At 40.9% G+C, this 288358-nt stretch overlaps 6 protein-coding genes, 1 long non-coding RNA gene, 1 other non-coding gene and 2 pseudogenes across 13 annotated transcripts in view; 1 reads left to right on the top strand and 9 right to left on the bottom strand.

The window, feature by feature from the left end:
- LOC148356462 (uncharacterized) overlaps nt 1–7806 on the top strand; it is a 27021-nt gene extending 19215 nt beyond the window's left edge. The window contains exon 7 of the long non-coding RNA XR_015852115.1: nt 7500–7806. This is a non-coding gene — a long non-coding RNA (uncharacterized LOC148356462). The remainder of the gene's footprint in view (nt 1–7499) is intronic.
- The window catches only part of LOC148356460 (dachshund homolog 2-like), a 92151-nt gene extending 12451 nt beyond the window's left edge, over nt 1–79700 (bottom strand). The window contains exons 1-7 of one of the 2 annotated variants that reach the window (XM_088348432.1): nt 78961–79700; nt 31710–31822; nt 20331–20441; nt 14455–14643; nt 8001–8164; nt 6173–6278; nt 4664–4738 (exon numbers count right to left, since the gene is read on the bottom strand). In XM_088348432.1, the coding sequence (XP_088204558.1) occupies nt 4664–4738; nt 6173–6278; nt 8001–8164; nt 14455–14643; nt 20331–20441; nt 31710–31822; nt 78961–79550 (1348 nt within the window). In that variant the 5' untranslated portion in view covers nt 79551–79700. The remainder of the gene's footprint in view (nt 1–4663; nt 4739–6172; nt 6279–8000; nt 8165–14454; nt 14644–20330; nt 20442–31709; nt 31823–78960) is intronic. The other variant, XM_088348433.1, reaches the window with a different exon arrangement.
- LOC148356461 (U2 spliceosomal RNA) lies at nt 54243–54412 on the bottom strand (annotated as a pseudogene).
- Nucleotides 79701–108839: 29139 nt separating the features above from the next.
- dennd4c (DENN/MADD domain containing 4C) lies at nt 108840–143730 on the bottom strand. 2 transcript variants are annotated; one of them, XM_088347194.1, is made up of 34 exons: nt 143481–143730; nt 134865–135177; nt 130981–131233; nt 130032–130101; nt 129778–129947; nt 129327–129568; nt 129185–129251; nt 129042–129100; nt 128716–128860; nt 127421–127596; nt 127241–127341; nt 125933–126157; nt 124721–124866; nt 124508–124546; nt 123502–123632; nt 122180–122312; nt 121892–122098; nt 121674–121802; nt 120386–120533; nt 120190–120303; nt 119976–120095; nt 119257–119385; nt 118153–119195; nt 117882–118071; nt 116404–116501; nt 116153–116328; nt 115933–116088; nt 114686–114878; nt 114499–114609; nt 113126–113263; nt 112929–113046; nt 111611–111767; nt 111484–111548; nt 108840–110024 (listed from the first exon to the last, which is right to left on the bottom strand). In XM_088347194.1, exons 2-34 carry the CDS (start codon nt 135161–135163, stop codon nt 109888–109890), a joined length of 5685 nt encoding a protein of 1894 aa, XP_088203320.1. In that variant the 5' UTR covers nt 135164–135177; nt 143481–143730; the 3' UTR covers nt 108840–109887. The 2 variants fall into 2 exon arrangements, with proteins under 2 accessions (XP_088203320.1, XP_088203321.1); XM_088347195.1 differs by lacking the exon at nt 124508–124546.
- Nucleotides 143731–147212: 3482 nt separating this feature from the next.
- Nucleotides 147213–157168, bottom strand: haus6 (HAUS augmin-like complex, subunit 6). Of its 2 annotated transcripts, none has more exons than XM_088348380.1 (16): nt 156865–157168; nt 154399–154494; nt 154250–154328; nt 154041–154173; nt 153839–153980; nt 151752–151811; nt 151629–151680; nt 151391–151564; nt 151139–151323; nt 150288–150417; nt 150104–150206; nt 149983–150040; nt 149612–149750; nt 149227–149313; nt 149029–149164; nt 147213–147939 (listed from the first exon to the last, which is right to left on the bottom strand). In XM_088348380.1, exons 1-16 carry the CDS (start codon nt 156987–156989, stop codon nt 147458–147460), a joined length of 2181 nt encoding a protein of 726 aa, XP_088204506.1. In that variant the 5' UTR covers nt 156990–157168; the 3' UTR covers nt 147213–147457. The 2 variants fall into 2 exon arrangements, with proteins under 2 accessions (XP_088204506.1, XP_088204507.1); XM_088348381.1 differs by having other exon boundaries at nt 149618–149750.
- On the bottom strand, nt 149824–149954 carry LOC148356458 (small Cajal body-specific RNA 8). Its single transcript, XR_015852158.1, has one exon.
- Nucleotides 157169–162413: 5245 nt separating the features above from the next.
- plaa (phospholipase A2-activating protein) lies at nt 162414–174432 on the bottom strand. Its single transcript, XM_088348045.1, has 13 exons — nt 174206–174432; nt 171824–172017; nt 171116–171337; nt 170829–170996; nt 170517–170652; nt 170273–170442; nt 169059–169210; nt 166461–166680; nt 166275–166340; nt 164242–164313; nt 164073–164180; nt 163826–163990; nt 162414–163101 (listed from the first exon to the last, which is right to left on the bottom strand). The coding sequence occupies exons 1-13, from the start codon at nt 174364–174366 to the stop codon at nt 162533–162535; spliced, it is 2403 nt and encodes an 800-aa protein (XP_088204171.1). The 5' UTR covers nt 174367–174432; the 3' UTR covers nt 162414–162532.
- A 491-nt stretch (nt 174433–174923) lies between these two features.
- On the bottom strand, nt 174924–175092 carry LOC148356455 (U2 spliceosomal RNA; annotated as a pseudogene).
- A 4419-nt stretch (nt 175093–179511) lies between these two features.
- On the bottom strand, nt 179512–193687 carry rcor2 (REST corepressor 2). Of its 2 annotated transcripts, XM_088347928.1 has the most exons (15): nt 193462–193687; nt 189906–190033; nt 188441–188497; nt 187233–187313; nt 187098–187150; nt 186862–187023; nt 186660–186784; nt 186507–186573; nt 185884–185970; nt 184551–184790; nt 184405–184482; nt 184280–184337; nt 182525–182592; nt 182296–182445; nt 179512–181389 (listed from the first exon to the last, which is right to left on the bottom strand). In XM_088347928.1, exons 2-15 carry the CDS (start codon nt 190027–190029, stop codon nt 181054–181056), a joined length of 1686 nt encoding a protein of 561 aa, XP_088204054.1. In that variant the 5' UTR covers nt 190030–190033; nt 193462–193687; the 3' UTR covers nt 179512–181053. The 2 variants fall into 2 exon arrangements, with proteins under 2 accessions (XP_088204054.1, XP_088204055.1); XM_088347929.1 differs by lacking the exon at nt 185884–185970 and having other exon boundaries at nt 193462–193684.
- Nucleotides 193688–202924: 9237 nt separating this feature from the next.
- LOC148356453 (protein phosphatase 3 catalytic subunit alpha) lies at nt 202925–281913 on the bottom strand. Of its 2 annotated transcripts, XM_088348588.1 has the most exons (14): nt 281517–281913; nt 247266–247466; nt 234362–234486; nt 233622–233733; nt 233368–233513; nt 225443–225582; nt 223672–223749; nt 222867–222961; nt 218165–218290; nt 218004–218075; nt 216547–216631; nt 216331–216428; nt 209008–209037; nt 202925–203310 (listed from the first exon to the last, which is right to left on the bottom strand). In XM_088348588.1, the coding sequence occupies exons 1-14, from the start codon at nt 281575–281577 to the stop codon at nt 203114–203116; spliced, it is 1566 nt and encodes a 521-aa protein (XP_088204714.1). In that variant the 5' UTR covers nt 281578–281913; the 3' UTR covers nt 202925–203113. The 2 variants fall into 2 exon arrangements, with proteins under 2 accessions (XP_088204714.1, XP_088204715.1); XM_088348589.1 differs by lacking the exon at nt 209008–209037.
- Between the last annotated feature and the right edge of the window lie 6445 nt (nt 281914–288358).

The following is a 288358-nucleotide window of genomic DNA, read 5'->3' as shown; positions in this document are numbered from 1 at the left end:
AAATCGATGTAGAGCGAGAAAGAAAGGGAGAAAGGCAGAAAAAAAAGAAAAAGAGAGAAAAAAGGGACAGATGAGAGAAAGAAAAGGATAGAGAAGATCGGGAGGAAGTCAAAGAGAGATGAGATGCAGAGAAAGGAAGTTAAAGGGATAAGAGGGACAAAGAAAGAAAGGAGAGAGAGAACAATAGAGAAAGAAAGCGCGAAGGGGGGAGAAGGAAAAAAATCAGAGGGAGACAGAAAAAGAAGAGAAAACGACAGACAAAAGAGAGAGAGAAAAAGAGACAAAATGCTAAAATCCCAACGCGCTGAGGAGCTTCAAAGCCGTGAGTAGTTTTAGCCACGAGAGACTGTGGTCCGCTAAAAAAACGGAAGTCGCCTCATCTCAACACGTACTGTACTCAACATTTGCAATGTCAATTCAAAGAAACTCCTGTCTCTACTATCCACCCGTCATTGTTCTTTGTCTCTCTGCCTCTCTCGCTCTAAAAGTGCTGCACTAGATTGTCAAGGGTGTACTGATGCTGTGTTTTATGGCCTTCAAATTTTCTTGTCAACTTTTAAATGATGGAAAATTGACGGTCAATGTAAAATATGAAAGGAATATAAAAGATGTAAATGTTTACACAGTCTTGTTTCAAAAGACAGGTTTTAATTTGTGATCATGCATCTCCTCTCCTCTCCTTCTCCCGAGTCCTCACGATTAGTATATTAAATTCCAGGCTTGCTTGGGGCTCGGTTCTTCAAAAAGGTGAAGTTTAAGGGGGATTATTATTCCATATTTGACAGTTGAACAAATAAAGTGAAGTTTTCCCTCCAAGACACACAAAGTTGAAGACTGGCCGCTTAGCAAAGTGTAAAAATCAATGAGGCGGCATCACGGGGCTCAATTACAATTGACGTGCGTTTCTGATTAGTATTCACAAAGTCACGTGGGCTACTAATTGGCAAGGGATTTAAAGACCCCCGAAATGGAAATGCTTGTGTGTTGATTGCGATTGCTTCGCAGTGTGCGCTCAGCCTTTAATGCCTAACAAACTGACAACTGAGTTAACTCTGCTGTGAAATTAACGGTGACGAGGATGCACTCCGCGCGCACGTGTTAATCTCTTATCCGCCGCTTCATCCGTACCTTTCTTCCCCCGCCACGTGCGCTTATCTTCTCTTGGAGGGAAGATCGGGCCTCCAAAAAACTAACCCAGGCCCGCGGATAATAAAGCCCGACCCAGCCCGATCCATTAGCTTGATTGCAGGAGTTATTGTGATTTTCTAGTAAAAAAAAATGTTTTAGTGGTCGACTGAGTCTATTTAACCTTACTTTCAAGCATCAACATGGTAAAAACAGTAATAACATGATAATTTGTTATTTACTGTTAGAGGTAAAATCTTGGGACCGCACCCAAACCCAACTCGGTTCGAGCTTAAAATGTCAATCATAAAGTCGGGCTTTTCTCTCTCTCTCTCTCTGTCTCTCTCTCTCTCTGTCTCTCTCTGTCTATCTCACGGTCTCTCTCTCTCCTCCTCGTGGTCTCTCTCTCCCCCCTTCTTTCTCTTGGTATCTCTCTCTTTCTCCCTCTTTTCTCTTGGTCTCTCCCTCTCCCTCTTTCTCATAGTCTCTCTCTCTCTCTCTCTCTCATAGTCCCTCTCACTTTCTCTTGGTCTCTCTCTCTCTCATGGTCCCTCTCACTTTCTCTCCATCTCTCTATCTCACTCTCTCTCTCTCTCTTATGTTCTCTCTCGGTCTCTCTCTCTCTCTCCTTTCTCATAGTCTCTCTCTTTTTCTCTTGGTCTCTCTCTCTCTCATGGTCCCTCTCACTTTCTCACGGTCTCTCTCTCTCTCTCTCCTTCTTGTGGTCTCTCTCTCTTTCTTTCTCATAGTCTCTCTCTCTTTCTCTTGGTCTCTTCTCTCATGGTCCCTCTCACTTTCTCACGGTCTCTCTCTCTTTCTTATGTTCTCTCTCTCTCTCCCTTTTTCTCATAGTCTCTCTTTCTCTTGGTCTCTCTCTCTCTCATGGTCCCTCTCACTTTCTCAAGGTCTCTCTCTCTCCCTCTCTCTCTCACGCTCTCTCTTTTTCTCACAGTCCATTTCTCTCACCCTCTCTCTTCCTCTCTCTCCTTTTCTTTTTTTTCTTCCATTCCCTTTGTAGAAGATCTACACAGCATACACTTACTTTTACTCAAGTAATAATTTAGATAAAGAAAATGCTTACCAAACTATCAGTTTTACTCCAAATCACTTAATCATAATCTTCCTCCACGGTGTTGCATTAAAAGACGCGCGGCTTCCTCCTTTCACCTCCCTCACGTCAGACGTCATTTCTGTTTCTTGCCAACAGCTTACAAGTTTACAAACGTTCTGCTTTTCGTCCAAATCTTTTACTATTTGAAGCATGTAATCTGCAGAATATGATTTTCTTTTTGGTGCCGTTTAGTTCAGTTTCACTTTCGTTCTCTGCACGTCGCTCCAAACCCTTCATTTAGGCCCTGCACTGGAAGTGCACACTTGATTTGAGTGGACCCCAAGCTGCGCAATTCAGCCGAAATGCACAGTTCAGTGCTGACATACACAAGAGCGGAGTAAAGCTTTGTGTTTACTTTGGCGGCAAATTAAAGCTTCGAGTTTATTTCGGGCTCGGTTATCAAATCAAGTTAATCCGTCGGGTTTCGGGCGGGTTTGAGTTTAAATACCGGCGACTCGGGCTGGGTCGGGATGATTTTTTTTTTTAAGTAAATGCAAACGGTCTGCATTTATATAGCGCTTTTCAAGTCAATGAAGACCTCCCAAAGCGCCTTACAATGTGCTTCACACTTTTCCCTTTTACACACTAACTAACCGATAGCAGCGTCAGCCATGCAAGGCAACTACCCCGATCTTACTTTTTGTTCCTCTGGCTCTGATTAGCAGAAATGTTTCTATTGTTCAAAAATAGAGTAGTAGACAAATAAAAGTACTCATTTAAATAATCAATGTTTAAGTACACGTTTTCTTAATATTTTGGTCATTTTGGAATGTGTAGGTATCTATAAAAATAAATACCATTACTTGGTATGTGAAAAAAAATGTTTTTTTACTCGAACAATTCGGTATCTGATCATCGATCCCAAACAGATAGTCTTTGAGTCCTGAAGTATGTGTTTTGGGATGTGTATATACCGTAAATTTCAGGCTATAAGCCTCGAATTATGTCCTGAGTTTTCAACCCTGCGGCTTATGCAACGATGCGGCTAATTTATGCATTTTTTCAACGGCCGCCAGGGGCGACCGAGCAGTAAATGTAAGAGTGAGACAGGTGGAATATAGGTGTCAGGGAAGACACAAGTTTAACATAACTTGGTGCTTAGGTCCTGAATTAAACTAGCATGAACAAACCCTCATCATGGAAATGGTGTCAATCGAAAGGGGAGGGCTAGTTTTACGACTGTTTATTTGTACAGACGCTCCCCTACTTACGAACATTCGAGTTACGAACAACAGTACATATGAACATTTTTTTTCGGGATGTCGAAAAACATCCGGACATTGCTGTAAGTTAGATTTTGTCTTGTGTGCACATTTTCCGAGTACAGGACAGTACTGTAGTTCTTCTTTCCGCCACTACCGGGGTGTGGTGGCGCTGTCAGAGGTCACACAGCATTCACCCCGAAGAAGAAATCCGATTTATCTTCCTAGTTCGTATGTAAAGATTCTATACTGTAGCTCCAATGCGCAAGAACATTTTTATTGTTCAATATCTCGTGCATCCATTCTATATGGTTGGTGTAAAGTGTAAAGAAGAGACGAGCCATTTCTTTTGAAATGAAAGTGGAATAGGAAAGCTTGATGCGGTTGAGAAAATGGTTGGATCGCTTTTATTCGGCCAATCTAACACAGAGGAGGACCTCCTGGAGCTTATCTTCCAAAAGTAAGTTAAACTTAACTTTATTTATCTTTATAGAGCATATTATTTTATGAAAATGTATTTTTGGTACAAAACAATACAGGTTACTTATACAAGCCTAAAACATACTTATATAAACCTTAAACATACATTCCATACAAAATATAGCACTGAAGCAACTTACGAACAAATTCAACTTACGAACGATCGTCCGGAACTTATCTCGTTTGTAAGTGGGGAGGCGTCTACTGTATTTTGGACTTCGTAAATAGAGGCAGTATTCGTAACTCGAGGAAATATTTTCCCGTTCAGGTACTTTGTGACCTGAAACCTTTGTATGTAGAAACATCACTGTACTATTCCCTCAAATTTTGCACGTTTTACAATTTGGGAATACCTTCAGGATCTTCAGTCTGGAATCGGGGAACACATTTCCCAGGATGGTAAATAATGGGAGAGGCCCTGCATGCTTTTAGTGGCCCGACCCTTAACCCCTTTTAGCCCTGCCCTATTCACTTAGCCCGCCTTTCCCTCATGCACAACCATGCTCATTGGTCTGATTGATGGCTCCGAGACAGGTGATCAATAAGAGTGGAGGAACATCCTGAGATATCAGTTTGGGAGTGTGTGTGTGTTTGTGTGTGTGCATGTGTGTAAATACAGGAGAGAGGGAAGATGATTTGTAAGATGTCAAACAGGAAATGCTTGAAGCTTTGGATGAAAGTACATAGTACGCAGAAAATCTTGACATGCATGAATGTGTCTGTGTGTGTTTGTGTGTGGTCCAACCTTTGTCCTTTGAGATTTTCTTGATGGGGGTTGCAACGTTAGCCAGGGCAACATCTGCATCGGCCGACAGCAAGCCTAAAGAGGGGAGACAATAGTCAGTGTCGGTGATTAAGTTGTTATTTACAAGGGGCAGCTTCCAGTCCGGTCTGTGAAAGGCGAGAAACTGCCAGTAATTGATGGCACCCACCAAAGTTTTGAATCCATTTTAAACTCAAACGATGATCCTGAACTACAGATATCCCTTGGTTTTCGCGGTTAATGGGGACCTGTACCACCCGCAAAAAGTGAAAATCAGCAAAGTAGCAGTAGTAGTAGTAGTTTTCAGTCTTAAAAAGAAATTAAGAGAGCGGCCAGCTAGCTGTGCGCTAGCATCGGGTGTCCTTGGCTTGAGCCAGGTTTCCGCGTTGAATAAAATAAAACCGTCGCGCATGTAGCGGTATAGCCTCATCTGTCATCTTGGAAATTAAAAATATGCCATACTGAATTGTTGTATTTTTTTAGTGATAAAGTCATTTCCTATTTAACATTACCATTTTTGGAATTTCTTTTACAAAATCACTGAATTTTCACATTCTGAATATGATTTACACAATTAGTATGTATCGTGTTTTATATTTTTTCATGGTTATGTTTATATATTGCTGTCTAATAATTATTTAATAAGATGGGTTAATTTATTCGTAAATCTAACGGTGGCTCACCAGACAGAAACCTCACTTCATGTCACTGACTTAAATGTAATTTCAAACTTGTGTTATTCAAAATTGAACCTTTTATTTACCTCATGTGAGGTCCTTTCTAAAAGTTTCTTCATTTTCCTCATGTTGAGGTTTTTGAGTTTTTCCTTGCCATCATGTAGGTTTTAGACTAGGGGATGGTGTCATAATAGTTTGTGGTCTGTACAGCCCTTTGAGACTCTTTGTGACTAAGTGTGTCACAAATAAACATGACTTAACTAATCCTGAGGTTTTTGAGTTTTTCCTTGCTCTCTTGTAGGTTTTAGATCAGGGGATTGTGTAATAATAGTTTGTACTTTGCAATAGTCTGTGCAGCCCTTTGAGACTCTTAGTGATTAAGGGCGTCATAATAAACATGACTTGACTTAACTAATCATGAGGTTTTGGAGTTTTTCCTTGCCCTCTTGTAGGTCTTAGATCAGGAAGTTGTCTGTGGTTTGCTATAGTCTGTGGTCTGTGCAGCCCTTTGAGACTCTTTCTGACTAAGTGTGTCACAAATAAACATGACTTAACTTTATTATTATTTTATTTTCAACACAAGGATACTACTGGAAGTGTGAATTTCCCTAAGGGGGTGAATTAAGTATCTATCTTTCTATCTAACTAATCCTGAGATTTTTGAGTTTTTCCTTGCCCTCGTGTAGGTTTTAGATCAGGGGATGGTGTAATAATAGTTTGTGCTTTGCAATATTCTGTGGTCTGTGCAGCCCTTTGAGACTCCTTGTGATTAAGGGCGTCACAAATAAACTTGATTAAAATAAAGATTTCATACCGAGTCTTTCAGGCGAGCTGGAAGCGGAGCTACTGGGCTGCGATTGCAGAGGCGTGTTGGTTTCATCGACGGAGGGCGACAAAGAGGGACTGTCGCACACCCGCTCCTACCCGAGTATACATCGAAAGACACAAACACAAAAGACAAATGGTTTATGGAAAAGTTATTTGAGTATGTTAAGAAAAGGACAAAATTAATCACATTTAAACGCAAAATAACTCTTTTCAAATTAATTTCCTCGTTAAAGTGGTTCAAATGAATGGAAATAAGCAAGGAGACCAAAAAAATCCAACTTTCTCCATTAGGGCTAGGTTCAAGAAAATCAATATTGCATAAAAACGCTTTACTTTAGATAATCAGATTGAACCGATTGTTTTCTTTCAGCCTGAATTGAACTAATATGGGAGTCATTTAATCAAAACGAGACTTGATCAGTTACTCCTTCCACATACACTTTGAATTGAATGAAAATTTATGAGATTTTTAATACCATTTCTTCAGAGTGACACCATTATTTACCACGTGAGAAGTAGATACCGATACCACACACTAATACCACTTCCGAATCCTAACACGCTTGATTTCCTTTATGTACTTTATGTATGACTGTATGAAATTCCAAATGATTTATAGTTCCGAATTGCAAAATGGCCACTAGAACGTGACCAATATCATGTTGGCAACTGTCGCAAGTACAGATTTTTAAAGGCTGGTATCAGCACCCCTATGGATACGGGCATTGTTACTTGCCCATCCAGAATTTTCCTCATGAATTTGACAACAAAATTCCTCTTGATGATTGCAATTCCTGTTACTAAGAGATAGTACATCTTACAAACCCAATGCAGCACCTATTTACTCACACCAAGACAGACTATGTAGAATACCGCGCCAATATTACAATATAAGGAACGAAACGATGTGCATTAGAGTTGAAATGGGCAAGACGAGAGCGGTTTAATACAAAAAAACTAATTATTTAAAAAAAAAAAAAAATCCGGTACTAAAATTGCCTTATTTTGATTATCGACTAAAGTTGGACTGAACAATGGCGAACACAATTTGAAATGAAAAAACGTGTAAAGTACGGGTAACACATAAAAGTTCAGAGGTATGAAATAAAATGGACACAGAATGTCATGATTACCGATGGGAATCACTGTGCCCGCTCATTGGGCGCCAACTGCTGTGGGTTCTGATTGGCTCCCTGTCCCTATTTAAACCCAGTCCTGTTACTCCCCGGTTGTCAGTCCGTCTGCGAACCTCTGTGTGGACAAGGCAAGCCTTTTTCGACCCTGACTCCCGCCTGTACTGTTTTTGTCTCCAGCTACAACCTGTTTTGTCCCTGACCACGTCTGCTCTCCTGTCCCGGCTTCTGACCCATTTTTCATCCCGACTACGTCTACTCTCCCGTCCTGGCTTACAACTCGTTTCCGACCACGCTTTGCTCTCCAGCCCCGGCTACCGACCAGTTTTTCCGTCCCTGACACCACCATCGCTCGCTACAAAAGATCTACTTCCGTGTTCGGATCACAGTCCGAGTCCGAGAGCGACTTGCTTCCCGCGTCCAGCGAGCATCGGATTGCGGGCACTGCCTTACCTCTTACTTTCAATAAAATTGTGAGAAAACGTCACACGATTGGGTCTATCCTGTGTGCTGGTTGTGACACAGAAATATATTGTATTTATCTCTAATGTATAAAATTAGAGTAAATTTAATGGAAATCCGATCGAATTGAACCTTCAGGAGTGAATTTTGAAAGAGTATCAATACCCAGCCCCACTTCTAATCCTGGTGGAGACACCACAAGTATCGAGCCTCTCCCACCTTGATGACAGGCGCCCGGTTGCCATGAATTTGCTGAGCGGCGGCGGCCATGTTGGCGATGGTGCTGAGGTGGTTCATCTGCGACATCGCCATGGCAACGGAAGCGGGCGGCAAGCCCATGGGCAGCAAAGGGTGGGGCATCATCATGAAGGGCAGCTCCAGTCCTGGAGCAGACAAAATAAAATGTATACGATTATTTTCTGGACTATGAGGCAGGGGTCAGGAACCTGTGGCCCGCGAGCCATATTTGGCTTGGAGATAAAATGCTGCTGTTGCAAATTTCCTCTGTAGCATTCCAGGTCTGATGAGTTACGTTACTGATAATCGGAGACGTTTAGTCCAGTATATAAAGGGCAAAATCTTGACAACAGTTTACAGTTGCGGTTCTCAGCAACATACGTTGCCAAGAAATCCTTTATATGGAAGCTCGTTAAATAATTCATGTTCACTGCTGAGGCACTTTATGAGAAAGACCGCTAGAACAAGTTGTAAACACCAAAAGACGCCATCCAAACACACAGAGCACTGCTCTCCTCTCTTGCGCACCTGCCCACTGCCCTGAAGGGAATCACATCCATTAACTTTTAGTTTGCAGTTTTTGTGACATTTTTACAAAAGAACTCTGCTTGCACCTTGTTTTGAGACCATTGTTAAAGAAAAAAATGGATGTTCAAAATGAGCCTCAACTGTCGTAGGGAGACTTTTTCAAAGTGGTATATTTGTTGATGTGGGAGACAGGCATTATTACTGTATTTCATAAATTTGATCAAATCATCTAATGTCACACTGTGAAATCAAAAGCGCGGAACAATAAGCTTTTGCCTGGAGAGTGGGATTGGTGGTTTTGTTGAATTTTGTTTTGAAATTAAAAAAAATAAAAATAAAAATGTTTTGCTTTTATGGCTCTTTGGGTCAAAAAGATTCCCGGCCCCTGCTATAAGGCATACCAGAATATAAAGGGCCCCTTCAAAAATAGTCTTTTGCGGAATATTTTTTTCAAAAATAAGGCCCACCTGGTTACAAGGCACATGAAACAAAAACTACTGTTATGGCTAAGGTTGCATAAATAAACATAGGTAAATACTGGAAATTCATTAAAAAAAAAAACACACAGCATAATGGCCCAGCATTACTGGGCTAAGGGTCGCCAGGCATTCTACTCGGGTGAGGTTGTTGGGCCGTGGTTAGTTGACAAAGCGACAAGGAGCCGCATGCAGCTCCAAAGCTGCTTGTACACAAAAGCAGATGTTTATTGATGTTGTTATTTACTGGGGGTTCATTGATTCGAAACCTAGTTGCAGACACTAGCAGAGGCCTTAAGAATACCTGGGTAAAATGTCATGAAAATCGGTAAAACCGTTACGGATTCTATAAGTCACCTACAAACACACGCACCAATCGGGATTTATGAAGTACTTAAGATCGATAAAATACCATTATGAAATCTTGCTTCCCCACTAAACTAGACCCATAAATAATTGGTTGCCAGAAATATGAGTTCATTGTTTTTAATATTGGACGCCAGCAAAGGGGACTACATAGGATGCCAGTTTGGTTTGGTACTTTGACTACTATGCCATGTTTACATCATTGTCAATATCAGGCAATAATGTTACTGTTCTTTGAGGGTGGATCTGCTTTTTTAACCAATGACATTTGATAAAAAGAAATGGCTCAAAGAAAAGCTTTCAGAAGAGATTTGGAATTTGTCATTGCGGGCATTTTTGTACAGTCATCTCCTATTCTCCCTGCAAGTTCAAAATGCATTGATGTCTTCTCTCTTTGTTTTGAGAGCCTACGGAATTGTTAACATAGGAGTAGCATTTTATTGTAATTATGCATTTCCAATTTTTTTTATCGGATTTTCAGGCCTATACAGCGCACTGGATTATAATTTCTGGAATACTTTGAGTTTTTAGGTGCGCCTTAGAGCTCGGAAAATACCTGTATATATGATACGAAGAAGAAGAACATAAGTAAATGGTTAGCCTAACGAAGAAAAATCCAGGAAATCTCAAATCTCAAATGGGAGAGGCTTTGACCCGCCGTTCAACTCGTCTCTCCTGATTCAAATGGTCCACCCGGGGGTCAAAGATGGAAGGTGAAACCAAGGTGAACCGTTTTGTCCCCTGTCAACTTTCAACCTACTCCTAAAAAAACCTCTGACCCTTCGAGACACTGCCTTCGTAGTCCGGGCTTGTGTGCGAAAAAAAACCCAGCCGGCACGGTACGTGTGGCCGGCCAGAAACAATAACGTTGATTGCTGTCGTCCTGACGACTGAAGAGATACGATAATCAATGTGAGTGTTTGTCGCCTTCCCGCCCGCCGTGGGCAGCAAACACACATGACTTGCAATAAGAAGCGTTTCTTACCGGCGTGTGTGCGTGATGTTGATGAATTGAGTCATTTAGTTGAGTGTCTGCTGATTAATCCGGGCTGAGTGTTAATACAGGAGATGGCAACAGATTAAATGGCGTACATTAACAAATAGTGTCGGGCTTATCACATGCGCCAACACACAGCACACATCAAACTCGAGCTTTAACGCGCGCACGGAACATCAAAATGATCACAAATCAAACATATGAGACAGCAACGAGCTTATCAGAAAAAACATATGCAGTACGTACACATAAGAGTATCCACGGTGCCTATCGAGTAAGTATTGGTCCCGCGAGAACGTTGTCATATTGCCACGTTCCAGGCTTCAAACTTAGAGTTTAAAAACTGAATATATTTTCTAAAAATCAATAACAAGTGAGACACAATCGTGAAGTGAAATTAATATTATATTTACGACGAACAAACTGAAATACGGTTGTCGAAAAAACATTGACCCCCTGTTCTCTCAGCTCCCGAAGTTCCCCGATGACTTCTGAATGATCCAATGTTGAACTAATTGACTAAAAATTACAAAACAGAGTGAGCTGTGTAGAGCCATTGCTCCTCCGCATTGAGAGGAGCTAGTTGAGGTGGCTCGGGCATCTGATAAGGATGCCTCCTGGATGACTCCCTCGGCAGGTGTTTCGGGCATGTCCCACCGGCGACCCAGGACACGCTGGAGAGACTATGTCTCTCGGGTGGCCTGGAAACGCCTCGGGATCCCGTCGGATGAGCTGGAAGAGGTGGCTGGGGATAGGAACGTCTGGAATTCCCTTTTAAGGCTGCTGCCCCCGCGACCCGACTCCGGATAAGCGGAAGACAATGGATGGATGGATGGAGTCAGCTCTGTGTTGTCAAATCTCATTTAATATCAAAATGGAGAAAGCATTAAACCATGGCAGACCTGCCAAAACTGTCCGTTTCTCTTAAGTTTTGGCCAAACAAGGAGAAAACTAATAAGAGAAGCAACCAAGAGGCCGTGATCACATTGGATGACCTGCAGACATTCACAGCTAAGGAGGGACAATCTGTGCATAAGACAACTATTAGTCATACTCTGCATAAATCTGCCCTTCATGGAAGAGTGGCCAGAAGAAAGCCCTTTCTGAGAGAATACCATAAAAAGGCCCGTTTGTTGTTTGCAAGAAGCAACATGGGAGACACAAATAGTATGTGGAACAAGGTGTTTTGGTCAGATGAGACTAAATAGGAAACATTCTGGGCTGAATGCAAAGCGTTACGTCTGGCATAAGAGTAACACTGCACATCACCCTGAAAACACCATCCCCACTGTCAAAAGAGAAGAAAATACATATTGAATGAACAGGGTTGGGTAGGGTTACTTTAACTTGATTACTTTCAATTACTTTTGGATTACTCCAATACCAAATATGCTAATAAAAGACAAAAGAAACTAAATATGAATAAAATTACTAAATTTTGTGCAGGCTTGGGGAGTAACTGAATACATAGAATGGCTGTTTGGATTTATTTTCATTTTGTTTCTGTCGCATTTTATGTTAGTTTTGCCGGAGATCAAAGCCAGGAGAGAAAGCTTACCACGTGTTGTGAGTCATCATTTTATTCATATTTAGTTTCTTTTGTCTTTTATTGGCATATTTGGTATTGGAATAATCCAAAGTAATTGAAAGTAATCAAGTTAAAGTAACCCTACCCAACCCTGTGAATGAATAAAGAAAATATTTTGACTTTTGTATCCATACGCTTGAAGCCCAAAATATAGCATAATATCAAAAAGGGTTTTGGGGGGCTGATACTTATGGAAGCCACTGCATTTAACACACATTTGTGCGCTAAATACTTTGCATACGCATAAAAATGACAAAGAAACTGATGTATAAAAAAAAGGAACAGGAAAATGTCTAGTACGGAAAAAAAGGAAAAATTAAGCGTAGGACTAGTATGACATTCAGCTTCTAATACATGCTTTACTTTACAAAAGGGTATTGTAGTTTATTAAGCATCTCCAAACAATTCACTGTTTTAAGATCCGGTATCAGTATCATCACACTCATCTCTAAAGAGCGTGATAACGCTTCACCCCGGAAAACAACGGTGACCAGATGATGAAGGTGCTGTATCTGAGTCAGATCAGGAGGTTTGTCCTGTTACTGGTCTCCACAGAAACCAATACTATGATTTTAATGTGGAGGAGCAAACTTCTACCCAATATAAAAAAGCCTGGAGAGAGATGGGTGCCGCCAGGTTGTACTTGCCCAAGACACACCACAGGAAGTCATGTCCCGTGAGCCGTAAATGGTAAAAAACTTAATTCATTAAGAATAAAAACAATATTGATTTGAACATAAAGCACAATGATATTAACTACCATACACATGTGCATTTTCAAAATACTCATTGGCCAACAAATTTGTATTGATTGTACATAACTCAAAGCTCTGCTAACTTTTTCTTGCTTTTAATATTGGACACATGCAAAGGAGATTGCATGCAAGTTCATTATTTTGACTATAATACCTCACTCTTGTTCGTTGTTGTGACTATTATGCACTGTTTACACCAATGTCACTATAGACCACAGGTGTCAAACAGGCGGCCCGTGGGCCAAATCAGGCCCGCTAAGGGATTGAATCCGGCCCGCGAGACAACACTCAGAGAAGCGCAAGAGAAAAACAAGCTGTAGGTTGATATAAGTCAACTAGATGTTGCCAAAGCCAGGTCCCTCTCACAAAGACACAGTACTTGTGTTTATTTCTCTCTCTCTCTCTCTCTCTCTCTCTCTCTCTCTCTCTCTCTCTCTCTCTCTCTCTTTTCCACCCCTTTTCTCCCATTCTGTCTCTGTTTCTCTCACTCTCCGTGTCACTCTTTTTCTCTTCCTTTGTTGCTCGTTGTCTCTTTCTCTCTCTGTGTTTTTTAACCTCTTTTGCTCTAACTTCCTTTTTTTCTTTTCTCTTTCTCTCTTCCTACCCTTCGTGCTTTCCTTTCTCTTTTCTCTCCTTCTGTCTTTCTATTCCTTTGGATTTCTTTCTTCCTCTCCCTTTCTTTTCCCGCTCTCAGGACTTTTTACCTTTTGTTTCTCACGCTCTCACCCTCTCTCTCTTTTTCTTTCTTTTTCCCGCCCTCTCTCCTTTTCCCTCCCTCTTTCTCTTATTTCTTTACCTTTCTTTTTCTTTCTCTTTCATCTACTAGTCCGGCCCCCGACAGAATGTTTGCTCTAGCGTGTGGCCCCCGAGTTAAAATGAGTTTGACGCCCCTGCTATAGACCAATCGTGTTGCTGTTCTTTGATACCCACACCCTTTAGGGCTGATCTGCTTTGGTAAAAAAAAAAAAAAGGCTTCGGGGAGGGTTTTTAGTCAAGTCAAGTTATATTCATTTGTATAGCCCTTTATCACCAAAAGTCTCAAAGGGCTAGTAAAATTTCACATCAGCTATATGAGATATTTTTGTGAGAACAGGAATATTTTAAGCAAAATACGGAAAAAGTTATGTAAACTGAGTTACAAATTAGAATCCAAATACCAAATCTGATTATATTGATGATAATAATATTGTAATCTAAAGTTCATACTAAGGTAAAAAAAAACTAAAAGAGAGCTAGATAGCTAGCTAAAAGAGTAAAAGCCACCCAAATAACCAGACTGAAAATTAGATGGCTAGCTAAAAAGGAGGCCAAAATTTAGCTTGATAACTAGCAAAGAAATATAAAATGTTAGCTCGATAGCATACAAAAAAAGTAAAAAGCTAGGTAGATAGCTTGCTAAATAGCTAAAAATGTAGGAAGAAAGCTAACTGCACATCTTTTGCTAATTGGCTTTAAAAATTCATAAATTAGAATTTAAGTTGTTGTATTTCCTTACTTTCCACCAGTCATACGTTCTAAAGAGCCGTTGGCAGCCGAAAGACCTTTTAGTGAGCCAAGCCAAAAGAGACAGTTCTCCAAAAAGCACCATCACTACTACACATGCGCTCACTGCTCATTTGCTTTTGTCTATGAATTGCCCATTCAGAGCAAAACATCACAAGAAATGCTTAGGTGTCGCCACGGCAACCTCGCACAAGCAAACCGCGCAGCTAAAATGATAACTCACTGTTGGCTAGCAGTTGCTGCTGCTGTTGCTGAAGTTGCTGATTGACAGCTCCCAATGCCGGGCCCCGCCCTCCTACTCCTCCCGCCGGGATGGCTCCACCCCCTCCGCCGCCTCCTCCGGGTCCTCCACTTTGAGCTCCTGCCGGGGGGCTGCTTAGTCGCTCCTTGTCCCAGGAGCACTCGCTTCCTCCTAAGCACACATGACCAGGGCGTGAAGAATAGGCGGCAACTGTTGCAAGACTTTTGAAATACAGTGGTATATCGCTATACAAGCGCCTCTACATACGAGAATTTCGATACTTTCCTTCTTTTGTTTTTTTCAACAGTTTTTAAAAATTATGCTCGCTGTACAAAGGAAAATCCAGTTCAGAAGCAGTCCCAGAGGCTGCCACTAGAGACAGCTCACTACCATGGGCTCTGTCCAGTTTGCACCACCCACCATTAGGCACCCAATTCTGAACCCTTGGTTATTCCCTAAGAGTACCGTATTTTCCGCACTATAAGGCGCACCATGTTATAAGGCGCACCTTCAATGAATGATATATTTTAAAACTTTTTCCATACATAAGGCGCTACAGTAGAGGCTGTAGTTACGTTATGCAACCATTAGATGGTGCCGCGCTAAAGGAAATGTCAACAAAACAGTCAGATAGGTCAGTCAAACTTTATTAATAGATAACAAACAAGCTTTCCACAACTCCATTCACTCCCAAAATGAATAAACAGCTATTTTATTATTTTCTCTGGGGTAATGCATTTTCGTGACACACCTTTAACATCTTTGAACAACAGCAAGGCATAACATTTTACTTTTCCTCCATTTAGTCAACACGCAAAAAAACGTCTGATACTGTTATGGTAAAATAAACGTTAGTGCAATCGCAATATAGTGACACTCGTAATGTGCTAAACCAATAACAAGTGCAAAACAATAACAATAAAGCAATAACATAATGACTGTAAAATGTAAAACGTAAACACACAAAAGAAAAACATAAAGCTCACTCTATCAGCTCCTCATCTACGAATCCCTCGAATTCTTCTTCTGCAGTGTTCGAATTGACCATCTCAGTGAATGGGCCATCCAAGGTCGTCATTAATCGAGTCAGTGTCGCTGTTGTTGTCTGGCAGTTCGGGGACAATTCAACAACCCACTCTTCAAGTGTGTCCTCTAACTGTGGCCAATCCACTTTATTGCCACGGAAACTTTGTTTAGTCTTCTTTACTTGGCGCAGCTCATCCTCATGCTTCCTCCACTTCCGCACCATCGATTCATTAATGTTAAACTCTCTTGCTGCTGCTCTATTTCCGTGTTCTACTGCGTGACTGATCGCCTTGAGTTTAAACTCTGCGTTGTAAGCGTGTCTCTTAATAGGAGCCATTTCAGGGTCTTTATACAAACGCACAAATAAAAGAGAATCGTTGTTTAATATTTCCCAGTATGCACAGCGCACTTCTTCTACGCGAAAAATGAAGTCGGTGGCTGCTTACCGTAAGTTGCGAGACCTGTCGCGGCTCAATATTGATCCATATATAAGGCGCACCGGATTATAAGGCGCATAGTCAGCTTTTAAAAAAAAATAAAAAATTAAAAAAAATGATTTTAGGTGCGCCTTATAGTGCGGAAAATACGGTACCTGTATTTCGCAGCAAGTTCGTCCTGATCACATTCTTTGAACCCAAATTTTTCAGGAAGCAGGCCAAATGTGTGATGGCCGACTATTCTGCCTTAAACGTTAGCAGTGCTTAGCGATTAACCTCGCGACCTCGTAGCTCGCCTTTGTAGCATAGTCATTTGAATCGCAGGGACTCGTGAAAAAGCGTTGTTGTGCTAAGGCTGTCACAATTAAAAACTGGAGAGGATTAATCGGCACACAAATAAACAAAATTCACGAATATATTGTCAATTTCTTCCCCCTATGCATGATATGCTATGATAATATGATCTTAAAATTACATATCCTTTACACCTTAAAAAGAGCAATATAATGGTCAAGAAATCAAGTCGAGTACTACTCAAGAAATCATAATTAACCTAACATTCTGTCCCTTTTAATAAAACTACAGCAATAATGGAGGATGTCAGTCTTAGGTTAAAACCTTTTGAGGAACAATGCACAGGTGACCTAAACAGGTTGTAAGGTATTTGACTAAACTTATAATTAAAAAACTGCAAAATAAAAATAAAAAAATAAGAAAAATAGGTTGGCAGGAGAGTAAAAATACTCTAAATTCAACAAAAAAACACTTAAAAGTAAATACAGCAGCAAAACAGATAAACTTTTCTGTGTTCCGCTTCAGGTTTTAAGATTTCTACGCATTCAAAGTAGCGGACAACTGTCTCTTTTCTATGCTTCCAGTTTTTTAGCTTTGAAAACAAAGACTGGTACAAGGTAAAAGGCGGTAATCGCGAATGTGAAAAATGTTCACGAATAAAAAAAAAATATTCGCGATTCAAAGGATAGGTCATGTTCGCGCCAGTCCTAGCTGTGCAGTTAAAACAGCTACCAGTTGCTTCACCTTTTCACAGCGTTCGTTTCCAGTTAGATTTTTGAATCGACATGTTTCGTCTGGCAGTACCTCTTGATATTATATTCTTCAAAAACAGCCATAATCTCTGGGTAAATAAGGTAGACACTGTTCTTTCGGGTTTTGGTAAAAAAAAAAAAAAACCTCATATTTAAGCATGTCCTGGAAGCGGCGGGCCCTCAGAGTTAACTTTCGTTTTGTTTTATTTACAGAAGCCCAAGAGGAAATGAAGTAGACTACAACTCTCATAGAAAGCCAAAGGCAAGGTGACAAAGGGCTATTGCCATCTTCTGGTGAAATTGTATTTTTTTGTAGTTTTCTTTTAAAACAAATGTATTTTATACTGTGGTCAACATTACTGGCAGGCCACATGATATTAAACCTTTGACAGAGTCCGCGGGCCAGTAAAAATTTGATCACGACCCTTAACTGGCCTCTGGCCTGTTTTAACTCATTCAATAGGATACGTTTTCAGAAGCATCTTCTCCGAGTGCCAAAACGTAAAAATACGTCTTTTTTGTTTTATTTTTAAAAACTAATTTAAAGGGTTTGGTGCAGCTCATAGGTAAGTATAGCGCCTCAGTATGCTAATGATTGTTAGATGGCAAGATTGCCTTGGTTCAGATCTTTGTGATTGAGTGTGTAGGCGGCCCCACATTGTGAGTAGGCGTAGTGAAGCAACATTTTGAGAGTGCTGAATATATGGATAAGCAAACAGTTCACGCTCTAACAGAACTTTTTTTCTTCCTTAAAAAAGAGGACTAAGTCCCTTTGTCATCATTTGAGTCAGGGAGGGATGACGTTTCATGCACGCCCGCAAGGACGCGACCACCATGGTGACGGAAATCACGTGATCACGTCACGGGAAACAAGTGCATGCATAAGGTCAGTGTTCTTGTTTTAAAATGTTATTTTGCAAGCAAAGTGCTCTCGTGTTGTTTATGGAAAGCATTATTTAGATATTGAAGGTATCAAAAATGCAAAGAATGCACCAAAGTTAAAGTTGATGCTCAAATGGATCCTTTCCCAAAAAAGCATTTTTTTTTTAGAAATGTTCTTGAAAACAAGTATTTTCAAGAAATTTGCAATGTTAAACAGTTGTTTACTAAACTATGGGAAAGAAAATGAAAGATGAGGGTTCAAGCTTTCCTTTGATATGTGCTATGCTTTATAGCTACAGAACAACATTTTCTGTAGGCCTTCAAAAATGAGTCAAAATGGCCCAATCTTGCATATCCCTTTAAGAGACATGTCTGACATTGAAAGTTTTGAAGGATTTCATATGGGGAAAATTCCCCAAGGTTCCCGGAACGAATCAAGCTCGTATGTAGAGGCACCACTGTATTTGCCTTTCTGTGGGACGGTGCCTCACTTGGCCACCGCCTCTCTCTCTCCCTCCTTCCGTCATCCATCTTCATCTCCCTCCATTAGTTTGAATTAGCAGCCGTCTCTCCCCATTATTGCCCGCCGGATTCCCTGCGCCTTGCACGGATGCCGGCATTGGCGTTTGTGTGCGATTTTGTGAGACAGCTGGGCCTTGTCTCCTCTGAGCTTACACCAGGAAGACAAGAAGTATAAACAGATGGGCAGATGTTCCCCCTCTTCCTCTCCCCGGATATCTACACCTTGTGGATGAGGCCACGAGCTGGTGTCTTTAGATGCGAAAAAACGCATCTCCTAGCAGTTTTTTTTTCAAGTAAAAGGAATTTTGTAAAAAGAAAAACAACAACAGTCCATCCTGCCGTATGGCGGCGGGTCAGTGCCGGGAATGGCTCGCCTTTCTTTCTCCCTTCTGCTTTTGTTTTGCCTTCTTTCAATTATTCACACCACAATATAATGGACTCTTTGTTGAACGCACGTCAAGCGTGAGGGCTCGCATGCACGCACGCTTGACATGTTTGTTGAACACAATGTTGCGCATTAACCCCCCACCCCCTCCCCCAAAAAGCATTTGCTAATATCGGACCTTCAGAAAAAATGGAGTAACAAGGAGTAATACTAATGGATTAGCGGTGGTTGACAATCTCTTCTGTTCCACGGTCTAGGCTACATCTTGGCAAATCGGCCCAATGATAACATCAGTACGAGAGGTAGGATCTTGAGCCGGGTTGGGACAAAAAATGTCAATCATTAAGTAATTTTCTTTCTTTTTGCCTTTGTGGGAGATCTGCACAACATGAACTTTCTTTTACTCAAGTAATTATTTTGATAAAGAAAATACTTACCAAACTCCAAATCACTAAATCCAAAGAAATTTTCCTTTTGATTGTTGGGGTAGAAGACCCGCGGCTTCCTACTGCCGCCTCCCTCACATCAGACCTCATTTCTGTTTCTCGCCAATTGCTTACAAGCTTTACAAACTTTATTACTGCTTTTATGCGAAATCTTTTACTATTTGTATCTTGTAATCTGCAGGATATTATTTCCTTGACATTTCGTTCCGTTTCATTTTCATGTTGGGTGCACAGCACTGAAAAGCGCACTTCTGCGCCAAAGTGCAGTGCTCATTTGATTTGAGGGACTCTGTAGTCCCCGTTGTTTGTAATCTTCCTTGTGCTTTGTCGTGCTTGTGTTGCACTACACAATACAGCGACATCTAGTGGACACAGGGCGGCAGTAGCTCAGAAGGTAAAACGCTTGTCTTGGGATCAAGAGGTCACAGGTTCAATTCCCGGCTCCTCCGTGTGATATGTCGAAGTGTCCTTGGGCAGGCTGCTATCGGTGTGTGAGTGTGTGAATGGGTAAGTGTGAAGCACATTGTAAAGCGCTTTGCGAGGTCTTGCGTGACTTGAATAGCGCTATATAAATGCAGACAATTTACATAGTATACTGTGTCCTTTTAAATCCCACAAAACTGTCGCCGCCTTATTGTAGAGAATACAAAACACATGCCTGGAATTCCAACACTTTTTGTGTTACTTGCAGGGTTGGGTAAGGTTACTTTAACTGGATTACTTTCAATTACTTTTGGATTACTCCAATACCAAATATGCTAATAAAAGACAAAAACTAAATATGAATAAAATGATAACTCGCAACACGTGGTAAGCTTTCTCTCCTGGCTTTGATCTCTTTGATCGCCGGCAAAACTAACATAAAAAGCGACAGAAACAAAATGAAAATAAATCCAAACAGCTTGCCAACATCATTTTTGCCGTTCCATGTATTCCGTTACTCCCCAAGCCTGCACAAAATTTAGTCATTTTATTCATATTTAGTTTCTTTTGTCTTTTATTAGCATATTTGGTATTGGAGTAATCCAAAAGTAATTGAAAGTAGTCCAGTTAAAGTAACCCTACCCAACCCTGGTACTTGTTAGTGTGTTGAAATATGCGTGTGCAATTTTACCAGCATTGGAGTGCATGTCATCGTTGTCCGACTCGTTTCCGTTCTGCAGACTCATCATCATCTTCATCTTGTGGAGCTTTTGGAGCTCAGCCATGGCGGCCGCTGTCAGGCCTGACGTGCACAAACACACAAACACACAGTCAATACACGAGTAGTGGGCCGTGAGGTTCTGCAAGGCCTTCTCTGCTGGCCTGAGAAATATCGGCATCATGTGATGCTAATTATATTCTGTGCATGAATACTTGAATACATAAATCCTTTCATTGCTTCACCCCTAATTGCACTGCTTCCAGATGTGTGCTTTTATATTCAAGCATTTAACTAATCACATCTCAGCCATTAGTTGTTGCTATGCTCAGAAATCTTCAGCCTTCTGGATAAGATTTGCAGGCCCTGGCTCGTAAATCAGTCTTGGAGATAAGGGTTTGTTTAGCCAAACAGATTTTGAGTTGGCGTCTAAAGGCTATCTAGAGCAGTGATTTTCAACCACTGTGCCGCGACACACTAGTGTGCCGTGAGAGATGGTCAGGTGTGGCGTGAGAAATTATCCAATGTCACTTTTTATAATAAGATGTTTTATAAAACATTTATGAATCATTTTCTGCAAATATGATGTCATTGTCAAGTGTTTATGCTGTAAAAACTGGGGGTATTATGAATTATATTGTAATTAAACATACTGTTCAATGTCATTTTATAACATTTTTGGTTAGCTGTGTGCCGGAAATTTTTCCAATGTAAAAAACATGCCATGGCTCAAAAAAGGTTGAAAAACACTGATCTAAAGGGCCTTAAGGAACATCACAGGACCGGCAGGAATGGCTAGGAGGCAATAATCCACCAAAGTAATCGCATCAACAGCCGTTAAACAAGAAAAAAATACTGTTGTGTTGATATAAAAGTGAAAGAAAACTCTGAAGCGAGAAAGCCTTTTGCAAGCGAGAAAAAGGTTTTGTTCGCCACTTTCAGCCAAAACCCATGCCGGACCCGATCCGGATTTCAGCCGGCCGGGCCTAATATGTAAATCATTATGTTCAGGTCCGACCGAGCTTCTGTCACACTGACTTTTTGGATTTTTGCACCCGTCATTGCCCTTGTGTTTATTCAGTCTTTTTGAACTTATATTTCGTTACATGACAGGCGCAGGGGGCCCTTAGTTGTAAACTGCCCGCCCGACACCTTCCCACATCCCATCCTCTCCCCTTCTTGCTCAGTCCGAGCTCCCGGAGTGGACCACATGTACCAGCATGTTGCCGCCTTTGGACCCAGAGAACCGGGCGTGCAGCAGGGGCCAGCAGACAAAATCATGTCAGATAAATTTCACTTCTAAGAGCCAGCTCATAGAGTTTGTTCGCGGACAGCACATCACTAATTTAGTATGGAGCTAAAGGTTGATTGGTTGGTTGGTTGGTTGGATCCCTTAACCACTAAGGTTGTAGGCGCACCATTTTCTGTGATGTATTAGGCAAGTACACCCAGGTGGCGCTATTCCCTCTCCAAGCCAACAAATATTTCCTTTCGCGTATTAAGTGTAATTGTAAAATCCACGTAATCCCGTCACCAGCAGGTGGCGTCACCACACTTGCGTGTCGACTGCAATTGTGGGACAGGTCGCCTCAAAGTGGTTTAGTTGGAGTTTTCCAGACGGCCCCAGGGCATATTGGCTGGTCGGCAGCAAGACAAAGCGCACACGCTTGCGTGCACGAACACACTCTTTTGTACGGACTAAGATCTCCGGCTCAGTCCGCTGACCTGGAACTGACTTCTATACACAACAACCAGCAGAGTGAGAGAGATGACCCTGTGTGTCTGAAGGATTGCACACACAAATCTGTGTTCGTGCATGTGCACGAGTGTGTGTTGATTTTACCCCAGCCACGCTTGAAGGCCTCGAGGGAATCCTCACACACAGAACCCGGCACAGTAGGGTACAGTGTAATGTAGTGTCAGTTTTCCGCAGGCTATAAAGAACAGACGGGAGGGTCGGAGCGACGGCCTCCTGGTCCAAAATGGAGGGAAGGAATCAGGCGCGACGCTGGCGGTCCGACTTGACGGTCCCCGACCGACATCCCGTCTTGCTGCTGACAGTTAGCTGCTCGACTCACTCGCGAGCATAGGACAATCGATGGAAAGGGAGCGCATCGCTAGCGTTTTCCATCACGACTATCATGCCAGCCAGATCGATGGCTTTCCGCTGTGTCCACGGTTACCGAGCATCGACCCCCGTCGCTAATGGCGACCGAGGAACCTTGGGAATTAGCGCGTGATTGATTGACGGACAGCCTCAAAGACACTTGCATCATCGCGAATCTCGCGTGCGTGTCTGTGCTCACAATGCACTCTTGCAATCTTCAGACAGAGGCTATTTACGTTCTATTTACGGAATCCAGATTGATCTTGACCCAAAACGATAAGATTTTTGGAGTAATAATTGGCATCGTCAGCCTTTTTGAAACGTATTAATAGAGTGTATGACGTAAGTAGTTGGATCAGTAATCCTTATAGGGGAATTTTTTTTTACAGTGGCACTTCTTAATACGAGCATCTGTTCACAGGAGAATTTTGATATATGAGTTTTTTGGGGAATAATGACCTTGCTCGCTATGCCAAGAAAATTCCAGTTGCCGAGCAGTCCCAGAGGTTACCACTTTAGACCACTCACTGTTCATTACTGCTCACAATCTGCATTAGATCGGTCCAATTTGCACTCCCACCATCAGGCACCTGATTCCTTGCCCTTGGTAATACCTGTATTATACCTTTATTTATCACCTCTCTTTGATCGCGTTTTATAGCATCTCCATTCTGTGAGTTTTAGTAAACTTAGCCATAAGTTCTGGAAAGGGAAATGGTAAGGTGTCTAAGAAAAAAAGGAGAATGGTGACAAATGAAATTAGGCAATAATTGTTAGAAAAACACCAGCGCGGTGTTCGTGTGAGTGACCAAGCCAATAGTATTATTGGGAAGCAGCGAGTGCAGATCACAAAGCCGCGGAAGAATTTAGACAGTGCTTCGCTGAGGGTTAAAGTCCTGTTGAAGCAGAGAAGCTGGCGTCTATAAAGGAGATCCGAGAGGTGCTGCATTTGTTGAAAATAAAAATTCGGAAAAGTGGCAATCTTCGCAATTTTTCTCAAAGTTTACCAAATTTGTCTCCTCAAAGATGAGAACGGAAAAAAGTTAGCTTAATCTTCGCTTTCCTACGGTCAGAGCAAACTTGAATCGGATTCATCGAAAACGGTGGAGTAAGGGGTTGATGGTCATCACGACATGGCGGAACGTCTCGCGGCCCCCACACAAAACCCCACTCGCGCGAAATACGTTCCCCATTTGGCTGCTCAATATTTGATGCTAAGCAAGCAGGCAAACGCACTCTGAGAGACGGAGTGACACTTTGAATAAAACAAACAGCAAAAGGGAGAAATTGCTCTTTGTGTTCTGAATTTAGAAAGGCACTATTCTTTCTTTTTTTTCTGCTTCCGTGAGCGCCGAGTCAGACAGATTTAATGGCCGCGCCCGGGCACTTATGTCGGCCATCTTTAGCTTTTTCTGCAAGGTCCGGAGCTGGTTTGTTTCTTTATTTTTTAATATTGTTGTTGTTGTTACTTTACTATAAGTCCGTATCCATCACTCAACACATGGATACAACTGCAAAGATTAGTCGACATTGACAAAAATCGATTTTAGAAATAGTCACCAATGAATTGCATTGTCGACGACTGTCACCAGGCAGGATTTTCAAAAAGAGTGAGGCATCTCTAGATGAATAGTCTCTGCTGATAGTCACTTATGCTTAATAGCATCTCTGTCTCGAGCGGTAACACAGAAATGGCGGCATCAACATCAAGTATGCATACCAAAACTTCTAAAGTTGGGAAGGATTTAAGCCCGGATATGACAAATAAAAAGACTGCTTGGAAATCAGATCTCGCATATCATGGCAGTACCTCGGTGACGCACAAACATTTAAGGAGAACATTCAAGCTAATATAGTCTTGATGATATGCATTCTAGATATTTTACGTGAATATTTTGCAAAAAAAAAGTTTGAGCCTGATGCCAGATTGTGCCAAACAAAGGTCTTTGAAATGAAATGCATGCAGTTCGAAGAACAAACATCAGTTCTTAAAACGTTCAAAACGACAAACGTCAGTTGTTAAAGTCAGTGCCTGCACTTAAGAAACGGACAGAGGTTTTTTTTATGGATTTATGTCTCTACTGACCAAGCACTGTGCCTAAATGGTTATCGATAGGGCATTTATATTTAATAATCCGCAGTATGTTCAATAAAGGTGTCACGGTTGCCATGGCGCCCAATCGGCCCGCTCATATGGCGCCAGCTGCGGCTCGTTGACAGATTGGCTTTCCTTCTATTTAAGTTCAGTGTTCTCACTCTCCGTTTATCAGTCCGTCAACGAACCTCTGCCCCGCAAGACGTGGGTTCTGACTCGGTCCTGTTGCCTGTTGGTATTTCCAGTCCGGTATTGTTCCCGTTTATTTTGTCCTGTTTAATATCGGTTTCCAGGTTTGTTCCCGTCTATTTTTGTCATGTTTATTATTCTCCCGAGTTTTCGTTCCCGTCTAGTTTGTCCTGTTCAATTTCGATATCCTGTTTCTATATCAATCCTGTCTGTCCCGTCCTGTCCGGTATCTACCTCATCTGTCCGATATCTGCTCGGACAATCTCGTCGGTCTCTGGCTTCCTGTCTTTCCACGCCAGACCGCTGCCTAACGTGCATGACCCCCCATTTCCCGTAAAATAAAAGCTTGTGTGAGAACGTCACGCATTTGGGTCCCGATCCTGTTCCGGTTCATGACAAAAAGATGTATTTTTCATTGTACCAATTTGTCCTGTGACTATTCTCATTTGCCACATAAATTAATCAAATTCATGCAAAATTTAAGCTAAATTATTACATTATTTGACCAATGGTTCTACTCTACTCTAGTCTTGTTATTTACATATTCTTTCTTTTTAAACTACTCTATATAATTACTTTGTATTATACACTACAGTATTTTTCTTATTCTATTCTCTTACATCGATTGTATTATCATTATTGAGAGTTCGCGTGTCAAATGATTTCTTATATATATCATGTTTTTGGTTTATACTGGCTGAATACAAATAAATACAAAATACAAAAACAGTTGGTGATAAGTCAGCTATTAAAATTGTCATTATTCGCAGCAAAGTTTGGGTAGAATTTTTCCTACTGGCTTTCAGCACCATTCTCAATTAGGATGTAAAAACGCCCTAAAACCACTTGAGCTTTTCTTAAACCCACTTCTTATGCACACAAGAGCTTAAAGCAACCCCCCACCCCCATGCAGGTGCACGAGGGTCCATCAAATGAGTGTATATTCTTTTCACAAGATTATCGAAACCACTTCATCTGTAATCAATGCAACACGTGGCAGTCTGCACGCAGGTGCACGTTTTTATCAGTGCTATAACTTGTTGCGGTGTGAGGAGACAAGGGAGGCCATTGAGCCGTTGAGTGGGCGTGGGTCTTGAATTAAGAATTTAAATGAGCGGCACAAAGAGCGCTCAGAAAGGTTAGCACGCTATCAGACCATCGTCAGTTCCGGCTAGTAAATTGCTTAAGCAAAACTGTACAGAAGTAAATGTTGACATGTCCGTCACGTTTTGGAAATGGCACCAATTGGACTGGCTAGGTCGATATTTTTATCCATGAGTATATTCAAATAGGATGCTGCTGCTGCTGCTAGCAGCAACATTCATTAGCAATAGCTAAATCATTGTTTGGTGTCCGAGCAGGTAGCAGCACGTGCAGTGCTGTTTGGGTCTGGTATGCCTCCTTCCTGAAACTTGAAACTTAGCTTAATTTTTCAACTCTCCCTTCCATGTGTTTGACTCTGACACCCCTGTGTTTCAGTTTTAAGATTAAATAACAAATTTACTGGGCCAGGTCCACTTTGTTAAGACAAACGGACACAACAAAAGCTTTGGCAATAGCACTTTTGTATGACCACTCGGGGAAAATTGTACATGATTATTTCCTTTTCTCTTGTGTGATGATGAAATGTGGTTCATATGACATATAATTGACAGTTTACGGCTCCTTTAACTGCCTGGGTCGTCGGGGCACCACAGAGGACGCAACTCTGGACAGCTTTCTCAACTGCTGACAGTTCTTGGCCTGTTTTTGGGTCGTGGCAAATTTGACACCAGTCCATTCATTTGTGTTGTCGGCCCAGTTCTTTGTTGGTATTTCTCTCCTCCTGCCCCCTTGGGCTGTCCCCTGGAGAATGATCTTGGTCAGACCTTATGGTCTTGTGACGTGACCATGCCACTGCAGTTTTCGTTCGTGGAAAGTGGACAACAGGTCTTTGTAGGTACCAATGTGCTTTCTAGTGGTGTTGCGCACGTTTTCTTTGTTACATGGGTTATGTAGCTGGTGCCTTGAAGTTTCCTGCAGCATCACATCTCCTTGGTCTGGATTTTCCTTTACAGCTTTGCAGTGAGAGTCCATGTCTCATAAGCGTAGAGGAAAATGAAATTAACCCGCGCTTGCATGAGTCTGATCTTTGATTTTACTGCTATGTTCTTGTACTTCTAGATAGGTTCTAGCAAGTGTGGTTGTGGTTTTCAGCTCTTCTAGTCATGAGTTTTGGTTATGACCACTTTTCTGATATGACAGCCAGTTAAATTTAGTCAATGGTTCAAGGTCTTGGTGGTCCATTGAGATGTTTGTGGTGATAGTTTGGGGGTTGTTGGTCATTACTTTTTTTTCCTGTGCTGATTTCCATCCCATACTGGATTGGTGCTTTGTCCAAGAAATTGACTAGATCTCTGAGGTCCTATTCTTCTCACCCAAAGCTGGCTCCACCTTAATGTTGGTCAATAGCACTTTTTAATGGGTTTTGGTCATGATCTTCTCCAGGAAGATGCCGACTTTGTTTTAAAAGCAAACTCATGTAGTACCATTGAACAGTACTGGCATTAGAATAATACAAAAATATGGTTTCGTTATTTGATTCATGTAAGAAGTTTTCCCGTCAGCCCTTTTTTTCCTTCTGTTTAGTAATTTTTTTATCAAAGTTGTTTATTTTGAATTCATCGTAACCTTGTATCAAATGATCAGTCAGAAAAATGTCAATCAATGATTCAATAAATCCATCACAAAGTCCTGTTCCATGTCAGCTATTTTTAGACAATAGGGGTTCCAAGTGTAGAAAGTTGACTTCCTGGCTTCAAGGCTAATTTGTAATCCCAAATCTCTCTTGCGCATTGTGCCCTCCTATTTGCGTTTTCAGTGTGATTAACGTCCGTCTGTGATTGGTCGACACCGCCCGCGCCCCCGCTGCCGCCGAGGTCGTAAACAACGGATCGTCTCCCTCGGCAACCGGACGTCTCCATGGACGCGAGGGCTGCTGGGCAGGGGGGAAAGCAGACGGTGACTTGTCACGACTACCGACTGCGTGTGAGTGTGTGGTTTGTGTGTGTGTGTGTGTGTGTGTGTGCATACGCACGTTAACGTACTAATGACGGATCATAAGTGAGCAAATGTTTTCTCTGGGATTCGTTAATGTTCACCAAACACTCTCACTTCTGTACACACACACGTACCTGGTGTGAGTGTGTTGATTAGTATGCCGCAGCGAGCCATGTCCATATGTCGCTAAATTCAGGCATGTTTTATTAATCCTGGGGAAAGGAGGAAGAGGAAGCGGCAAAAATGAGGAAGAGGAGGTCAAACTCGGAAGAAGTTCGAAGGTGGAAGGAGAGAGGAGGAAAAAAGAGGAGAGTGGGGCCGAGCTGTAGGAGAGGGAGGAAAAGATGGCCAGATGGACGAGTGCGACCCAGGAGACGAGTCATTCATCACACCAGCATGCCGCCTGCACTCGTTCACCTCCTCCTCTCTCTCTGTCAGGTCTTTCTCTTCCATTTTACTGTTTCCTCTTCCCCAATTTTACTATCACATGCATGTAGAACATACAGTCCGCAGGCCAGACCTGGCCTGTTGGATAATTTAATCCATACATTTTTGGTATGTTAAAAAGAAGAATTTTTGGGCATTACTTTTGAAATTATATATATATTTTGAAATTATTGCAAACCAAATACTTCCTCCAGCAGTTAGAGGACATTAACTGTCAGTACAAATGAAAATTCGTCCTATGCTGTCTCAGTCAGATGTGGAGATTATAATTCACGCGTTTGTTATTTCTCGTTTCGATTACTGTAATGCACTACTCTCCGGTCTCCCGAAGTCCAAAATCAAGAGCCATCAGCTGGTACAATCGGCTGCAGCGAGGCTTTTACCTAAGACAAGAAATTTTGACCCCGATTTTAGCTAACCTGCATGGGCTCCCTGTTAGCTTAAGATGTGATTTTAAGGTTCTCTTGATATTATACAAAATCATGCGTGGACTTGCTCCCTCATATTTTTCAGATTTAATTTCCCCCTATGTTCCGGTCCGGAGCCTTCGTTCTGAAAGCGCTGGTCTACTCGTGATTCCAAGACCCAAGAAGATTTACGCAGGTTGGAGAGCGTTCTCCATCCTGTGGAATGCACTTCCCCCTGAGATCCGATCTGAAACCTCAGTGGAAATGTTTAAATGTAAGCTTAAAACACACTTCTACTCTATAGCATATGAATAACCTATATTATTTGTTGAGAATATCTGTGTATTATTTGTTATTGCAACATCCATTGCAGCCTGGTCATCCTGGAAGGGGGATTACCACATGTGCGGTCCATTCTCAAGGTTTCTTCATTTTCCTCATGTTAAGGTTTTTGAGTTTTTCCTTTCCCCCATGTAGGATTTAGACCAGGGGACGGTGTAATAATAGTCTGTAATAATAGTCTGTGGTTTGCAATAATCTGTGCATCCCTTTGAGACTCTTTGTGATTAAGGGCTATACCAATAAAAATGATTTGACTACCTCGAAATTAGAGGTGATGATTGGACCTAAAATCCAGCCCGACCTGACCAAGGCCGAGGGTACTAAGCTAGAGTGGGACCAATTAACTTGATCTGCAGGACCGAGCCCGAAGCAAACCTTCGGAGAGGTGATTCATGATATCAAATTGACAGAATTTATCAAGAGTTGACGGGAACATTTTAAGGCCGTCTGTCGTTTTGGAAAAAAACCTATCCGTGACTTTTCAGACCTGTATTGCAAATTCTATGTTATTTTCGATTTTACAAGGAAAGTACATTCCTGTGCTTGTGTTGTTTTTGGGAAGAATTTAAACATAGTGACATGCAAACTTACATTGAAATGATGTTCTTCGAGACAGAGAGAATACGACTGTAACAAAATATCAATTATAGATGAATAAATAAAAACAGAATTGCATTTGAATAAATGGTCTTAATTGTCATTATACAAAAGGACAACGAAATTGGAGGGATATTTCTTTCAGTGTAAGAAAACGATTTAGAGAGAGGCTGGCTAGCTACACGCTAGCATCGGGTAACCGTGTCTTCTGCAAAGTCTTTATGATTATTAAAAAAACTAGTCGCAAATTTAAAGGTTTTCCACGTGGGATAGCTCCAAGTAGTCTGTTTCATAGGTAATGGATCTGGCGTTGGTGACTAGCCACGTTCGCCAGTGGTGGCTTAAGTCAAGTCAAGTCAAGTCATTTTTATTTGTATAGCCCTAAATCACGAAGAGTCTCAAAGGGCTTCACAGATTATTACACTATATTACACAGACTATTTTTCAGCTGACAAGAAGAGTAGGTTATTCATATGCTATGGAGTAGAAGTGAGTTTTAAGCTTAGATTTAAACATTTCCACTGAGGTTGCAGATCGGATCTCAGGGGGAAGAGCATTCCACAGCACCGGTGCCCGGATGGAGAACGCTCTCGAACCAGTAGAACACTTCTTTGCTCTTGGGATCACCAGAAGACCGGCACTCTCAGATCGTAGGCTTCGGACCGGGACATAGGGGGAAATCAGATCTGAAAGATAAGAGGGAGCAAGTCCATGTATGATTTTGTATAATACTAAGAGAACCTTGAAATCACATCTAAGGCTAACTGGGAGCCAATGCAGGTTAGCCAAAATCGGTGTTATGTGATCGTACTTTTTTGTCCTAGTTAAAAGCCTCGCTGCGGCATTTTGTACCAGCTAAAGAGACTAGATTCTAGACTTCGGGAGACCAGAGAGTAGTGCATTACAGTAATCGAGACGGGAGGTAACAAACACATGAATTATAATTTCCGCATCCGACTGAGACAGTATTGAACGGATTTTAGCAATGTTACGAAGATGGAAGAAAGCGGTTTTAGTAATTTTCTTTACATGATAGATCATTTGTCAGCTGTTGTCAGCTTTCCCTTCCTCAGTCCCGGACGCGATAAAAATCCAGACAGCACAAACTGGTGATTAGATTTTTTGACGCTTTTCTGACTTTTTTCAGAGTCCGATTTAATTAATTTATTTATTTTCAATGTTACGAGCCACTAAAGCTATGAGCTGCGGCGTTTGTTTTGGTGGCCATTTGTCCAAGGGCTGTTGGACTGACTGGCAGCTTACACCAGCCTATCAGAGTCGTGCACACTTGTCTTGCAAACGTTATTGCTAGGTGCCATTCAAACCTGCTTCCGATTGGCTAGCGCTGATAAACCAGGAAATGTGACAATTCTTAATAGCCAAACATCACTCAATGAACATGCATGAATCATAGAGAAAACCACAGTGTACTGTGCTTACACAATCGCACTACGTCACATCGCGATATCGATTAGATTTCGGGTAATCGTGCAGCCGTAATTTTGAGACTGGGCCATTAAACACAGCAACAGTACGTCCTTAAGAGAAGGAGGCAGGGAGACAAAGAAGAACAATGAAAGGTGGATAAAAAAAACAAAGAAAGAAAGTCAGCAAAAGAGAACCCCAGCCTGACCTGAACGTAAGGATTAATATTGAAACCCTGGCCCGAAATTTGGGCCGGGTCGGGGCATGCCTTAAGATCTTATCCCTACAGGAAATAGACGTTTGCAATGCGATGTGTCCATTCTGGAAATATAGCGTGGACTTTAAAGCCTCGCGCCGAGCTTTAGGTTTTGAGGCTAGGGAGGATGGGCAGCAGACACATGGGTGCTATCGGGGTCAGGGCAGAGATGGGTGTTCATGAGGCAACTTGCAAAGCGACTGTGTGGAAGGACAAAGCCGGAAACATCAAGCCCCCTGCCAAATGCTAAAACGTGCTACTGAAAAACAAAGCTAAAAATGTTGAGGTGAAATTATTTTACTGCCTGAGAACATGATGTTTGGTTTCAACCCGATAGCCAAACTGAAGTTGACGTACCCTGCTCTTACCCCACGTATCTGGTCATATGTTTCCCTCCCCACAACCCGTGCAAGAAAGAGGCGAGAGAATGCAAGGAGGATATTCTGACCGGTGTGAGACAGCAGGTTGGGGGGCAGAAGACCAGGGAGGCCCGGGTGCAGCAGCCGAGGGCTTTCCTGGACACCCGAGGAGCAGCGCTTGGGAGGCCTGCCTGGACGAGAGCTGCAGGCAAGAGACACACAGAGGAGAAATGAAACACCCATCACTCAAAAATATCAATAAGGTAAACTGTTTTTGAAGCATTGCCCATATTTTCCGGAATATAAGGCACATCTAAAAACACAAATTTAAACATTCTCCATATAATTCGGTGTGCCTTATACAGTGTTCATTGTACCTCTGAAAAGTGATGGGTCCCGGGGACTCGCATGCTCAAAAATCTATAGGTCCCCAAAATTTAGTGTGCTCCATGCCCTTACAAACTGTCGTATTTTCCCTTACAAAATACAAAAAAATCTTTTTTTTCAAACATGTTTATTTATGTAGTTTAACATGTTATATTGTACATGTGTTTCCTTACATCATATATACTGTTAATGAACATTTTGTTGTGAGACACTGAGTTGCTCGACATGAATGAGGTTTATTATATATAAGTTCAAATATGAAGTCGCTTGGACATTCACTGTAGAAGGAAAAAACACATGCAAACATAATTAAGTGGAATAATACATTTTCTTATTCAAATTATTATTCATTTTCTGCATTAAATTATTGTTGGTAAAATACTGATTAAAAGGGATCACCACAAACCTGTCTTTTTTCATTTTCTCCTTTTATACTTCCCTTTTTTCTTAACTTTTTTATACAACATAATCATTCATAATATAATGTATCAAAGCAAATGAGCCGTTTGACTCTTTAATGAGTTGAGCCGAAAAAGCCGGTTCTCTAAAAAGAGACGGACTACACAACTCGAACTCGAGATCGGCGTGCAGACGAAAACTCGAACCGCGAGACCAAAAAAACAATGGCGGATCTGCCTGACGAAAAATCGATAAATCTTTGTTAAAAAATGATAATGACAATTTCGTGTCAAAAAAGTTGCGTCCCGGGGACGCACGTTGATTTGACACGATGCGTCCCCAGCAAAAATAATGCGAACACTGCTTATATACTGATAAAATTGGAAATGCTGACCGGTAAATTACCATATTTGTGCAAATATTCATCAGTCATAAAACTAGCACTGAACACAATTGCATAACAATGGTGGCAACGGGGATCGGGGATTGCTACTGGTAACCATTGACACCAGTACTATCTGTTTCATGTGGGAAGCAAACCTCTACCCCAAAAATATGTTATGCAGAGTCATCTGCGCCGCCAGGGTAAAGTTGTCCAAAACATCCCCCGACGAGCCTGTGGATTAAGGGATCTGTAAACCGTCAATCATGTACTTAAACTGATATTTATATCTCAAAGGATATCAATTTTGGGGGAAAACACCGTGGATTATCAAGTGCTAATATTTCCATTCAAAAAATTCCGATTTTGAATATTTATTCTCATTGTCAAAGAGCAACAAAACATTCATTCGTAGTTAAAAGAAAATACAAAATTCACAGAATAAAAACCCAATACCCGTAAATAACCCGATATAAACAACAAAACTGCAGACATGGTACCATAAAATCTCAAGAGCAGCCTAATCAGGGTTCCTACAGCTTACAGTTACAGTGGCTTGAGAAACTATTTGGCCCCCTTGAACTTTGTAACCTTTTGCCACATTTCAGACTTCATCATCAAGATATAAAACTGTCATTTCTTGTGAAGCATCAACAATAAGTGGGACACAATCATGAAGTGGAACACACTTTATTGGATATTTTAAACTTTTTCAACAAATAACAAACGAAAAAGTGGGTGTGCAAAATGATTCAGCCCCTTTACTTTCAGTGCAGCAAACTCTGTCCAGAATGAAATGAAATGAAACGATCTGCATTTATATAGCGCTTTTTCAAGTCAATGACTTCCCAAAGCGCTTTACAGTGTGCTTTACATTTCCCAATAGCGGCCGTGCAGCCATGTAAGGCGCTAACCTGCTTATTGGGGGTATTAGGGGTTCAGTGTCTTACCCAAGGGCACTTCGACATGTAACACGGAGGAGCCGGGATTCGAACTGCGACCTCTTGATCCCAAGACGAGCGCTCTACCTCCTAAACTACTGCCGCCCCCCAACGAGATCAAAGCCAGCAGAGAAGCTAATGTTGTGACTCATTTCATTTGCAGAAACTGTAATAAAAACCTCATCATCCAGTCCAGCGTGAATGTGGATCTTTGGTGGGACAGGTACACCGCGGTTTCATTGGTGCCGTGACCCGTGACTTCTATCAAGCTCTCCGAACCGAGGACTGCCCTACCTGCCACATCGTTTCATGAAGCCATATAAGATGACTGGGAGGCCTGATGGACTGGCGGACCCTAAGATCATAATGGCTAGGTTGAGCACAAATAACATGAGCTTGAGGGCCTGCGACAGTCAAGTCTAAACAGTCAGTATCAGGGGAGACAATGTCCCGGGAGTCAGTGTTCAATGGGGTCTCGTCTCGGAGGACAGATTCTGGAGGGCCCATACCCATACTCCAGAAGTTCAGTGAGGATCTCTAAATGATTCACTGTTGATCTAAATGACTAACGATGATAAATGGAATCCACCTGTGTGTAATCAAGTCTGTGTGCAAGCAATAATATTGAAATGGAAGGAGTAGCAGACCAAAGTTTTGAAAATCAATACATTAAAATAATGTTTACAGTACCAACTGTATTACGATACCAACTGTATGTAACATCCTACATGCCGACATTTCTTGTGTAAATATCATGTAAATTATAACTATAGCCTTATCCTCCTTGTTTTATAACCTTATCTTCTCTGTTCCTTTATCTTCTTGGCTTTTTACCTCACTGTGAAGGTGTGAAACTGGAGTGTCATGCCCAATTTCGTTGTCACAATATGTTAACCCATTTTGTAACAATAACAATAAAGGTATATTCTATTCTATTGAAATGATCTGAAATGAAATGATCTGCATTTATATAGCGCTTTTCAAGTCAATGACTTCCCAAAGCGCTTTACATTGTGCTTCACATTTCCCAATAGCGGCCGTGATCTGTGCAGCCATGTAAGGCGCTAACCTGCTTATTGGGGGTAATTGGGGGTTCAATGTCTTACCCAAGGACACTTCGACATGTAACACGGACAAGCCGGGATTCGAACTGGGATCCCTTAATCCTAAAACGATCGCTCTACCTCCTGAGCTACTGCCGCCCCCTATTCTATTCTATTTTATGGATACTCAGTCAAAACTAGCAGATTCCAAAGAACTCTTCTTCCTCCATTCATGAAGCATTTTTATCATGATGCATGAAAAATGACTTTTACTAAATCTTTTCAGTTCAAACAAATACAAAAAAAAAATCGTATTAATATATTTACATTTTCAAGAATTTTGATACTTGGAGTTACGACATTTTAATGCCAATGAAGGCCTTGTTTGTAGAATATTGAAATAATGGCCTTTTACGACTTTTTAGGGGAACCCAGATAATGAAATAGGTCAAAATACTTAATTGGGGGCGTAGGTGGGGGTGACAGAAACGGATCCGAATTCCATTTTGAGCAGTACGGAACATGCCACCTCTCAACCTTGGAGTCCCGCGATTGCAACGGCGACGCATGGACGAGTGCTCGACTGACGAGTCAACATAAACTCTCGCAACCAGGCCAGCTCGCGGCGGGGACGCTCTCTGGGACAGATGGCCCCGCAAAGTCATTTACACCTAGTGAGTGGAAGGAGAAGAAAAAAATATAGCAAACCCGCCAGAGGACCGAGCTGCCTCTTTCGCAAAGAACTCAGTGCGAGACGAACACCATGCTTGCCGAGAGCTTTGAGGCCGGTCCCTCCGGAGGCGTCCAGCGTAGAGGGTGAGAAAAGATGTGGCAGGCCGGGGCCCCGAGCTTCACGGCTCAAAAAATGACCTTTTACTTAAGGTTTGAACTCTGATTCACCTCTTTCCCCGTCACTTTCCTCCGATATTTTCTGTCATGCTCCCCCAAGGAAGAGGAAAACCTCTCACGTTTCAAACCGTATGATACAGAAATATTAAATGGCATAACATCGATAAAAAATCAAAGTTTCAAACTGATCTTGTTGTGGATGAACTGTGGGCGAGTGGCCTTCGAGCTGACAGTAGCCTATCGTGTGAAGACATCTGGTGGAAGTCAAGGGATAATGTTGTTGCAGGAAGTCACAAGCTGTTGACTGAGCAAGTTGGGCCGGGCAAACATAACGAGTTGTTTTCAGCACAGTATAAAGCCCAACGTTTCTCGAACGAACTTTGAACATTGCATGAACGTTGCTTGAACATTTCTGAATAAAGAGCGTTCCCTCTTTGCCATATCTCTTCTCTGCGTATATTTTGGGGCGACGCCCAACGACGTCCTCTCCAAAAATCTCCAACATTAACTCAAGTGCACAATATTAAAAACAAACTTTAAAAGGTGGGGTGCATCTGTAAGTAGAATACTTAAACTGTCACGTATGAGTTAAATCCCTAGTGTGTAATATTTGACGACTAGATGGCACTAGTTGTCTAATGCGGACAAAAACCAGTGACGAGGCAAGTTAAAACACAGCAGACAAACATGGCGACGACTTAGTTAGGAATTATACACACTGTATGTAAAAGAAAGACAAATATTTTGACCTATGATTTTTCTTTGGGTTAAAAAAATAAAAAAAATGACACTGGTATGATATTTTTGCATGCGCCTATCTACTTTGATTTAAATTTTACCGAAGGCGTTCCAGCAGCATAACACATGGAGGTAAAAGATGGGGTGGGGGGAGTGATTTCTTGCTCATTTTCTGTTACTCTCACATGAAAACGGTGAAAGTAAGAAAAGGATCGTTTCAAACGTAGTCCAAATCCCCCAAAAAGATTACGTTTATCCGAGCGTATTTGAGAAATCCATTTACTTGCATGTGCCATATAAACAGCTTGACAAAGCCTCCAACGATGACACAATTCTGAAAAGCACATTTAACCATCCATCCATCCATTGTCTTCACCGCTTATCCTCAGTAGGGTCACGGGGCTGCCATCCCAGCCATCTTCGGGCAGTGGGCTGGGGGACACCCTGAACTGGTTTGCCAGCCAGTGGCAGGGCACACAGAGACAGACAACTCACTTGCTCATTCACATCTAGGGACAATTTCGGACCGGCTAATTGGAATCTGGGAGGAAACCGGAGTGCCCGGAGGAAGGCACGGGGAGAACATGCAAACTCCGCACAGGAAGGCTGGTAGCTGGATTTGATGCCATGACCTCAAAACTGTGCCCCGGGAAAGCTAACCACTCATCTGCCGTGCCGCCACCTTTATCCAACGAATCGAAAATATATAAAATAATCAGTGCAGATTTTTTTTTTTAATTAAAGATGATGTCTGGATTTAAGTTTGATCCAGGCATTGGTGGGAACATAGCATATTTTGTAAGTCATCACAGGTGATTGGCGGGGACATAGTGAATTTGTTTAAGTGATCACGTTATAACCAACCAATGATTGCTGGGGACATATCCTTCCCACGCCTTTGATGCACAGCTTTTCAAATCGGGGTTTTAAAGCAGGACATCGCAACTCTCAGCTCCTGCTCAATTATATGATGCCCAGGGTTGGGTAGGGTTACTTTAACTTGATTACTTTCAATTACTTTTGGATCACTCCAATACCATATATGCTAATAAAAGACAGAATAAACTAAATATGAATAAAATTATGACTCACAACACGTGGTAAGCTTTCTCTCCTGGCTTTGATCTCCGGCAAAACTAACATCAAATGCGACAGAAACAAAATGAAAATAAATCCAAACAGCTTGCCAACATCATTTTTGCAATACCATGTATTCCGTTACTCCCCAAGCCTGCACAAAATTGAGTCATTTTATTCATATTTAGCATATTTGGTATTGGAGTAATCCAAAAGTAATCGAAAGTAATCCAGTTAAAGTAACCCTACCCAACCCGATGCCCAAAACGCTCACTGGTTTTACGGAAGTAGGAGTCATAGTGGGATACTTTTTGGCAAAAGGTCGCATCAAGGACATAAGTTAGGGTTGACATTGGTGCGGACCAAATCATAAAAAAAACATCTCAAAAACATGACACGCAAAATTGGTAAAAGTCACAGCCAATACATTAGTCCTCTGTGCAAGCGCTTCAGCACTGCTAGTTGAGATGTTGATCAATTGATTTTTCAATTCATTTGGCTCCACGCTCTCCGCTGCCAACATTTTTGACAAAGTAAGAACCCTGGACCTTTCATAGTTTTACGGTGAAGCCAAGCGCTTTATAAGATTCGTCATATGTCTTTGTTTTGGCTTCCGGGAGGAGACTTTTGTTAGTCTCTTTATCTCCGTCTCTCCCCGCCTATCTTTTCCTTCCTGGTAAATAATTTTTTCATGGTGTACCTTAAGGATCTTCTACACTTACTGTTTACCGTTTTTACTCTGCGCTACATGCATCGTGCAAACGCTTCTTCACACCCAGCGCACTAGCTGCCAATGAGATGCATCACTGCCCCCTAATGCAGTGGAGGTGCAATTGCATTTTACTCTAGTACAGTTAAAAAAAATTCCCAAAAGTCAAACGTGCCGCCCGGACAAAGCCTGGGGGTAGGGCGCTGTACTATTTGAGAAACACTGCCTTACTCCATGACCATATGCGCGGACGTGTGTATGTGTGCGCAAAAGACACATGATATCGTCTTCTCATTACAGGTCTTTGTTCTGGGAGCGTGTTTGTGTCCCGTCGGGTTGCCATATGCCGAGTATTAATCCTCGTCAATGGTCCACTCGCTCTTCCACACAAACAGCAGGTCACTACCAAGACACACTAACACATGCATGACCTACATTTGTTAACCTCGATTGATCAATTTTAAAGGTGCATTTACGAGTTATCACCTGTTCCAGTAAAGATATACCCTTCTTTTGGGCCAGAACAACATTCAATTTCAACACAATGTCTTGCAGACAAATAGAAGGGTTGACTTATATGTAAAAAAACGCTCCAAAAAGTTGACTCAGAACCGTTTTGTTGACTCTCCCAGGCAGATTGAAATGGAATATCAACTCCATCTTTTACCGGCAATCAGGTAGGTTACCCCAGATGGGAAAACTGCCCAAAAGAGATGGCATTTAGTTTTTTCTTCCCAAAAAGACTTTCTAACCTACCAGGTAAATGAATTGTAAATGGTCTGCATTTCTATAGCGCTTTTCAAGTCAATGAAGACCTCCCAAAGCGCTTTACAATGTGCTTCACACTTACCCATTCACATACACACTCACACACCAATTGTGATCCAAGCCTAGACAAGTTTGGCCTGGATCACAATCTTTCACAAGAAATCAGGTGGGTCACTCTAGAGGTGAAAAGCCCCAGAAATAGTCCTATCCACCACTCCTTCTTTTTTATTTTCTGTTCTTTTTTTTCATTTTTAACTTTTTCTTTCCTTTTTTCTTTTCCTCATTCTGTTTTTCTTTGCTTTTTCTTAGTTTTCTTCTTTTTAAAATAACAAGGTGCGTGAGTCTCGGTTGTTTGTTTCTCTACTTGTGCGTTTTAGTTTGCACGACAGAATATTAGACCAGTGAGTGTCCCTTTCATGCTCTAATGAGGGCGGGGTCTCAAACTTTCATCATGAGGGCCACAAAAGAGAGGCGCCCGCCCTAAATATACATTCGTCCTCCTTGACACAGGGGCCCGAGAACTGACGAGTCTTGGAAAGTCGCTTTCTTGTGCTTCGGTGTCTGCGGGGTGCGCGCTTGCGGTCTGACGAGACACCTCCCCTGTCCTCCCGAATGGACGTTTCTATGGCGACGGTTCTCTGATCAATACTTCGTCATCGGCTCTGATGGCCAGTCAGGGTCGGTCTCACACACACACACGTATATATAAATATATAGGTGCGCACACACGGGCGTGGCGGTGAATAAGCACGGATCGGCTAACCTCTTTGACAGATTGATTTAGCGGGAGACGAGCAGAGGTCATCGGCGTGCACGCGCGCGCAGGCAGCGGCGCAGTTTATCAAAGGCGCCTGCGGTCAATATGTTGGGCCGAGTGAGAGGTCGCCCCTCTTTAGCAAGCATCTTTCATCTTCCTCGCTTCCCCGCGCCCGATGGTCCGGATCGTCTGTCCGTTTCCTGTCTGCAGCTTTTCCTCATTTTGCCTCCTCAATTCAAGCGTAAATAAGAGCAGTTCTGCACTAATAATATATATATATATATATATATATATATATATATATATATATATCATATATATATATATCAGTGTTCATTTTACCTGTGAAAAGTGATGGGTCCCAGGGACTCGCATGCTCAAAAATCTATGGGTCCCAACAGAGATCTATGGGTCCCCAAAATTTAGTGTTATCGCGGTTGAAATTTTAAATCGGCGACAACTATATCATATAAATCTATGTATTCATTCAATTTTAATCATCAAAGTTTATTGGTCATACAAATCAGTTAACACTTCAAGATTTTTCAGTTCACAACAATATTGTACATTATACAAAATATTATTGCTGAAATAATTATATGAATCTATATTTTCATTCAGTTTTAATCATCACAGTTAATTGGTAATACAAAGCAGTTATCACTTCAAATTTTTCAGTTCATATGTTCTTTGTGGTTCGCTGTCCCGCCGTAGTTGTAATGCCTTCTCAAGGTCCAATCCATTATCATCCTCCTCATAGCGTCACCAGGAATATAATTTAGTCCATTTTGGCAGAAAAGTCCTTTTCTTGCTAGTATTCTTTTGTTTATTTTCTTTCGTCGAATCGTTTGCTTTAAAACACGTGTTTTCCTTGCCTTCACGGTCTTCCGAAGAATTTCTCCGCCGTTTTTTCATGCCGGAATATTTGCCGTTTTTACCGTTTTCTGTGTTTTGTTTCGACTTATTACCGACACTGAAGAAATTACCAATTTATGTTGATTTGCACCAAATACCAACAGTTTTTTTCGAAGGCATACTTCTCTTTCACTTGACAACCGCCACAACAATGACGTCATCTCGAAGCGACGAGATCTCGTTTGCCGAGATCGGTGCGAGACCAAAACAACAATGGCGGATGGCGGATCTGCCTGACGAAAAGTTTGGAGTGCGGTAAATCTTTGTTAAAAAAGAAAAAAAGTAATCGGGTAATAATGTCAATTTGGCGTCAAAAACGTTGCGTCCAGGGGACACACGTTGATTTGACCCAATGCATACCCAGCAAAAATGATGCGTCCAGGACGCAGGGACGCGGGCAAACGAGAACACTGATATATATATATATATATACAGTATATATGAATAAAGGGCGGCTGGGTGCATAGCTTGAGGGTTCAAGTCCAGCTACCGCAGCCTCTCTGTGCAGAGTTTGCATACTCTTCCCGTGCTTGCGTGGGTTTCCTCCGGGCACTCCGGATTTCCTCCCACATTCCAAAAAACATGCATATATCAGGTTGACTGGCAGGTCCAAATTGTCCCTAGGTGTGACTGCGACTGTCTGGCAACCAGTTCAGGGTGTTTTCTGCCAACTGCCCGAAGATAGCTGGGATGGGTTCCAGAACCCCCGTGACCCTACTGAGGATAAGCGGCACAGATATAGGATGGATGGATGGTTAAATGTGCTTTTCAGAATTTGAAAATGTTCTCCTTGATGACACCGTCTTATGGCTTGTGTCATACTTGGAGCCTTTGTCAAGCTGTTTGTAGGGCAGGTGCAAGTATATGGATTTCTCAAAAGCGCTCGAATAAACTATTATTTTTTTTTACTCTTTTTGGGGGATTTGGACTGCGTTTGAAATGATCCTTTTCTTACTTTCACCGTTTTCATGTGAGAGTAACGACCCTGCAACTCTACTGATGATAAGCAGTATAGATGATGGATGGATGGAATATAAATGAAACAAGGTTACGGTGATTCTTTGGCGCATTTTTGGGATTCGGTCAGAAGGGCTGACTCCTCGGTGATTTGACTAACAATCCCCTGAAATGACTTTGCTTTTAAATTGATTTTTTTACTCAATCCAATTTGATCAATACACAGCAAATAAAATGGTTCCTACAGCTTAAGGCAAGTTCGATTTAAGACTTTTTAAGACTTTATTTGTGCCTTTTGGAATAAAATGCAACCCTTACCCTAACCTAAGTCGACCAAAAAACATAATTGAAACAAACAAAGCAAATACACGTTACCGTGGCGAAAATCGTTTGTGAGACAGCCACTCCTCATTAAATTTTTACTTTCCTAAGGTCCAAAGTCAATGTCTTTGTCAGGAGTTGCTATGTGTATGGACCTAAGTCTGCTCTGAAAGACCCGACTGAAACCACATCTCCGTTTGGATTGTACTGTTATTGTGGTCGCGCGATGTTGCCACAAAAGGAAATGTGTGAATTATTAAATGTTACTAAATCTTTTTGGTTTGAACAATTATAAATCTTATTAATGTGTTTTTAGTTTTGAAGACTTTCTAAAATTGGATTTGAGACCATTTAATGCCAATTAAGGTCTTATTTTTAGAATAATAAAATCAATGCCTTTAAAGAGTTTAAGGATCCACGGCAACCAAGTAAAACTAGGACAAATTCTGCAGGTCACGATACAGTTTATACCTGACGGCAATTATAAACACAGGGTTTGTGTACATTTTTTATAGCGGCAGTAGCTCAGGTAGAGCGCTCGTCTTGGGATCAAGGGATCCCAGTTCGAATCCCGGCTCGTCCGTGTTACTTGTCGAAGTGTCCTTGCGTAAGACACTGAACCCCTGATACCCCCAATAAGCAGGTTAGCGCCTTACATGGCTGCAAGGCCGCTATTGGGAAATGTGGAGCACATTGTAAAGCGCTTTGGGAAGTCATTGACTTGAAAAGCGCTATATAAATGCATTTCATTTCATTATAGCCAAATTCAATCACATTTAAAGGACTTTCACATACAATTTTCCAAATATCCGATTTTTATAGCACATTGATAAAAAGAAGCATGAAATCAATTTCCATCCTCCCCTTCCTGCTCCCTAATGTGATGCATGTTCCAGAAAAGCTTTTAAAAAGTAATATAAAGCAGATGTCGATACAAAATTATAAAGGCTATTTGTACTAAATGAAATACCAAAATTAGCCCAAAATACTTTAAAACGACATCTTCTCATAAATTTGTTTTCAAAAATGACATTGAAATGATGATGGTTGCTTTGTGATTAATCAGATCGGTGAATTTCAGGGTAGATTAACTGATACTAAATCATGTTTTCAACCCGATGGCAAATCTGAATTTCAGTTTACGAGAGAGCCGGTCAACAACCAGAACTAACCAGAGGTCACAACACACCCATATTACTCGTGGGGCTCAAGCTCTGTCCTTTAAAAAGATAAACAAAGTTGAAATCACGCGTATGGGAAATAAACTAAATCATGATAATCCCAGTCTCTATTTTATAACACGTAATCAATTCTTGGACTCGGCTTTCCATCACGTAACATTTAACAACAAACAACAACTCACACACCATAATCACGGACCCGAATTGAGATGAATGTCGACTTTGTTTCCTCTTGCCTCTTTGATTGAACCCCAAACAACTTCATTCTCCATGCGTGCCAAAGGCGAGAGAGGAAGACAGACGGCCCGGGCGGCCGATAACAAATATTGATCGCTAAGAGAAGTAGAGCAAAAATAATTTGAGGAATATAGCACCTTTACAGAAGGTGGGAGACACCGGAAGTTCAATTGACGGATGGTACGCCTTACTACCTGCACTTCACAGAAGAGCAGTTTTGGGAATAACTCCAGGTTTTTTTTCAGGAGCAGGGTAATTTAACGAATTACTGACGGTCAAAAGCGGTTCGTTACTTTGAATAAGTTGCGTCGTGTCTTTTGAAATTATGTCACAGTTTAAAATAGCGACGACCATATAGTAAGACAGCGATTACGAATATCGTATTTACTAATTCGACGAAAGAATAGACAAATGGCGGCTGGTCCTCTAATCGACTCGTGTCGTTTGCAAACGAAACGGCTTTGTGAGCCCTCTCTTGGAAGTGGGAGTCGGCTACCCACGTATCGATAGCCGGTTCCCTTTGAGATGCTATTTTCCTCTCGTCAAAATGCATTTTTTTCAGGGATTCTGTGCTATTCACTTTGAATTTGTTGGGTATTAAAAAAAAGTTGAAATTGTTTAGTATATTATCATTTTTTTGTAGATTTATAAATATCTGAATTTGTTTTCTATGTTTGTCAGTGTTAACGATTAAGTGTCAATTTTGCTTTATTTTCCCTCCTTTTATAATTATACATGATAAATGGTAATATATGGATTAAACAACAAAATTAAACCTGAGGAGACATTTGGGAGCCGTAAGAGCAGGGCTCTTTTTAGTGAGCCAAGCTGAAAAAGCCGGTTCTCTAAAAAGAGTCAGAATTCCCATCTCCACAATGGACCATTGGAGTAAGATTTGATTTATTAAACTGACTTTATACTGATGGTTATTTTATTATATTGTGTACTGTTTCTTTTTGTTACACTACAAGTACAGGATAAATATGTTGCTCGTGAGGTGCCATTAATATTACTAGGTTAAATGCAAGTGCATTTACATAACACTTTTCAAGTCAATGAAGGCCTCCCTGTTATGATTACTGAAGTGACTCAGCTCTGCCCGCTCATTTGGCACCCACGGGTTCTGATTGGCTCGCTCTCAGTACTTGAACCCAGTCCTGTCTGTCCCCTGTTGTCAGTCCGTCTGAAAACCTCAGTGTATACTAGGCAAGCCTTTTTCGACCCTGACTCTCACCTGTCCCGTTTTTTTGCTCTTGTCTGTCTCCGGCTACGACCTGTTTTGATCCTGACGACGTCAGCTCTCCCGTCCCGGCTTACGACCCTTGTTGTCACCGACTACGTCTACTCTCCCGTTCTGGCTTACAACTAGTTTTCGACCCTGACCACGCCTAGCTCTCCCAGTCCCGGCTACCGACACGCTTTTCCGTCCCTGACACTGCCAATGGTTGCCGCGGAAGATCCACTTCTGTGTTCAGATCAAAATCCGAGTACGAGAGCAACTTGCTTCCCACGTCCCGCGAACACCGGATCGTGGGCGCAGCCCATCTTCTTTCCTTCAATAAAACTTGTGGTAAACACTACGCAATTGGGTCCTGTTTCCGTTCTGGTCCTGACACTCCCAAAGCGCTTTACATTCACACACACTCACATACTATGCAAGGCAACTAGCTGCTTATCAGGGGCATTGGGGATTCAGAGTCTTGCCCAAGGACAATTTGACATATACCACGGAGGAGCCAGGAATCAAACCTACGACCTCTTGATCCCAAGACGAGCTCTTTACCTCTTGAGCTACTAACGCCCTAAATCAAGGTACTATGAAACAACTACTCTACTGTTCTTCTCTACTCAACCGACTCGAATACTGCTCGGAAAATCTGAAATTCTTTGACGTACAACTTCTTTTTAAATAAATAGTTACTTTCTCTGGTAACTAGTTACTTTTACGACAGTGGCTTGCGAAACTATTTGGGCCCCTTGAACTTTGTGACCTTTTGCCACATTTCAGACTTCAAACATAAAGACATAAAACTGTAAGGCCCGACTGAAACCACATCACCGTTTTGTAATGTAACTAAATCAGTGAATTGTCTGGCAGTTCTCTTATACCTAGCCACTCCTTTGCACATCTGTTCTCTGCACTATCGTACTCCAGTGTTATTGTTATTGTATAGTGACTTGTTTACCTGACTGCCCATTTTGCACATCTGGTTAGCTGCTCCTCTTGCACTCTTTGCACTACTGTAAAATACTATACATAGCTATAATTATTTAGTATATTTTTAGTACTTTAATACTCCAACTCAATACAACATTTTATTTATATCTGAACATTCAAGGAAACTGTGCGGGTCAGATGTATCGACATTTCGTTCTGTATACACGTGTATCTGAATCTGAATTGTTAAAAAGACAATTAATAAATGTTACAAAATCGTTCAGTTCAAACAAATATAAATCCTATTAATCAAAGTCAACTTCATTGTCAATTCTGCAGCAAAACAGAGAATTGAACACTGCACAGGAGCTACCCTTTTCTTATCAAGGGGCAGGTGCTCTTCTGGACAGGAGGCAAAAAACACTCGTGCATTTTTAACTAACATCCATTAAATATTAAACAGCTAACACACACTCACTCGCTCACACACTATTGCTGACGAGACAAGTTATACAGGTCGATGGGCTAACGTGTGTCTGCACGTCTGTACGAAAGCGTTGGCTTCAAGCGTCATTACCTTTCTTTCTCGGCATGTTGGCAAACACGCGCTCTCAAATGTTTGCATTAAGGAGGCAAAATCATGTCCGTCCCCCACCCCCGATCTCGACTCCTCTTTTTGAAGTGACCCGCCCCGAAACAAGAAGTTTTCCCGTTGCGTAAGGCCATTTTGTTCGAGACACCAGAACAAAATGTGACTCATTTGACGGGATAATTAACAGGATGGGATTACGGTGGCCCCTTTACATGTGGGTTTCTTTGCCAAATTCAAGCACTTTTCAAGGACTTTAAAAGGCGATTATTCATTTTTTCCAGTACCGTTAAAAGGGGAAATCAGGTGTGAGTCACGTTCTTTTGCAGAGCCACAAATATATCTGCAATTTACATATGGCGCCCAATTGGCCCCGCCCGTGTGGCGCCAGCTGCCGCTCATTGACAGATTGGCTTTCCTTCTATTAAAGCTCAGTGCTCTAACTCACCGTTTGTCAGTCCGTCAACAAACCTCTGGCCCGCAAGACGTGGGTTTTGACACGGTCCTGTTTCCTTTTGGTATTTCCTGTTCGGTATTGTTTTGTCCTGTTTGATATCGGTTTCGGATTCAGTTTCGTTCCCGTCTAGTTTGTCCCGTTTAATTTCGATATCCTGTTTTGATATCAATCCTGTCTATCCCATCCTGTCCAGTATCGACCCCATCCGTCCGATATCTGCTCGGGCAATTGGTGTCGATCTCGTTAGCCTCTGGGTTCCTGTCATCCGACACCAGACTGCTGCCTAACGTGCATGACTCCCCATTTCCCGTAAAATAAAAAGCTTGTGTGAGAAACGTCACACATTTGGGTCCTGATCCTGTTCCGGTTCTTGACAATGCAATCTTTTATCTTTTTTGGATCTTGAGGAAATCGCAAATATATTTGTTGATCAATACGTGTTAATATTTTTGAGCGATTCAGGTAAACATATAGCTTACATTTTCAGTTGCAGGAAGTTCTTCCCTTTAAAAATCACAACTGGGAAAGGCTACCTTAATGTTCTGCATGGCCCTTAATAAATGTCCATAAGTGATACTAATACACGTTTTATAGTGCCCTGTTTAAATGTCACATTCATCTGTCCCCATGGGCGCAACCTGTAGGGGGCGATGATGGTTCATGGGATAATGCCATACAAGCTAATGGTAGATGCTATTAATCACAAGGGAGGTAGAAATGCAATGGCAAAGTGAAGCCACCAAAGAGCAGATTCAGTGTCATTTTTAAGCTGATTTGTTGAGAAACATGACAACACTTTTAATAATTTACAAGCACTTTACACCATATTCAAGCACTTTTTCATCTTTGAAAACACACCAATCAAATTTAAGCATTTTCAAGGATTTCAAGCACCCGTACAAACCCTAATAATATAAAAAAAAGATCCTAGATGTATTTTGAGCAAAACCTTGCCTGACAATCAAGAGATAATCTAGGTTACAAGAAATTCCAGATGCTATCACTAGGGGGCGAAGTACTTGAGACTCCTCAGCAGCGTATTTCCCGCGGATATGCGTTCGCAATGCTTAAGTGTCATAAACAATCTTTCGCGCTCCTTCCCTCCTCCACCACTACGTACACACCTCCGTTAGCAACCGCTGACTTTCTCCATGGTAACTTCTAAAATCAACTGTCATTTTATTTCATTAATATTTTTTGTATTAATGTATCTTTGCGTTTAATTGCTAATTGCATGTGTTTTTAGTGATCAGAAAGATGTCTTTTATAGCCATTTAGAGTTAACTTGGACAATTCTGAGAGGCCGGGAACGAATCAAACGGTTTTCAGTTTTTTGTTATGGGGGAAACTTGTTCAAGATACAACAGGTATTCTAGATACGAGCTCAAATTAGTCATAAATGAGGAGGCGTTATGACAAAAATTGTTATCTCGATGAAATATTTCTTATCTGTCGATACTGATAATTATCACGGTAATTATAATGATTTTTTTTCCACATTTTAAGTCAAATTTTTGCCCCTGAATGAAAGTTGACAAAATACAATGCTGCTTTAGGTACAATGCCAGGACAAAGAGGGACGGTGACAAAGTATTACACAGCATTTCACAAATATGAGGAACATTAAACAAGTGATAACTTTGTCAGAGGAGGAGCTGGTTGCAGGTATACGCAGGTTGCGCCATGCTAGCTAGCCATTTGTTGCTCACTGGCCCGGTCCGCTAGCACTCGTTTGGGACTGGATTGTTTGTCCTTCAGCGTATTCCAGCTGGCTATTGGGTTTTAAATGGTAAAAGAAGTTAGGTGTGCTGCCCATCTTGGTTGGCACAGGTTGTAAGGAAAGTTTGCAGTGCAGTCGCCACTCAGTTTTTTTTCACACTCAAAATACTGGTAGCCAAAATACCGCCAAACAGGGTATTCTGGAGTTATTCTTAGTCTCTTTATCGCTCATTTTGACCATCTTGTAGTCCTTTCCAGGGTTCCTACAGCTTAAGGCAAGTTAAATTCAAGACATTGTAGGACTTTTTAATGCCTTTTGAAATCAAATTCATGACGGAGTAGACAAAACACACATTCGAAACAAAAAAAACATAAAAACACAAATATTTCTTACATACATTGTGCCTCGTACATGACCTGGCACAGCTTTTAGCCACTTCTCATTAAATGTACACTATTCCATGGTCCGAAGTAAACGTCTCTTTACTTTCCCGAGGTACAAAGTCAATGTCTTTGTCCGAAGTTGCTATGTGTATTGTGGGTAGGAAGGCCCGACTGAAACCACATCACTGTTTTGTTAGTTGGCTATACGATGTAACTAGTAAAGTAAATCGGTAAATTGTTAAAAAGACAATAAATAAATGTTGCGAAATAGTTTAATAGGATTTATATAAATTTGAACTAAAGTCAAAGTCAGCTTTATCGTCAATTCGTGTGGCTTGTTGGCCGATAGGCATGATTCTCGCTTCGGGTGCGAGAGGTCCTGGGTTCAATTCCCGGACAAGCCCTTTTATCAGCAACTACTGTTATCTACTATCCATGAATCAATGGTGTGTCATTAGCTCAGGAGGTAGAGCGCTCGTCTTGGGATCAAGAGGTTGCAGGTTCAATTCCTCCATGTTATATGTCAAAGTGTCCTTGGGCAAGACACTGAATCCCTAATGCCCCCAATAGCAGGTTGTTGCCTTGCATGGCTGATGCTTCTATCGGTTAGTTAGTGTGTAAAAGGGAAAGGTGTGAAGCACATTGTAAAGCGCTTGACTTGAAAAGTGCTACATAAACGCAGACCATTTACAATTCTGCAGCAAAACGGAGAATTTATTTTTCTCTCAAATAAAAAAAAAACACTATGCTAGTACACACTACACGAAGACAGACATGTAGACAGTACGACAGATAAATAGAAGGTGCACACATTAGATTCACATGTTTAAGACTTTCAAAAGCTGGATTTAAGACATTTTGATACCGATCAAGGATCCGCGGGAACCCTGCTTTCGCTTCCACTGTGTGAGCCGCTATTCCTGCGAAACGATTGGCTGGTCCTCGTCACGTCTTCGTTTCCCTAATGTTGATCCGGAATTTGCCTTTTCATTGCGTCAGCGCCCCCGTTCTCTCCCGTGGTCGGGTGGTAGTTACGTTTTTATTATACAGTGGAACCTCGGTTTTCGAACGCCTATCAGTTCGAACAAATCGGACTCCGACCAAAAATTTCGAGAAATTCTTGCTTCGCTGTTCGGTCAAAAAAATCGGAGTTCGAACGCCGGTAATGCGTGAGTGCGTATGCTAGGGTGCGATGCTGAGCGGCGTACGGGTGTAGATCGCTCTTTTCGTGACCAACTGTTATCGCGTGCGGACGTGCTTCGTTTTGCTTTGGCTTTTAATAACGAGCGTACGATTAGCCTGGGTTAGCTTTGTTTACGTTGAACATTCGAGGTAAACATTCAGGGTGTTGGAACGGAGCCCCCTTTCCAATGAACCGCTCACCACTTGTTGTGGAGACCCGGTTGCTTAATGACTTGAAAACGACCTGATTTATTTATTTTTACACGTTCATGTTAGCAAAATGTTTCGCACGGAAGTTTACAATAACGCAAACATACGATTAGCTTTGGTTAGCTTTGTTTACGTTGAACATTCGAGGTAAACATTCGGGGTGTTGGAACGGAGCCCAACTTTCAGGGAGTTGGAACGGAGCCCCCAATCCAATGAAACGCTCACCATTTGTTGTGGAGACCCGGGTGCTAAATGACTTGTAAACGACCTGATTTTTTTATTTCTACACGTTCATGTTAGCGTAATTTTTCGTACGGAAGATTACATTCGAGTCAAACTTTTCAACTCGAACATTCGAGGTGAACATTCAGGGTGTTGGAACGGATTAAAACAATTTACATTATTTTTAATGGGAAAAATGATTTCGGTGATCGAACAAATCGGTTTTCGAACAGGGTTCTGGAACGGATTATGGTCGAGAACCGAGGTTCCACTGTATACTGTGGTAAAAATTATATGACGATAACTATTGTTAGGGTTTTATCGCCCAGGCCTACAACAGAGTCTATCAAGGTTGTATCACATGTTTTAAGAGCCTTTCCACAGCTTCACCTGTACACCCGATATCCGCCCCCCCTCCCATCCAACCCCACCGTTAAGTCAGTGTAATGTAAATGATGTGCCATCGATCGCTCCTGACAGTGCAAGGACGCTCACCTCTCTCTTCTTCCTCCTCTTCTTCTTCCTCATCTCCCTGTCATCTCTTCCCTGAATCCCCCCACCCCACCTACATCTTTTATCTCTCTCTCTCTCCCCATCTTTCCTCCCATGAGTCGATGCCTCGCTCGCCCGTCCGCCTGTCATCTTTCATCCCTCAGTGTTCCTCCTCTTGCCATCACTTAAGTCCTCCTTCATTTCTCTCCGCAGCCATCTTTTATCTCTCGGTGGGCTCGCCCTACCGCGCCGGTTGGGGATGAAGGCCCGGGATTGGCTTTGTATGAAAGGTTAACTTCAAGTTAATGACCGGACGCCGACGACAATTGGAAAAGGAAACAAAACGACCTGTTTTGGCGAAGTATAATGAATTGTATATTGAAAAAATGAAGAGTTGGATAGCTAAAATAATCTAATACTCAAGCAACCGTTTCTGTACCATTTCTGTATTTTCCGGCATTAAGCAAGTTTGTACTTTTTCAAAAATAATAACAAAGACAACATCTCTAACAGTTTTAATAATAACGTTAATAAAAAAAATAATGAGCATAAATCCACTGTGTAGTCATGTGGAACATGTTCAATAAATATGCTTGTCACATCACACAAAAACGACATTCATCTATTTTCCGAACCACTTATCCTAACGAGGGTCGCCGGATTGCAGGGCTCATCCAAAACATGTTTTTTAAATGTGGGTGTCACGGTTGCCATGGCGCCCAATTGGCCCTGCCCGTGTGGCACCAGCTGCAGCTTGTTGACGGGTTGGCTCCCTGTCAGTATTTAAACTCCGTCCTGTCAGTCCCCTTTTGTCGGTCTGTCAGAGAATCTTTTTTTACACGGTAAGCCCTTTTTCGCTTTTCCCGTTTTTTGCTCCTGTTTGTCTCCCACTACAATCTGTTTTGATCTCGACCACGTCTACTCTCCTCTCCTGGCTTTCGACTTCTTATCAATATATTTGTGGCTCTGCAAAGAACGTGACTCACACCTGACTTCCCCATTTAACAGTTCTAAAAAAAAAATGGAAAACGCCTTTTAAAGTCCTTGAAAAGTGCTTGAATTTGGCAAAGAAACCCTGCATCTGGAGTAGCCCACATCTAAAGGGGCCACCGTAATCCCATCCTGTTAATTATCCCGTCAAATGAGTCACATTTTGTTCTGTTGTCATTTTGTTCACGTTTTGCTCTCCTATCTCGCCTGCTGACATGGTTTTTTCCGCTCCCGACACCGCCATCGCTCACCACTTCCGCGTTCAGAGTGACCTGCTCCCCGCGACCAGCGATCACCGGATCGTGTATGCAATCCTTTTCCTTCTTCCCGATAAAACTGTGAGAAACGTTACACGAGTGGGTCCTGTTTCCATTCTGGTCCTGACAGTGGGAGGAACCGGAATTCCACACAAGGAGGCTAGTAGCTGGAATTGAACTTGGGAGGCACTGCTAAATTTTGAGGCAGCGACACGCAATTTATCACACCGATCCGCGTACCAAGTAATTGAAAATATAAGTGAACCAAAGGACCCTGCTAAAAGCTTGTTGGTGTTATGTGGTCTTCGAGTCATGCTCTTGACTTAGGGATCCATGCATCCTCCAACTTCATTGCTGAATGTTTTTCCATGGAAGGATTTTTTTTTTAAACAATCATCCCACTGTGACGAGGTTGACAGTTCTCCACGCTCAATGGCTACAAACGTAAAATTTAATTCATTTTTCACGTTATCTTCAGCGTGCAGGAATCCTTCCCACCAATGTGACAGTTCCACTCCCTGCTAGGCAACTACGCCTACCTAAGAAAACCAGACTAATTATATTTCAAACGTAACGCCTCAAAGTCCTGGTTCGAGTTCAGTCTGAAACATAGCAGTGTCAGTAAAACATAGATAAATAATGGAACTTGTTTGGCCAAGTACCAAACTAGCCACGGCCTGGTACCAGTCTGCAGCCCTGTGGTTGCTGACCAGGTATTTCATTTTTACATCTTACTCCTCTACCACGTGTCATTTCAAGAATTCTCTTTTCTAAGTTCCTCCCATTTTTCTCCCCTCGATGACATTCCTGTCCAACTCGGAGGGTGTCATCCTCCTTTTCTGCTGAGTCGGTGCTTCGCACACACCACAGCTGTTGAGAGACGGTGAGGAAAGGAGTTGCAGGGGGGCGGGGGGCTCTTTATTGGATTGTCTGTGTCCTCTATTTGGAAAAGCAAGAAGGAACCAGGGAGGAAGGAGGGAACAAAGGACGAGAAGAATCAGAGGATGGTGCAACAAGAGAGATGAAAAGTCCAATTATTGTGTCGTCAACTTCGGGATGACGACCCCAATTGGAGTGTGTTATAACATGTCCGCACACACACACCGACAAGGTAAAGCCTGGATCCTACAATAAGTCCAGTTTTATGACTCGTGTATAACACCAACAGCTGAATCAATATTAGTTTACACTGGGTCACAGTGGACACACATACACATACACACACAGATGTCTTTCTCACAGCGCTCTCATGAACACACATCGCATCACCCGGGAAATATGATTACAGTTGATTTACAAACTCGCGCTGTTTTTGGGGGGTGGGGAACCGCATTTAAGGCATCACACACACACCCGTGCAAAATCCCAACTCATGCACCAACGTCATAAACTTGATATGTTACAGAAACAAACATATGCACACACTATGATAAAAGTCCTCGAGCTACACTCACATGGATCTAACAAAGTACAAAGTGAAGTCATAAAGCGAGACGCAGTTGTAAAGTTTTACAGTAATAAACTAACCCGGCTGGCGAACAAACACACATATGGACGGCTTTCCAGCTGCCTATGGCGAAAACAAACTACGAAAGCTAGAAAAGCAGAGAACACAAATCGCAAAAATAGAATTCAATGAAGAGATTGTCGGCTTCCGTCTTCTATGACCACCCGTAAGTTGGTCAGAGGTCCTAGAAGGGGAAAGTCGGAGTCAAAAGTTCCGCTCCGGAGGATAAACACAATACACATGGAGTGATATGCCAGGCATCATCCGCGCCAAACAATGTGTCACTCTGCGTCAAAGGATGCACACTGAGAGCTGGAAGAGTAAGAAGACGACAATCGAGGTGGACTGTCCCTTCCGAGACTCCAGCATCAAGGACCCAGCTTAGCTCCCAAAGCCCGAAACTGCTGAGACGGCGTTCGGTTGCTCTGATAGAGTCGGCATTGCTCGTGTGTTAATTACAGCCGACTGACAGTGTCCAGTATTTGGATTTCAGATTACCCTGTATTGTAGTTTTGAGTGGCGGGTCGCTGTAATAAAGTTTTTAACATCACAGAACGAGCTACTTCCTACTTCTGTGTCCATAAACAAATGATCGTTTTCGCGTGACGTTACACGTATCCCCGAATGTAAACAGTAGGGGGGGGGGATTTTGTAAGGTTTATTGTTCTATATTCTTTATTAATCATCCATTATCGGTCAAATCATAATACGCTACAAAGCCAAGGGGCCGAGACACTTGCTCTCAGCCAAGAGGCTGAGTCAAGGTCCTAGCCACAGAGCCCTGCAGCGATCAGTGCGAATGCACCATTCCCGGAGGTACTGCAATACCGGGCTGGTGCGTGGAGTGGACAGAGCAAGCTCTTATTCCATCTCCGGACTGCAAAAACCAAGTCATAAACTATAGCATTGCTGCAGTTACTCAATTAATTCAGAACCACAGGTGACATGACCATAAAGGATGGGTCTACAGGTTTGATGTTGCCACGGGTCTACACTCATCTTGTTAGATTTTCACATGGAAGAGGACTGTGTAAGGCAGGGGTCAGGAACCTTTTTGACTCAAAGAGCCATAAAAGCAAAAAAATATTAATTTTATTTTGGGAAAGAGCCACACCATATATTATGAGACAAATTTACTAAATTGCTAAACCCGCGCCCCAGACAAAAGCTTAGTCTTCAGCACATTTATTTTTGATGATTTGATAAAAATTATGAAAAGAGAATAATGCCAGAGCCCCTGTCCCAAATTCAACAAACATACCACTTTAAACTTGTCTCTTTCTTGCAATGACTCAAGATCGGTTAAACTCCTTTTGACCCTTTTTTTATCATACATATTGGTTTCAAAACCAGATGCAAGCATTTATTTTGTAAAAACGTCACAACATTCTGAGAATAGGGAGCCTTATGTGCTTACCTTTGGCGAGAGATGGGAAGGACTGCTTGTACTTTTTGCATAGCTCCACCCATCCCTCCCACTCACCCAATCAAATGACTAAGTTCTCTTCCGGTGTTTTGGCGTATTTACAGTTCTGTGGATTCATCATAAGGTATCTGAACACTGAACACAGATTACATAGTGAACTTTTATATAAAGGATTCTTTAGCGTTGTACAGCTAAAACGAGTTTTTTTCCCCCCATTTTTTTGTGTGACACCTTGACTGTAAATTGTAGTGAAAAATGTGCCATATATATACTGCGAAGTAATCGTCTACTAGCAAGTTCCGGTTTGGCTTTGCGTGTAACATAATAGGATAGACGACTCAAGTTTTGGACAAAATGGAGACATTTTGCATGCAATCAAATCTGTCTCTGAGCCACAGATACTCGTAGAAAGAGCCATATATGGCTCGCGAGCCATAGGTTCCTGACCCCTGGTGTAAGGTGTCGTTTTTGTAACTATCATTATTTTTTAAGTACAGTTACCTGGTGAGTGAAGGTCAAAACAGAGAACCTCATTTGTATTGCTCTCTTCAGAGATAGTGGGCAAATGCCATAAACCCGAGGTGAACATATTGCGCCATATTCAAGCTGAAAATGCTCAAAAAAAAAACGCCCAAGTGTCCATGAAAGAGTGGCTGAAAATAGTGCAACCTTATCCAGTGATGGAGAGCAGATAGGCTCCGATTTTAACACAATGTGACCCTTGGGTTAGCCCAAGCACCCTAAAACACCTTGCCGTCCCAGGGATCGCCTTATTTGAACCCTAATCCCTACACCACACGAGTCTTGTTTGTATATCAGTGAACATATATTGTCAAAACGTTGGCCGGAACGTTTAACGACAGCCAAACTAGACCTTTGATCGTCATAATTTGACAGACATTTTCAATTATAATTAGGTCAACTTACATACATCCAGCATGGCCGCCACTATTCGGGTTACCTGGATGTTGTTCACGTGATTAGGAACTATCTATTGGGAACATAGGACTAGCATAAGTAGAGCTCAACAGTTACACTTGTTCAGAGGAATCACAGTGAGTGCATTGAATATTCTACATACACAGAACAATTAGTGCCAGGAAAATTGCTCTGAAATTAATAGAAAATAATGTTAGGGTAAGTTAGCAAAATTCCACAGTAGGACTATTGATAGTTAGATTATGGCACAAGCTTCTTAGCTATTAGCATGTAGCTGCACGAGGGCGACAGGGATGCGGAAGAATGTGGCAGGTCGCTTTGTAGGTCACTCCACACAAAGCGCAAGGGAGCGCCAAAAACAGCACAAATAACATCGCCGGTTCCGATCCTCTGTGGCGGAAAACGATGCTCTTAATGTGCGTTTGCAAATCCAAATACAAACTTTCTCATGATGGACGCACGCACGCCGATAACCCGGCGCGCAAAAACAAACGGCTTTAATCACCATGACACACATTCCATCTCTCTTTACAGACTCGCATGGAAAAAAGATCTACAGACATGGCTGAGATTTGTCCAATCCCAGAGGAATGCAAACAACAACAGTGCATGGGCGAAAGAGAATGAGAGAAAAGACCAGAATTGCTAAGAAAGGGAGGAAATTGTTAAGAAAGATGGCCGGAGAAAGAGTGAATTTTCTAGCAGAGAAGAGAAGAAGACTAGTGGGATGAGAGGCAAGTGGTGAATGGTTGCAAGGTGAAGCAGTGGGTGGGATTGATTAATGGGTGATGGCCAAGACCACGACATTCAGTCCAGTCTACTCAATCTCCAAGAATGCTCTAAATGCTGACTCTTTCTTGACAAATTTTCTGGCCTGATAGTCACTTGCGTCCCGAGCAGGTGGGAAACCGTGCTACAGAGTTGTGACAAAGCAAAATGTTCCCTATCGTGTCCTGTTGGCTCAAACAAAGACTCTCACATCACATTAAGTTTGACCCTGTGGAAGTGCAACTAAAGTAAACAGGCCCGTCTCTCGGGAGCCTTCAGGAAATAGATAGCGCTTTATATGGGAAACCAGAACTGCCTTTACATTTGCTTCAGCAGTAATGATGACGCACGAGGAACTGCGCATTTAGCACAAATTTTTGGCAGTGGCGTTCCACAGGGCTCTTGCTTAAGTCCCCCTTTTTTAATCAACACTCACATGTGTTTTATTTCGATTCAGTTTTTTGCTAATTTAGAAACACAGGAATGAAGAGAAAAAAATCATTATCGAAAAAAAAAAAATACGCTCCCATTAGGTGTTTTTTGAGATGTGTTGAATTTTTACAAAAGTGTGATAGTGATCTCAGTCATGTCAAAGGTCCCAAAGAGGAGTAGTATTTTGTTAAATACTTTATTGAACATTAATAGGCAAGTAACACCTAAAATATGAGGGAATATGTAAAAAAATGAATAAATATGTCAACATATAAACTAGCAGTAATTTTCTTCTTTAATAGATTATCCCCACAGTGATGACTTAATGTACCTAGGAACTACAGTTGTTATTTGTATAAAAATGTCACATTTGTGGCAGTAGACGCAAGCAAAGTTAGTGTGAAAGCAATCCAGTCCAATCTCAGGTCTTTCGCAGACTCCAACAGATTTTCTGCCAGAATCACCCTATATTTGGCTTCATCCATCTTCCAGAGCATGAGGCTACCACCACCATGTTTAACAGTGAGGATGGCGTATTCAGGGAGATGTGCAGTGTTACTCTTACGCCAAACATAATGCTTTGCATTTAGCCCAAAAAGTTCAATTTTAATCTCATCTGACCAGAGCACCTTGTTGCACATACTATTTGTGTCTTCCATGTGGCTTCTTGCAAACACCAAAAGGACCTTTTTATGGTATTCTCTCAGAAAGGGCTTTCTTCTGGGCACTCTCCCAAAAGGGCAGATTTATGCAGAGTACAGTTAATAGTAGTCTTAAGCACAGACTATTCACCTCAGTTGTGTATGCCCGCATGTCATGCAATGTGATCCACTCTTGGTTGCTTCTCAGATTAGTTTTCTCTTAGTTTGGGCCGAACGTGCTCCCTCTATTTTGATATAGTTGCTCACTCACATTTGTGGCAGTAGACAAAGTTTGTGTCAAAGCACTGCGGAAGAATTTCACAGCAAAGGAAGTTAAATCGTCGATCAGTGCAAGCACTCTGTTGTTGTCCATAGTAGTCAACTATTTATTCGCCATTTTGTTGCAAGTGTCTGCAGTCTAGGACATTTTCCTCTTGTGAGATTACTAGGAAGTGTTGTGAGCAAAACACTCTTTAATGGAAAAAAAACAACTAGCTTAAATTTGTCTTTGTTCTTCTTTTCCTTCACGAAAAACTGAGAATGACTGAGAAAGACTGAATCGCAGCTACTGCGTTTAATTTGAAGATATACGTAAAATTTGAATGTCCTGAAGGGTATAGATGGATGGTGAAGACCTTATGCCAGAATTCTCATAATCATGAGAAACTTATATCACTTTAACATAGGGATGTCACAAAAAGCATACACTGGTGTTCCACAGGGCTCTTGCTCAAGCCACCTAACGAAGAGTATGTACTAAGTACTTTTGTATTTACATATGTTGATGCAAGTAAATGAACTTCTCCGGGTGGACAATGGCTCTGCTGGAGGACCAAATCACACACAAAAAAAAAAGAAAAATGGAAGATTGAAAATGACACGGCAGGAAAAGTGAGTGTGGGAGCGCCACCAGGTCACAGCCAAGCGGGGGGAGGTTTTTCTTTCTTTCTTTGAAACCAGAAAAAGAAACAGACACCAATGTCATTGTTTTCATTGTCTAATTCCGAGCGCAGGGAGGAGGCGGAGGATTGATGGAGGGATGGGGGAGGAGGCGGCAACATGAGACCTGCGAGGGATTCGCATTCTTGCCTTCACTTCGGACACTCCGTGTGAGTGATTCCATGACACGAATCTGAGTTGTCGGAACAGAACCGGTCCCCGACTTTGTCTAAATTTACTTTACTGGAGGGCACAGAAAAACAAGGTTCACAGACACAAATATGGCTTGCGTCAACAAAGGTTATTTCAGATTATTTTTATGCGGAAGGCCCCGTTTATCCCGCGTTACTTATTTTGTACCGGGCTGTGAAACTTAGGTTTCAAACTCTCACACCAGTGATTCGACTCTCAGCTATACAGTGTCTTTGCAATAGTATACCCCCCCACCCAAAAAAAACCTTTAGACATATTGCCATATTTCATGGTTCAAACTCATAGATTAAAAACTCTAAATACATTCTAAGAATCAACAACATGCAAGATACAATAATGAAAAGATACAAAATATACATTGTGCTAACAAATGAAATATTGAATAGTCAGTGTTGCAAAATGATTGCCCCCCTTTTGCTGCGATCACAAGTCATGGGTATGTCTCCAGAGGTTGTGAACATATTAAGACATAAATACTTGCCCATTCTTCTATACAAAACAGCTCAAGTTACTTAAGGTTTGATGGTGATCATTTGTGCACAGCATTTTACAGATGTTTCCACAAAGGCTCGATAGGATTGAAGTCTGGTCTTCTAACACCTATATAATGTTAGTTTTAAACCATCCCATCGGAGATTTTTCTTTATGTTTATGGTTGTTTTTTATGTTGAAGAGTGAACCTGTGGTCTAATCCAAACAGATTTTCTGCCAGAATTAACTTGTATTTGGCTTCATCCATCTTTCCAGTCCCTGCTGAAAAAAACAACAACTCCAGAGCATGAGGCTACCACCACCATGTTTGACAGTGAGGATGGTGTTTTCAGGGGGATGTGCAGTCTTACGCCAAACATAACGCTTTCTATTTAGCTGCAAAAAAAATTTGGTCTCATCTGACCAGAGCACCTTGTTGCACATACTATCCGTGTCTCCTATGTGGCTACTTGCAAACACCAATTTTTATGGTATTCTCTCAGAAATAGTTTTCTTATGCACAGATTGTTCACATCAACTGTTCATGCTTGCAGGTCATCCAATGTACTCATAAGTCTCTTGGTTGCGTCTCCGATTAGTTTTCTACCTGTTCGGGCCGAAGGTTTAGCTGGATGGCCAGGTCTTGGTAGGCTTGCAGTGGTTTTATGCTCCCTATATTTTGATATAATTGTTCCCAGAGTGCTTTGGGAAATGTGTTAATGTTTCAATCTCTTCTTGTATCCCATTCCTGCTTGGAATTTTCCACAACTATATCCTGGATCTTCTCGATGTGTTCTTTGGTCTTCATAATCTTCTGTTCTTCAGTATTTGCTTTCACAGACCTCTGAGCAGGTGCATTTCAACTAAAACGAATCACTATCGCTTATTTTGTGTCGACATTGAATCAAGTAACTTCTTGAGTCAGTTGCTGAGCTAAAAATACATAAAATTTCAGTTTTTCCGTTGATAGCATAATATAAAATGTTGAAATAATTTGTTTCCACTTCCCGATTGTGTCTCACATGTTTTTCCTTCCTCGGAAATATTTTCAGTTTTTAAGCTTCGAGTTTGAATCCCGAAGTGTAGCAATATCACAAAAAGTTCTTGGGGGCGGGTCAATACTCCCGCTAGGGACTGTCTTATAAGCGAGGAGTTCAAAAACTCTTTTTCTCACGTTGACCCCAGCTACGACGTCTGCCATAATAGCTCGAGCCCGCGCAGGTTTAGGATGAAAAAAATGGTCGTTTTGGAGACGCACGCTCCGGTTTGCTTACACAGACGCTCTTGCTGTCTTGTAAAGTGCAATAAAGCCAAACACACACGCGCACGCACACCGTAAATCTCACAATAATACGTCCTCTGAGTGTAGGTGCGCGCGCGTGTGTGTACGCTCCTGCGCGTCTTTTATAGGAGTTGTAAATTTGGCTGGCGGCATTGTTTTTATCAGCATATTTGCAAGCTGTTTAGCCAACGGTGCAGATGTCACCATTACGACCACGCACGTACACACGTGCTAAACAATATACACATTCGACTCAATGCGTGTGCGGGTTTAATCCTCTAAGCTCACCTGGTTGAGTATTTCAAATTGCTTTGCAAACGCAAGTAAGCTAGCGCGTCTTTTCCCCGTCTTTTTAAGCAGACGTGTATTCGACGTGTGCGCAAGTGGTCTGGCGAAGGTCAGCTTTGGTGTGTGCTGGCATTTACCGTAAATTCCGGGCTATAGAGCGCACCTGATTATAAGCCGCACCCACCTCATTTCAAGAGGGCGGCAGTGGCTCAGGAGGTAGAGCGCTCGTCTTGGGATCAAGAGATCGCAGTTCGAATCCTCCGTGTTACATGTCGAAGTGTCCTTGGGTAAGACACTGAACCCCTAATACCCCCAATAAGCAGGTTAGCGCCTTACATTGCTGCACGGCCGCTATTGAGAAATGTGAAGCACACTTTAAAGCGCTTTGGGAAGTCTTGACTTGAAAAGCGCTATATAAATGCAGATCATTTCATTTCATTTCATTTCAAGAGAACAGATTTTGTACTTACACAAGCCGCACCTGCAAATAAGCCGCATGCGCCCACATTACAACATGTAACACTATCACAAAATTAGCCCAAATCCAGCTTTGAGTCCCGCGATTGTAACTGGATAAAAAGTACACAGTCCTATGACCACAGCCGGCAAAATGAACAGAAAATGATACCGGTATTTAAGGTTTGATGCAGACCTGCAGAGTCCAGGTACCCGTTGAAACTAATCCAAGGAAAAAAAGCCTATATTTCCAAAAGTAAGGGTGGGAAAAATATATATCCACTATTGTCCGCCGCGACAACAGGTCTCACTCACCTTTACCCCACTTCCCGTCAGCCCACGTTTGCTCCGCCCCTCTTTTTTAACTCGCAAAACATATCAGAATAAGTGTCTCAAATAAATGCATTACAAAAATATACAGGTGCAAATACATATTATACATCGGTTACACATATTTACAAAGAAAGACGGTACACCGAGAGAGCTTTCAAAGCTTTAATTATAATATTATAACTTTCATCCCAAACCGTGCCTGTGAAGGGTAGCAAAACGCTACTAACAACACGCTCGCACCACAGTATACGAGTCTGTTAAAAAAACATTCTGTACTTGTAGAAAGCACGGTAAACGGTCCTCATCTTCCTCCTTATAACTGACGTCATCAAAGTCGTCTTCCCTAGTATGGGAAAGAGACTTTGTCATATAGACGCCGTCCCACGCTCCCTTATTCAAACACACACTGGTAACTCGCTCGCAAAGTGAAGTTTACGTGCAGTACCTCTGTTTCCTTCTTTATCGGACTGCTCGTTTGCTATTAGCTTGAAAGCTACGTCTGTGCCATTCTTCTTGCAATTTGCATGATGAGGATATGTCTACGCCAATTTAATTTGTGCACAAGCTAAGAAGTTGCAGTCTTCCTCGGTGCATATATTCCACCGGTCTAAATCTTACCTTTTGTACTCGATCGCTGCTGGCGGCTGTTAGAAAAATTACATAAACTGGCCGCATCACTGAATAAGCCGCAGGGTTGAAGGTTTGGGAAAAAAGTAGCGGCTTATAGATTATATTCATATTGAGATGACTCACTCTATTTGAAAAACGTGTCTGGTGACGATAGTCGACAACGGAATTGATTGGTGACAATTTCCAATATTGATTTTCTAAAATTCCATTGTCGACGACAGACGCTGACCTACTTACGAACGTTCCGGACGATTGTTTGTAAGTAGAATTTGTTCGTAAGTTGCTTCAGTGCTATATTTTGTATGTTTAAGGTTTATAGAAGTATGTTTAAGGCTTGTAGAAGTAACCTGTATTGATTTGTACTAAAACAATTTAATTTCATTAAATAATATTCTTTGTAAAGATAAATAAAGTTTAACTTACTTTTGGAAGATGGGCTTCAACAGTTAGGTGACTTCCTCCTCTGTGGTAAAAAGTGGGCGAAAAAAAGCAATCCAACCATTTTCTCTACCCCACAAAGTGGTGTTTCTACATGCGAAGGTTTCAGGTTACAAAGTACCTGAACGGGAAAATATCGGCTCGAGTTACGAATACTGCCTCTATTTAGGAAGACCAAAATACAGTAGACACCTCCCCACTTACAAATGAGATATGTTCCGGACGATCGTTCGTAAGTTGAATTTGTTTGTAAGTTGCTTAAGTGCTATATTTGAAATGGAATGTATGTTTAAGGTGCCTATAAGTATGTTTAAGGCTTGTTTAAGTAACCTTTATTGTTTTGTACCAAAAAATAAACATGTTATAAAATAATATTCTCTATAAAGTTAAATAAAGATAAGTTTAACTTACTTTTGGAAGATGAGCTTCAGGAGGTCCTCCGCGATCCAACCATTTTCTCAACCCCATCAAACTTCCTTATTCCACTTTCATTTCAAAAGAAACAGTTCGGCTCTTCTTTACACTTTACACCAACCATATCGAATGGAAGCAAGAGATATTAAACAATGAAAATGTCAAAGTTCTTGAGATACAGTATAGGATGTTTACACGAAAACTAGGAAGAGGAAGCGGATTTATTATCGATGATTGCAGCCTTAATGCTAAAGTCATCTTTGAAGCTTTGTGGCTGCAAAGAAAGTTTATGATTCGATCATTACCAAACTGTGTACACAAATAAAGTTTGAGGGCCTCTCCGAGCACCTGATCTCCACCTCGTCTGAGTCGACACTTTACGTTTGTTTGTTGTTGTTTGTTTTCGCCTCGTCTTTGCACTCTTTCTTCATTTGCTCGCCGCGGCACTCTGGTCTTTGAAGCCCCCCTCGTCCCCCTTTTAGCCCTAGCGGCCCCAGCCAATTACGCTCTGTTTGTCCAAGCGTTTTCAATAAAAAGCCTCCCTCCCACCATCCCTTCGCCCTGCGTCCACCCCCCGGCCGCTTCCGTCCACTCCAGCCGTCCTCGGCCGCTCTCCTTTTTCATTTTTAATTAACTTCTTTTGTAAGTTGAAAGCGAACCGCCCCCGAAACCCCCCACACACAAACACCTACGCGCTCCTTCGACACAGTGCACACACATGTAAGTGGAGGTTAAACTGCCTATTTACATTTCAGTTACGGGCAGATAGCAAATAAATGATTAATGAGGCAGCAAATTAGTCGTACGGCGGCGGTAATTTTAGCCTAGCTTCATTTAGCGTTTAGTCTGCTTACCGGCGACCATCTTATCTTAATTGTTCTAAATATATAGTTTCGCTCTGAGAAATAAATTCATTCTGTCATTTTGTAATACAGTGGGATATGAACAAGGTAGATATATAATTTGTCATATATTAAAAATGGACAATTGTAAAGTTTGGTAAAAGGGACAGAGTGTATTATTTAGAACTGGGGTGTCAAACATGCTGCCTGTGGGCCAGATCATGCCCACAAAGGCATTGAATCCGGGCTGTGAGACAACGCTAAGAGAAGTGCAAGAGAAAAAGGAGCTGCAGTTTTAAATTAGTCCACTTGATGTTGCCGAACCCGCCGCCCCCAAAGACACACTAGCAATATTTCTTTCTCTCCATCTCTGTCTTTCTCTTTCCTTCCTCTATTCCTTTCTTTATCTTCCTCTTAATTAACTCCCACTCTTTTTCTTTCTTTTTGCCTTCTCAATCACTTTCTCTCTCTCTCTCTGTCTTTCTCACACTCTCTTTCCCTTTTTCTTTTTTACTCTTTTTTTGTTATTCTTTCTGAATATTTCATTCTTTCTCTCCCTTTCTCTTCTTTTTTTCTATAAGGCTTTTTTTTATCACTTTCTCTGTTTTGTTGTTCTCTCTTTTTATCTCTTTCAATTTGCTCATTCTTTTTCTAACACTCTTTCTTTATTTCTCTTGTCTCATTCTTCCTCTCTTAATTCCTTTCTCTCCCTTTCTTTCTCTGTTTTTCCATCACTCATTCTTTTTAAATCCCATCTCTCTTTCCACCCCCCTGTCTCTCTCTTCTCCCTCTCTCTTTCATCCTCTATTTCACTCTAATGTATAAGTCCTGCATCCCTGAAGACTACTTTCTAGCATGTGGTCCCCGAGCTAAAAGGAGTTGTTCACCCCTGATTTAGAGCCTCCTGGTGGTAAAAATTTTCGATAAACATTAATTAAAAAAGAAAATTATTTTGAAAGTACATGTAAAAATGCCTTTTAAAATACTTTTGGATCAAGAAATTTGTATTTATAAACATGACTTGACTTAACATATCATGAGGCTCACCTACAGGGAGCTGGGACGATTATCTATCGTCAATTTTTATACTCCTGTCTTCCTGTCACCGGTTGTCAGTCCGTCTGTGAAACTCAGCTCAAGCTAGGCAAGCCCTTTCGACCCGGAGTCTCTCCTGTCCTGATTCCTGTTTGATTCCCTGCTCCGACCCCTTTTCTGAACTTGACGACGTTCTTGCTCCCCCGTCCCGGCCATCGATCTGTTTTTCCCCGCTCTCGACACTGCCTTCGCTCGCCACATAAATACCACCTCCGTGTCTGAGTAACCTGCTCCCCACGATCAAAGATCTACGGATCGTGTATACTACCCTTTCCCTTCTTCCTAATAAAACCAAGAGAAACGTACACAAGTGGGTCCTGTCTTCGTTCTGGTCCTGACAGAAAGCAAGAAAATCAGAAAATGGGCTTCGGTCAGGCTTGATTTTTGAGGCCCTATCTCACCTCTGATTGAAAGTAATCAACCTAAGATGAAAACGTGCTTTTGTAAAAAGGTCGGTAAGTATCCTTAATAAACACTGATGAAAGAACACTGCGCATGAATGGCATTTTCAACCGTCTTTGACTTTCCTGGCACCAACTGATGAATGGATGACACCGATAAGTCAAAGATGAAGAAATCAAGTGAACGTTCGAATAAAAAGTTCAAAACTAAACGGACACATCCACGTTGTTCACTTTTGAGGGGAAAATTACAGTAAGCGCGATGACAAGCTAGCGCTCAGGTAATAAACGTGTGTCTTCATCAAGGACACGTTTGTCTCCGTGTTGTCGCCCACCGTCTTGGTTGAAAAACAAAAGAAACTGCAAAAATAAATGAAGGAGGCAGTCAAATGATGCAGCGCCCATGAACGTCTCAGTCAGTTTAACCACTGTTATTATTCTAATCATAATGACATGTTTTTTAAATGGATTATTATACATTTTCATCTGGAGGGGGCTTCTTGATGGGCGGACAAGCTCAAAAACATACGCACACTGCGCAAAAAAAAATAAGGAGACATTAAGTTCATCAGAACGCACACACACACTTCTGTCTTGTGTCCACATGCTAATTAAAGTCTGTGTTAATGACACGCTGTCTACGAGTGAGGACACACACAAACGAACAAACTCATTTTTAATTGATTTCAGGGGCAATTATTCCGTTGCAACGCATGGACTGACGTGCGCTTGCTCGTCTGAACCGGGCGACATCTTTTCAATGTTTTCATTAATAACAACTTGTCGTTTGGACACACCCGCCAAGCAAATCTGTCGCTTGAATGTCTTTTCTCTCCGGTTTTGTTTTTCCTAAGGTGTGCAGGAAGGAGGAGGCCTGACGAATGCCGGGTTCAAACCGAAAACAGGCATGAAAACTGTCGAGAACCAGAACCGGATCAGGACCCAAACGCGTGACGTTCTCACACAAGCCTTTTATTTTACGGAAATGCAAGTTAGGCAGCAGTCTGGCGTGGAAAGACCGGAAGCCAGAGACAGACAAGATCGATACCAATTGCCCGAGTAGATATCGGATGTGGTCGATTTTGGACAGGACAGACAGAATAGATAATGAATCAGGATATCGAAAATAAACAGGAGAAACTAGACGGGAACAAAAACTGGAGAAAATAATAAACAGGACAAAAATAGACGGAAACAAAACTGGAAACCGAAATTAAGCAGGACAAATAAACGGGAACAATACCGGACAGGAAATTCCAACAGGAACAGGACCGAGTTAAAACCCACGTCTTGCTGGGCAAAAGTTCGTTGACAGGCTGGCAAGGGAAGCGTGACAGCCCTGAGCTTAAAATAAACAGAAAGCCAATCTGTTAACGAGCCGCAGCTGGCGCCACACGGGCGGGTCCAATTGGGCGCCATGGCAACCGGGACAAAAACGACTCATGGGTGTAAAATGGGGTTTAAAAAGCTCAGTGTGGAGGAAAATATGCCCTGGTACCCTGTACAACCCCAAAAAAATATTGAGCTATGTTGACCCAGTGTTTCAGTCATCCGCAGGAGGACCGACACGCAGCCACGTGAACACACACGCACGCACAAACCTTGAGGGTATTGCACAAAACCAAGATAAGGGATTAAGCCTGGATATGTTTGTTATTTGAGCTAAATCTTGCCCGAAATCGGTTGCATGTAAGCAGGTTAAGTTGAGCTTGGATAAGGTACCATGGTGACAAGCCTGCTTCTGATCAGGCTAACTACCAGGCTAAGATTATCCCCAGCGATACAAATGGCACCTCTAATGTTTATCCTGTGGAAAAATAACCAATTTTTTTAGCATTTCCATGGACTTTTTAGATATTTTGCATGAATTCCATTATCCTGCATTAAAGTTTTACATGTAGGCTACATTGTCATTTCATCAACCTCTGTTGAGGTATAATTGCAAGTGTTTTTATAACAAGTCCTGTAGTAAATCAAGTGATGTCAGGCCATGTGTTTATCGCTATGCCAATTAAGAAAGTTCGGAAAAAATGGCCATCCGCTCTTTGATGAATATTTATATTATTTCTTTTTTGATATTCTAAAAAAGGACTTACGAAACACTTGCAAAGATGGTATCAATTAATTCTTTGATCCTTGTCATCTAGTGTATATATAGGTCAAATTTCCATTCATCTGTTTCCTTGTCAGAGAGAAATTTGTTCTTAATTAAGGATGAAAAACAGAAAAATGAGAATGGTCTTTGTCATTGATAACAACGTAGTGAATATCGTCTATAATTAGATAAGACGAATGAATATGTTGTAAAAAAAAAAAACGTTAGAGAAAAATAAGGATGAATAGGCAAAAATTTGTATTTAAGGCAAAATTTCATATTCGTTGCTTTGGGTGGGAATCGAACCCGAGCCTTCCATGTGGCAAGCAAAAATAATTGCATTGCACGAAGATAGCAGGTTCTACAACAAGGATTGGGCACTATTGTAATGTCACGTAGATAAGAGTGCCAAGAAAATTAAAAGCACCAAATCACCAAATAGATTGATAATGTGTTGACTCCTGCGCAAACTATACAGATTTAAATTCTAATGCGCCACCTCAAAGACACCCGATCTACTCCCCTGGTAAGAGCTGGCGCATATTGGGGCATAGCCATATGTTGTGGCTATAGATACTAAGGCTGTACGATTGACCATAATCAATATTCAGATTGTCTTAACTGAAGACGTGTTTTTTTCAAGGTTTTATAGTTCAGGGATTTAACGGCGCTGGCCAATCAGAGGTAAGATTTGACAGGGCTTGCCAATAAGGTGAGGTAAAGGTTTCAAGCAGTGTGTGCCAACTGTGATAGGCTGGTGTATGCTATCGGTCAAACATCCGTGTGCCACCCGAAATAAACTTGGCGTATGGCAACAGTTACAGCTAGTATTTCAGCGGCTTGTTACTTTGAAAATAAATTCATCAATTAAATCAAACTCTGACGAAAATCAGAACAGCGCAAAAAAATTGTGATCACCACTGGGTGCTCTGTGGATTATTATCGGGTTCCGGAATCGACTGAGGAAGCGTTGGGAGAGAAGGCAAGACCAAAGCTGCAGTTCCGACCAAGCCACTCTCTTAATCCGCTAATGCAGAGCATGTAGCTTACCAACGCCAGATCCATTACCCATGAAACGGATGACCTGGAGCTATGACTTGCGGTAAACCGCGACATTCGGGACCGTTGTATTCTGTTCATTGTGGAGACCTTGCTGAAGTCGCGGTTACCCGATGCTCCAACTGCAATTCCGTTTTCTCTTTTTATTTGTAGATCTCTGGTTGTTATTTGGTTACAGTCGCATTCTCTCAGTAGGTAATGACGTCATGTTGAGGTAGGTTTGCATGTCACTATGATGAAGTTCTCACAAAAACATTTGCTCCTGTGTTCTAGGTCGCCTATTTTGACTTCAAAACTGTGAATTGTACCAAAAGGAGAGAAATTTTCATGCTTGCTCAAAAAGGTTTTGGAGAAACGCCCAAAAAGTTTCTGCAAAGGGGAAAACAAACGAGAAGCGTGCGAGAGGAGAGAAATGGGATGGGGAGATTACCTGGCAGGCAAGAATAAAAGCCATTGTGACACTCCCTAATGCCATTTCCAAAGCAATCTGCTAAGTGCATGTAAGTAAACGTGTGTGTAGGTGTGTGTGTGTTCGCAAGCATCCAATAATCTTGTTGGCGATGACAACATCCCCGCTCTCATCCTTGCTGGCTAACACGTGCACGCCCTTTCGGACGTTTTTACTGAAAAGTATCGTGAACCCCGCTATCTTTTGAGAATGTCTCACTATACCCGCTGACCGTCTTAGCTCCATGGGGAGCAGAGCTTTCAGCCGCTCTGCCCCCCAGCTCTGGAACTCATTGCCGCCTGACCTCCGGAATTCCGCCACCCTGTCAACTCACTTCTTCAGACTTGCATTTTCTTGATCATCTACCTCACATACCGCCCCCTTTTAACTCTACTGTGTTTTTATTTGCTATTTAAAACTTGCTGGTTTCATTCTTGCTTTATTGTTGTTTATTACCTTGGGTGTCCTATTATTTTTACGATTATAGTTCACCCTCTATTTGAGGTATGCGCAAAAATACTCATCAAATTATTTGAAAACTCACTACTCAATGCCAAATATTGACCCCTTGTTTAAATTTCAAAGTGAGTCACACACAAAAAAAACTACCATTAAAATTTATTTGAATAAAATTATTGGGGTATGGAGTACCACTCCAGCCAAAAGTAGAGAAAAATGTATGAATAAATGAATACCTATAAATATATTCCACATAAACAAATGAACAAATCAATGAATAACTTAATTCCTAAATATATGTGATAAATGTAATTTATTACCTTATTTTTTTTTTCACTCATTCATTTCGGTATTTTTCGAGTCGAGTATTTTGTCATCTATTTTCTCGTGCATTTTCCAACCAAAATGTGATTCAAATGGTTGAGCTTTTCACCAATTGATTGATCGATGTAATGGCTGAATCGCTCGTCTGTCCAAACCAGAACGGAGACAGGACCCACTTGCATTGCGATTAGCACATGTTTTATTGGAAGAAAGAGAAAGGGTTGCGCCCACGATCCAGTGATTGCTGGACGCGGAAAGCAGGTCGCTCTGAACGCGTAAGTGGATCTTACTTGGCGAGCGATGGCGGTGTCGGGAACGGAAAACGGATCAGTAGCTGGGACAGGAGAGCAAAAACGTGGTCGGGGTCAGAAGAGAGTCGTAAGCCAGGAAAGGAGAGGAGACGTGGTCGGGGACAAAACAAGGTCGAAAGCCGGGACAGGAGAGTAGACGTGGTCAGGATCAAAAACGGGTTGAAGCCGGGGGACAGACGGGAGCAAAAAACAGGTGGGAGTCAGGGTTGAAAAGGCTTGCCTAGAGTTAACCGAAGTTCGCAGACGGACTGAAAAAAGGGGACGGATGGGAATGGGTTTAAATAGGGACAGGGAGCCAATCAGAGTCCGAGGCAGTTGGCGCCAAAGGAGCGGAAACAAGTGAATCACATCGGTAATCATGACATCGTCACTGAACAACAAATAGGTGAAAAGATCAGACAGCTGGGCGGCCTCCTCATTTGAATAACGTTTTGTTGTTCGAAAATACTCGAGTGAATACACAATGAACTAAATGAGATAATAAAAGCTGAACACCAAAAAAAATGACATAATAAATGAGAAAAGGCATAAATGTAAAAGAAAATTAAATTGATGTCATATTTGGAGGTATTATGTGATTTATGTATGTGTTGGTTTATTATTATCATACCACATATTACCTTTCTAGGTATTTACTCATTTCTACATAGGACAGGATCTATCCTCCATATTGGGGGGAACGAAATGAACTCAATTTTGCTCTAAAAACTCATTTAAAGCCAAACTGATCTTAGTAAATAAAATGCAAAAAAATATATATATACAGACGCTCCCCCTACTTACAAACATTTGAGTTACGAAAAACGGTCGATACGAACATTTTTTTCGCAATGTCGAAAAATATCCGGGCATTGCTGTAAGTTAGATTTTGTATTGTTCACCTTTTTCCGAGTACAGGAGAGTACTACAGTACTCCTTTCCGCCACTACCGGCGTATGGCGCTGTGAGACTCACCCAGCATCCTCACCAAAGAAGAAATCCGGCTTCCCAATTCGTGTGTAAACATTCTATACTGTATCTCCAGCGCGCTAAGAACTTTGACATTTTTTATTGTTTAATATCTTGTGCATCCATTCAATATGGTTGGTGTAAAATGTAAATAAGAGGCGAGCGTTTCTTTTGAAATAGAAGTGGAATAAGAAAGATTGATGAGGTTGAGAAAATGGTTGGATGGTTTTTCGCGCACTTTTTGCCACAGGGGAGGAAGTAGCCTAACTCTTGAAGCCCATCTTCCAAAAGTAAGTTAAACTTATCTTTATAAAGGATATTATTTTATGAAATGTTTATTTTTTAGTACAAAACAACACAGGTTACTTATACAAGCCTTAAACATACTTATATAAACCTTAAACATACAAAATATAGCACTGAAGCAACTTACGAACAAATTCAACTTACAAACGATCGTTCGTAAGTAGGGAAACGTCTGTCATAAAATTGCTGCAATTCCACAGTTTCACAAAAACTGTAAAATCAGAAAAGTTCCAATAAGTAACGTTTTAATATCAAATAGACATTAAATACACATCAAGGATCGTGAAAAGCTCACAAAATTATAGGTTGCCCTGTTCAACCAAACCGTAATTTATAAAAACAAACCCTATTGATGTTTGAACACTAAACATCAGCACCAGAAGAACATTCTGGATTCCTCAAGAGCACACGTTCTTTATCCTCAGCAAAAACTCACTAATACGACTGCAGCAAAGCCAACTCATGATACTTTTCTGGCTTTGTTACAAAACTTTGCACCGTTTAAACTTCAATCTGTGCACCCTACATGTCACGTTCATACCAAGAGTACCTGACTCTAAACATGTAAACATTTCGTTCGCGGCCTCTTCAGTTGGCCCCCCTCTCTCACAAACACAAAGCGAGGGCAGATCAGTTATTTTCCATGCTGCTGCGGCTCAAATTTCTGACTTTGATCTCCGTCTCTACTCTCCCCCTCCCCTAACCATCCAAAATACGGAGAGAAAGAGAAAGCAAGACTTCCCTGGGAAAAACTCACATCCCTGTTAAACTCAGTAAATAGGAAAAAAAAAGGTGAAAACGTTGACTGGGAAGCAGAAAGGATATTCGAGGTCTCGTGCTGGCTAAGTCCGAACGTGAAAACTGAGCCCGAGCGACAGCCGATAGTCGGGTTTAAGACTCGGGCAATTGCCTCGCCTTCCGGCTGTGGTGTGTGTTACCATCCACTGTTTCCGATGGAATAAACGAATGTAAAAACGGACAGCTGATTAATCAAGGTCAAAGTCAGTGCACATCGTAACTGATCCATCTATGCATTATAACAGGATTTGTACCCCTCTTTCATGGCAAAATTCAAGCTCTTTATGAGCACTTTCCATGCCAAATGTCCAATTGATCTACATCTCTTTGGATGACAACGCCATACAAACTAATGCCAGCTGCCGTTAGTCACGAGGGAAGAAGAAATGCAATGTCAAATAGAAGACGCCAGAGCAGGCGTGTCAGCATCATTTTTAAGCAGACTTGATTTATTTTTCTTCACTTAATGTGTGGTCTATTGAAAGGTCACCGGTTCGAGACCGGGTGGAACTGAAGAGGAATGGGCGCCACCAGGCTGTACTTGCTGCAACGACCTTACTGTTTCAGGGATCCGACCTATCGAGCCAAACTGTCAGGAAACTTGGCAAGCATTTGCAAGCACTTCACCCAAAATTCAAGCACGTTTTAAACCTGTTCAAGCATTCTCAAGGATTTTAAGCAACCGTATGAACCCTGTGCAGTTTATCAAACAGGAGGCCCTGAACATCCTGAACTGGTAGCCAGCCCATTAAGGATACCAACATATTTATCTTTGGCGCAGAAAGAGTTAAGTGAGATAGCTCCACCCACCCCTACAGCTCATCCAATCAAATTGCTCAAGCCCGAGGCCTCTGTCATAAAATTAATAATTAGATTGTGCTGGCCGCCGTGTATAATAAATTTGTACCCCCAAAAAATTAAACATTTTACTAGATGATGGCAGTAGCCCTTTGGCCACCCTGCCCTAGGCTCTCTGTGAAAATTCTAGCCCACCCCATTTCTGACACGGTGACTGTGAATTAAAAAAGGAAAGTTGGCTGTGAGGGCTGCCGCTTCCAGAAAAAGTGGAGATTAAAGTTGTTTGTTTTACTAAAATCCGAAACAACTGCATCTGCCTAATTTGCTAAGACACTGTGGCGTTTTTTCAAAGAATACAATATCAAGAGGCCCTGCCGGACGAAACATGCTGACTACAAAAAAAAAAGCTATCAGCAAACAAACACCGTTAAAATGTGAAGCAACTGGAAGCTGTTTTAATGGCAGGGCAGCGATTTTTCACAAGATTCTGCGAGTCAAATGAAAATGCTAAAAAGGCGAGCTACAAGGTCGCGACACTAATCGCCATGCACTGCAAACCTTTCACAGAGGGTGAATTTATTAAAGACTGTAGAATGCCAGGCTAAATAGTTAGCCCTCACACATTTTCAGCTTACCAAATCCGTCCCACTTTCTAAAAAGTTTGGACACCCATTCTCTAGACTATTGGCTGGAGTGTCCGGGTGTTTAGAGCTTGTTCTGTGAGTTTCCATCATAAAGTATCTCAAGAATGAACATACCTTGTTTAATGACCTTCCATTGATATACCAAACAGTGTCTGTTGGTTTAACACCTTGACTGTAAACTGTCGTTAACATTGTGCCTTAAATATCCTGGACTGTCGTTATAGTTGCTTCAGCTTCGCATGAACACAAATCGGATTTGCACATGTCAAAATTGTAGCAACACAGAGAAGACGTCATGATCTAATTTTGATCTTCGAGACGGATGTACTCATGAAAAGCGCCATAGGTCCCCGACCTCTGGTCCAGCGGATGCGCGAATCAACTATTTACAAAATGAAAACTTCTATCACATCGGAATCAACTTCAAAATAACATTTTGTGCGTGGTTGTGACCAATGTTCCCTGTAATTTTCCACGGGTCTGAGCGTTCACACAAAGTCGGTGAGCAACGCTTGAAACAACAGTGAGCAACAGCAATCCCAAGTGTGGCAAGATAATTAATTATCAAACATGCCCAAAACTTGACATCAAGTTACATTTTGCTGAGTTTCCGGCAATGCAAAATTATTTTTCTCTTTCGAATGAATTGACTCATGTACTATTGCAAAGGTTGTACGGCCTACAAACGTCGTTTGTTCTTACAATTCTTTTACAACATATCCATTTCTTTTTATTTCCTGATATATTTTGTCGCATAATATTAACATTTTGGGGGGCTTATTTAGTCCGTTGTAAGATACAGAACTGTACTTAATCACATTTTTTAGTGGAAGTAAAATGTTGGCAACAAGATTCACTTGATATACAGTAATTGGAAATTATTTGAATGCAACACAAACTTTTTCTTCTTTTTTCCATGTTTTTTTTACTTTTTTGTTACGTTTTTCTTTTTGTTCTCTATTTACTTTTTTCCTACATTTCTTTCTCATCTTTTTTTCTGGCTTTTTTTCTAAAATGTTCCTTCTTTTTTTCTCTTCCTTTTGTTTCTTTTTTTCTCAGCCTTTCACTACTTTTTCATTTTGGTATTTTTTTCTTTTTTGTTCTATTCCCCCCTTCCTTTAAGAAATTTTGTGCATAATTTTACAAAATATTTGGTCATGTTTGGATTAAAGAAGCAAAAACAACCTGAGGAGCCGTTTAAGACCTGAAAGAGCCGGTTCCTTTAAGTGAACCGAGCCGAAGAAGCCGGTTCTCTACTAACTTTATTCAACTTCGTTCTACTTCGACTCGACTTCAAAATACGGCATTTAGGACACAACGTCAGGGGAACCCGTGTATTTTTACCTCCATGCACTGTAACTTTGACTTAAGTCGCTTCTTAATTAGTAATTTTAAGCCCTCATTTTTGGGGGCTGGCTAGATTTTCTTGTGCGCTGAGAATGTGCGAGCACGCGCGCAGCTTAGAGGGAACAGTGGTTGTGACGCTTTAGCGCAAGGAAAACACTCCATCAGGCTCCTCTGTGGGTTTGTGTGTTGTCTCTAGCAGCCTGTCGCGATAAGGCGAGCCCAGAATAACACTTCGACATCAGCGAACCCTCTGCCCGTCACTCAGCATCCACTCACGTACACAATCGAAACCTTGGAGGACAAAAAGTTTCTTAGCCACCTTTTCGAATGAAATCGACAAAACGACCTCCATCTTTACCAACTCGGGCCCTTTTCAAAACTTGCGTTAGAAAGATGCACTTGTGTCCAGGATGAAGCCCAGCGGGACTTCATCTTTGAATTTTTCCCCATTCCCAGCGCACGATTAGAAGAGTGGCCGGGGTGGGAGGATGGGTAGCGTGCTGGGGTCACCGGAGGAATGTCAATATGATTTAAAAAGGGTGGGGGGGAGTGTGTTCAGCAACAATGGCTCTCCAGCTGTGTTGTTGCATGTGCATTCGCATGATTCATGATTACCTCTGGCATGGACCGCTGCGATTGTGTCGAAACACATCGAGAACTTACGTGATGTATATTTCCAACGGTACGACGGCCGCGAAGCCGCTTCTTTGAAGTTTTGTTTAAAGTGGCGGTTCTCAACCGGTCCCACTTCATCCCACCCTGATTACAACCCACGACCCAGATTACGAAAAAATGTCCACCCTCTCAAATGTATTGAATGTAAGGACTGTGCAGTTTCCACGAGGACTTAGTCGAATATTCCTTTTTTAAATAAAAATAACCAGCAAAAACAAAATAAACACAAAAACTTCAACTAACAACCCTCCCTTAAATACTCAATCGGTTAGAATAGAAGAATAGAATATACCTTTATTGTCATTGTTACAAAATGGGTTAACATATTGTGACAACGAAATTGGGCATGACACTCCAGTTTCACACATTCTCAGTGAGGTAAAAAAAACAAGAAGATAAAAGAACAGAGAAGATAAGGTTATAAAACAAGGACTATAAGATTATAGTTATAATTTACACAATTTTTACACAAGAAATGTTGACATGTAGGATGTTACATATACATATGTTACACTTCATTAATGAACGTATAATAATGGTATAGTAAATATAATGGTATAGTATTTATCTATCTATCTACCTTGGTCATACCCCTCAAGAGAGGTGACCGACAGTAAGACAGACACATACAATAACAAAGAAAATAAAAAAGGGAAACAAATAGCAAAAAACACACACAAACATTTTGGCCAACCCAAAATGCCCAAACACCCAAACAAGTTAGGCACCTCGGGACCCAAGTCGGTCATGCTTTCGTCCCTCCAGATGAAACGGGACACAAGACAGCGGCCATGTCACTCGGGTCAGGGTGACACAACACACTCTTCTGTTCAACAGCAGGGCCCGACAGCTTTCACTGGTTTACCCCTGCTGCATCATACAGGTGCCCTGCCCATCCCTTAGAACGCGCCCGAAAATCCCACTATCCATTTAACAAGAATGGTATCGTACAGAAGTATAATAATGCAGTGTTTTTCAACCCTTTTTGAACAGTGGTACACTTTTATTTATAAAAAAATTCCGAGGCACACCGACTGTCGAAAATGTTTGAAAATGAAGTTATGTCAAATATTCCACTGTACTACCTCATAAGCAGATAATTAGTATATAAAAAGAAGAAAATAACCATTAAAATAAGAAAGAAAGATGTTCTTTAGTTATGTTTTTACTTTTTACAATCTTAAACCGCTTTGTTAAGCAAATTAAGATTTTAAATGTAGTGTGCTACCTCATGAGCAGATAATTAGTATATAAAAATTATATAAAAATCTACTGATATGGATGACTATTACAGTTCCTCGTCTTAAGAAAGCAAAAATACTGAATAATTGCCTGATTTTTCGGAAAGATAAAATTGGGTAAATTCCAGCGGCACACTAGACAAGGTCTCATGAAACACTAGTGTGCCCCGGCACACTGGTTGAAAAACACCGTAGTAATGTATAATAATGCTTCAACTTAGTAGTAGCTTAGGAGTAGCAGACTGAGGAGATCGTTTATTCCTCATGCCAAGAGGCTCTTTAACTCCACCCGCGGGAGTAGAAGCCCACATTAAACCCCACCCACCATTTGCATATAACCCTATTTTTATTACAGTGTGTATTTCCGTAGCAGTATTTAAATACTATATAGTAAAATATTGGGTTTTTTTGTATTCTATATCTTTATTTTATTATTTTATTTTTCAACACAATGGTACTGTTGGAAGTGTGAATTTCCCTTCGGGGATGAATAAAGTATCTATCTATCTATCTAGCCCCAGCCTTTTTAAACCGACTCAAAATGCACAAGCATAAAACAAAAAGACGGCTTCATGTGCTAGCACCTAGCTGCACAAATTACACCAAGATTTTAAGCCCCGCTTTGTTTTCAAGAGATTAAAATCCATTTTCGATATATTCTTTGCGGGATCTGCGTTTCCTCGTATCCAGACATTGCTTTGTGGGGTGAAATGGCGAGTGTCAACTCGAATTAGTACCGAGGGGTGTAGGGAGTTATTCATTAGGTCTGTCGTTAACTATGTATTCCAGTGGTGTCAGACACACGGCCCGCGAGATGGTTTTAAACATGCAAGCAGCAGTTTTAAATATGTCCACTGGATGTCCCCAACGCTAGGTGCCACCTCCAAAGCAAACCACTTACTGTAGCTGTATTCACTGTCTACCATTTATCAATCAGAGAACATTTAAGGGAACAACCATCATGTTGTTATTACGTCAAGGTGCTCTCCAAAATTTAAACTTTGTTACACTCCATCTCCAGGGTTAATCGTAGCCCCAGTCCGCTCATTTCTTAGAAACACTCGAATAAACTCTTCTTTTTTTTCATCTTTTTGGCGTATTGGGTTGGCGTTTGGACTGAATTTAATACAGGCCTTTTCTTACTTTCACCATTTTCATGCTACACTACAAAAAAACTGCAATTACAAACAGAAAGTAACAATCCACCCCTCTGCTTTCGCCCCTCTTTCCAGCTTCCTAATATGTTGCGTGGGAAACAGCGTTGCTATCAGTAAGATGAAAGCAGATTGGCATGGCGGGGGAAAAAATGAATAAAGGATTTTTGAGCTCAGTTCGGCATTGTTAAAACATACTTAATAGAGAAAATATTCTACTTTCAACTTTTTAAGAACACCGGAAATAACGCACCCCTCCTTTAAATTAGAAGTCACAGATACTCTTTTTAAGGTAATACAATTGCAGTTGTGTGGAAGTCTCTCTAAAACATAATATATGGTATCAAACTATGGTTTTTATCCTTAGTGACCAGAAATTTTGTGTTAGCACAGGGATTCAAGTCAAGTCAGGTCACTTTTATTTGTATAGCCCTTAATCACAAAGTCTGAAATGGCTTCACAGGTTATTACACAGACTATTATTTCAGATAATTATTACACCATCCCCTGATCTGGAACCAACATGAGGGCAAGGAAAAACCCCAAAACCTCAACATGAGGAATATGAAGAAACCTTGAGAAGGGACCGCACATGTGGCATCCCCCTTCCAGGATTACCAGACAGCAAAGGATGTTGCGAATCACAAGTAATACAGAGATATTGTCCATCAAAATTATAGTCTATTCATATGCTGAAGAGTAGAAGTGAGTTTTAAGCTTAGATTTAAACATTTCAAAAACAAAACTTGAAATTAGCACCTGGAGTCTAAGGAGTGTCATTGACACTCAGTTATTTTATATTATACAAAGGCAAACTTCTACTGAAAAGACCCACTCTTGGGTCCCGACCCACTAGTTGAGAAAAACGGATCCAAATCATGCAAACTTTGCACTGACCTGGCGCTGGTGCAGTCCTGGTATAGGACCTCGAAGTCTTTCCTGGAGATGAGCTTGCATCGGTTGACCCCGGGCTGGATGGCGCCGAGTCCCCGCAATACGCGCACCTGCTCCACCGTGCACACCACCGGCGTGATGTCCAGTCTCTTCAGCTTAGTATAGACCGTATGCAGGCCACCCACGAGATGCTTCAGAAACAGCTCGAAGACTTGCGGCAGGCAGATGAGTTCTTGGCCGTGCGCGCCGAAACTGGCCACCTTCACCCCGTGCACTTCCACCAACTTGCACTCGCCGCACGGAGTCGGTCCCGGGACGCCGGAAACGCTCAAAGCGGGCGAGCAAATGGAGCCCAGCCCGCCGAGTCCGGAGCCGTTGCCCAAGCCGGGCAGCGCTCCACCTGGGGCGGATAGGAAGGGACCGCTACTCCCGCTGAGGCGCGGAGACAGCGAGTGCGTCTGGGAGTTGCCGTGCGCCGGGCTGTTGGTGGCTGCCGGAGCGTGGAGCGCTTCCGGGGGAGAGCGGTAGAGCGCAGCCGGAGTTGGTGCTGTTAAACTCGGCGGGGCGAGTGACGGGGAGTCGGGGAGCGACATGCTGCCGAAAGGGATGGAAGGGTCAGGCGGACGCTCTCTCTGTTTGAGTTTCGGTTCTTTCGGTCCGTTCGTCCTCTTAGTGGCGGTTCGAGGTCCGAATGTGAACTCTGGGTCGTTGTGGACTTGGCGTCGGCTCTCTGACTACAAACTGATCGCTCCAAAGAGGACCTACACGCTCGTTTTTGTCCACGCCCCTTTATTGAGAGAGACGTGTAAATAGACCAATTGGAGAAAAGCTTTTACAGGACAGCCACTGCCATTCGTCAGTAACGGAGAGGGGGTTGGACTCCAAACAAACTGCTTGGAACAACTTGATGCTCTGCAAGAAAGTTTGTCAAGTGAACCCTGCAGACTCCATACCTGTCGCGCTCCGGGGCTCCATGCCCTACAAACTGTCGTATTTTCCCTTACAAAATAATCTCATCTCTCATCTCATCTCATTAGCTGCACCGCTTATCCTCAGTAGGGTCGCGGGGGTGCTGGAGCCCATCCCAGCAATCATCGGGCAGTGGGCAGGGCACACCCTGAACTGGTTGCCAGCCAATCGCAGGGCACACAGGGACAGACAACTCGCTCGCTCATTCACACCTAGGGACAATTTGGAGCGGCCAATTCACCTGAAATGCATGTCTTTGGAATGTGGGAGGAAACCGGAGTGCCCGGAGGAAACCTACGCAAGCACAGGGAGAACATACAAACTTCGCACAGGAAGTCCGGTAGCTGGATTTGAACCCACACAGGAGGTTCCCAAGACCTTTGAACTGTGCTGCACACGCGCTAACCACTGCGTCGCCGTGCTGCCCGAAAATAATCTTACACCATATTTTTTTTCAAACGTGTTTATTTAGGTAGTCTAACATGTTATATTGTACATGTGTTTCCTTATATCATATATATTGTTAATGAACATTTTGTTGTGAGATACTGAGTTGCTCAACATGAATGAGGTTGATTATTAAAAAAAGTCCAAAAAATGAAGTCGCTTGGACGTTCACCGTAGAAGGAAAAAATACTTGCAAATATAATTAAGTAGAATAATACATTTTGTTATTTAAATTATGAATTCATTTTTGCATATAATTATCATTTATTATTATACTGGGGTGGCAGTAGCTCAGGAGGTAGAGCTTGGGATCAAGGGATCTCAGTTCGAATCCCGGCTCGTCCGTGTTACATGTCGAAGTGTCCTTGGGTCAGACACTGAACCCCTAATACCCCCAATAAGCAGGTTAGCGCCTTACATGGCTGCAAGGCCGCTATTGGGAAATGTGGAGCACATTGTAAAGCGCTTTGGGAAGTCACTGACTTGAAAAGCGCAATATAAATGCAGATCATTTCATTTCATTTCATTTGATTGATACTGATTAAAGGGATAACCACAAACCTGTCTTTTTTCATTTTCTCCTTTTATACTTCCTTTTTTATACAACATAATAATTCGTAATATAATGCATCAAAGCAAGTGAGCCGTTTGAGAGCCGAAAAAGCCGGTTCTCTAAAAAGAGACGGACTTCCTTTCACTTCATAACTACCAAATGAAATCCGAGGCGGCAGACGTATGCGGACAGTAGCATCAAACCGCTCGCTTTGTTTGTAACGGAAAAAAACGATACCGTGATACCGGCGAACTCATTTGACTTGATTGATTTGCCGTTTCGTGATAGTCGGTGTTTACCGGATGGTACCCATAGTTGACAAATTTGCGTTTTTCCATACAGATTTTCTTGTACGTCGTACACGTCTTAAAATGCATAATATACGTACTTTGTACGGCAAAAACGTACAGGTTGACAGGTAGAGACTCGTACTCAGGAGGCCACTAATTTAACCATTTTTTTCTGTAATGGTGGAGCCAACTGATTATTTTTTTAATTAAAATGTATTGTAATGGGCATGGCAGCTATGTGGTTAGCGTGCAGCCCCACGGTACAGAGGTTTAGGGTTCAAGTGCAGCTACCGTAGCCTCCTGCGTGGGTTTCCTCCCATATTCCAAAAAACATGCATGTCAGGTTATTTGGCCGGTTCAAAATTGGTGTGAATGAGTGATTGAGTTGTCTGTCTCTGTGTGCCCTGCGACTGGCTGGCAACCAGTTCGGGGTGTCCCCCTGCCCACTGCCCGAAGACAACTGGGATGGGCTCCAGCACCCACGTGACCCTACTGAGGATAAGCGGTGCAGATAATGGATGGATCTATTGTAATGCCCCTCGATGTGATCAATGATGCACTCACTCGCCGATGAGCTCCCTTCGCCAATTTAATGACAAGCGGTATAAGCATTCTCATAAGAGCTAGTGTTGGTCGTAACTCACACCGTTCATGTGCACGACTGACCTCAAAGCACACGACTTCAAAGCACAAAAGCCACCTCCTCCCCTTTACCTCGCGTCATGTCCTATCTTAAAGGGTCCATGTGTGAAACAAATAACAGTAACAAAAGTAACCAACATTCAATTCTATACCCCTTTCCAGCTTACGTCATCACTGGATCACAAAAGGGTGCACACGCATTGTTCGCCCAAAACTATGGGAGTAACAGTACGAGTTTGAATAGAGCGTGAATAAAAGTGTCTGTTGAGTTGCGTATTTAGAGTCGCAGTGTACAAAAAAAACGTGCCCAGTTAATGAACTCTTTTTTTTTTTGCAATTCCAGACTATTATTACACCATTCCCTGACCTAAAACCTACATGAGGGAAAGGAAAAATTCAAAACCCTAGCATGAGGAAAATGAAGAAACCTTAAGAAGGGACCAAACATGATATCGTCCCACGTCCAGGATGACCAAGCTGCAATGGATTTTGCAATACACAGAGATCGTCAACATGAAAATAAGTCATTCAAAAACTATAGAATATAAGTGTGTTTCAAGCCTAGATTTAAACAATTCTACTGCAATAAAACACCTCTTCTGCACGACAGTTTTAGAATGAAGTCAAGAGCATCTAGTAAAAAGTGTATATAACTGGAATGTAGCACTTGACTGGGATATTGCACCCAAAAACCGGGGTATTGCACTTAAAACAGGGACATTGCCATTTAACTCTGTTTTACGACTGCGATTTAGTCCATTGATAGCTGCGGTGAAGACGCTATGCCTGAGTCTGTTTGTTTGGACCTTGTAAGATCTGGACCGCCTGATAGTAGCAGTTAGAGAAGATGGTTGCCGGGATGTTATGAGTCTTTCAGGATTTGTTTAGCTCAGCTGACAATGTCTTTCAGACTGGGCAGGGTGAAATATTTTGGGCTGTGTTTATGATCCTTTGCGGGGCTTAATAATGCAGTACGTTAGGATGCTCTCTATGGTGGCGCTGTAGAACTTCACCAGCATCTTCTCTCCCTTAGGTCATTCCTCCTGAGCGCTCTCAGGATGTGGGGTCACTGTTGGTCCTTCTTTATCACCATAGTGGTGTTGGCTCAACGGGAGAGGTCCTCTGAGATCTGCACGCCCAGGAATAGGAGGGAGTGGATCCCTTCCACCCTGTTCCCGTGATGTGAAGCAGGGCAGGGTCTTCTCTGCCCTTATTGAAATGTAGTAAAATCTGAAATGACAGCAACATTTTTAACCAATATTGCAAACCAGTATTACCACCAGAGCCACAGTGACAAGAAATGATAGAAATAAACTATAGACCCCTTTCCGTGCTTGTTCCTCCAGCCTTCATTTGCGACACCACACCAGTAGCTAAGGAGGTAAAGCACTCATCTTGGGATCAAGAGGTCACATGTTCAATTCCCAGCTCCTCTGTGTTATATGTCGAAGTGTCCTTGGGCAAGACACTGAATCCCCAATGCCCCTGATAAGCAGTTTGTCTTGCATGGCTGACGCCGCTATCGCTTTTTAAGTGTGTGAATGGGTAAGTGTGAAGCACATTGTAAAGCGCTTTAGGAGGTCTTCATTGACTTGAAACGCGCTATATAAATGCAGACCATTTACCACTAGTCTCTCGATCTCATCTCTGTAGTCTGACTCAAAATGTCTACTATAGAGCACTAATAGTCTTTGCTAGTAAAATTGTTTACAAACACAGAAAGGGGTCTATAGTTTATTTCTATTATTTGTTGTCACTGTGGCACCCGAGGTAATCAATTTTGCTGTAATTTGGGATTTTACTACATCTGAACTGAAGTTTTATTAATTGTTATCTTATTGAATTTAACAAGAGGAATTTTTTTTTTATTACGTAGTAACTTATTTCGTTTTTTTTTTGGGGGGGGGGGCGAAATAAGAAAATACATACGAAAAACAGCTAAATTTTGTGCAAGACTTTGACTTTACTGGATATATTCTATTGATTTTGTAGTGCAATTTAAACAAGCTTCATCAACCCCAAAATTGTATTAAATATATTTCCCTGTGCTACATCTTCAGCAACTAATTAGTATATAATACAGGTTTGTAGTTGAGTAAAAACTCAAAATAAGGAGAGAAGACATCAATGAATTTTGAACTTGCAAGGAGAACAGGAGTGGACTGTGAAAAAAAAACCTGGTACAGACACTCCCCTACTTACGACCATTCGACTTGAAAAACAGTAGAAACTAATATTTTTATGGGATGTCGAGAAAATATCCAGACATTGCTTTAAAAAGAGTACTGTAGTGCTTCTTTCCGCCGCTACCGGCGTGTGGTGTGTGAGAGTCTCAGTTCATGTGTAAACATACTATACTGTATCTCCAGCGCGCTAAGAACTTTGACATTTTTACTGTTTAATATTTCGTGCATCCATTCAATATGGTTGGTGTAAAGTGTAAAGAAGAAGTGAGCCGTTTCTTTTGGAATAAAAGTGGAATAAGAAAGCTTGATGGGGTTGAGAAAATGGTTGAATGGCTTTTTTTCTGCCACTTTCTAACACGGAGGAGGAAGTCGCCTAACTCTTGAAGCTCATCTTCCAAAAGTAAGTTGAACTCAACTTTATTTATCATTATAGAGCACATTATTTTATGAAATGTTTATTTTTAGTACAAAACAATACAGGTTACTTATACAAGGCTTAAATATACAAAATATAGCACTGAAGCAACTTACCAACAAATTCAACTTACCGACGATCGTCCGGAATCTATTTCGTTCGTAAGTAGGGCAGCGTATGTAATTTCAAATTTTAGATATTTATAATTCTGTGTCAAAGTTGCATACTCTTGCTGTAACACTCTGTCAGGACCAGAACAGAGACAGGACCAACTTGCATACGTTTCTCTCAGTTTTATTGGAAAGAAGGGAAAGGATTGCACACACGATCCGGTGATCGCTGGTCGCGGGGAGCAGGTTGCTCTGAACGCGGAAGTGGTACTTCCGTGGCTAGTGAAGGCGGTGTCGGGAGTGGAAAAAACAGGTCAGTAGCCGGGACAGCAGAGCAAAAAACGTGGTCAAGATCAGAAAATGGGTCGAAGCCGAGAAACAGGCGGGAGCTAAAACAGGAGTGAGTAAGGGTCGAAAAGCTTGCCTAACGTAAACTGGGGTTTGCAGATGGACTGACAACAGGTGACAGAAAGGAGTGGGTTTAAATGGGGACAGGAGCGGGCACAGGTGACTCACATAAGTAAAGTACACACTCTGAAATATGAGTTGTATTCATTTTGTGACACACTAACTGAGAGATTGAGACTTCAAATGATAAATTTAAGGTATAATAAATAAATAGGAATTAAAAGTATAATTAATAAATGCCATGTGGTTTGAGCATGATTTTGGTGTGTGAATGATGCTGACCCTCTTCCCTAAAAACAAGGAATTTCACATTTAAGCATCTGTTAGAAGCAGTAATTGTATGCATTTTTTAAAACATTAAAATATGGTAATTTGTGTTTTTAAAATGCTGTTATGTTCGCATTTTCCTTTATGCATTAGCTTTAGGGTACTATCCATCCATTCATTATCTCTATCACGTATCCTCAGTAGGGTCGCGGGGGTGCTGGAGCCCATCCCAGCTATCTTCCGGCAGTGGGCAGGGGACACCATGAACTGGTGGCCAGCCAGTCGCAGGGCACTTCAGGATACCAGACTGTGTTTATTCTGAATACCATTTTGATTCTCATTTTTTGAGGCTCACTTTGACCCCCAAAAATATCAAATGCCAGAGAGACTCATAAATCAAATCCCTGCTGTATTTGACATGTCTGCATTTTGAACGAAGAGTTGCCATTTTAATCCCTCCCCGATGCACGCGGGCACCGCGCCTCTCGTTGACCTTTGACTTGCTGAAGGTCGTCTGTTTGGAATTGACATCAGAAGATGCTCCAAGTGAACGGAGATTAAAAGCGTCGGCGAGAATTACTCGCGCGTGAATGGGATTGAGTGGTGTGGATTACAGACCGCCTGCTTTTGGTAATCCCGTGTAATCCCATTACACCGAGACACTGAATGACGAGAAGAGGGAAAAAAGAAGGGGGCGCTGTTCCGTCGACGGGGATGAAGGAATGCCAAGTGGCGAGAAGCGAGCGATGCCTCGGCCGGGAGGGAAGTATCACGTCGTCGTGGCGACAAGAGCAGCAGAAGGAGCGAAGTGGGAAAAGCTGTCACTGGAAATTGCTCTGCTGTCCCACGGGAGGACGAAGGTTTAAAAAGGTCTCGAACCTGCGCCGCACACACACACAAAAAGCTCCTTTTATATATAGGTCATTCATTTCGACAGATACGTACGTCTTTGAAGGGACATTGTGTATTGTTTAAAGCCTACTAGAGGGTAAAAATAGTAATTCATTCAAAAAACAAACAAGATTGATTCAAATAATAATCAAAAATACAAGAACTATCATACAAAAACGCGCGTTTTTGTTAATTACAGTGGTACCTTCACTTACAAGTTTAATTTGTTCTGGGTGTAGCTTGTAATCTAAAAACTTTGTAAGTAGAGACACATTTTGAATGTAAATGCGCTAATCCGTTCCAAGCCCCGCAAAAGTACAGTATTGATTTGAATAAGAAGCAAAAATACATAAAATGTCATATGAAAATGCATTTTTTTAACACAGTGGTACCTTTACATACAAGTTTAATTTGTTCTGGGAGTAGCTTGTAACCTGAAAACTTCGTAAGTAGACACACATTTTGAATGTAAATGCGCTAATCCGTTTATAGCTCAGTAAAAGTACAATATTGATTTGAATAATAAGCAAAAATACATGATCTGTCATACAAACATGCATTTTTTTAAATACTGTGGTACCTTTACTTACAAGTTGAATTCATTCTGGGTGTAGCTTGTAACCAAAAAAACTTCGTAAGTAGAGACATATATTGAATGTAGATGCGCTAATCTGTTCCAAGACCAGCAAAAGTATAATCTGGATTTGAATAAGAAGCAAAAATACATTAACCCTCATACAAACGTGCATTTTTAAAATACAGTGGTACCTTTACTTACAAGTTGAATTTTCTCTGGTTGTAGCTTGTAACCTGAAAACGTTGTAAGTAGAGACACATTTTGAATGTAAATGCGCTAAATCGTTTCAAACCCAGCAAAAGAACAGTATTAATTTGAATAAGAAGCAAAAATATATGATCTGACAATAAACATGCATTTTTTTTTAATACTGTGGTACCTTTACTTACAAGTTGAATTCATCCTGGGTGTACCTTGTAACCTAAAAACTTAATGTAAGTAGAGACACATTTTGAATGTAAATGCGCTAATCTGTTTCAAGCTCTGCCAAAGAACATTGTGATAATTTTTAAGTAAATGATAGAAGAGCATCAGAACATGAAACATTTTAATTTTAAAACAACAATAAACATAAAACAAGTGGCACATAATGTAAAAAACGAAAAAATGAAGTAAATAATGAAAATATTTTACCTATTTGCCTCACATTTCTTGACAAACTGATCCAATGACATCTGCTTTGGCCGGCTTTTGACAATTCGTCGGAAATGTGCGAGGCAGACGTAGCAATAGCTTTTTCCTCTCCAGAATTCTGAGAATTCATGGAATTTTGCCAAATTGTCTTTAATTTGGGCTCATTGAATGATGTCTGTGTTCTCTCCGCTATCTTGCCGAAACTCCTCTTCCCCGTGATTTCTGAGATCTGACACAAAGAACATGCTGGGAGCACGCATGCGCAATGGGTTGCCAGGCGGATTTTAAGCGATAACCAGTTTGCTTACGTTAGGAAAACTCTGGGAGGAGCTAATAGCAGTGTGTATTGTACTGTACTGTATATTTGAACTTGTATACTGAAACGCCTTTGTAACTAGAGGCAATATTTTCCCGTTCAGGTACTTTGTAACCTGAAAATTTAAATGTGTCCAACAAAAAAAAAACCTGCAGGGTGAGCTAGTATCTAAGTGGTTCGTTACATTGAAAAGAAATTCATCAATTTAATTGGACACTGTTGGGAAATAAATATATTAAAAATGTACAGTTTACCAAATTGTTCAAATTAGTTATCTGACTCCATTAACCAAACACAACCTGCATTCACATAACAATGTGCGCTCGTTTATTGATGGGAAAAGATGGACAAGAATAGCCGACATTTTCACAACTTAACTAAGTGAACTCCATCGAATTAGCCGAATTAGTGTCGCTTTAGTCTCCCTCAAAACTCCTCTCTCGATCTTCTGAAGTTCGTCTCCCGGTCCAAGTTTTTTTCCCCAAGCTGGTGTGCCGGCTCCTCCCCTCACCTCGATGTCTGAAATGGTCAAAACATCCCCGAGCATTTCCACGTTATCAGGGCCTTGTTCTCCAAACATCGCCTGCCGTCCCCCGTCATCAGGGCCCCTCTGCGTCGTCGGATGTGCTGATTATCTTATCAGCCTCACGTCAGCTACCACCACTCCTGTAAACAACATCTCCTACTACGCCAGGGTGCCCTGAACTTTCACTGCTCATTGAACTTAACCCTTATCTGTGAAAATCTTTATTGCACTCCATAAATGTAACTTGTATTCAATCGTGTAAAATCTTTTATAGTCAAATGTATAAAATCCTTCAACACTTCAACAAAAGTCAGACGAGTGCAAAAAATTGGTGATCACCAGTGGGTGGTTTGTGGATTATTACCTGGGTCAGGAAGCGACTGAGGTGGCGTCGGCAGAGAAAGTAATAGCAGTGCTGCAGGTCCGGCCTACTTCTGCTGCTATGTAAAATTCCACTCCTACCAAGACTGTATCTCACCAACGCCAGATCGCTTACCGAGGATACCCGATACTAGCGTCCAGCTAGCCAGCTGCTCACCTAATCTCTTTATTACTAAGAAAGGAGAAGCCCTCCAATGTCGTCGTACATTTGTGTCATGACAATAAAGACTATTCATTCAACTTCTTTGTTTCTAGTTGATATTTTGTTACAGCTGTATTCTCTCAGTCGGTGAGGAGCTCATCTTGAGTTAAGTTTAACCGTCCAGGGCTACTTTGAAGGTTTTCACTTTTCATTGGAGGTTCTGGTCCCTATTCACCGTGATAACTGAGGGATTACTGTCAATAATGTGGAGGAAACCATACACTGGGATCTGGTTGTCATCTTTGGTTCTGGAAAACAAATGCATCTCACTTCCTGGTCTTAAAATAAGTCAAAACAAAGGACAAAAACTTTCATTGACAAAAGTATTGCCAACAAAGCCGTCGCTCCCGGTACTTCCATCCGTCCGTCCATGTTTGTCAGTCCTCCACTTCTCCTTCCCGCTGTGCCCTTCATCCCCCCCGTCTTTATCATACGCCACATAAAAACTGCTCATCCGGAAAGAACAGACTTGATGGGAAGCGCGGCAGAAGAGCATGCCGCCGTTACGCCGGTAAAAATGGAGATCTGGAATGAGGAACCCGCGGCGGGACGGAAGGATGAGAGGAAAGGTGTGTCTACAATATTTTGAAGGAAATTAACGACCGGATGAGGAACATCTGAATTTGTCCTTTACGACTCGGAAAATGCGACTTTTCTATTTCTGTTGCCTTTGCCGGCAGCCATGTCTTCAAACTGATCGATGAGGGTTGCCTTTGGTGACTATTGGGTTCCGTTGTCAACAGTAGTACAGTGGAACCTCGGTTCTCGACCATAATCCATTCCAGAACCCTGTTCGAAAACCGATTTGTTCAATCACCGAAAATCGTTTTTCCCATTAAAAGTAATGTAAAATCGATTTAATCCGTTCTAACACCCTAAATTTTTACCATGAACGTAAACATGAAGCTAACCCAGGCTAATCGTACGTTCGCGTTAGTGTAATCTTCCGTACGAAAGATTACGCTAACATGAGCGTGTAAAAATAAAAAATAAAAGATTATGAATAGGATTTCTTACCTTTGTGGTGGACGGTGGTGAGAGAAAAATCATCAAAAGTTTTTCAACCTCTTCCAAAACTTGCGGCAGTTGCTTGCTTATAGCGCTAACTTCCTTAGCCGCATCACTCGATTTCACAGCCTCCTTATTCTTTACTATCGTACTGATCGTAGATTTAGCCATGCTGTATTCACTAGCAAGATCGGAAATTCGTACACCTCTGTCATATTTAGCTATTATGTCTTTCTTAAAGGCAATAGTCGTACGAACAACTTGTTTTTTTTTTTTTCACCTGTCCTGCTTGCACCGACCTTCTTCGGAGGCATAATTAGGGGCTAAAACACCCGTACGCCGCTCAGCATCGCACCCTAGCGTACCGGTGTTCGAACTCCGATTTTTTGACCGAACAGCGAAGCAAGAATTTCTCGAAATTTTTGGTCGAACACCGATTTGTCCGAACTGAGAGGCGTTCGAAAACCGAGGTTCCACTGTAGTTCTCAACTGGTCTTACTTGAGGACCCACCATTCCACCCTAATGCCAAGCTGTCACCCATTGAACAAAAAAATCTAATTCTGTAATTTATCGAATGAAAGTACTGTGTACTTTAAAACAAAGATAATACAAACCCAAGCAAAAAGTATGGAATCACCTTTCTTGGAGAAGCCCTCTCTCTGACATTTTATTCTGTAGAACAAACTCAGATAAAAAGCAGGAAAAAATAAGTGCAGCTCCTTGGTTCAGATTCAGATTCAGATTCAGATCTACTTTATTGTCATTCTAGTACACGTGTATACAGAACGAAATGTCGATACATCTGACCCGCACAGTTTCCTCGAATGTACAGATATAAGTAAAAGTTGTATTGTATTATGGCTACGTATAGTATTTTACCATACCATAGTGCCGATAGTGCAAGAGGAGTAGCTAACCAGATGTGCAAAATGGGCATTCAGGTTAACAAGTCAGGTAAACAGTAACATTAACACTGTAACAATAACGCTGTAAGTACAATAGTGCAGAGAGCAAATGTGCAAGGAGTGGCAAGCTATAAAGAACTGCCAGTAGTGCAAAAAGTCAGATTAGCAGCCGTTAAGATTTAGGTTAACTATATGTTAGATTGACCATTTAACAGTCTAATGGCCAGGGGGACTAGACTACTGCGGAACCTGGTGGTCCTGCACCGCACACTGCAGTACCTCTTCTCAGAGGCTAGCAGAGTGAACAGTCCATGATGGGGGTGAGAGGGGTCCCCGATAATGTTCTTAGCATGGGATAGGCAGCGCTTCTGGCCAATGTCCTGAATGGAGGGAAGTGTAGTCCCGATTATTTTCTCTACTGTCCTCGTTACCCTCCTCACACTACCCCAGTCGGTAGCGCTGCAGCCTCCACACCACACAGAGATACAGATATTCAGAAACACTAAAATAAATTAATAAAAAAAACTTTGTGGTGGTCAGTAAATGCTTCTTTTATAGACCAAGCACAGGGGAATGAATATGGAATCATGAATAACAGCCAAAGTGTCACGACCAGAACGGAATCAGGACCCAATTGCGTAACGTTTACCACAAGTTTTATTGAAAAAAGAGGAAGGGCTGCGGCCACGATCCGGTGTTCGCTGGACGCGGGAAGCAAACGGGTCGGTAGCCGGGACAAAGAAAGCAAAAACTTGGTCGGGTCGGAGACGAGCCGTAAGCCAGGACGGGAGAGTAGACGTAAACGAGATCAAAACAGGTCGTAACAAACGGGAGCAAAAACGGGAGAGGCGGGAGTCAAGGTCAAAAAGGCTTGCCTTGTATCAACAGATGTTCGCAGATGGACTGACAACAGGAGAGTAACAGGACTAGGTTAAAACAGGGACAGGGAGCCAATCGGAGCTCGGAGCCTTGTTCTGTACCTCATATTGCCCGGAATACTAAATGTTTGATAAAAACCTTACCGGAACTGCTCAACGTCAGCGCTAGTTATACCTTACTCACAACTGGACACGAAAGGGAAAAAAAAGCATTTTCTCTACACTACAAAGTTCCAAACGAGAGCAGGAGAATCCAAGCCTCTCCAAGGCCGAAGCAGGCTAGTGTTAAGGAGCTTTAGAGGATATTGTGTCATGTTTCTTTCATTATTAACGTCTAATCAGCGTCATCCATCATAATGACAGCCACCTAGTGGCAGCCTGCTGTCACCGGCAATGGCCAACCAGAACTTTAGGTCACATTGGTCCGTACCATGTACTTCTGTGTTTGGGGATGTTGGTCACTCTCAAGAATGTATAGGTCTTAAAAAATCTTCAGTTATTACATTATTTCCAATCTATTTTAACAAGTTCAAGTGGCGCCAAATTAAAGATCGAGCAGGGCAATCTCGAAAACTCCTGCATCGTTTAAGATTTCGTTAAAAATTTGAAAGTTTCTCTGTAATGTAAGCGATAACAATTTCCAACTGAGTTCAAATTCAAATGTAATTGTATTTTAATTATAGAGCCCTTTGCAATAAACATAAACAAACAAAATCAGTACAACTGTAAGAGATGGGCACCACCAGGCTGTACTTGCCCAAGACACACCAAAGGAAATGGTGCCCCCACAACCTTAGCGGGTACAGGAACATCAATTGAAATATTATAAAAGTGTCCTCGTACTACAGAGTATTAAAAGTCATTACAAGCTAAAGAGCCCTTACACTTGTATCTTAGTTTTAGCACAGCTGTTTGGGGGGGAATACATTATTTAGGAGGAATGGGGAGACAAGGGGAGTAGTCGAGAGTGACATGATGCTCCTCTACAGGTTTTTTTGTTTCGATTTGACTGATCATTCATCATTTGTTCTACATTAACCTGAAAGGAAACTATTTTGAAACAGTCATGGTTCACGGATCGCTTCACCGCCAGGGTCATAGGGGCACCACTTCCTGTGGTGTGTCTTAGGCAAGTACACCCTGGTGGGGCCCATCCCTCTCCAGGCCGTTTTTTTAGGGCAGGAGTTTGCTCCCCCACATAAAACAGATAGTACTGGTTTCCATTGCTTCCAGTAGCAGGAGAAGCCTCCTGATCTGACTCAGATACAGCACCTTCCTCATCTGGTGGCCGTTGTTTTTAGTGTAAAGGGTCATCCCGCTCTTCAGAGATGAGCCGCACCTCCGCATATAAGTGCAAATAAAGTTGTCAAATTTGAAAAATATAATGTACGTATAATCCTATGACCCAGGCCAACATTATCATTGTTATATAGATAAAATGGGAAGACAGTATCGACCCCAAGACAATAGTATCGATCCGATCTAAGTAGTTACCTAGTATCAATAATATAGATTTTTGGATCGACCCACCTACTCTGAGTGTATTTTGACCAAAACACAAAACTCAACTGGGTTCACGGTTCATTGACTCCCTAACTGCCTCGGTTGTTGGGTCACCACTTCCTGTGGTGTGTCTTGGGCAATAAGGGCCTGGTGGTGCCCATACCTCCCCGGGATGCTTTTTGGGGTAAGGGTTTGCTCCTCCAAATGAAACAAATAGTAGTGGTTTCCATCGATACCAGTAACTGAAGCCTCCTGATCTGATACAGCAAATTCATCAACTGGTCGCCGTTGCTTTTCCGTGTAGTGCGTAATGCCGCCCTTCACAGACAGGCAGGGGCATTTGACAATGCTGATACTAAATTCTGAATCATTGGGGGAAAACTATTTTGTTCCGAAATTTTCAGTATAACTTCAAATCAACACAATATTACAGTCAGTTTGTTTTGCTGCTTACAAGTACTTCTTAAACGTTTTAGGAACAACTATGTCTATTTTTCTGATTCCTGTTGAGTTATCTGATTTTACAGAACATCTCATTAACCTGTTACATGATACCAAGAGTGAAAAAACAATATACAAATGTCTCTACATACAAAAATGTCAGGTTACAAAATACCTGGATGGGAAAATATTGCCTATGGTTACAAAGGCATTTCAGGATACAAAGTCAAAAATACAGTACAGTACGTGCTCCCAGAGTTCTACCTAGCAACTCGGTGCATATGCGTGAATCCCGGCATGCTTTTCGAGTCCCCTTCCCACTCTGTAAACACCTGGTAACCCAGTGTGCAAGCGTGAATCCCGTCCGGTGTTCTCGTTTGCCTGCGTCCCCGCGTCCTAGACGCATCATTTTTGCTGGGGACGCATTGTGTCAAATCAACGTGCGTCCCTGGGACGCAACTTTTTTGTCACCAAATTGTCATTACTATCCGATAACTCTTTGTTTTTTTAAAGAAAGATTAAGCGCACTCCAAACTATTGTCAGGCAGATCCGCCATTGTTGTTTTGGTCTCGCGCCGATCTCGGCAAGGGAGATCTTGTTCTTCGAGATGACGTCATTGTTTTGGTGGTTGTCGAGTGAAAGAGAAGTATGCCTCCGTAAAAAACAGTTGGTATTAGGTGCAAATCAACAAAAAATTGGTAATTTCTTCAGTGTCGGTAATAAATCGAAACATAATACAGAAAGTGGTAACGACGGCAATAATTCTGTCACGAAAAAACGGCGGAGAAATTCTTCAGAAGACCGCGATGGCAAGGAAAACACGTGTTTTGAAGCGAACGATTCAACGAAAGATAAACAAAAGAATCCTTCTAGCAGGAAAAGGACTTTTCTGCCAAAATAGACTATTATATTCCTGGTTATGCTATGAGGAGGATGATAATGGAGGCTACATCTTTTATGATGCATGCACCCAGCGTAACAAAAAAACTGGATTGCATAAATCATTTTGCAATACGAACTTTCAGAATAGCACATTGGATCGGCACAACAACAATGAAAACCACAAATTAGCTATAAAAATTCCGTTGCTGCAATTGGACCTTGAGAATATATGAACTGAAAAATCAAGTGATTAAAACTGCATGAATATATATAGACTAATATTTCAGCAATATTATTTTGTATAATGTACAATATTTTTGTGAACTGAAAAATCTGAAGTGATAACTGCTTTGTATTACTAATTAAGTGTGATGATTAAAACGGAATGAATATAGAGATTTATGTATTTATTTATATATTTGTCGCCGATTTACAATTTCAACCTCGATAACACTAAATTTCTTGGGACCCATATATTTTTGAGCATGCGAGTCCCCGGGACCCATCACTTTTCACAGGTAAAATGAACACTGCCCGTCATGCTTTTCGTGTCCCCTTCCTGCTTTGAAAACGGTCTACTGTCTGGTACCGCTACAAAGAGCTATCATTCACAGTGTATCCCACGAAAGACGTAGAGGAAAGTGGACAAGGGAAAAAGAAGAGGAAGAGACTTTTTTGGCTTCGAAACAAAGCAAGAGATAATAGGAAGGTATGAAACCCCACTCCGCCGCGCAGGAGGTGTTCAGAGACGACAAGGAGGAGGACGCAGCCATTATTTCATCAGCCCAATTTAAAAACATATTGGCAACATTCCATGAAGTCTCAAAATTTGAGGAAAAGAGCCACCCATAAAAAGTGTTAACAGGTTGGACTATCACTCATTATGATGATCTCTACCTCACAAACTTCCGACGGATTGTCCAAAGCAGACGTCATTGGATCAGTTTTTCAAGAAACGCGAGTCCAAAAACACAACAAACAAAACCAAAACAACTAGTACAGCAGATACTCGCATATAAGCCTCCACCGCATACAAACCTCCACTCCATATAAGTGAACCCGTAAAACTGCTTTAAAATAGCCACATACTAAAAGCAGTTCATACCAAAAATATTTTAAAAATCGTGTACCTAACAACTTTCATTACTGAATTATGTAGATCACAGGTGTCAAACAGGCGGCCCGCTAAGGGGTTGAATCCGGCCCGCGAGACACTCAGAGAAGCGCAAGAGAAAAACAAGGTGCAGGTTGATATATGTCAACTTGATATTGCCAAAGCCAGGTGCCTCTCACAAAGACACTCTACTTGTATTTATTTCTCTCTCTCTCTCTCACGGTCTCTCTCTCTCTCTCTCTCTCTTTGTATAACGGGCAACCAACGAGGCCCGTTATAAGGTAAAAAAATGTTATTTATTTTTTCCTGTTCTTTGTTTTTTTTGCATCATGTGCAGTAATCTTATTTTATTATGCATTTGTTTCATGTTCTTGTGCTTTTTTTTGGTTTAAAATAAAAAAATATATATCTTACTTTTGCGGGGATTGGAACAGATTAGAGCATTTACATTGAAAAAGCGACTCTACTTACAAAGGTTTCGGTTTACAAAGCCACGACCAGAACCAGTGAAATTGGCAACTCGATGTACCACTGTATTGATCTGAACGCAAGAGAAAATGACAGACAGGGATCGCATTAAAGAGAAGTTTCACTCCGGTTATCGTACGCTTCTGGAATCCATCCTATCCTCCGATCAAATTACCATATTTCTACACACACACTCGCTCAAGTGCTCTGAAGCCAAACGATCGGTGATAGGTTAATTAACATTATAATTAATAAGCCGGCAGACATCGGTGTGTAACGAGCAGTTAAATCATATTCATTCCGACATCGATAAAGCAGTGGAGGGAAAAGAAGACTTTGAACTAGAAGGGAGGATATCACTTCAGAGCGCAGCCATCACCGTTTCAATCGATGTATTAATTAAGAGTGTGCGAGTTGTGCGAGACCGCGATAAAGAAGAAACGGGTAGATCGCGGATGAAGTTTAAGTGAAAAGCTGGAGTTCGAGGAGCTTTGCTAAAAGGTACAGGTTGTAGTATTAAGTAGTTGGTCAGGGACCCGTTTACACAGAAAATGGCTTTAATGCCCTGCTCAATCTCTTTTTCCTGTCCCAACAGTGTTTGAGAGGGGACCACGTCTAATTTTATTGTGATTTTGTTTGTTTGATTTCCTTTTTTTTGTGCTCATAATAATGCAAAACTAAGTATTTTGAGCAGAAACTTCTCATAGTTCGTGGCTATTTTAGAGCAATTTTAGGATGTCGCTTATATGCGGTGTAGCTTATATGAGAGTATGTAGAGTACTTGAAGTCGTTTTGGTTTTGCTGGTCATTTTTTATTAGTTTTTTTAAATAAATGAATAGATCAATAAATAAGTGAATAAATGAATAAAAGGTAAATATTTTCTCTTATTTTTGCTTTAAACTGCCCAACTATTAAACTGGATACGTTTGGGAAGTGGAGTTATTTTCTTGTTTGGGTTAGCTTGTAATTAAGGGTGAAATGGTGGGTCCTTAAGTCAGACCAGTTGAGGGCCACTGATTTAACACCTCTTAATGGTAATAAAAAGCCTTTATTCATAAAAAATGTTTTAAATTATAAACAACGAACTATCATATGTACAGTTTAAAAAAAAAAAAACTACTAAGTCGAGAAATTTGCATTATTTTTCACAACATGAGCCTCACAAAGAAGTGGCTGACCATATTGTCTGCCATCTTACTCCTAAAAGGTAACCCCAAAAGTGAAAAGAAAAATTTTGCTTTTCGATCCCTTTGAGTCTCCGTAGTTTGTATTCTTTCTTGTGCTTTGCAGCACTCGTTTTCAGTTGCTCTACACAATACACCGACATCTATTGGTCAAATGTGACACAGTGTCTCTTTAATGTTCTGTTTTATAATAGATAATAGATCTGTCATGAACCGGAACAGGATCAGGACCCAAACGCGTGACGTTACTCACACAAGCCTTTTGTTTTACGGGAAATGGGGAGTCATGCACGTTAGGCAGCAGTCTGGCGTGAAATCACATGAAGCCAGAGGCCGACGAGATCAATACCAATTGTCCGAGTTGATATCGGACAGATGGGGTCGATACCGGAAAGGATGTGACAGACAGGATAGATAATGAAACAGGAAATCGAAAATAAACGGGACAAACTAAACTGGAGAAAATAATAAACAGGACAAAAATAGATGGAAACAAAACTGGAAACCGAAATTATACAGGAACAAAAATAAACGGGAACAATACCGGACAGGAAATACCAACAGGAACAGGACCGAGTCAAACCCACGTCTTGCAGGGCAGAAGTTCGTTGACGGACTGACAAAAGGAGAGTGACAGGACTGGGTTTAAATAGCAGGGAAGCCAATCTGTCAACGAGCCGCAGCTGGTGCCACACGGGCGGGGCCAATTGGGCGCCATGGCAACCCTGACAAAATCATGTTTATTCAATTATGAAAATTACTGACCAATTGATCAATTTGGAAAGTAATTGTTTGCTGCAGCCCTTATATGAGTACAAATATCACTAATAAAAGTAACGATCAAAAGTGATGTGACGATACACAAATCATACATATTATTTTCCTAGATTTTTTTTTATCAAACTTACATTATCCCAATAACTTTAATGGTTGAATTATCTAAAAAAATGTTGGCTTTTAGTCATAAAATTTTTAAAACTGGGCAAAAAATGAGAAGAAATTGGACAGTTTGGTCACTTTGAGTCACTTTAGTTTGTTTTCTCCCTTGTAATTTTTAGCATTCATTTGCGGTTGCATAACGCAATACAGCAACATCTAGTTGCCAAACATGACACACTGTCCCTTTAAACAAACATCCACTATGGGAAGTGCTTCAAGCATTTCCCATCATGCCCCCCCAGGAAGAAGAAAACCTCTTGTGCCCCTCTAAGTGAAAGTGCCACTGCCGTATAGTGGAGGTGCAATAGCATTTTATTCTAAGATGGTTAAAAAATAAAAACCTCCAAGGTCAAATGCGCCTTCATTGACAAAGCCCCACTATTGAAGAACCACTGACTTAAGGAGAAATATACAAATGAAAAGGTAGATAACATATTAAATAATTTACCAACCTTTTTATATTTAGAAGCATCAGGTTGTGTTACTTTTCTTAACCCAATTTTAAATACAATGCTGGTTAGAGCCAGGGTTAGAGATAAGGTTTTGATAGGAGCCAGTGGTCTCGGGTTGCAGCTATGAGATAGGGTTAGGGTTTTGACTGGAACTTGGGTTTGGGTTTTACAATACAGGGATTACTGCAGTTTTGCTTTTTTTTTAATTTTAAGAATTTGGAAAATTTGGAAAACCACACAGTGTGACACTGAAAATTTTGGAACAAAATAGTTTATTCCCAATGATTTAGGATTTAGTATCAGTTTTGTCAACTAGGATGCAGTACACATTCTCCCTTAAATGTTCGTGCGTCAGAAACGGACTCATCTTTTGCGAGATGACCTCACGAGCGCCAAAAGTTTTGGCGTCCTGAGCACCTTGTTTTCGCGCCACGGTGAGTTATGAGCCCGCGTTTGCACACCAAGGTCAAGCCGAGACCCCGCGAGGCCTCGTCAAGGTGAGCCCAATAAAACACTCAGAAGGTGAAACCCGACGTGGGTCTCATCGGCGCTAGCTCGCGCTAACGACAGCCACGGAAGGCCGGGAGGTAAAAGGGGGGAGTCATTTTTCCATCTCTATCGGAGATAAGGTGCCGAACAAACATGTTACTTTAAAAAACTAATAAGTTACTTGCTACTTCTTCCAAAAATAACCAGGGTTGGGTAGGGTTACTTTAACTGGATTACTTTCAATTACTCCAATACCAAATATGCTAATAAAAGACACAAGAAACTGAATTTGAATAAAATGATGACTCACAACACGTGGTAAGCTTTCTCTCCTGGCTTTGATCTCTTTGATCTCCGGCAAAACTAACATAAAATGCGACAGAAACAAAATGAAAATAAATCCAAACAGCTTGCCAAAATCATTTTTGCCGTTCCATGTATTCCGTTACTCCCCAAGCCTGCATAAAATTTCGTCATTTTATTCATATTTAGTTTCTTTTGTCTTTTATTAGCATGTTTGGTATTGGAGTAATCCAAAAGTAATTGGAAGTAATCCAGTCAAAGTAACCCTACCCCCAACCCTGAAAATAACTGACTTATTATCTTACTCTATAGTAAAAGTAACTAGTTACCAGTAACTATTTCCGTTACTTTAAAAAGAAGTTATTGTATGTCAAAAATGTTCCAATTTTCTGAGAAGTCCTCGAGTCAGTTAAATAGTGAAGGTAGAGTTATAGAAGCTAGTGATATTTATACTTGACTAGCAACATGTTTATCCTACACTTGGGAGTGCCTCAATATTAAACAATATAACCAGCCATAAACTATATGAAGCTTTTTTTAATAAATTAAATCCAACTCTCATAACCTGAGAAAACCGATCACGTAGACAATGGCAACCGGACTTAAAATATTTACTTTACAATAAAAGCCGAGACTAAAACAGCACAAAGTGAGTTTCACTCTGTAGCATAAATCCAAGTCTCAAGCCAGACAACCGGTCAAGTAGACATATGCTACTATACTTCAAATATGTTTTCACAACCAATGAAAACAGTTCAATGATAAAATAAACAACAAAGTGTGTTTAACACTGCAGTGTAAATCTTACAACCTGAGACAAATGAGATATTCTGAACTTTTTCCATCTTGTATCCAGCCAACCAGATTCGCCTAACCCTTCTCAAACCAGTGATTGTATCCGAAGAGCAGAAGCTTTTCAAACCTTGTGTCGGATAGCTTGTCCCTCAACACAAAAGGGTTAACAACAAATAAGCTTTGGCGTAGCACATCTTAGCGTAGGGGTAAAAAAAAACGTATGGATTTCTGGGTCAGATACCTTCCTGACAATACAAGCATTGCTACTTTTGTACGCCACCAAATTAACGTGCCTCACCCCATGGACAAAACAAGAATAACAATAATTGAAACATACATTTGGCTACTACAGGCACTATTCTCAAACCTGTGCGAGTTTCTTACAATTTATTCAAAGCAACGCACTGCTTTTGACAGTAATTGTAACGGCGGGAAAAAATAATAGATTATGCAGTTACTGAAATAATTATGCTGTTACATAACCTATTCCCAAACGGTGTTGGTAATAACACAGTTATAAAGTAACGCGTTCCTGGAAGGCAATTCCTTTCCCAGTAACGAGTACTGTGACCAGATATTGTGAAAAAGTACAATACGATGAGTTACTATGCTACTTCTAAAAATGTTGACAACTTTCAACACCATCTAATGCAGGGATGTCAAACTCAATTGCACAAGGAGCCAAAATTCAAAACACACTTAAGGTTGCGGGCCAACCAGGATAAACATTTATTGAACACACTTAAACTGAATGTTTTTGGAACATAAATATGAATAAAAACTGACAAGAATATTAAATTTAAACTTATCACTTATACAGTATTTATTATTTTGCAGGAAATAAATATATCTTGTTAAATTATACAACTTAGAACTTAACTTAAAAAAACTTAACATCCAAATAACATTCAAATTCCTTTGCTCCTATGTCAATGTATATATTAAAAAAAAACTTAAATATCCCAAAAGGTTTTGCTCTCCTTAATATACCTCCTGTCAAAAGTAGAAATATGAAAATGCTACACAAATTATTTTGTAAAAACGTCACAACATTCTGAGAACAGGGAGCCTGATGTGCTTACCTTTGGCGCAGACGGAGTAGGGCGAGAGATGGGAGGGAGTGCTTGCACTTTTTGCATAGCTCCACCCATCCCTCCCACTCACCCAATCAAATAACTTTAAGTTCTCTTCCGGTCTTTAGGCGTATTTACAATTTGTTCCGTGGATTCATCAAAAAGTATCTGAACACATATTATATAGTGAACTTTTATATAAAGGATTCTTTAGCGTTGTACAGCCAAAACGAGGTTTTTTTTTTTTTTGTGTGTGTGACACCTTGACTGTGAATTGTAGTGAAAACGTGCCCTATATATTCTGAAAAGTATAAATCCAACTTGGGTGTTGCTTTGCGTGATTCTGAACAGGATCAATGGCTCAAGTTTTGAACGAGATGGAGAAAATTTGCATGCAACTAAATTTGTCTCTGAGCCATAGGTTCTCATAGAAAGAGCCGTATATGGCTCGCGAGCCATAGGTTCCCGACACCCGGTATATAGTATAGTATACGTCATATATGAAGGAATAGGTACAGTGACTAAAACGTCAGAAAATGATGTCCAGGGATAAGACGGCGTAGTTCATATTGACGGCCATTAATAACAATGTGAAATGGTCTTGCGGGCCAGATATGATTACACGGCGGGTCGGATGTGACACATGTTATCCAATGAGTGCCCAGATCTGAACTAATCGTTACATGTTCCCTCTTCGTTTTTTTGACGTCTATAGTCGTCAATCAAACTATATGGACATTATACATTTGATGTGCACAATAATGAGTTGTATTGTATTTTGGACGTCCATAGTCGTCAATGGCACTGAAGTAGCTCTTATATGTTTGACTTATATAACCGTCAGTGGCACTAAATGAATTTTTGTTTATTGCAAGTCTTAGTCGTCATTCACACTCGATATGGTACATTTTATGGGTATACCTATGAAAGGCTTAATGAGCCCTTAGTCCGCTAGCATCACGTCGCTAACCACGTCGTCAAAGTGGAGTCGGCGGGTTTTAATGGTCCTACAAAGTACACCTCAATACAGTTCTGTGGCGCCATCTCAAGCACAGAGTACAAGAATTTCTCTCTGATATTCTCCCTACAATATGTACTTGCACCCAAGTTATAATTACAACTACAAAATAAAATACTGAAAACAGGGGGTCAGCTTAAACGCACAAGTTTGGTTGTGTCACGAGGGTTAGGGTTAGGCGAGGTAGGCGTTGAGTGGGCAGGGGGCGTGGCTTATACACAAAAACAAACCAATCGTGAATGGTCTGCATTTATATAATGCTTTTCAAGTCATTGAAGACCTCCCAAAGCGCTTTACAATCTATTTCACAGTAATGGGAATTCAATGGGGAAAATGTAAGCACGGAATTCATGTTACATGTGTTCGCAATTTTGGTCGTTGTTCTGAAATTATTCTATCAATTCAACTCACCTGGAAGAAAAATTCTTAGACAATGCTCTGCAATGGAGGAGGGAATCTTTGAGTGCTTTGAAGCCCAGACAAAAAATGGATATGGAGTGTCTCGACTGAATGTTCTTTTGCAAGCTCCAAAGATGACACAAAATATGAAGGCTTCCACATGTTAGTGTACCCGTTTTCACCGATTTTTTTATTATCGTGTGCCTATTTTTGAGCAGTTTTAGGTGGTCGGCTCAACCCACTATTTGAAAACTAATGACTTAGGGAGAAAAATACAAATGAAAAGTAAGATATAGTATAAAAAAATGTACATAACTTTTTTATATTTAGCAGCATAATGTTGTGTTACTGGTATTTTTCTTAACCTAATTTTAAATGCAATGCTGGTTGGAGCCAGGGTTAGATTTGGAGTTAAGGTTTTGATAAGAGGGGGGTCTTAAATTGTGGCTATTAGTTACGGTTAGGGTTTTGATTGGAGCTAGGGTTTGGGTTTTGCACTACAGCGGGAAATCACTGAAGTTTTCCCTTATTTTTTTTTTTTTTAAATAATTTTTTTTTTTTAAGCATTGCGAGGTACTTTTGGGTCTCAGTAATTCGGGGGATAACTGAATTACTTTTTTAATGAAATAACTATCAATTAAAAGTGTCACGGATTGCCATGGCGCCCAATTGGCCCCGCCCGTGTGGTGCCAGCTGCGGTTCATTAACAGATTGGCTTTCTGGCTATTTTAAGATCAGCGCTGTCACGCTTCCTTTGTTAGCCCGTCAACGAACCTCTGCAAGACGTGGGTTTCAACACGGTCCTGTTCCTGTTGGTGTTTCCTTTCCGGTATTGTTCCCGTTTATCTGTCCTGCTTAATTTCGGTTTCCAGTTTTGTTTCAGTCTATTTTTGTCCTGTTTATTATTTTCTCCAGTTTTCGTTCCCATCTGTTTATTTTCGATATCCTGATTCGTTATCTATCCTGTCTGTTCCGTACTGTACGGTATCGACCCCATCTGTCCGATATGAATTTGGGCAATTGGTATCAATCTCGTCGGTCTCTGACTTCCTGTCTTTCCATGCCAGACCGCAGCCTAACGTGCATGACTCCCCATTTCCCGTAAAATAAAAGGCTTGCGTGAGAACGTCACGCAATTGGGTCCTGATCCTGTTCTGGTTTACAACAAAAAGTTCTGTCTTTCAGTAATGTGGCCAACACTGCATACAAAGAATGAAAACCCGCACGAAATCCACGACAGGAGGACCACAAGGGGAAGGCAGCGTGAATAAAGCTTTATCCCGCTGTGCTGCGGGCTGTTGGAGGGCAAAATGATGAGAAAATCAATCATCAGCTGTCAACAGCTATCAACAGTCAATGAGAAAAACATATTAATGACACACACTCCCTCATTTAATTGCCTTTAGGGTCAGGAAGCAACATAAAGTCTCCATGAGGACGCATACCGTGATACAATGCACTACTTTTAATTAACGTATTTTCAACAAGGTTTTCCCGGGTAGGGTTCCACGCCCCAAAAATTATGCACTGCTCAAACATTTCCAGTATTATTTGCTTGTGGCACGGGATATGAAGGTCCGACCCGGACAAGAATCGGTTCCTATAGCTCGTGCGTGTTCTTGTGCATGAGCTGGCGCTGACCTTTGTAGCGTTCGGCAGCCTCAGCCATCACAGGAGGTATTAATGCACTAATCACATTAAACAGAGCATCATTAATCATCTCTGCTCAGCGCTGTCACCGCCACGCAACGCCTAATCAACTCTATTGTTTACGCGTAGGCACACACCGACAGTAGGGGGGCGAGGGGGAGTGCAATGATAACATCCAAACACAGCGTTTCAACAATAAACTGAAGGAAAATCTGTGACCGTAGTTGGGATAATGATGGGGAGGGTGAAGGAGGACAGACTTTTCCGTCCTCCGCAATTTAAAATCAACATCCGGGTCACGAGACGGGTAAAAACGCGCGGGAGTGAGCCGTTTTTATTACAATCAGTTTAAACAAATGAAACTGAATATTCTGGACTCACAGAAAAGTACAGTCGTGTGGTTTCAAAATGGCGGACAATCATTCATACACCAGGGATGCGGAACATGGCGGGCTGTGACCAGAGCGAAACATAGGTCAGTGGAAAAATTCTCCAAATCCCAGCTTCACATCAGAGGTACGAGTGTACCTTAAAAAATTCAGCCCGACCCAGGCACGCAGGTAATAAAGCCAGATCCACCTCGAGCCCGACCCATTTACTTGATTTCCAAGTCAAAGCCTGAAGCAAACCTGAAATTTCACATTTTATTTGTGAGGACTCCAGAGGAGGAGAGGTGATTTATGAAAACAAAGGAAAGCCTGTCTTTTGTAATGAAATGTAAGTTATCTTATTTCTTTGTCTACAGAGGTTACATTAACCAAGAATTTTCCATCATCTACAGATTTTCTTTTAGCGTTTACGAGTAAATTTTGAGGCATTTGGATGGTTTGAAAATTGGGCCTTAAACCACAGCAGCAGTACGTCCTTAAGAATCTAACGTGGCACTTTGAGAGGGAGGGAGGGGCAGAAAGACAAAAAATAATGACGGATGGATAACAGACAGACAGGAAGGAGTTTCAAAAATTAACATTGCAAAAATAAAAAAAAAGTTTTTAGTATGTGTTGTAATAATGCAACTTCTGTTAAGGCCAAAACTACTGAAGGCCTCGACGCACAATAGCAAACTAAATATAAAAGTCAGTGAGAGAGAAGCCCAGCCCAACCTGAACGTAATGATTGATAGTTAAGGCCTGACCCTGACTACACAGCAGTGACATATATCAATAATACAATAAATGGTATGAACACAATTTGAGAAATGAGAAAACGCCTATTTGTCTCAGTGTTTACACATTGAATTGCAGTGGCGGACCGTGCATTTCACACCTTGGGCTTCAGCTCCAGTCTGAATAAGTGATGTGAGCCATCTCTTCGAAATGAAATTTCCCAATTTATTTGTGATGACTTGGGTGGAGCCAAACACTGCCACTTGGGTGCTGGCAACGCGAATTTCGCAAGGCCCCCCAAGCCAAACACAGTTGGTAAAACCGGTGATGTTTCCCAAAGTCTACAAACAGCCGTTCAGATGCCAACTTGGAATCTGATTAGCTAAAGCTAGAGCTTTATCGAAGACTGACGTTACGATCCACAGCCTTCAGGATTTTTTTTTTCAAGGCCTCTGGGTAGATTTCTGAGCCTAGCAACAACTAATGGCTGAAATCTGATTGGTTAATTGCTTAAATATGAAAGCGCACATCCCGAAAAAGCACAAGCAGGGAGAAGCAATGAAAAGAAGCTAACAGACATTTTGAAAATATTAAATAAATATTGATGGACGATATATAATTAAAATCGTATGATTAAGATATTTTTGGGGGCCAGCAGGAAAAGCTTTGCAGGCCCTGACGGCCCACCACAAAAGAAACTCGGAAACTAACATGTATATCGTGATTCAAACAATCGGATCATTATTCCATTGACTAATAAACAATTGTTGATGTAAGAAATGATAATTTGTTCAAATGATAGGAGCGTTATTTTGAGGACGGGTCTCTCATAAGCAGTGTTCCCTCTAAGCTGCACAAGAAAATCTTGTCAGCGCACAAAAATGAGGGCTCAAAATTACTATAAGAAGCGACTTAGGTCAAAGTTACAGTGCATGAAGGTAAAAATACACGGGTTCCCCTGACGTTGTGTCCTAAATGCGGTATTTTGAAGTCGAGTCGAAGCAGAACGAAGTTGAGTAAAGTTAGTAGAGTTTGTCGAGAACCGGCTTCTTCGGCTCGGCTCTCTAAAAGGAACCGTCTCTTTCGTCCTAAACGGCTCTTCAGGTTGTTTTTGCTTCATTAATCCCAACATGACCAAATATTATGTAAAACTATGCACAAAATGACTTAAAGGAAGGGGGGAATAGAACAAAAATTAAAAAATACCAAAATGAAAAAGTAGTGAAAAGCTGAGAAAAAAAGAAACAAAAGGAAGAGGAAAAAAGGAAAAATTTAGAAAAAAGGCAGAAAAAAAGAAAAGAAAGAAATGTAGGAAAAAAGTAAATAGAGAACAAAAAGAAAAAAGTAACAGCTCTAAAAAAAATTTAACCTATGAGATTTTTTTAAAGGAATTAAAAAAAGAAAAAAAAAAAGAAAAAAACACGGAAAAAGAAGAAAAAGTTTGTGTTGCATTCTAATAATTTCCAATTATATCAAGTCAATCTTGTTGCCAACATTGTACTTCCACAAAAAAAATGTGATTAAATACAGTTCTGTATCTTACAACCGACTAAATAGGCCCCCCAAAATGTTAATATTTTGCGACAAAATATATCAGGAAATAAAAAGAAATGGATATCTTGTGAAAGAATTGTAAGAACAAACGACGTTTGTAGGCCGTACAACCTTTGCAATAGTACATGAGTCAATTCATTCAAAAGAGAAAAATAAATTTGCATTGCCGGAAACTCAGCAAAATGTAACTTGATGTCAAGTTTTGGACATGTTTGATAATGACTTAGTTGCCACACTTGGGATTAATGTTGCTCACTGTTGTTTCAAGCGTTGCTCACCGACAATGTGTGAACGCTCAGACCCGTGAAAAATTACAGGGAACATTGCTCATAAGCCTTTGGCTTTAACCCATCTTCCTTTTTTTCTTGTCATTTTGTGATGAGATGTTTGCTGCAACATGGTTAAAACGGGGTAAAAAATGAAATACAACTTCTTGGTAAAGGGGCAACTCAGGAAAGATGGATCTCGTTTCCTGTTTTCCACAGAAGCAAAGACGACCAACCCGAGTTGTCTCCTCTCTTTGGTTCCATCACCCTTCAACTTTCATCCTCTTCACTTTGCAGTTCCACTGACTCAGCAGTAGCGTCATTAAGTAAAGGAAAAGATGTGCGCCAGCACACGCTGCATCTTTAATGATCTCACACACATAAACGTGCATTTGCACACAAACACAAGAGTTGTTGCCCCTCTTTCGCCAATTACACACACTCCCTCTCTGCGAATTGATTTTATGTTCTGTATTCATTTCCCCCATCAGGGCGGGGTTAAGCAAAACAAAAAGTGACTTTATTTTACCTTGTGGCAAGACGCCTCACGTCGCAGTTGATTCAATCCAATTGCGTGAACTAAGAGGGGTCCGGCAGCGCTACCTGGTGGCATAATTACGCAGCAAATAGAGCAGGGGTTTCATACTCATTTGACTTGGGGTGGCCGGAGGTTTTCCACCAAAAAGCTATAATAAAAAAAAAAACATGTAAAATGTTTCAATCAATAACATTTGAATCAAAATGTCTGCGTGGAATACACTTACCTAGAAGGGAAAGTGTGTTTTAGTGACACAGTTTAAAGTTGAGTTGCATTCAATGTTTAAAGAAACAGTCCCTTTGTGAATGCAGTTAAAGTAACACAATCATTAAATAATACCTCCAACCTAGACAGAATCGACCAGCTCACCATGAACAAAAATGCATCTCAGTCGGTCACATACTTGTTTATTGCAGCATATTTCGAAGTCGACATTCAATGCCTTACCACAGGACGGTCAGAGATCACTTCCGAGGAATCAGGACAGCTTTAAATCTCCCATTATTTAGTCATTCAAAAGAAGTTCAAACAACGACTGCGATTCATATGTCAAGAATACAAAAATAAATAAAGAAACTCTTTTTGTTTTTCTAGAATACAAACAAGTTCTTAAGACTGCAAGGTGACATCTCATCTTCATCGCAACTTGATCGGTTAAGTAAAACAGAACGTGTTCCTCCGTGGCAGCACTCGGCGTGGAATGTTTTCAGGTACATAATTCAGCAGTACTAAAAAGCCCCTAAACACTTTACAGGGGTTAAAAAAAAACCCGCATCAAGATGCATCAAGGCCTCAGTGTGTTACTAGACTGAAATGGCGATTGTCCGCCTTTCTTCCTAGTCGACAAGGATTTGCTCATCCGGCTGGGGCTTGAAAACAAATTAAGACACGTGCAGTGGCTTGCAAAAGCGTTCAGGCTTCAGACTTATAGATTTACAAAAAAAAAACAAAAAAAAAAAACCGCTCAAATATATTCTAAGAATCAACAACATATGAGACATAATCTTGAAAAGGCACCAAATGTAGGCATAATTGTATATTGTGCCAATAAGTAAAAAAAGAAAAAAAAGAAAAGTGGACATTGCAAAAATATTGGAAGAAAATCAACCCCAGCGCATGATGCTACCACCACCATGCTTGACAGGATGGTGTTCTGAGTAATGTGCAGTGTTACTCTCACGCTAAATGTTACGCTTTGCATTTAGCCTAACTTTTGGAGTCAGTTGGCTGAGCTGAGAGAGCAGGGGGGAAATGTTTTTCCAACACCTACTTTTCAGTTTTTACGTCGTAAATATAAAATGTTGAAATGATTTGGTTGCAATTCACTATGGTGTCTCACATGTTGTCGATTTATTTAAAACATTTCAATTTTTTTAGATTTAAGTTTGAAGCCTAAAATGTGGCAATACAGTATTACAAAAAGTTCGTGGGGGTCCAATACTTTTGCCGGGCACTGTATCAAACAAACTGCGAGCGCCCCTAGTATAATAAGCATTATTATCTACACAACAGGGGAACTTACAGAACCCAAAGGAAAGATGCTACAATGTGCACACCAAATAGTATCAGGGTGACACAAACTATTACCTGTAAGCATGGAATACTTAATTAACTGTGGCTACACCATAAATAAAGCATGGACATACACTGTTAACTCATGAATATCTATTTTGTTGCCACAATAACTGTATTTTATCCCCTCGCGTCAATCTAAAATTGAGCGATTGGATCTCTAAATTTATATATGAGAAAGTGCACTAATAACAGTGAACGTCTAGAAAACAAACACACTCACTACCGACTGTCACGCTCTTCCCATTTTTAAAATCCTTTACAAAAGAAACAGCGCCACAGGCAGACACTGCTTTGTATTGCACCCTCATCGTGTACCATCAAGGCGTCTCCAGGTCTTGGATGCCTTAGGAAAAGCAATTCAGGATTTATTCCGTATTTTTTAGATCCAGGCTGTACTAATAATGTCAAGAGAACTATATTATATCATTGAGACGATTAGTTGTGTCGATAAACGTTGTGCGACGATAGAAAAACGTCATATCCGTTTCTCACGTGTGCATTAAGACGGATGTGAAGGACAGGGAATAGATCCTCCTTCTGCTTTGTATGGACATCCACTTTTTGTCAGAAGTGTTTAGATGAATGGTGTTCCAAAGCATTTGAGGCAACACCGGACGCTTGCAGTGGGTGGTCGATCCATTTGGTGCAGGGACTTGAGCTGCTCGGCGCTGAGGTCTTCATAGGCCAGGAGGTATTCCCTGTCAAAAGCCTCTAAGGAGACAGAGGAGGATAAAGGTCCAATCAGGGCATTGCTGTAAAGTAGGGTTTCAAACTCAATTTTTCTAGGGGGGGGGGCCACATTGTTGAAGAATCGTTCTAACGGGAGCCAGACGAGTAATTTGCCATCAAAAGTGTGCTTTAGCCGGAGGGCTGGGGGTCTTTTGGGAGGCTCACAATTAAATTAAGAATTAGGGATGTAGGTTTTGATTATAAAACGAGTAATGAGGGATTTTTTCTTTCTTCAATATTTGTTTCCTTCACAAATATTTAACATCTTGCAGTTTTTTTTATCAACTGTGGATTTGTAAAGAAATAGCATAACAACAATTGAATTAACTTCCACCAGTTTATTTAACTCTGTGATATTTATGTAGACTGGAAAGTGAGAGAGATAGCACAAAAACACTCCTTTAAATTGTTGATTTAAAGGGACAGTGTGTAATATTTAGTGCCTACTAGTGGTACCAAAAATTAATCCAGTAAAAAAAGAAAACATTGATTTGAATACTAAGCAAAAATACATTTAACTATCATACCAATCAATGTTAAGTTTTATAAAAAAATATAATATAGGTCGGGAAACAGAAAACAAAGAGGTTAAAATAAACCTGTCAACAACTCCTTTCATTTTCATCAAGCTTTCGAGTTCTTTTATATAAACTGACCCCATTTTGAAAAGGAAAATGTCCTAGTTTCTGGGCCGTTGATTTTTTAAAAAAATGAACCATAATGGGTTAAGGCAGGGGTTGGGAACCCAAAATGTTGAAAGAGCCTCATCGGACCTTAAAGAACCCCAAAGCAAAACGTGTTAGAAGTTGCGCCAAAAATAGAATTTATATTTATATAAGCACTCAAATGGAAGGCCACACATACTGCACACTGCATACTGTATGTATGTATGTATGTATATATTATATATATACGTACATTGGAAAATTGATTTTTTTTGTCCTTTTGAAGCCATATCATTTTCCATTATCAAATATTTTTGAAAAAGCACAAGGGAGCCACTAGGAAAGCCCAAAAAAGCCGCTTGATTGTGAATGTTTTTGCGAATGAACAAACACAATTTAATCTTAAATTTTAGACAAAATGATGCAATTTTAAAGGTTTGTTTGACACAGAATTGCCCTATTTTATGTTTACATCATTCCCCTGAAAAATGGAGGATTTAAAACGGAGTGATTCGATTTTTTTGTTCTCTTAATATAGACAGGAAACTTTTTTGTCATTTTGGTAAAAAGGACCCGACTTTAAGATTGTTTTCGAAAAAGAAAAGAAAACTTTCCGCGTTACTTTGAACAAAAACAAACAATGTTGCTATTTATAGTGAGCAAAATAATGCGTAAACCAGTATCACATCTACTTAACTGAAGTATCAGTTTACCTGTACCCAAAGTGGGTTGTTTTTTAATCAACCCTTTCTGGAGTGCACAATGCATCAACTCACCTACGTCGATGTTCTCCCGTCCCAAAGCCACAAGGGAGAGGAACAATATTTCTCTGTAAACACTCCTACAAAACAATGATAAAAGGTGAAACCCCAAACACTGAAAAGGCGAAAGAAGTTGCGATACCTCTGTCGCCTGACGTCCTCTGGACGGCGTTTGAGTTCTCGGATGAGCAGGTTGATGGGCCCGTAGACGTCGTTGGTCTGGATGTTGCGGACAATGGTGTTGAGGAGCGTTCGGATCGCCTGGTGATCCGTCGGCGCCAGTGAACCTTTCTTTTCCACTAAGACCAACCAAAATAAATCCGTTACATATGCTCATCGGGTGCCTGCCAAGATATTTTGCTCATAAATTTACCAAATTAAAAATACAAATACTGGAACAGATTGTCTGTGGACCTGATCTAAAAATGACCGCTGTTTATTGTTTCAATTAGTTGTAAACTTTTGCACTCTATTTTTGCTTAAATGTATTCCAAAACAGATATTTTTTTTTTGTTAAATTGGGCACACAACATGTAGTTTTCCTCCCCACAATTACACAAATATCTTGCAAAATATTCCACGCCACACGTCACTTGCTTGTTTGACATAATTGAAGAAACAACACTTTGAAAATGGGCAAATCCCATTAACACAAAATAAGAGGCAGCTCCGAAACAGACGGCGATTACATACCGTTCATTTCTGCTTGGAGAAATTGGAAAATTGCTTACTCTGTGGCTGGGGACCTTGCGACTATTTTGTTGGAATTTCATGCTTCGACCGTCAAATAGTTGCATGGGGGAAGATTATCTGCTGGCGTTACAACGTGTGTCCCTTGTTTGCCTTTGCCTCCTTTTCGCTGCGTGTGTCTCGGTTGGAGATAGGGAGGTCTGGGCTTCGCTGCTGAGGCTTCTACCTCTGCACCTGACCCCGGACAATGGATGGATGGGTGTCTCAGTTGGTACAATTTTGTCCAGTTACCTCCCCGTTAGCGTCAGTGCTGCCGGGGGCTTTCTAAATTGTTTGGTTTTTTTTGCTCCTGGTTGGCGATCATTGACTGGCCCCCGTATGTTGTTCGGCCCGCTAGCCTGGCACTGTTTTTGCCGTGTTCCTTGGTTTGTTTATTCCCAGCCAGCTTTGCGTTTGTCGCTCAAACTTTGCTCAAAACACTCGTGACCTCTTCGCCTAATTAACATGTACAACAATATGGTGACTGGCTTGCTTGGGGGCTGGTGTTCCTTAAGTGACGTTACAGTTCAGGATGACAAGAACATGATATGCCAACTTCAAATTGCATATAATAAGACAGAGAATAATTGGAATATATCGATAAAATATAGATGGATTTTATGCATAAAACATGTACCATTTACTCAAATTTTGCATGTTTGGGAATACCTTTTAAAAACGTTACATCAATGACCAAAAATGTAAAGTTTTATCCCTCAGCTTTCACTCACATAAGGTCCTCCAAAGCAGATATAAGGGATCTCCGGCCTCCTGGTGCAGGTTAATATTGTCCCACAGGATCTGGATGTATACCTGCTTACTGTCTTGAGACAGCGATGTCAGGGGCAGCTGTTAAGAAAAAACACACGTTCATGCCTTGCAGGAGAAAAGATAAAAGCGACAAAAGGCGACCGCGAGTTTCTCTGACCTGCGTGCCGTCATTACAGTGTTCGGAGGTCAGGATGAGGCCCGGAAGGTGGCTGGGAAGGTCCAAGCGCCGGAAATACCAGACCAGGTTCCAGAAGATGATGGGATGTTGACTGAGGAACTTATGCGTGTAAATCACCTGGAGGGACACAGCAACAATGTCACACATCCATTAAATTGCACTTGTTGCTGGAAACATAAATAAAACTAATTAGGAAAAACGTTAAATTGCCAGCTTAGTACTTGTGCATATAAAACACCTAATTGACTATACAGGGGGAAAAAATTAACACAGTACATTTTCTTATTTCATGATTCTCTTTATTCCAATACTATCCCATGTTTTTAACGTTTAATGGGGGACCAGGCATCAGTGGTTAGCGTGTGCGTGGCACAGTTCTGAGGTCATGGGTTCAAATCCTGTGTGGAGTTTGCATGTTCTCCTCGTGCTTGCGTGGGTTTCCTCCCCCATTACAAAAACATGTATATAAGGTGTGAATGAGCGTGTGAGTTGTCTGTCCCTATGTGCCCTGCGACTGACTGGAAACCAGTTCAGGGTGTCCCCTGCCCACTTCCCGAAGATAGCTGAGATGGGCTCCAGCACCCCCGCGACACTACTGAGGATAAGTGGTGCAGATAATGGATGGATGGATGTTATACAGATACCACTCGCTACTTCGCTGGTTTCTTTCTTAGCAGATTTTGATATTTAACCGTCTTTGTCATTGATATAAATGTATTGTGCATTGTGTTCTGAGCAAACAGCAAACAGAAAATGCTATCATAAGGGCATGTTAGGGAAGGCGTTGTGTGTTGGGTGGTTGTAACGGTGTACGCGACTGCGAAAGGCTGGTATATGCCGTCAGTCAAGCAGTAAGTGGGTGCACAAGTCAATGTGTCCACCCAAAAGAAAACTAGGAAGCATGGCAACAGCTAGATTTTAGCGGATTGTTACGTTGAAAATAAATTAATCACTTAAACCGTACTCGAAGGAAAGTCAGAAGAGCGCAAAGAAATGGTGATCACGGGCGACGATTGTTATCGGGTCCGGGAAATGACTGAGGCGGCGTCAAGAGAAAAGGCAATAGCGAGGTTGCAGGTCCAGCCTACTGCTAAGGCTAATTTACGTAAGAACCCTTACAAGCCCCCCAGCTGGGCCTGTATCTTGACTTAAGTTTGACCCCCGGGGGCTTTTATGAAGATGCAACAGTACTTTGCGGATTTTCACTTTTCGTGCAGGGGTTTGTTCGCCAATAACCGTGATAACCGAGGGAATTACTGTACTTCTAAATACTGTACCATTTATTGCAGTAGCGAATAACGATGCACATTTTCTAGAGAAACAAATCTTGACTGACCGAAGCCGGGTCTTACCTGGTCTCCCTCATTCTCCAGAAGTGTTTCCAGTTCCTTGCGCAATACCAGGGGGCTGAGATATGGCACAGACACAGGCTTGGGGTTTGGCCTTTTGGTTCCAATACCATCCTGTTGTTGGGTCACAGCACACTTTACAAGCAAGTACAGCAAAGCAGGCAAAAATATGCTTTTTTTTTAAACCCACCGCCATCTCCTGCAGGCTGCCGGGGAGGCTGGTGGTAGAAACGCCGTGACCGGGTCGCAGAGGGGAATCGAGGCCCTGCAGCGGGCCTCCGATGCTGTTGCTGCGTGTGAGTGATGTGCCGCTGCATCTCCTTGCTGAAGCCTGATGCTCCAGGAGACCCAGCGGGTCGGATTGCGCAGGCTCTGGAACCAGACTGAAGACGCAACAGATAAAAATTGACATTGGTGAGGTATAGCACATGGTGTTTGGTGGACTTAAACTGCAGAAAAACCTCTAAAGTCACACTTTACGGTATTTGTGTGTACGTAGAGTTGGGTCTCTAAGGAGCCTTCCGGCTATTGGAGCAGTACACTGCGGTTCACAGCCGAGTGAAGCGGCCGCGATAAAGATCAGCACCTCAAAGTCAGAGAACATGGTTCTCAGCTGGAAAAGGGGGGCATGCTCTTTCCGGGTTGCGAATGAGATCCTTCCCCAATTGGGGTGTTTAAGTATCTCGAGGTATTGTTCACGAGTGAGGGTAGAATTAAGTGGGAGATCAAAAGACGGATCGCTGCAGCGTCTGCCGTCGTGGTGGTGATGAAGGAGCTGAGCCGAAAAGCAAAGCTTTCGATTTACTGGTCGATCTACTGCATGTTACTACCCTAACCTATGGTTATGAATTGTGGGTCATGACTGAAATAACAAAATTCCGGATACAAGCGTCTGAAACGGGTTACTCCACAGGGTGGCTGGGCTCTCCCTAAAGGGGGAGAAGACTGGTTATCCAGTTCCACTGCTCCTACTCATTGACAGGAGCCAGTTGAGGTGGCTTGGGCATTTGATAAGAATGCCTCCCAGGCGCCTTCCTCGGGAGGTGTTCCAGGCATGTCCCATCTGCAAGGGCATGCTGGAGAGATTACATCTTTAGGCTGTGCTGGAAACGCCTCGGGATCCCGTCGGATGAGCTGGAAAAGGGGCTGGGGATAGGGAGGTTTCTGTTTCCCTGCTGAGGCTGATCCCCCCCGCGACTCAACCCCGGATAAGCAGAAGAAATTGGATGGTGGATAGATATTTTTAAACATTTTTTTTTAAATATATTTTGTGTTTATAATATATTTATTAGGAATTAACTTTTAGGTCCATTTATTATCGAATATTTATTTACCCAGAAATTCCTATTGCCAGCATATTTGTTCCTCCATATAATGAAGGTTACATCACACCGCCAAACCCATCAAAAGAAACAAAAATGTTACTGTGTTACCTACCTCTTATGCGCTCCAGGATTATGAGCAAGAGTTTCTCTTGCATCCTCTGCTGGGAAACTGACGTGCTCTGGTGTCGTCAGGTCGCTTGGACCTGTTGGTTGGCCACCGCTGGAACTGTGAATGCTGTCTCCAGAAGCACTGGGATTCATATAAAACCTGAGAAGAGAACAGTTGAAAATAAACACCAATGCAACGTTTAAAGCAAATCACGTGTTTATACCCTGTTGTAGCACGAAGGTCGTGAAACTCAATGTGCAGCAGAGGAAGAAAAGCCTCGCCACAAAAGGGACAATTAGTGTTGAGGTTGGAGTCGTTGGCCGTCCAACCCGCCATGATCTCTTCGTCGTAAACCAGCGCCTCACAAGATCGGCACTGCGAGCAGCTGGACATCAGCACCTGTGAGGGGCCAATGGTTGAATGTAAGAGGAGCGCTAAAGGGGAACTGTACCACGGATTGGCTGGACTATTCACCTCCAGCGCGTAATTCTGGAAAATGCTGGAAGAAGAAGCGTGGTGCAAAGAGCCTTGCTCAGAGTCGGCCGCTCTCCCCCCTCGCCCAGGGGTTGCATCTGCACGAAAAAGTTTTTTTAAAAGTCGATTGAAGTTTACTACATTTTTATCTCTCAAGTAGATGGCTAGAGTTTAAAATGTGATTCGCTTCCTGCATTTAATTTTTCGACTCAACTTGTTTAAATGTTTTAGGTGGGGTGCTACTAAATATGGAAAACAGACTTAAGAGCATCAGAATAATGCTATCAATTAGAAGCATTTAATTTTGTTATAATATACACAATAAGCACCATTTTAGCAGTAGTAGTAGCATCATTTCGATTCACAATCTTAAGCGTTTAATAATTATGAATAAATAACGAAAGTTATAGGGAGGTTTTGTTTGTTCCCTTTGAATTTCAAAATCTTTTATTGTGCTGCTATTACACACTTTGCTTTAAAGTGTGTCATTTGAGGTATCAGAGAAAAAGTAGAAATTTAAATATTTTTTTCTATTAAGTATGTAGTAACAATGCCCAACTGAGTTCAAAGAGTCTTCATATATTTTTTCCACTGCGCCTATCTGATGTTATGCTGGAGTGCTGAAGAGTGGCATTGTATTTTTCCCTGCAGGTACAGGTATTTTTGCTTTCATTGGTTATTCTAGCATGAAAATGTTGAAAGTAAGAAAAGGCCTGCTTCAGGTAGAATCCAAACGCCAACCCAAACCCAAAAAAGATTTCAAGTGCGCCCAAGAAGTGCACATCTAGCACGTGCATTATGAACAAGCTGAAGAGACTGCTAAAATGACATAGGCTGGGAGATGACAGCAGCAGTATAAAAGTCCCAAATTCCGTACAGTTCCTTTAAAGGTGTGGTGCAGCATTTGAACTTAAGGCTGCGATCATGACTTTAAGCCAGGAGATGGAGGCAGAGAAACACACGATGAGCGTACAAGTACATGCATTTCTCAGACGCGCTCGAATGAAATCTTTTTTTTTTTTGGGGGAGGTTTGTTCCGTCCCAAAAAAAGCCTGAAAAAATAAAAGATAGAAGCGGACAGGTGCAATGGAAAATAAATCATAAGGGCTCTTTAAACTCAGTTGGGTATTGTTGACACATACTTAAGAAAAAATATTTGACATTTAACTCAGCTCAAACTTTGCACCCTAACTTTAAAGACAAATTAAATATAAATGATTAAGTATAAAGTAGTGACGATAAATATTTTTTTCCCCCAGAATTTATATGACTGAATGTAGTAAAAAGGAAATGTAGTTTAAGATAGACGTATATAATCCATTGACTAATATAGGCCATGAGATATATAGGTCTCAGCACTTTTATTCAAAGCCAGACAGACAAGTAAAATTAATTATGGTGGTCCATAAAAATGGACCCTGAGGTTGGGGTCTGGAAAACCCGGCCCCCATATGAGTTGTCTTTGAGTCAATGCTTACATGTGTTCTGCGTCCACCGTCCCGTGTCGCTGCTGCTGCTGCTTCCAATGCTGGCACAGCTCCGGTTCAGACCATTGGCCACCAAACCCGGGACGGTGCCTTTTTCCAGACCGTCCTCCACATCGTGCCCGGTCAGTATATTTTCATTAAGATTGGCGGGGAAGCCTCCGCCACTCTGGACTTGTTCCTCCTGCCGGAAAACGTAAAGAGTTCAGGGAAGGATGATGCGGGAAGGTGTCCAAAATCAGGAATACATCTGCAACACACTCACTTCATCATCAGAGTATGAGTAGGCAGTGGCCACAGCCACCCACATTTTGCTGGCCACGTTGGCCGCTTGTTTCATCCCTGACCTAAGCACATCAATTTTGGGCCCTGACAGCAAGTTGTCCATCTTGATGGCAGAAATTGAGTTGATGACCGAGCCGAGGGAGCCCCCTTGTGGGGACTTGATTAGCGGTGACAGGGCAGAAGAGCGCCCAGCTGGGATCATGGCTGGTTTGGTCTTGGCGGCGAATGTTTTAGAGCGAGTGACAGTGGCGGGGCTGTGCTTGGAGGTGCGGGCCGGAGTGCCTGAGGGTGTCTGCGGAGGAGGTGCGGGCAGACTGGACCTTCGCTCCAGAGACTGTCCGACCTGCTGAGCATTTGCAGAGTCTTCCTGTGCCTGTTTGAGATCCATGCTGGTGGACTTGGCACCCAGGGGGCTTTGCAAACTCATATACAATTCAATTTCTTCTGCCAGATTGCGGGACACCACTGGGCCCATAGAGCGGGACGGCTCCTGGCTGTTAACAGAGGCTGACTCTTGGCTCTCGGACACCATGAGAGAGAGAGGATCCGCACCCACCTCTACGTCGGCCCTTTCTAGGTTCACACTGCGCACCTCCTCGTTTGCTTCGCTCAGTTTTCTTTTGGGATTTTCCGGTGTTCCCTCGAACCCATCCACGTCTTTTTCTTTCTCGTCCACAGCCGAACACGTCTCCATTGTCAGGCCCTGGAAGTCTTCCACTTCTTCCTCCAAATCCTGGAAAAGCGCTTTGGAAGCACCACCAGGACAGCTCTTCGTCTGTCCGGTGGAAAGTGCCGCGGCCAGGATGCGGGCGTCGGCACCCAGCTGGCCAGCCATGTGGTCCACGCCTTTCTCCAAAAGCATCCCGGCCCGCGTTTCGGCACTGAAACTTCGACTGCGCTCAGCGAAGGATTTCTTTCGCTGCTTGTCAAACGGACCGGCAGCACGGCTGCCTTCGGGTGAGGCGTTATCGGGCAGGGAAACATCGTCCGCCTTGCTGTGCCGTCGGAACAACTGTCCTGTACCTGCGGTACATGTTTATTGCTGTACCTTTGTTCTACTTCAAGTACACATTTTACCACTTACCTGGTTCATTCTCAGTGTCTAAATTTCCGCTTGACAGTTTAACAATACTTGGGACCGATGCGTGCCCGTCATTTGGGCTGGGAGGCTCGGCTACTGCCACAGCGCTGTCTACTGACCCAGGAAGGTCACCTGGTAAAGAATTAAATAAATTAAAAACACATCGTTTCAGACAGAACAGTTAATTAATTTTGTTTTACTTGGTGTTTATTTTGGATTTTGAGGTCAGCTAAAAGTTAACTTCGCACACAAAAAAATGCCCCGGTAAATATCTTTTTCTCACAAAAACCATACTTTTATAAGTAATGTTTTTTAAAAGAGCAGACAAGTGGGCAAGTACACAGATATGCTAGGAGAGAGCTGCCTTATATACTTTTTGGATTAATATTGCCTTCAAAAGATTTTCCTTCAAAGAACTGACATTTTGTTACAATGGAAGGTTAACGTTATAGAATTCTTACAATATGCATTCTTACATTATGGAATTCTTAAAAGAGATAAATATAGATATATGTTTATTATTTAAATTATTCTATAATATAAAAAAATCTCTAAATAATATTTCATTGTACTTACTCTGCTGTGAGTAATTAGTTACTGTGTTGTGTTTTAAGGGGAATTGCAATTATGAATAAGGGGAGCAATTGGCTAAGGTTAACAGGTATGCAGTAATTCAAAATAATTCTTCTAATACTTGTTAAAAGAAACAAAATTTCAAATACTGTTCTGCTGCGTTCTGCTTTTTCTTCTCTTATCAGTCGAAAGATCCAGCAAGTGTGACGAGTCAGCAGTGCTTTGATGCAATTCATCCTTGGAGCCATAGCCCTGATCAGACTGGACGGCTGCAGGCGATGGAAGCAAACACACTTGATCACTTATCTTTTTTTTAATGTAATATCAAACATATATAAAAATATTTTGTGTGTGAGTTTTTACCTTGCTGGCAAGCATCGTTTGCATGCTGGCTCTGAGCAAACACGTGTTCCTCCATGTTGACATCCCCCAAGCTACTGCCGCTGCATCGACTCAAGCGGTTGGACGACCCGCCATCTGATGTCAATCAGACAAATCATGCATTGAAGTGGTGAACCCAGCATTTAGTCTTGAGACCGCATTACAGCCTACACCTCACCTGTGTTCGCTACTGTCGCTTTCTTTTTAGATGCACGCTGGTTCAAAGAATGCTTGAACTGAGCAATGCCACGCAGCACGTTTCGAAGCTTAGTCCACATGAAAACGCCGCTGCGGTTCCGACTGGGCCACGGGCTCTCTAGAGCTGCCTGCAGAGAAATCACATATACTCAGATAGGGTAAGAAGATAACACCCTGAAATATAGATTTTTTTTTTTTTTCAACAAAGATTGTAAATTTTTTTTTACCCAGCCCCTTCACTATTTTTTAAAACAACCCTATAAGGGACACCCCATTAAAAATGGTCTTTTATGATGTTTTTTTCATACATAAGGCACATGGAATTAAAACAGGTCTAGGGTTGCAAAAAAAAAAAAGCGCAGTATTTGCGAATTAATTGATCCATCAGAATATTTCACTGATAATTGCGTAAAATTGCATAGCATTGGATGCAAAGGGATTACAACACAGATTGTGGCAGATAGTGCACTGGATTGTATTCACTAGACCACTAGGGATACAGACATCACATGAAAAAGCATTAAGGTTTATCTGATTGCACTATTTTTAGTCACGGTTCCAAATTGTTGATATTATTTGGCCAGGCAAATAATAACAGAGAAAATAGTGTCAGACATTAACCTGGCCCGTGGTACAGCCGGCTCGTAAAGTCTTAACAAAACGCACAAGATTCTAAACTGAATGACAAGAAAGGCGTCGTGGGAAGTAGTTGTGACATTATGAACTGAATGAAGATAGCGACATTGTGAGCAGTAATTTGCCCGTCCAGAAATATATAAATAAATGCATTGCCACACCTATTTAAAACTTTGTTAACAATGATGTTTAGTTTGAGCTGACAAAACAACATTCTCTCTACTCTTACATATCTTGCTACCATGACTGATAATAGAATAATAATGAGATAAGACTTATTTTTTTGTCGTCTGTATCCCTAGTAGCCTAGTGGATGGTATCTGGCGCTCTCTCCACCGCGATCTGGATTTGAGTCCTGTTGCTTCCAACATTATGCAATTGGGTGCCTTTCTCCGGACCATTACAATCTGATTTGATCCCCATTGCCACCATCATTATGCAATTATGATCTTCGATAAAATCAACTGATCAATAGCTGCAAAACTATGATAACCATCAACATAACCATAATCATTTCCAATTTTGTTCTCATAAGGCTGAGGATTTCCTTTTTTATTTTGTATTAACTCAGGGTTCAAAGCATAACTGCGGGTGTGTGCTATACCAAAAAAGTGATAGATATCTCATGAGACCTTGTTGTAATATCCATAGGTGATGGCATTGGGATGAACGCCAGCTTTCTTCATTTCTACCAGCACTCGCACGGCCATAACAGGCAGGCCCCAGACACCACAGAGCTGCATAACCACTCTGTAACACACCTGAGAGAAAGAAGAACGCAAAATACCTCTTTGACTAGCGCATTAAAAATACACATAAAATATTCATAAAGCTGAGGCATGCTGCGGACCTCATCCAACACCTCCACCTCGGTTGTCCTCATCTTCAAAAGGACGTTGTAGGCCTGCTGCATGGCGCGGCTTTTGGACTTGGCTAGTCGAACGGCGGCTGGCAGGCAAATGAACCACAAGCTGTAGCAGTGACTGAACAGGCAGCGGGCCCACAGTTGAGGATCATTGTAGAATCGCTTGGCCATTTTGTAAGCCAGTTTGATTTCCTAGTGAAGTTCGCGCACACAATTTACTTTTGATAAGGGCTTCTCGGGGAAGAAAAGTGGGACAGGGAACATCGACTGCACCTGCTTGGTTCGCTTTGCCAGGAGAGCGGGGCTACTCGAAAGACTGGCCCCCGCCGCTCTGCTGCTGATAGCGGGCCGTAATTTCCTGGGACGGTCAAACAACTCCATCTTAAGTCCGGGGAAACCTTTATAACTGAAAAGTTGAAATATTGTATAAGAGTCTAAGCACAATGTACTTGTTTATGTCGAATGTACTGTATTTTCCAGAAAAAAGGGCGCACCTAAAAACACACAAATTGGCCAGAAATTTCAAAGTGCTTTTAAAGGAATACCCCAAATTCTAAAACATAATCTGAGAAAATAGTACCATAACTTCGTGACTATAAGCCGCGACCTTCTTCACAAGCTTTCAATCCTGCGGCTTATGCAATGATGTGGCTAATTTATGCATTTTTTTCAAATGGCCGCCAGGGGCGCCCAAGCATTAAGGCTAAGTGAGACGGGTGGAATAAACCGTATGTGTTGAGGAAGACGCAAGTTGAATCTAACTTCCCGGTTTGTGCATGAATAACACTAGCATGAACAGGCCATTATCATGGAGAAGGTGTCAATCGAAAGTGGAGGGCTAACTACCATATTGGGAATCATTTTACGAGAACGTTTAATTGTAAACAGAAATGATGTGGCAAACGAACAAATTAAAAGAAGCAATATCCAACGAAGCAGGAATGTTTTAGGTGGATTTCTATTCCTCTGTCGGCATTATTGTGTGTTTTGGAGTAGATATTTTACACGGTTGGATTGTATGGATTGTCCTTGATGTAACAAAGCAATTTTTGCAGAATTCTAAAGAAGTTGTGTCAAGTGACGTAATGGTGAGGTATGCCTGCTTTATAGTTTTCGGGTATCTTGTTTCAGACTGATTGTGAGGTTTTCTGTTAGGTGGTCATCATATCTTGAATCCCAGTCTAATCTTCCCAATGATATATGGCAGTTCAGTGACATCGTACAGACATATATTTGTCTATCAAAGGTCCGCGTTAAGGAAATTGCTGATGGCTATCCAAATTATCCCAGGTAATATTTGAGAAATGTGGTTTTCAGTTTATGTGCACTCATTCGCTACCAAACGAGTAGTCTTTCAAGTTTATATTCTAATGACAGTAAATGCCTTCAGGGTGAATGTTGTTTACTTAATCCTAATTATTTAGTCACCGACTTTCTTTCGATGATAATTTTTGCCAATTTATTTCCGTAATTCTTTACCTTTGTTTGGGACTGCGCTATAAACAAAGCCAGAGGTTTTGTGTCCTGACAAGGGAGTGTCTGCAACGTTTATGCTTTTCGACTTTGAGTGAGTGCAGTTCGAGATGTCGTCTCACGTATATTTAGGTTGTGGCTTATGTCCGTCCTCTGCCGGTGGCTCAGGAGGCATCACAAAGACCGTGTGCTCGCTCTTCTGTGACTCGTCCAGCTCCAACAGTCTACTTTCCTCTGACAATTCACTCTCGACCTGCCATGAGGACCCGAACGAAGGGCGTGAGCATCAGGACACATGGACACATTGAAATAATGTTGTTCCAGAACAATGTTTCTCAAACTGTGTGCCATGAAACTTAGCACAGTGTGCCGCACCAAATTAAATAAGATTTTTAAAAAGTATTTAAAATTAGCAAAATAATCATCATTAGAATGTTATCATGTTGCAAAATTTCCTGCTCAGCAGGTAATACAGGTTAAACAATTTTGATTGAAATGCATTCAAGCACACTGAGCAAAAAATAAAAAAGAATAATTTTCCACTAGCGAATAAGTAGGCTCATTTAATTTTGTGGTTTCTTATTTGACTAGAGAAATGTGAACATTTATTTTCCAAACGATTAAAGAAACAATCCTGTATTTACTCTACAACCTGCTGCTGTCAGGGAAAAGACTGCAGAGTCTCAAAGCCAGAACCAGCAGGCTCAAGGACAGCTTCCTCCATCAGGCTGTCAGGACTCTGAACTCTTTCGCTGCTATTTGTTATTTTTATAGTACCTTATTTATTGCATGTTTGCACAAGAGAAAGAGGAATCTGTGCAGTATGTAGTGCATACAGCATATTTGAAAATAAAGTTTAAGTTGATTAAATATTTTCAACTTGGGCTAACTTGCTTGTCTTAGTAATTTAAATGTAAAACAAATGAATGCCAATCAATCAAATTTACTAAATCATTTTAATCATTTTCTATAGGCAGTGTCTCTCTAATTGTATAGTGAGAAACATAACTCTAGAACAAAAAATAAATCATTTCAGATAGGAATGATGACAAAAGAAGTGGATATTGGAACGAAAGGTGAAGTTATGTTTTAGCATGGGGATAGGTTTATTCTAGCATAGGCAATTACCTTTGTGCCCTTGTTGGTGATTTTATACAACGGAAAGAGCTGCAAGAGGTAGAAAGACAGTAAAGGCAACAGAATGGATAAGAGAAAAAAACCTTAGTCTCCCAGGAAACAATGCTGATTCAAGTTTGAAAGTTACATTTATTTCCTTGTGGAAGGTTATGTCAAAAAAAGGAGATGAAAAAAAGAGAACCATGATGGAGGTGTCACGATCACCTTCACAACGCAGTCGTCGAAAAACGCCAAGCCAGTGTCTTTATCGCTAACAAAGGTGCATTCTTCGATGAAGCGGATAAATATTTGGGTCTTTGTGAGCAGCGAGTAGAACTTCTGGTGAGCACGGTCCCTGCTTTTCAGAAAACCTGCAGTGAAGGAAGAACACCAGAGATGATTTACAACCAAGCTGCTAAAACAAAGGAATCCAAAACGTGAACAACTCAAGATCATCCCTCTTATAACCATTAACTGGGCTTTATCGATTTTTCCCTCTAAAATTTCCAGAAGAACCAAATCCAACAAACCACACAAATTAAGCATAAGTCGATGTTGAGCTCTTTCACTTAGGAAAAGAATATTCAACGAGTAAAAAATTGCCAGATAGCAAAAACTTAATATTTCTTTTACAGTCCACCTTTTACAACAATTCCAAGAGATTTCAATCTTTTCTTATTCAGCATTAACAGGCAACTTTCAATGAAGATGCACTTTGTAGTTAAAGTTTAACATATGATTGTTTTTTAAATTAAAAAATACAGTGGCTACTATTGGAAATGCATACAGTATTCATAAGTGTGCGATACAACCCGGGTTTTTACATACCAAATTTGAGCAATAATTTAACAATCGATAATCGTCACTGAGCCAAATCGCAAAAGATTGTATGCAATGACGTTCGAACCCAGGTAGACACTCTAACACTAGACCACCAGTGCTACAGATGACATACGAAAAAGCATTCATGGTGCCAGAAACACTGATTTGCAAATTGCATTCTGATAGATTAAACAGTTTATCCACTTCTTTTCCTGTGCATCAATAATAATGTAAAAGACAAAAATCAGAAAACAAAAATTTTTCAACAATGCATTGTAGAAGCTCTTTTACATACATATATACATTAAACAGAAAGCTTATTGACGCAAAGGTGAAGAAATGGAGAAGCCATCTAAACTATCAGAATGTACTATGCTAATCAGTGTTACTGGCACAGTATTTAAAATAGTGTGATAATGAGATAAGCTCTTTTGATTTTAATCCGCTGTGTCTATTATGTGCTGCAAGTGTATAAAGAGCCAAACGGTTATACACGACTAATCTTGGTAGCCCATACTGTAGTCTCAATTTATTGTACCTTATAATATGGTGCGCCTTTGAGTGCATAAAATAAGGTACATGTGAAACGACAAAATGCCCTTGGCGTCTGCTCACCTTGCAGATCGTAGAGAGAGTCAGCTGCCGTAGCTTTCTCAGATGGTGCCTGTGTTATGGGCTTGAGGTAGGAGCGGTAGCCTTTCAGAATGGAAGCCATGAAGCGCAAGAAGGCCTCCTGGATTTCCATCTCGAGGGATGTCTTCTTCTTGTGCCAGGTGAAGTCAGCCTCGATGGGAGTCATGTCTATTGCTGAGTCAGTCGCAGAGACTTGGCGGACTGAAACTGTGACAGGAAAGGAAAAGCCCCTGTTGTTTGTATTTGCTTTTCCAGTGTCTAGTTTGGTGGTTCCTTATCCTGTTGGCGCTACAAAACCCCACTATATTTATATGCGCACTTACCGAACCTCAATTTAGTGTCAAATAAAATATGTTTTTTTTTTTTTTTTTCAAGACGTATACTTTCTCTACTGGTGCTCACAATGAACCGTGCAGGATAAAACCAACACAGTGCATGAACTGACAATAAATTACAGAACTGCAAATCAAAGTGACCGCTGTTGTAGCGCTTGCAAGACCAGTTCAGATACGCGTGGCTTCACCTTGGCAAGTGCTACTCATGTCGTTTTCACAAAAAATAACTTTTCTTTGTTTTATTTCCAGCATCCTCGAAAAGGATTGCTCGCAGAGATATGTTACAAGAAATTATTTTTTAAAAACTGCAGGTCTTTTTCGGCAATAACAACAAAGTTCTCCATTTGTTGACACCAAAACGATGAGTGCGTTCTTATTCTGAAGAGTTTCTGTAGAACCTGGTTCGACTGAATTTCAATAATTTTAGTCAAGGTATTCATCATTGACTTCTGCTGTCTCAACATCAAAAGTGAATGGCCATCTCGCCCATGCTGGATATGAGTCCCGTGCTATATCAGTCGAAAAACGTTGCAAGCTTATCTAAATGGCAATTCTTTCTTTTAGTTCCATACTGTAGATACAGAAATTTCACCAATTATTAACATGGGGAAGTTTAGAAATGTATATTGGACATATGTGTCCAACCACTTTCTCTTTTTGCTTGACATAGTGTGGATTGAAATATGAAGTAATTACACGACTAACTATGATGACATTCACAGTTCACACGTTGGATCACTCCTGAGTGCGCTAAATTTTGCACAGCACTGACTGGTCAATCACTGTCACGTGATTATATGCAGCCTGTGATGGGCAAATGGGGCATTTCATCGAGTATAGACATGATAAGTCAATGTTACTATGTGGAAGAGGCTCCATCAAAACCCTGAGACTGACTCACCAAACCCCTAGGGTTCGATTGAACCCAAGTTAAGAACTACTGGTCTAGTTGTACCTGTTGCCAGCTGGTGGTGCAAGTTGCTCAAGGAATTGACCAAACTCTTGCAGGGCTTCTTTGGGAGGTTCTTCCAGTTGTTGTGCTTCTTCTCATCAGACCTGGGAGTCGACCAGAACAGGATATATAAGTATGCCCGTTGGATAAATAGAAAAGGAATCTAAAAGAGTTGTGACTAACAAGTAGATGGTGTTAGTGTCCAAGTCTACGCAGACAACATCTGGCGGTGGGTCATAAAGGTCGAAGTAGCGAGAGTCCACCCCCACAATAAAGGGACAAGGGGCATTCAGGACCCCCGCGAGAGAGAGCGGGCACAGTGGGATATACGGACACTGCCACTGAAAGGGGAAGATCATCTGAAGAGGGAATGGAATCAATTAGGTCAATCTTCTATGTGATACCAACTATAGTAATCCCGTTGTATTGCGGTTTCCTTACTTTGCAGATATTAATAATGCATCGTTTTTGGCACTGCCCCATTTCTTTCGTTTTCAAGTTTCTCTAAAAGCTATTTAAACAAAATGCTCTGTACGGACTAAAGCAAAAAAACAGAGGAAAATGCTTTCCATCGCCAACAAAGTGGAACTTTTCGACCAGCTAACATGCTCTGGAGCCGGATGTTTCCTGCCGCTCTTTCAAATTGTTTAATGGAAAAGTATATGGTTTCCTTCTGTAGGAGGGCACACAGAACACGGTCGTTACATTTTCTTTTAAGGCTTAAGTATACATATATACATACACATAAATATATTTTTTGGTCCAATATGGCTCTTTCAACATTTTGGGACGCCAAACAGAAGGTAAATGCAGTTTTCAATAACGTCCATATAATGGGTGCAATCATGTAAAATAAAGTCGACCATGTCCTTAATCAATACAGTTGGGCAAAAAAGCAGCATGATTATTTTTAAAATCATAATTTAACAGCACAGATGTTATTTGAAAAAAAAAAAAAAACGTTTTCATAGTCGAGTACTATTTTCTGTTAAACAAATACTTGAGCTTGTATATTGTTTTTTTTCAATGTACAATAGAGTATTTAATAACCAAATAAATCAATAGATAAAGGTTTCTACTTAGCGGGTTTTGACTATCGCTGGGTCTTTTTTAACTCAACCCAGCGAAAAACTAGGGATTACTGTGCATCATAATTACCTTTTTTAAAGCCAATTAAGTTGTGTCTACATTCTTTCTTACAAAATCAATTTGTTCTGACTAAAGATTTGCCTTAATGTCTGAAAACCATCTTCAGTAGTTTCGAATTTCTGAATCGATTTCTGGTTAAACTATAACCATGGTATGTTTTTTTATGTTACATTTTGTTTTTACATTAACAGAGCAAAAACATCTCTTTTACATTGATCCAGAATGTTTTATAGGGTAATCCACTCAGAAAAATATATGGGCCCCCAAGCAAAAACCTATTTGGGTTTTATTTTTTCTTCAAAACACGTCTTCTTTGCTATTTGACTCACTGCCACCACAGCCTCCGCGACTCCAGTGAGGACCGCCGGCCGGAGCGAGTGAAGCAGAATCTTGTTTTCCAGCAGGACAAAGTGCAGCAATGTGGCACAGTTTTCAGAGCCCAGATTCATCAAGAGGGTGCCGTAGTCAGCACCGCTGATGGAGGGAAACAGTGAGTTGACAGGTAAGGAAAAGCAGAATCTTCATTCAGTTATTTGAAAACCCACAAGGGAAAGAAAATCTCGGCAGACTGAGACAAGTTTTGAGCCAAACATGTACTAATCTCAAAGTAATTGCTTTTATTTATTTTACCAACTCAATTAAGTTTCTGGACTACCTAAGGGGTAAAGGTGTAGAAACAGGCTGGGAGAGTATCAAGGTGTCATGTGCAGAAAGCTGAAAAACAAAATAATGCCATCAGTCAAAGCAGCAAAACTGCTTGAAAAGATTGGTTCAACACAAGTATAAAGAGGGACTTACTTGGACCAAGATCCGAGGCCTTTGCGGTGATGGAAAAGACACGTTGTGCATGAAATGGGAAATGTGCCTGTGGGGAAAAGGGAACATGCGACATTCCAATCTCGAACCGTGATAAATTATTGATTTATTCTGGAAGGCTCACTTCTCAATGGGCATAGGGTGAGGGCCCGAAACAGACAGCTTGTAGAGGAACATCAGGAATTTGCGGAAGGATTCAAAGAAGGGCCAGCGAGAGAGGAGACAGATGCATTTATTCGCATTCAAAGGACGGTTGGGGATGGTCTTCTTTTCCACGGGGGTTAGCAAACCAAGGTGGATCTTCTGTTTCTCACTCAGAAGGTCCACCGGGTACGGCTCGTAGAACTGAATGGCTGAACCGTAAACCTGAGTACCATGCAAACATTAATAAATCAGATATTTTGTTCACCCGGGGTTTTGCACTTCCTGTTACGTCAATTGTTTTAATAAAAAATGAGATTCTTCAAGATGAAGTCAAATACAACCCACTCAGATTATGGTGCAGCAAAGCCTCATTTTTCAGGAGTACACTCATTTTCTGAGTGTCAAAAAAAAAGTAAACAGGGGGGTCTCACCTTTTCGCCAGAACCGATGGTCAAAACAAACGTGGAAAAGACAGGCAGAGGGTCTCGAGTGTTAGGCGCCCAACATTCGATTTTGGCCCCCATTGGCAAGCAGAAGAGCGGAACAGACTCTGACAAGGGGAAAGATGCATAGTCCTCTTCCGGGTAGCGGAAAATGAGACCTGCAGAATGAAAAGGAAGCTTCAATGACAAAGTAGAAGCATAAGTGAACAGTGACAAATATTTTTGAAGAAGCCTCAACTCACCAGCTTTGTACGTGATGGAATTGGACGCCGACACAGATTTCTTATAACAAAGAAACACATTTGAGCCCCACTAAAGGAGAAAAATACACAGAAAAATTATATTCAAATATATAATGCCAATTATTGTCTTTTCTTTCCAAGTTATCCACTACAATTATATTTTTTAATGGCAATTTTAATCATTATTCGCATTTATAAAATACCAAGAACTATAAGGGAGGGTTAAAGCCAATTGAATGATTAGGACATGTAAGCATAAAGGGAAAGAGAATAGAATAAAAGAGAAAAAACATTTTGTTCTGGAGTCTCACGAGAAAAGAAAGCTTCTCACAAATGCTCCAGAATTTTCAATTTTCTGTTCTACACTTCCTTGTGCTATTGCTTTGGATTTGTGTTTGTTTCTAACGTTCATATATATTAACATACAATGGAAAATGTCCAAAGCAGGAAAGCTGATGACATGGCCCTGAAAGGATTGAAAGAATCAATGAATGAAATAAGTGAAACAATGGGTAAATTAATAAAAAAACTCAAAAGATGGATTACCGAGTGGATAAAATGCCGAACAAAATCACAGAAAGAAGAGGCTGGAAGATGTGTGAAAAGAAAGGAATGAAAGAAAGACCTGATCGGACATAATAGCATCGCGGTGAGAATGGACAAATCATTTAAAAAAACAATCAAAGAGGCAATCCAGCAACATCAACAGATCACTAAAGAAAATCGACCTATTCGCAAAGTAAAGAAAAAGAAGATTAAAATTCTACCACATAAGTCGTCTTATTGTATTGATAGAACAAGCGTCCAAAGTTATTTTCGGGAAGGGTCTTGGGCTTCAACCTGTCATCCCTCTTTTCTTTTTAAGTGATTTGTTCATTATGCAACTCAAAAACGAAAAAATACAAAAAACAAATACGACATTTTGAAGTTTCCAACAAGATCAACCCACCATGCCGCAGTTAAGGTTCTTGTCCACCTTGCAGAAGGTATGCGGCGGCGTCTCGCCCTTGCTGGTCACGATAACGCAGATGTCGGTCACCGCCAGGGAGTTCTGTGGCAGGACAGGAGGAGCTCGGCGGAAAGTGACGAAAATGCGCTGCGAAGTGGCCGAGCTGTTGTTGACGTTAGCGCAGCGGCCGTACGGCGTGGCCTGGATCACCTCGCAGCCCTGGATCAGGCGCTCTTTACCTTCATATAAAACGCTGACATGGTGGGAAAAAGGGCATAAAGCATTAGAGAGATATGTTAAAGAGGGAATCCTATTGAATTTCACCCATTTTTATTCAATCTTAGTACATTTTTGATAATGATCAGGTTTCCAAAACAAGTGCTTGATATTATTTTTAACTACATTCAGTGTTAGTCTTTTATATATTCTTTTAGTATAGAGCAATTAATGTAAGTGAGGCTGCAGCAAATGATGCACTTCATTACTGTCAAAGATTCAAATAATCTGTTTCCTCCATAAATCCATGAGCCTGATAAAGTACATTTTTGATACCCGAGTTATACACGTACGTAAAACAGCTCAACAAACTTACATTATGTGTGCACAAATGTTTTTTTTTCCAAGTTTCTCTAAAAGCTTTTGTGTCAAAAAAATCGCTGTGCACTAAAGGTAAGATTTTGGGCCTGGGCCCGAAGACAGCTTGAATTTCAATCATTAACTCAGGCCCAGTCAAGCTGGGCTTCTCTCTCGCTGACTTTTTTTTCTCTTCCTTTTCAATATTTTACTCGTCATGTGTCCTATGTTTATTTTGTTCTGAGGGGATCCACGTTGCAGATTCTAGGCACCATGCACGCTGCTTGGCACTTGCGCCTCCTAGCAAATGCGTATATGCGTAGAGTCACTGATCAATGTATGTACCGTATACGATGCTGCAGCGTTTACGGCGCCTGGCGGCACTGTCGGTCACCGAGAAACATGCGTGCGGCGGGGGAAACAGGGGGAATTATTGGAGACAGGCAAAACCACCCCATCCTCTTCAAAAATACAAAATGAAAACTCAGGCTTGCTTCGGGTTGTTTCTCAAATCACGTTAATCTGTCTGGCTAGGCCTGCTTCGGGCTTTTATACCCGCGGTTAGGATCAGCTCCGGCTGGGTTTTTTTAGGCCTGATCTTACCTGTATTCTGGATGAGGGATTGACCGATATGGGTTTTTCAGGGCCAATACTGATTATCAGTATTAAGAGGAGGCTGATAACATATTCATTTGCTGTACAAGCTTAAAAGTTGGCCTCAGAAATTATTATTAATGCAAAACGAAATGTTAAAATTTAAAATACAACTTTTAATAGCTCTCTGAAACATTTTACAGTCAATAAATTAATTTTAACGCAACAAGACTAATCTTTCACTTAAATGAACAACTAACAGTGCAGGAAATAAAATTGGGCTTCGCAGCAACGTGTATAAAGGTTCATAAAAACGCAAAAACAGCTCCGTTTTTTTATACAATAGAGCAAAAAAAAAGGAAATCCAATCAACATGAATAAAATTAACTTAAAAAGAAAAAACGCATGGAACTTTCAACGGGGCTGGTGAATTGAAAGGTGTTGTGTTATCATGTTATCAGATAATCACTCAGCCTTCCACTTTAGCGTGTTTTTGTATGCTCTTGCTGAACCACAAACACACACGCTTGATTGACGAACTTGTGTTCTAAGAGCTGATATATCAGTCTCCGCCTGAACGTGCTTCCCTAAAACAAATGAACTACATTTTTTACGCTATCTCTTAATCACACATGCTTTTCTATGAAAGACTTTTAAGAATCTCAATTATAACAGCGGCTTGATTCCGGTGTTCTGCCGAAACATCCTACCTTGTGGAGAGGTCCTACCAATGCGCATGTGGACAAGGCTGTTTGAAATTTCCTACAGACATTACTTACAATTTTTATTTTGAATAAGTCTTATTTGACTCTTTTACCGTTTAAAAATACTAATTTCCGGCGTAGCTTTTAAGCCCAGCATGTTTTTTTGTGGTAGCTAGTGTTTGTTGACAACTATAATCACACATTGTATGTATGCATAAAAACACTCGATATTTGTTATCAGCAAAAGTTCTGTTTGCAATAATTCTGAGTTTCAGTGTTGCTAATTTTACTTGATAAGAAAGAAAACAAATTTCGCTGTCAGATTAGCCTACAGTAGGACATCTCGGCAGAACACCAGTCTGTAAACTGTGGAGTCTAGAAAGCTCGTTTCAAGTGGCCCCCTGTCTCTTCTCCAATGAGAAGGTGTGAGGATAGGGGGGTTTGTAGGGGATGGGAGAGAGGAGGGGAGGAGCGAGTGCTTTAAAGCTCCCCTTTGCTCCTCTATCCCAGTTTTATCTATATCTATTCGTCTGGTCAAATTAATAAAAAAGCCAATACCGATATCCATCAAATTGCCAAATATCGGGGCCGATAATCTTCCTGTCTGATAATCTGTCGACCTCTACTGTGGACTGACTAAGTCACCAGCGGCTGGGGCAAAAAGGCAGAGAAAGATGCTTTTACTGCCAACAAACGAAGACATCTCTACCCGCTAAACTTGCTCTTGAGCCTCATTAGCTGTTTTGCGCTCCCCTGCGGCTTAATTTTTCAAAAAACTACATAATGCAGAAATATGTTTTCTTAAGAAGGGCAAACAGGACACATTCTTAATATTTTCCAATGAATATAGATAAATACTGTATCCGTTTTGTTTCTCATTAGGCTTGTATAAGGCTTTTGTTTTTTTGAAGGTCAAGTAAAGTCAAGTCATTTTTATTTGTATAGCCCTTAATCACAATAAGTCTCTAAGGGCTTCACAGATTAGTACACTATGTTACACAGACTATTTTTCAGCCGACAAGAAGAGTAGGTCATAGTTTCTATTTTCTATTCTCATATTTGTTTTTGTATTTTTCTTTGGTCAAGATAGTCAAAAACTACAAATAGGCCAGAGGTTTGTTAGCCCACCTTAAAACTTGGTCCGCCTTATGTACAGCATAAGATTACATAAGATAATTATAAATATGCGTTGAGTAATGATAGGTATGCATTACTGTTGAACGCACTATACATATCAGTGTTGTGGCACCATGAGTAAAGATAGGTTGATAATAGGATAAGGTCTAATGCCATTTTGTGTGTCATCTGTAACACTAGGGGTCTAGGGGTTATGTTTCGGCGCTCTCTCTTTCACTACTCATGTTCAATTCCCATTGCACCCAACGCTTTACGGTTTTGGTCAACAGCACGGAAACTTACTGTAGTCTTAAATTTCAGTTTACCTTATGTATGACAAATATTTGACGAAAGACATTTTGGATGGTGCATTTTATAATTTGGTGTAGCTTGGAGTGTGGAAAGAAAACGGAACAAATACGATCAAATGTTCTTTGGTTGATAAATGGGGGCGGCAGTAGCTCAGGAGGTAGAGCGCTCGTCTTGGGATCAAGGGATCCCAGTTCGAATCCCGGCTCGTCCGTGTTACATGTCGAAGTGTCCTTGGGTAAGACACTGAACCCCTAATACCCCCAATAAGCAGCAATGGCTGCAAGACCGCTATTGGGAAATGTGGAGCACATTGTAAAGCGGTTTGGGAAGTCATTGACTTGAAAAGCGCTATATAAATGCAGATCACATTTTTCATTAGTCAGCAAATACAGCTACAGTTGCCTTGGGAGTGGCACCTGGCTTTGGTGACATCCACTGGACATATTTAAAACTGCAGGCCATTATGACTATATTTCTCCAGCGATTCTTTCAGTGCTGTCTCGCGAGCCAAATTCAATCTGTGGGCGGGCCTGATCCGGCCTGCAGGGCCTATGTTTGACACTAGTTAAGCCATCAAACACGTACCCGACATCAATGAGCGGCGGCTTTCCTCGACTCCGCTTGTAGCACAGAAAGAGCTCAGGGCTCTTGAGGCTTCCGTGGTTGAGGTTTGCCGGCTGGCCACTGGGCGTGCTGTCGATGCAGGTAAAGCCCTCAGGCACGGCTTCACCCGCAGACCTATTGATGATGGCTAGGTCCGTGATGGGGGCCTTTGGCCCGCTCGACTTGGCCTCGGAAAGATCGTGCTCCAGCGGCGCCGACTTGTCCGTTAGGCCAGCTACCACAAAGTAGTCAGTGACGCGGTGACCTTTGTCCTCCATCATAGTTGGACGTGCACCTGATAGAGAAAAAATAAAATAAAAATGTCAAGCTTAATTTTACAAAACTGGTAAAACAATTTTCTTGTATAAAAAAACAAGCCGAACAGCCCTGCGTTATGGGCCGTGGTTTGTTGAAACGTGTGCATAGGAAACAATTCATTAATCAAGGTGTTGGTTCCAAAAGGAGGTTGGTTTGGGCTGCTTGGAGTGGTCGGGAGCTGCAGTACCCAATTTGGCTGTTAGAGGGTGTGAGAGACCCCACAAAAGCAGATGTTTTTTGATTTTGTTGGCATTTATTGAGGTTGTGCCGCGGACACACAGTCATTAAAGGATAAGTGATAATCTGCAACACAAAACAATAGATGATATCGCAGGTTGGAAAAACAATCATCGAAACAAAACATTGGGTCCTTTTAAAAATTAGCCGTTTTAATAACCCAGTTTTACTAACCAACAAAATGTATCATTTTCTTTCAGATGGCAAAAAACCCCGGCATCAATAGTATAACCGACAATTTATGTGCTCAATGTTGTCTTTTTATTATGCAGGTAGGCGCCTTGCCAAGCTGACTCTGCTATTGATGTGCAAGTGTGTGTGTGTGAATGGGTAAAGTGTGAAGTGTATTGTAAAGTGCTTTGGTGGACCTGAGTGACTGGTTAAAATGCAGTCCATTTACCATTTTATAGGCCATATTGCATTATGAAATAGAAACATTTAGAGACATGGCCTTGTCACACACGCAATGCGGCAAAACTGTGACTTCAATGGAAACCGCCGGGAAGCAGGATACTAGGCTGCTCAGAAAATACAATGAGGAGGGAAAAAAGAACTGTCGGTGTCTTCATTAAAATCAAGAGTGCGGCAGGATTGCCGGCAGGCACTGATCCAAAGGGGGAGAGTCATGGGAGATCCTCAGAGACGGGAGGAATGCTAGAAAACCCAGCCAAGCCCTCAACCCGTAAAAGTGGACGGCTACTAAGTTGCCAAGCAACATTTCGAAAACATTCCAGCAACTTTTTGAAAACTGGACACGACACATATGAAAATGTCAGCAGTTCACTTTTTCCAGTTCTGAGTCAGCAGTGTAAGGAAGTAACTATTTGAATAACCCTGGAAGTCATGACGCACTCCAATTACACTTTGTTATACTGAAGTAGAAATAGCGCTTCATTCTTTGAGTGCAGTTTATGAGAATGATTTCTTCATTCAAGCTTCAAACTTGGCGCCATGCCCGTTTGTTTCAATGAGTCGTTTGAAGTCTTGGAAAATCGCACGTTCCTTATTCCTGCTTTGCAACAATGTCAGGAAGACGACCTGATTAAAAAGATTGAGTGAAAACCTTCACATTGATGCTTATGTCTGTAAAGCCGTATAAATGAATTTCAAAGGATACTTGCTCCTAAAATGTTCATTTTTTACGGTACTACAAAGGTTTCCCACAGTGCTTCATAAGACCAGTGGGCCACCAGACTTTTGATGTCCCCCAAACAGGCTATCAAGAATAGTTATTTCTACTGATGTCCAAACTTCCCCTTCCACAGAAACGTCTGTCCCATTTTTGCACCCAAAATTAAGAGTTCATTATAAACTGGACAAATGTCATCCCTTCCAGCACAAATGACTCTTTGAGAAGACATCCCAAGAGTCTGGCATCGACGTCGCCACGGCAACCGAACCCTAACAATGCTCGGCCGCCTTGACCTTGAGCGGCGCAGCAGAAACCTAAACCCGGCGCTTTCAGATTTAGGTAACGCCTTTGAATGAGCAGCAGGAAAGCGGTAAACCTGCCACATGGAACGACAACAATTCCATATAGTGCGTCACAAGAAATTACTTGTTTATTGTATTGAAATGACTAATATGCTTGGGAAATATTAATAAAGTCCAGAGTTTTTGTGCATCTTTTGCCACTTGCTGTGGGCTGAAAATGACCACAGAGTCGCTCAGCCAGGGAAACGATTAAGGAAGTCCCATGACCAAACCAAGCAAACAGGTGAGCCGTGACAGTTGTTACCTGCTATAATATGAACCAGTGGTCAGCAACCACCGGGACGCAGACAGAAAGTGGGCCGTGGGTAGTTTGATACCAGGCGGCACATAAAGAAAAACAAGTCCCATTCTTTTTTTTGCCTATTGTTGTTTTACTGACACTGCTACGTTTCCGACTGAATTTGAAGGTGGGTCATTGAGGTGAAGTTTTGTTTGAACAGGCGGGTGCAATTGCCTGTCATTTGGTGAAACTGTCACACTGGAAACAAGGATTCCTGTCTGCCGAAGATACAGTGAAGGAAGAATCAAACCAAAACGTTTGCATTTATAGCCAACCTGCGTGGAGAATGGTCCACTACGTCATGCTGGAACGATTGTAAATAAACTTGCCACCATGGAAAAACGATTGGCAAAGGAGTTGGAGAATGCATGGATCCCTGCGTCAAGAACACGACACAGAGACCACATAACACCAACGAGCTTTTTGCGGGTTGGTTCATTTGTTGAGTTTCTATTTTCAATGACTTGGCACGCGGATCGACGTGACGTTTTGCGTTAAACATTACGATAGTGACCTGAGTGTGTTGCTATTGGCAAGTCAGACTCAAAATTCAGAAGTCCTTGGTTCGATTCTACCTACCCCCCTCCCTATATGAAGTCTGAATGGTCTCTCCGTGCGTGGGATGGTCCCAGCACCCCGTAGACTCATGTTAGCATAAAGGGTTTGGAAAACAAATGATGTTATGAGGACATCCAAATGTTTCACGTGAAAACCCAGTGGATTTACGCTCATTCTTAGTATTCATATTGTCATTATTTTAAATGTTATAATGGTTGTTATTACCATTGTTACTATTATTTTAAAGAAAGTACAAACATGTTTACTCATTCAATGCCAGATGTTTCTCTTAATTGGGAAGGTGTCAGCCAATTTTTGCCATTTTAAAGGCCTACAGAAAATTTTGTTCCATAGCTACATCGGCAACCCTCATTTTTCATTCGAAGAAAAGGCATGTTATTAGCTTTCACTGTTGTTTAGTAAAAAAAATTGAACATTTTGCATTTTTGATACCTTTAATATCGATACGAAGCTTTCCATAAATACAAGAGTACTTTGCTAGCAAAATAACATTTTATTGCAAAAACACTGAACTTGTGAATGAACGATGCATACACTTTGCTAGACGTTTTCAGTGACAGCGGACATGCACGAAACCTCGTCCCTCTTTGTCATTATTTTTAGAAAGAAAAAAAAGAGTTAACTGTCTGTTCTTACAGCATATCTTTGCTATTCTCACAACACTGCTTCACACTGACACTCTCATTTGCTGGATACAGGAAGCAACTGAAAGAAGAGGGGGCTTCATTGATGTGTGGACCAAGAAATGAACAGCGCCACTTCTGCCATCTAAAGGTTATTTTTTTTAATACTGATATAATTCTTAAAGGCAAGTTTCTTACTGATGAGCTGGCCAAAACCCTTCCATTTTTTCAAAATAAAACAAAAACATCTTTATTTTATCACACTCATAGATGATGCTTCTAAAAACATATTTATACATTATAGCACTGAATGAGATAATACTGCCGTTGGACCGGGGCATAAAAATACTGTAAGTCAAAAAAACAGGCCACGGTACAGAAAAGGCTGCGGACACTGATGTAAACCCTGCATGTCCAAACACTGGGCCTAATAAGAAGAGAAGAAACACAAACAGCTGGCACGTGGTACGACACCCAAGGGGTCTTGACTATGATGTCATCTCTTGCACACAAAAGCGCCAAGCAGCTCGAATGATGCCGTCAACTTGGAGCAGCTGGGCGTGACATTTGGCCACGTCAGACACTTTCAAGTGACATTCGCAGCCTTGGTGAGACAGGACGGAGCCCTTTTGCTCATTATGCGGCATTGACACAATGATCGTTGCTGTATGTTAAGTCTGCGAAGCATAGAACTAATCTCCCCCTCTCAGTCCACCCTCAACTGTCCTGGCCACCTCGCTCAAAGCAGGAAAATAGGTAATACAGTAATCTCTCGGTTATCGTGGTTAACGGAAACCATTAACCCTAGCGAAAAGTTGAATAGAGAAAGAGCGCTATTTAGAGAGCAGCTGGCTAGCTGCAAACTAACATCGAGTAACCTCAAATTGAGCCAGGCCTCCACAATGATTAAATTACAACCAACCAAATTGTAGCGGTTTCCCATGAGTTTCATTGGTAATAGATCTAGTGTTGATGAGATACAGGCTTGGAAGGGGCGGCTTAAGAGTTGTTAGCCTAGCCATAGCAGTGGGCTGGATCTGCAGCCTCTGTCTTGCCTTCTCTCCCTACGCCACCTAATCACTTACCGGACCCAATAACAATCCACGGAGCACCTGCTGGTGATCATTGTTTCTTTGCGCTCTTTTGACTTTCCTCAGAATTCGATTTTTTAAATGAATTTATTTTCAACGTTGCGAGCCGCTTAAGCTATTAGGCTTCGCCCTGCTTCCCGGTTTGTTTTGGGTGAACACATTGACTCTAGCTCCCGCCCCTATGTTAGACTGACAGCATACACCAGCCTATAACAGCCGCGTACACAGTCACACCCACTTAAAAACACAAAGCCCTCCCTAACCTGCCCCCATGATAACATTTGCTGAGTGCTGTCACCAGAACACAATGCACAATACGTAGATATCAATGACAATAGACAATTCAATATCCGCGAAGCAGTGAACTAGCAATAACTGAAGCGCAAAGTAGCAAGGGGTCTCTGTAGTTCCCAAGCTTACTTTTTATGGCTAAGTATTAATCCAAACATTTTGATTAATTTGTAATTTAAAAAAATGTATGATGTAAAATTGTCTGAAATAGTGAAACAGAAGTGTCATTTTTTCAGATTTAACTTTTTTCTTCTCATTTTTTTTTGCCAAGCCTTTCGCATGGTTTTTGAAGGTACCCATAGCAGCAAGATGGCGGACAATAACGTCAGCTAGTTCAGACTCGTGTTATGTAAAATAAATACAGATTTCTCAACCTATGAGTATTCCCAAAATGCATGTGTAAATGACAGTTCATGTATCTTTGCTTAGTTTTTAAATCAATATTGTTTTTGTTATATTGAGGGTCTTTTTAGCCTGATACGGCACTAAATACTACACACTGTCCCTTTAAGAATTTAAGAGTCATTGCTGGTGCTGAATATAGAACAATAATTCATTTCTTGTTGACTGTGGCATAGAGCATGTTAAAAAGTATACGAGTAGTTATTCTTTGCAAAGAGATCGAGTGTTCAAAATAATTGAAACATAAGTTGAGAAGTTTATTCTGTTTTTAATAATGGACATCTGCAAAGGAGGTTGCATAGGATGCAATTTTGTTATTTTGTCTATCATACCTCACTATTGTACTTAATTTTGATAATTATGCACCGATTACGTGATTATCACTATCGACCATTGATTGATGTTGCTGTTCTTTGATCCCACACCTTTTAGAGATGATCAGCTTTTTGTTCAGTCCTACCCTGTTCTCCTGACAAGTTCAACGTGTATTGATGCCTTCTCTCCTTTTTTTTGTATTTCTACTGAACTATAAACATATCAGTTATTGTTGTCTAAACATTTTAACTTAATTTGAACAACACATCACCCAGCCCTATTACTTTAAAACTAAGGACTGCACTCAAAATGTTTTAACACTAAGATCATTTTGAATGTGAAGCGGTACAATGCGCCTGAGAGCGTACACCTGCGAGGCCACAATGCAGGAAGACGTCACAGGGAGCGAGGGGAGGGAGCCAAGGTGTTAGATTTCCAACTGTTGCATCTGACCACAAAACTAGGTCAACGTAGAGACGCCGCAGGAGGACGGGCCAAGCGTGCAAGAATATAAGGCCTTGCGCCAAAGGAGTCCCCGAGAGACGGTTGACAAGACCCGTACTCAGACACGAAAAACAAAACCACACGATGAAACAAGACATCTAAATTTGATCTGTGTAATATTCAGGATGGCCAAATTCAAGCACTTTTTAAAGACTTTCAAAGCCAATTTTTCAATTTCTCCAGTAACATTGAAAATAGGAATAATGCGTTTAACACGGTTTGTCATTATAACAATTGATTAACTGTATTTAAGGTGGGTGCAAGTTTAACTTATGTGTAAACTAAGATACTGTAAATATGAATTTCTCATCTGAGCCAATATTTTTGTTCATTTACTCATTACTTATCTGATTTGTACCGGCGTTGTATATGAGGTGAAAGGTTCACACACAAAAGCGCCATAAAGTAGCTCGCACAATCCATATGTAGTGCCGATCAAAAGAACGTTTTTTTTTCTACTTTGAACACTAAAATAAAGTCACTATCTTACTGCTTTCACATATTGTGTTTCATATTTGAGATGTTACTATCTGGGATGTTTTCTGTCAATCGGCTTTTATGAACTGACATAACCTCTGCCGTTCTGCCTTAACAACACGCACACAGCTTGGCTACTACACACTTGTTTACAATTATGAAATGGCTCTGCAGTAAGGCTGTACCATTAACCGAAATATAATCGTTGTTGCCAAGTGACGAAGAGCAATTGTGTAATCGCAAGACGCTGCGTTTTCTTCGAGGAATTATCGCCAGAAACCCTGACAAAGCTCCCCAGAAGAGGGAGCTAATTACTTAAATTCAACCTTTTAACAATCCGGTAAAAAATCGCCTAGAATCCCAATCCAAGAAGCTCCCTAAGTAAATTGAATGCTGTTGTTGAACTGTAAGGAGGATCTGGAGTCTAGATTCAAGACGGTTTTGGTCTCTTTTGAAACAGTCTGAAGTTTGGTCCCCAAACAAAAATAATCAATGCAAGTGCTACTAACATCGAGTGCCGGCAATCGAAGTTGGACCACACAGAAATGGAAGGTTTATATTCTGGCTTGAAATTGTTTTTGCAATCACGTGCCTGCAGATGAGTGTAGCACGGGCATCTTAGCTGGAACATTAGCATGAAACCTTACCCGGTCCAAAGTCAAAGTTGATCACAATTTGGAAAATTTACCTTGTTATTTTACACATTTTTCTAAGGGTAAAAACAAAACTAGCACAGAAAATGCACTTCTCTTATAAAATCGCATCGAAATTGCAATTAGGTATTTACACCAAAATCGTGCAGCCCTAACCTACAGCTTTGATTAATACTGTACAGACGCTCCCCTACCTACGACCATTTGACTTACGAAAATCGGTAGATATGAAGATCTTTTTCGGGACGTCGAAAAATATCTGGACATTGCTGTAAGTTAAATTTTGTATTGTGTGCACTTTTTTCCGAGTACAATACATTACGGTAGTGCTTCTTCCCGCCGCTACTGGCGTGTGGCGCCGTGAGAGGTCACCCAGCATCCACCCCGAAGAAGAAATACACTTCCTCTTCCTAGTTCGTGTGTAAACATACTATGTGTACTGTATCTCCAGCGTGCTAAGAACATTGACATTTTAAATGTTTAATATCTCGTGCATCCATTCGAGATGTTTGGTGTAAATGAAATGAAAGTGGAATAAGAAAGCTTGATGCGGTTGAGAAAAATAGTTGGATCGCTTTTTTTCGGCCACTTTTTAACACAGGGGAGGAAGTTGCCTAACTCTTGAAGCCCATCTTCCACAAGTAAGTTAACCTTCACTTTATTTATCTTTATAGAGCATATTATTCTATTAAATGTTTACTTTTTAGTACAAAACAATACAGGTTACTTATCCAGCCTTAGACATACTTATATAAACCTTAAACACTCAAAATATAGCACTGAAGCAACTTACGAACAAATTCAACTTACGAACAATCGTTCGTAAGTAGGGCAGCGTCTGGATATGCATTTTAACTTAAACCCTTCCTGGCATCTTGGTTAGATACACCTGTCCTGATGCACCTGTAGGGGGCGATGATACTTCACACGATAACGCCATTGAAACTAATACCAGCTGCTGTTAATCACGAGCGAATAAGTCCTCATTAACCATGAGAACGGAGGGATTACTGTATATTGCAAATAATAGTTTATAGAGTACATCAATGCGCTACTTGTTGGGGTCAGTAATCTGAGGGGGGTAACGCAAATACTTTAAATGAAGTAACTGATTACGTTTTATCAGTAACGCGCCCTACCTACATTGTTATTATGCATTTGGTCCTTCTGTGACCCCCTGCGGGCCAGGAACCGCCCATGGGTCCACATATTGTAACAAAACGCATTCACAATACGGCCGTGCACTCGGCGTCTTCACTTTTAAAACAAATCCAAACAAGTTGAAAAAGACGCATATAAAAAAAAAGTTCGTTAGGGATTGAGTGTGTACTTACCGGCTGTTTACACCGCGAGGGACGATGTTGACATGTAAGCAAGTTGCAGTTGAGCCCGTTCGCTAAGTTCCGTACTTGGCGAATTTCGACGCGACGTTCGGGTTCCAAAAGTACAAGTTCAGCCGGTGGTTCGGTTGAGTTCGTTACACTTTTCGACCGCGTTTCTTGGACGGGAACGCCGGCGCCATGTTTGTATCTACGCTGCTACTTTTTTTTGGGTGCTGTGCTTTCTTCCTCGGAAGCTCTCCACCAGGACGGAACCGCCCAGTGTCGACGAGACACGCAGGAGACACTCAAGCAGAGGCTCCGTCAAGCTAGCGTGTGTGAATTTTACCGGTTTGAGATTTTCAAAGTAAAGTTACTTCGAAAAGTGTTACAAATAAGGGAATGACTGCTTTTATTGCATACCTGTCATGTGTTCACAGTACAGTGGGACCTCACTACTTCGCGGTTCCACGTTCGCAGGTTCGGAGCTTCGCGGGTCTAAAAAATAATAATTTAAAAAAAAATTGTAAGCATTTTTGAAGGGGCATCGCTACTTCGCAGATTTTCACTTTTCACGGGTGGTTTTGGTTCCCATTAACCGGCTCTAAAAAATAATAAAATAAAATAGTTTTAAAAATATATATATTTTTTTGTAAGCATTTTTGAAGGGGGGTCGCTACTTCGCGGATTTTAACTTTTCGCGGGTGGTTTTGGTCCCCTTTAACCGCGATAACCGAGGGATTACTGTATTTCGTACGTTTTTGATCACATTAACTAGTGTATCCAGTGTAACAATTTTTGTACCAAAAAAAAGAAAATTGTCTCGAATTCAGATTGTCTGGATCAGAGGTTTTGTTACAATCGATCTATAAATGTAAATGGTCTGCAGTAGCTCAGGAGGTAGAGCGCTCATCAAGGTATCCCAGTTCGAATCCCGGCTTGTCCGTGTTACATGTCGAAGTGTCCTTGGGTAAGACACTGAACCCCTAATACCCCCAATAAGCAGGTTAGCGCCTTACATGGCTGCACGGCCGCTATTGGGAAATGTGGAGCACATTGTAAAGCGCTTTGGGAAGTCATTGACTTGAAAAGCGCTATATAAATGCAGATCATTTCATTTCATATAGTGCTTTTCAAGTCAAAGACCTCCCAAAGCGCTTTACAATGTGCTTCACACTTTTCCCTTTCACACACTTACCAACCGATAGCAGCGTCAGCCATGCAAGGCAACTACCTCCTTATTGGGGGCATTAGGGATTCAGTGTCTTGCCCAAAGACACTTCGACATATAACACAGAGGAGCCAGGAATCGAACCTGCGACCTCTTGATCCCAAGACGAACGGGTCACCTCCTTAGCCAATGCCGCCCATTCAAACAATATCAATATCTCTCATCTCATCTCATTAGCCGTACCGCTTATCCTCATTAGGGTCGCGCGGGGGCTGGAGCCCATCCCAGCCATCTCCGGGCGGTGGGCAGGGGACACCCTGAACTGGTTGCCAGCCAATCGCAGGGCACACAGGGACAGACAACTCATTCGCTCATTCACACCTAGGGACAATCTGGACCGGCCAATTCACCTGAAATGCATGTTTTTTGGAACGTGGGAGGAAACCGGAGTGCCCGGAGGAAACCCACGCAAGCACGGGGAGAACATACAAACTCCGCACAGGAAGTCTGGAGCTGGATTTGAACCCACGACAGGTTATTACAAAAATAACTTTTTAAAACTGGATCCCCCCCAAAAAAAATTAAAGTAATAATAATCAAAATATACTCAAATCAGCCAGATTAATTAGAACTATTTGAAACTTGGTCATTATATTTAGCTTTTACTGAAATAAAAACGATCAACTTTTGATTTTCTTACTGTACTTCTGGAATGTTTTGAATGGAAAAAAAAAACACAACCAAACCATCCTGGTCATATCCCTCGAGAGGTGTGACCAACAGCATGGCAAAAACGTACAAAAAAACCAAAGAAAAGAAAAAAGGAGCAAAAAACACACAACATTTGACCATGGCCAACCCAAATGCCCAAACACCCAAACAAGTTAAGCACCTCGGCACCCAAGTTGGTCATGCTTTCGTCCCTCCAGATGAAACGGGACACAAGAAAGCGGCCATGTCACTCGGGTCAGGGTGACACGACACACTCTTCTGTTCAACAGCAGGGCCCGACAGTTTTCACTGGTTTACCCCTGCCGCATCATACAGGTGCCCTGCCAATCCCTTAGAACACGTCCGTTGAAACTTCCAGATTACTGAGAGTCATAAAGCATCGCTTTATTATGACATTATATATATATATGAAATTCTTACCCAAGGACACTTCGACATGTAACACGGACAAGCCGGGATTCAAACTGGGATCCCTTAATCCTAAAACAATCGCTCTACCTCCTGAGCTACTGGCGCCCCGATTTCAAGAAGGAGTTTGATGGGGTATGACGAGCCGCTCTTTGGGCCACCATGCAGAAGTAAAACATAAGCCAGAAATAGTTTAATCCATTGAACAACTGTATGCCAATTCCAACAGTGTGGTACTGATCAGTACTATTGGAGTGTGGTTTGAAACCAGCCTGTGTGAGACAAAGCACTGGACAGCAATTCAGAGATCTGGTCATTCGCCCGGACAAAGCATCAAGCCAGTATGCGATGGAAATCAGCTCAGATAAAAACAAAAGTAATGACCAACAATCACCAAGGTATCACCACAAGCATCACCATCAACCACAGGGGCCTAGAACCTGTCACGAAATTTACAGCATAATCCAAGCCATGGAGATGTTGCAGGAAACTTCTAGGCATCATCTACTTAGCCCATGTGACAAACAAAACACCATCAAAGGGCACATTGGACCCTACAAAGAACCATTGTCAACTGTGCACAGACAGAAACTGTGTATGGTCTCATCAGAACATCATCAGGACTGGCCAAGATCATCCTCCAGGGTACAGTCCAAGGGGGCAGGAAAATATGAAGAAAGAAAATAACTGAGCTGACAACATCAAGGAATGGACAAATAATTCTAAATATGATGTCAAGACATGATTTTTAGATCTCGAGTAAATTGCGAATATATTTGTGAAACAGAACAATTCTATTTCCATATGGGAGTAGAGTAAAAATGAGAGTAATATGTTGCTTACATTCTTAGTTGCAGGAAGTTCTTCCCATTACAATTTAACATTGGGAAATGCTACCTGTTTTCGGCATGGGGCTTGATAAATGTTCATAATTGAGACAGAAAGTTATCTTTGCACTAAAAAACACTTCATGGTGCTCCGTCTAAATGTAGCATGCACCTGCCCTTTCGGACGTGACCCGTAGCGGGGTGCGATGAGGCTACTATACAAACTAATGCCAGCTGCTGTTGATCATAAGCGAAGAAAAGCAATGGCAAAGCCAGGCCGTTAGAGAGCAGTGTCTCATTTTAAGCAGACTTGTTGAGAACATGAACATTTCAAGCATTTACTTTCACTTCACTCACTCTTCAGCCACTATTCAATCTTTTTTTAAAGATTGAAAATACAATAAAATTCAAGCCTTTTCAAGGATTTCAAGCACCTGAACAAACCCTGCATTTTAAAGCAGACTTGTTGAACCATTACATCAATTTCAAGCATTTACATACATATAACCCAATATTCAAGCACTTTTTGATACTTAAAAATACATTAAAATTTGAGCATTTAAGGATTTCATTTACCTGTACAAACCCTGACTATTAAATTAGTTGCACTGAGACAAAAAATATTTATTAAGATAGAATTATCCCTACACATTCGCATGACCCAATACATACGACACATTTATACTGTAGGTTAAAAACTATACAAATCGCGTAACCTTTGCAGCACGGACATTTAAAATAAGCAAGCAAACTTCAATGAAACATTTGATATTCCATTTTATTTAAGAATTGGTTCTGAAATCAACCTGATGAGAGAAAGAAAAATATTGTGCTGACAAAAAAAGATGAACAAGTTAATGAATCGAGTCATTGTCAACGGGGGAAAACATGAGGAGTGGTGGGAGGTGGTCCTGCTTTAGTGGTGAGATCTTATCCAAAGCCCCAAGATCCAGTGAAAAAACAGGCGGCTGCGGCGGCTCGTCGCTCGCGGATAAAACATCTGGAGGAAACAGAAGTGGCTCGGGTGAGCCGCCATCGGGTGGCTTTTTGACGCAATCGCGGTCAAGGCTCAGTCTTTCCTCGCTCTCGTCGAGGCTCAGTAGACTGTCTCCGCTCGACAGTTCCGGCAGAGTTTCATTCTCCAGGCTGAAGGAGGTGGCTTTGTCCACGATACCCCAAAAGGACTCCTGGGGGCTCTGAATTAAAGATGTGCCACCGCGCGACACTTCGGACTGCTGCTCGTGGAGGGAAGGGAGGGACTCGTAGGTGGTCTCGTTGCAGTTTTTCACGTCCTCTTCACATAGAGCCTTTTGCCAAGAGCTCCTCACATCCAAAACTACAAAAGGGGGGGACAGAAGAAGTAAAAAATCTTCAAGCAGTTTTTTTCAAATGCTTGTACTATACTACCCCCTTGTGGTAGAGTCAAGCTCAAAGGGATGAATTGAATTACAACTAGGAAATCTTTAGGGCTGGTTATTGCTACTATTCTCTTAAATCTACTTCATATCTTTAAATAAATTACATACGAAATTGAAGGTTATTAAAATAACAGATTTAAAAAAGAAAATGAACTTTTTACAACCTAGGCCTAAAGTTTGTGTTCCCACTCTCCATCAATGGCTTTAAATCAGGCTTGTCAAACATACAGCCTGCGTCCCGGATACGGCCTGTTGGTCTATTTAATCTGGCTCGCCATATAAGCATGTCAAAAAAAGAAATGAGTCTCTATATCAGAGGCCTTCCACCTTTTTCAAGCTGAGAGCTATTTTTTTGTTGCTAATCAGCGTAAAGGTCAGCCAGTTTGATATGCGTTTCTTAAGTAATTCATGTTATGACTGCTTTGTTACTGTTATTACCATTTTTTATCGGAAGTAGGGTAATATAGACTCTGTCAACCACAAAAAAAATCATTTTACTAGAAAATCACAATGAGCCAGCGATGGTGAGCGATTTTCAAAACAGGTCTGTGGGCACCTCAGCTGTTCTCAGTGGGCACCGCGTTGGAGAATCCTGTTCTAGGTCATAAATGCCAACGAAACGCTCTCAGCTGTCAAACTTATTAAGTTTGTATAGCATGGTGAGTTGGTTCAGGTGTAAAACTGCATTCCTTTAACAGTTGAAATAGACCAGTTAAGACATTTGATGCTGTGTTGTGTTTGGAAAAGATCCCTCGTCATCCATGACTATATGTAGGGTAGGTTACTAATGTAGGCGTACCGAGAAAGCACAATACTGAAAAATTAAGCTAAAACTTGGAAATGACATTCTTTTAGTGATATGGCCCCAGAACCACACTGAGTTTAAGATCCCTGCTTTAAATGTTGCTCTGAAAGTACATTTATTTAAGCACACAAGTTGCTGGTGGAGTTTAACTCAAGGCAGTAGTTAATCTTATCAACTGAAGAGAAAGCAAAAAGTTCCTCACTCAAACTCTCTGGCGTGCGAGGGAGCTGCTTTTTAGTTTGAAAGGGATCTGCGTGAAGGAGGCGGAGAAATCCCTCCAGTTCCGAAGCTGCCAGTCTACCTGTTGTTGGACTGGTTGATATGACAGCATCTGCAAACTTTTAAATATGCATGTTACTACGGCAATAGCTGGTCCACATCACACAGAATATTACCATACCTGGTCAGCAAGGTTTTCAAATTCCAAGTTTAATATAGTTTCTCTTGTCTCCTTCAAATGACTACTGCTGGTTTCACTTTTAGAGCCCTGTGAAACGACATGAATGGACAATGAAGACAATGTGAACCCCAAATGTTTGAATTAGTTTGATCACATTACCCTGATTTTAGCTGACCTACACCAGCTCCCTTTCAGTTTAAAATGTGACCTTAAGGTCCCGCTGGTTTTATACAAAATCTTGCATGGACTTGCCCCCTCATGTCTTTTTGATTTAATGCCCCCCTAGCTTTCTGCTTGGAAAACGCTGGTCTACTAGTTATTACAAGAGCTAGATCTGTGCAGCCCTGAGACTTCTAGTGAAAAAGGACTGTACAAATAAACGTGCCTTGACCTGCGGCGGTTCAGGCGACGGGTCCTGATGAGGAGATGCCGGAAGGTCAAGAAGCCAGTCGAGAGAGCAATTGACTTTGGACGTCTCAGTGACTGCGGCCTCTTGCGGGTGATCTTCTGTTGCTGGGAGACAGCTGCAGGCAAAGTATACAGCATTACAGAGCCCCTCGACAGGATGGTGAATAACGATCAAAATTGTTTTAGGTAGATTGTTAGCTCCGTATCTGTCTGTAGTGATTTCCCTCCACTCACCACAGTCATCAGAGAGCATGGATACTCTAGGGAGGACTTGTGATAGACAGAGCACTGCTTAGCGCTGCCTAGGTATCTGCCTCCCACCAAGCCAAAAAATATATCAGGAGTTACCTTTTCATTTCTGGGGATTTTTTCCCTTCAAGGCCCGCCAGGTGACTCAAGGACTTTTCTGCAAGTTGGCAAGAAAGATTACAACCCAATTGAAGGTGATGGCAAGCGTTCTGTGACTCACCAGGAAGCTTTGCTGGAAACTGGGAGAAGAGGTGACTGGTGTGGACGGGTTCAAGTCCTGCTCCAAATGACAAGCGAGACATTGGTGAAAGAAAGCGAAGTGCCTTCACAAAAAAGAAGAAAAAGAAAAAAAGACTTAGAGACTTTTTATTTCAAAAATTGTCAAATTCAGATGCCCAACTCACTGGATCTTCGTTGTCCAACGGAGCTAAAGCCGTGTCTTCAAGTGTGTCTGCCCACTTCCTGTCCGACTCCTTAGTCAGCTCTGCAATACGGCTCATTGCCTCAGAAATTTCCTCTTTGGAAATCCTATGCCTGGTTCATGAAAAAAGTACATTTAAATCAAGACATATTTTGTATTAGAGACAACAGGTTGCAATGCTGGAGAAAAACCGAAATCTCATTACCAGTGGTATCAAGGGTACTGATGGCCAAATGTGACACACCAAAATGAGTTAGTCATGTTGGGGCTTAATTGAGTCATGATAACCACCAAACCATTGAATGTATGTCACCTTAATTGGCTGGTTCAAATTGTCCCCAGGTGTGACTGAGCGAGTGAGTTGTCTGTTCGTGGGACAGCCATTTCTTATTAAATGTACTTTCCCGTGGTCCAAAGTAAACTTCTTTGTCCGAAGTTGCTATGTATTGTGGTTAGACCCGAGACATGAGTATGCTCTAAAAGGCCCGACTGAAACCACATCACCGTTTTGAAAGTTCCGGTATTGCGGTCACGCTATGTTGCCAGAAAAGTAAAGCAGTCAATTATTTAAAAAAAAAAAAGAATTGATAAATGTTACTACAACTTTTTAATTCAAACAAATAAAAATATTAACGCGTTTACATTTTAAGACTTTTGAAAATCGGATTAAAAACATTTTAATGCCACTTAAGGCCTTATTTTTAGAATAATAAATTCAATACCTTATAAGGCTTTAAGGATCTGCGGGAACCCTGGGATGTGTTTATTAGTTATGAAAATTTGTAGTTTTACACATGTTTCTTCTTAGAATCAGGCTTTCTTTTCACTCCTTACCTAAGCAGCGCAAGTTCCTGCAGCTGGCTGGCTAGCTGACGTTGTTTTTGTTGCAACTGTGGCAAGCTGATCCACGAGGAACCCTCGTGGTGCTCCTCCATTAGGATGCGTAGCGAGTGGTTCATCAGCTCCAAGGTGTACAAGGGGTCGAGCTTGCCAGCTTTGTCGCCTTCCCCTGAACTCAACTGTCAAACAAGCATTGATGTCATGCTACGCTGTGGCAGATCATTCGGGAGCGTGCAGGGCATTCACCTGCTGTGTAAGCTGCTCCACCCTATCCAGAAGGCTGCAGGGAATTTGAAGAGCGCGGTCCGTGCCGTCCAACACGTACTGGTCCACTTCTCCTTTCAGCACATTTTCCAGCAACTTTCGGCCTGGCGTGGTCATTGAAAGCAATCCGTCGACGGTCGTCCAAAGGGACCGAACCTGAATGGGACGACTAGCGTTTATTTATCAGTCAGCGCAAAACGACAAACTTTTTAAACTTTACTCTTTCTGTTTTATCAGAATAATCTTCTTGGATAAAATCACCAACGTGACATCTGCAATAGAAAAGAGATGAAAACTGAATAACTCACCCAGTACCTGATGAAAATAACTACTAAAAACATACTTGAGCTCGTCATATTTCTTATTTTCCGTAGTGTAGTCTTGCAGAGAATTCATAAGGCTCCTGAAGGACATAAAAACACCCAAAGACTTTACGACTGGAGTGGTGAATATATCTACAATGACCACAAAGTGATTACTTTTTAATAAAAATACGAGAAAAATGAAAATATTTCAGTTAGTATGCACAACTTTCAAATCTGGATTTGAATTTGCCGAGTTATTTGAATGACTCGAATTGAGTAAATGCTGTCAAGGTGTTACAATGAATATCTATACGAGATCTGAAGATGCTTTTTTTTTTTTTTTTAACTTTTTTTTTTATTACATGACGGGCTTGGGCCATATTATCAGTCTGATTCGCTTTAATCTTATCAACCCTTCATGGCCGTTCAGGTTCCTGGGGTGAAAACCTATGGTGAGGCAGCATTTAGCAATTTTAGTCCTCGCCTATGGAACGGCTTTGACAGTAAACATCAGGTCTGCAGGGACTAGAGGTAAGATCGGGCCCAAAAAAAGCACCCGAGCCCGACGCAGGCCCGAGGGGTAATAAACCCGACCCGGACCGAGCCCGACTAATTAACTGGATTTGCTGGCCCGGCCCGAGGGGCCCGAAATTACATATTTTATTTATAAGGAGGGGTGATTTATGATAACAAATTAAACTCTGCCTTTTGTTACAACAGCTAGGCCTAAGTTAAATAAAACTGTATAAACATTTACATCTTTTATATTTCTGTGTCTGCACTGCAGATGTCACATTAAGCGACAATCTGTCATTGACGGTTTTTTTTTCGAGGTAGCGAAAACATTTAAGGGCGTCCGTCATTTTGACGACTTGATCATTGGGCCATAATCCACAGCAGCAGTAGTAGTACGTCCTTAAGATTTTAGCGCACTTTCATTGAGGGGGTGTTGACGACGTGTTGTGCCCTTTTCCGACCCCTATGAAAATTCCCCCAACCCCCCCCCCCCCCCCCCCCCGATCGTATTCTATATAAAACGCTTATTAAAACAATAAAGCGAGCTAATTATAATAACTGTCTTTGGGACGAATGATAATATAGATGTCTGACGTTCATTACTTTTGCCAGGACAGCTTTTTAAATGTCTGATCAGCGTCGAGGTCCCAGTCTTTTTGCTATCGTATGCGAGCAAATTGCCACATTGACACTCAGCGAAGCCAACGCAAGTCTGTGTATCATTTTCTACTATCAATTTGAAATTGCTCCACACTTGACTCTTACCAGAGTGCGTTTTCCTCGTCAGTTCTCCTCTTTTGAGTTTATCCTTAACTTCTTGTTGGTCCGACTCCATATCGGGGATACCAGGCCAAAATCACGCGAATTTGCGGAGGGGAAGATTATTAAGAGGACAGCATTCACGTCACGTCACGTGCACAGAGCATGCTCTGGCTCCGTTAAAAGCAATTACAGCTCCTTCTCCGTTTTATCCAAATTATTTATTTTATAACAAGTATTCCTTGGTCTAGTATCCATACATAGTTTAAGTATATATTTTTAATGAACATTTAACACATTATTAATTAATTAAAAAAAAAAAAAAAAAAAAAAAAAAAAAAAAAAAAAAAAAGCAGGACCGAACCCGACCCGACCCGACCGTATGACTGACATTTCAGGCCCGACCCGGCCCGAAATTGCCTCGGGTTCGGGTTCGGGCTCGGGCCATAAATCTTAGCTCTAGCAGGGACTCCGCATTGGTAGCAAGTGGTTCAACGGCTGTGGCCATCTGCTACTATTCTCCCTCAGTTACTTTTTATTTTAACCATTGTGTCAGTGTATTTGTTTTATCAGGTTGTTGGGTAGGGAAAAATTAGGGCATTTCATGACCTTTTTATACACTGAATGTTTCATGTTGAATGTTTTTTCAGCACCCTGTGTGTCAATTTTTTGCGTAGAAAGAAACTAGAGTGAATTTTGAAACCAATTAAAACATTTCTTTAAGTAATAGCTGCATTTGGAGTAGACATTTTAGTTGAATTTGCCCTCAGTTGCAGTTTTAAAAATGTAATCCAAAACCATTCATGACAACCAATAACTTCCAAATCCAGACTCCAATCAGGGAACTCACTCAGTTTTCTTTTTCTCTTCCAGATAAAATTGCTCTTGGTGCGCCGCTGTCCTCAAGAAATTCTGTTTAACCAGGTGCATTCTCCTCATCGCCATGTGCGAAGAGGTCGGCTTGGCGATGGCATCCAGAACCAACATTCCGTCTGAACCAAACATTTAACGATGACTCACAATATTTTCTAACACGCCGAGTAAGGGCCTACCTGTTTTAAACATTTTCATTTCCTGCAGCATGACTTGAGTTGCTAAATGGGCCATTAAATTGGTGAATTTAGGACCTCCAGGTGAGAGCAACATTGATCCAAGAATTTTGGTGCCAGGGTATCCAGTTGCAACCTAAAACAACAGACATATAAGCAATACAAATTAATAAGATTAACGGGAGGGTGAACTAAAACTCTCAACTCCTCACCATTATTTCTCGCAGCCAAACACAGGTCAATTTGCGAAATTCCGAATCTTGCTTAGAACTGTATGAGGGTACACAAAATCTGTGGAAAAAAACAATTTAGTTCATGGAAAAACCACGGGGCAAGAGAATCCCAAAGGATAGATCCTTACTTGTATGTCTGCTGAAATCTTGATGGATTTAATTTTTCCAACAAAAATTGGACCACAACGTGGAAAGCATCTCGATTTGGTTTGTCAAACATATTCCTACGACACAAAAGACAATAAGAGTAGGGGTAAGACTTAATCTAAAAACAGATTACTAAATTGCAAAATTCCTGGTTGTTTCTCACAGCGCTCTTTCCTTCCTACAGCAATGATAGGCTAACAATAAATACTACCGTGATATCTTCTCTAGCAAATTAATTTAGAATTTTGTTGCTGCAGTTTTTCATTGCACTTACAACTTAGGCCCGTCTCTACCACCACTTTGTAAATATCATTGCATATTTATCCTCACATTTTTTTAACTTATGTTTCTCTTATGAGTGTTTACTAGGTGTATATCCTGGAGCGCCAAGACGAATACAGTTGTAAACAATGTTGACAACGTTGTTATCAACAGGCTTGGGGAATAACAGCATTATGAATATAGGATACAAAAAAATAACGTAATTGCATTCAGTTAGAGCTACTGAAAAAGAGGTAATCAAATAACTGGTATATTTAGTGGAGAAAATGATTACTTTGCAGGACTAGAACATTATATACAGTACATGTAAATATACAGACAATATGCGTCAATACACAAATTGTGTCTATCATAATTACAATCACTGACTCGAGATATGACGTTTGCACACGGCGCGCATGCCTAAAAACTGCACTTCGTGAGTGGTGTTGTACATTTCAGGGGACAATGGCGAAGTCCTGTCTGCATTGATTTGAACTCTTTTTATACTTTTCCTTGTCCGCATTAGCTTTGTTTACCTTCGCCATGTCCGTTGCTCCTCTCTCTCAGTGGTCTCATCCATTGCTCATACACACACACAAGAGCGCTCACTCTCAGGTCTCCCGCGCAACTGCCCCAGTACAAAACATTACTATAAGAAGTAAAACTTTGCAAAACTAACAGAAAAACTGGCATTTTATTTAAATGCAACTACCAAAACAACATCAACTCACGGGTGTGAACGAATAATTAAACAAAAAAATGATTAATGCAATATAATGCCTGGGGATTGTGCCCTTTTCCACAGCATTTTTGTAGGACTACAAGAAACTGACTGATTTTCAATCCCCTATTTTTTTTCCGAAGTTTCATCGTTCATTTATCTTAGAGAGAATTTTGCTAGTTTATTCTGTTTATTTACTCTTTAAGCTCAGAAGGTGGCGCGCTCGTCTTGGGATCAAGAGGTCGCAGGTTCGATTCCCGGCTCCTCTGTGTTATACAGGGATCAGAATTTTCCGCGGATCCGCGGATTTCCGCTGTTTTTGAACCCCAAAGGCATTCCGACTTTTTCACTTTTTCTCTTGCGTAGCAAACAAATTCAAAATCCGACTGTCTCACTCTTTCCTTTATTGCTCTGGCGCACCCTGGCGGCCGTTAGAAAAATTGGCCGCATTGTTGCTCAAGCTGCAGGGACTGAACTGCATTTGAACTTATCTTGCAGTATTTACAAAAAAATCAGTTATGTGGGCAAATTATTTTAATCTTCTAAAAATGTTACTTAAATGATAAATATAAGCATGGTTTTGGACAAGTAAATTGCCTAAAACCCAGGAGCTTGGGGGGGCTCCGCCCTGCTTTATTCCTGGACCCTGGCTATTTCAGCTGAAAATGAAAATCTCCATTCTGATCCCTGGTTATATGTCGAAGTATCCTTGGGCAAGACACTGAATCCCTAATGCAGGTAGGCGCCTTGCATGGCTGACTCCCTATTGGTGTGTGTGTGAATGGGTAAGTGTGAAGCGCATTGTAAAGCGCCTTGGGAGGTCTTCATTGACTTGAAAAGCGCTATATACATGCAGACCATTTACCATTTAATTAGCATATTTGGTACCTCAATAATCCAAAAGTAATTGTAGGTAATCAAGATACATTACTGCAATATTATGAAATTCAGATTAAGTAACTGCGTTTTTCAACAACTGACTAGTAATTGTAACGGATTGCATTTTTAACGTAACCATCCGATTTATCAATAAGACGATTCATATCGGCACATAATCAAAATACCCGTCGTCTACTTGCTGTACAAAGAAACAACGGGACATATTATCCGTTTTAATTCCCAAATTAATTTCGACAAGTACATATTCAATAATGTCTTGGTGTGATTAATTTTGAACAGGACGATCTTTGTTGTTCGAAGTAACGAATATGCATCGAGGAAACACAAAATGACTGGATCGCTATTTCCTGCTTCAAATTTAACTCAACTCAGACAATGCCAAGTTTAAGTCTAGTAAAATATCGACTAAAATATCAAAAATCGACATGGGAATATTCCTACGCAATTCAAAATATCACTGCAAGGGGAGTAGTCTTTCTTCCACAACTCCAACATTACAAAATACGTCAATTTTACCGCAGTTTGAATATTTATTCCCTCACTAGAAACGTTGAATACTTACGGTCCCAAGTCGACATGTTTTGGTGTGGTCTTGGTGCACTTTAGGTTCTTCTCTGACTCAAAGCCCAGTCCGAGAAGTGCAAACCACAGGTATTTGCCGCCCTGTTTTTGTGTTGGGTTGGCCATCGTTACTTAAGAAAGCTTCGTTTAGCTCCGAGTTCGTCATATGAATATACAAAAGTAAAAAATAATCCAAAAAGACAATCGTCGATTTACATTGTTACCGTTCATCAGGAACGAAGCCTGATGGCTGCGCCGTGTGAATAAACCGCCAAACTTTGGAAACGCTACCCGGATGTTGTCTTCTTCCCCAGATGTCGTCTTCTTCGGCGGAAGAAAACGGAAATAGCGCACACTAGCGACAATTTTACGTTGGTACCATGGCATACACTTGAAGTCTGACACATTTTAAAGAATTATGTTTAGCAATTACCCCACCACAATATATATATATATATATATATATATATATATATATATATATATATATATATATATATATATATATATATATATATATATATATATATATATATCTCATCTCATCTCATCAGCCGTATTAGGGTCGCGGGGGGGCTGGAGCCCATCCCAGCCATCTCCGGGCAGTGGGCAGGGGACACCCTGAACTGGTTGCCAGCCAATCGCAGGGCTCACAGGGATAGACAACTCATTCGCTCATTCACACCTAGGGACAATTTGGACCGGCCAATTCACCTGAAATGTATGTTTTTGGAATGTGGGAGGAAACCGGAGTGCCAGGAGGAAACCCACGCAAGCACGGGGAGAACATACAAACTCCGCACAGGAAGTCTGGAGCTGGATTTGAACCCACGACAGGTTCCCATGACATGAACTGTGCCGCACAAGCGCTAACCACTGCGCCGCCGTGCTGCTATATATATATATAAATATATATATCTCATCTCATTAGCCGTACCGCTTATCCTCATTAGGGTCGCGGGGGGGCTGGAGCCCATCCCAGCCATCTCCGGGCAGTGGGCAGGGGACACCCTGAATTGGTTGCCAGCCAATCGCAGGGCACACAGGGACAGACAACTCATATATATATATATATATATATATATATATATATATATATATTTTGTATACTATGTGTATATAATATTGAAGAAATCTGAAGTGATTATTTCGGACACTTGTGCTCTGATGCCCTTTTGTGGCCCCATATAATCTTCATACTGGCGGAAAAAGTCCAACAATTCAGCCAGAATTGATTTTCCAGTTTTAAACAAACACATTAAAGTCATGTTCTGTGTATCGCATTTCTAGAACTCCTTGAAGTTTAATGTCTCCTAAAGGATGGAAATTGGTTTGAATTTTGGGGGTAAGTGCTCGTTAATGCTTGAAATTGTTGCCATGGTTCAAAAAGTCAACTTAAAAATGATGCAAACACTGATTCCTGATGGCTTCGCTTTGCCATTGCGGTTCTTCCCTCGTGATTAACTTCATCGGACATTGTTATGGCTTTGTCCTAAGAAGCGTCATTGCCCCCTAGGGGTCGCGCCAAAGAGGTCAGGTGCATGTCAGACCTAAACAGGGCCCTATGAAATGTGTGATTGTGCAGAGAATACGTATCGTTTGGGATCAGGAGATCGCAGTTCAAACCCGGCTCCTCCGTGTTACATGTCGAAGTGTCCTTGGGTAAGACACTGAACCCCTAACACCCCCAATAAGCAGGTTAGCGCCTTACATGGCTGCACGGCTATTTGGAAATGTGAAGCACAATGTGACTTGAAAAGCGCTATATAAAGATCGCAGATCATTTCATTTGTTTTGTATGTGCAAAATATTACGGTCAGGTCTCCCAGTGGTGATCAACTATTATGGGAAGGACTTCCTGCATTTTTATCCAACATATGGAGAGGGAGAGACTCAAAAATCTCAAAAATACTTACACGCGACACCGGAGATCCTGGTGGAGAAACTTGCACACCTAGGACTCTCTCCCTCCATCTGCCACTGGATAATGGACTTCCTCTCCAACCGCCCAAAGTCGGTGAAACTCGGTACCCACGTCTCTCCCACCCTAACACTGAACACTGGCTCCCCCCAAGGTTGTGCACTGAGCCCCCTGCTTTTCACCCTCTACAGCTCCGACTGCTCACCGATCCACCCCACAAACACTATCATTAAGTTCGCTGACGATACCACCTTGATCGGCCTCATCTCTGAAGGGGACGAGGCGGCATACAGGGATGAGGTTGAGTCACTTTCAACGTGGTGTTCGGAAAACCACCTCATATTGAACACCACAAAAACAAAAGAACTGATTCTGGATTTCAGAAGGAATGGCAGGAATCCAGCACCACTCATCATAAAGGGAGACTGTGTAGAGAGAGTCCACTCGTTCAAATTCCTGGGCGTGCACATCTCCGACGACCTCTCCTGGTCTGCAAACACCAGAGCGGTGGTAGGGAAGGCCCAGCAGCGACTGCACTTCCTGAGATTGCTCAGGAAAAATAACCTAAAACAGCAGCTGCAGGTGTCCTTCTACAAAGCCACAGTGGAGAGCATCCTAACATACTGCATCACGGTGTGGTATGCTGGGTGCACAGCAGCAGACAGGAAAAAGCTCCAGAGGATCATCAAAACAGCCCAGAGAATCGTCGGCTGCTCTCTGCCCAGTCTGGAGGACATTGCCTGCTCTCGCTACCTCAGCAGAGCAGAAAACATCATCAAGGACTTTTCTCACCCCGGGCACCATCTCTTCGACCTGCTGCCTTCCGGCAAGCGCTACAGGTCACACAAAGCAAAAACGAACAGACTCAAAGACAGTTTCTTCCCCACAGCCATTACCACCCTAAACAGACACCGCACAAAAAACTGTTGCAAAAAAACTACCTCACACGTATGTAAAATGGTACTCACGTACATGCTGTCTGCACTATGTTTGTTCACTGCTCAAACAGACACCGCACAAAAAAACTGAAAACTCGTGCCAACACTACCTCATACGAATATAATGTTACTCATGTCTTGTTCTTGCACATGCCGACTGCACTACGTTTAATGCTCAAATTGCACAATGTCTGACCATTTCCTGTTTCTGCACTATGATGTCTATGTTTGCACCAATGCATATGCTGACTATTTTTGCACTATGATGACTTTGCACCAAATGCAATATTGCACAACCATTACGATACCAACGTTATCACGACAACCCTGTATGTAACATCCTACATGCCGACATTTCTTGTGTAAATACCATGTAAATTATAACTATAGCCTTATCCCCCTTGTTTTATAACATTATCTTCTCTGTTCCTTTATCTTCTTGCTTATACCTCACTATGAATGTGTAAAACTGGAGTGTCATGCCCAATTTCGTTGTCACAATATGTTAGCCCATTTGTAACAATGACAATAAAGGTATATTCTATTCTATTCTATTCACAATCATAATCTAAAAATCATATCTAAATAAATGCACATGTAAGATTAAAAATCGCATATGAATATTGCTGACCTATTTGTTGATCTGCAGAAAAATGATCCACACTGGACTTATTTTTTTTTGGTGCTGGAGAAATTAGAAAATTCGATTTGGAAGTCCTTGAAAAGTGATTGAATTTTGCTGGGAAAAAGGTGTATGAACGCTGAACATCCACCATTTTTTAACATCAAAACGTTGGCATGAATGAAAATATAATAACTTATAATTAAAAAATGACAATATAAAATGTCTGGCAGATAATGAGTTATTGGGGCTATTTTGAAGCAATACTTTTTCGAATAAAATCAATCAAAAGGCCTAAAATTTTGCATGTAGTTTGCTAAAATATTAGTTCAACTGGAGTCACATATTGTAGGAAAATGTATCAATCGCTAACCATGCATTAATTGAATATTATGTTTGAACCCTAAGTAACGTTTTGAACAAAATCTTTATGGATGCATTATTTTCTATCCATCTATCCTGGTCATGTTTTTCGGAAGGGGTGACAGACAGCAACACATACAAAAACAAAGAAAATAAAAAAGGGCAAAAGGAGCAAAAACACACACACACATTTTTTGGACCATGGCCAACCCAAATGCACAAACACCCAAACAAGTTGAGCACCTCGGCACCCAAGTTGGTCATGCTTTCGTCCCTCCAGATGAAACGGGACCCAAGAAAGTGGTCATGTCACTCGGGTCAGGGTGACACAACACATTCTTCTGTTCAACAGCAGGGCCTGACAGCTTTCACTGGTTTAACACTGCCGCATCATACGGGTGCCCTGCCCATCCCTTAGAACACGTCTAAACATCCCACTATCATTTGACAACACCTCTACCCTCATTCCTATCACCATCAAGAGCTTTAGCTTCCAATAGATTTAGACCTCTTTCCTGCAGTGCACCCATAACACCATCCATCCGCGTCAATCGCAGCCTTCCTCTTGGTCTCCTTTCATTTACATCTGCTCAGTAGATCCTCTTCAACATTCTCTCCTCATCCATCCTCTCCATGTGTTCAAACCAACCAAGTACAGTACTCTCTTATCCACACACTTGCTCAGTTCCACTACTACTCCAGTTCGGTCTCTCACAATTTCATTTCTCAATCTATCCAATCTTGTCACTCCTAACATACTCCTCAAACACTTCATCTCAAAAACATTTAATTTCCTTCTCAAATCTGCTTTCAGGCTCCAAGTCTCTGCACCATACAACACAGTCGACACAATCACACTCTCATGCAGTTCCCTCTTAACATCCATACTCATTCTCTTGTTGCTCATCAGTCTCCTCAAAGCACCCAAAAGCTTGCTTCCTTGATTCACTCTGTGCAATACCTCGCACCCCATTCCACCAACTGCAGCCACATCATCAACTCATGTACCTAAAGCTTCAACTTCTTCCAGCACCTGTCCATGCAAAATGTTCTTTTTGGTGAAATCCGCCTTTTTGAAGTAAAAATGCATGACCGACGAGAATTGTGTAGACCCAAGGAGAAGACTTTTAGAGGGAGGTAGGCGGGGTTGTGAGATTATATGAAAGTGAAGCGGCGTTAGAGGTGGTTTGTTTGAATTAAGTCCCAAAAATTATTTCAGTCTGTAGGATACATTTCTTTTTAATATTTGTCGATTTCCAAGGATGTCAATTCTTTATTTTGACTGTTATTGCGCTCCGTTGTTTCTTGTTTTGAAATCATTGTTGCTATTGGTCAATCATGTCTCTGTTCTTTGATTACCACACCCCTTAAGGCTGATCTGTTTCTTTGTAACCCCGAAGATTTAATTAAAAAAAAAAAAAAGAGGCTCTGGGGCAGCAGGAACTGAGCTGGAAATGCACCCGGTAGCAGGTAGTTGACATTGTAAAGCGCTTTGGGAGGTCTTCATTGACTTGACCCCTATCGTCCTTTCCAGTTCAAAATCCATTGATGTCCAACCTCCCAGTTTAGAGTGTCTACTTAAGTTTAACCTTAACACTGATATTTTTTTTTTTTAACCCTGCCCTCCGTCCCAATTGTTCAATTAAACACACATTATACTATTCATTTGAATACAAGTCTATTTGCAAAAGAAAATATGGAATGTATAAGCTGAAATTGTGTCCATTTATTTCTTCCAGAGCATACAAGTAGATATTTCCACTAACCGACGATAAGCACCTTGTCAGAAAGTGTTTCTCTGCCAGACCTTCAACTGTTTTTCTTATCACTGCAGTTCCTTTAAAACCAATTGACAACACTCGCCAAGCTTGGAGGGATCACACACTGTTGAGTACTGGGAAATTTGCATGTTGACTCCCAGGGAGCGAGCCAGGTCCTGGGCAGTTTGGTCTGAGGCCACGGTGGTTCCCAGCGCGACCAGCAGCCGAAAAACGGCTTCCTTGTCCTGAACGGTCTGGAGAGCTCGACTGGTCACAGAGAGGCACTGGGCCTTGGCCTCCAGTTCAGGTTGGTTGTGGAGGCAGCTGGCATAGTTAAGAACCAGCGTTGCCAGAGCGATGTGGATGTTCTTATTGCACATGCTGGCCAAATCTGCTGCCCGTGACAAGATGGTCTCGCGCTTGGCCATGAGGAGCGCTCGACCGTGCCTGCTACTGAAGCAGTTGCATAAGATCCTCAGTACCAGCATCTGATTTGCTGCACGACCCTCGGGCCGCATCAGGCTTAAGAGGTGGTTGCACAGTTGGATGCCCTCTGCCTCGCCACACAGGCTTTCATTGACTTGGGGGTGGCGCACAGCCAACCGCAGAATGTCCAGGACTGGAAACACAATATCTAAGACAGACGGAAAATAAATCCTTTTCAGATTAGGTTCATAAGTCGAAACCAAGGATGGGCGAATCGATCTAAATATCGAGATTATCGACACTGAGCGAGTACTTGGATCAGATCGATAATGTCTTAAGATGGAAACCGTCTATCGATTTGGACTATAACTATAATACTGTCGTTAGTGCAATGAGGTGCGCGGGAACCTGTACTGAAAATAGCTCACGAGTGCTTGGTCAATGTTATTTTCTAGTAAAATTATTTTTTTAATGGTTGGCTGGGTTTATTTAACTATACTTTCAGTATTTATCCTTGTAATAACATAGTAATAACAGAAATACAAGTTATCTTAGAAAAATGTATCAAACTGAGTGCTATTGAGTTGTTCCCTACGCAACAAGAAGGATCAGAAAGAAGCAAAAAGTGGAATAACAACCGGGATTCTACCTTTGGTCACAATTTATTGTGGAATTTTGGGTTAAAGTTTTAACAAAAAAGGTAAACGTTAGCTTGTTACTAATTAAAGCTTTGTCATCCTTACTTTTTAGACTTTTTTTGACACTGACATTACTCAAGAATGAGCGGGATTCTTTTCAATCGCTTCCTTCTCTTTTGTGAACAGGGCTGCTGCGACCACCCATTTGTTGGGAGTGTCTATGGATTAATACTGATAAAGCAAAAGTACCATATCTATCCATTCTTCATGGGCCATAAAAGTGGGAGTGTATACCTTCAGGCCAGTGTGAAGCCTTCCAGAGAAGGTTGATCTGTTCAATAGTAGGCGGGCATTCATTAGGGTTGCAGACAGATACCAGTAGCCTCTCCAGACTTTCCAAAAAATCTTCGGAAAGCTTGTGCTCCTGCGGGGCTCCTGCGTTTAGCTCTTTTAGCTTACCTGGTCAAGGGGATCAAATCCAGACCTTCAGCAAATAAATCACCAGCTTTTTCATAGGCAGCCTAATAGGATCAATGCTCACCGAGTATTTGTGATATATTGGCTTGCTCGAATGTCAGGCCATCAGTCTTGGGGAAGTAAATGTTGGTGCTTTTCTGTCTAAGTGCCGCAGAAGAGTAAGCACATCCGCCTGCCGATGAAATTCATCAAAATCATCTATCTAGGTTTTACTTCAGGAGGAAGGGTCTCACCTGTGAAGGGATCTGCAACACCTTCAGGAGCGGCTATGTTGGGGCCTGATCCGGGTATGTAGCGTCCAGATCCTAGAAGAGATTTTTAGGCCTTGTAAGTATTAGGGCTATAACAGTTAGCCGACAAAAATCGATATAAGAATTTGCCAACAATGGAATTCCTTTTCGACTATTATCAAAGTAAGGAACCGCAAGGTCGCTCATGTGCAACATCAAGTATGCGTGCCAAAACGTATCTTGTTTGTGAGCATTTTAGCCTCGATACGACAAAAAAAGCTATTAGCAAAGTTTGCAAAGTAGACCTTTTGTATGGTGGCAGCACTTCGGTGATAGCCAAACATTTAAGGACAAAAGCAAAACAGTTGAACGAAACATAGTCTGACTTGTCCAAGTAAAATTCCAAAGGGTTTGTACTTCTTTTTCATGGCCAAATTCAAACACTTATGGACTTTCAAAGCCAAATTTTCAATTTCCCTTGTACCAAGAAAGAAATATGGTGTGAATCATATATTTTGCATTTCCACAAATAGACCTGCAATTTACATATGCGACTTTAAATATTGCAGGCACTATAGTGCTCCACATGAAATGCCATACAAACTAATGCCAGCTGCCGTTAATCACGGCAAAAGAAGAAATCCAATGGAAAAGCGAAGCCACCACAGAGCAGTGTTGGCATCCTTCTCCAGCAGACTTGCTGAGAATCATGGCAACAACTTCAAGCATTTAGAAACACTCCACTAAATATTCAAGCACTTTTCAATATTTGAAAATACATTGGATTTATGTCTTTACTGACAGAACGTTTGAATGATGTTGTTTATGGACAATAAAAGTACCTGTTTTCCTGTGTTTATTATCATTTACCCCATTATTAAAGCAACATGCTCAATTGTAGAGTATTCAACGTTTTGTCAGAATCCCGTTTGGCAATGTCTAAAAATGTTCAAACAATGTCAAAACATGTGAGGTGAATACTGTGTTTTAAGTCAATCACATAGATATTTTATCTGGCTGATACTGGTGGAACGGGGTGTTAGCTTGCAGTTGCGCATCAAAGGTTGCCATGACAACTCTACCACAGGAGGTCCGCCACTCCCAGGAGACCAAAAGAGAAAGCTGTTACACGTCTCACCTCGCAAGGGCAGTCTGAATTTGGCCAGCAAGAAGGAATGAGGGCATATCCTAACAAGAAGAACTAGACCAAGTCTCAGCTCAACAAGCAGCCAGAGAACCTTGCCATGTCAGTAGCCAAGCTTTATCAAGCTAGCGGCCAAACCGGTGGGACAAGGCCAGCTACCCCAGAGAAACCTCAAGCCACCATCAGTCAACCTCTGCCTCAACACCCTGCATCCTGTGTTGCTTGTCCCATCGGCTTTGAAGCCTACCAGGATTCCTCATTACTCTACAGCTGAGGACATAAAGACTGGGCTGTCATCTTCATTGAAGCAGAACATCTCGTTGTTGCTAGGTATTGGTGTGACCGTAAAATGGAATTCTATCAAAAAACAATAACGTCAACAATCAAGCCAACATTGTTGTTTATCCAAACGGTGCCAGTTTAAGATCGCAACTTCTAGTTGTCTTTATTTTATTTTCAAATTAGTGTTTTGTGTTCTAATCAAGCTTTTTCAATAGATGATTAGTAAAAGAAAAGTCCATAAATCCAAGAGTGTGTGTGTCTTGATTAAAGTATATTGAACTATCAAAAACAGTAAAAAGAATTTACCGAAAGTGTGTGTAGCCACCCTTTAAAATAACTAAAGAAGGTTTTTCATTCTTTTTCCTGACATAATGATCGAAAATCGTATGTGGTGCTCCAAAAAGGCGAGACGAGTATTGAAAAGAATAAACTCGGCTCTTTAATTCAATTGGTCAATAAATTGTTTGTTAGAATAATTTATTTACCACCCATATTCCCTACACAACTAATCGTTTCAATAGTTGGTGACTAGTCGACTCATAAAACATTACTTAGTTGCAGCGCTGGTGGATGCAATCAAAATTATCCGCATTGAATCAAAGAATTGCACCTGTAAAAGGATCGCCTCCAAAATTTTGACTTCCGTCCGAAGACCCAGGGATGTATCGAGCTGCTCCTGCGGAATCGACAAAAACAGTTTAAAACAAAAGGGAGGAAACTGGTTTTAAGAACATATGAAGGTGTCCTGAAAAATGTTCATGACGCAAATAACACGGAAAAAAAGTTTCTTGCTCACCAGTGAAGGGGTCACCGCCTGCAGGCTGCGTGGGTTCCACTACATGTCCTTTGGTGTTTTGGATGATAAAATTAGCAACCTGGTCCAGGAACATGGGGCTGAGGTCGTTCTTTTGCAGAAAGTTGTGCGCTGTAAGCCAAGGGTCCTCTGAAACATTGTAGGGCAGCTTCATGGACGGCCCGCCTTCGTTCACGTCGATTGTAAAGACGTAGTCGTACATCTTTGTGGGCACGACATGACACATCCAGTTAAAGAAAATAAAGCCTTATATGTCCTTCAGTCAAAATGAACACCATTTCATGGGTCCTTCAAACAGAAGAATATACCAAATTTTCTGGACTGTAAGGCGCAGCCAAAGATCCCAAAATGGTCAGAATGTTCAAAGAGCACCTTATAACCCCGTGTCCCTTATATACCACAAAATACCGTGGATCAGATTGTTATTGCATACAATTATAAGTATGCGTTACAATTCGAGGTTTTATGGTATACTACTGGATTTGTACAATGATTGATAAATTGCATCACTGGAAGTGAACCAGAATAATGGCGATGAGAGCACCAACACTGACCACCACAACCCCAGTGGTTTAGGTGAAATACAACAAGGCATTAGAGCTTATATCATTATCGCATTATTTTTACCCACGGTGCCAAAAATACCTGTTTGCATAGTTCATTCTGATAGGTTAAACCAGGGGTGTCAAAGTCAAATGGACGGAGGGCCAAATAAAACATTTGGCTACAAGCCGAGGGCCGGACTGTCCAATCTTTACTGAAACCAAGATTTAACCTACTGAAAACACAACAAATATATTACAATATGATTGTATAAATAAAGCAATATTTTCTTATGACTCTGTCAGTCATTTTTAATTTCAGCAGGCACAAAATACAAATGTCCTTTATATAAAAAACTCATAACATATCTCATAACAACAACTCATAACCATTTTCTATCATTCAATCATCTGAAATTATTAAAAAGAAATATTGCCTCGAAATACAATAAAATAAAGTGCAAAAATCTCTTGTTACTTAAAACCAATAGCAATCAACACACTGGACCTCATCTGTCCTGCTCAAATGTACATTGACTTTCCTTTCTGGGCTTTCTCTGGGTTAGTGTGAAAAAAAGGAATTACTGATTAACAAATAATAACAATCAAAAGTCATTTTCTCTGCTAAATAGGAGACAATTTTATCAAAAGACTGTTGTCCACATCAAGATCTATTTTCCATGAAAAGCCGAAAAACAAGAAACACTCCCGGGACAGAGTCGGCAAACAAAAACAACATAGTCAACATAGACAATAAAGCTTTAAAATTCCCGAGGGGAACAACAAAAAACAAGACCTTCTTTATGTGCATATTTAACTTTTAAACTTGAACGGAGTAAAAACTTCAAATGTGTAATTGCACAGGAAACATTACTGTATTATTACTGTATTTACATACATTTATATACAGTACTGTATTACTACAACTCTACATTACTTGTTTGAGGCTGACGCTGATACTTTTCCAGCTACCTCCGTGAACATGTACTCCAACTCCCACCTTGTTTGAAAGCCCCGGTTTTCAGTGTCCACCTTCCGTTTAGCCATTGTTGATGGGTAATGTGGGCTAATTTTTGCTGTTATGCTAATGACTGCTGCTGATCGACTGCTGAATAAATCAAACCGCCTCCCGCTTTGCTCCCGCTCGGCGCGTCCCCGTTGCATTGTGGGAAATGTAGTATTCATGCGTACTGCGGGCTGCTGGCTTGCAGCGGCCTGCGGGCCGGATCTAATAATATATTGATATCGTCACGCGGGCCAGGTAAAACCCTCTCGCGGGCCTAATGTGGCCCGCGGGCCTTGACTCTGACATATGTGGGTTAAACAGTCTCACCACTTCTTCACAGAAAGTAAACAAAATACTGTACAGGCTCTTTAAGGTAGTATACTTATTAAACCGCAACACACAAGTTAAGAGAATGCACTATGCAAATCAGTCTTTCTAGCAGCGTGACTAAAAGTAGTGAGATAATGAGATAGGCTCTAATGCATTTTCCTAGTTACCACTAGTGATCTAGTGGTAGAGTGTTATCGCTCTGACAGCAAGTTCTTGGTTCAAATCCCGTTACATACAATGTTTTGCGACTGTGACCAGCAACTGATCAATTTGCACTCATGTATACTAAGTGTATAAAGAGCCAAACGGTTAAAACAAATGCACACGGTAACTCTTACTGTAGTATACAATTTAATGCACCTTATCGTCCGATGCACTTTATGTATAAAAAAATGACAAAAATATTCTGGGAAGGTGCATCCTTATAATCTGGTGCGCCTTAAAGTGCGGAAAATACAGTGATGGAAATGATCAATATAATTCAGCCCAATCCATAGTGAAAAATTAGGCCATACATAATGTTTTTAGGCGTTTATATTTCCAGAGCCTAAAAACATAACATTAAAAAATGCATAACTTTATAAGAATATGTTTAAGACAAAGTTCCCTCGAATATTCGAAAATAAATGAAACTTGGACAATGACTAATGATTGAGAAGCTTTTTTAAAGTCTTGCAAACTTTCGCCAATACATGGCCTTACCTTTCCCTCGTACATGACACTTTTGGAGGTTGATTGGTTGGAGCCGCTGACCACATCTCCGATTTTTACCCAGCGACTGTCGCTGACACTCCACTGGTACGCCTCAACCTTCTCCCCGTCTTTTATCAGCCGTGTCTGTCCTTCACGGGTCCCTGGGACAGCACAGAGAAAATCCAAGCAAGATGGGAATTAAATTTCCTTCGAATGTCTTTTCGTATGTCATTTATATCATAAGTGGTATATATCGGTGTTTCTGAACTGGTGGGTCGAGGGCCTTTGCCATGGCAAAATAATGCTAAGAAGCAGAAAAAGACGGAGGGTAATTTATACTCCTTAACAGTCGATAATGCCTTGCTCAATCTCTTCTTCCTGCAAAGTCAATGTGCACCATTCCAATTGTGTTTGAGAGTGACCACATCTCAATTTATTGTGATTTTGTTCATTTTATTTCCCCTTTCTTCCCATAATGAGGGGCCCCAAGAAAGTTAGTGCTAAAAAGCAGGGAGAAGTGGAAAACAGTGACAACGATTGAGTGAAAGAACGAAATGATTGTGAAATACGAAAATGGTGTACAGGTGTTTGCCTAAAAGTGTCGCTGGAAGGGACAGTAAATGGTTAAAAATAATTTTATTTTTACTTTTTACTGGTCAAATTGATATTATCAACATATCTAAATAAGTATTCGTGTTTAGGTACATGTTTTAGTAATATTTTGGGATAGAATTTCTTTTAATATGTCGCTTTTTCAAATATGTTTTTTTGGATGGGGGAGGGTTGACTGCGCTAGAATGCAATGTAGGCTTATATGCCAGTGTATACAGTACTTGAAGTGGTTTTGTTTTAAAAAAAAGAAGGAAAAAAGGGGGGTGAAAACCCCATGCACAACCCACACCCAAACTCTGTGGTTTTTAGGTGAAAAAAAGAATCTGTGTTATACACAAAAAATACTGTCTTGTTCCATCATGTCATGAGGCCCTTTAACTCCACCCGGGGGAGTAAAAGCCCACAATAAACCCCAACCCCACATTTGCATAGTAGCCTATTTTTATCACAGTGTGTATTTTTCGTAACACTATAAAAATGCTCTTTATTAACACGCTATATTGGCTGGAAGTGTAAATTTCCCTACGGGGATGAATAAAGTATCCATCTATCTATACTACATTCCCTTCCAACACACACATTTCTCTTTTTAAGCTTTTCGCAGTGCATACCAGACTCATTAAGGTGCTCTCGTCCAGGTAACTCATCGATTTTGATGTCTCCGAGGTCTCCGGTTTTGGGGTCAATGGTGGCACTCGAGAGTTCGTCCTCAAAGGCTTGAAGGTCCTGAGCACTTGCCATCCGTTCCTCAGCTTCCGTAAACACTCGGATAATGCCGTCGCTTTGACAGAGATAGAGCATTAAGTCCAAAGATGTGTTTTATTTTATTTTTTTAAGTTTTGAAAATAAAGTCACCTTGCTCCGACAGCAATGTCCCCATTGGGTAGGATGCAGCAGCACCACACAGATTGAGCAGGCAGGCGAATCGTCTGCACGCACTCGCCGCTCTTCCATATCCGCACAGTTCTATCCTCTCCAGTGCTTACAAAATCTAAAACAGGCACAAAGATGGCTCTTCATAGTAAATAAATTTGTTGCACAAGAGAAAGAATCATATCGTTTCAATTAAAGTGTACCATCTTAATGCTGATCAATAATGCAAAGCGCAAAAGATGGACAACTGAAACTTATATTGCATTTTTAAAATCTCATTCTGGGAGGACAAACCTCGACTATTTGGAAAGACGGCAATGCTGTAAATGAAGTTGGTGTGTCCGTAGAACATTTGTGTACATTCGCCCGTCACCAGCCACCTTCTGATGCTTGTGTCATTGCTGCAAGATAAGAACTCAGTGCTGCTGATAACCACAAGTCCACGTACACAATCTTCATGACCTGGAATGTAACAAAGTCATTTTTAAAGAAAAAAGCAAGGTGATACCCTACTCTTCTAAATCACTACATGGCAAAAGTAAATGGCTGCGATGACATAACAGTCCTTAATTCTAGGCTACCTGTAAACGTCTTCTCACATCGTCCCGCCTTCCAAAGCTTAATGGTTCTGTCTGCTGACCCGGATAGCATGAGCCCTTGCTCGGGCAACATGGCCACTGCCCACACTGCTGCGGAATGGCCCTGCAGGGTCATCATACACTTTTCACTGAGCCACACTTTGGCTGTGGTGTCCCAAGAGCCGCTCAAAAGTGTCCCAAACTTCCCGGAAGACAGTGTGCAAACTGTGGACATACAACATTCTCAGGTGATGCAAAAGAATAAGCTCTACTAAAATATAAAAATCCCTAGATATATAAAGTGGCCTATATAGATCATTGCATGAAACCCAATATTAGATTAAGACAGTAGCCTGCGCACCTATTTCTTACAACTTAATCAGGGATAAACAGATTTTAATATCATAAATATTTAAATCAAATGAAATGATCTGCATTTATATAGCACTTTTCAAGTCAATGACTTCCCAAAGCGCTTTACATTGTGCTTCACATTTCCCAATAGCGGCCGTGATCTGTGCAGCCATGCAAGGCGCTAACCTGCTTATTGGGGGTATTGGGGGTTCAGTGTCTTACCCAAGGACACTTCGACATGTAACACGGACAAGCCGGGATTCGAACTGGGATCCCTTAATCCTAAAACGATCGCTCTACCTCCTGAGCTACTGCCGCCCCAAATAACAATCAGGGACTTATAACAGACATGCTCACCTGTGTTATTGTGACCTTTAAGAGTGTACAAGGGCTGTTGCTGGTCCGGTGTGAAGATGCAAATGTTATTATCATTACCCCCAGTGGCGATGAGTCCTCGAGAGTAGAGTTCATTCGGTGCAATTACACAAACACATGATACAAAGTTGGAGTGGCCGGACATACACTGCATCTCTGTGAAGTTGTTGTCCGGGCTGTCATCCAAACAAGGGGTAAAATATTTGTTACTGAATGGGAATGAGTTGTCGGCTTTTGACAAACAAATAAATACAATTCATTTTCAAGCAGCAAGGTAAAAAGATAAATAAACTCGAGGCAGTTGCAGGGTTAGGGTCAACTTCCGTTTTTATGGAGAATCCTGAAAGTTAGTACACAGAACTCGGATTTGTAGTTTTTGGAGTTATTTCAGATAGATAACAGGGACTGGTTGCCAGGGTCTAATTGATCATCAAGTTCTAAATCATTCTTATTTGCCATTTTGGTTGTCAATAAACTTACTATCAACATTGTTGTTAGTTGAATTTCTCCAGAGCTCCCAAATTCTTCACCAACAATATTTTGGCTTCTTCTGGTGTCCCATTTAGTTTGACGAAAAATTTACAGTAAGTGACCCACCCATGTTATGCCGAATCTCAACGTGCTTTTTTTTTAGTCGTCTCGCTTTCCTCGCAACGTCAGAGTTTTTCCATGTCAGATGTTTGATGCGCCTTTCAGTTCACGTCCTTGTTTTAACCGTGAAACTTTGTTCTTTCTGTTGGTGAATCTTAACTGCGAGTGGTCTCTCGTTCCTCCTGGGTATCCAGTGTCAAGCCTCGATGTGCTTCATGGCCATTTCAATACTGTACTCTTACTGGATAGGAAGGACGCGACCTGCTGCGCCACAGAGTGGGTAGCTATTTTGCTAGCACCCACGATGCTTGTGGCCATGTGCACTCATATGAGTGCGGCTTGACGTTTATCCCGGTAATTATTACATTGAGTATATTGGTCGAGCTCGTCGACCCGCCGCTCCTGCATCCTCATGTTTTTCACGGCATTCCGGGGGCGCAGAAGTTCTACTTCCTCCTGAAGTAGCTCCAATTTTGCTCTGACTCCCGCGATATCCCTGCAGAGCGAGTCGATTGATACCTCCTATGATGTATGGACCCTCTTCGGTGGCATACTGGCATTTATGGTTGGGGTTAGCTCAGCAACTCACGAGCAAAGGCTAGAGATCAAGATGGACCGGCGTTGAACTTAAATCAGACTAGCCTGCAAAATATGACTCCCCTGGGCTTCTCAGGGGTGCGCTTCAGACAAAACGTTTGTTGCAATTGTAATATGTATATTGTGTTTAGTAAGGATATTAATTGGAGTTATCAAACATCACCAACACAGGAGGCGACCCATGAAGTTAAACCCTAAAATATTCACGATCATGACTAATGGTACACAAGTAGGCTTTATTTGGTGCACTCTAACAGCCTTATGGAATCCATGTTTATTGTACGTAGTTATACACTAATCACTGTAACCAAGGCACCATTGGGAATAAGACACCTGCCAAAATTTGACTTCTGCCCCTTACTTCTGAGAGAAAGGTCTGAAACATTTCAAAACCATTAAGATCACAGGATGATACCCTACAAGTCACATGTCTGTAGCTCAAACAGGGACTACTTTAGAAGGGGGTGACATTTTGGCAACACCTGCCAAAATCTGACTCTCCCTTTACCTTCTGAGAGAAAATCTGAAACGTTTCGTAATCACCGTGGTGAGATATTATACAATAAAGCTACTATAGTACACAAAATAAAGCCTACTTGTGTACAGCTAGTCATGATAGTGGTTTAGCTACTTCGGGTCGGGTGTTGGTGACGTTTGTGTATGTCTTAACAGACTCATTATATAGACTTCATTTTAGTTGTGACAATCAATATTCCTCAATGAACACATTGTACAGGATACGATCGCAACAAACGGTTTGTGACTGTCGGAAGTGCAGCTCCGAGAAGCAAAGTTCACGTGTATAAGAGTCAGATTTTGCAGTGGAGTCGGATTTAGGCATAACACCGGGAGATCGATGACGATAGACCGCGGATCCAGAACCACAAAGAATTCCCTCACTTGATACCTTTTTCGATTATTTTTTCCGAATCGAATTTCGAATCGATCTCGTAGTCGTGAGGACAGAGCAACACAAAAGCTGTCGCCAACTCGATGACAAAGCTAATTCCAATACCACCTAAACACAAAGCGTTTTAAGGAGCAAGGAGAGGACTTTGAAGAAGCAATATTAAAAGCACTTTACCTATTTTTAGTCGAGTTCGGTAAATTAACAAAAAGGGTCAAATAATCATTTTGTAGGGTGCTTTCGTAAGGTATCAGGCTAACGCTAGCTACCTTGAGTTTGGGACCCAGATCCTTCCGGTCCGGTCTCTGGACACAGACACGAAGGCTCCTTCGGGGCAAACAGCAGTCGCGAGTCCCCGGACGTCCATTTCGTGGCCCGGAATGGAGCACCTGAGTCTGTAAGTATTGGACGACGCTGTGTTTTCCTCCATTTCGACAGTGAAACCCAAAACAAACGCAGGGACTTCAATACGACGCCGCCTTGGGGCGGGACTAAAAAACAACTAAGAGGAAGTAGAATGACGTCAAAATTGTACCGGTGACACGCCAATGAAATTTTTGTTTAAAGGGCCAGTGTGTATTATTTAGCGATTCCTAGTGATAAAATACTTAAAAAAGGGGTTTTGAATCACAAGCAAGCAATATATAAACTATCATATATTTTTTTTAAATACTCATCAATAGAGAAATTCATATTTATTCATCATAAGATTAGAATCACCTACAAGAAGCTGTCCTATTTGTCAGACATTTTTTTCTAAGTGTACTCAAAATAACAAAAACGTCTTGATGTTTTTCTCGTGTATCCTTAATTTTTCTACTTGGGGGTTTTGGGGTTTTTAAGGGTTATTGATCTATCTTTGTTATTCATTATCCATTTCCATTACCGGTCAGTTCATAATACGCTACAAAGCCTAGGAGCCGGGACACTTACTCTCAGCCAAAAGGCTAAGCTAAGGTCCTAGCCCTAAAGCCTTGTTGCGATCATTGCGAATGCACCGTTCCCGGAGGTACTGCAATACCGGGCCGATGCGTGGAGTGGACAGAGCAAGCTCTTATTCCATCTCCGGAATGCAAAAATCAAAAGGCCAAGCTAAGGACCGGGTATCTAAGGCCAAGCTAAGGACCTAACATCAAAGGCCAAAAGGCCAAGCTAAGGTCCTTGCATTACTTTTTTCTGACTTCCCCCTATTTCTCATCTTTCTTTTATTCTTTTTGCCCTTATTAATATAGTTGTCGCAGTCATACAAAGGGACGATGAGGACAAAGTTTGCAACAAAAATATGTTTTTATTAGTGGTAATATATTTACTATATAGATAAAATATATGTTAACAATTTCTGTTTGATGGGCCGGATGAAAATGCATGATGGGGCTGCGTGTGGCCTGCGAGCTGTAGTTTTCCTATCAGTGCTCTGGGTGCTCAGCACCCCCAAAGCTTTGAACCTAAATCCATGCATGATTTTGTATACTACCAACAAAACCTTAAAATCACATCTTAAGCTAACAGGGAGCCAATGCAGTTTAGCTAAAATCGGGGTACCCAGGGCAACAAGCATATTATTTTACTTTCTTGGACATTTTGTTGCTGCTAAATATTATTGCGAATTTTTATCGAATTATTGTTACAACAAATTATTTTTCATTGCATTCTATTACAAAAGAAAATTGCACTTAAAGCTTGGACCACCCCAAAGAATAATCCTTTTCTTGTTTCAGCTATGCTGAAAAAGCATGAGATAGGTGGAATGGGTGTTTTTGTTTGTAAAAGCTTATTTTTCAGCACATTTTATTTCACTGTGTGATGTTTATTGATCCATCCATTATCTGCACCGCTTATCCTCAGAAGGGTCGTGGAGGTGCTGGGGCCTATCCCAACTATCTTCAGGCAATGGGCAGGGGACACCCTGAACTGGTTGCCAACCAGTCGCAGGGCACACAGAGACAGCCAAGTTATTCGCTCATTCACACCTAGGGGGAATTCGGATCGGCCAATTAACCTGAAATGCATGTTTTTGGTATGTGGGAGGAAACCTGAGTGCCCAGAACAAACCAACGCAAGCACGGGGAGAACATGCAAACTCCACACTGGGAGGTTGTGGTAGCTGGACTTGAACCCTGAACCTCTGCACTGTGGGGCTATGCGCTAACCACCCAACGCCTGTGACATTCAATGATTTGATAAAATCTTATCAAATAATAAATAGGTCCGAGCTTGTGTCCCATATCAATATAGATATTGCTGTTGCTACAACACAGCATCCCGAGGCCATCCTGTTAATTTGTTAATAAACAACAAAAGGATACTGCTGGAAGTGTGAATTTCCCTACAGGGATGAATAAAGTATCTGTCAATATATCTATACATCTATACTACTTAAAAAGTGTGTGGGGGGGGGAGGTTGGCGGGAAGAGTCCGGTTTGGAAGCCTCAGCATTGCATCTCTGCTTTTTGGAGATGACGTGGTGCTGTTGGCATCCTCAGTCCGAGATCTTAAGCTCTCACTGGAGCAATTAGCAGCAGAGTGTAAAGCGGCCGGGATGAGGATCAGCACCTCAAAGTCCAAGATCATGGTACTCGGCCGGAAAAGGGTGGCATGCTCCTTCCGGGTTGGGGATGAGCTCTTGCCATAAGTCACAGGTGTCAAACAGGCGGCCCGCTGGCCAGATCAGGCCCGCTAGGGGATTGGATCCGGCCCACGAGACAACGCTCAGAGAAGCGCAAGAGAAAAACAAGCTGCATGTTGAAATATGTCAAGCCAGGTGCCTCCCACAAAGACACTGTACTTGTATTTATTTCTCTCTTTCTTTTCCACCCATTTTCTCCCACTCTGTCACTGTCTCTTTCACTCTCTTTTTCTCTTCCTTTGTCTCTCTGTGTCTTTTAACCTCTTTTGCTCTAACTTCCTTTTTCCTTTTCTCTCTTTTCTGTTTCTCTCTTCCTAACCTTTGCGCTTTCTTTTCTCTCCTTCTTTCTATTTCTCTTTGGATTTCTTTCTTCTTCTCCCTTTCCTTTCCCCCTCTCTCACGGCTTATCTTTTGTTTCTCATGCTCTCTCCCTCTCTTTCTTTCTTTGTCCCGCCCTCTCTCCTTTTCCCTCCCTCTTTCTCTTATTTCTTTATCTTTCTTTTTCTGTTTTCTTTAATCTACTAGTCCGGCCCCCGACATAATGTTTGTTCTATCGTGTGGCCCCCGAGTTAAAATGAGTTTGACACCCCTGCCCTAAGTGGAGAAGGGGTCTTGTTCAAGAATGAGGGTAGGATGGACCGAGAGATCAACAGACGGGTCATTGCAGCGTCTGCCGTCATGCGGACCCTGTACCGGTCTGTCGTGGTGTGATAGCAATAGATAACTAATGCCTTTATATCGTCTGGCACTTCAAATGGCTTTTTTTTATTTTTACATTTACTTGCACCAACTTTTTTTTCTTTGATTGAAAATGTACATTTGGATTGGAACAACTTTTGTTTGGATTTAATAATCCATCAATCCATCCATTATCTGCACCGCTTATCCTCAGTAGGGTCGCCGGGGTGCGAGCCCATCTCAGCCGTCTTCGGGCAGTGGGCAGGGGACACCCTGAACTGGTCGCTAGCCAATCGCAGGGCGGCGTGAATAATAAAGACACAAATCTACCTCCATAGAGACTTGCATTTAATAGGCCAGTGCGCCGGAGCAGTCGCATCCAATAGGCCAGTCCGCCATATAAACCGACAAACAATAATTCGAACCGAGAGGTCGCGATTCAAAACATTACGCCAAATGGGTGGGGAAATACAGTACAATAATAATCTTTTTTCTGCATTTTAAAATTGACTACCGGCAAGCAAAGCGTGAACTTCATCTTGTGTCTTCTTGTTTTTTTCTTTTCTTTGCTTCGGAATCTTGTTGCCGTTTCGAGGCCATGTTCGCTCAAGTGTTCACCAAATTGCGAATGAGGCACAATCGAACATACCACTTGGAGGGGAGGGGAACACCATTAGACTGAGGATAGGTCGGGCCACAAAGCAAATTCACCCCTTTTCTCTGGAAATTTGGTTTGTGCTGCTTTTGTATGTTTAACCATATTAGCGCATATTATTAACACTTTTAACACATTTTTATTTCTACGACCCTGATTTATTTTAGTGCCCCCTGGCGTAGGACCTACGCAGTGCGTGTTATGTGCGTTTGCGGGGCTACGGCTCTATATTTGTTCTTTCATAGTGCTTATAACTAAGGATTAGGTAATTTATCTAATCCTTTACCACGATAGTTCAAAGCTGCCATCACGTGAAAACCCATTTCATTTTAGGAATTAAATACAGTTTTTGGTAAAAACCAGACCACTAGTTTTCAGTTTATTGTCAAGATTTTATTTTCATTCACTTTGATTTACCGTTTGTCATGTGTAGTTTTATTTGCAACTATGGATGATAAATGTTATCAAATCAACTAACAATCGCAGGATTGTTATCATAAATATTATGAAAGCATAATGGGAAACGCAACGCGCTGACGTGGGAAGTGTGATCAAAGGAAATTGCTTTTGTGCAATTTCTCGTATGCATTTCAAATTTCATGATTGTATTTTCAGAGAAAAAACAAGAGTTCGTACGTTTTTCATGGCCAAATTCAACCTCCTTTTAAGGACTATCAGCTATTTTCCAATTATTACAGTAAAAAAAAAAAAAAAAAAATATGCCATGTAAGTAGTGTTGGAATATTGAAATATTTCACTGAATATACAGTCATAATTGTATGAGTTTGCCTGTACTTTGTATTTGATTATTCTAATCATGATATTATTTTTTCATGATACTTTTATTCATTTGATTGTAATTAATGCACCCTATGGTTATAAATATATTTGAAAGAAGTATTTACTTCTTGGTGTGTCCAAGTGAAATTTAGTACTATCAAGTAATGCCTTATACTTGCCCTACTTTGTCATTGGCCAGAATAAAAAAATATATTTTTTCAAAAAAAAAAAAAAAAACGTTAAGAAAGCCAGTGTGAATAGCGTATTTGACAAGTCATTTTTTTAATGCTGCGTGTGTATTTATCGAGACATACGATTTTTAGATAGAATTAATCGTGAATATAATCGTTTTATGGAATGATCTTGCCCCATACAGGTGTTACATAAAAATGACGGTAACATGTAGCTTAAATTTACAGTTGCAGGAAGTTCTTCCCATTACAATTTACCACTGGGAAATGTTACTTTCATTTTTTTGCATACCCCATAATTGATACGTAATCCTTGCACTAACACACATTTCATAGTGCCCTGTTGAGGTACAGCATGCACCTGTCCTCTTGGGCACGATGCTTCATTGGGCACAACTGTACAAACCATTATCAGCTGCCGTTAATCACGAGGGAGAATGAAAAGCAGATGCAAAGTGAAGCCACTAGAAAGCAGTGTGGGTGTCATTTTCAAGCTACTTTTTGAGTAACACAGCAACAATTACAAGCATTTACAAGCACTACACCCAAAAGTCGAGCACTTTACAATCCTTGACAACATTAAAATTCAAGTATTTCCAAGGATATTTAGCACCCCGTACGACCCCTGCAAAGAACTACTGAAACTAAACTGTGTAATACTTTATTCTAGAAAACACATGGCAACCGAAGTAAAATCTGTCACATACAGTACACAAGGTTTTGTTTTTAAATGAAAATACCGAATAAAAAAAATTCCAGCCAATCATGAATAGCGTAGTGTGGATTTAGAATACCTAGCTCTGGCAGGTAAGTCCTCACCCAGCCAGGTTTATATATATTTATGCCAATAAAAGCACATCATATTCACTGTAACTATGATGGAAGTTCATGAGTCCTTTTTATGCTTCGAATTTGTGCTTTTAAAGCGAGAGCTAAATGTAACTACTCCAATTTGTCGGCGGTAAGACAACTTTCAACTCAAGTTTCACACACAAAAGGCTTAGTGCTTATTCAATAATAATAACAACAAAAACTATTATCTAACAAAGAGCTCAAAGTTTACTATTAAAAGAAAATGACTCCAGTTTGTGGCTGTGAGAAGAGGGAAAGAAACCTCATTGCGCCTTTTCCCTTCATCCCGTCCTGAAAAGTTTTACCTCAGCTATACAAATCTGGACATCGTTGTACCTGCATTTTCCTCTTTGAGGGTTACATTTGTAACATAGGCTGTTCTTCCGGAAGAGGGTTAGGTAGTGTTTGGACCTAGTTTGGGGTTATTAAATAAGTGTTGACTAACCATGGTCTGGAGGTAGGTGTGAGAGTGCAGCTATAATACAAACATTTAAGAGCTAATATTTTGGACCACGTTGCTCGCAAGACAATGCGAGAATAGTTTGTGTGGCTCAAGGGGTTGCACATTTCCAAAGCAGGAAACTTTCCAAAGGAGTTTGGAGAGAATGAATCATGAATTTGTGCTCATAATGAGGAACTTAACAAATTTGGTCTAGTTGCCATCCACAGTGCCGTGAAATGGTTTTCGCTCACTTACCGATTTCTGTGTTTTTTTGCATATCTATAACTCACAAAAGTTTCAGAACATCCAACCAATTCTTATTTCACACAGAGACAACCCAAAGAAATACAAAATTTAGTTTTGAATTGTTGACCATTTATTGAGGCACAAAAAAATCTTAACTTATCTGGCCATCTGAACCTAATAGAGAATTGGGCCACAGAAATTTTAGCCCACTCTTTGCAAAACAGTGAAAGACTCACTATAAGGTTCGGAGGGCAATGACTTGAATCTTTTTTTGTGTGCCCTAATAAACGGCACACAACCCTAACCCTAACCCTAACACTTAAAAATTGCATTTTGTATTTGCTTGGGTTGTCTGTGTGATACTAAAATCAGTTCTACGATCTGAAACATTTGTGAGTGATAACTGCAAAAAACACATAAATCAAGAAGAAGCCAAATATTTATTCACTACACTAAATGTGATATTTTCTTGAAAAGAAAATGTAAATAAACAAAGCATACTTGCCATTTTCACAAAATCCAAATTACTCCCTTTTCGAAAGTTTCTGATTTGGAATGTTTCCCACGAAGAATTCCTGCAAACGTTTTGGAAGTATTCCGAACACGTCAACCCTTTTGGCGACACGAGTGCGTTTCTTGGCTTAGTGCTAGTTGGCCTGCTCCACCTTGATGCCCACCAGTGAGGGCGGCATCTGCATGGTGGCGGAGGGCGAAGAACTCGGTGGAGACGCCCTTAGGTTGGAACTGCCGGAGGAAGTCACGGCAGGGCGGATGAGGGGCGGCGGCGGGTGGTTGTGAGGGGCCCGGTTTTGCAGCGGACGGGTCTGCAGCGGCGGGGGCTGGCGTAATAGGCTCGGAGGTGCCGAGGGTGGCGCCGGCCGCAGGAGCGGGGGAGGCTGAGACAGGGATGAAGAGGGCGGCTGAGCGGAAGAGTGAGGTGATGGGCTTCCAGTTGCATCCGGAGGGGAATCCTCCATCTTCACCTTGAAAAGCAGTAGGAGACATAACTGAACTCTGATTTTGGGAGGTGTAAAACTGAGGAAAATGATGCTCGAGTAGGGCTGCAATTAACGACTCGGCTCGTCACTGACTTTTGAAACAATTAGTCGAATAATCAGATTTCGGCGCAATGCTCAGTAGAGATAAATACATAAATAAACCTCAGTCCATTTTTATGGACAGGCAAATAAAATCATTTATTATTCCTGTAAAGCGAGAACAGGCTTATTAGCAGAAGTATAACAGTGAACATAATATTATGTGTATTTGGTAAAATTCATAAATTTGTCAACTGCTAAGTCTGTAACAAAAGCTCGTAACAATTCTCAACAGTTTGATATCAAACGATTTCAACAATTAACGTTTATCGTTTTAAACGTATGAAAAACTTATGTTTGTTCTTCGGACTATGCATTATGCACAGTCTGGCATAATGCTCAAGCTCTTATTAAAGCGAATTATATGTACGCATAATATGTATGCATGTCATCAAAACTGTATTGGCTTGAATGCTACAGAGGCAAGCGAGGGTTGTTTTGTGAAAATATCCATTGAGCTTTCTCTTTAAACCTTGACTCTTCAAAAAGGTACAGTATTGCCATGATACGCGAGGTCTGCTGTGCAAACTTTGCAATTAATTAGCTCTATCCAGGCTAAAAAAACTCTCAAACTTAAGAAGTCTTGATACGCGTACTTGATGCTGATGCCACCATTTTTGCATGGTTATGTTACTGCTCGAGACTGTTGCGCATAAGTGACTTTCAGCAGAAATTTTAATCTGTAGCGATTCATCTCTGTTGGGAAACAATAAGATTCATTACTGACTTTTTCTTATTCTCGATTTTTGTCGACTAAATGTTGCAGCCCTAATACGGAACTTTGGCGATTACCTCTTCCTCCTCTGCCCCCCCTTCTGTTGCGGCACCTCCCTCCTCGCTGCTCCTCTTCAAGTCCTGAGTGGCCACCTGTTCTGCAGCCCATTCCCTCACCACCTCATCCAGGTTGAACCTACGGCGGTAGCTCACAAAGAAGGAACTCACCTGTGGGGTTAGGGCATAGCGACGTTGAATTCATGTGCGGAACCGAGAAAAGAGAACAAGACGAACTGTGGGCGCTCACCTGAGCGGATGTTTTGTTTCCAATGACTTCTGCAATGGCTGCAAAGTCTTTGCCATAACGCCGGACGGCTAAAAGGGATTCGTTTGAATTTGAGTCAATGCCTTATCAATAAGTGCTTTTTCTTTTTCTAAACCTGTGCAGCCAATTTCTAATCGACGGACAACATCTTTGTGATGATTTGTAAAAAAAAAAAAAGGGGGGGGTGGTTGTGTATGAATATTTAAGTACTGGATTTTCTGAAATGGCAAACCTGAAACCCCCAATTAGGACAGAAATTTCAGAGTGCTACTTATCAGATTGGAAATGCATATAGCAATTATAAGTATGCATTGCCATACAAGGTTTTACGTTATACTACCATATTTGAGCAATGAATGTGCAATAATTGAACAAATTGATAAACAGCGCTGATCCAAATCACAATCCATTGTATGCAACTGGAGTCAGGCACTGACACTTTGCTACCAGACCATCAGTAGCACAGATAACTTTCAAAAAGGCATTCGCGCCTATCTCGTTACCACACTACTTTTACTCACAGTGCCAAAAACACTGATTTGCACAGTGCATCCAGATAGGATAAACAGTCTCTCTACTTCTTCACCAAAAAATGTTAGAAAAGGGAGAAAACAGAAAGCCTTTCAGCAAAATACTATACAAGCTCTTTCACGTACATATACATACTAATACCGCAACATTATAGGCGCACAGGTCAAGTTGGGGGACTGTTTACCTGTTTGGAATGTATTATGCTAGAGGTGTCCCAACTTTTCAGAAAATGGGCCAGATTATCTTTTTAGCATTTATATTCGACTTGCTCTTGTGGAAAAAAAAGCGCTGCTGTGCCGTTAAAAACAGCTTCCAGTTGCTTAACCCTTTCCGGTGTTCCTTTCGAGTTAGCTTGTCGTAGTCAGCGTGTTTCACCTGGCATTGCTTTTTGATATTATATTGTTTGAAAACCGCCAGTTTCTTGTCAAATGAGGCAGACGCAGTTGTTTCGGATTTTGGTAAAAAAACGCCTACAATTTCCACTCATTTTGGAGGCGGCAGCCCTCACAGTCAACTTTCCTTTGACAGTCGCCATGTCGGAAGTAGGGAGGGGTCAAAAATCTTACAAGGGCAAGGTGGCCAAAGGGCATCTGGTGAAAGGGTGATTATTTTTTTTAGGGGACAATCTCATTTTATACAGCGGTCAACGTTACTGGCTGCCCACATATTATTTTCATTACAGAGGCCGCGGGCCAGTAAAAATGTTCTCATGGGCCATAATTGGCCCCTGGGCCAAACTTTGGACATTTTCTGGCACTGCGACTAAAAATAATGTGATAAGATAAGCCCAAATGTGTTTTTGTGGAAAAGTGTCGGCACTTTCACCACCACTACTCGGGCTCATACAATGTTTTGCGGTTCTGGTCAGAGACACTAATCGACTGATCCGTCATTGCATTAATACATACCGGTGTATTAAGTGTATGAAGAGACCAACAGTTACACACAAAAGAACACGGTAGATCAATTTCCTCTGCTTTATAGTCCAGTGTGCCTCATGTATGAAACGTGTATGAGAAAAGACTATTTCAGGGGAGTGCGCCTTATAAATCAGTACACCTTATAGTGCGGAGAAAATACTGTAATTAGTGACATAAATATGATTAAAAAAACAACAACTGCAAATTACATTTATTGTTTTGGGACTATTTAATGGTGAAAGACGAGTAATGAAATTTGGCAAAATATAAATAACTAAATAATTACCTTGCACAGCCAGAAGCTGCTCCTCCGTAGTCCAACGAGCATTCATCTTGGGGGTGGGCTGCACCATAGGAGAGTGTGAGTAAACAAGAAACGCTAACATTCTCTCAGCAGAGTGGGAAATTCACCTCAGAGGGTCTGAAAGTGTTGACGCCTTCAGTCAGACTCAGTTTCAAACTACTGTTGCTCTGTTTAATACTTTGAACCTGAAAGAGGAAGTCAAGCGCATGTTTAATTGGAAGAGACACAGATGGCGATCCACGACGCCCATCACCTGTCGCTTGAGCGAAACCAGCTGCATGTCCAAATGCCTTATCGTCAGGACGCCCGAGTCGGAAGAGGCTGACAAAGATGTGATGTCGGCCTGTTCAAGATGCATGCCCTTCGGTGGCCGGCGCCGAGCTCTGAGCGGGTGGTGGCGGTACTGAGCCCCCACGTTCTCCTTCTTGATGGGTCCGGATCGAGTGGGGATCACCTTATCCGAGGTGGCACTGCTTGAGTTCTGTTTCGCCGCCTGAGCCCACAAATGCAGTGTTTCCCATACATATGAAGATTCTGGCGGGCCGGCATGGATTAATTGGTGACGCCAGGGTCTCATAGACTTGTATTATAGAAAAATATAATAACATATGTTTAAATGTATATAAATACAAAGTTTATCAATATAACTTTTAAAATTCTCATTATATAAAAGATGGCAAACGCCATGATGTGTATTTGTGCAACGGATTTCTGTCCGTCAGAAAGAATATTGGTCAGTTTTCCCATCTTTGCTAAAGCACGCATTCTCACTGATACAGGCAGACGAAACAAAAGATGACATTTGGTTGTTTTAGTGTTTGTCCCGCCCCGCCCTGCGATTATACGGCTGGCTCAAATGTGACATTGACGAGCGCTGCTCTGGTTTAGCGCCAAGCATTCTGCACAGAAACCCTGCGCTGACGTTGCAGACAATTAGAAAAGGTTGCTCAGAGCAGGAAAACGTTTTGGTGGACTGTTACTCATAGGTTGTGCATTACAATAACCTCCTGCAATCTATCTAAGAAACAACATCATTTCATAGCAGCAATCACAAAAGCAGCAGTACTAATATTTAATGATTACCAAGCCACTGATATGAGTATTACGGTTAATTAAATTTAAAACTCATATTGGATATTTAGTCTGTTTGCCGATAATATACTTTAATATAGTACAGCATTGGCATAACACTAATTATTTTAAGTCTAATTAAATGAAGAGCAGATTATTTTGCATTGAATTCCATGTTTCGTTTACCATTTATTCTGTGTGTTGACTTGTATGTTGTATCATTTCCTTTCAAAAATACAATATTTTTGATTCAATATTTGACAGGGGCACATGTTCATCATAGATCCAGGACATGGATTTTGCTCTTAAAATTCACCAAATTGATGCATTCGAATTTAAAATCTACGATGTTTTCTTCTGGGGAGAATCCCCCCGGAAGCCCCTCGAAGAGACATGTCTAAGTTCTACCCAGGGGCCAGTTACGGCCCGCAGCCTCTGTCATAAAATTAATATGTGGCCCGCCAGTAATCTTGAACACAGCAGAAAATAAATTTGCACAAAAATGTATTATTCACCCTTTCACTAAATGACAGTAGCTCATTGGCCACCTTGCCCATGGCTTTCTGAGAGAATTTTAGCCCACCGCATTTCCGAAATGACGACTGTAAAAAAAGAAAAAGGGAAAGTTAACTGGGAGTGTCGCCGCCCCCAGGACAAGTGGAAATCGAAGTATTCTTTTTTTACCAAAACGCAAAACAACTGCGTCTGCCTAATTTGCCAAGAGACTCTAGCTGTTTTCAAAGAATATTATATCACGAGGCACTGCCAGTAGAAACATGCGGACTACAAAAAACAAATGATGCAAAAGGTGAAACAACTGGAAGTTGTTTGAAAGGCACAGTCGTGCTTTTTGACAAGATTTTGATAATGCTACAAAAGCGAGCTAAGAGGTCACCAAGCACTACAAACCTGAAATTAATAAAGAGTGTTTAAAGAATACCAGGCTGTATAAATGGCCCTCACACATATTTAGCTTACCAAACCTGGCCCGCTTTTGAAAACATTTGGACACCCCTGCCCCAGACTGTCCAGCCACCAGGGTCTCACAAAGTTTTGAGGGAAACACTGAAATGGTCTCACTGGATTTGTTTTGTGAGTCCGTTTTGACTTGACAATATGGCGTCATATTTGTGCTCACCTCCTTCTTGGCGTCAAGCTCAAACTCGCTGTCGCTGCCAGGTTCTGCTTCCTCGAGTTCATCGTTGCTACATTTGAGAAAAAAGACCCCAAAACTTTCATCCTTCCCGCCTCTTTTTGTTGGCGTTTATCAAAAAACAGCATTTGAACTCACCTATCGTCTTTCTCCCTCTTACTGACAAGCCTCCGTGCTTGCCGGTCCATGACAGAGGTTCTAGTTCTTGTCTTCTTCCAGCTGTAGTAATACTTCACTAAACTAGAGATTAACTTGTCTGGGAGCTAAAGACACAAACACCAATGGTTTCTTCATCTGTATAAAAAGTAGATTTAACAGTGTCTGCGATATCTTCTCTCACCATTTGCTGAATGCGGTGGAAACTTTTCCCATGGAAGCTGAAGGCTTGCTCGAACAGCACTTTGTCCTCCACCGTCCACTCGTCAGGGAACGGCGTGAAGTTAGCCAAGTCTGCTAGCGAGCGCTCTACGTCATGTTTGTGCCACAACAGCATGCCCAGGGCCTGGCCAGGGGTGTTTGGACAATACGCTTAAGGGTGCTTGTGCAATTGTGCCATGGCTGTCCAGTCTACTCTACCTGTTCCATGTTATAGCCATGTTTCTCTTTGGCCATCAGAATGTATTCATCTACTGCAAACGACAACATGATGAGCAACAAATGTTGAGCCAACTAAAGAAGAGTTATCAGCTAAGACATAATGTGACTACGTACACATTGCATCAGACAGCTGGCTGTTGGGACACCACACCAACATGCTCCTCTGGTCCTTCTCATTGTAACGGGTCGTGCTGTCTGGAATCAAAAGCAGATTCCAAGACTGGCTTTGAAACATGCTTCCTGTTCAAATTGGTTTAAATGGATCGGCATAGAGCTCAGAAGTCGCTGTGTATCTACAGGGATTTACAACTTGAGGCGGTGTCAGGTACCACCAGAATGGATTTCAATATGTCGGGTTTGGGAAATTTAAGAAGACTGGCTCTGTGGCTGTGGTTTGGCATTAGGAAGCAGCGAGTGCAGGTCACAAAGTCGCATGACAGCTTTTACAGTACTTCACTTCATTACAAAAAATAAAAAATTAAAAACAGTATACTGTTAATAATGTTTGTGTGTAAGTTTATTTAGAGTTACAGTGACTATAATAAGTGCACAACAAATGCTTACGTACAGTAACATCAACAGTCTCTCGTGCTTACGGCAACCCTAACGCCCTTCTAATGCTTGTTAGCAACCGTTGTTGTTGTCATTTACCGTGATAAGAGCATAAAATAAACTCTGTATTTAGTTAATATCTTATTACTGTATTTTTCATGTTTAATTGCCATTTTCAGTATTTTTAGTGATCAAGAAGATGTGTTTTATGGCTATTTAGTCCATAAAACTAAACTTTGATGCTTTTGGGAGGTTGGGAACGGGCCAATTAATTTTAAATCATTTCAAATTGGGGAAATTCACTTGTTACACGAGTAATTCAAGCTACGAACATTTCCCTGGAAGGAATTAAGTTCGTATGAAAAGGTACCACTGTAGTCAAGTCACAGCCCTTATTCAAAAAATGTCTCCGATTGCCACAATACAACATCCTCTTATGTGAAACCTGCATTCGGGCAAGGAAAAACACCAAAATCTCAGCATGAAGAAAATAAATCTCGAGAAGGGACCAGTCTCCAATGAAAGTTGCATTGGGTAACGATACACAAAACATAATAATCATCAACAATAACCATAAGTAACAAGTAAAAATGTTCAAGTATTTGTAGGGCCACAACTGAAAATTAACATTAGCCCGAGACAGAATTCCTTTGCCACGCTAGGCTTCTGGTAATCTGTGAGGGCCCCCAAAAATGTATTGGGTTCGAGTTTGATTGCAGTAAACAGGTTTCGCCAGTATGATTGATGCATTTGATTCCTTTGATTTTTACCTGGCTTGAACTCTGGGATATGAGCCTGGTAGTCTCCTCCCACTCGGATCATGCTGTCTGTGGATAAAGGAGTAAAAGTAAAACATTTGAGGAGAATGTGGGTGTGGTAGACAAAAGGAGAATGTGGGTGTGGCAGACAACACAATAACTGTTGAATAATCAGCTGAGTGGGAAAGATAGGATTGTGTTTATACATGGAGCATCTTCTCCAAGGGTTCGAAACGTATGCCTCATTAGCCAGTTGTGGCTCTCTTAATGAGTACCTCTGGCTCGGAGATAAAATTCAGGTTTTTAAAACATTTAGGCCTCGAGTGCATTTTTGTGTTTCTACCAGGAGCACTGTAGCACTTTCCTACCTTTAAGGCTGAAAGGAGAAATGTCATTAATATTTTTTCAGTTCATTTTAGCCAATGAGATGCATCAGAATACACGTGAGAGTGTAACGTGCGCCTTTTACAACTTTCAGGATATTTTTTAAGTCATGGAAAAAAAAACCTGAATAATAAACAATGCACTTGAGGACTTACAAGCAAAATGTTTGTAGATTTCAAATATTTTAAAGTTTTTGCATCTAGAAAACGGAATGGAAGACTAATGCTTACTCGATTTCCTAGGAACTGCGTCACGTAGCTGAAGGCAAATCCATATCTTTATCATTAACAGTACTTTGTGACATTTTTGCATAAGAAAGCTGCTTGCACCTTCTTTTACAACTAGTATTCACGAAAAGAAAAAATCTTGGTCAAAATGAACCTCAGCGATCTAAGGCGGAAGGGAGACACTTTTTAAGTGGGATGTGTTTTGATGTGGAACACGGGGTCTGGCATTCATATTTTATAAAATCATCAAACTTCACACGATGAAATAAAACTGAAAAAATAGCTTTCGACTAGAGATCAGGTTTGGCGGCTTCGTTTCCTTTTGTCTTAAAATATATGTCGTAGCTCTCAATGAGAGAAAGAAAACATATATATTTTGCATTCATGGCTCTTTGACTCAAAATTGTTCCCGACCCCTCATCTACTTCATTAAAAAAAGTTACACTCTACAATTGGCAAACCTTTATTGATAATCAGTGAACTCAAATTTAGCAATTGCAGACTTAACCCTCATGTTGTGTTAGTGGGTCAATTTTAACCTGGGGTTAAACTCGGTCCTGACCACCAAAAAGAAAAAAATAACGCTCAATGTCATTAATGCAACATCCTAATAATAATAAACAAATGCATCCAGAACTATATATTCCCACTGTAATTTGATGGCCCTTGAGACAAATCAGTTGTTACATTAGTTTACCTTAATCAGGTCACTGGAGACCCTAACACCGCGTAACAAAATGTTTATATTTGCCTTTGATGCCTGAATAAATTTGGCAGTATCGATCTTCTATATTTTAATACTAGACCTATTTGGGAATTATACTTTAATATTGTGAAAAAAAAAAGCTGCAGCATTGTGTGTGTACCGTGAGCGTGCTCTTCGTCGCTGCTCTCCTCCTCAGAATGTGGTTGGCTGTTGCCGTTGCTAACGGTCTTGGCTCGGCTCCTGGACAGGACGCCTGCCCCGGAGCGCTCCATCACCGAAGGCATGGTTCTGTGAGACACAGTCAGACTCATAACACCTTAAAACATGTGTTAAATTGAAAAAAAAAAAAACAAACAAAAAAAACAACAACACATGATCCAACGCACGAATGCAAAACTCCTTAATAGTCTAAAAATAGAATTTTGATCATTGGCTAAATTTATCTCGTGGGTTGGCCATTTAGTCACCTGCAGTACTGAAATTAGAAATCCATATACAGGGATCAGAATTTTCCGCGGATCCGCGGATTTCCGCTGTTTTTGAACCCCAAAGGCATTCCGACTTTTTCTCTTGCGTAGCAAACAAATTCAAAATCCGACTGTCTGACTCTTTCCTTTATTGCTCTGGCGCACCCTGGCGGCCGTTAGAAAAATTGGCCGCATTGATGCTCAAGCTGCAGGGACTGAACTGCATTTGAACTTATCTTGCAGTATTTACAAAAAAATCAGTTATGTGGGCAAATTATTGTAATCTTCTAAAAATGTTACTTAAATGATAAATATAAGCATGGTTTTGGACAAGTAAATTGCCTAAAACCCAGGAGCTTGGGGGGTGGGGGGGGGGGGGGGGGGTTGGGGAGTTTGCTCCGCCCTGCTTTATTCCTGGACCCTGGCTATTTCAGCTGAAAATGAAAATCTCCATTCTGATCCCTGCATATATCACCAATTATTATATCACATTATGCATGGGATATTTTTTTAAAAAAAGTAAAAGTAAAGCAAAAGTGGGGAAAAACAGAATGAAAAACTAAAAGAAAATAACTAAAGAAAAAAGGCAGGGAGAGTAAAAGGCTAGGAAAAATAAACAATAAGCATGGGTAAAGTGGTAGGGGCATATTTTTACACAACACCGACTCCTGATTAGCGAGGAGCCACAGAGCCGGCTCGTAGAGCCGTATCGTTCGCGAACACCACCTCACTAAAATCATTAGCGGGTGAGTGGCTTATGATGTGCTGTACTTGCACGCTTATTGTAAGGAGTCGATAGTTCCTGTCGAGTTGTTGATCGTTAAACCCGAAAAAACTACATTTTGTTTTTATCAGTACCAACAGTTGGCGACGAGACAAAAGAGCAAAATGCGCAGCAGCGTGTTAGGATCTCTATGCCACCGAATCCCCCTCTTCACCCCCCTCCTAGGTCACAAGAGGACACTCGCATCCAAACAACTCAAATTTCGAAAGAGTATATTAAGGAAGCACTTAAGAACATAAACCGTCGCCACCCTTCGCCTCGCGCTCTTCATTTTGTTTACACCTTAAGAAAGCTTTACAAACAACTAAACGCAAAACAATGCGAGGGCTCACTGAGGAGGTCTTTTGTCTCTCTTACGACCGAGTGTGAGCGGATCGATCCAAATGTCTATATTACTGATACTTAGCAGCTACTTGGATCGGATTGATACCGTCTTCCCATTTTAACTTTCATGAATGTTTGTGTGTCGTGTGTTTTTGCATACATTTCAATCTTCGAATTTGATCCAATTATGGGTACACTTTATTTGCACTACTGATTCTACTTTAAAAATATCGGTCAATGAAAAGTAACATATTTTCCGGACTATAAGGTGCAACTGATTATAAAACGTACCTTAAAAAAAACAAGAAAAAAACCTGTGAAAGATTTTCATTTCCATATGTATGGCGCATCAAACTATCGGGCATAGGAGATTAGTACAGAAGATAAAAACATTTTATAGAACATAAATATGCAGGAATTATTTTTCACTCCAAAAATAAATTATTCATAAGCAGTTACCATATGTAGAAGCATATTGTAATTTACAGTATTTCTGGCTCTTAAAAGGTGCACTGGATTATAAAGTGCACTTTCAAATCTCTAGCAAATGTAGGGGTTTTCGGTGCACCTTACGGTCTTGTTGACATTGTGATACAGTAGTTTTACATTTGGTGCATCGCTGCTTTTTTGGTTTAAATGTTTAAACTTTTGTTATTAGACAGATGTCAGTGAAGTACTTTATTTTTCATACATTTTTAAAGTAGGGCGCTCATCTTGGGATCAAGAGGTCGCAGGTTCGATTCCCGGCTCCTCTGTGTTATATTTTTGAAATGTCCTTGGGCAAGACACAGAATCCCTAATGCCCCCAATAAGCCTTGCATGGCTGACTCCCTATTGGTGTGTGAGTGTGTGTGTGAATGGGTAGGTGTGAAGCACATTGTAAAGCGCTTTGCGAGGTCTTCATAGACTTGAAAAGCGCTATATAAATGCAGAGCGTTTACCATTTATTGCTTTCACTATTTACGCTTTGACTTATTTTTTTCAAATATTGTTCACTATAAGGTATTTCAGTTATTATTTGTCAACTTTGTAATATATGTATTGCTGTAAAATTACTGCTTTTTATTGGTTTGACTCACTTAAATTTTGTTCTAAATCGACTGTAATAGAATTTTTTTTTATATTTATGCTGTTAATGCTTGCAGTGTAGTCATTTTAAAAATAGACAGTTTTAAGATATTTTATGGTAATTATAAACTAACTCAAGATAGGAGGAGTACAATTATTCAACAATCATGAGATTTCCTGGCAAAAAGTATCGGATTTATATCCCAAAAGCGCTTTACAATGTGCTTCACACTTACACACTCCTACCAGGGGCATTAGGGGTTCTGGACTCTACATTTACCTCATAGAAGCCAGGAATCGAACCTGCAACCTCTCGGTCTCAAGACGAGCGCTCTACCGCTGACTTACATATCGATATCACCAAAAAAGTATCGACCCCCTAACTGCAACAGCTGTCCTCACAACAAGGGCAACACTTGAAAATCGACATTTACGACATTTCTGTCCAGGTTTACGGCTGACAAAGAATAACGAATCTGCGGAAAACTTTGTTTTTAATCACTAAAAAGTGTAGCATCACCTCACTACTTTAGTTGTCACGAGCACAAATACATACATTGATACGTAATGTATTTAAAAAAAATAAAACATCATTTTTATTTAAATCACGAAGGCAACGTTTGAACCGTTTGGACGCATTTTTCTTTAAGAAAATAGTAAACTACTGCCCCCTACCCTGCAATTATGCTAAATGTTCGAACCAATTAGCGTAATAAATGAAAAATACATGAAGCTATATAGCATTTTAAAAATATGTAAATATTTTCTTTGTGATTAATTGGAGACTAGCATCAGTCCCTTTTGTTTCCAGCAGAAACGGCAGCAAAGCGACCCTAGTGGAGGTCGTAAAAAAGTAATTTCCCTAGTAACACAAAACTCGTTTATTTCCGAGTTAAAAGTGGATTTTTAAAAAATTATTCTATTTTCGAAAGTGTTAACGCAAGCTGCCGCCAGGTGCATCCAAACACATTTGTGAGGCTAGCGTTAGCCACTTAGCTCGTTGATGCTATCAGGCTCTCCGCGTTACATTAGTAACGTTTACTCCCAAGTTGAGAGTCAACACATCGTTGTACCTTGCGTGATTAGTTCCTTCTCCGAGGCCAAAAACTTAGCGAGGTGTCTTTCTTATGTCGCAGCTTTGTTAATCTCCAATGGCGTGCCAAAAGAAAGTATAATTTCCCAATCGGCGCTTTAATTCCTCCAATTGAATACAATGAAGAGAAACGGCGTGGAGCACAAATGAAAGCAGCCGGCGAGCCGCGTCGCTCCCTCGGAATTGAGAGGTGCTCGTCCGCCACCCGGTGCCTCTCCCTGGCAAGTCTTTTTTTCGTTCGAAAAAAATAAGGAAGAAGCAGTACACGCAAAGGTTGCAGATTACCAACCAATTGACCATAACATACTTCGTGTCTGCTGTTGGAATAAATGGGTTTGTGTTTAGTAGTTTTTTGTCAAATTGAGGAACTACTTGTCGAAGTGTTCGCGGAAGAATACGTCAACTGTGCGTCTCTGTGCTGAGGCACACGGCCCAGACTTGCACTGATGTATGTATATGCATGGTTGTGGTGGATAGTGATGGTTGTTTGCGAACGAAACGGCCATATGAACCAGCTCTTAGAAGTGAACAAAAAGGCCGGCTCCCCATCAATGTGGAAAAGGGTCCACTTGAAATACCCTCTCCCTCTTTCAGTGTTTCTCTTTTTCTATCGCTTTCTGCCCCTTTCATCTTTGTCTTTCCTTTCTGTCTTTCTCTTTCCTTATTTTTTCTATCTCTTTCTCCCCCCTCTCTCTCACTCCCCTTCATTTGTTGTATTGTTTTCTCTCATTCTCAGTCTGTCTCTCATTTTCTTTTTATTGCTAATTTATCCCTCTCTCTTTGTCTCTGTCTCTCTGTGCCTTTTTACCTTCTTTTGCTCTCTTCCTTTTTTCCCTTTTCTATCTATTTTCTCTCCTTCTCTTGTCTTTTTTCCCTTTCTCCCCTTCTCCCCTGTCCTTTTCTCTTTCCTCTTTGGATTTAGTTCTTTTTCTTTCCCACTCTCTCATTATTTCTCTTTTTATTTCCTTTGTTTCACATGCTCTCTCTCTCTCTTTCTCTCTCTCTCTCTCACTCCCCTGTTACTTTCTCCTTCCATCTGCCATTCTCTTTCCCTCAGTTCTGCTCTCTCTCTGGCTGATATTGACGTTAGAATTTTACATATAAACTTAAAATGCAACAATAAACATTTCATTTGTTGTGTGAAAGCTATAAATGTCAAACAAATTATCTCTGAAAATCACAGGAAATCACACGGAATCCAAGGAAAAATCAAGAGGGGAAAAATGTGTCGGAGGGAGTCAACTTGTGAACGTTGGGGAGTCGGCTAATAAATTTGATTCGTTCGCGAACGACACACCACTAATTCACACTCGATTCCACCCGAAATACATTATATTCACACACATTTTCATACTTGAATTCGACTTTCGTTTAAATTCTCCATACACAATTTGTTGCCTTCTTTGCCTTCCCTACCCCAAAGGAAAGACAATATTGAATCTTGAAATGTTGTTTTCCTTCTCTTTCACCCTCTGCTCTGACGTGTCGAGGGTACTGCAGCCTTCGTCCTAGAACATCCGTTTCCGTGATGGATTGATGCGACTTTAATTAGAGGACAACATTCCTCGTCACAGGGAACTTGATCTTAAATGTACAGTTAGATGCAAGTTACTCTATTGGAGTTGTAATAACGATCAAATGCCTTTGTCATAGCGCCCCCATGCGGGGAATGTCAGGATCGTATCACCTACTAGTGATGGAGATTCCGGTTGTCTTTTGAAGAACCGTCTTTTTCGGCTCGGCTCAAAAAAAGAGCGGCTCCCAATTGGCGTTTCGATTTAAGAAAAAAAAACCATGGCATACAGAGATCCCTCGGTTTTCGCGGTCAATGGGAACCGGAACCACCCGCGAAGTAGGGTTGCACCTTCATAAAAGCCCCCAAAAAATTAAACTTACCTTGAGATGACGTTCTTACCGACTGAGAGTATCCGACTATAACATAAATACTAACATAAAACTCATAATAGCAGTTGAATGAATGGTTTCATTGTCATTATGGTTGGTTGGATCCCTTAACAACTAGGGTGGTGTGTCTTGGGCAAGTCCAGCCGGTGGCACCCCTCCCTCACTAGGCCAACATATACAAAAATAAAACGAAATTGGACACTTTCTCCTTTCAGTCGAAGAAAGCAAATTAAAGAGCAGCCAGCTAGTTGTGTGCTAGGATTGGGTGTCCTCAAACGTAGACAGATTTGCGCAATAATTAAAATAAGACCGTCCTGAATGTAGTTGTTTCCCACACGTTGTGGCTCCAGGACATCCATTTCATAGCTAATTGACCTGGCGTCAGCAAGATACAAGGCCCGCAGCAGAGCCTTTTGTGAGTTGTTACCCTAGCCATTAGCAGTAGTCTGGACCAGCAGCCCCACCCTTGCCTTCTCCGGACGCCGCCCAGGTTACTTCTGGGACCTGGTAATAACCCACGAAGCACCACCTGGTCATCAGCATTTGGTTGCGTTCTTCTGTCTTTCCTCGGAGTCCTAGTTAATAGATTAATTTCTTTTCAATGTAAGGAGCCGCTAAAAGCTAAGGGTCGCTATGTTTGTTAGTTTTTACGGAGTCACCGCCCGCCCGCTAACGCCATACACCAGCCTATCTCAGCCGCACACACAGTCGGTCACACCCACCTGAACACAAAGCACCCTCATTAATCTGTCCCGGCTAAACACAACGCACGATATTATGATATCAATTACATACGAAGACAAAATCAATTCATTTAAAAATGCATTTATCACCATTCTGGTGGAAAAACATCCCTACCTGGGGCTCCACCTGCAGCTGGATTATATACACGTTCTCTCCAACTGCCCGACAGGCTGTGAAACTCTGCCGCCATGTCTCTTCCACCCTGACCCTGAGCACTGGATCCACCCCAAGGATGGTGCTGATCCCTCAAATGTTCACCCTGTATACCTCAGACTTTTCACCAACCCACCCCACGACAATGATTGTGAAATTCGCTGACGACCACTCCTTGGTGGGCCTCGTCTCTGATGGGGATGAGACAGCATACAGGAAGGAGGTGGAGAAGCTGACGACATGTTCAAAGAATTAACTCTCACCACCACAAAATCCAAGGAAGTCATACTTCAGGAGGGCAAGCACAAACCCAGACCCACTTGTCATCAATGGAGACTGAGGAGATAGTCCACTCCTTCAAACTTCTGGGTGGCACATCTTCGACGACTTCTCCTGGTCTGCCAACAGGAGTTCTGTCGCGGAGAAGGCCCAGCAGCGACTTCACTTCCTGAAGGTCCTCAGGAGGAATAACTGGAAACAGAAGTTGCTGGTGTCCTTCTACAAAGCCACAGTGGAAAGCATTTTTGCTTACAGCATCACCCTGTGGTACGCTGGGTGAACAGCAGCGGAAAGGAAAATCATACAGAGAGAAATCAACACCACACAAAAAATTAACGGCTGCTCTCTGCCCAGTCTAGCTTGCGATATCGACTTAGCGGAGCCATCAACATTATAAAACACACTTCCCATCCCGGCCACCAACTCTTTGATCTGTTGTCCTTTGATAGGTGCTCCAGGTCCCTCAAAACAAGGACAAGCAGGCTTACAGACAGCTTCTCCCTGCAGGGCCATCACAACCCTAAATGAGCTCTCAAAACTGTGAAAACATATCTTGCGACTTATTTTGAGTTTTCTTTTCAGTTATCTCCCTAAAGCACCTTTGACGTGATGTGTGTTTGCATACCACTGTGTTTCATTCTTGTAAATCTCACCGTGGCTTTTTGTTTTGTACCTTTAACCTGAAGATTTGAGAGTTTTTTTTTCCAACCGTAGATTTTAGTATTGGATCCGTAGTTTTCAACACATATCTATTTAATTCACACACAAGGATCATTTTTACAGTTAAGAATGGTCTCTGTGTTTTTTTCTGGCAGCGATCTTACTACACAAAAGAGCCTGTTCACAGAGCCGTTTCGTTAGCCAACAACCCATTGTTATCCCCTATGGATAGCATACAACAGAATCGGACAAACTACAGGGCCAAATTCTCAATTAAACATTAAAAGAAGAAATCCGGTGGGAATCATGTATTTTGCAGATCAACAAATACAGCTGTGATTTACATATGGGATTTTTAATATTGCATGCACATTTTTCAAGACATGCAAATTTTACGTCTTGAGTAAATCATGAATATATGCGGATCTAAACAAGATGTGTGCAAATATCTGAGATTTTTCACTCTTTGGTGTTGGGTAAAAATGACTGTAATGTCTAGCTTACATTTTCAGTCGCAGGAAGTTCTTCCCGTTACAATTTACCACTGGGAAACGCTAGCTTAATTTTTTGCATTGCCCATAATAAATGCCCGTAATTGATACGTAATCCATGCCCTAATACAAATTTCATATTGTCTTGTTAAGGTGTGTCATGCTCTTGTCCTCTTAGGCGTGACCCGTAGGGGGCAATGACGTTTCATAGTGTTGTGGATTAACTGTAAGTCAGCTTCTCGCTGACAACAGACGTCTGGCAGGATGTTATGAGATAATGTTGATACAAGAAATCACAAGTTGTTGACTAAGCGAGCCGGGGCCGGAAAAAACACTTTGGATTCCAACGTTGGGCGCCACTTATTTTGGAGAGGACGTCGTTGGGCGTCGCCCCAAAATATACGCAGACAGAAATATGACAGAAAGGGAACGTCCTTTATACAGCAACATTCGTTCAAGCCACGTTCAAAATTCATCCAAAAGATGCTGGGTTTTATACAGTGTTCAACCAGATCACGTGGTGTTTTTCTCGAAATCAAAGGTGTTTTTTCGGGCCTTGGCTCGCTTAGTCAACATATTGTGATTTTTTTTTTGTATCAACATTATCTCATAGCATCCTGCCAGATGTCTATGGTCAGCTCTTCAGCTGGTACAAAATGCTGCAGCGAGGCGTTTAACTAAGATGAGAAAGTTTGATCACATTACTCCAATTTTAGCTAACATGCATTGGCTCCCTGTTAGCTTAATATGTGAATTTATATCTTTCAGATTTCATTTCCCTTTATGTTCCAGGCCGGGGCCTTCGCTCTGAAAATGCTAGTCTGTGCCTTTGAGACGCCTTGTGATTAAGGGCTATACAAATAAACATGACTTGAGACTTGAGTAGCTCGAAGCCGACTTAGTTAATCCACAAAAAATAGGTCATAAAAACTAATGCCAGCTGCTGTTAATCGGGAGGGGAAAAAAATACAATGGCAAAGCGAAGCCACCAGAGAGCAGGTTGGCGTCATTTTTAAGTAGAATTGTTGAGAAACACAGAAACAGTTTCAAGCATTTACAAGCACTTCACCCTGAACCGAAGCTCTTTTCAACTCCTGAAAACACAACAAAGAATTCAAGCATTTTAAAGGATTTCAAGCACACGTACAAACCCCGAAAATAACAGAGTCAACAGCAAACAAGTCCAAGTGAATTGTTGAAGTTGAAATTCATGCACAGTTTTATTGGACAGTTATATAAAATACTAGTTTCTCATAGTTGCAAGTGCATGCCTCATCTGCCAACAGTTTCAAAGTTAAATTACAAAAAAAGCAAGGCTTCATGTCGTGTAGTGAATTACTCGGGCACTTAAGCAGTTTCTTAAAAAAGATCACGTTTCTTTGATTCATGTATTGAGCAGTATCAAACCTTTAACCGATATACAAAGCAGTGTTCCAAATAGTCGTCGTCATCAGGATAGAAGAATTTCTGTGGCACATTTACAAAAACGGAACCAAAGCATGTATTATTATTTTTTTGGAAACAAATTGAAAACCAGTTATATGACACCAACGGCGAATCATGCATTTTTGAGCTCCACATTGTAACCACACACCTCACAAGAAGAATTCAAACATGCTTAATTGGACTGTGTGCACGTACAAGCGCCGCTTAAAAACACCAGTTGAGTTCATCTTATAAAAGAAGGCATAGCGCATTGTGGTGTTTTTTTGTCGAAAATACGCAGGTAAATGTTTTCCAGTATATGTTCACGAAAAGAGCGATATAGTTCAAAGATTTATAGTTTGGATTTCCTTCTTTTTTTTCTCTCTCGACTTTTAAAAAACATGCATAGGCAGACACTTTTCTTTTTACACAATATAGCTTTTTCTATTCTTACTTTGTTCGTAACACTTCGAAAGAGAAAAGGAACGCTCGCTTCCGAGCAAGCCTTAAAGGTACAGTGTGTAATATTTGACCAAGAGATGTCTCTTTATGGTTTTGGAGCTATCGAAAACGAGCGCTACCGAGCACAAGGGAGAATTCAAACTGCAGAGACTCAAAATAATTTCCCCTCCCTTTATGTTAGCCTTTCTTGGAGAAAGAAAAAAATAGAAATAAACAAGAAAAAGACGGAGGGAGAAAGAGAAAAATATAAATAAAACAAGAGATAAAAAAGGTGAAAAAAAGAATGAAAATATGAAAACATAAAAAAGAAAATGAAAAAAGGCATAGAAAAATAGAAAGGAAAAGGAAAAAAAGGGCAAATGAAAGATAGATAAACAAATGAAAATATAAAGAAAAAGCCGGAGAGAATGGGAAAAAAAGCAAAGAGGATAAAAGGCATTAGTTTAGGAGGTAGAGCACTCGTCTTGGGATCAATAGGTGGCAGGTTCGATTCCCGGCTCCTCTGTGTTATATGTCGAAGTGTCCTTGGGCAAGACACTGAATCCCTAATGCCCCCAATAAGCAGATAGGCGCCTTGCATGGCTGACTATCGGTGTGTGAGTGTGTTTGTGAATGGGTAAGTGTGAAGCACATTGTAAAGCGCTTTGGGAGGTCTTCATTGACTTGAAAAGCGCTATATAAATGCAGACATTTACCATATATAGAAAAACAAAGGAAAAGGGAAAATGAAAGATAGAAAATGTAAAGAAAAAGCCGGGGAGAATGGGGAAAAAAAGCTAAGAGAATAAAAGGAAAAAAACAAAAATTATCTTACAGTGGAACTTTTTATTACTATGTTCCATTTTTTCTCTTTTTAGTGAGAACATAAATAATTAAAATGATGTGCAAACGAAAGAAACTGAGTAAAAAAAGTGTTTTTCGGGGTACTATTGGCAGCAAGATGCCGACCAATCCTGTCAGCTCCCTCTAGGTGAGGATCATCTCATGTCAAAAAACTACTAATTTCTCAACCGACATCTCAATAAATCAAAAGACGGTTCATGTATTTATGCTTCTCATTTTTCAATCAATATTGTTTTTGTTTTTCCTCACCACCAGGAGGCTCTCAATAATACACACTGTCCCTTTAATAAATCGAACCTTCCCTTCCAAAACAGAAAAAAAGGGACAAGCGAATGAACACATAAGCAAATGATCGATAAATGCAAATTCCAGTTCTGAAACTCAAGAAAATGTGTATTCCTTACGGAGTTGTTAAGCCGTAATACAAAAGAAAAACAAAAGTCAGGTTGAAGCACACACCAAAAGAACCTGAGGTAAGCGTAATATGTACATAAAAGTTCCGTTATTTGGCATTTCCACAACATTCGTTTTAAGACTGCCTAATTCATTTCAGAGCTATTTTATAAGAGGAGCAAAAAAACAAAAAAAAGGATCAATAAATAGTTTTACTTAGTTTGTACACCCTTACAATTCTTTTTTTTTTTATTTTTATTTTTCAAAACGCCGTCTTGTGTTCCGTACTTTTTAGTGCGGTTGATGTAAACGTACAATAGTGAGTAAGAAGGTAAATGAGCAAGGGTTTTTTCCCCAAAAACGGTCGTCTTTATGCAATTCTCTCATCCGAAGCTGGAAATAACTTAGCGGATGGGACGAATAATTTCCAAGGCATATCCGAAGACGAGCAAGTGACATGACATATCCCCCCCCTTCCCCTCACGTGATCCATACAGTGCCTAGTGAAAGTATTGTCCCCCCGAGACCGGATTGTCATATTGCCATATTTCGAACTTCAAACTTAAAAGCTCAACAACTGAAAACATGTTCTAAGAATCCACAACATGAGAGACACAATTGTGAAGTGGAACCACATGATTTCAACATTTTGTATTACCGTTTATTTACAAGAATGAAAAGTGGGTGTTGCAAAAATATTGGCCCCGTTCTCTCACCCCAGCCCACTGATAACTTCTAAATGAGCCAATGTCGACCTAAATGACTAACACAGGGTTCGTACACCTTTTCCATGGCCTGATTCAAGCACTTTCAAGGTCAACTTTTCATTTTTTCCAATACCTTCAAAGGAAAAAAATCCAGCGCCGATTAAAAGGACGTTTTGCTTGTGGCCTTAATGACTAAAATACAGACGTTCCCCGACTTACGACCATTCGACTTACGATTAACGGTAGATACAAACACTTTGTCGAAAAATATCTGGACATTGCTGTAAGTTAGATTTTGTATTGTGTGCACATTTTTCCGAGTAGAGGACAGTACTGTAGTGTTTCTTTCTGCCTCGTGGCGCTGTGAGATGTCACCCACCATCCACCCCGAAGAAGAAATCTGGCTTCTACTCCCTAGTTCATATACACACTGCACTGTATCTCTAGCACGCTAAGAAATTTGACATTTTTATTGTTTAATATCTTGTGCATCCATTCAATATAGTAGCTGTAAAGTGTAAAGAAGAGGCCTTTCGTTTCATTTGAAACGAAAGGGGAATAAGAAGGCTAAATGCGGATGAGAAAATGGTCGGAAGGCATTTTTTCGGCCACTTTACCGAAAATTCGAGCATTTTTCTGACCTTGAAAACACAAAATTAAAATTCAATCATTTTCAAAGATTTCAAGCACCCATACGAGCCCTGGTGATTAGAAGTGGGGTTAAATAGACTCAGTGAACCACAAAAAAAATCATTTTGACTAGGGAAAAAAATCACACTGACCCCGCACTGGTGAGCTATTTTTAGAGCAGGTCTGTGGGCAAAACGATACTAAACAGTGCAAAAAATGCAAAACCGTGACGCCCCAAAAAAAAAACCACACCAAAAAAACCCCAAAAAAAAACCTTCTCCTACTGATTGACCCAAGACAGAACTAAATCACTAACATCCGTTGTTGTGTAAAAACGCTAACCTTATTTGCCTCATGGGTCATTCTGACCCAAAAACCATCCTTCATACCGGTGGGGCGTAAAATGTGAATCATTGTGTTCGGGTTTGGGCTGGGCCTCTCTCTCATTGACCTCATTTTTGTTACCCACCCGTCTGCCAAAATCACACCTCCTCTCGTGTCTTTACAGATAAAATGTGTAAAATCAGGTTTGCTTCAGGCAAATCAAATTAATGGTCCGGGCTCGGGCTGGACTTTTAGGTCGAAATTGACCTCTAGTAAAAGTATTAACTTAAAAGGGGGCCAATGTTTCTTCAAGGCCTACACTTCATTGTTTCATTTGCAAGTACAATATAAAATGTTGAATAAATTTGGTTTTGTTTCACGATTGTGCCTCACATGTTAATTCTTAGATAATGTGTATGTATATATATATATATATATATATATATATATATATATATATATATATATACACACACATACATACACATTTTTTATCGATGAGTTTGAAGCCAGAAATATGGAAATAAGTCATAAGGTTCTTGGGAAGCCAATACTTTTGCAAGGCACTGAAAAAACTTGGACCACCCCAACCCCCCTCCCCCCATCATGGTGCCCTCTACTGTATGCCGCTGCTGGTGCTCCCTTTGCCGTCGGTGCCGTTGGTCTCGGAGGACAGGGCCTTGTTGAGGGAGTTGAGGCTCGCGTCGGAGGGCATGGCATCCCGTCGAGGCGGCATCCTTTCGTTGATGCGGTCCAGGCCCTTTGCCTCCTCGAAGCTGGTGATCTTGTGTTGGGGCGAGAAGCCCTTAATGGCTGCCGAGGAAAAATAAAAGGAAAAGAAAAAACAAAACAGGGCGTCAATTGTGTCTTGTGCAGGGGGGGAGCAAAAGCACTTCCTCAGAGTTGTGATAAACCCATAACTGATGGGACCTGTTTGTGTTTTTACTTTGAAAAATAGAATATCAATTTCTGGTGGCAACAAGTGAATGGTGGCTAGCACATTTCTGCCATTTGGGGACAGCGGCGCGAAGATATTTGATCACTATAGACGACAATCCTGCCTGAATATATTTTGTCGTGTGTTTTGTTGCGAATTTTCTTGTGAATCTTTTTTTATGGCCAAATTCAAGCACTTTTTTAAGGACTTTCCAAGCCAATTGTCCAATTTCACCAGTAGCATTCAAGGAAGAAATCCAGTGTGAATCAAGCAATAGCCCTGTTGTTTGAGGTCACCGAGTGCTGCCTGTAAAAAGAACGGGAAAATTGGATAAATCCTAAACCAAATATTAAAAGTTGAATGGGGCATAGAAAAAAAAAAAAGTCAGTTTCCCCATTGTGTTTCTTTAGTGCAGGGGTGTCAAACTCATTTTAACTCGGGGGGGCCATGCGATAGAACAAACATTCTGTCGGGGGCCGGACTAGTAGATTAAAGAGAAAGAGAAAAGAGAGATAAAGAAATAAGAGAAAGAGGGAGGGAAAAAGAGGGTGGGACAAAGAAAAAGAGAGAGAGGGAGAGAGCGTGAGAAACAAAAGATAAAAAGTCGTGAGAGAGGGGGAAAAGAAAGGGAAAGGAAGAAAGAAATCCAAAGAGAAGTAGAAAGACAGAAGAAGAGAAAAGAGAAAAGAAAGCGCGAAGGGTATGAAGAGACAAAGAGAGAGAGAGAAAAGGGGTGGAAAAGAGAAAGAGAGAGAAAGAGAAAAGGGGTGGAAAAGAGAGAGAGAGAAAGAGAGAAAGAGAAAGAGAAAGGAAAAGAGAAAGAAAGAAATACAAGTACAGTGTCTTTGTGAGAGGCACCTGGCTTTGGCAACATCAAGTTGACATATTTCAACCTGTAGTTTGTTTTTCTCTTGCACTTCTCTGAGTGTTGTCTCGCGGGCCGGATTCAATCCCTTAGCGGGCCTGATCTGGCCCGTGGGCCGCCCGTTTTGACACCTGTGCTTTAGTGTTTGCGCCAGGATGTATTAAATGTTCTTGTTCTTTTTTTTACTGACAGCACTCGATGATGGCAAACTGTAGAGAAAGAAAAGTCAATTCTTCTAAAGCAGGGCTCTGGAACCTTTTTGACACAAAAAGCCATAAAATATTTTGTTTTAGGACATGGCCATATCGTATATTTTAAGACAAAAATCGTCAAAACCGCCAAACCCGCTCTCCAGACGAAAGCTCATTTCTCAGCGCATTTTGTTTCTCTGTGTGAGGTTAGATGATCTGATAAAATTTATGATATAATAATAAAGCCAGAGCCTGTGTCCGATATTCACAAATACTGTATACCACTCTAAACTCACCTCCCTTCCACAGTTACTTAAGATCCTTGAGGTTTATTAAGACTTTTGTTTGTAAATAATGGTTTCAAAACAAAGTGCAAGCAGAGTTCTATTTTAAACGTTAAAAAAATTTGCAAACAAAAAGTTCATGGATGTATTTCCCTTCAGTGCAGTGTGCACATGTGAGAGAGAGGGGAGCGTGCTGTGTTGCATCGCTACGACCACCCCTACTGATCAACCAATCAAATTGTTCGTCAGGCTTGGCTTGCGTTTAAGGGTAATTAGTTTGTTGTGTGTTTTTTTTAACCATAAAGTGTTTCAACAGAGAGCATACATTAATGAGCTTCCTTATAAAAGGTTATTTAGCGTTGTACAGCCAAAATGGGGTCTGTTGATGTGACATCTTGACTGTAAACTGTAGGTACAACGGTTCCTTTATTTTCAGTATTAGATCAGCTTTGTCTCTGCACGCACAAAATCCATCATTCAGCTTATCAGATTTGGAACGTTCCGGAGGAAGTAATATTTTATCAACGAGGCATATGTACTTGGTAGGTTTTCCGACCCTAAATTCTAAACAGTTAAATTGATCTCTGCCTCCCTGCAGTTAAAACGTTTCCTTTCATACAGGAGAATCTCAGATCATTTTCAAGTCACCACTTGAGCATAAAAATCACAGTCACAGTTGTCAAGTAATACTTTGAATTTGACCAAATTAGCATTGATGGTTTAACATGTATACAACTCTATGTAAAAAGTATAAGAGGACACACAAGATGATTTGCAAATCCCTCTATGAGCGTCGGGGTGCCTCTATGAGCATTTTGAAACCATACAGAGTATTTTGGCGTACTCGGTTCCCCAAAAGGTACCAGAGGAACCCCGAAGAGACAGACGGAACCCTGTGACATCACACTGCAAAGACAAAAATAAGGGAAAGGTGGGGGCGTGGGGTGTCTCTGGAAACAAAGACCGAACTAAAGAAAAGAGTCACGGAGCCCACTAAGACATTCACGTCCACAAACTAAAACCACGTTGGAGACTTGAGCTCACGTACAAAGACACTACAAAGTGCTAACCACTTGGCTCGTCTGCTTGGAGCATGCAGCAAATTGGGACGTTGGGGCAGGGACATCTGCATGAAATCTTTGGTGACGAATATTGAAATAAGTTGAAATATTTAGTAAATATGGACGTCCTTTAAGTGTAGAAATACAGAAAGCCGTTTGAGCATGATTTGACGAGTGACAGAAACCATATATATTCTCCATTATTAAACATTGTTAAAAAAGACTCAAGATTTTGGGTTGCCGACCCCTGCAAAGGAAATTAAAAGCGGTTTTCCATTATGTCCACACAATAACGACAAACTATCATCCGGAGTAAAAACGTGGTGGCCTTGAAATCATTTCCGCACTTTGTTGCAAAACTTGCAGCAAGATCATTTGTCAATTCCAATTTAACAGTACAAGAAAGTATTTGTAAAAATGAAAAATACACACCTATAAATGACAAACCTTTGTTAAACAAAAATATCCATCCATCCATCCATCCATCCATCCATCCATCCATTGTCTTCCACTTATCCGAGGTCGGGTCACGGGGGCAGCAGCGTTAAAAGGGAATCCCAGACGTCCCTATCCCCAGCCACCTCCTCCAGCGCATCCGACGGGACCCCGGGGCGTTCCCAAGCCAGCCGAGAGTCTCTCCAACGTGTCCTGGGTCTCCCCCGGGGCCTCCTGCCGGTGGGACATGCCCGGAACACCTCCCGAGGGAGGCGTCCAGGAGGCATCCTTATTAGATGCCCGAGCCACCTCAACTGGCTCCTCTCAACGCGGAGGAGCAGTGGCTCTACACCGAGTCCCTCCCGGATAACTGAGCTTCTCACCTTATCTCTAACGGAGAACCCAGCCACCCTGCGGAGGAAACTCATTTCGGCCACTTGTATCCGGGATCGTGTTCTTTCGGTCATGACCCAAAGTTCATGACCATAGGTGAGGGTAGGAACGTAGATCGACCGGTAGATCGAGAGCTTTGCCTTTCGGCTCAGCTCCCTCTTCACCACGACGGACCGGTACAGGGTCCGAATGACGGCAGACGCTGCACCGACCAGTCTGTCGATCTCCCGTTCCATCCTACCCTCACTTGTGAACAAGACCCCAAGATACTTGAACTCCTCCACTTGGGGCAAGACCTCCTCCCCGACCTGGAGGGAGCATACCACCCTTTTCCGACTGAGAACCATGGCCTCGGACTTGGAGGTGCTGATCCTCATCCCAGCCGCTTCACACACACTAAACAAAAATATAAAGCCTGTAAATTAGATTGGTTTCAATGTTTCAATGTCAAATTGAGTATTTAATAAAGAAATAAATAAAAGGTTTGACTATCGCGGAACCTTTTATGGAACCCGTGAAAAACGAGGGATTACTGTAAATGCTCAGATGGCTTTCGCTCTGTATGTTTGTGTGCATGTTGGGGAGTTGTGCTGCTGCATAGCACAGGTCAGACGCAGGTTATTAGCACAGGACACAGCAGGGCCACAGAGGAACCACAGAAGAGGAAGCGGAGAAGGGACTCCACTGGGCCAGCGACGAAGTAAGCGCGCAAATAGCAGCTTGTTCAACTACTATTTAGCTCACAGTTGACGTTCTTGCCCAAGTGGCCAAGCAGGGAGGAAACATAAAAAGCCGTTTGAGCATTTCCACGATACCTTCCACGAGGGAGACCTTACTCTGGATGTCAATGATGTGCAAGAAATGCTCAAACGGCGTTTCGGAAGGGGACCGCTTGGAACGTTAAAGCAATAACATGGCACAATTGCTTGGGTGGTTTCAAAAGGGAACTTGCATATCTTACAAAGGTTCTGGTGATTGATGTTTTTTTTAATTCATGTCTACAATTTATTCATTTAGAACCACTGACTATAAAAATTCAATGCATGGTGTATCTTAAGAAATAAATACCGTATTTTCCGCACTATGAGGTGCAGTGGATTATAAGGCGTACCCTCCCAAAAGTAGTCTTTTGGAATGTAACCTTTCATATAAAAGGCGCACCGGAGTATAAGGCGCAACAAATTAAAACAACAGTAAGGGCTAGGGATGCACAAAAAATAAAAAAGTACCGTATTTGTGCATTGATTGAGTAGTGAGGATATATCACTGATCACAATTGCATCACATTGGATGCAACGGGAAGCACTGCGGAGGGGAGCCAGCCAGATCCTATTCACTAGACCACTGGCTTACAGATGCCACATAAAAAGGTATTACGTTTTACCAAGTTGCGTATGTTATTATATATAGATTGTCAACCAGATTCTGGGCTGCAGAACCGGTAGAAGACTACTGAAATACTGTATTTCCACGTCTTTACTAGGTTTTTAACTGAATGAATAGAAAGGCATTGTGGGAAGTAACTTGGTCGTTTTGAATTGAATAAAGAGAATAGTATTGGGAAAAGTAATTTGGTGGCTTATTTAATTAACGCACGGGTGCACGTAACGTAACAATGTTCATCACAATGCTTAGTTTAAGCTGAAAAAACTGAAACAAATTTTTATACCAATTTTTCTACTTTTTTGTTTTCTCATTTCTCTATCATATCTAGTACCATGACTAATAATAGGATTATAATGAGATAAGACCTAATGCCTTTTCATGTGTCGTCTGTATCTTTAGAGGTCTAGTGGATATTATCGGTCTTTCTCCCTGCCGTGATTGGGGTTTGAATCCTGTTGCATTCAATGTCATGCATTTGTGAACAACAGACCATGACCTTAGCGGCCTGGTGGTTAGGATTAGGTGCTAATACTAATGCTTGGTTCGAACCCCATTGCCACCACTATTATACAATTGTGGTCAGCGATAAAATTTTTCGGACTGATTAATAATTGCACAAATATGGTAACACATTTCCAATTTTGTCTGCAGATCAGGCACACCAGATTACAAGGCAGATGTTCACATTTTTTGCCCGTTTGGGATTTTTGGGTGCGCCTTATAGTCTGGAAAATACGGTATGAAATGTAGGAAATATTTTAAAAGATGTATCCCTCTAGTTTTGCTTTCGTAAGCGGTTCCCTTTTGAAACCCGCTAGGCCATGGGGATTCCTATGCCTGTACGACTCAAATGTGTGTCTGGCCCAGACACCCCACACACGTTACTCAAGATGAAGCGAGATGGATGACAATCCTGCACAGCCCTCTGTGCAGTGCTAAACAAGAGCTGGTTATTTACCTTCATCTGCCTCAATAGCTTCAATAGTAGCTGAAGGGAAGAAGAGGGGGTTGCAAAACCAATGAGAAAGGTGAGCAAAGACGAGGTCATTTTTGTCAATGAGAACAGCCGATGCGACGATGCGAGTTATTGGCGTATTTCGCATCACGTTATCAAAGAGTGAGAGTGAGAGAGTGAAGGAGTGGGAGAGAGGGGGGATGGTAAGAGAGAGGGACAAAGACGATGGGACGTACGAACAAAAAATATACAGTGCCTTGCGAAAGTATTGGCCCTCCAAGAACCTTTTGTCACATTGCCACATTTCAAGCTTCAATCGTAAAGCTAAAACACTGAAAATACTTTCTAAGGATGAGGTGAGATACGATCGTGAAGTGGGGCTTAATTATTTCAACATTTTGAAAAGTAGGTGTTGCAAAAATATTGCACATAACACAATGTTCTTTCAGCTCAGCCAACTGACTCCCAAAGTTCTCTGATAATGTCTTAATGATCTAATGTCAACCTAACATTTATGTGTCATTAAGTCTCAGTTTAAATGCACCTGCTCTGTGATGGGCTCAAAGATCTGTGGAAGGAGAACAGACAGCATTATGAAGACTAAAGAACACACCAGGCAGGTCTGAGATAGAGTCGTGGATATGTTCTAAGCAGCAATTGGAAAGGAGACGATTTCGCAATATTCACAAATTTCCTACAGCATTGTGCGAGCAATAATATTAAAATGGAGAGAGCATGAAACCGCTGCAAATCTACCAAGTCCTTCTGAACATTTGGCCTGAACGAGGAGATAACTAATCAGAGAACCAACCAAGAGGGCAAGATTATTTTGGATTACGTGCAGGCATACACAGCTGAGGTTGGACAATATGGCATAAGACAACTATGAGTTGTATTCTGCATAAATCTGCTCTTTATGGTAGAGTGGCACCAAGAACACACTTTCTAAAAGAATACCATGAAAAGGGCCTTTTGGCGTTTGCAGGTAGCCACATGGGAGACACATAATTGACACATGTAACATGTGGAACAAGGTGTTTTGGCCAGATGAGACCAAATTTTAACTTTTTGGGCTGAATGCAAATTACAATTGGCAGGGGAGTAACACTGCACATCAACCTGAAAACACCATCACCACTGTAAAACATGGTGCTGGCAGCATCATGTCCTGGTATTGCTTTTCTTCAGCAGGGTCTGGGTATATCGTCAGAGTTGATGGAAAGCTGGCAGAAACTCCGTTGGAGACTGCAAGAGACCTGATAATGGGGCATAGGTTCACCTTCCGAGAGGACAACAACCCTAAACAAGAAGCAGCATACACAATGAACAATACAAGGGTGTTACAATGGCCAAGCCAAAGTCTAGACCTCAGTCCTATACAGCATTTTTTGAAATATCTGATAAATGCTGTGCTTAGAGGATCACCTTCAAACCTTAACGAACTTGAGCTGTTTTGTAAAGGATAATGGGCAAATATTTTTGTTTTAAGATGGGCAAAACCTCTAAGACATAACCAAAAAGACTTGGGATCGCAGCAAAATGTTGTACAAAGTATTAACTAAAAGAGGGCCAATATTTTTGCAAGACCTCCTTTTCAATTTGTCATATGCTGGTACAATACAAAAAGTTGAATACATTTGGTTTCTTTTCAAGATTGTGTTTTTCATGTTGTTAATTCTTAGAAGAAAAATTGAGTTTTTTATCAATAAGCTTGAGGTGTGAAATATGACTATGTCCAAAAAATCTCAAGGGGGCAATACTTTTGCAAGGCAATGTATACTTTCACACAAACACAAAACGACTTGATCATAGTCTCTGACACATGAACAAAATCCCTTCTAAAACTCTCACACGACAACGAACAACACAAACACTGCCACAAACCTCAGAACCGCTAATACTTTCAAATATGTTTTAATATGCACACAAATCCGTAGGTTCTCATCTTAACACACAAAAAAAACTTGCCAGGATTAAACAAATACCATCCTTCTTACTCACCTCTCTTACACAGATTTTTTTTTTGCATAAAACGGACAAAAATCAGTCACAGAAAAAAAAAAAAAAAATCGCCAGAAAAACAAAAATCTGACACATATGCACACAATCTTGTGTGTGAGATCAATTTTTTTGGGTCACACACACGCAGAGGTAAATATGGTGCAAAAGTAACTTGTACATGCAAGAACAACGTTTTTACTAGAAGGCAAAAATAATTTAGTGGGCAAAAACATAAGGTATCTGTGGAACAAATCATTTATTTGAAAAAATATTAAATAAATACATTTGTACTTGATACTTTTGTTCTTTTTTTAATTGTAGACAAATGCAAAGTAGTTTTCACAGGATGCCAGTTCCTTCTATTTACTATTATTGTCCACTTTTATTTGTTGTTTTGACTATTACATTATTGTTTCTATCGCCAATCATGTTGTTGTTCTTTGATATCCACATCTGTTTTTATAACCTTGAAGATTTATTTAAAAAGAGGGGAGTCAGAGGAGGGCTTTAGGAGTGGATGGAATTCGCTTATCTCCTGCTCCCCATTGTTGTCTTCGCTCCTTATTTTGAGTGCCTACTAAAGTTTCAACTGAACTATAATTGTCCCCAAAATTGTACTATTAGCTAAATATAAACATTTGTATTTTAAAGAGGTGTCTTTTGTACTGGTGGAAACGACAACTTGAAATAAAAAAAATCGCCACAAGGGGTCACAAGAGGTTTTAATGCAACTGCAGTGGGTGGGTCGGTGTGTGTGTCTCCCTTAACCAGTAAGGTTTTAGGGGCACCATTCTTATGGTGTGTCTTGGGTAAGTACGACCTGGTGGCACCAATCCTTAGTAGCAATGCTATTTTACAAAAGTACATATCGGATCAGGCCCCCCAAAGGTTGGATCAGGCCCACGGGACAACACTGGGAGAAACGTAGGAGAAAAACGAGCTGCAGTTTTATATATGTCCACTAGATATCGCCAAGGCCAGGCGCCATTCACAACCCACCGGAGCTGTATTTCTTTCCTTCCCTCTCCATTCCTCACTCTGTCTCACTTGCTTTCTTTTTCTTTCTGTCTGTCTTACTTTCGTTTTCCCTTCCCTCCATATGTTTCTTTTGTCTTTGTTTTTCTCTTTGGCCATCTCACTTTATTGCTCTCTTTTTTTCTTTCTCTCGCTCTTCTGGACTCTCTTCTGCTCTCTCTCTTTCACAGTTTTACCCTTTCTATATCTTTTCCTTTAATCTAATATTCCAGTCTTTTCAACAATGCCCCCCCCAAAAAATTAGTTTGACTCCCTTGATCTAGAACCTGCTGCATCAGTCAAGATTTTGGGACAGAAGCCGTCAACTGAATATTCTGGATTTACATATGCTGTATTTATTGTTGATGATGTCTGTGTATTATCTTTTTATTGTTTAATGATGCCCTTGCGACATCCTTTGCAGCCTGGTCATCTTGGAAGGGGGATTTACCTCATGTCCGACCCCTTCTCAATGTTTCTTCATTTTCCTTTTTGAGTTTTTCTTTGCCCTCTTGAAGGTTTGAGTTTAGGGGATTTTTTAACAGTGGTCTGTGCAGCCCTTTAAGATTTTTTGAGATTAAGGTTTATAAAAATAAACGTAACCAGACTTTTCATTTTTATTATGGAGGGTGGGACATTTCCAAGTTGCTCTGGCACCAAATTTAGATCCATTAGATTGACCTTGGCTTTCGGAGAACTTGCACAAAAAAGGGAAGGTGACATTTTTGGTCTGCTAGCCCGGACTATCCAAGTTTTCCCTCACAAAGCACAGATGGATATGAATGGAAATTTTCACACGAGAAGCAAAAAAGCGGAAAGTGGGGCGACTCTGCACGTTTTGATGAAGCTGCATCAGAAGCGTGAGGGCCTCTACTGCCCGCCTGTCCATCACTTACCAGCTCGACTCCCGCATTTAAACAAGCCCATCTACAAGTCGGCACGAGAGCACAAATACAAACTAGAGAAGGAGGACAATGATGATGACGTTGATGACAAAGAGCGGCGCGCCGGCATTTGGATCGTACCGACGTACCACGGGAATCCGAAAAACTCACTCTGCCTTGAGTAGGACTTGTCATGTTTGAAACCGGAATCAGAATATCAGAGTTAGAAGAATCTGCTTCTTCTGTACCAGGTGTTCTCAAACTTACATTTAATTCCGAATACTTAAAACGTTATGTCAACTACTTCATCTGATTGACATGGGAAGGCTTAAGTTTACTCGAATTAACAGTTCGCTTCCCAGAGGCTCGTTTTGACCGTCATTTTTGTTCAAAATAATGGTTTCGAATCAGGGTGCGAGCAAAGTTATTTTGTAAAAATGTCACAAAATACTGCAAATGAGGATATCAACGTATGTACCTTCGGTGCTGGGCGGGGAGGAAAAGGAGTGCGCATGCCCTCAGTATAGTTCCGCCCATTCCTTCCTCTCATCGAGTCAAATTTCTCTGGGTGCTTTTGCAAAAGCTTCTGGGTGTTTGAAAAATGTTATGTTGCTTTTCATCATAAAGTATCTCAACAATGAACATATAATTTTTTTTTATGAACTTCCGTAGTAAAGGATTTTTTGGCGATTTACAGCCAAAATGGGGTCTGTTGGTGCGGCACCTAGATTGTTAATTTTATTTAAAATTGTGTGGACTGAACCGAAAATACAATCGGTAGTATCTCAGCTTCACAAGTTCATCAATTGTCTTTGAACTATACAAAATATTAAGAATTCACACAGGTTATTTCTTTTTTATCTCCCAGCCATATTTACTCATGAAAAAATCCATAGGTTCCCAAATCCTGCTCTAAACACTACATTGTAAATATGTTTGCCTATTTATCCTGACAGTTTTTTATCCCTTATGAATCTTTAAAGTCTTGATTACATAGTGCCATTTCTAATCGTTTGCAAACAATGTTTACCACGTTGACATCAATAACAATGAAGACGATTTAAGAATGTTTAGGTATGTAATCATATTTTAACAAGGAGTCTGGGGTTCAAAGTTTTGGCCCTTAAACGAATATTTTTAATGTTTTGTTTTGTTTACATTGTAATGTTTTGATATTAACACAAATGCCAGGAGGCAACACTGCAACATTTATTGTTTTGCTAAAGAGATAGCAATGACCAAAAGATGGGCAACTTAAATTGGAAAAAAAGGTATTAATTACATGTCATATAATATTAGAACTAGCTAGAATAGTAACATTCAAGAGTAAATATCTGGAAATGGAAGTAAATTAGAGAATGTCATCGCAGAATATATTTGATTCATATTCAGAATTTTCCTTTTTAAACACACGTCAACACTATTTTTAATAATGTAACCTTGGGTCCAAGTAAAATACCTATTTGCAGCCTTCCTAAAAGGATGATGTTTTATGGGCGTATGTGTTTTTTGGGCGACATTAGCTCAGGAGGTAGAGCGCTCCTCTTGGGTTCGATTCCCGGCTCCTCCGTGTTATATGTCAAAGTGTGCTTGGGCAAGACACTGAATCCCTCATGCCCCTGATAGCAGGTAGTTGCCTTGCATGGCTGACGTTGCTATCGGTTAGTTAGTGTGTCAAGCACATTGTAAAGTGCTTTGGGAGGTCTTTATTGACTTGAAAAGCGCTATATAAATCCATCCATTATAAGTACACACTACTTTAATTTCGATTTGGATTTGGATTATTATCTGGTTTGAGAACACCCGTTTCACTCATTATTTTGAAGGCCTTTTTATAACAGTTTTTTGAACAATCACATTCCCAACGAAGTCCTGGAGATCCTGTAAGCGCAGAGTCAAGTGGAACGGATTCCTGTTTGGATTTGTGGATAAAAAGGCCGTCACGTCTCCTTTTCATTCACAACTACTAGTTAACTCTCAACCATCCACTCACAACAGACATCTATGTTCGTTTACTGCTGAGATCCAAACTACTAGTTGTTGTTCTGTTTTTTGTTTTTCCTCAAAGAAAAATGTGGTAGGATTCTTTCTTATAACAAATTGATGAAGCTGTTTGGAATTCAACATGACAGGATGAGCAGGTACGATTAAACTGGTCTCACAAGATGAGAAGGGAAGGGAGGTTTGGGGCGGGGTGAGGGAATACTTGCACAACCAAATATACCTGCAGTTTCTAGGGAAAGAGAAAAAAAGAAAGAAGAGATAGATGACATTTGAAAGCCAGCCGGTAGTACTGACAAGGGGAACTGGTGTTTGAGGTACACTACTTTGTTCCTTTGAAATCTTAAACAAGGGGGTAGTTATTCTAGCTGTAGGGCAGTGGTCAGCAACCGCCGGGCCGCGGACCGGAACCGGGCAGCACAGAAATAAGTAAAATTAGCCTTATTTTCTGCTTATACCGTACATAACGCACAGTGGTATATTACCGTATTTGAGCAATTGTTGTATCAGACAATGAATATCGCTTACCAGATTTGAACAACATTGGATGGAATGGGACTTGACCGTGGGTAACAGCGATGTGAGCACTAAATCTTAACCACTAGACCACTCGGAATGTAGACAACATAGAAAAAAGCATTTGATTTTAACTCTTCATCACACTATTTTTAGTCATGGTACCACATTGTTGAATACACAGGGTTATGATTAAACTCATTTATTGATAACGTCAACTATAAACATAATACCAAAAAAGATTGAATACTAGAAGTTACAGATGGCTAGCTGCTCTCTCTACATTTCAAACTTCACTAAAGAGCAGGAAAACCGAATCAGGATGCAGATGGTCTTTCTAAATGCCCACATCATGTCCAACCCGACGACCCAAAAAGAGTTGGAGAGAGAACAGAAGTTCACAAAAAGACAACAAATTAATGTAAATAACTCAAACTTAACCAATGAGATGACATTTCAAGCAATTGTGAACAGTATTTTGCTCATACATCCACAGAAGATGACAAAAATAACTCTACAATCAACACTTCTCTGGTTCCACGCCTCGTTTATAGTCCACAAGCTACAGTTTACGTTCTCAATAAAATATTTTAATCATGACCCTACATATTCAACAACGTGGTACCCTCGGCAAAAATAGTGTGATGATGAGATCAAACCTAATGCCTTTACCTATGTCATCTACACCCCTCGTGATCTACTGATTAGAAAGTCGATTAAGGCTTATTATTATTATTATTGTTTTAGTTATAATTACTAATGCTATTATTGGGCTAGGTCGCAATAATATTGTCAGACATTGAACCGGTCCGTGGTACAGAAAAGGTTGGGGACCACTGCTATAGGGCATGGCTTTCCGGGACCTTTTAGTGTGCGAGGATGTTTTCCGGCGACACGAGTACAAGCTTACCGTTCTGCAGCTTTTCCTTTCCACCAGATAGGACGCCACTGGGCAGCATGCCCGTTGGGGTCAGCCCCTTCAGTGTCAGCACGCTCTCACTCTCCTCTCTGAAGCACAGACACAAACAACTAGTCACTTTTCATGAAAAAAATCAGGACTGCACTTCCTCCCAAACATTTTGGCCCGATTATCAGAAAATGTTGTTCAGATTGTTGAATGTCTCACCTGAGCACAGAGAATACCCGGGCCATCTTCCCAATGGCGCGGATCTTGTTGCGGATGACTTCCTTGCGTGCAGAAGCTGTGGCACCTGTGGGGCCACACGTCAAAAACCATCAGTCGCAGCTTCAGAGTTGCCGAATGATTTAACTGAGTTTTCAAAAAGAGTCACACATCACAGCAACGGCGCATACATGCCACCGGTGTTATATCATCAATAACAATTCCTGTCACTCTTCTAAAGTAACCTTTAAACTTCTGAAAACAGAAACAGTGGTACCATGACTTGGAAGTGGTCCATCTTACACTTTTTTAAGACCGTGGTTAGTCTAATTTCTCTTCCTTTTTGCTGTAAAACAAAATCTGAGCCAAGAGAGGGTAACTGGATATTCATAGAGTAAAAAAAAGTAGCAGTTGGTATCAAAAAACACTTCGAATGTAGCATAAAAAATAGTGTGGTTAAGAAATTAAAACATTTAATCGTTTTTCTATTGTTGTTAATTTATAGTAGCTGTAACAACATTAAAGGTCCTCGCAAACGCCATCTTCTGGCTTGTGTCATCATTGCAACCTCAGTCAAGGTCCCTATGTTGCGCTTGCAAGTACGCGCATTTCTTAAACGCGCTCGAATAAACTGTTCTTTTTTTCATCTTTTGGGGAGGGTTGGGTTGGCGTTTGGACTGTACTTGAAACAGACCTTTTTTTACTTTCACCATATCAATACTATACCAGTGTTTCTTAATTACTTTCTGTCATGCCCCGTTTGGAAGAAGAAATAATTTAGAGAGGAAACTCAAAGAGGTCAATGCATTGTAAACATTCTAAATCAGGGTACCACCATATTTTTTCCAATATTAATGAACAAGGACGATTGCCAGTCACAGATTAGTTGCTTTTTTTGGTTCGTTTGCTTTATTTTTTAGGGTGCAAGGCAGAAGGCAAGAACCTGACAAACCTGCTGCACACACTGGCAAGGCTCATGTTTGTACCTTTTTTGGGGGGATATATAAGCTGTCCTTCTCATGAAACACCCCCAGAAGAGGAGACAAGAAAAAGGGAATATAGAGGTCAGTGGATGGCTGCAGCGTGAAAGAGGCAGTGGCAGCGATGACGGAGAGGGAGGAAATGGGAAACGGAAGCAAAGAGAGCACGACAAGCGTAAAGAAAAGCGATGCCTTGAACACAAAAATTCTGGAAAACAAAGAAGAGAAATTAGATGAAGTAAAAACAAGGAGATTATGGCATGAGATAGAGGAAATGATTTTACCAAAGAAATGGGATTCTCCAAAAAAAAAGTGATTGGAGATAAAAAAACATGAAAACGTTTATGAGTGACGGAAGCTCTTAGGAGTGAAGAGCATGAAAAAAGTATGAGTAAAAAGATATCCGAAGGACAGAAGAAGAACTCAATTCTCGAGCAGCTGTGTAGGTATCGCAACATGCTGGAACATCCTGCCGCTTACCGTCCAGTTCTTCATCCGTCGTCAGCTCGTCATTGGAACAGATGCTCAAGACGTTCACAAGCATCTCAGTCACTGCACAAAAGGAAGAATGCGTCTCCGAATCTCATCCGGCAAAGTGAGACAAAATGGGTAGCGACGGGTGGATGCAAAAAACAGCTCACCCTTCTCGCCGACAAAGGGCAGCGACCAGGTGAAGACGTCCATGAAGTTGGGCAGCCAGTAGGGGTGAGGCGAGCAGTTGAACTGTCGGATGTTCATCACATTGTTCTCATACTTCAGTACGGCCGCTGAAATAAAACAAAAGACGATGAGCGGCTTTGTGTTTTTCGCTTTACAACATGAGCCCCCAAACTATTTCCTGTAAGGGGCACATAACTCTTCCCTTCCGTGATGAGGGGCCGGGGTCAGTTGGTAATAGAAACAGTGTGATGATTGCAAGAGTGCCTAAATGTAAAAATGCATTGTTTTCCAGAAAGCCACTATCAGAAAACCCTTCTGGATTCTTCACAGACCATTCCGATCAGAAAAAAGCATCATTGATAATCTCCTACCCTGTATGTAACCTCTTTCGTGATTAAATGAGTAAATGGGTTGCCACAGGGCCGGCAAGAGAAAAGCTAAATGCTGCCTGACAGTCAGCGCAGAAATCCAGATCGGGTGTAAATGGACACTGCTGCTGGGTCACCTCAGGGGACTTTCCAGACATTACGACCAGGAATAAAAAAGGAAAAAAAAACCTTCAACACTCAATACATGGTGGGAATAACTAGCTATCAGGCCGTCACTTCGCTAGCTGGACAAAACAGGGTCAAATGTCTTTCTGCTGTTGTGATTTGCCCTAACCTGGGACTGTGTTGTGCGTGTGAACTGAATAAACACAATAATCCAATATAACCATGTGAGTAATCTATTGCAGGCATTTTAGAGGAGTGAAGATTTAAAAATATATTGAATGCAATTTTTGTATCTTGCTGACCATCTTGTAATGCAAGCCCACGACCCAGCCATGGATACAGATTTTGCACCAGTGGTCTTAAGCTTTTGAAAGCTGAGAGCCTACTTTTTGTTACTGATTAGCACAAGGGGCTACAAGTTTAAAATGCATTTCTAAAATAGAAACTCAAGATACTACTATGTTGTTACAATGTTATTTTGCTATTCACGGTTCATGGATCCCCTAACCGCCTGGTCATTGGGGTACCACTGAGGATGCAACACTGGACAGCTTTCTCCACTGTTGACGGTTCTGGGCCTGTTTTCGGGACGTGGCGAAGTTGGAACCAGTTCATTAAATGATGTTGTCAGCCCACTTCTGTCTTCCTCTTCTTCTTCCCACTTGGAATGTGGCCTGGAGAATGATCTTGGTCTGTCCTGACGATCTTGTGACTTGACCATACCACTGAAGTGCGCACAGGTGACAAAAGATCTTTGTTGTGTCCAATATATACTCTAATGGTGTTGTACACTGTTTTATTTTTCACTTGGGTTATGTAGTTGATGGCTAGAAGTTTTCTATAGCATTGCATCTCCATGGTCTTGATTTTCCTTTCCCGTTTTGCTGTGAGAGTCACCAGCGCTTGCAAGAGTCTGATCTTTGATTTCACAGTTTTTCTCCCTCCAGATGGGTTTAAGCCTGGCAAGTGCGGCTGCAGTTTGAGCTGGTTCTGACCCCTTTTTTGATATGACAGCTCCAATATATTCAAATTTGGTGACAGGTTCCAGCGCCATTATGTTATTACAAGGTTGTAATTATTTAAAGAAGAGCCAACCACTCGAACATTGTTTTTAAAGAAACTTATCATGTCAATGATTTCTTATGACAGTTTGAAATCATATATCCTAGAAAAATCGCTATGACCAATCACTGGTGAGCTTTTTTTCAGAAACCAGTCCATGGTGCTCTTAGAGGGGTACATAGTGCCCACGGGAAGCACATTGGAGACCCTGTTCTGCATGACTAACAGGGCAAAACCATAAAAGTGGTGGCCAGCTTTGTTTGATCCGCACATTACACAGCGATTAAACACGCGGGTATCCCTTGTATAAACACCACAGCGCGCATTAATATCAACGATACGGTGTTTGATTGAATGCGGCAAAGGACGCTGGTGAGGAGGCAGACGTTAAGGTCGCAGACCCCTTGAAGTGGATTCCCTTTTAAGGATCCCCACCACAACTTGTGCGAAAGACGCTGCTTATTTTGGATATAATAAAAACACATGGCTCTTCTTGGTAGGAAGGTTCTATGTAGCAAATGATAATTGCACTTAACAGCCACTAGGTGTATCTACTGAGCTAGCGCTGAAAACATGAGCAGTAGTGGTGGTTGGCAATGATGGCAAGTGTGCTGCCACGGCAACACACAGAGGCTACGCCTGCTCATTAATTATTTATTCGGGAGTGCCTCGAGCCTGTTTCCCCGGCAACAACCGCTGTTAATACTTGTGCAGTGAGATCAGCGGAGATTCCCAACATCCTGGCCTGACTTAATGTGGTCGCATGTGTCCCGAAGGCCTCAGGCATCAGGTTGCGCCGGTTTCGTTTCACTGCCTTCAAAGTGTGTGCTTTAAGTTAGTGGTCCGAACCTTTTCTGTACCATGGACCAGTTCATTGTCTGGTAATTTTTTCAAGGCCTGTCCCAAGGGCAGCAATAAACATTTGTACTTTTTCTAAAACACCAATAACGATATTAATTGCAAAAATCACAACATTAATAATAATAGCAACATTAATAATAGTAATGAGTGTAAATCCACTGTTGTAGCCATGTGGAACATTTAAATGTCCTCAAAACATCACACCAATATGACATTTATTTATTCTCCGAACCGCTTATCCTAATAATGAGACATTTACTCTAGATTCAACATGTAAAACGATGCAGTCGATAAAACATAAAATGTGCTGCTTGTGACATCAGAGTGAAACATCCTACAGACATGCTAAATAACAATATTGTGCTGAGACAGACTTCGATATTGTCACTGTCCCGTGCAGAACAATTTTCTCCGTCCTTATGCGACGCGGCGTCAAAATGTAGCGGCATGACTGCAGGAAACAGAAGGGAAGCCAGCTAATGGCCAGAGTGATAACAGATGGGCAAGCATCTGTAACGGGGAATACTTCCCTGTCGGAGGTGGGGGGCTGCCCTAAATGAATCCCCCTCGGAGAAAACCTGCCACTACAACAAATGATAACACGACAGGAAGGACTTACTTTGACCAAACTGGTGTTCATTGACACGTTCTGGCTTCCAAATACAAGAGGAAGACTGCATTAGTTCTCTTATGTTAACTCTGATAAATCGAGTCCAAAGACCGCAGTAGCAATGTTTTGATTTCTTTAATTTTTTTTACACTATTTTTATTATCATCATAGCCACTGGTGCCAGAAACCTTTGTGATATTTCGCTTTTATTACAGCCAAGCAACAAAACCATTAAGCGGTGTTAGCTTTCGGGTGCACTCAATAACCATCCAGCAGAAAGCATTCCATTAATTTGAAACCACAAGCAATATTGCCAACTCCCCAACCTCACTTCCTTACACACACAAGCACAAACGCACACACACAGCTGCCTACACTCCGCCTCCTTCATTGCAGTCATTCCAGAACCCTAAAAGTCAAAATCACATTCAATAAACGGAACTACATCAAATTAAACAATAATTGTATTGGTGGTTTTAGTAATAATACAAGGGCCCAATAACATTCCTTGGTTCAAGGTTGTTGTGATAATCAATGGTAGTATCAGTAGAAACATTGTGTCTAAATAACAACGAATAGTTTGACTTAAGAAAAAATGAGTGACTTGAAATTCTGAAATTGGTTTTGCGTTTCATTTTAATGCAAAAAAAATATTAGCAGTCTTGGTACTTTGAGTTAGTATAAATAACTATTTAGAGGGTTGATTTCTCGTGTTAAAATCAATCTGAAAATACAAGTGGTATTGAAAATTCCTTGGATATTGGCTTCTTCTGTTAGTGTTTCTCCTGTGTGCACAAGGCAAAAATTTATTGTCAGAATATGTAGCACTGCTTCTTGCAACTTTTATCAAACACAGCTTAAAAAAAATATTCCAAGTATTTATAGATTGCCAACATGCGAAATAGAGACAAGTTAAGAGGAAAATTGGTACCTGGGGCTTGGATGTATACGATACCAAAATTAGATTGTTTGGATATCAAACTATAAAAAAGTGAACCCGATCACCAAGTTGCAGTGCCAGCACAGCACTTGAATACCGAAAAGCGGAGAGAGATGTGAGTTATTGAAATTTGCTACATCATGTTCACGTGATTAGGTGAATATCGATGTTGCAGAAATGATTAGTTGCTTAGAAAAATTGGACTGAGCGCCACCTAACTTTGGGCACGTAAGCAAATTTAAAACTTATCCCCTGCTGCCTTCTCCTTATTGACAAGCTGTGGCCCCTTCCCCGCCTGGAAAAGTCTCATTGGTTCATCGGGCGGACTTTCAGCCCTGGATTGATGGGACCTACCGATGCCGCTGCCCTCCCTCTGGAGATTTATGTGCGCCCTTGATTGCCCATCAATCACGGGCTGCACTGGCCGGCCAGGTCGAGACGCTCGGGCAGGGGATTCATTACTGAGACCCGCTTTGTTCAACCAGAGGACTCCGTTCACATGACTGATTAGAGAGGCAACAACTTGTGGTTGAGATGAATCTTGAGATAAGTCTGTTAAATCATTTGCAGTGAATACTGTTGAGTGCTCTGATGTTGAAAGGTGGATAGCTACATAGGGTGCTAATTAGACCACCTACAAGGCAATGTCCCCTGATTATGTTTGCCAGGTCAATTAATATACGTGGCTCTCTTTATAGTGCTAATCCTATTCTTACCTTTGTTGTTGTAGACATCTAGGTAGTTTGGTGCAGAGAAGATCGTGATAAGGGAGGGAAAGCCAGTGGTCTGACTCTTTCTGTACATGCGATATCTGTGAGCAAAGAAGAATGTTAGAATGGGTCGATTTGTCAACTCCCCTTTGGGATGAGCGGTCTATTGTTTTCACGGCGACGTGTTTGTCTAGTAAGTTGATGCATAAAGCAAAGGGGGACCTGATGTAATCCAAGGAGATCAAATCCCTGTCCTGACTTTTGTGAAATTACCAAAGGCAAACCAAAGCTCACTCGAAAATATGGAGTGTGTTTGCATCATGCTTAGTGCAATGTTTTTCTAGGTTCAGATAATTTATGCACATTATCGCACCCTTTCAACAAGTCTATTTTCCTTTCTTTTGTATGTATGATTGTGTAGATGCTGTACTTTTACAGCAAATGTGACTGAAAGGGGGTGTGGGCCCACCTGGGTGGTGCCCCCATGTGGCCAGGTGTACCATGAGACCATGCTATGGGTGTAAAATGATAAACAAGTGAGCTCAGGGAGCGCACACCACTTAAAAAATAAATGAGTTGGTCATAGGCTTCAAACCATGGATCACAAACACAAAGGCTTTCCGAATGTTTTTGATGTAATAACCACATGTAGAAAAATGAAATGATTTGAATCTTTTTAACTTGGATCATTTTTTTATGTGATGTGGTCGTCATATTAGCCGCTCTGAACACGCTGGCTGAATTTCGTTTCAGTCAAACATCATCAGGCAAAACTGTCATCTCATGATGAGGGAAGACTCACACGACTCACCCAGCATCCTGCGCTTCATGGGCTCGGATGATAGATAATAAATTATTGTGATGTAGGAAGTCACAAACTGCAGGGTAGCTGCAGCAGGAAAAAAGGAGAGAAAAAAAGAAATGCATTTAGTTTATTTGCCCATCAAGAAAAGCCAGACTGAGACACATAATAGGAAGCTCAAAACACTGCATAGCCAAAGTATAGAGGACACAACAGGCTTCCACCTTGTACTGTGTAACCAGAGGGGACACTTTAAAACAGTGGCTTTTAGTTTAAATGGGAGCTTAAATGTCAAGCGTGACATATGAGTCACAGTTTTGTGAAGTGGTAAAGGGAAAAAATAATTGACTGGCATTGTTAGGGTGTATTTTTATGCTAACGTCAATGCAGTCAGAGGGGTGAGAGAGCTAAAACTTTTATTTAACTCCAAAAATGTTAACTTTATCTATACTACTTTGTAACATAAAGACTGGAGCATCATACAAAATTGGGCAGAGACAAAAATAGGCCCAAAGGTGTGAATCAGACAATGCTGCATTGCACAAACTGAACAAATATGTGTATCTTGCATTAGCTAATGTCAAAGACAATGTTTAAACAGACTGCTGTCACGGTCTTGTTCCACGGACAGACTGAGGAGATCATTTCTTCCTCATGCCATGAGGCTCTTTAACTCCACCCGGGGGAGTAAAAGAACACATTAAACCCCACCCCCATATTTGCATATTACCCTATTTTTATTACAGTGTGTATTTTCCGTAGCACTATTTAAATACTCTGTGTCAACACGTTATATTGGGCATTTTTGTATTCTACATCTTTATTTTATTTTATTTTTCACCACAAGGATACTGCTGCAAATATGAATTTCCCTACTGGCATGAATAAAGTATCTATCTATCGATCTAAAAAACTTATGAAAGAATAACAAGTGGAACTCATTTTTAAAATGTGCATTCATTCATGAATCAGCCAATTGTGCAAAAATGACTAAAACATTGAACAGTTGGTCATTTAAGAGTTCATAGAAGGAGCCATAAAAGCTTATGGCAGACTTTAGCTTTTTAAGTTTCATGTACCGTTGCCATCGTTGACCATAAACACGGCATGACATCACCAACGGGGGGACGTATACCGCAATATTAGATGTGGTGCAAGAAAATGCACGCTTGGTTGCTGAAGGCATTTGCGACGGCTTATGCTGGCTAGCCGCAGTCGTGCACGCCACAGCCAAGGAAGCATCACTCAGGCCGTAATGAACGGCGGGACTGTTGAACGCATTAAGAGGGAGGGCTGTGCCTGATGGCAAGGTGCCAGCTTATTACATTCGGTGGCGGCCCGAGCCCTGCCACCTCCTCGTGTTCACTCGTTTTTTTCACTTACACAGATCTATTGAAACTAATGTGGGATACATAAATCCCGCCTTATACTCTCGCGAGCGTCGCCGCAACAGCTGACTTTATGGTTGTAACAATGAGAATGTGAGTGATGACGATTTGGCAAGGCAGGTATTCATGAGCAGCAGGGGTGATGGATGATGCTTTGTTTTCATTTTGCCTTTATTACCTTTATTGAGGTGTGAATATTCGATCGGATTAAGTTTGCTGAAGTTTTCCATTATATGTTCCCTTTAGCCAGCAGGCTTTCATTGTAAAACACTTTTTAGGTTCAATTAAAAAATGTTTTTCTTTGTTTTGTGTTTAAAGATATCAGCACACTATGTCCCACTGTGCATCTTCCAGTCGAGTACGAGACTGCACAGTTAGCGAGCATTACCGACCTGTAGAAGTAGGAACAGCCTCGCACTGTATTATGTGTGAAATGCTCCTGGCTTTTCTCGTTCCCAAAGTCCTCCAGGGGGTCAGACCATAGCAGATCGCACATGGGTCCGTACGCTGGAGGCTCTTTGAATCTGTCTAGCTGCGGATGGAAATAGCAGATGTCAGCAAATTGAATATTTGTCCTTAAAAGGAACTCAAAACATGGTTTGTACACCCTTTTCATAGCCAAATCCAAACACATTTTATGTAATTTTAAAGATTTTTTCCCAATTTCTCCAGTACCCTTAAGCATCACTCAGAAGAAATCTGATGTGAATCATGTATTTTGCAGAGCCACAAATAAGTCTGTGATTTTTAATCTTCCGTGTGCATTTATCAAGACATATACCTTTTAGAGCTGAAGAAATTTGCGAATTCTTCTTAGGTAAATCTCTCCCCTAGGTGTTGGTTAATATGTTATAATATGTAGCGTATATTTTCAGTCGCAGGAAGTTCTTTCCACTACAATTTACCACAGGGAAATGCTACCTTATTTTTTCTTTACACTGCCCACAATAATTGTCCGTTATTAATAAATAATCCTTGCACTAATACACATCTCATAGCCCACTATTTAGCATGCACCTGTCCATACAAACTAATGCCAGCTAATCACGTGGGAAGAAGGAATGCAATTGAAAATTAAATCCACCAGAGGGTAGTGTCAGCAGCCTTTTTAAGCAAATTGGAAAACATGGCAACAATTTCCAGCATTTACAAGCACTCAACCCAAACTTTTAGCACTTTTTAATCCCTAAAAATACTACATTATGCAATATTTAAACGCCTACAAGTGGTACCAAAATACTTTTATTGAGTAAAAAAAAACATTGATTTGAAAACTAAAATAAAGTACATGAACTATCATACCAATAATAATTTCTAAAAAAAAAATAATCATAGGTCGAGAAATTTGTATGTCTTTTACTTAGTGGCGTCCCTGTCTAGATGTCACCGCCATGTTTGTCAACCACTCACTACCACCTCTCTATGTGTTTTAAATGATGAAAAAATACGTGAAACTCCCGATTCGTCTGCAACTTAGAGGAACAACCGCGAAGAAATATTTCGGTTCCTTGCTCAAAGCATTGAGTCGCCGCACCGAAAAGAAAATTGTGTGTTTGTGTTTTGATTATGCCACATTTTTCAGTTTTGTGTAACTCATATTTTTAGCATTGTTTTCCGCCTATTGCTGCTAGCCATGTTATTGGCTTCATGCTTCCCAGTAAATGGGACTCACACCAACTCTTGCCTTGTATTAATTCGGCCGGTAGAAGTAGTTTGTCTGCATTTTGGACTAAAACATTATACAACTTTATTCTGAGTCGTATTTTTTTCTTTGTAGTCGTTTGCGAAGCTAAACTATTCAGGGTAATTGTTAGCTTTCCCTTAGTGTTTGATCTTGTTATTGTTTTTATCTTGCATGAACACATTACCTTGGACAACGTAATCCAGTATTTTTTAAATTCATATGACAATCGTTTGTGTGTGTGAGAGAAAGTGGGATACATGTGGTGACCTGGCCAGGGTTTTTAATTTTAGGTATGAATTGTGACACCTTGGATGTCAAGCCTTCCATATCGGACACAGGCAGGCAAATTTTATCTCATGTTCTACGCCAAAATAGGTTTAATTGAATAACTACATCAGTGTCTCATCTTCCCTTTCAGAGATGTCCATTGTGGGGGAGAATTAAAGTTCTCAGGCAGAGATTAGTTTGTAATTTTACAATTGTAAGATACCAAAGATTCTTGAATTTATATGTGAATGGCATACACTGATACTCTACTTCTTCAGTAGCCGACATGAGATGAGCATTAAAGACAAGACATATAACCTCAGGAACAGTTTGTAAGTAATGGTCTATGTTGGCGTTCAAACACCGTAGAACATTGTGTCAGCGTGTAAATACCCATAAAGTACTATGCATGTTTATATGACCGTGTCAAATTTAATTAATCTGTCTGGTACACAGAATTGGAGGTGCATTAGAAAAAAAGATGAAAAGGCAATTGATGAGCTTCCAGGCGAATGTACAAGAAAAATCCCACTCTGTATGCAATAAAAGAAAGTAAATTAAACAAGTACATCACATAACTGCAAGAAAAAAACACAAATTAGACTGCGCCTTATTTCTATAACCTTTTGAGAACAATTTGTACATTTATTTTTCGATGTTGAAATTACGTGACCATCTTGAGCCTTGAGATCTATCATAGAATTTACAATTATACCTTATGCTTTACAAATAGAATAGAATAGAATATACCTTTATTGTCATTGTTACAAAATGGGTTAACATATTGTGACAACGAAAATAGATAAGGACACAGGACCACAAAAAAAACATAGTCAGTGCTACTACGTAGCCTGCAGTTGGAGCATGACACTACTTTGGATTCTCTATTTAAGATGAAGGTAGGTTCCAAATCAAAAATTAGAGGAGAGTGAGGACCTGACCCACAACAGCGAAGCATTTGAAGCTCTATTTCTATTTACTGAATACTCAAAAACGTGCAGGTCTCCCTAGTCTAAGGCAAAATATTTCAATTAATCAATCAATATACCGATGCCATATCCCCTAGTGGGAGGTGGCTAGAGTCAAGAAGACCCTCACATTCACCAAACATTCATTCCTCTTCACTTTTAAGCCCACGCTACAACAAGGGGTGAGTTGCTGTGCTATGCAACCCCTCAGTAGCAGAGAGGCCCGACAGCATACACTGGTTTACCCCCTCTGCATCATACGCATCGATATCAGTCATTCTTAACTATCCTTCGCCATTCACATCTATCCCTAACACACACTCTTGCATCCATTAAATAAACCGACTTTGCATCCAAAACATGTTTCACCCCATCCAACCAACCATATTTGGACCTTCTTTTCATTCTATTTCCCACCACTTCTGGACGACATACTTTTTAAGTTAAACGGCTATCTATTATTTCCGTATGTCCAGACCATTTCAGAACAATAATATCAACCCTATCAGAAAGCTCTCACTACACCAGTTCTTCTCTTTACTCCGTCATTCCTTAACCTATCCAGTCATGTCACTCCATACATACTACTGCTACACAAGCATCTCATTTCAAATACATTTAACCTATTACACTCATTTACTCTTAATTCCCAAGCCTCTGAGCCATACATTACTGTTGGTACCATAACACCTTTGTTGAATCCTGGCTTTGCATCTTTTTACAGATCTCTAGATTTGAACAATCCGTTTCAGCACACCCATTGCCCTGCACCCTTCAACCACCCTTTTCTTCAAATCCTCCTCTAAACCACCACCTGCTGCTACATACAAACCCAAACACTTAAAACCATATACTGTCTGCAACTTTACAGTATTCAACAAAATCTCTAATCCACCTACCTCACCACCTCTCGAACACCTCATTACCTTACTCTTGTCCTCATTCACCTTAAGTTTCCTTCTCTTACACACTATCAAACTCCACTACCAAAGTTTTTCCCAAAATATAGAAAAGTCCTTAAAAGCGAAAAATAAAATTGAACATTTTAGAAATTGTGAAAACCAGTCAATGCAGATCATTTACATGAACAAATACTACTTGATCAGCTGAACGGGGGTCTGAAATCATGGAGTTATTACCATTCTTCGCAAGCCTCTGGTGCACAATAATATTGTTGGTAAAGAGTCACACAACCATGCCATTCCAAACAGTGGTTTATTCATAAAAGTAAAACCTGTTTGCCAAAAACTTGGCGAACTATTGGAGTGACTACAATCGTCTCATTACAGTACTTCCTACGTTTGTTTTGCCTCAAAAATATCGGGGGGTGGGTGAAATTGTGGAGTTGTGGGACCCATCTACTGCGTCCATTAGCACAATGTTCCATACAACTGGCACTGTGAATATACACATAATATATATCATTAATATATGGCTGCAACCAGGGTTGGGTAGGGTTACTTTAACTGGATTACTCCAATACCAAATATGCTAATAAAAGACAAAAGAAACTAAATATGAATAAAATTATGACTCACAACACGTGGTAAGCTTTCTCTCCTGGCTTTGATCTCTTTGATCTGCGGCAAAACTAACATAAAATGCGACAGAAACAAAATGAAAATAAATCCAAACAGCTTGCCAACATCATTTTTTCCGTTCCATGTATTCCGTTACTCCCCAAGCCTGCACAAAATTTAGTAATTTGATTCATATTCAGTTTCTTTTGTCTTTTATTAGCATATTTGGTATTGGAGTAATCCAAAAGTCATTGAAAGTGATCCAGTTAAAGTAACCCTACCCAACCCTGGCTGCAACAAGGAATCTGTAACAATCGATAATTAAAAGTGTTGGCAACGGATTAATTTATCGATGTATTGTGTCGCGACATTTATGCGTCACTAAGCACGTGGAGCCAATGACGTCACTAAGCACCGCCTATCAGCGAACATAGGTGGAGTGCAAACTGAGGCCCTTTTTCACAGGCTACGGTCAATTCACCTTATGAATCATGATGGACAAAGAAACAACAGTTGAACCGATATGTGCGTAAGTGTGGAAGCACTGCCCACTTCACAAAATAAAGAAGTGCGTCACTGGCAATCTTTGCAAACGTGATATGGCACAGGAGCACCACGAAGGTGAGGCAGCATTCAAAACCGAAACAGAGTCACCGACGAGGATGAAGGGATCTCAGTCGCAGGGTAAGTCACTACATTATTGGTTTTTATTCATTTGCTTTTTGCATTTTTAAGAGTGGAAACGTAATCTTGGTCTCTGGTAGAGTTTAATTTTTAGCTGAATAATGACTGCACACGCATATGCGTGTGTGTCTGTGTGGGGGGGATACTTTTTATTTCAGCTAAATCATTACAAGAAGTGTTTAATTGTGCTTTATATAAAAACACTCAACTTTCACACAACAGAGGTAAGATTAAGCACCAAGTTTTACTTCTCTGGCAAAGCCCGAGTTATTAGGTGAGGAAACGTAACATTAGTCTCGGGTCGCTCGTTAGATGTGCTAGCGTTTGCTTGATAGCTTATAAGTGACTGTGTGTATGTGTGTGAGCGAGATACTTTTTATCCAAGTTAAATGAAAGAATTGCGTTTATTTGAACACGGCATAAAAACAGTACCAACCACTAATTAACAAAAGGGAACAACTAATTATTTGCACCACAAACAAGGGGAATAAAATCAGCTGAACAATACAATTTTATCATAAACATGTGCCCTAAGGAGTAGGCTTAAGCAGTGTTTAAAAAAAAGACGCTCAACTTGCACATATGTTTAAGATTAAGCATCAAATTTAACTTTTCTGGCAAAGTCTGAGAGATTATTGTATCGTTGTAAATCGTGCCATGATAATACTCATACTATACGATCTTATCTCAATAGAAAACAGCATACAATGACAAGTTTTATTATAAGAAAGAGACATGATGCACACCGCAGGAAGCAGCTGTCATCGCAGAGAGCATCCTCAACATGATCATCATTGACATGCTTACAATTTTGCATTGCAATGCAAAGTTTTCGAGAAGGAAGAGTGAGTGAGTGACATAGTGAGCCAAGGTGATAGTGGTTACTTCTTGCTTGTTAATGTTGAAATTTATGTCACTGGGTTTCTACATTTGCATTTATTTCTTGTTCTAAAAGCTCATGTCCCTTAAACAAACAAAATACCATTTTTTTTGCACTTGTTAAAATACTATCTTATACATTTTAAGGTGTATATCATTGATTTGTATGTATTTTTGGGTTTTCAGATTTGCAATGATTTCTTGTAACAAAAGCTCATGTCCCTTAAACAAAAAAGATGCCTTTTTATAAACTTTATAAAATAGTATATATTTGAAAGTGTAAAACATACATTTGTATGCATTGTGTTTGATATCTGACAAACACTGATTTTTTTTATTGTTTAAAGTAAAATATTCTGTTTGTGCACTATTTTCTTATTAGTCCACAAAATTTCAATATTTAAATAACGAGGAAATTGATGTTTTTTATTCATCCGATTGATCGATTAACAAAAAAAAAAATCATCAGATTTTCGATTATTAAAATAATTGTAAGTTGCAGCCCTAAATTAATATATTGTGTCTTAATTTATTTATTTATTTTAAATCCTGTTGCATATTTTTAACTTTTTAATGTGTTTTATTTGCACTAAAAAGTAAACCCCTCCAATTTCGCTGTACTTATTTAATGATAATAAAGGACATTAATTGATTCATTCATTCATATTGTTTCATGTGACGATCTGTTGGGATTGACAAATTTTGCAATGTTATATTTCTGGTAAAGTAAATTGGTGTGAGGGCATTGAATGACACACTTGCATGTTGACTCCAAAATATGGTTTATTCTGAATACATCAACAAATGTTAATGATAAATTTATACTTTTTGCTCTGGAATTAGATCCCAGATCAACAGGAAACAGGATACGCGTTTATTTCTCCAACACAGCAGCTTGGAAAACGTGTAGGATCCCTGATCAGCTGGTCGTGTTTTCAATCGATGTCATTTCCACATTGAGTCTGCGGGAAGGTAATTGCGTGAAGATTTAGCAAACAAACCTAAGCCTATAAAGAGGTGGAAAATAAAATATTTAATTGCCATATATAATCATTATAAAATAAATCACGAATGAAGTTTTTTCACTTTCAACCAAAACTTAAGTTTGCTTACTAATTTGTTTTCATTTGGAGATTACTGAAAACAAAATTGTTCAATATGATGTGAAATTGTTTGAGGAATCTGCATCAGAGTAAAGGCTTTCAAATGTATTAGTAGCCAAAAACCCAATTTTCTTGAGTGGACTCTCACAACAATAGCGTTTTTCTTAAAAAAAAAATTAACTAGTTTAACCGTACATCACTCGCTTTTTTTAAGGATAAATGAGGACTAAATGTGCAAAAAAGATGATAGACTTACTTCAATACTTGAGGGAATACTGGAAGTCGTGTGCGATGACAACAGGCTAGCGTGCTGGAGAACATCCCGACAAGGCTAGGCTAACATGGCTAGCCTGGTAAATTTGAGGAAAAGGTTACTTTTTGTTCAGCGGACTCTTCGTAGTTAGTTCTTCTTCCTTCTGCTTTGTAAGACTCATTTCCAGTTGCACTGTACGATAGGGTGACACCTAGTGGTCAAATATTACACAATGTACCTTTAAAGATTTGCGCACTCATACAAACCCTGCCAAAATTATTCTCCAAATGTTGTACCTGCTTCCTTTATTCTAGACTCCAGATCTTGCATGGTAAAAATGCATTTGCATTATGAGTTGAATAGACAAACATACCTGTTTTTGCATTAAGGGAAGCGGTCACAGGTTGGATCCCTTCACTAAACCCAAATCAGATTTCTGTTTTTTAAGGATTACAATAACTTATTCTTTACATGGACAACTGTGGTATCATTTTTGGTGGCCTTTAAAGATTATTTCGGGGGATGATTGGTGTGGCTGGTCATTCAGCGCAAACAATAACAAGTTCTCATACATAAATATTATTGCTTTACTTTGTTCCAATTCATAATCTAGGCACTGGGTTTTGCTCCGAAGGAAGGAGAGCTCCATCCCCGAACAAAAGATTGCATATTACTGGATGGGTCACGTGACAAGACACTTTAATAGAATCAAATCTATGACGCAGACTCTCTGATTAGACACCCACAACCCATTTGGAATGATTGAATTAGTCTGAGCACAATATCCAGGTCTTCAAACTGTTTTAATTAGTACAAAGATTCACTGTGCCTGAGCAGTAATTCACAGACCTCTCGTCAGACTTATATCCCCTTAAGTCTGTTTAACACCAAGGTCCGCCCACTTTTAGAATGACACGCAGGCAAGAAAACCAAACAAAAATCTGAAATCAGCCACATACCTTCCTGATGTCATCAAGATTCGTGATTTCTGGAGAAAGTCCTCCGTGTACGCAGAGGAACTGCTGGTTCATTAGTGCAGCCAGGGGAAGGCAGTCAAAGGCGTCCATACACGCATCATACACCCTCTCTGAATACTTAATTCTACCTGAAGTGCAGATGGAGGTGCGGAGGGGAAGAATAATAAGTGAAACGAGCATACAGGAAAATGAGATGATAATTACTGTGTGCTTGGAAAGAACAAAAATTCACTTACATTCCTGTTTAAATGTGAAATACTCTGTTAAATGTCTACATTCGTGATTCCCACGCAGCAAAAAAAGGGTTTTGGGGTAGAGGATCTTTAAGGCCCACAAGTACAGCACACACTGTGGGCAAAGACAACAAAAGACACAACATTATCTTATTTTCTGTCCTGTGTGGATGGAAAACTCGCTTTTGTAAATTACATTTTTGTAAAAATCATTCATGTAGTATTTTTCAATGGTACATGCATTTTAACCACTCACAATGACACTTAAGGACGTGTATTGCCTCAGCCCCAGTCTCTACTTACTTTAAAGCAATGGTAACAGTACCCTGCTTGTAATAAACATTATCAAAGTTGAGGTCTTGGTGTTAGAGTTTAGGTTTTGAATTAGTGTACTGCTCAGGACTACTCAATTCCAAGATCGCCAACTATCCTGACATCGAAACTGCACCGCCACGGTGCTTTGTAGCACTGGCCGTCAAGTTAGCAACCATGTAGGATCGTGAAAAATGCTTTAAAAGCTCTAGTGCTATGAAGGTAAAATTTCCCTTTGTAGGTGTGGTTCAATGATTTAAACTCCAGGCGAGATAACTTTTAGATATTTGTGCAATGATTTCACTTTAATTTTCTTATTCTTGTTTGAAAAATCGCAACGTGACACCAAAAATGAGGTCAAGACTTGTAAATCTGCACCCAAAGGCCCTGCAATGGAATGGGAACCCCCAACAAATGCCAACATGACTCACTTCAATACTGAAATAACCTCTGTCAACGTAGTCCCCCAGGAAAAGGTAGCGCGTAGATGCTGGTGAGCCTCCCACCTCGAAGAGCTTCATTAAGTCAAAGAACTGCCCATGGATGTCGCCGCACACTGAAAGTTAAAGGCACATATGCTACGTGAGGGGGTCAGCACATAAAAGCCATCAACACGGGATCAAGCCATTTACCTAATTGCATATTTTCAATCTTAAATGCCACAGCACAAGCTACAAGAGATTATGTTGTTCTGCATTTTGAGGAACTTCTAGCTGTTGCCAACATTTCATGCTATTTACAACACAGCAGTGCCTTCAAATATAGGGAAGGGTTCATATACCCTTTTCATCGCCAAATTCCAGCACTTTTAAAGACTTTCAAAGTGAGTTTTCAATTTTTTCAGTACCGTTTAAAGAGAATCTGGTGTGAATCATGTATTTTGCAGACGCACACATATCAACAACTTACATATAAGATTTTATAACACGGATGTACATTTAGTCCTTTGTGATTTTTAGATCTTGAATAAATATATTGGTTTTTGAGAAAAATCTCTCCCCATATAGATGTGGGGTAAAAATTACAGTAATATGTAGGTTATATTTTCAGTTGCAGGAAGTTCTTCCCATTCCAAGTTACCACTGGGAAATGCTACCTTACTTTTTTGCATAGGGCATAGTAAATGTTCGTAGTTGACACGTAATCCTTTCTCTGATACACATTTCATAGTGCCCTGTTTAGGTGTAGTATGCATCTATTCTCTTGGGCGCAACCATAGGGCGCGATGAAGCATCATAGGACAATGCCGTACAAACTAATGAGAGCTGCAGTTAATCGCGAGGGAAGAAGAAGTGCAATGGCAGAGACACAGTGGGATTACAAAATGAAATTACTTACTGTAGATCTCTACAAATAATATACCATGTCAGATACAAAGAATTGTATCTGTTTTTTTTTTCCTTGTCTCTCTTCTACCCTTTGTCTCCAACAGCCAACTGAAGACTTTAAAGCCATTTAAAAGTCTTGCCAGATATACTTTGAGAACACCACGTTTTGCCAAATACAATGAAAGTCCAAGAGCAAAAAAGCTGGAAAAAAATGTAATCGTCTTCACAGACAGATATTCCTCTTGAAGGAAACTAGCCCAACGGTAATTTTTTTCAATTCCATTTGAATTCCCTGGTATACTTCTCGCAGCGCGATTATTCCCAGTGGGTTCCCCGTTAGTATTTATTTGACACACTAATTTAACATGACGACCAACAGGTTCCATTGCGTTCTGGTCAGAGAATTGGAACCAACGGCACAAGATGAGAAATGCTAATCATTCAATGCGGATTACTTCCCTCTAACCTTTGTGACCTCACACTCTATTACTCCCCTGGAGAGGTGGTGGACAGAGTGTCAATGGCAGTCTTGTGAATTGCGCCAGCTGCTTTTGCTTGTGAGCTGTTGGATTCCGACTTCTCATATCTAATTGATAGAATTTGTAAATGATTGACAGTTACATTTCGCCTGAATAAAATGAGATACCATGTACATCCATTGAAAATTTGGTGCCCTTTTCTATTCTGCAACTAGTATTCTCAAAAATCGATTTCTCACTCCAAAGTCTTTAAAATGCAAAAAAAAGATTTGGCTTAATTAAGCGGCTAACAAGGGGCCGTGTACAGCGAAATGTGTTTGCGAAGCATCTTGGCTTTTAGTGCCTTACGAGGCGCATCTCCAAATAAAAGAAAAAGGCAACCAATTAGAGTGAGCTGTACGACAGCGTTGAAGAGCAATTAAGTCCCGTTACGAGTCTCACGAGGCCACGAAGAAGATCAACTCTGCTGGAGTAGATTGTAAACCTCACGGTTAGTATTTATCTTTTAAAATATCCACACCATGACACACTTTGAACTCACTCGCCCCAAAAGCACATAAACACAAAAAGATGGAGCCTTTGGAGCTCTATTTTGGTTTGATCTCTAAAGGTTCTCACTCTTTTCTGCCGTAAAGCCAGAACTATGAATATTTTGTCGCGCTGGACTATTTAAGAGAGCTTGTTAAGTTCCCAGTGGTGTGCAAACAGCTTTAAAAACACTACCATATTTTCCACGCTACAAGGCACACGAACAAAAAAAATAGTCTTTTGTGATTTTCATTTTTCATATATAAAGGCACATGGAATTAAAACTACAGTAAGGGTTAGTGCTCCACACATTAAAAATGACCATTTATGTGTATTGACTGATCAAATTTGCATGAAATTGGATGCAGTGGTAATCAAACTGGATAGCAAAGCTCAGAGCACAAAATCCTAACCATCAGGCAGCTAGGGACATGGATGGTTTTAAACTTTTCCTCAGCTAGAGTATTGCATCGCCGACTCACAAAGTCTTACGAAGCGCACAAGATTCTGGACTGAATGAAGAGAAAGGCACTGTGGGAAGAAAGTTGGTAATCCTGAAAGATAGAAATAAATGTATGACCGCACGTATTCAAAACGTTTTACTTACAATCTTAGTTTTAGGCGAGAAAAATGGAAACAAAATTCCATACAGATTTTTAAACCCCCTGTTTTCTCATTTATCTCACATAGAGTGGTACCTCTACTTACAAATGTCTACATACAAAAATTACAGGTTACAAAGTACCTGAACGGGAAAATATTGCCTCTAGTTTCAAAGGCGTTTCAGGATACAAAGTCAAAAATAAAGCACACTACGTGTTACCATTCACCGCTCCCAGAGTTCTATCAGGCAATCCGGTGCGTATGCGTGAATCCTGGCATGAGCTCTGTGTCCCCAGCTAAAGTTAATAAGTAAATGAATAGCTTTATTATTTCCTTAATTCTTCGTTGTTTTACATTATGTGTCTCTCGTTTTATGTTTATTGAGCGGTAAACTAATTTTGAAATGTAATTGTTTCATGTTCTAAAACTATTTTGTTATAAAAATATCATACTTTTTGGGGCTTTGAACGGATTAGTGCGTTTACATTCAATTCCAAATTATAGGTTCCACTGCATCTGGTACCAAGACTAAAAATAGTGTGATAAGATAAGACCGAATGCCTTTTCATGTGTTGTCCGTATCCTTAGTGGACCAGTGGATAAAATCAGGCACACTCTACGCTATGATCCAGGTTCCCATTCCATCCAATGTTATGATGCAATTGTGAACAACAATCCATGTCCTTAGTGGCCAGGCTGTTTGGATTCAGTTCTCTTACAATTGATATTCAGGTCGATCGCCAGTGCCAGGGATAAAGAATAATAGCCCATATGGTAGATTACACATTTCCAAATTTGTCTGCAAATAAAGTTCACCGTATCATAGAGCACACGTTCACAAATTTCTGGTCAATTTGGGGATTTTTGGTTGCATTTAAAACCAGAAAAATACCGTAGTTCGAGTTAAAATGCAACTGAATGCATCCTGCTTCTTTTAGTGGCTGGCTGGACTGGTTATTGTCGATATGGAGTCAACAGAAGGTGTCATTGTGTTGTCTTTTATTATGAAAGGAGTGCAATCAATAATGGTCACCCCACAATGCGCATTCAAGACGAGTGGAAATCTCGATAATGTGGCGCCGTGTGAACAATTACCAAGAGCGACAAGATGTAGACAACGTAGCACAATAGGGGTGGGCAGTATATACAGAGAGACCTTGCAACTTTGCGCTTTCGTTACCGGGTGCGTCCACTGCTTACTGGATTTTCTGCATGCATTATGTTCTGCATTCTGATTGGCTAAACTGAGGAAGAGTTTTTTTATTGCGAGCAAAGTTGGACCTCTCCACTTGCTAAATCTGCTCAGGAGTCGCAGTCTTTGGCGCCCTTTAGTGGTCAACTGTTTGATAATGAGAAGATCTATGGTTTATGAAGGATAGTAACAGAAGGTAAATTCAGTTCACAAGGTCCATGAGATGGCGGCAAAGAATCATGTAGAGTGAAGTGGATCAGGTCCTTAATTCATAAAGTTGAGCAATTCAAGTAAAGCTACCGCAGCTTCCCCGTGTGGAGTTTGCATGTTCTCCCCGTGCCTCTATGGGTTTCCGCCGGGCACTCAGATTTCCTCCCATATTCCAAAAACATGCATGTCAGGTTAATTGGCTGGCTCAAATTGTCCCTAGGTGTGAATGAGCGAGTGAGTTGTCTGTGTGTGCTCTGCGACTTGCTGGCAACCAGTTCAAGGTGTCCCCTGCCCACTGCCCGATGATTTCTGGGATGGGCTCCAGCCTCCCCGCGACCCTATTGAGGATAAGCGGTGCAGATAATGGATGGTTGGATATTTTACAGTAGAGAAATTATTTGTAAAAACATGCGTATAAAGTACAGTACTTTTATTTTTTAAACAAATACTTCAGCCTGTAAATTGGGTTGAATAATAAATAATGAAACACATAAAGGTCTCTACTTTGCGGATTTTCATGTTTTGCATAAAGGTCTCTACTTTGCGGATTTTCATGTTTTGCAAAGGGTTCTGCCCCCCCAATAACTGCGATAACCGAGCTAATAATGTATGCACATCGCAGGGGAAAATTCTATTCATTCAAATGACATGAATTTCCAGGTGATCAATTTAAGTTAATGTTGCGAAGGAAGCTTATTGCCATGGAAACAGCTGAGTAATTGAGTCTTATGTCATTGAGAAAGAAGTAATCCAAATATGAACGATGGAATAGTGGCACACGCTCCATCTTTATCCTGGCAGGGAGACAATCTGTCCGTCACTCTGCCTCAGTCCACCTACAAATGTATGCCGCCCCCTCCTTGTCTCTGCAAACGCGAGGCGAGAAGCGAGCCCACATAAGAAGAACAGGTGGGAGTAAATTAGCGAGCGAGAAACAATTCGTTCTGACCAGGGCTCGCTTGCTGCGCTGAAAGCGAGCTTGCCGGGAAGAAGCACATCAGCAGGATGCAGCTACGAGAGAGTGGGCGGGCGAGCGGACATTACACAACATGGTTTCAGAACCTACACGGGCCACTCCAAGGCTGGCCGGGCTCCTTGAGCGCCAGGAGACCTGGCTGCACTGGAGCAGAGGGAAAACAACAACAGTGTCTTTTATCATGACACATGAGAATTTTCAAATACTGAGGCATGCACTTAGTACTAGAGCGCAGGTTTACAGAAAATGACAGTAAAAAAAAATAAAAATAAAAATAGAAAAACCCCCCACAAAATTAATATTGAGAAAATTAATGGATTTTTAAAAAATTACCGTATTTTCCACACCATGTGACACACCAGACTAAAAGGCGCAAGAAATTGAGACTACAGTAAGAGTTTACGTGCATTAATTCAGTTGTTCTCAACTGGTCTGGCTTGAAGACCCCGCCATCCCACCCAAATTAAAAGTCGCGACCCAAATCTAGGAAAAAATGTTCACTATTCCAATGTATTCAATGACAGGATTGTGCAGGTTGATTTAAAAGGTAGTAAAATACGTATATATAAATATTTTTTCAAAGACAGAAATAACCAGTGAAACCAAAACAATATTCCCTCTAATACTCAATTAGCTGCACTTTAATGGAAATCAAAACACTTTACTTCAGTAGCTTCATAATACACCAGCATGAAATGAAAAAAGAGCAACTCCTTGAATATATTATATATATATATATATATATATATTTTTTTTTTTTTTTAACTCAAACTATGTACTTTTAGCAGATAAACCTCACTCACTGAACCCAAACAATAAATACTTTATTATTTGGGGAAAAAAATAATTTCCAAAGTAGCAGGATCCATCCACAAAATCAAAATAAAAGAAACAAAAATTGCAATTCAAAATTATTTTAGTAAATGTTCTTCTAAATAGCTTATCAATATGTAAACACCCTTACCAATTTTTACTGCTGTTTTTTCTGTGGGTGTGAAATGACATTAGCAGAGCATTATCACCAACTACTATTAAGGAAAGTAATAAAAACCTTCCTTTTTTTCTGAATACAGTTCTGGGACCCACATTTAGGTCCCAACCCACGAGTTGAGAAAAACTGCATTAAATAACTTCCTCAAATCGTGGTGGCGCCGAATCATTACCACTAGACCACCAGGGGAACATATGACAAACAAAAAGGCATTAGAGCTTATCTCATCATAACACAATTTTAACTCATGTTGCCATAACACAGATTTGCATAGTGCATTCTGTTAAACAGTGTCTCCACCTCTTTGCCTGTGCGTCAATAAGCTTTCAATTTAATATAGATGCGTACGTAAAAGAGCTTGTATCGTATTTTGTTGAAAGACTTTTCCGTTTTCTCTATTCTCTAACATGCGTTGGTGAAGAAGTGGACAGTAAACCTATCTGAATGTACTATGCAAATCTTCACCGATGAATGTTAGTAAAAAGAGAAAAAAAAATCTAAAAAAATAAAAAAAATACCACACAAGCTTTTACATATGTATACATGTTAAACCAAGGAGTTATTGACACACAGGTAAAGAAGTGGAGAAAATGTTTATCCTATCAGTGTGCACTAGGAAAATCAGTGTTTTGGCTTAGTGAGTACAAATGGTGTGATAATAAGATAAAGTCTACTGCCTTGTTGTATGTAGTTTGAACCATAGTGGGCTAGTTGTCAGTACTCTCATCGCCACTACTCACATTTAATTCCCACTGCCTAAAATGTTTAGCAAATTGGGTAAAGAATGTTCATCTATTTGATCAATCATTGCTCAAATACTGAATCACTGTAAAACGGTGTAGTGTAAAACTGTACACATTAAAAATCTTATCTGCCGTATTCTGCCATATTTAAGGCTAACTGGGTTATGAGATGCACTTTCAAATGTCTGGTCCAAATTGAGGTTTTTAGATGCGCCTTACAGTCCAGAAACTATGATTATTTCAAAAGCATTTTGTGGTGCCTGTTTTCTCAAAGCTTAATCTTTACAACCCTGCCAGGTTTAAAATGAACAAGAGAAATGGACCTGTGGTTTTAAGAATCAAGCTGTTCCCTCTACTAATGTTTTGGAATTACATCTTGCTCAACTGTCAAATATCTCCCATAAGACCTGGAAAAATTAATGCTATTTAGGGAACTTTTGAAAGTATTGAACATAACTTATGTTTGAGCTACTTAAAGCCGCCAAATGTTAAAGTATTTCATGGTGGAGCTTTTCCACAAGGCAATCTAAAAAGTCTGAAGCCCCAGTCTACCGGCCATCTGGTATGTCCAGAAAATAAATATGTGAGCGTTGTAAGGGAGCGCGGCAACATGTTGTGCTTTGTTGTGTCTAACAGAAATATTTACATAGTATTCCACCGGCCGTGTGTCAAGTGAGAAATGGGTCGTGTTGAAAGGCTGATTGTGAATATCCAATCAGAGGTTATAAAAAAATGTGTGTTTATAAACAAAAAAAACTATGAAATACTTTTCTACGTTAATACAGTTATACAAAATGTATATGCCGTATTTTCTGCACTATAAGGCGCACCTAAAAGCCTTTATTTTTTTCAAAAGCTGACCATGCGCCTTATAATACAGTGCGCCTTATTTATGGATCAATTTTAAAATTGCAAAGTTTTCCAACTAACTTGCAGCCGCCGACTAGATTTTCCCCGGAACGCCAAGTAGTACGCGGTGTATGCTGGGATTTATTTACCGGCGTTTCATTGGCTAACCAATGTGTCAATCATCATTTGAATCGATCACTATTGGCTAAAGTTATTCGGAGGTCAAGGGGCGGATCCTTTTTATCATTTACAGGCTAGCATTGGCTTAAACGGCAAAACAAAGCCTGCAATTGGCCGAAAAAGATGTGTCAATCATCAGTTGAATTGATCACTAATGGCTAAAGTTATTTGGAGGTCAAGGGGCGGATCCTTTTTATCATTTACAGGCTGGCATTGGCTTAAACGGCGAAACAAAGCCTGCAATTGGCCGAAAAAGATGAATGTGTATAGCACGTGGCTGACGGCATAGAGAAAGCATTTTTTTCTATTCTGTATTTGTAAATATTTTATTCTCCTGGATTTACTACCCTCACCGATATAAGAGGACAATGGCTGCACATTATTATGAACACAACGACTTCGGTGAGCTACGCCGGATTTTATATTGTCCCTGTATCTTGTTTCAGACTGAACTCGATGTTTCTGTGATAAGCGGTGCAGATAATGGATGGAATGGAGTGTCTATTTTTAAATTAAACTCAATTCCAAGTGTTTATTGTCATATGCACAGTAAAGTTGAGAGCAAAAAAAAAAAAAGATACTAAGGAATGGTTGGCATTTCTTGAATCCAAAGACTTTAACCTTCCGAATGATGGAACGATGCATTTGAGTGACATCGTACGGACACCGCATCCGCACGTGTTCTCGACACGTATTTGCGTCTTTGCAAGCTTTCGGAATGTTAAGGGGGTAATAAGTTTGACTGAACTATCTGACTGTTTTGTCGACGTTCCCATTGTAGCGCCTTATAATCGGGTGCGTCTTATGTATGTCAAAAATGGGACCAAAAACTATTTTTTCGGGGTGCGCCCTATAACCGGGTGCGCCTTATAGTGCGGAAAATACGGTATATATATATAAAATCTATCATAGTATTATAGGATAATACACCTTATGGTGCAACCTAGGCACATAGTCAGTGACTCTCCTAGGGTCATCGGTTGTTTCAGGTCTTAGTCAGACCCTCACCCAGACGACCTAGCCGAAGATGATCAATCCCCTGACTTGTGTCCAGGTAACCCACTCCACCAAGCCTTCCCCCTCCTCAACCAGAGCCAACGTGAAACCTTTTCAGCTGCTCCCAAGATAATTTGATGGCTCTTTGCCTATGCAGTCTACAAAACAAGGAGCCCGAGGACACTGTGTAAAGACCTGCCTGCAAAGCTCCTGCAGCCTACCTCAATAGGCTTGCAGGGGGCCTCCACCCATTCGTCTGGTATTCAGCCACGAGATCGGGATGCTTTGCCCTCTTTCTTATCCTGAGCTTCATCCATCCTGTCCTCCCAAGGAGCCCCACCTGCTTGCTAGCCCCAGACATCAGAGGTATGTCTGGTTGGAGTGTTGTAGCTGCTTTGAAGTCTGGGAATCGCAACTGGGTTTAGTCTTTCTCCAATTAAATTAATTCAAATTACTTAAGTAAACCCTGGACAAGTTCTCCTCTGTCTACACAACATGCTCCTCAGCGTTTGGGGCGTTTGTAACTGAACCCGCCTATGAAGACCCGGCCGCACCGCGCGTGTCGGTTGCGACCGTTTATACAAACCCTTAAAGCCCACCCGTGTTCCCAGTCCTCTTTGCTCCATCCCCTCCATAATATGAAAGTTTAAAGGAACAGTTGTATTATTTAGTGCCTACTAGTGGTAGAAAAAATACATTCATTGAAAAAAATAATATTGGTTTAAAAAAAAAAAAAAAATACAAAATACACGACCTATGATTATAAACGCCCGTTTTTAAAAAGTCATCGTTGCTTGAGAAATTTGCATCTATTTTGCAATTCATGAAAAAATTGGCAGCTATCTTGCTGCTGCGGATAACCAAAAATCTCAAAAATACTGTGCAAGAAAATGTAAGGTAAATTTGTGAATTTTGGTCACTTTGAGTCTCCATAATTTATATTCTTCCTTGCACTCGTTTTAGTTGCACTACACAATACAGCAACATCTAGTGGTCAAATAATATACATTGTCCCTTTATTGGAAGTAAAGCCCATGCAAAATACAGATTTATTTATACTTATTACATCCATTTATACTTTCGCAGGACTTCTTTTTTTAGATCTTATTTTGTGTAGCAAATTAATAAACATATTTCCGAACAGTGGATTGTTTTAATCAGAGATTCTCTTGTGGGAAACCTGATTTGGCCCTGTTTCAACCAGATCCTAGCTCCAGAGGGCCCTAAGAAAATAGAGTTTGAGACCATTAAAGAAAGTATTGTACATAAAAAAAAAAAAAAAGAGTTAACGCAGGACAAGGAGCTAATTTTAATGATATTGATGGCTCCAAAGCAGAGTGCATTTTCAGCGGCAGAAGAAGCTGAATCAGTCTCTTAAAGAGCTTTTCAAATGCCAATCTGCAGTAGATACTGCTGATATTTACACCTTTTAATTGATATTTTTTCAAGTTGGTCAGAGGTTCTGTGTCTAAATTGTATGGTATTTTTTTTTATTTTATATGACATATATATATATATATATATGTATGCAAGTTGTGTTTTGCATTTTTTTCAGAGAATCTGTTTTGTTTTTTTCTTTAAATCTGCCCAGTGTGTAAAAAGCTAACATTTTTTTGTACTTTAGAATTTATTTTTTGTATGTCTGCAAATATTTTAATTTATATACATTTGTTTTCAGGGATGCCTTAGTTCACTTAGATCAGCGAACACAGGAGCAGGACGGCGGAAACAAACATTAACCAATGTACCATACATCCATCCATTTTCTGCACCGCTTATGCTGAGTAAGGTCGTGGGTGTGCTGGAGTCCATCCCAGCTATCTTCGGGCAGTGGGCAGGGAACACCCTGAACTGGTTGCCAGCCAGTCGCAGGGCACACAGAGACAGACAACCACCAGGTAAGATATGGCTCTTTGTTCTGGTTGGTATGCCTGTCTCTGTGCGCCACTGTGATAGGCTGGTGTATGCAGTCAGTCAAACAGCCAGGTTGTCCTGGCGCACAAGTCAATGTGTCGACCCCCCTAAAAACAAACAAACTGCGTAGCACGGCTGCAGCTGAGGTAGTAGTTTAGCGGTTCTTTAAACAAATTTATCAAATAAATCAGACGCTGAGGAAAGTCAAAAGAGGCCAAAGAAATGGTGATCACCAGCGGGTGCTCCGTGGATTGTTATCGGGTCCAGCATTATCGAATGAGGCAGCGTTGAAAGAGAATGCTGCCAGATCCATTACCAATGAAACTGAGGATCTGCAGCTACAAATTGTGGGAAACAGCAACATGAGGAATGGTTGTATTTTAAGCATCGCTGAGACCCGGCTCAACTTGAAGTTACCAGATACTAACGTGCAGCTGAAAAGAGAAGCTGTCAAATTTTGTCCTACTTTTGTATAATGACAAAAAAGTCTGTGTTGTGTGTTTTTATTTGTAGATCTATGGTTTATATTTTGTTACAGTCATATACTCTTAGTCGGTAAGGACGTCATCTCAGGGTAAGTTTGTTCCGTAGGGAATTTCATAAAGGTGCGATGCGGAGGGTTCTGGTCCCCAATAATCGCAATAACTGAGAGTTTACCGAGTGTGGTGTGTGACTGACTGTGTATATATATATATATATATATATATATATATTATATGCATAATGAAATACAATCCCCATCTCATTTTGTCCCATCTCATCTCCAAATCTCAGATCTTACATAAGCGATTTCTGTCACTTCTATTTTGCCTCCTGAGAGCTGTTCAGTGGTAACTGAAAAGCCACAAACGTTCAGCAGCGGGAAGCCTCATCAGAATATGGTGAATTACGTGACCCCGTGTAGGGTTTGGAGGGGTAAATAATGTGAGTGAATGATGGGTTGTTGCCATAGGTACGTCGTGTGATTTGAAAAGCATCAAAGAAGCCTCATCTAAAAGTCTGATAGAGGAAAAAGTACTTGACCAGGAAAAAAAGACAACACTGCATCACTGATTTTCCTGCTCAGAGTGACTTAATGAGGCAAGACTGTACACGTATTCATTTAAATCAAAATAAAAACCTTTTGAGGTTCATTGATACAGTAACATTTGTCCAGGTATGAAAACTTGTGTTGAATCGTTGAATCATGTTTGTTTTCTTTTTTTAAACATGTAGAAAACAAGTGTCAAATTCAAAGCCCACGGGAAATAATCATCCCCGAGAAGGTTTTCTTTGGCCCCTGAGATTATGTTGATTCATTATTGTATCACACACCAGGAATCTTTGTGCATTTGTTTCTACTGTGCGTTACTTCTACATTCACCTTATTGTAGTTTATTAAATTATAGAAATTCACCATTACTTTTTTTTTAAACTTGTTTTAGTCCACCTTTGCTAAAATATAAAATATATGCGATTGATTGTGCGTGATACTGGCTTATTTAATCTAATGTTCATGTAAACTATATTTGTATATCAAGAACGTATGTCTTTTGTGCCTGTTAAAAATAAATATTACTTACAGAGCCGCAATATATATTGCTGTAATTTTCTGATTATATTCGAATGTATTTGTCATTGTTTCAGTAAGTTTTCATTTTAGTCACTAGACCAGGACTGTTTGATGAATTAATTCTGTCCGCCATAAATTTCTGAGTTTTTAGGGAAAAAAAAGCGAGTCTCCAGGTCATTTCAATCAAAAGCTATGATTTTTCAAATAATGCAAACCAAATGTTATATTCGGTCGCTAGAAAGCAGTATTGAGTTTGTATAGCGTGGTGAGTTGGTACGGGTTTAAAAGTGCATTTGCTCAACTGTTAAAATAAACCAGTTAACGCATTCAATGCCAAAATTTAAAGTCTTTTTCTCTCATTTTTTGTGAATAAATGTCATCCGTGAATATAATAGGTAGGGTAGGCTACTAATCTATGCTGAATGATATGCTGAAAAATAAAGCTAGAAATTTGGAGTTGACATTCTTGTATTGATCAGGGCCGCCTCAGAAGAGAAGTCTGGATCCGGCTCCAGAGCCAAAATAAGTTTGACATCCCTGATCTAAAATGTATGAGTAATTTTAAAACCAGTATTCAATCATTCCAGCCTTGTAGCTTAACGTTTTATTTTGCCTTTTCATCAGTTTGACTTTGACACCACTGGTGTAGAACGTGACGAATGAGTGAAGACATCCTTTAAAAACTGTGTTTCAATCAGAATTTTGTACATTCTCTAGCAGGCCTTCGTAACACCATCTTGTGAAGCCATTAAATCAAACACAATATTACTTAAAAAAAATAAACACATAATGACCTGTGACTGGAGCTTCAATGTCCAGAAGGTTCTTCTCTGAGCGCAGGATGGCAGCTCCCTCCCTGATGAGCCTTAGCGCAACCGCCTCTTCCACGCGCCCTTCCTTGGTCAGGTGAGCCTTCAGCACGTCAACTTTGGGTTTGCCCTCGGCGTCAAAAACTTCTTTGGCCGTCAGTCGATGACTGGGTGGGAATGGAACGGCTGCATTGGCGGAGGGCAAAAGAAAATGTTGGACATTAATTTTGGACTTGTTCAAAGGTAATCCCAAATGTCTTAACATACAAATGTGAGGAAATAACGTTTTTGTATAAAATCGCAATTTAATTAGTATATTCAAATTAATTTTTGATCTAATGCATTTTGAAGACTGAGCTGTAACGTCATTGGAGGTAAACGGTACCACAAAGGGCGAACTACCAAAAAGGGGCGAACTGGCAAAAATAACCAAAACCGATCAGCAAAAGGCGGCCGCAGCCTCGTCAATGCAAAGCTGGCTGAACAAAAAAAAATATGTTAAGAGCAGCCAGGCTAACTGGAAACGAACAATGAAAAGAGCATTGGCTATGGCGACAAATGTGATGACAGCCGGTAATAGACCAAAGGACTTGGCAAAACCAACGCTAACAACACACTAGCCGGCAAAACAACACATGATGAGCAGCCAACGAGCAGTTAGCCCTGAATAAACAAAACAGGAAAGCCCTCGGCAGCCTCGACTCTAACCTGGAAGTAGCTTGACAAAATTATGCCAATCGCGACACACGTGGCAAAATAGACAAACGAAAAGCCACAATCGCTTACCCAAAAGGAGGAGAGAGCAAACGCTGTAACGGGGGCAAGTAAACTTACCCCAGCTTTTGAAGGTTAAAGCACAGAACTCAGACAAAACAAACAATCAAAAGGCCCTCAGCAACAGGGTAAGCAAAGTCCCAATATTTTGAAGCTAAAATGATCTGTACGCAATCACAGTTCACTGCAATCGCTGTGTCTTTTGAAGCTGCCTCACATGTTGTGTTAACGGAAATCTTGTGTTTCCTTAATGATGCCACAGCTCTAGAGGAAAAAGCCCAATGGGTCAACTTTTAGACTAAATTTCTCAAGTCCCCGGTGGCATATTTGCATAATTGTGGAGAGGAACACTACACGTTCTGACCCTAATTTGAAAAAACGAAAAAACAAAACTCAAATACCTTTAGGAAAACGTTGCATTATTTTTCCAAATAAATTTTATTTATGTATTTATCAACTGTAACTACACATTTCCCAAGTCAGGCTCAACTTAAATCCAAGACACAAGACATTGGACTTGTGTGCACTGCAGCATATGAGTTAGTATGCAAACAAGACATCCATCTTTCCTGAAGGTGACATCAGCAATAACTGGATCCATGCTATGTCATCCCCTTATGATGTGAAACGATATTTGTCACCCGAACTGACCCATTTTAAAATCTATGTAACGGCAAAGTGTTAAAACAGCATATTTGGATACAGGAAGTTAATATTTAATTTCTCATACTCTTTTGGACAGTGGCCGTAAATCTTGCTGTACCATGGACCAGTTTAATGTCAGACTATATTCTTGCGGCCTGGCCCAAAAATAACACTAGTAATAATAACAATAATAACATTATGAATCATGATAATAAGCCTTTATCAACTGTGCATTCACCTGACTAATGGGGAGCTAGATAACATAGGAAAAGGCATTAGATTTCATCTCATTAAACACGTTTTATTTATGGTACAACGTTGTTCCGGCTGAACTTTTTCTTATAATGCTTTATAACAACGTTGTACAATGTGGCACCGTGAGTAAAAGTAGTGTGATAATGAGATCAAATGCCTTTTCATTTGTCATCTTGTACCCAAGTGGTTAGGATTCCTCATTCTCACCACCCCGACTAGGGTGCAATTTTTGTTGCATCCAATGCTGTGCAAATGAGGTCGGCCATATTTGTTGACTGATTAATCATTGCTCATATCGGGTGTATATTATCATAAAAGAAAACAGATTTGTAGAGTAAAAATGTGTGTATTCACAAATAAATACAGTAAAAGCAAAAAAAATGAAGCACATTTTTTACTTTCTATGCGGCTTTGTACCAAAAGACCAGTCTGCGGCCCAGTGGTTGCCGACCCCTGGTTTAAGAAACTGCAGGATTTTTCAGGCATGCTACCTTATGTCTTCAAAGAATCGGCAATTTATTTTGCATTTACTCAACTCAACATGGGAGGTCAGCTTAATGTTTCCTTTAAAAGTAAGTTGGTTTGGTTGAAACAAACTTTTATAAATCTTAAATACAGTTTACTTCTAATTTTGGAGGGCTAAAGGCTCAGCTATTGGCAAAAAGCTTACAAATTATATAGGTCTTGAAAAACCATTTGAAACTCTTTAAAGCATTTTTTAAATTTGTTCTATGGTTTAGTTCTGTGTCCTTGGCCCGTTTGAAATTCAGGGCAAAATGAGATTTCAAGATCCACATAACTGTTTGAAATTGACCTTTACAATATGTGCTGAGGATAGAGTACTTGAATGTGCCCTTCCCTTCAAAACTGTGTGCTATGAACTATCCGTACTCCCCCTATGTATCGGGCCAAAGACACACCTGATATAGATTTAAGCAAGGTCTTAGGTCGGTGTCGCCTCAGCACCTGTTGCACAACTCAAGTCGGAAGCTAGGGCCTTTTTAGCGCAGCGCCCGCGGTCTAAAACAGCTACAATGTCCCCCTTTCAGAAGCTGCTTTTGCACGAATGGGAGTTACCGCAAACCTGGGAATAGTGAGTGCCGCCTAGGTGACGTTAACAATTTGTAAAAGAATTACACTACACGTAAGCAAAAATAACCCTGTACAAAAACATCCTTGTTGCTCTCTAACACATCTTCCTTTCATTTACTCCAGTCAAGACAGTGGAAACTCAGGACAGCTCTTATGGGGTATTTCCAACCGCATTCAATGCCATAACATATAGTAAGCTAAAGGTGTGTTCGGCTAGAAATGAAAATGTGGTAGCTTCACAATATAAACAAGGCATCTGTCCATGTGCTTGTCCATTATTACAGCTGCATAGCGTAGAATCATCTAAAGCGTGACTCTCAAACGCTCCATTAGTGCCTTGCCTTCCTTAATTCAACCATCAGTCCCTTTGAGGATGAAGACAAGAGCTGCACTGCAGGCTTGAATCGAATGTGATAGCTGCAGTTGGAATATACCGTATTTTCCGCACTATAGGGCGCACCCCCAAAAAATAGTTTTTGGTCCTATATTTGACATACATAAGGCGCACCGGATTATAAGGCGCTACAATGGGAACGTCGACAAAACAGTCAGATAGTTCAGTCAAACTTATTACCCCCTTAACATTCCGAAAGCTTGCAAAGAAGCAAATACGTGTCGTAGACACGTGCGGATGCGGTGTCCGTACTATGTCACTCAAATGCATCGTTCCAAATATCATTCGGAAGGTTAAAGTCTTGGGATTCAAGAAATGCCAACCATTCCTTAGTTTCTATTTTCTTTTTCGCTCGCAACTTTACTGTGCATATGACAATAAACACTTGGAATTAAATTTAATTAAAAAAAAGACCCATCACAGAAACATCGAAATCACTCTGAAACAAGATACTGGGAAAATATATAGCCGGAGTAGCTCACCGAAGTCGTTGCATTCAATAATAATGTGCAACCATGGTCCTCTTATATCCGTGAGTGTAGTAAATCCAGGAGAGTAAAATATTTGCAAATACAGAATGATAAAACATGTTTGCTCTATGCCGTAGACAACCAAACTTGCTATTCACATTCGTCTTTTTCGGCCAATTGCAGGCTTTGTTATGCCCCTTTAGCCTATGCAAGCCTGTAAATGATAAAAAGGATCCGCCCCCTTTACCTTCGAATAACTTTAGCCAATAGTGACCGATTCAACTGATGATTGACACATTGGCTGGGAAATGAAACACCGACATATGTATCCAAGCATACACCGCGGACCACATCGCCTACAAGGAAAAATCTAGTCGGCGGCTGCTTGCCTTTGTTGCGAGACTTAATATTGATCCATATATAAGGCGCACTGTATTATAAGACGCATGGTCAGTTTTTGAAAAAAATAAAGGCTTTTAGGTGCGCCTTATAGTGCGGAAAATACGGGAATCAACAATGTTTACGTTTTTTTTTCAGTGTATTGGACAAAGTGATGAAAACAGTTAAAGGATATCCGATGCGCAAGTCAGAAAACTAAAATGAGTTCCAGTGAATAAAGATGACAGTGACAGAACCCAAGCTGGGTTATGTGAGGCACGACTTCTCACATTCACCAACACCCACACAAACACAACTCAAGACTGCTCAGAATGCAAAAAATGAATGAAGAAGTCGATCTTCTGTGGTTAAGCAAAGTCAGCACAATCAGATTAATGAGAGTCCCCCATATTTTAATTAAATATACTGAGCCTCATACTTTCACTTGAGAAAAAACTTTGGGGGCTTTTTGATAATTAAACTTTTACTTATGCCAGTAAGTTCCACGCAGTCGTCAATTTTCTTAACGGAGTCTGTAAAGTATTGAATTAAAGTCCAAAAAGGGGAAGCCCTCCCTGCCAAACATCGTGCCGAGGAAACACAACCAATCATGTTGACCCACTCTTGGACACTCGTCTATAGCCTAATGTCGGAGCTTTGCTGAGGTAATTGCAGGATTAAGGAATCAATAACATGTCTGCACAACAGGCAAGTTTAGCACCATTTATTATTTTGTAATAGATAGCACATTCCAGAAAATGAAACTAAGCCAGTAGCATTTAGCATTACGGCAACGCATCAGTGAAAACAAGTCACGCTGCAGCAGCCAGTCCACTGCAAACGAGTGGATGATTTCATAAAACTCTGACTTGCAGGCTTCAACGCTGGTGGCAAAAAGGACACTTAAAAATTTGTGTGCAGCACTTCATGATGCATTAGTGATGGAAGGTGGCCTGAACCAAACGCTTAGCCAAGCAAAGCTTTGTCGCTAAGTGTATTTGAGTGAGCTAATTGCATCTGTGTGCTGCGAGGGAACGATGCGATGCAGCGGGGGATAGCAGCAGGTGCCGTCGCACAGATGTGCTGAGGTGGAATCGGAAAAAGCCCAGAAAAAGGCTGCTGGGAAAATCAGCGGCAAATAAAGACGCAAACGAGAAGTGAACGCATACGCCGCGAGGGAGCACTATCAAAGATGACTAACTTCCCAAAGTGATAATACGCCCTTGCGACTTTATTTGCCCTTTGCAAGCTTTAATTCATGCCTGAAAAATCACACAACTGGGATTAGATTAGCAATTCGTTGCGCTATAATGTCGCAGTCATTCATATTCAACACCCATCAATTTGCCAGGTAAATGCAACAATAACAGATAAAGCAAAGAATTACAGCACAGCAGTCTTAATATGCAAGACAACACTGTCATTTAAGACAACTCGGGTAGATAAATGCGCACATTTATTCATCTTGGAGCAAGGTATTGTGGAAGACACCGAGTGATCAATTAGTACTTTGCGCTGACGCAAGCAGACATGCACAAATGGGATGAGCAAAATTAATAATCACAAAAAAGACAACGAGAGTTCACTTCTAAGAAAAAGCTTTTCAAATAGTATTTTGTGGGAAGGAGAGAGTGATATATATTTTGCACAATACATTAACAGGCAGCACGGCGGCGCAGTGGTTAGCGCTTGTGCGGCACAGTTCATGTCATGGGAACCTGTCGTGGGTTCAAATCCAGCTCCAGACATCCTGTGCGGAGTTTGTATGTTCTACCCGTGCTTGCGTGGGTTTCCTCCGGGCACTCGTTTCCTCCCACATTCCAAAAACATGCATGTCAGGTTAATTGGCCGGTCGAAATTGTCCCTAGGTGTGAATGAGCGAGCGAATTGTCTGTCCCTGTGTGCCCTGCGACTGGCTGGCAACCAGTCCAGGGTGTCCCCTGCCCACTGCCCGATGATTGCTGGGATGGGCTCCAGCCTCCCCGCGACCCTACTGAGGATAAGCGGTGCAGCTGATGAGATGAGACAATACATTAACAAGATGTGGCGATTTATGATGCTTGATGCACACTAATGTCAGCATAAACATCGAATTTATACTACTTTCAACTGTCATCCATTATCTGCACCGCTTATCCTCAGTAGGGGGGGATGCTGGAGCCCATCCCAGCTATCTTCGGGCAGTGGGCAGGGGACATTCCGAACTGGTTGCCAGCCAGTTGCAGAGCACACTAAGACAGAAAATTCACTCGCTCATTCACACCTAGTGACAATTTGGACCGGCCAATTAACCTGACATGCATGTTTTGGAATATGGGAGGAAACCGGAGTGCCCGGAGAAAACCCACGCAAGCACGGGTAGAACATGCAAACTCCACACAGGACAGTTCGATCCCATGACCTCAGAATGGTGCCAAGGATGCATTAACCACTTATCCGCCATCAACTGTCATTTCAGCGGCAATTTCTTTTCCAGCAATTTAGATTGAGTTTAAAAATAGAGAACTCCAGGTCAAATCCAACTAAGCATTAGCGTAAAACCTTCGTAACATATAGTATAAGCTCATGCAAAATTGCATGTTAATGGTCCTGTGGGAGGATTAACAACGATATATTTCACATTAAAAAGGTTCAGACCACCATTAATGGCATTAAATTCCTGATAGTACAATGGTGATTGAAGGGTCCTTCATGAGCCCATCGCGGTCGTAAAATAATGTCGCCATGCTCTGGAGGTCACTGAGGATTGGAACACCCGTTTATATACTAAAGCATCATGATCACACTCAGGACAACATTTATCCAACCGGACATTTGATCTCAACAACAAGTCGGGTGTTACTATTGGTAGATTTAGTCATACACTATCAAAGAAACCAGCTATAAAATGCTGATGAATTTGCAAAAAGTAAATGTAAAAAAAGACAAATGTGTGATGGTTTGCTTTCTATTCATTATAGGAGATAGATGCACGTATGCATATTTAATTTATATATATATATATATATATATATATATATATATATATATATATATATATATATATATATATATATATATAAAAACAGGAATGATAAAAACCTGTACTTTGATGTGACCGATAAGCAATTTTCTGTGCAAAGTGGTTACAAATTGAAGAGCCTTTCACTTCATTAGGATAACCTGGACCCAGTCAATGTCATAATCAATAATGTTCATTATCGAAAGGCATGTCTCGCAAATAGCATGCCGGTAGCAGTTCTTGACCATTAAAGCTAACTTGCAAGCGCTTTCTGCGGAATCAACAAGCAGGTGAGGGGGGGATATTAGATGAAAGCGAATAAAGCATGTTGCCAAGGAAACAGCTCTGTAGAGTCAAAGTCTTAATCTTTTATCCATCAAAGCTTATTATGTGACGCACTACAGCGATCCAGTGCTGAAAAATGGGAGCAGCAAAAATATTCGACACATTCTGTGCTGAATTCAAAATCACAAACTAACCAAATTACTCGGGTGATGTGAAGTTAAGGCAAGGCAAGGGTGGTACCACTTATTGTTTGTACAAATAGATGAACATTTTTGACTCGACTAAAAAAAAAAAATAGCTGCTGTTCATTGTTAAACATTTATCAATTTTCTGAACCGCTTATCCAAATTAAATAGGATGTCCTTGGTTACAATCCAGACATAATTTTCCCAGACGGAAACTAACACTTTAAAAGCAGTCAGGTCTAAAATAACCAAGAGGAGTAGGATTCAATACTTCTAGTTTGTTTTTAGTTTAAATGAGCTGTATGCAATAAAATACACTCTTTTTTTCATTTTTCTCAGGGCATGCTCTTACTTTCACTGGTTTCATGCTACACGAACAAATAGAAACAAAACAAAACCTCCTTATTCCTCCTACCTAATGTTTTCAGCCCCGAACAGCTTTGCTAAAGGTCAAATAAAAGCAAATAGGTGCGTTGGAAAATAAAGCATACTAAATCTATTTTATATTTATACAATTGGCTAAAATTGGACGAATTTCTTTTAACATTTTTTAAATGGGGTCTTTTAACTAACCTTTTTAAACCTGGCATACACATGCGTGTACATCAATGCACATAGAACAAGAGCTCAGGTCTCAAGAGGTTGAAAAGAAACAAGGCCATGTTATAAATAACACTGCCAAAAACAAACCCCACCAGTAAAAAGATAAGCCATAGGTATTTGAAATGTTCTTGAATTTGGTCGTGTTGTATAGGACAACAGAACAAAGTTGGGTCTCTTTGTTTTGTACAACCCTAAGTATCGGGTCATTTTATAGAAGGAAAAAAAAAGTTGGGTTGAATTCATTAAGCAGTAGATCAGATTATTTTTTATGCTATTTGTTTTATTTGTATTTTTAGATGTTTTTAATGCACATAGTTATTGGGGATATTTGGAATAGGAACTATCACGTAATCTATATCCAGGTCCACAGAGTAAGGCGGCCATACTGGATTGGTGTAAGTTTACCTCATTATTATTGTGATCGACATTCAAAACATAGCAATCAAACCTCTAGTTTGGCTGACATTTAGCGGTAAGGGCTAAGTTACAACCCCAAACTTTCACTGATATACAAAAAAGGCCCGAACCAGCTAGATGGATGGATACTTTATTCATCCCCGAAGGGAAATTCACACTTCTAGCAGTATCCTTGTGTTGAAAAATAAAATGATAAAAAAAGATATAGAATACAAAAATACCCAATATAACAAGTTGATATAGAGTATTTAAATAGTGCTTTGGAAAATGCGCACTGTAATAAAAATAGGGTAATATGCAAATGTGGAGGTGGTGTTTGATGTGGGATTTTACTCCTGTGGGAGGAGTTAAAGAGCCTCATGGCATGAGGGAGAAATTATCTGCTCAGTCTGTCCGTGGAACAAGACTGACAGCATTCTGTTGCTGAAGCTGCTCTTCTGTTCGGAGATGATGCTGTGTAGTGGATGTGATGAATTGTCCATGATTGACCGCAGCTTGTTCAGTGCCCGTCTCTCAGCTACAGTTGTCAGGCTGTCTAGCTCTGTGCCCACAACAAAGCCCACCTTCCTCACCAGTTTATTAAGACGAGAGGCATCATGCTTCTTCTTAGCACTGCCTCCCCAACACACTGCCGCATAGAAGAGTGCGCTTGCCACAACAGTCTCATAGACCATTTGCAGGAGCTTTTTCTAGATGTTGAAGGACGTCAGCCTTCTGAGGAAGTACAGTCGGCTTTGTCCTTTCCTGCACAGAGCTTCTGTGTTGGCAGTTGCTAGGAAAAAAAGCATTAAGTGTAGGGGTTATGGTTCAAATGTGCCCATCTCTTAGACTGGTTTCCATCTGCGAACGGCGCACTATCAACGGCAAAGCTTTGTAGCATGCCCGAGCCACTCGAGGGTCGCGTTGTTATAATTTGGAGCCTTTCTTTGCCCTTCACTCACCAGATAAAAAGGTGCACTCTTTTCGGCCATGCTTTCAGATTCAGATCTACTTTATTGTCATTCTAGTACACGTGTATACAGAACGAAATGTCGATACATCTGACCCGCACAGTTTCCTCGAATGTACAGATATAAGTAAAAGTTGTATTGTATTATGGCTACGTATAGTATTTTACCATACCATAGTGCCGATAGTGCAAGAGGAGTAGCTAACCAGATGTGCAAAATGGGCATTCAGGTTAACAAGTCAGGTAAACAGTAACATTAACACTGTAACAATAACGCTGTAAGTACAATAGTGCCGAGAGCAAATGTGCAAGGAGTGGCAAGCTATATGACATTTGGGCTTTCTTTGGGGCTCATTTTGGCCAAAAAAACTGCAGATATTTTCGCTTCAGGTTTATGGTACGCGCCCACTTTCTCTGACGGGCGCATTGCAAGAGAGTTTCTCGCTCACCAGCTATAAGTATAAGAAATAAACAGTATATTCACACAAAAACAACACTTAACATATTCATAGTTCATTTAATTATCCACCAAAATTAGTGTAGACCCGTGACAACATCAAAGAGATGGACCCATCCAATATGGCCAACTGCTCAGGGATATTTGTGACGTCACGTGCAAACTATCAAGAGGATCTGTCGTCAACAGCTTGTCTGAATTGGGGTCATATTCAGAGTGGCATGCCAGAGTTTCTTTTGTACATTTTTGAGCGGCCCTATGCAGCCTTAACTAGTACAAAAAGAGGTAGATTATGCCACTTTAAGAATAAAGAACATTTCATATCTGTGCAAACTGTGCGGGTCAGATGTATCGACATTTCTTTCTGTATACACGTGTACTAGAATGACAATAAAGTATATCTGAATCTGATATCGCTGATGATGATTGCACCAGTTATTAAGAGGGACATGCCAACTTATCCATTGTGGGACAGCTGTCAAGGCCATCAAGCTCTGACAGAAGCAGTCTGTAGATGTATGGGCTAAAAGGCTGTTGTTAGCTCAACAGATTTATTCACAGAGAGTGCACGATGCCGGAATGATCAAAAATATACCCCCCTACCCCCCATCAATTAGTGCAGCAGGGGCAAAAGCGTAGGAGGCGTGGTGGCTGCAGAGTATGTATGAGAAAGTGAGTGGAGATGACAGGAAGTAGGTGGATGATGAAGTGGAGCTGGGGTCGTGGGGGTTGGCCAGCTACTGTGCAAGGGAAATCCCTGCAGTGGCTATTCTTGCTAGGGATTGGGTGCGTGCACTGAGCCGTCATAGTGGCAGCGGATCAATGACACAGTTGGAGGCAGCCAGAGACCCCCATCACAGTAACACGCCAATGACGCTGGGGCCGAGGGCGCACGTTTGTGAGCTCACTCAATGAATCGAAGAGAAAAACATGGAACAGAAACAAATTATCTTACTGCACCATGCAGCTGCTGCTATGTCGAGGTTAATCACTTGCACCGCTGCTATACCTCCTACTTTGAAGCGATGCTTTTAAAGGGTTTTGAAAAGAGAACAGGCATGTCGGAAATGAAACCTTTCACAGTGCAGTACTGCACTTTGAGTGAACATGCCCAGAAGCTGTAAAAACCGGAGTAAACATTGTGTGTGTCTAAATAAAATTAAAATATAGTAGACAAATAAAAATACAGTAGTACCCTCTTCGTACTACAAACTTTCCTGATGTGAAACAATTTAAAAATAATTGTGAAAGGGTTGACTACCAGCTCAGTAGCCTAGATGGTAAGGCGCCCGCTTTGAGACTGGGAGGTCGGTGGTTCGCGCCCCGGCCGAGTCATTCCTAAGACTTAAAAAGTGGTCGGCGGCGCCCTCTGTTGGCTGCGGCTGCATCGGCTCGCTACAACGGGTCAGGTGCAATCGACATTTCGTTCTGTGTACATTGTTACACAGAATGACAATACAAGGAAATTATTATTAGTATTATTATTACATAGCAGAAGAGACTGTTGATAATACATAAGCATTTAAGGTACACATAAAGTAAAGTGACTGTAATTTTAAATAAAAATACACCCAAACATTTTACAGCTTAGTTTTTATTTCCTCTGCAAAAACTTTGTAACCTGCACTCTGTGCTTCCTCATGCCAAACCACAGTCACAGAGCCAGTTGTCTTCTTAAATTTCTCAAACCAGCCATGGGTGCCATTGAAATACATTACAGTTGTACCCGACGCTGCCTCAAGTTGTAGGTCCCTGTAGATAGACAGCGACTTCTGCACTTGGCGTCACTATCATCTGTTAGCTCCTTGTTGCCTATCGACAAAACCAAAAGTCCCTCCATCTTGTCATGAATAGTTGTTCGCAATTTTGAAAGAACAGTCATGCGCTTGATCAGTTTTATAGCCTTGATGACATCTTTTTGGATCAAGCGTCTTATGATGGGAAGCGCATGCGCCAACTGGAATGAGCATATGCTGACGGCGAGCAGTCTCTAGTTGTAGCCTGTGGGATAGCTTGTAGCTTGGATTTACACCCATATATACAGCAACGTTTTTGTTACAAATAAAAACTCGTAGACTGAAAATTCTCATGTTTAGAGGTGCATAAAGAAGTACCACTCTACGGTACTTATTTCTCTGAAAATTAGATGCTTCTCCTTGATTTTTGCCTGCTTTGAGAATTAAATCAGAACATACAATAGGCTAATGCTAATGCTATTTTTTTCCAGGAAGCAAATGTATTTCATTCTTTCCAATTGTAGCAGGCTAGCAAAGAGTTATATGTTGTAGTTATGTAAATTGCATGTGTGTCAACAGCAAAGCCATGATTTGGAAATCCTTGCAGCACCAATTTAAATTAAAAAAATAAAACTCAAACAAGTTTGACCAAATGAAGAAAAAACATTTTTACAGACTGCTCACACCAAAATATGAATACATTAGCAGTCAATATTGTTAAGCCAGGTTAAATTTCCTGGTACAGCCCTTAATCACAGAAAGTCCCAAAGAGCAGCAAAGTTCCACAATTATGATAGTTTCAACATCCCCTGATCTCTAACCAATACGTGGGCAAGGAAAATGTCAACAAAAAAACAACCCAGCAATAAGGAAAAATGAGAAACATTGGTAAGAGACACCATTAGAGACAACCAGGCTGCAACTGATGTTGAGTAGGCACCAATAGGCAAAATAAACATTGAACATAAGTAATAAGTAAAATTGTGCAAAAGACAAAGATAAAGCTTCCCATCCCAAACAGCCATTCAATGCAGAGGCTCCATGTGATGGCATGTATCAGGGCCAGGTCCTGGTGGTGCTGCCTCAGAATAAATGGAATACATGAAATGTGCAGCATACGAGCTCATCCTTCTACATTGCTTAACCACCAGCCAGACAACAAGAAGTAAAGAAAACATAAGCCCAGTTTTGTGTACTTGATCCCCAAAGTTTGCAACTTGGCTGGTTCAAAGCATCAATTGTAAGAAATTGTCTAGAGTTCAAAACCAAGACAAAACAACTAATATTAGTTTGTGTTTGCTTTACATATTGAATGGAAGGTAAAATCTTTGTAAGTGATGATGGTAAAGATTATTCCGTGACAATTGTCACGTTTGGGCCATCATTATCATCGCATCAACCCCAACAAGTCACTTCTTGAAGAAAAAATACTAAAGGTTCTGCTGATTCTATATGGGAGTTTAAGCAGAATAGCCATTGGTCAGTATTTATGGAAAACTGTGGCAGGAATCTCAGGTTTGTCGGCAGTCTTGCACACAGGCATTTCCTGCGAAAGTCATTCTGACAGGTCCTGAAGATGATGTTCCCCGCTGGCTTCGCCTCACTGAGGTCTGCGCCCGCCCACTCCCTCTACAATGCCGTGACATAGGATTAACTTTCATTAGAGACGGAGCTGTAATCACCTTTGGAGCATTGCAGGCAGAGGAACAATGGAGGATGTAGAAGGATCCGCAAGATAGAGAACTGGTTAGCCTGTATGCTCACAAGCAGCCCCCACCAGCAAGAACGCCTCACCTTAATCAAGTTTTAAGGCCAATTTTTTTTGTCTGTGATAAATGCAATTTTGAGGACACTGAGCTTCCAACTTCGTAGTCCCGCCTGCAGGGTTGTGGTTTGCAGGGAATGATAGGCAGAAGTTAATGGGAGAAACGTTTGGCCCAGTTTCTTTCAATGAAATTCTACTCAGTCTGGAGAATTTACTCATCCTTGAGCCACCAGTGGAAAATAAAGCAAATGCAGCACTGCCTGGGATTTAAAAAAATCCAGTAATGAACCACAATATACAACTGTGGAAATGCAGTGGAAAGTGAAGTGTTCTGCTCTGTAAGATGTGACTGACCAGTCAATGGATTTGAACTTTGTAAACATCAGGGCCTGGAGAAAGGGATTTGTATGTTTGTCACAGAGTCAGAGGCTTTTACCCACAGACCACCTTTGTGAGTTGGCCTGCCACTCTCCATCAAGCTGTCAACTGGTGCTTGTAGTGGGAGGGGTTGACAACACGGTTCCATTGCCAACATATGTCCCCCACCAGCACCGAAGAGCTAGGCTAGTGGCCTTTTGTTGTTTGAGTGGCATGTTGATGGGGAACATGACAGAATGTGTGTTGTTCAGCTGGATATCCCACTGCAAAATCCTCCTATATCAGATGTTTTTAAAATACTTGTCAACATGCAGTTGGTGGTAATATTTCCCCTTTGTCAATAGGTTTTGGGCGACCATAGATGCGTTTAGTAAATCTAATTGTAAAGTGACAATAAGCGAGAAATTAAATTGTGACAACTAGACCCAAGCATGTATTTTCATAATTTGCCTTGAAGAGAACAGTTAAGAACAAGAAGAGTAGGTCATAATGTTTTGTTGATCAGTGTCACACCATTGTGTTTTCAGGGCACAAGGAAGTCGAAGTGCTCAACAACTGAGATGTCAGTACTTAACCAAAAATGCAAAGTAAAATAAATAAACCCATCTTTAATTTTGGACTTTCCTACCTAACTTCTTGGAGTGCGGTATGACAAAGGGCTGCAACACTCCACTATTGCCCGTACTCGTTTACATTTTGTCTCGAACAAAATATGTATGAACAGGCGTGATTGCACCTCTTAAGGAGGGCTCATAGGCAGCTGAGTAGTGGACATTTCACCAATGCAATTACGACACTCATAAGGAAGGGATAAGGTCATTCTATATTTGCACTCACACTTACTCAACGGCGCATACCGGACACAAGGATGACCAAAATTCAACACCAGTCTTTGCCCTAAACATAACACCCGTTTGTCTGGGGGGAAAAAAATAATTAAATACCATTCTCCAACTATCACATTAGTCTGTTAATTGGGGCCAGTCTTCAGAAGGATGCAGGAATAGCACTTTCATATGTGCGAGAAGGCATTTCACCAAGGCTTGGCCAAACAAAAAAAAAAAACATGAACCAAGAGTGCTCCTACTTTGAAATACTAAATTACGCTTCATCATTCCATGCAGTGTGTTTAGAGGTTGACATTTATATCTGGCGTAGTGGCAGTAGCTTTTTCAGAGGACAGGTGGCGAGGCGATGGGATGGCGCAGCCAGCCACCTCCTCCTGCCAAGACAACAAGAGCCCAAAAAAAAATCCCCTGTCCCAACCATGGCTTCTTGATCCCACTTATCCACGCCCCCATGGTTGCCCCCTCTAGTTTAGGATTCCCCAACACCCAAGTACTGAGGGAGGGGGGAGAGCACGACAGGGTTGCTGATAAAAGACTTGTATCTCTAACGGGCAAAGGACTTCTGAGTCAGCATCCGTAACCGTACCCGCACACCTTGTCTCACTATTACAAGCTCCCCAGTGGTGCTCAATATAACAAGAGAAGCTTTGACAGAGCCTTGAAGTAGCTGCGATTATCCAAGCCCCATGGGCTAAAAGGAACTGTAGAGTAAATAGTCTTTCTCTGCCACCAGCCTGGCCGCTATACTGCAGAGAGAGCACTTTCCAAACTCACTGGTATAGTATTATGCAGATGGCACCATCTGCGCAGCCACAAGATTAAATGCAGTTAGCTTCAATTTCTGACCCACCGTTCAGAGAAAAGCATAGTCACAGAAGGTTGTGCTTGTCCAGGTCAATGCACTCATCCCTTTGGTCAGCTCAGAAGTTTGTTGGTGGGATGACAGTATTGTGGAGGGGGTTCCCAAACCTTTGATCAGAAAGCCAATTTGAGAGAAATCTGGTATTTTATCCATGTGCCTTCTAAAACCATGTTTATTTTTGTTACCATAATGCTTTTTAAGTGACAAGCAATTACCCACTCTGCAGTTTAGGAATAATAATTCCTACGCATATTCAGAAGGAGAACCAAAGCTGTGAATTGATTTTCCTCAGATGCAAAATGGGAGAAATTTTAAGGAGCTTGTCTCTCACGCACTAACACAACTGACTTCTCAAGTGACTCAAAATATTCTTACAGTAATTTTGTTGCCTCTCCTTCAGTCCAAAAGTGTCTTCGTGACGAGTTGCCTTCAAATTTGCTTTCTCCCCTGCATGGGCATGGATCTTCTGACACATAAATTAATTTTCTTTAAATCAATTTGCTTTAACGTGAAAGCTGCCAGACCATATAGTATGTGTGCCAATAACTTACTGTATCATAACACGTCAAGTCAAGTCACATTTATTTATATAGCCCTTAATCACAAAAATATCTCAACACATTTTATTTATTTTCCTTTGAAGCCAATCAAGGCGAATAGAGATGGCTTCTTTATGTAGACTCCATCTGTTTGTTTTAAAGCCAGCCCTTCTTTTGAGCCCAAACAGAAATGAAGGAAGGCTTAGTGTAGCTCCAAGATAACGTCACATACAGTCTTTTCTAGCAGTATACAAGATGGAAAATTACCACGATTGCGGTTTTGGGGAAGGGGGAGGCAAACTCGATTTTTCCTTAGCGAGCAACCTGAGCGCTGGCTGCAAATATCTTAGTTACACTATCTGTAGACAGCCAGCTGATTTGTACTTCACTTTGGCTATGCCCAAAGCCAACCACATTCCCCAGGGGTAGGGGATCCGATTTCATTCTATACAGGGAGACTGGCCTGAAGGATCATGGGTGTTTTGGTACCACAACATGGGTCTGAGACTTTTGCAAAAAATACATTGGTAGGAGGAGGCCTACAGTGCCGCGGTTCACAATTTTTTAGTTTTGGAGAAAAATGCAGGTTTGAGAAGCATGGTTCCGTTGCACCGCCATCAATTAGTCTCATTTCTTGCCATGATACTCATGAGAAAGGGTGTTCCCCACCTAGGACTTGACTGGTTTTATTCTGAAACTGAGTGAGACTGCATCAAGGATCAAACAATTGTTAAGGGCAATGCAGGACTCCCTAGCGATGCTTCGACAGGCAAAGAAAAATAATCAATGAGAGCCATGGGTCATACTAACCTCCACACAATCTGGCTAACCAAAGCTCGCTGTAAGGCGGGCTTGATAAGATATGTGATTGCCTGGCAACTGTTGAGGCAAACTCTGAATGAGTGGGTTTCTTTTCCACAGGGGCTGGGACACTTCCCCACCTAGGGCTCACAGCAAAAAGCACTTTATCACACGCAGCTTTATTCCACTGCAAAGCAGAGAAATTGAACATACGGCAAGTGAATGAGCATGTGCCGCAAATGAAATTTCACATCAAGGACAGTCGCTGATAAGCAAAAAGTCCTGGCTCAACAACAAAACCACACACATACTCACTCATACACCTCAGTCACGATTCTGCATTTTTTTCAGCCTCTGCATCGTTTGTTTTGAGCGAGTGGGCCAGATCCTCATCCCTCCTCCTGCCACGTGGGCAGGAAAGACTCAGTGGCCAGGCTCAAATGTTACCAACCTTGCCCTTCCCTGCCTTTGTTCCGTTTTGTGGTGCATTAAAGTCATGAGCACTTTTAAGATAAGATTTAGGAAAATTCTTATTGCAGTATGAAAAGAGTTGTGCCAAATGTTCAAATCAAACAATGTAGCAGTGCTAGACATGACATGATACTGGCTACTAAAACCTTACTAACACTTATCATACTTTAGTTTGATACATACATCAGTTTATTTAATTATATTTTGAACACAACACCAGTTAGAATTTCGATCATGTCAATATTTTCATGCTTAATGAATTTACAGTTTCAAAGTTGAACAGTAGACAAAGCACATTGCTAGCCACGCAATGAAACAATGCCAGCCTAAATGAAGAGACAAAACTGACTTTGAAGAGTTGCATTCAATGTGTCAAACACAGAAGAGATTTTAAAATCTTGTGAACAAATATACCTTCCATATTTATTAAATGCAATTAATTTAAAGTGGGTTGGCCCAAAGACTGGGCTATTTGTAGCTTGGTTCTTATTAAATTGGCCTGCGCCACTTAATTAGGCAGCCCTTTCAAAACACTTTTTTTCCAAAAACCAAAGTGGCCATGGATGATATGTGGCCTTGAATGTTTTTACAACAGTGAATTGCCTCAGGCATTAGTTTTGTGCACTGCTATGTGTGGTGTTCAAATTTTCCCTCCCTATTCTAAAATACAAATCTAAAAATCTAAATCAGAAGCATTAAGATGAGCAAATGCAAAACCAAAATAACAACAAAACACAAATCGGAATCCTCCGGGTTCTCTTGCACCACGTGGAAGAAAAAAGTAGCCTGGAAGCGAGGCTGTCTGAGATCAGCGAATGCCAACCAATGTAAATAAACCTTGAGGCCTGGACTCACCTCCAGCTGTATTTGTATAGCTGGAGTTTCTCTTGTGTCTACACAATGACGTTACTGAGCTGGCGACACCTGAAAGACGGGAAAACCTCTCCCTCGGGTGGTCATTTCAAACAGCAGGTGAAGCAGGATGAGGGAATGAAAAATAACGACACAGTGGAACAGTGAGCATTACCAAACTATAATTAGGGGTTTTCCCAATTGGCCCAATTTTTTGGGGCTTATTTGCCTAATTGTAGCAAGATGTAAAATGCAGAAGATTCTCGCCGTTAAAAACTGCAGCCTCATCTAAATGCCATTTAAGCATTTGAAGCCATTAGCAAATTAAAAACACAACTAGTCAAATGAGAAACTGCGGCAGTATGCGGTGCTACTTACTCGAGTATAAATGAGAACAGTTATGGTTTGATAGCAGAACTGCTGTATTAATTCAACAATCTGCAAGCGTTGATTTTCAAGGGGGGGAGGTTGCTTCAAAACGTTTGTGCACTTTCACCAACACAAATTTGAACCTTTCCCATTTAACATTTTCCCGATGCAACGACGGTGACATTAAAATGAGAATGTGAGTGTGAAAAGAAGTCCTGGAATGAAAAAATGCTGTGCATTTGAGGCAAAGAGGCAAGCAGGGGCTTGCTCATGCATGCTGCTCACCGTGCAATTACATGATGGGTCTGTTTTCGTGACATGGAGCCGCCACATGAATTTACAAAATCAGTAGTGTGTGCGCGTGCTTGGATGCTTGTGTGTTCTGGGGTTACATAACGGAGAAACAAAAGGTCTGGTATGTGATTCATTATTATTTATATGCATTAAAAAATTCAAAAGCTTCCACTTGTACCTCTGGTTCCAGAACGACATAGGATGACATACTGACCTAATTCCATGACAGGAAATGTTCATCTTGCTAAATATGGACACATACTGTATTTAAGTACACAGAATACACTAGAAAAAACACACAATGCAAAGATGCATTGAATTTTCTTAATTGGAATTTGTTAAGTGGTTAGTCACAGTAAAAAAGAAATGGATGCAAATACATGTTGGAAGAAGATGATTCAACATCCGTCATTTTCAATGCAGAATATTGTATTGGTCATTCACATTTTTTGTTCACTCCCTGAAAGATGATGTGTTTGATATAAACAATTTTATTTCCTCATGTAGTTTTGTACAGTGAAATAATTTGTATTTGGATAGATTTTGTTTGCATCCAGATAATTTTTTTTCTGTGCAACCATTTGACAAATTAAATTGAGCACAAACATGAAAATAGCCAAATGCATCTAAGCCAAACTTCTGCCACAAGTGGGAAAGGATGTTGTATATATGTCAATGCTCTGGTTGTATGGGTTGAGGCCTTGTGTGTTAAAGTAGCAGTTACTCTTAAAGGGTAATAATTACTTCCTGGCAGATGCTAATTTCCACTTGTGAGCTAACATTGAATGTTACAATTATCTGATTTACACCATTGAAAATGCCCAATAGAATAGTTGATTTAAAAATTGTTTTGTTTAATATTTTCAACTTTACTTTGTGTTGATTTGATAGTAAAATCCAGCTGCTAGAGGAAAAATGCAAAATAGCAAGCTAGTTTGCCCCTCTTATTTGAGGTGCCAAAACAGGGTTGGCAAACATGTTTTAAAATATTACTGAAATTAAGAAGTTTTAAAAGCATGAGGTGGGAGTTAAAGATTATAAAATGTTTTGAATTTAGACACTCACTCATTAGTGTATGTAGATTAGCGGGGTCCAAACTTTACAGAAAGCGGGCCAGATTTGGTAAGCTGAAAATGTGTGAGGGCTAACTATTCAGCCTGGCGTTCTTTGAACAATCTTTAATAAATTCCCCCGCCCTGAAAAGTTTGCTGTGCTTGGTGTGTCGCAATCTCGTAACTCGCCTTTGTAGCATTTTCATTTAACTCGCGGGTCCCGTAAAAACGTGCTGCTGTGAAGTTAAGACAGCTTCTAGTTGCTTTACCGATTCACAGCACAAGTTTCCAGGTAGTTTTTTTGTAGTCAGCATGGTTAGACCGGCAGTGCTACTTGATATTTTATTATTTGAAAACAGCAACAGTCTCTTAGCAAATTAGGCGAACACAGTTGTTTCGGATTTGGGTGAAAAAAAAATACTCTAATTTTTACTTGTATTTACATTTGCCATGTCGGAAATGGGGTGGGCTCAAATTCCTATGGTAAGCAAAGGGCAAGGTGGCCAAAGGGCTACTGCCATCATCTGGTGATTTTTTTTTTTTGGTACAAATTTATTTTATAAAAGGTCAACATTACTGGCATGCCACATATTATTCATTTTATGACATAAACTACGGACCAGTAAAAATTTGATCACGGGCCGTAACTGGCTCCAGGGCAGGACTTTTGACATGCCTGATGGAATCAGCATAACGGTTATAAACTAGTAGTGCCAGCTAATTAATAATGCTTCACATTTATCCAATTAAAAACATAAGCTGCGAGGCCAAACATGTCTGGAAAACCCACGAGAGGCTTAAAACCAACACCAAAATTGCCAGGCTTTCCTGAAAATTTAATTGCACTGCAAACACCACGCAAATTATTTTTTTTTGGCCCTTAAAGCCCATAATAACATTTAAATGCTTATGCTTGAGGCTTTGATACAAACAATTATAGTTGATCTTTTATAACCATTAATATTTCTTTTTAAAAATAATTTCCACAAAGAAATCCAGTAATACAGTCAAAATATTGTGTGACAATGAATATTGAATACTTTTCCATCCAGGGTCATGCATCAACATCAATCATTTTTCGATTTGATGAAATATAATAATAAAACATATTCGCCCACGTAGCAATTAGTAGGCCAAATAAAGAGGCCAGCTTTTCCGCATTTTAAGTCAGTGTCAACTTTAAACATTAACAGCCACGTCAACAAGCTTGTCGCTAAGCTGGTAAGCAACCGCCAATACTCCAATTTCCAAAGATTTGTACTCAACAGCAAATTCTGACAAAAGAAGCAAATTGTGTGGATTTCTGGCGGCCATGAGGCAAAAGCCATTAAAGGTCGAGTCTGTGAGTAAGACAATTGCATGTCTCCAAAGAAAACTTTCTTCAGGGCGCCATATATTTGTTTGTTCACATGAATTAGCAGGCGTCACGCAGGGAGTCGGATTACAATCTCCAAGCTGAGGCGCTTCATCCCTCTATATGAAGCTTAATCTGGCCAAATCCATCGCTTTGCTGTGCCCTAAATCCACAACAGAGCCTAATTCCTCCTTAATCTAATGATCGGTGGCAGAGGTTTGAAGAGAATGCACCGTTGCAACGCAGCTAAACAACTGAAAAGTTGTCAATGCCGCTCCTGTGTGTACCAATCAAATTCATACTTTTATTGTTCTGAAAAGCAGCTAATGAAGCATTTTCAATATACTGTAGTTTCCGGACTATAAGGCGCACAAAATAACCCAAATTGGCCAGAAATTTAATCATGCGCCGTTTAATCTGGTGCGTCTTACATGCGGGTGACATTGGAAATATGTTACCAAATTTGTGCATTTATTGATGAGTCAATGAATTTCATCGCTGACCACAATTGCATAACAAAGGTGGCAACAGGGATTGATCCGGATAGCAATGTTAAGATCACTGAATACTTACCACCAGGTCACTAAGTACATGGATGATTGTTCAAAATTTTCATAACTTTGGATGCATTAGATCTTATCTCATTATGATACTATTTTAAGTCATGGTACCAGATATGTTGGGAGAAATGAGAAAACAGAGTGATTAAAGTGATTAAAAAAAATCGTGTTTCACTTTTCTCTACTCAAACTAGGCATTGTAAGTGACAAAAGTTTCAAAAATGTGTAGCCATGCGTTTATTTATATTTTTCAGGGCGACCGAATTACTTCCCACATTGCCTTTTCATTCAATCGGTTTAGAATGACTATATCACTTTTCTCAATGCCTTTCTCTTCAATCAGTTCAGAATCTTGTGCACTCCGTAAAGAGTTTGCGAGTCGTTGATATTATATGGAGCAGTTTAAAGTCTGCCAATATGCTCATGGCCCGGCCCAATAATAACATCAACAATTTAGTACCGGAACTAAAAATAGTGTGAGGATGAGTTAAAACCTATTGCCTTTTAAGTATTCCTTGTGGTCTAGTGGGTAGGCAATCCCCGCTGTGGTCAAGGTTCGATTCCTATTGCATCCAATGTCATGCAATTCTGATCAGTGATATATTCTGACTGATCAGCAGATGCACGAATACGGTTATTTTTTGTGCAACCCTAGCTAGTCCTTACTGTAGTTTCAATGGTTTTTAAGCCGTCCTGACCTAGAGAAAGCTATACATGCTTTAACAAGCTCAAGGTAAGATTATTGAAATGTTGGCGTCTCCCAGTCGTTTATCAGTCACCTTCAACTTGTGCTGCCCATCTTTAAACAACCACCAGCAGACGTGCACAAAGCTGTCCTATTAAATTCCTTTATTGGCCCCCCGTCCATTTTAGAATTGATTTTAAACTTTTATTCTTTGTTTTTAAAGCTCTTAACGGTTTTGCCCCATATTATTTATCTGAGCTTTCAGTCGACATTTCGTTCTGTACAAAGAATGACAATACAAAGGAAATTATTATTATTATTATTATTTCATCTGTTGGCAATCCTGGTAGAGTTGTGTGGTCAAAAGAGTCGAGTTGAGTCTTATTTCTGACAGGCCTCTTTAAATCCAGACCAAAACAGCACTTCTTTAGGATGGCTTTTAATACTCCATAGTTCGAGGACACTTATATTTTATTTTATATTATTTGATACTGTTGTAGTTATTGTCTATTATTATAATTTTTTTGTTTGGTTTTTACTTTTTTGTTTCCCTGTTATTACTGTAAAAAACTTTGGTACACCGAAGTATTGTTGTAAAGGGCTGTATAAATAAAGTACATTTAAATTTGACTATGGGACTTTCTTTCCACATGAGAAACAATTAAAGGATCAATCACACCATCAAAGTAATCCAAGTCTTCCCAACTAAAAATACACAGTAGAAATCTATTTTTGGCTTAAAGACAGAATACAAACTTGCAGTAGGTGGCAGACACACAAATTGAGGCATCCTCTGAGGATAAGGATCAAATACGTGGCTCTTGTTCCCATTCTGGCTAAAACTGACTCGAGCTGGCTGCTGAATTTTTCACTTGCTGCCGTCAGCATTGTGAGTTCTCCGCCACGCCAGGTGGCCTCCCGGCAAAAGTCAAATTGTCACATGTGATCGGGCTCTTCTCGTGTTGATGCAGACCCCCTTGCGCCTTAACAGAAAAACACCATTACTGCCATTTGGAGCGTGGTCATTGTCAAATGGGGGTTTAGCTTCCAACATGAGCTGAAATAGGTAGTATAAAATAGTACCTCTGCTAGTGGGTCAAGAAAGCAACATAACTTGAACTAATATATTTTCGGCACAATAAGGTGCATCCCCAAATAATAGTATTTTTTAATATATTTTACGTGCATAAAGAGTTTACAGGAATGCACATACAATTGAGACTACAGATAGAGCTATTAAGACTACTGTAAGTGCTTCCGTGTGTAGGGGTACATAATATATAGCATTAATTCAATGCATTAATATGCGCTGCTGACCAAAGCTGCAAAAGATCGTATGCAATGCAAATTAGGATTGACCGATATGGGTTTTTCAGGGCCTTTAGAGCTTGTATAGCATTTAATTGAAAGACTTTTTGTTTTCTCTATTCGTTAGTGAAGAAGTGGAGTGACTGTGCAAATCAATGTTTCTGGCACTGTGAGTAAAAATAGTGTGATAATCAGATAAGGTCTAATGCCTTTCTGTACTGCTGGTGGCCTTATGGTAAAGTGCTGAGAATCTAGCCGCCGCTACTCAGCTTTGATTCCAAGTGTAATTTAGATCGGCGATGTTTATCAATTTGATCAATCGTTGCACAATCATTGTTCAAATATGGTATTACTGCAAAACTTGTATGGCAACGCATACGCCTGAAATTACTGTATATATTTCCAAACGTGTCCGCTGTATTCTGCAGTATAGAAGACGCACCTGCGTTATAAGGTGCACTTTAAAATTTCTGGCCAAAATGGGGTTTTGAGGTACTCTTTATAGTCCGGAAAATACAGTAGTTTTAGCATTTTAATATATGGTCTTGAGTCAACAATTTTAAAAAGCAACAACATCCTTTTTTTGTGTTCAAATAAGCTACGATTCTACAATGAGTGATCTAGGTTCTTTTATAAAGACAAACAGCATCAAAACGAATATGTAACAAACCAAACACATGAGGTGATGAAAATTTTAATTTTTCTGGTAAAATAGGATGATCCTGAAAGTGAACTAAATTAACTGATATGGTTGACGGAAGATACATTTGGTTATTTTAAGAATGTCAAAAGGACCAAATTCTGCTATTCCTAGGAATTATTTTTTTAACTAGAAATCCAAGCGAATAATATACCCTATTTTCCAGTCTATAAGGCACACACCAAAGACCCGAATTGGCCACAAATGTGAAAGTGCATCTGGAGCCCATTGTGTTTGGGTAAAAATGGTAATGAATACCAGTCTATTATCGTATGTGTGCATTTATTGATCAGTCGATGGTAAAAGCGCCAAAAGCAATGGGTCTTATCTCATTTTTATTCAGGGTACCAGATAAAACTGCTACAGAAATAAGATAACAGAAAGTGATTAAATCTAAGCTTAAAACACACTTCTACTCTATAGCATATGAATAACCTATATTTTATGTTGACAATATCTGTGTATTATTTGTTATTGCGACATCCATTGCAGCCTGGTCATCCTGCAAGGGGGATTACATCATGTGCAGTCCCTTCTCAAGGTTTCTTAATTTCCCTCAGTTTGAGGTTTTTGAGTTTTCCTTGCCCTCATGTAGGTTTTAGATCAGGAGATGGTGTAATAATAGTCTGTTGTTTGCAATCATCTGTGGTCTGTGCATCCCTTTGAGACTCTTTGTGATTAAGGGCTATACAAATAAACATCACTTGAATTTAAAAAAAAAAAAAAAAAAGTATACAATTTCGTTTCACTTTTTCTTAGTTCAAACTTAGCATTTCAAGTGACAAACATTGGTGAATGCGTGCGGCCATGCATGTATTTGCATCTTTCAGGACGATCGAATTAGTTTCCAAAACGGCTTTTTCTTCATTAAGTTCAGAATATTGTGTGCTTCGTAAAGACTTACTGTACGTACTGTTTTTCAGCGGTCCGCAACCTTTTCTTTACCACAGACTGGTTTAATGTTTGACAATACACTCACCGCCCGCTCAATAATAATATCAACAACATGGTATCGTGACTAAAAAAAATTTTGATTATGATATAAAACCTAATGTCTTTTCATGAGTAAATCTGTGTTCGATTCAGGGCTTACTCAAACAGGCTTTCCACTTGATGGTGAAGTGGCATTTAAAAACATACTATTAACATTTGAATAGAAGTATGTAATTTAACGCATTACAAAGACTGTTCAAATCGTGACGCCTTCACAGCGTCGAGCCGTAAGAAATGTGACACGTTTCTTCAAAAACGCTGATCGTGTGATGAGAAATTCTGATCAGAAACACATTACAGCAAAGGTCAAGTTGTTCCGGTCAAATCCACCACACAGTGATGCATATTGAGCAACCGAACTAACAGGGAGGGACACAACAAAGGCAAAAAAAAACAGAAAAAAATAGACGGATGATGCAAAAATCTGCTTATTTTGTACTAAGTCACGAGGCCACTGAGCAGTGCCAAATAGATTCAGAGTTGGACCGAAAAGCTTCCAAACGGTGTGTCCAGCTTTTTCATTGTCAAATTCAAGCACTTATTAAGGACTTTTAAAGCCAAATTTGTAATTTTTCCAGTACCATTTAATGAGAATATGCAGAGAGAATCATAGATTTTGCAGATCCAGAGATACACACGAGATTTACACATGTGTTTTTCAAGTCCTCGAATATTTTCACAATAAATATATGCATTTTTAGACCATTTTTAATCTTGCTTGTGCATTTATCAAGTCATATCACTTTTAGAGCTAAAGTGAATCTTTTCATATTTGTGGATCTCAACAATAAGTGTGTACATAATTTTGAGACAGTTATATGTAGCTTACATTTTCAGTTGCGGGAAGTTTTTTTTCCATTACATTTTACCACTTACTTTTTACATGCCAATAATACATTCCCATAATTAATACATAATCCTTGCCCTAATACACATTTTATAAATCCCTGTTTAGGTGTAAGCATTTAGCAAACTGAGCAAAAAAAAAAAAAAAAAAAAATCATAGTTAAGATAGTCATCTCCATGAATTACCTATCATATGACTGGAGAGAGCTGACTCCCGTTGTTAAAAGTTGGATCTCAATTGTGCATATTTTTCAGCATGCTGAGCGTAGTTTTGTTCCACATCTTAGCCATGGTTTTTATTTTCCATTTTCTAGCCATTGTTCATTGAAACAGCTGTCTCACGGCATCTTGGTCTGATGCACCGGTCCTCTTGGCCGCGTCAAGTAGGTGGCAATGACGCTTTAAATGACAAAGCCGTACAAACTAATTCCAGCTGCTTTTAATCACAAGGGAAGAAGCCACCAGAGTAAACATGTCGGCATCATTTTTAATCAGAGTTGTATTTTCCTTTTATTTAACCCCATAACATTTCTGTAAAATTTGCCTAAAATCCCAATCTAAAACGCACCCAAAGTAAATTGAATACTGTTCTAGAACCATTTGGAGAAAATGGACAGTTTTAGTCTGGTATGAAATGTAAGGCTCTATAGTTTTATTCCAAATTGAAATAATCACTGCAAATGCTACTAACATTGAGTAATATGAGTAAAAACACACAGAACTAGTAGTTTTTTATTCTGGCATGAATTTCTTTTGCAAATAAATGCCTACAAATGAGTGTAGCAGGGGCATCTAAGCTAGAAAACAGGTAAGACAATACCTTGTCAAATTTGATCACAATCGTAAAAACAAACTATTGTATTTTACACATTTTTCCAAGAGTAGGTTTAGGCATTCCCAAAAATTGCCATTTGAAGACTACCATTTTTGAACTATCAAATCTTTGCAAATTTGTATTTTACTTTGGCCATTTTTTATACATTGTGAAAGAGTTGTAAACGTTTTCATTCTCTTTCCAGAAGTCAATCAATGATTGTGCAGACTTGTACGTAAAAATGGTGCGTAAAAATGGATCACTAGTGGCCTTACGCACTTATTTCAGGGTCTAATTTGAATACAATTGGGACAACTTCATATTGATTATTTATAATTGTATTCGCTAACAAACGTGTCAATCATCATTTGAATCGGTCACTATTGGCTAAAGTTATTTGGAAGTAAAGAAAGTGGGTCCTTCTTAGCATTTACAGGCCCGTATAGGCTAATACGGGTTTTCGACCATAAAACAAAGCCTGCAATTGGCTGAAAAAGACGCAATCAGAAATAAAGCTGCAAACAGCCTAAAGAAAATAATTTTACTAGTCAGTTTATTTGTAAACGGAAATTATGGGGCTAAACAGACAGCCAGCAACAGGGAACTTCCAATGATGCACGGATGATTTTTTTTTATCTGTCTGCATAACCTTTACTTTGTTTGACGGCCCGAGTCAGACTGCCGAAAACATGGCAAGAATTCACAAGCACTTCACCCTAAATCCCAGCACTTCTCAAACCTTGAAAACACAATATTAAGATTCAGACCTTTTCCAGGATTTCAAGCACCCGTACGAACCCTGTTTCAGGGGTGCCACATAGGCGGCTGACAAACAAGGGGACTTCACACCTTTAGCCTGGAGGAATTTTGGAGAGTTGCTTTGTACACACAGGCCAAAGCACTTGTGTTGTCACAATAAGCAAAACACACACCAACCCAAATGGAATCAACAATTCTAAGTATACAAGTAACTGAATCATGACCACGGTGTTTACATTTGAAAAGAAAGAAGCCGTATTAAATATTTGAGCAGAAAACAAACACGTGATATAGGGGAGTCTCATCTGAGCATCTTGACTGTATTATAAAATCTTATCTTTCTTTTACTTGTCATATCTATTTTTAATTAGCCTCCAAGTTGCCGGAGAACTGTCGTGGGGGGTGATCTTTTGAAATATTTACAAGGAAAAATGGTGTGTAGTACTTCTAAAGGATCGAGGGTGGGACGATCTTGACTGAAAAATACAGCGGATGTGACGTGAGAGGGTTATAATAGTTTTACACTCTTTTTTTCCATCCTACTGAAATTTTTTTTTGCCGTTTTTCCCCTGATATTGTAAGAGGGGCAGCTATACTACATTAATGTTTGGCTTTCTCTGGGTAGAATAAATAGATAGATCTTACACCTTTTTTATGGCCCGATTGAAGCACTTTTCAAGCACTTTCAAGGCCAATTTTACCAGTACCTTCATAGGAAGAAGCCCGGCGCCGGTCAAAAGAACAATTTTTTTTCTTGTTGACTTAGACTAAAATTAAGTTGCTATTTTACTGCTAGCACACATTTTGTTCTATTTTGAGCTGTTCCTGTCTATGATCTTTTTGTGTCAATGAGCTGCTATAAACTGACATGAATTCTGCCATTCTGCTTCAATAATGCACACACAGCTCAGCTACGTCAAACTTGTTAACAAATACAGAAAGAGCTCTTATAGATAGACGTTTGGTAATGATTGAGTTCAATACGGAAGACAAAAAAAGAAAGTACTGTATAAAAGCAGAAAAATAAGCCTGATTTGGACTTTTTTTTTGATTGATTGCTCCAAAGAAACGGCTTATCTTTTGCTTTTTGTTTTACTAATTTTAATTCGTAATTTTTGCGTGTTTTTCAGAAAATCTGTGTCTAATTGGTTACAATGAAATTGTAAACAATTCATGTTTTTTTAATTTTATCATTTATTTATTGCACTGAAGAGTTAATCTTTTTTAATTTTATGTAATTGTTTTTCATTTTCAGGGATTTTGTGCTTTTCAACTTTAAATCTGATGTGTAAAAAAAATTGCTCTGTATTTTACAATTTTTTCTGTAAATATTTTAATTTATATTTCATGCACAATGTTTTATTATTATTGATGATATATATCATGTAAAAAATGAATAATCTGAGGAGCCCTTTGGGAGCCGAAAATGCCGCCTCCTTTCAGTGAGCTGAGCCAAAAGAGCCGGTTTTCTAAATAGAGTCATCCTCTTGGATGCAACTAGTAGGGGGCAGTGACAATGCAATCATCATGACTTTTTAAAAAATGTACCTTCCTTTTTAGCATAGTATATAGAGTCTGACTGGCCAGAATCATAGCGATGGCAACAATTTCAAGCTTTTTCAAATATTTCAAGCACCCGCACGAACCCTGGATCTTACAATTCACTATTATTATTATTATCATCATTAACAACACTATTATTGAGCTAGTAAAAATGGTGAGAGAGTATTGAAGATTAGTATCGACCCGATATTAAATCTGATGTTTTTTTTTAAATCCTATTTTATGTAGCAGTTTTGTAGTTCAGTACAGTGTAAGGTTTTTATCAGAGGAAAACCCAACTCCGCCCAACCTCACCCAGACCCTAGCTCTGGTGGCCCCCAAGTAATTTGAGTTAGAGACCCCTGTTTTACACAGTTCAGAACCAAAACACAGATCATTTTCTGTGTTGCTTAATACAATTCTGCAAGACGAGCACTTAAAACACATGCTCTTTGTGTTTGAACGGCTAAAAATCTAAAGCAGGGGCCACTAAACTACGGCCGGCGGGTCGTATCAGGCCCGCCAACAGATCTTATCCAGCCTGCGAAACGATGATGGAAGCATAAAAATATAAGCCGCTTCTAGTCCCACAATGAACTGCAGTTTTTCATATTTCAAATGGATATCACCAAAACATGCAATTGAACACTTCTGAAGTAGCCCCATTGCACGTTTTTTAGAGCTAATTATCAAATTTAGTGCTTAAAAGGAGATATATTACTTTGCTATTCCTCTTAAAGTTTTTTTTTATGGTTGGTTGGTTGTATCTCTAAACAACTAGGGTCGTAGGGGTATCATTTCCTCTTATGTGTCTTGGGCAAGTACAGCATGTTGGCGCCCATCCCTCTCCAGGCCAATACATGTTTCCACCCAGTCCCGAATTGGTGACTTTTCGCGTGTTAGGCAAACGTGCAAAACACTGCACTAGGGAAACATATAAATTAATAAATTTATTGGCATATTTTGTGTTTTTCAAAAAAATTGGATGAAATGGACCCTTTAAAAACAAATACATGATTACACACAACTTGTGCAGGTAAACCCAAACAAGAAAAACAGATTGGCTTACTTTATCGATTTTCCTCATGTACTGGTATCAAATTTAAGACTCTTTTGGCACATACAAAAAAAACAACATACATCAATCATTTATTTTTCAACTCAGTGCAACTTTTTTTCAAAACAATGTTGCCCGTGACCCAAAAGGTGTGGAGACCCCTGAATTAAAGCTGGTTTCATAAAGATGTATTGTTTTCACATTTTTTCTTTGCCCTCTCAACTGCTGCTCATCCAGTGAGCAAGTTAGATACCGCAGACGCACAATCCCTTCTTTTAGGGCAAAATGGAGCAAAGTGTCGAACGTCACACTCAGTTTGTGGCTTAAAAAAAAAACAAGAAAAAAATAGGGCAGGAGTGGAGATTGGTGTGTGTGCGGTGTAAATCCTTGTCAGCAGAGGAAAACTCGCATGCAACTGGCTGCGTTGCTTCTGTGTGCACAAACCGATTGTGATCTTTATTGCGTTCTCCGGCTACATTGCAAAGGTGGAATGCCAAATGCAGGAGGGATCAGAGGTAAATCACCAAAAATCAAAGCTATTTGACGGAAGGGAAAGAAACAGGAGTAAAGTAAATACAGGGATTCCTCGCTACTCTGCACTTTGGTTAACGCTGCCTCACGGATTTTGAATTGGATCTTCTTTATTGTCATTGATATTAACGTATCGGGCATTGTGTTCTGCAGCTGATAACAGACAGCAAATTCTATCATGGGGGCAGGTTGTATGTGTTGGGTGAGTTCCTGTCTGCACAACTGTCATAGGCTGGTGCATGCTGTCAGTCAAACAGCCCGGCAGGCGCACAAGTCAATATGGCCACCCAAACAAACTGCGAAGCATTGCGACAGATAACAGAGTGGCTCGTTACATTGAAAAAAGATTATCAATTAAATCAGACCCTGAGAAAAGTCAGAAGAGCGCAAATAAATGGTGATCACCATCAGGTGCTCTGTGGATTATTATTGGGTTCAGGAAGCGTCAGGGGAGAAGGCAATAGCAGTGCTGCAGGTCCAGCCTACTGTTGCTAGGCGACGTAACAACTCTCATAAACTACCCCTGCTGATAATGTATCTCACCAACGCCAGATCTGTTACCCACGAAACAGATGACCTCGAGCTACCCCTCGGGGATACCGCTACATTCGGGACGGTTGTATTATGACTGATTCAGTGCGAACCGTTGCCTTCAAATGGGAAGTGCGGGTGCCAGACAATTTTTGCCATTTTGACTTACTTTTGAAGGCTCACTGAAAATTTAGTTCAGTGGCCAAATAGGCATAGGACATATAAAAAAAGCTTCAACCCTCATCTTTCATTTAAACAAGATATTTCTAGAATTAACCATTGTTTTGTAAACAACAGTTGAACATTGCTAAGTTTGTTGAAAATACTAATTTCCATGAAGACCTTCAAGAAAAAATGCTTTTAGGAAAGGATGCATTTCAAGCAGAACCTCCACTTCTGCCCCTTTTTTGTATTTTTGCATTTGTGATACCTGCAATATTTCCATAAACACAACGGCACTTAACTAGCAAAATAAGACTGAACATATGCATGAACGATGCAAAACTTTAAAAGAACTTTTCTGTGTTTGTAGAGACGTGATCCCACAATTTTGGTCACTCGGGGGCCGCCCAAACACTCAACAGCTGGATAGAGAAAGCAAAAGCAACACAAAGAAGTGGGGGGTCCTCGATAAGTGGACAAATATCTGATCAACGCCATTTATCATACTGAAATAATTCCCAGAGGGTTGATACTTATCAGTAGCGCTAAAGCTTTTAGAAAAGAACAGAATATAACACCTTTATTGTCATTAGGCAAAGCGTCAATGAAATTCAAAGCCACCCCATATAGTACACATCCATCCATTATCTGCACCGCTTATCCTCAGTCGGGTCGCGGGGGTGGTGGAGCCCATCCCAGCCATCTTTGTGCATTGGGTAGGAGACACCCTGAACTTGTTACCAGCCAGTCGCAGGGCACATAGGACAGACAATTTGCTTGCTCATTCACACCCAGGGACAATTTAGACCGGCCAATTAACCGAACATGCATATTTTTGGAATGTGGGAGGAAACCGGAGTGCCCAGAGGAAACCCACGCAAGCACTGGGAGAACAAGCAAACTCCACAAAGGAGGTTCGATCTCATTACCTCTGAAATGTGCCGCACACGCGCTAACCACTGCTCTACCGTGCTGCCTATAGTACACATAAACATAAAAATTAAAGTGACGTAAAATTCTAAAAAGTAACATTGAATTAAAAAGTAGTGGAGTAACCAATATGATAAATTAACAATTAAATGAAACAAACAAACAAAAAAAAAACCACTCGGAGACAATAATTCTGAAAGCTATTTCAACTTAATGGCACTGAATGAGTTAAACATCACAGAGACCTGGCTCACCAGAGGATACCCAATGCTAGCACGCAATTCTTTGTCCAGGGTTTTTATTTGTAGATCTATGATTTTTTTGTTACAGCCATTTACTCTCAGTCAGCAAGGACGTAAATTTTACTTTTGGGGGGTTTTACATACCTGTCAACCTGTACGTTTTTGCCGTACAAAGTACGTTTATTATGCATTTTAAGACATGAACGACGTACAAGAAAATCTGTACGGAAAAACGCAAATTTGTCAATTATGGGTACCGTCTGGTATACACCGACTATCACGAAAAGGCAAATCAATCAAGTCAAACGAGATCGCCGTGCTAACCTCTATCTCGGTATCGTTTTTTTTTGCGTTTCAAACGAAGCGAGCGGTTTGATGCTACTGTGCGCATGCGTCTGCCGCCTGGGTTTTTCCCATCATGCATCATTCCGTGGTAGTTGTGTAGTGAAAGGAAGTCTGTCTCTTTTTAGAGAAGCAGCTTTTTCGGCTCAACTCATTCAAGAGAGTTGGCTCTCAATCGGCTCACTTGCTTTGATGCATTATATTACGAATTATTATGTTGTATAAAGAAGTTAAGAAAAAAAGGAAGTATAAAAGGAGAAAATGAAAAAGACAGGTTTGTGGTTATCCCTCCAATCAGTATATTACCAAAAATAATTTAATGCAGAAAATGAATTAATAATTGAACAAGAAAATTCTACTTAAATATATTTGCATGTATTTTTTCCTTCTACAGTGAACGTCCAAGCTACTTAATTTTTGAACTTTTTTTTATAATAAACCTCATTCATGTCGAGCAACTCAGTATCTCATAACAAATATTAATTTACAATATATACGAGATAACGAAAAACATGTACAATATAACATGTTAAACTACATAAATAAACACGTTTGAAAAAAAATTATAGTGCAAGATTATTTTGTATTTTGTAAGGGAAAATACGACAGTTTGTAAGGGCATGGAGCCCTGGAGCTTGACATGTATGGTTTTATGAAGGGGCGCCGTTACTTCACAGATTTTCACGTTTCGTTGAGAGCTTTTGGTCCCCGTGAACTGCGATAACCGAGGGATTATTATAGATAAAAACAACGGTTGGTGGTGTGACCGGCCCGACAGAATTGTGCTAGATGTGTTATAGGTAGCAATGGTGCTTAAAAACGGTGAAAACGATCACACGAAACCCAATTGGATCTACCCGGCTGAGGAGAACCTCACTTCCTCGTACGGAGCCGCTGTCACCAGTCGGCTAACACCCTTCTTCTTCTTCCTTCTCCTCCTCCAACCATCTCGACCAAAAATCCACCCGGGGGGAGCAAAATGTCAAAGAGCAAAAAGAGGCTACTCACATTTCACCACCCTGTCCGTAGTTGATAACTTGGGCTCGTCATTCGGCTTGTTTTCCGACATTTCCAGTGTGAACGAATATTGAGCTGGAGCGGAAAGTAGGCGTCAAAAAACGCTTGGCCGCGTCGCTCTCGCCGGACAAGTCTTCTGCTGCTTCCAAGCGAGGGAAGGGAAGGAAAGGGGAGGTAAAGGAAAAGGCAACACCGGGGACTGAGTTGCTCCTGTCAGTGGCCAAAAATATAGCGACGAGGTGGGCTGGTTTTCGGTTTCAGTGCTCCGGGCGGTTGCGAGGTCTGATTTACTGTTACTCCGCTTACGGTCGCTTCAACGCAACGCGGGCAGAGAGAGAGACGCAGGCAGAGCAACAGCAGCACCCAGCGAGAGTGCGCGCATACAAACGTGCTGGTGTGTTGAGCCCGCCCTATCAGGAAAGGAGGAGTTCCTATTGGTTACGAGCAATCGGCGCTGCGGCTAATTATTCAGATAGGATACAATCAGACTTGATGATCCACAGCAGGGTTGGGTAGGGTTACTTTAACTGGATTACTTTCAATTACTTTTGGATTACTCCAATACCAAATATGCTAATAAAAGACACAAGAAACTAAATATGAATAAAATGATGACTCTCAACACGTGGTAAGCTTTCTCTCCCGGCTTTGATCTCCGGCAAAACTAACATAAAATGCGACAGAAACAAAATGAAAATGAAGCCAAACAGCTTGCCAACATCATTTTTGCCGGTTCATGTATTCCGTTACTAACCAAGCCTGCACAAAATTTAGTAATTTTATTCATATTCAGTTTCTTTTGTCTTTTATTAGCATATTTGGTATTGGCGTAATCCTAAAGTAATTGAAAGTAATCAAGTTAAAGTAACCCTACCCAACCCTGATCCCCAGAAGGCTCTTACAGTCTCATCTCATCTCATCTCATTAGCTGCACCGCTTATCCTCAGTAGGGTCGCGGGGGTGCTGGAGCCTATCCCAGCAATCATCAGGCAGTGGGCAGGGGACACCCTGAACTGGTTGCCAGCCAATCGCAGGGCACACAGGGACAGACAACTCGCTCGCTCATTCACACCTAGGGACAATTTGGACCGGCCAATCCACCTGAAGTGCATGTCTTTGGAATGTGGGAGGAAACCGGAGGGCCCGGAGGAAACCCACGCAAGCAGGAGAACATACAAACTCCACACAGGAAGTCCGGTAGCTGGATTTGAACCCACACAGGAGGTTCCCAAGACCTTAGAACTGTGCCGCACACGTGCTAACCACTGCGCCGTCGTGCTGCCCCACAAAAGAAACTAAATATGAATAAAATGATGACTCACAACACGTGGTAAGCTTTCTCTCCTGGCTTTGATCTCTTTGATCTCCGGCAAAACTAACATAAAATGCGACAGAAACAAAATGAAAATGAAGCCAAACAGCTTGCCAACATCATTTTTGCTGTTCTATGTATTCCGTTACTCCCCAAGCCTGCACAAAATTTAGTCATTTTATTCATATTTAGTTTCTTTTGTCTTTTATTAGCATATTTGGTATTGGAGTAATCCAAAAGTAATTGAAAGTAATCAAGTTAAAGTAACCCTACAAAACCCTGATCCCCAGAAGGCTTTTACAGTCGATTGTGAATAAAAAAATGAAAAATAAAACCATTTAAATAACTACACGACTACAATAAGAAAAAAAATCAGTGTTTTTGTTTTTGAGACAAGGCACACTTTTCATCAAAAAATCTTGACGCCGTCAAAACACTTTAAAGGGACAGTGTGTACGATTTATATACCAGTCAACCTCCACGGCTCCATGTCCTTACAAAATGTTGTATTTTCCCATACAAAATAATCTTACACCATATTTTTTTTCAAACTTGTTTATTTATGTAGTTTAAAATGTTATATTGTACATGTGTTTGGTTATATCATATATATTGTTAGTGAACATTTTGTTGTGAGGTACTGAGTTGCTTGACATGAATGAGGTTTATTGTTAAAAAAGTTCAAAAATGAAGTCGCTTGGACGTTCATTGTAGAAGGAAAAAATATATGCAAATATAATTACCGGTAAGTAGAAAAATATATTTTCTTATTTAAATTATTAATTCGTTTTATGCATTAAATTATTGTTGGTAATATACTGATTAAAGGGATAACCACAAACCTGTCTTTTTTCATTTTTTCATTTTCTCCTTTTATACTTCCTTTTTTCTCAACTTCTTTATACAACAATAATGATTCGTAATATAATGCATCAAAGCAAGTGAGCCTTTTGAGAGCCGGCTCCCTTTAATGAGTTGAGCCGAAAAAGCTGCTTCTCTAAAAAGAGACGGACTTCCTTTCACTACATAACTACCACATGAAATCCGAGGCGGCTGATGCATGCACACAGTAGCATCAAACTACTCGCTTCGTTTGCAAAAAAAAAAACAACAAAAAAACGATACCGAGATAGAGGCTACCACGGCGAATTCGTTTGACTTGATTGATTTGCCGTTTCGTGATAGTCAGTGTATACCGCATGGTACCCATAATTGACAAATTAGCGTTTTTCCATACAGATTTTCTTGTACGTCGTACACGTCTTAAAATGCATAATAAACGTACTTTGTACGGCAATAACGTACAGGTTGACAGGTATGGAATAAACAAATGAAACATAAAACAGTTTAATTAACTACATAACTACATGAAGAAATCAATCTGTGTTTTTCCTGTGTACTATTTAAGAGAACCCTTGTTTGCAGTAACGTTTTGATGTCACCATTTTTGAAAAAAAGATCCCATGTTCTAAATTATTTTATTACAACACTAATATGTTCAACACTAACAACACATAGTGGTCAAGCTAAGGGATGGACAATTATAATTGTAGCTTGTTTTTTTGAACAGTGTCTCTGAATGTGTTTTCCACCCTGACATTACCTAATAAAGCTTTTTTTCTTTAAACTATTTTGTTTTTAAACACATATAGTAGCTTGCAAGACTATTTGGCCCCCTTGAACAGCTGTAGACCTCTGCAGTTCATCCAGATTGATCATTGGCCTCTTGGCTGCATCTCTGATCAGTTTTCTCCTTGTATGAGCTGAAAGTTTAGGGGGACGGCCCGATCTTTGTAGATTTGCAGTGGTCTGACACTCCTTCCATTTCAATATTATTGCTTGCACAGAGCTACTCGGGATGTTTAAAGCTTGGGAAATCTTTTTGTATCCAAAATCCAGCTTTAAACTTCTCCACAACCGTATCTCAGACTTGCCTGGCGTGTTCCTTGTTCTTCATGATGGTCTCTGTGCTTTAAGACCTCTGAGACTATCACAGTGTAGGTGCATTTATACAGAGACTTAATTACACACAGGTGGATTCCATTTATCAATGTTAGTCATTTAGATCAACATTGAATCATTCAGAAATCCTCACTGAACTTCTGGACAGAGTTTGCTGCACTGAAATTAAAGGGGATGAATAATTTTGAACACCGACTTTTTCGTTTTTTTATTTGTTAAAAAAAGTTTAAAATATCCAATAAAGTGTGTTCCACTTCATGATTGTGTCCCACTTATTGTTGATGCCTCACAAAAAAAGTTTTATATATTGATGTTTGAAGTCTGGGACGCGGCAAAAGGTCACAAAGTTCAAGGGGTCCAAATAGTTTCGCAAACCACTGTATATGTCATGATTACCCAAGTGGAGCCACCTGGGGTAATCATGGGGTGCGCTGGAATGTGCTTCCTGATTGGTCAATGCTCCCTATTTAAACGCGTTACGCTGAGAACTCTGTGTCGGAGGATTCCTTCTGTACCCCGTAAGACTCTCCCGATTACCTGTGCCTTGTTTACCTGATTCTGTCTGTCTGCCTGCCTGCCTACCTGCTTCCGTCCGACGCTACGATCTTCTCTTCATTCCTGGTAAACTCGACCTGCTTCCGTCCCACGCTACGATTGGCTACGTTGTCCGAAGTTTCCCGCTAACCCTGGCGGATGTTCAAGATGGAACGAGCAGCATCGACTGATGAGGAACCAGAATCAAATACTTTAATCATTTCCTGGCTTAGCAAACTAAAAGAGGTGCATGCTGTCGCCCCTCGTTCGTATTCTGCCGTTCCCCAAAGGCGGGCTCTGCCAGTCAAATGATTTATTACATAGGCCACCTTCGTCTTTTCGTTCACAAAGGCTCGCAGTTGTAGATCAAAAATTAATCGGCAATTTATGAGAAAGGGGCGGATCTGGGCGGGCTCTCCATTGAATCTCTCTGGCGAACCTACTCGTGGTTCAACACTGCCGACCTGATCAGAAAGAGGCGGAACCGGATCTTGTGGTCGTGTTGCCGGGGAAGCTTCGCACTGTTGCTCAAAAAATTGTTGGTGACGTTGTACTTGCCGGACCAGTGTGGATACGTCATGGGCGATCTGTTGTACCGCGCCTTCGGTATGTAGTAGGCGCTGTAGCGCGGATTCCTGCTCGGCATTTCCGCATTTCTCGGAGGTGGGAAAAAATGACGCTGGATCCATTTTTTGGTTCGAGTGTTCTGTCATGGACCAGAACAAGCACTCGGATCCAATAGCGTCAGTTAAAGGATTTATTTGGACAAGGTTCGGTGGAGCAGGCTTGGGACGTCGTCTCTTGGTAGCCGAAAGCCTCTTTGGACGATATGGCAACTCCGTGGTGAAAACGCGTGACGAGTAACGTAGCAGGTAAGTCGGTGGCCGGGACGGAAGAGTAGATCGTAAACTTTTAACAGACAAGGGTCAGGCAACGAGAATCAGACTTGGAATACACAAAGGGATCGTGGTACCTTGAATGTTGGAGGCTCACTCAGGGAAACGAGGAGTACACTCGAACGTCCATCTCTGGACGCTGACAGCTTATGTAGAAAGCTTCCACCAATCAGGAAATCGCGTTCCAGCACACCAGCTGATTACCTCAGGTGGCTCCAGTTAGGTAATCACGACAGAACCCCCCCCTCAAGGGACGGCTCCAGAAGTCCCCCAGGGAAAAAAAAAATAATCCAAACACGTCACATGGAAACACCGGTAATCCAAGGAACAAAAGTCACAGGCCAGTTACGAATAATCCAAAATACATCACCAATAATCCAAAATGGAAGGCCCAGAGGTCGTCCGATGAACCCCAGAAGGTCATCATCACACCAGCGATCCCCGGGGACGGATAATAAATCCGTTTGCAGCGCACAAAACAAACAAAAAAAAAATATCCACAGGTAAACTGAGAACAAACAGCACAGTACCTCAGAATTCTTCCGAGTGAATAGACACCCCTTCGTCCGCATCTGAAGGGGCGGTAGCGGGTGGGTCCGCCGGTGGAAGGGTAGCAGTGCCGGACCTACGACGACGACCACGGCGTGGCGCTGGTTGGTCAGGATGCAGTCGATGGAATTCTGCCACAAGAGATCGGTCCAGGATCTGCCTGCTGGGAATCCATGATCTCTCCTCCGGACCATATCCCTCCCAATCGACCAAGTACTGGAAGCCCCGACCCCTGCGTCGGGAGCGGAGCAGGCGGCGCACTGTATAGATAGGCTCCCCGTCCAAGGAGCGTGGAGCCGGGGGAGGAGGTGGAATGGGTGCCAACGGGCTCTGGCTGACGGGTTTGATTCGGGAGACATGAAACGTGGGGTGCACTCTCATAGATCTTGGTAGACGGAGACGGACTGCTGAGGAGTTGATAATTCTTACTATAGGAAACGGACCAAGATACCGAGGAGCCAGTTTCCTCGACTCAGCCTTCAGTGGAAGATCAGCTGATGCAAGCCACACCTTCTGGCCCACCTGGTAATTCGGAGCAGGACTCCTCCGTCGATTAGCCCCGACGGAATGAGCCTTGCTTGCCCGAAGGAGTGTGGCCCGAGCACGAGCCCAAGTTCGCCGACAACGGCGTGCGTTCGCCGTAGCTGACGGGCAGTTTACTTCCTCTTCTTGACTAGGGAACATAGGGGGTTGGTACCCATATACGCACTGGAAGGGGGACATTCCAGTGGAGGAGCTAACCAAGGAATTGTGAGCATACTCCACCCATGCCAATTGCCGAGCCCAAGACAACGGTTCACTAGAAACCAATGCTCCAGCCGTTTTCCAATCCTTGATAAATGACATTTTACGAGATGTGCTTAATCGTTTTGTTTTTGTGTATCTGGACGATATCTTAATTTTCTCAAAGTCCCTCGATGAACACCGAAAACATGTCCAGCTGGTTCTCCGTCGTCTCCTAGAGAACTCTTTATTTGTCAAAGCAGAGAAGTGCGAGTTTCACGCCAAGACAGTCTCGTTCCTGGGCTACATCGTGGCGGAGGGGACCCTTCAGATGGATCCTGCGAAGGTATCAGCAGTCACCTCTTGGCCTGTCCCTGAGTCTCGGAAAAAACTCCAACAATTCCTTGGTTTTGCCAATTTCTACCGGAGGTTCATCAGGAACTACAGTTCGGTGGCAGCTCCTCTCACGCTTCTTACCAGCCCTAAAGAGCCATTTCGGTGGTCTTCCGAGGCTAATGCAGCTTTCAACCGTCTAAAAACTCATTTCTCTACGGCCCCCATACTCCAGGTGCCTGACCCTGCGCGCCAACTGGTGGTGGAGGTGGACGCCTCAGATGTGGGAGTGGGTGCTGTCCTGTCCCAGCGGTCTGACAAGGACCAGAAGATGCACCCGTGCGCCTTCTTTTCCCGGCGGTTGTCCCCGGCCGAACGCAACTACGACGTGGGGGATCGTGAGTTGTTGGCCGTCAAGCTAGCCCTGGAGGAATGGCGACATTGGTTGGAGGGGGTAACGGTGCCGTTCATAGTTTGGACTGACCACAAGAACTTAGAATATATTAGATCGGCCAAGCGGCTCA

This window comes from Urocampus carinirostris, chromosome 11, assembly GCF_059441175.1.
Source record: "Urocampus carinirostris isolate Australia breed hairy pipefish chromosome 11, RoL_Ucar_1.0, whole genome shotgun sequence".
Classification (NCBI taxonomy): domain Eukaryota; kingdom Metazoa; phylum Chordata; class Actinopteri; order Syngnathiformes; family Syngnathidae; genus Urocampus; species Urocampus carinirostris.
Note: the sequence above shows the minus strand (reverse complement) of the source record. Positions and strands in the feature narration are given on the sequence as shown.

Excerpts from the sequence above, each read along its gene's own strand:
- plaa (XM_088348045.1), bottom strand. The coding sequence starts at position 174,366 with ATGGAGGAAAACACAGCGTCGTCCAATACTTACAGACTCAGGTGCTCC. Across the intron at positions 172,018-174,205 it reads ATCTGGGTCCCAAACTCAAG|CCCGGACAACAACTTCACAG; the intron begins GTAGCTAGCGTT and ends TTTGGATGACAG. Across the intron at positions 163,991-164,072 it reads CAATATATCACAAATACTCG|GTAAGCTAAAAGAGCTAAAC; the intron begins GTGAGCATTGAT and ends CCCCTTGACCAG.
- rcor2 (XM_088347928.1), bottom strand. The coding sequence starts at position 190,029 with ATGCCTTCGGTGATGGAGCGCTCCGGGGCAGGCGTCCTGTCCAGGAGC. Across the intron at positions 186,574-186,659 it reads AAGAGGGAGAAAGACGATAG|CAACGATGAACTCGAGGAAG; the intron begins GTGAGTTCAAAT and ends TCTCAAATGTAG. Across the intron at positions 184,338-184,404 it reads ACACTTTCAGACCCTCTGAG|CCCACCCCCAAGATGAATGC; the intron begins GTGAATTTCCCA and ends CCTATGGTGCAG.
- LOC148356453 (XM_088348588.1), bottom strand. The coding sequence starts at position 281,577 with ATGTCGGAAAACAAGCCGAATGACGAGCCCAAGTTATCAACTACGGAC. Across the intron at positions 225,583-233,367 it reads ATCTTGATGACATCAGGAAG|CTAGACAGATTCAAAGAGCC; the intron begins GTATGTGGCTGA and ends TTCCATCCGCAG. Across the intron at positions 222,962-223,671 it reads CATGAAGCGCAGGATGCTGG|ATATCGCATGTACAGAAAGA; the intron begins GTGAGTCGTGTG and ends CTTTGCTCACAG.
- haus6 (XM_088348380.1), bottom strand. The coding sequence starts at position 156,989 with ATGGCCAACCCAACACAAAAACAGGGCGGCAAATACCTGTGGTTTGCA. Across the intron at positions 150,041-150,103 it reads GTTTCCAGCAAAGCTTCCTG|AAAAGTCCTTGAGTCACCTG; the intron begins GTGAGTCACAGA and ends GCCAACTTGCAG. Across the intron at positions 147,940-149,028 it reads TCGCACGCCAGAGAGTTTGA|TTTTGGATGTGAGGAGCTCT; the intron begins GTGAGGAACTTT and ends CCCCTTTTGTAG.
- dennd4c (XM_088347194.1), bottom strand. The coding sequence starts at position 135,163 with ATGATGGAGGACAAAGGTCACCGCGTCACTGACTACTTTGTGGTAGCT. Across the intron at positions 128,861-129,041 it reads TCTACACCTTTACCCCTTAG|CGGTGCTGACTACGGCACCC; the intron begins GTAGTCCAGAAA and ends TCCCTCCATCAG. Across the intron at positions 111,549-111,610 it reads GAGGACGTCAGGCGACAGAG|GAGTGTTTACAGAGAAATAT; the intron begins GTATCGCAACTT and ends ATTGTTTTGTAG.